We start from the raw sequence: 288,358 nt of genomic DNA on the forward strand, positions 1-288,358 counted from the left end.
CATGGACTGCAGCACGCCAGGCTTCCCTGTCCATCACTAACTCCTGGAACCTGCTCAAACTCATGTCCATTGACTCATGTCTATTGATGGATTAAATAAAGCCAGAGGTGATAAAACAAGCTGCAGTAACCTGACTGTAGGTGGATTAGCTCCTGCTAGCTGTATCCCAGCATATCCTGGTTCTGTCTGTTCCAAGCCCAAGCTCCAGTCTGACAATAAATCCTCCCTCCCCCAATTCTTGGCTAAGCTTTGCCACCGCTGATTTTGGTTGTATGCAAACATGGAGCTGTAACTGATACAGGATGGCTTTATGTGTTCATGCGCCATACTGGCCACCTCCCATATATCAATACATTTATTTCTCCCAACAAGCGTTATCAATTAGGGACTAGGCATGCATACACTCAGGTTTCCAAGGTAGCTCAGTGGTTAAAAAAAAAAAAAAATCCGCTCGCCAGTGCAGGAAATGTGGGTTTGATCCCTGGGTCGGGAAGATCACTTGGAGAAGGAAATGGCAACCCACTCCAGTATTCTTGTCTGGGAACGCCTATGGACAAAGGAGCCTGGCGGGCTACAGTCCATGGGGTTGCAAAAGAGTCGGATACGACTTAAGAGACTAAACAAACAGCATGTACACGCATGGATGAAAACCCTCAGGCTCAGAGCATATCATTCTGCCCAGCATTTCACAGGGAGTTAATAAGCCAGGTCTGGAGTATAAGTGTACCTTGCTCTCCTTATCTGTCAGAGGAGTTTAATTCCAACCACACAGTTACTGTGAGGACTCAATGAGACAAAACAGGTGGAAGACACAGCACACTCAGCCCCATTTGAAAGCCATGTGGTTCACAGAAGTTTCTTTTGTGAGAGGCATCTCCTGAGCCCAGTGGATATTCTCTCAAGAATCAAGAGCTTTCTCATGGTTTGATCCAGCTACCAAAAGCCACAACCCTGGACCTGGAGAAAAAAAAAATCAGTCATACCTGGGGCAAGCAATGTGGTCCGGGGTATGAGCCACATCCTTGACATTTCGGTCTATGGAAATTTCAGCAGGTCCATTGTCTAAGCTGGCCAGGAAAGGTCAGAAGGCCATGAGCTCCGGCCTGGTGGAGACAGCCCCAGGGCGGTAAACGGATGCCTTTCTACCAGATAACAATACTCACTTCCTGCCACTCATCAGCGCAGGGGCCACGGCTCCTCTTTTTCTCCCTCAACACCCTGAGAACTTCCTGCCACAGGGCATTTGCACATGCTTTTCCTCTGCCTCCAATACTCTTATTTCTCATACCTAGGAATCCTGGTTCCTTTCAACTCTCAGATTCAAGCTCAAAATTCACCTTTCCCTGGCCACCAAGTCTGAGATAGCTATATACAGTCCTTATCCCCTCACCCCTACCCCACTCCAGTCTCCCTAATGATACCCTGATTGAATTTCATCACAGTCATCGTTGCAAAATGCAGTTACCTTATTTGCTTACTTCACGTATTCACTCCACATTTATTGAACACTCACTGTGTGTGACCTTTTTCTAGGTACTCAGAATAGCAAATAAGTCAAGAGCATACATTTTAGTGGGCAATACTGGGGGAAAAAACAAAGAAAACAATCAAAAAAAAAAAGGCTCTAATAGTCCTAAGTGCCTGAGGACAAATACAGCAGGGTAAGGGGTAAGGAGGGGCTTCCCAGGTGGCTGAATGGGTAAGGAATCCGCCTGCCAATGCAGGAGACACAGGTTCGATCCCTGGGTCAGGAAGATCCCCTGGAGGAGGGCATGGCAACCCACTCCAGTATTCTTGCCTGGAGAATCCCACAGGCAGAGGAGCCTGCCGGGCTACAGTCCATGGGGTCACACGCCTGAGCTACTGAGCATGGCAAAGTGTCAGGGAGCTACAGGGGAAGTTAGACATGGTGGTCAGGAAAGACCTCTCTGAGAAGGGATATCTGATCAAAGATTTAGTGATGCTTGTTTCTCCTCCAAATAAGACAAAAGCTCCTTCAGAGGGGGGGCCATGAATGTCACATCCCCAGGGCCCAGAAGCTGCCTGGCATCCAACAGGCGCTCGTGAACGTTGAATGGCACCCTTCGACACCCCAGGGGATCTCTTCCTTATGACAACACCCCTGAGATGACTCATGACTTGAGACCTCTACCCCATCTCAGGGCTGACTCTGCTCATAATTAGAAGGTGGGGACAGCCACAATGACAGCAGCCAGAGGATGTGGCAACTTCCTGGGGGCTGCTATGTCAGGGGTGGAGGTGAGAAGGGTCCCTGGGAATGACGGGAGTCAGATAAACAGGGCATGCGTCGTCCTCGCTGGCGTTTCTCCACCTCTCACGACAAGCATTACAGAATGCAGCTTGTTGGACAGAAGTCAGGCTGTTCGTTTTACCAGGAGCCTGAAGTTGAGGGTTAAAGGGGATTATAGCTCCAAGCAGGCAGCTGTCTTTAAGACAACAGACCTGAGTTCCTATCCTTCCCCATCTCTTAACTAGGACCTGTGTGACCTTGAGCCAGTCACGGAATCTCTTCAAACCTTGCTGGTAGAAAAGATAATGACAGTCTCTCCCTCTTCAGAAAGGTTCTGTATATAAAGCACTTTGCACAAAACCAGAGCTGCTGTTGAACCAAGACCCCACACACCAGGCTAAGAAATGATCTGACGTAAATTAGAACCACAGTGAGATGCCACCATGCACCGCCCCCCAGAGTGGCTAGGATGAGCAATACTGACGACAAAGCCAATGACGTGACAAGCTACAGGTGGGCAAACATTTTTTGCAGGTCACATAATCAACAATATACTTCCATATGGAACACACAAAGAATTCTCAGAATTCAACAAGGAGAAAACAGGAACGTTTCACCAAAGAAGACGTGGGTGGCAACCAAGCAGATGAAAAGATGTTCGATGTTGTCAACCGTTAGGAACATACAGTTAAAAACGATGAAGAGAGACCACCACACGTCTATCGGAATGACAAAATGAAGGGGCAACAGCAAGTGCCGCCGAAGACACGGAGCAGCCGGAGCCCCCCTGCTGCTGTGGAATGGGAAACCGGCGCAGCCGCTCTGGGCACAGTTTGGCAGGGCTTGGCTTTTCTGTTTTTTTGCAGAATTGACACACGTTATATACTAGAAAATATAATAGAAGTTACACACCCCCATATGGTGTATAATTAATGTTTTAGTGTAGGTACAACCATCATCACAATCGAATTTTAGAACATAAGACACCCATTAAAAGTCACCCCCACCTTCCGACCGTCTTTCTGTCTTTAGAGAGTTGCCCCTTCTGGACTTTCCATATAACTACGGAATCACACAATCTGTGGCCTATGAAAGTGAAAGTCGCTCAGCTGTGTCCTGTTTGCAACCCCATGGACTTAGCAGTCCATGGAAATCTCCAGGCCAGAATACTGGAGCCGGTAGCCTTTCCCTTCTCCAGCGGATCTTCCCGACCCAGGGATAGAACCCAGGCCTCCCGCATTGCAGGTGGATTCTTTACCAGCTGAGTCGCCAGGGAAGCCCAAGAATACTGGAGCGGGTAGCCTATCCTTTCTCCAGCGGATCTTCCCGACCCAGGGATCGAACCCAGGCCTCCCGCATTGCGGGTGGATTCTTTACCCGTTGAGCCACCAGGGAAGCCCAAGAATACTGGAGTGGGTAGCCTATCCTTTCTCCAGCGGATCTTCCCGACCCAGGAATTGAACCACGGTCTCCCGCGTTGCAGGCGGACTCTTTACCAGCTGAGTCACCAGGGAAGCCCAAGAATACTAGAGTGGGTAGCCTATCCTTTCTCCAGCGGATCTTCCCGTCCCAGGAATTGAACCAGGGTCTCCCGCGTTGCAGGCGGACTCTTTACCAGCTGAGCCGCCGGGGAAGCCCTGTGTGGCCTGTAGTGACTGGTGTATTTCAGTCGGCAGTGTTCTCGAGGTCCACCAGGTCGTGCCGTGTCAGAGCCTCGCTCCTTTTTAAGGCTGGATAGCATTCCCTAGCGATGGACACACTACGTCTCGTTCACCCGTTCATCAGCCGATGGACGGCTGGAGTGCTTCCCCTTTATGGCGCCTGTGAACAGTGCTGTGAATACTTGTGTTGTTCGGTGGCCCGGCTTCAACCGTAGTCTCTTTCAACGACACTTTTCTCATCTGCAAAATGAGGGTACCACCACCTCCCGATCACAGAAGCAGGAACAGGTGGGAAAGCACTTTCAACCGTAAAACGCCACAACACAGCAAGGCCCACTTTTTTCGCGTCCGGTTCCTGAATCTTCCAGAGCTCACTCTTAAAACTCGGGGACCACCACGCTGTAAATCAGCTACATCCCAATAAAAACAAAAAACAACAGCTCGATGACTTAACGCCACCGAACCGTACACTTTAAAAGGTTTAAAATGGTACACTTTGGGTAAGTTTTACCACCACAAAAAAGCAAACTCAAAGTCACAAAGGTTTATGGAACCCTCGCCACGGGCCAGGTCCTGGGCTGGCTGAGGACGAAACCGGAAGTCAGTCCCTCCCGAGCCGCCCCTCCACGACCCTCAAGAGCCCAGCCCAGGAGGAAGCACCCCAGCATGGGCTCCCGTCACCCACTCCCCTTCACTTCTCTCAAGTCTCCTGGTTTATTTTTTCAAACTCAAGCAGATTTTGCCCTCTGCTCTATTAATCTGTTTTCATGTTAAAAAAAAATGTGTTAAATGACTTGCCAATCCAATGACTGATCCACTCTCATTCTCCACCCCAAGTTGCTGAGTCTGTAGAGCCTGGGGGACATCCTCTTTGGCTCCATCTACCCCCAGTCCTGCAGGGGTGTGAGCCCCGGGCAGGGATGTCCAGGTCAGCCCCGCGCAAGGCGGGCAGGTGGGCGTCCTATGCCGAGTACTGCGTCTTGGAAGGAGTGGGTCGGGGAAGAGGGGCCGCTCAGAGCAGGGCCTTCTGAAGGGAAAGCACCTGTGAAGTCAAGGAAGGCGTGGCGAGAGTCAAGGCGGGATATGACCTCTGTGCCCAGAGTCTGAAATCTTTCAAAACCTCTATCCACACAGGTGACCTCAAGGTTGGGAAGAAAACATGCACAGTAGCCCATTTCTGTGAAGGACTTGGAGCTTGGAAGAGACACCCAATCCTCTATCTGTAGCCCGCCCTCCGCTTGGAATGAAGACCACAGCTGTGTCCTGAGCCTCGAGGCTGGCCTCACAGGTGGGGCTCCCATTCCTAATAGCAGGCAAGGAACTGAAGCTCAGAGAACTTAAGGCATCAGCCTCGGTTCACTCAGTAGGTGTGGGGATGGGTATTCGGGTCTGTCTCATCCCAGCTGTGTCCAGGGCATGGTGCCCTTTGCTGCCCGCCCCCCCACCGAATTCCAGCCCATCCCCTGAAAGGCCGTTGCATTCATTCTCCTCCCGCCCACCATCAGGCCCAGAAGAAAGGTGGTGTTTCCCCTGGTGTCTCTCAAGCATGAAGCTGTTTTGGAGCGGGAGTCTCCACGTCTGCATCAGGCTGCCTGGCGAGCGGGTTTTTTTTTTTTTTTCTGGCTTGATTTTCTTTAATTCTGGTGGTGATGAGCTGCCTAATAAAATTATGCTAAGTTATGTGCATAGCGAGCAGCATCTTACACTCTAATTACTGGCCGCATCTTTGAAGAATTCCTGTGCAACTTCCAGGCTAATCAGCTCACCTCTTTTCTTGGGTCTGATTAGTCGTGTGGGCCGAGGGGAGCCCCCACCCTCAGCCCCACTCGAATCAGCAGGGCTCTGGATGTTGTTAGCTACTCCAATTGCCTTTTAAAAAATCTGTTTCACATAAAGGGACAAATGAGAATGAATATTTGCCCATCTTTAAGACACTAACTACATTCTTTTCCACAGCCTGTTTCTCGTTATTATTTCTTTCTTCAGGAGGAATTTGAACACAGCCTGGGTTCCCGCACGCAGTTCATGACTGCAAAGGGCTTCCTCTTCGAAATCCAGCCCAAATGGGCACACTCAAGAAATGCGGCAGCTTCAGAGAACGTGACCCAGTTAAGTCCCTTCTACTGGTTCTTCCTTCAGCCTCACCTTCTCCATCAGGGGTGGCCGGCTTTCCAGGGCTTGCCTGACAACAATCAGCTCTGCTCACAGCACCCCAGGCGGGGCTGAACAGAGACCCTTTGTAGTATTTGCTGGAAAAGCAAGAGGAAACTTCAGCCAAGGACCAGCTTCTTCTCCCCCTTATGTAAGAGTTAGTGTTGCTCATGCCAGTGAAGTCATGCAGAAAGTCGGCATGGGCGAGGGCTGACTCCAGTGGGAATGGTCTCACCGGAACCCCCTTGGAACACAGAGGTGGAGACAGAGACAGGCAGGGATGGGTCAGTGGGCCCCTCGGACACAGTTCAGCTTCTGACACACTCACGAGCCAACTTTAACACGCTTGCTTGGTTCTCATAGCACTCAGTCTGGATGCCATGGACGGGGGTGGGGGGCACATCTGCCTCCCCGCCCTCATCTCAGCACCCTGGCCATGCGCCCTCTTTTCTGCTCCTCCAACACACTCAGCCTTTTCAACCCCAGGGCCTTTGCACACCCTGCTACTTGAACACCACTTCCCCCAGTTCCTTTCCTCCCATCCTTCAGGCTTCTGTGCCAGCAGTCCACCCCGAAGGGCTCTTCTCTGACCCATCACTTCCTCTCTCCTTACTTATACCAGATCATCCCTCTGTCTCCCCTTCGCCCTGCTTTCTTTAGAGGACACTGGAGTCTGTATCTGCATGTCCCATGTCTCCCACACAGAAGACGATAATCATTACGAGGGCAGGGATTATCCATCTTGTTCTCCCCTGTGCCTCCAGCCCAAAGAACAGTACCCAGCACATAGTAGGTGCTCAGTAAATATTTAGCAAAAGAATGAATTAAAATATCAGTATATTCCACACAACTCTGATCCCTCATTTTTGGATTCGGCAATCTTTCTGGAAGGAAGTAAAATAATATATATTCCTGGGTTTATCTAGACCCAATAAAAGGGGGAAAAAAAAAAAAGTTCTTAAATCTCTTGGAAACACCAAACTCCCGACGTAAGCAAAAGAACCTGCAGGTTGAGTTCCAAGATATGAGACCTGGCTGGTCACTGAACGTACGTTGTGGGGCTGGGGACTTTACATATGATCCAATTACCCCAAATTTTAAGGCAAATCCATTTCAAAATCAAAACCTCAATATGGAAAGTGGAGTGTGGCTTTACTCTGGCATGCCTATGAGAAGGCAGGCTTTCTGAAAAGATGCTACGTTGTAGATAACTCATCCACAAAAGGCGGGGGGAAGGGAAGGGGAAAAACCCCAGGATCGGGTGTCTTTCTCTGCTAAAGCTTCAGATGAAAACCGATCCGGGAGTGCGTGACCCTCCAAAAATCTGCCAGCCCCCAAAGTACTTAAGTTACCCCTCCGACCACAGCCACATGGAGAACGAAATTAAATCCCACGGAAAGATTTGACTTTTTTTTTTTTTTTAACATTATGCAATGTTTGGATGAGAAAAGGGAAGGGGGGAATATTAGAAGGAAAAAAAAAAAACAACAAACTCATCTTTTTCCCAGAGTTTAGCAAAGCTATTTCTAGCTTTTAACGATACATCTCACCATCACTTCATGGGCAGTTTTGAGAGGCGAGAAGGCGGGACGCTCTGTTATGTAACCCATTTAAAGTAGGAAATTAGCAAGTCCTGAATGAATTCTGTTACTGTGCTCCGACTTGTGGAAAGTCTGGAGCGACTACAGTTCTATTTTGAGGTGAGCAAATCCATCATTTACAGATCAGCTCACAAATACCGCAGGGTTTCATGTCACCCTGAAAAGTTTCATAACAAAAACAGCTAAAGTACTTGGGGTGATGGAACATTTCGTCTCTAAACCTTATTAGCCCGAAGAGCAGCGAGGAGGGCAAGGCTTCCCAGTTGCCAATTATTCAAAAATGCAAATATACGAGATCAAATAAATATTCATCTCACCCTGCTCCCATCTTGCTGGGTTGTTTTTTTTTTTTTTTTCAAGCTAAGTCCAGCAAAACAGTCCGGTCAACAACATAAAAAGAAATGTCTGTTTTTAAGGGAGCCGTTGGCCATGAAATAAAATTCTGAAGCTATGAAAGCAGCATCTTGAAACAACAGTCGGGTATGGAGGGCCCGGCGGGCTGGTGAAAACAGGAAATAGAAAGGTCTTTTGATCCTCAGGTGCCCTCTAGCGGCGCGGCGGGAGCAGTGCCTGCACGGTCATGGAATTTCACAGCAGGCAAGTGTGGTCTGAAGCCTTTACATCGACCGCACGCGGTTAGGAAAAGTACCGTCCCTCTGCCCTGGAGCGCATGCGTCCCCCATGGGCCCAGGGAGCCGCCGCTGACGGGGGCACAGCTAATGTACAATCCCCTCTCTAATCCGTAAGCTGAGAACGGCCCTTTCAGCTGACAGCCAGCGAGAGGACACCAGCAGCCTGCACTGCTAAGAGCTGCTAATTAAAACATTTGGCCCGTTGGATGCTAACCGGCTTCTTGAGACAAGGAGTTTATACTGCTGGGCTCCTCTGGAAATGAAGGCTCCTACAGAGGGCAGAACTGACGTGTGCAGGATGCGCATGGGTTTCTCAGCCTCAACACTTCGGACGCTGGGTTGGGTGATCCTCTGTGGTGGGTGGGCTTGCCCGGTGACATGGAGGGTGACCTGCAGCGTCCCTGCAGGGTCCTCGCCGGATCCCAGCGGAGCACACCCCCCAAGCTGTGACAACCAAAAATGACTTCAGACATTGCCCATGTCCCCTGCAGGACAAAATCGCCCCTGGTTGACAAACATGTTGAATGAAACACAATGTCCTCTGCATTCTACACAATAGCTTCAAAACCTCTTTTCCCTAAAACTTAAGTGACTGTGATCCTGAATCTTCTGTCACTTAACAAAAGGTGGTTGGTTGGTTGCTCAGCTGTGTCTGGTTCTTTGTGACTCCATAGACTGTATGTAGCCCGCCAGGCTCCTCTGTCTATGGGATTTTCCGGGCAAGAATACTGGAATGAGTTGCCATTTTCTCCTCCGGGGGATCTTCCTGACTCAGGGATTGAACCCATGTATTCTGCATCAGCAGGCGGATTCTTTACCACTGAGCCACCAGGGAAGCCCCCAATAAAACATACTCAAAGCAATCAAAGACTGTGGGTATAAATAAAATATGAATCATGAATGTTTGCCTTTTTTAACAGAGATCATTTTTTAAAGTTCTAACATGTCTGGAATAGGCAACAGTACAGAATAATAAATAATGCATGGATTTGTGGGGTTTTTTTTTTGCTGAAATTGAGATAGTTCTTTACCCAGAGAAAAAGCTCTTTACTTTCTATGTACCACAAGACACACACAAAATAGCATTCTCATAAAAAGCTCTCATTCTGACACCAGAATTTCATGTTTCCGCACAAATTAAAATGATCCCCGAAGGCATAAAGTACACAAGCTTTATTGGGCAACAGTAACGGGCCACGCTGGCACACAATGAAAACAGAACCGTTCAGAATCACGCAGGATCACATGTGTGTCATCACGGGATCAAGAATGTAAATCATCTGGGAGTTTCTGCTAAATTCAAGTTCTGTACCAGAGCTCCTCTCTAATCAAAAAACGCTGTCCTGGTGAATATCTGCCGTGAGGGTTACAGATAATCTACTAATGAGGAAGTCAAGGAGCCCTAGAGGAATTCAGTCAGACCCATGACAACAGAGCAATAAATGAGCCACAATTTTTTTTTTTTTTTTGCAAATACCATGCCCCCTCCCCAGCTGCCCCCCAACAAATACAATATTCACAGACATTGCCCAGCAACACCGACAGACAGTGCCTCCAGCCACACTGTGATGGAGAAGACCAGACTCCGGGCGCAAGGTGCTGGCTGGAGAAGATCCTGCAAATCCCCGAGCGCCGCCACACCGCCCCCGTGCTACTGGGTTGCACACAAAAGCGTAACATACACACGTTTTCCTAAGAGAGAGTGGACATAATTCATGGGACTATTTCCTAAGAAGTATATATAAACGACCAAAAAAAGTGCTTTACGTTAAAAGAAGGTGAGAGAAATAAAGTCTGTTGCCTTTGCAAAGCTCCTTGCATATTTCTTAATGAAAAAGAAAACCATGACTGACAGGATTCTAACACGGTGAAAACCACGAACGTCTTTCAAACACTTGAGGTGACGTCATGCGCTCACACACACACACATTCCAAACACGCAAAAAAGGCCAAAGATAAAAGTGGCTGATGGGCGTTGGCCTTAAAAAGGATGGGGCAGAAGAACATATAGGTCCCATTTGCAATTTCGGCGGAGGTTTAAAATGCTGCCCCATAAGTGCTCAAGGGCGTTCCATCCCCACCCTTGGAAAAACAAAACAAAAGTATGAAAGCAAAAGTCTGGGGAAGGAAAAATAGGCATGATCGTGTCAGTTCCCAGTGAGCACAAAAGCTCAAAATACATTCAAAAGTACTGTCAGCATAGTCTAAATTTTCAGCAGAAACCATACGGGGAAAAGGGTAAGCAGACGCTGGCATTTAACATCACTGCTACAGAAAAGGGTTTCGCTAGGAAAGTCAGTCTGGGATCTGGATACAATGAAGCAGGAGCAATCTCAGCTCTCGGCCTCCCAGCTCCGGGTGGCTGTAAACAGATGGTCCTGCTCCAAAGTGTAGGTGCTGCCTGGCTTGCCCTTCTTCGCTTCGGGGAAACGTCCTTTGCCCCAAGCAGCCCGAGTCAGTGTGGCCAGCCTCACCAAGCACCACTGGGAACGCACACGGGGGCATACAGGCTCTCAAAACGGGCATCAAGGCAGGCTGAGACAGGAAGTCACTCAAGCCAGAGAAGCTCGTAGGGTCATTCCCCTGGAGAAAGAGAGGAGGGAACGGAGGAGGGAAAAGACACACCAAACGGAGTGCTCACCTGCCTACGCAGACCACCATCGCCAAAAAAGACAAGAAAAATCATCATCAATAACAAAAGAAATATCTAGTATTGTTGCAGGGCAGGAGGAGGTGTCATTTTTTTTTGTTAAACTTTGAAGGAAAGTCTTTAAACAGCACTGTGCCTGTGTGCCGGGGAGGGGGTGGGGGGGGCGTCCTCTGGCTTCCAATCAAACTGGCTGTGGGAGACTTGGGGCCACTGAGTTCCAAGGTGAAGGGACCTCTCCAAGCTGTCAACGGCGCTTCCTAAATTCCTTCCCAGGTGGTGAACAGAATTCTTATGCTTCAGGTTTATGACTCAGGAGCTTCCTGTAAAATGGGGGGTTTTGCTTCTGTCCTTGTCTTCTGCCCACAGAGAGGCTAAGCCGGGAAGCGCCCGTGTGCACTGGCTCTATAGGATTACGTCTGATGTGTGCAGGTCAGGATCCAGTACCCTCAGCTGACTCATGGCTCCCACCCTGCGGGTCTCCAGCATTTGAGAAGTGGGTGTATGTTTTCCTAGACACTCGGCACTCCTGCAGGTGGTGGGAACAGGCTGCCTGCCGGCAGGGCAGCTCTCTGAGGTGGCCACGGTCTCCCATCTCCACTCGCACATTGGATCCTCAGCTCTTGGTTGCCTCCACCGGGGTGTGGTCGACAGACTGAGCAAGCGGGTTTGTGCACAGCACAAAACAGCATGTGCGACCTCCGGGCACCGCTTCCTCCACTCCCCTCGACCCTTTCTCCCTCTCAGATGCCAGTAAGGAGTTCAGTCAAGTCAACTCAAGCACCTCGATCAAAGTTGGGAAGTAAAAAAAAAATCCAAAGAGACCATCTTCATTCCCCATCTCTGCTGTTAATCTAAACATTTCCTACTGAGGGTTCCAGGAGACCTTCCTGTGGAAGCCATCACCTGTCTGTGAACAAGGTCAAGGTCAGGGTTTGAGAAAGGGGAGAAGGACCTTCAGACTCCTGAGTCGACAGGGCTGACTTCCAGACAGACAGACAGGTGCGAGAACGCTGAGCATACCTTCCTCCCGTCCCACCTCTGAAACCACATAAAATCACCCAGCAAAGACGTCAGACTGGCTCATCCTTTCTCAAAGTTTTGGAGCAAGATCTTCTTCCTAAATAACCATTCATTTAATGCAACATTTATTTCCTGTGGGGCAGACATGGCTGGGACAGAATGGGAAAAATCTCACAAAACTGCAGAATCTTGGAAACAAAAATAGAAGTGATGTCATAGTCAATTTAGCAACGCCTGCAACTTACTGTCATTCTATAAAGTTTTAAGAGGGCAACGGAAACACATCAGTGTATCAGCGGTCCAAACGCAAGGACCTGGTGTCCCCGCAATCCAAGGGCGGGCTTACCCGTGGAGGGGTGGCCGTAACTTACACTTCTGAAGCACAAGAAGAACCAGGCCAAAGAGCTGGAGGGGACACAGTCAGAAAGAATTTATCACAAATCTAAGATCTCAAGCACGATCAGCTCTTGCAGATCCACCAACCTAACCCTTCTGGCACGCACATGTGGCTTCTGGAGGGAGACTTGAAAACCCAAGAAAGCTTTGCCGGGCCACGGCCAGCGCTCACAAAGTCTCTTCTTCCTCTGAAACCAGAAGCCATGGCTTTATAAGAAACAGTCGCGCAAGGGCCCCACCCTGGTTGGGGAGAGGAATCTCCACTCGCGGCTGCCTTTGAGCAAGCTTCCCTTGAAATCCGGAGGCAGTACAAGCAAGCCCTGACTGCAGAGCTGCAGCCCAGGCCTTCCCCCACCCCAGGCTTCTCACTCAAAGCTGCCACCGATGACCCGCAACATGCTAAGACACGTCCCCCTTTGTCGCTGCATCCTCAGCAATCCCTCCTAACTGGAAACAGACTCCTGTGGACGTCAAGACTCCTGTCCCTGACCTTTCCACTTCGGACTCGGAGGGTCTGAGCCACATGTGCGACGTTGTCTAAAGAATTAGCTGAGTCTCTTGTCACGCTGTCGGCACATCGAGGGGCCGCCCAGTGGCACGTTTCCTGCTGAAAAAGAACAAAGTCCCAGGGTGTCCTCAGATAGCCACGGGCTTTGTAATTGTTACCAGGTCCAAACGAAGCAAGATAACACTTTTGAAATTCTTTACGAGGTGGTAGGTGATGTTAACGTGAACGCCGGGGCTGTAGACGCTGAGCTGGGGGAAGGATAACGTGCCTCTCTCACTCCCTTCTCACAGCTTTTTTGTAATTCCAGGAATCCAGAGCCGTTTCAACAAGCCAGGCTGCCTTCGAGAGGATATTTAGCGTTTCAAAACTTAGATTACTGTCTGCTGAACTTTTTTAACCAAACAGCACCGTCTTTTCCCCTAAACCGACACCAGGAGCTCTATCTTTCTCTGAAACCAGTTATCTTAAGGGCAGAAAAATGTAAAAAGTGCACACATGTTGGGATGGTTTAAAACAACAACAAGAAACCCTCTACAGTTTTCAACTGGACAGAAACTTTTAGCACAGGACAACGAAATTCAAGTCGTAAGGAAGCCTGCATGGCGACGCACGGGCCAACCTCTTGGCTGGGCCACGGGGTTTCAGAGTCACGTTCAGTCCTCCGTGAACCGCCAGGGGCTCAGACAGGCCTGTGGGGGCCCTCGGGCGCCTGCCTCCTGCGTGTGCCAGGCCACGGCTCCGCAGAAGCCCAGAGCCTCGGCGGCGGGCCCGCACAGTCCCCGGGTGGAGGTCAACAGGAAGCGGCTTGGACTCTGCCCGCCAGGCGTGTGCGCAGCCCGGGGTCCCCTCCCGCGCTCGGCCTAGGACGTGAGCTTCGAGTAGCTGGGAGGCGAGAACCGTCGTCGCAGGTACTTGAGGACGTAGAGGGGCAGACAGCTGACCAGGGTGATGACGGACACTTTCCACAGGAAGGACAGCGTGGCGATGAAGTACACGTCTGCGGGCAGACAGAGCACAGCGGTGGGCGGGGGTAGGGGGCGCCCGGCCATCGGCCGGACAGCTGCGCTCCCCTCCTCCCTCTGACCTGCTTCTGCGGCTTCCGGATCTTCCGTGAAATGCTACTTTCAACAACTGGGAAAGGAAAACTACGGCGTGGGGGGTGAGGGGGCGGGGCCTTCCAGGTGCTTTTGGTTTGGAATCTGACAGCTGGAGGTTTTTCTTTCTAAACCTGGCAGAAAGGGACACTCAAACACATGGTTCTGCTTCGGAGCGGCTTTTTGCCTTCATCTCGGCAATAGTCACAGAAGCTGGAGCCAGGTCTGAGGGCGGAACGAGGGGGTGGAGACCCCTGGTCAGGACGAGCATGACCTTGGGGGCAGGGGGGCTGGCGTGAGATCCCCTCCTGGCTGCAGGACAGTCGTCCCTGCGGTTAGGTGGTTTTTGAGAGAGGAGCGACAGCTAGTGAGTACCAGGAGAACTGGGGGCATCTCCTCTGCCTCTTGAGCAGAAGCTGGGGAAATGCAGTGGGCACTGAGTAAGCACCTACTAAGTGCCACCCCGAAGGCCCCCCCATGGGCTGCTTGCCCAGTCCTAGGGCAGGTCCACGTCTAAAGCAATGACTGAAGCTCCTGGGGGCAGGCTTGTCTGGCAAGCCTCTGTGACTCCCCGGAGTCAAGCACTGAAGCGCACATGTAGGTGCTCACAAAACCCGAAGGGAGGCTTTTCAAGCGAGTGTGAAACTGTTCTAAGACTTCACCTTCCATCGGAATGCTGCTTTATCAAAATTTTAAGGAGCAGTTTGCTGATAAACAAGAGGCAGGATGGAAGATGCCTTTGCGATAAGGCAGAGCTTCTCGAGCCAAGAGCAGTGTTAAGTCCTGCTGACTGTCACTTGCTCTGCAGCAAGCTTGACTTGCAGCAGCAGCTCCACAGAGCCCAGCACGGTGACCAGCTCCCTGGAGAAAGCCCGACAGGCCTCACATTAAACAGATCCCCTTCTAAGCCAGCGCGCACGGGGCGTGGCTTAAAGACCACACTCAGCACTGAGATCACGCCCACCGGCCTCAGTTCCAGGAGGCCGACTGTCAACGGTCCCTTGCCCCACGGGATGCCAGTGAGACAAGGAGGGCTGCTGAGTGCAAAGGCCTGCTGGACACAGGGCCCAGGCCACGAGGGGCCGCCTCCCTTCCCAAGTTGAGACCCCTCCACCCGATGGGCAGGCTGTGTGCGTCTGCGTTGGGGGTGGGCGGGGCTCTTACCGATGAACTCATGGAGGAACACCAGGGAGGCGACGTAGCAGGCCAGGCTGAGCAGCTCGGCCACCGTCATCAGCCAGTGCCACGTCTGGATGGTCAGGGCCACCATGAGCAGCTCCGTGAGGATGAGTGACGTGAAGGAGATGGCCACGATGTGCACGAACTCCGATTCGAACAGCAGCAGCGCCCCGTACATGATGGTGCTCCCTGCGGGGGGTCCGTGTGTGAGGGGGTCCGCGTGGGGAGGGGCTCCACGTGGGGCGCAGGTCCGTGTGGGGGGGGTCTGCGTGGGGGTCCCGCGTGGGGCGAGGGTCCACGTGGGGGAGGGGGTCCGTGTGGGGAGGTTCCGCATGGGGAGGGGTTCCGCGTGGGGGAGGGGGTTCACAGGGGGAGGGGGTCTGCCTGGGGGGGTCTGTGTGGGGCGGGGGTCCCGCGTGGGGGAGTCTGTGTGGGGCGCGGGTCCACATGAGGAGGGGGTCCACGTGGGAGGAGGTCCGCGTGGGGAGGTTCCGCATGGGGAGGGGGTCCACATGGGAGGGGGTACGCGTGGGGGGGGGTCCGCGTGGGGGAGGGGGTCCACGTGGGGAGGGGGTCTGCCTGAAGGGTCTGCATGGGGAGGGGGTCCGCATGGGAGGGGCTCATGCCAACCCCGCAGCCCCCCTGCTCGCCCAGCCTGACCCCTCTCCTCTGCATTTAGACATGAAGGGTACCGTCTGGTCAAGGACGGTAATGAGAGGCCTTCACGGAGTTTGAGAGACAGGCAGCAGATCCTAGGTTTCCTATGTTCCTTTGTTTTTCCTTTTAAATTTTTTGGCCATGCTGCGCAGCGTGTGGCATCTTAGTTGCCCAACCAGGGATCACACTCACACCCCTGGAAGCATGAGTTTTAACCGCTGGACAGCCAGGGAAGTCCGTAGTTCTGCTACACTGCTTCTGACTTACATGCAAGTGAGCGTTGATCCCCGGGAGGGAGAGGAAAAGATAGATAGGAAAGACAGGCAAAGAGGCAGAAGAAGGTGCTAACTATCTGGACTGGGTGCAACAAGAGACAGAGGTTTTTGTACTTTATTTGAAATGACAGACGTGGCCAGCCACTAAAGAACAGATACTGTGGGATCCACTGACACCAGGGCTGACGTAGTCATGTTCATAGAGACACAGAGGGGAAGAGTGATTACCAAGGAGCTGCGGGGAGGAGGGAAAGGCGTGTTTGCTGCTGGACAGATCACACAGTTTCTGTTCTCTAAGCTGAGAAGGTTCTGGAGACTGGTTTCACAGCAACGGGAATATACTGAACACTGCTGAACTGGGCACCTCAAAAGAGTTATGACGGTGAATGGTACATTTCGGCTCTTCTACCTCCCCCACCCACCCCAAACATGCACCAAAGAAACAGGCAGCTGAGAGACACTCGAAAAATGCTGCACCCGTGCTGAGAAGAGAAAGCAAAGTGGGGGAGAGTCTAGATAAGCACCTTTTCATCCAGAATTCCAGGAACTGAACAGACAATGTCTCATGTGGATCAAACACACTAGCTATGTGAGGCCACTGCTTAAGAGCAGGGCCAGGAGACTGTGAAGCCCCGAAACTCAGGTGAGTCTATCACAACCGAGCTGGGGGTAGCGGGGGTGCAGGCAAGGGCCACTGCCTGGTACTAGGAGCTTTCACACTGGCTTTGCTTTCTTCAACCAGATACACACACGTCACTTTGCTACACCTATCAAAAAGACCCCTTCAGACTGTTCTAATGACAGGGCAGCCTCTCACCAACAAATGCAATGGTTGCTGAACTTTTTACCTGCACATCACCTCATCAGTAAAAATCACTAAGCATGAATCCCTAACGGACAATATGTATTTGTGAACTATCCATGTGTACCTGTGCAGAAAGACATAGAAAGCAGGCCCACTGTACAAATACATCAGATACATTACAAAACACACCAGTAAAGAGAAATTCTAAACAGAGTGAGAAAAAAGTATATACAAAGAGGGCTTGATATTTCCTTTCCATATTCCGGTAAATCATCTCACAAAGCCTCTAGTCTGAAGGGACCCTCTCTGGAGCCTGCGGAAGTAAATACGTTGTTAAAAAACTAAGGCTGGACCTCAGAAAACCTATCAGGACATCCCAGAAAGCAAGCATTTTTTAATACAGTGACTCCAACACCCCGGCAAGCTTTGATTGGTATTGGTTACGTTTTTCTCTGGGCTCCCCTGGGGGTTCAAGCGTAAAGAATCTGCGTGCAATGCAGGAGACCCAGGTTCTATCTCTGGGTGGGGAAGATCCCCAGGAGAAGGGCATGGCAACTCACTCCAGTGTTCTTGCCTGGAAAATCCCACGGACAGAGGAGCCTGGCAGGCTACAGTCCATGGGGTCACAAAGCGTGGGACACGACTGAGCGACTAGCTCTTTCTCTGATTTTGTCTCAGTTCAGCTGGCAGCACCACCCCACACGTGTGACTCTGGGCCCCACGACCACGTCCTCAGGACTTGCAGAGGGGGCTTCCGGGGGCCCAATGCCACGCTCCTGACTGCTGTCTCAAGATTCTAGCTCTTTCTCTTCATGTTCTACAGACACAGCACAGGAAATTTGACCCTCAGGCCAAGGCCAGAGCACAAGACAGCCGATGGTTTCGCCCATCCTTACCTTGATAGATGCTGATCAAAACCCATATCAAGAATGTCTTGTAAGACAGTGGCCGTCCCTGAACGAGAGAGGAAGAGACAGGGTGGGTCAGCGGGCGGGGCTCAGCCAGGGCGCCAGCTGCCTTCAGACGCCCCTCTGCCAGCCAGACAAGACAATCTGCCTGTTTTCATGGGAACAGTGGCTCACACACATCGAAATGCATTAGAGAAATGACTTTTTTTTTTTAAAGAGAAGTGATTTTAGATGAAATAAAGCTGCTCCTTATTAAAAATTCCTTGAGGACAAAAAAATGCAATTACACACACACACAGGTTTTTCTGGACGGTACCTAAGAGCATTTCCAGGGGCACATGGAGCAGCTGCAGAACAGAACTGTCAGGGGCTTGTAAAAAGGTACGAGGGGCTTGTTTTCTATTGACCTATCTGTGTTACGGTTTAACAGTCTTTGTGTGTGCATACGACAGTTTAAGGAAAACGATAAGCCCCCACGCCTTCCTCTCAAAAGAAAGCCATCAGTCCAAGTGTATTCACATCAGATGTGCAGCGTCCGTGTGAAATACGTTAAAAGCAGCAGAAAGGTGAGGTCTTTGAACCATCTGAGTCACGTCTATACTATACGTTCTGCTGACAGGGTGAGAAAAGGTCTAAGAAACGTATCATAAAAATAAAGACGGGACCACAGCCGTAGAATAGCTTTGTGGGCTAAGTCAGAAAACATTTGCCTGTATAAGGCAGACATGCTGCATTAAATACACGTTAATTTATAATTTAAATAAAGCAGCAGGGAGGGTGGGAAGGAAGCAAGCAGGAAGGGAGGAGGGCGCGGGGCTGGGGAGGAAGCCGGCGGGCGCCGGGGAACCTTGAGCAGGTCTTTGTAGAGCTCGGGGTACAGCATGGCCACTTCCGACTTGACGTCTTTGTCCAGAACCAGAGAAAACACAGGAAACATGGTGTAGATGGTGGAGTACCTGCGAGAAAGAAGGTCCCCTCAGCGGAGAGCCAGCCAGCGGACCCCAGCCAGGTGCCCCCCGCCGCTGGAGACCAGCTCCACCACTCCATTGAACAACCGCGCACGGAGCGCCTGGAGCACGCCGGGCCGGTGCGAAGCCCTGGAGATGCGAGATGCAAAGCAGACAAAATCGCCTGCCTTCAGAGCGCTCCCGTGCTGGGAGTCAACAAACAAACTCCGTAAACCGTGCTGCGCGTTGGAGGTAAGGTGCTGAGGAAGGAAACACGAGGGGGAAGAGGGAACAAGACACGGGGTGAGATGGTGTGACTGCAGAGAAGGTGGGCGGGAGGTGAGACGGTTGAGGAAATGCCCACAAGAGGAAAGGGGGTGGCCGTGTCGGTGTCCAGGGAGGAGCCTCCCAGGCGGACACAGCAGCAAAGGGCAGAGGCCCCGAGGTGGAAGTGTGTCTGTCCTGTGCGAAGAGCAACGAGGCAGCCCACGTGGCCGGAGCCGCACAGGTCGGGGGAAGCGAGCAGATGAAACCCGAGGGAAGGGGGACCAGGTCCCGGGGAGGCACGTGGAGCCTAAAGGCCTGGCTCTGATCTGGCAGGTTCCGCCCCGGTTCCAGGGCCTGACAAAGGGCAGGCCGTTTTCCCCAGTTAGAAGCAGGCAGAACCCCAGTGCCGGCTCTCAGGCTGAACGTCAGAAGACGCACTTTGTAAGACGGCCCTGGGACCAGCCGGCCCCTCTGTGCCTCCCACCTTAGTAACCAGCTGCCCTACCAGCATCTACCTGGGGCGGGTGGAAACCAGACTCCACCTCCCTGGGTAACTCAGAGACCAGCACACCCTCTGAAAAGGTCAAAAGGAACGCCACAAATTCCAGGTCAGGAACAGGGGTGGATGTGACGGCAGCAAGCGTCCAAGGGACAGCGTAGGTCACGGCACAAGCTCTCCCAAGGACATGTGCCCCCGGGAGCCAGGCTCTGGCTGCCTCAGAGACTCACCAGCAGGCGCTCGCTGCAGGCAGCCATGGCAACGAGGGTCCTTCCCAGAGCCCCTCTCTCTGCTTTTCCTAAGACCCCTCAGGGACTTCAGTTTTGCCTGGCTGCCAATTATCTGATACCCTCAGGCTCTCGCGGGCAAGCACTGTTCAGTCATCAGGTACAGAGGGACCATACACAGACTGGACTCCACCTCTGCAGTCTGGTTACGAGCTCTCAGTGCAAAACTGTATCCACTCAAGAAGGCTCTAAACCAGACTGCCAGACCAGCCTTGACTTGGGGATCCAGGCGTCTTTAACACAACGCGTCTTCCTTCTTCTGTGGTGTTTTAGGGGTGGCTCATTAAAAATTAATACTGTGCCTGGACTTTCTTACCCGATGATGAGGAATCCTTGATAGAGGGGGACAGAGGCGAAGTAAAACACGGAGGAAAACACAGCCTGTGCCAAGGAGAAAAAAGGACGTTACCAAAAACTGTAAGCAAAGCCCCTGTGTGTGTATCAAAAATGGCATCAACACTCATAGAGCGCTTATTTTATGCCTGCCTGTTGCAGTGCTTTAAGCTATCAGCTCATTTAATTCCTACAGCAACCCTACAAAGGAGGTGCTATTATCATCGCACCCATTCTACAGATGAGGGAAGTGAGGCACAGGGAGCTTAAGTGACTTGCCCAACACAGCACAGCTCACAAGGGACAGAGCCAGGAGTCACAGCAGAGGGTTTAGCTCCAGCGTCCACTCTTAGCTCCTCTGTAAACATTTAACTTGCACAAAAGCCGGACCTGGGAATACCTTGTATCTGATCTCGGTGAGTCTCCACAACAACCCATGAGATCATGCCCTAATACCGCCTACATCATAGAAGAGGAAAGTGAGCAGATAAATGGCCCTGCAGGATTCAAGCCCTGTGCTGTCCCCAGAACCCACACATCCAATGGCTCAAAACCACCACCTTTCTAGGTGTACAACTGATAAACAAGCTGGCGTGTACATGGAAACAGACACAGAAAAATATCCTCCATCCTAAGGATATGTACCAGTTACCCTGGAGGGTGGGATCACAGAGGCTTCCCTTCTCATATTACACGTTCTACTTTTCTTGGAAATTTTTACAAAGAGCCCATAACCTACTACTTTTGCAATCAGACAAAAGCAATAAAGATATTTACCAACCCCTGCTGTAATGTCTGCCTCCTGATTTGGAAAATATTAGCAATGAAAAATTGGCTGGGGAGATAAAACCAGGCTTGACGCTCTGTTACTTCCTTCTCTGAACATCTACCGACCCCAACAGAAGCAAAGTGACCGCCTAAGCTAATTAGTACAAAACCTACCGGAGGCCAGGGACAGCTGTTGCCTGAAGGATTTTAAAAACTGAACATGGAAGAAAATCACTGTGGACAGTGACTGCAGCCATGAAATTAAAAGACGCTTGCTCCTTGGAAGAAAAGCTATGACCAATCTAGACAGCATATTAAAAAGCACAGACATCACTTTGCCAACAAACGTCTGTCTAATCAAAGCTTTGGTTTTTCCAGTGGTCATGTACAGATGTGAGAATTGGACTATCAAGAAGGCTGAGCACCAAAGAATTGATGCTTTTGAATTGTGGTGCTGAACAAGACTCTTGAGAGACCCTTGGACAGCAAGGAGATCCAACCAGTCCATGCTAAAGGAGACCAGCCCTGAATATTCACTGGAAGGACTGGCGCTGACATTGAAGCCCCAGGACTCTGGCCACCTGATGCAAAGAGATGACTCACTGGAGAAGACCCTGATGCTGGGAAAGACTGAGGGCAGGACCCAGTACTCTGGCCACCTGATGCGAAGAGATGACTCACTGGAGAAGACCCTGATGCCGGGAAAGACTGAGGGCAGGACCCAGTACTCTGGCCACCTGATGCGAAGAGATGACTCACTGGAGAAGACCCTGATGCCGGGAAAGACTGAGGGCAGGAAGAGAAGGGGAGGACAGAGGATGAGATGGCTGGATGTCATCACCGACTCGATGGACATGAGTTTGCGCAAGCTCCAGGAGATAGTGAAGGATAAGGAAGCCTGGCGTGCTACAGTCCATGGGGTTGCAAAGAGTCAGACACAACTGAGTGGCTGAACAACAAATGGAAGAAAACGCTGGGCCAGCCTAGTGGCTAGAAAGAGCGTGGAACCAGAGACCTCTCCCCTCATCACCTGTCATGGGCCTTGGCTTGGTACAGAGCTCAGGACGCAGGTGGCACTGAGGGCCATGGTCACGGGCAGCCTGGCTCTGCCCTGGTTGTGACTTCGGAAATCAAAGATGAAAGACTCCTTTCAGATGATTTCTCACACAGACTGCTGCCCAGGAAGGAGGGCTAGAAGAAGGTCAAGAATCCTGGTGTTCAGTTTTGCACATCAGTCAGGAACCTCTTTCTCTAAATGGGCCAGACTGAACACGCCGCCTTCGCCCTGGAAACAGCACTGTGGAAAATAAACACACTGTATCTTCATCCATCTCGGAGGCCACTGTCAAGGTGCAATTCTAAGGGGACTCTCTCAGCCAGTTACTTTTGGCACAGTGGACAGGGTTAAGGGGTTTTTTACTGGGGATGAAGGGATGGTTGGTTTGTTTTTCCCTCGATAGCACAAAGAACAATTCCTCACGCTAGAATTGTTTTTCTCTGAATCCATGTTTATGGTAACACACGGGCATTACAGAAGTAAATTCATCCAGGCCAGCTTGTGTGTGTTTGCCCGGGAATGAGCTGATTAATCTCCCAGTGATTAAAACCATGACATTATCCAGTCCAACTGATGAGCTTACATAACATAAGAGCACAGATGTGGTCTGATGAACCACAGCAGCTGTTAGCATTTTGATTGTGTTGATGAAAATGACTTTAAAGCTCCTTCAGTCATAAGTGCGATAGATATTGAAAATAGAACCGCCCCCAGCCCAGCCCGCAGATGCACAGATGAGCCAGTAGAGGGGAGTCCTGAAGGCGGGGTGTCCTACACATACGTTTAAACAGCTTCCCACAAATTAAAACAACGCCGTAACCTAAAATAGTCAAATTCAGAGAGTCAGAAAGTGCACTGGCAGATTCCAGGGGCTGGGAGGAGGAACGGGGAGCTGGTGCTTAATGGGCAGAGTTTCAGTTTAGGAAAGTGAGAGATTCAGGAGACGGATGATGATGAGAATCGCACAGCTGTGTGAACGCTGTACTCAGTGCCGCTGAAGCGCGCGGTTACATGCGGTTTAAACGATGTTTTACGTGGCTTTTACCACAATAAAAAAGTAAAAGGATAAAACCCCACCTTAGCTTTACACATTAGCCTGTTCTGCTTTTATTTGTGATTAAGGACGCCTTCAGCACTTGATGCCTTAATAAAACTCTCTGCTTCTCAAGTAGCCTCTCTGCGGGGCCAGGGCCAAGATCCTTGAACAGAGCGATGCCCCCTTGACAGGTGGAAAGACCGAAGCCCAGAGTGGTAACGTGACTTGCTCAAGGTCTCAGAGACACCTGGGGATACGGGTTCCAAGATGTACCATTCCTAAGTTCTCACCACTTAACTGGGGCTCTTTTTCACCTAAATGCCCGAGGAAGAAAATCAGCCAACAGATGTTCAACACCCAGAATGTTTTCTTTCCCCGATTTGGGCCCCCTCCCTACCACGACTTCACTGCCACGGCCCGACGACAGACTATGAAGGAGCTGGGGGGACAGAAAGCAGGAAGATACCTTATACATTCTAGAATCCTTTGTGAAAAGCAAGATTTTACTCCCTGGGTCTGACCCCTGGGTCAGGAAGATCCCCTGGAGGAAGAAATGGCAACCCAGTACAGTGTTCTACCCTGGAGAATTCCACGGACAGAAGAGCCTGATGGGCTACAGTCCATGGGGTCACAAAGAGTCGGAGACGACTGAGCGATGAACACTTTCAACTCCCCGAGAGGATGGACGACTGCCAGGAGCACGCTGGACTCCCAGCCGGGCTGCGCTGGAGACAGAGCTGAGGTGCCCTGGGCTGCCCCACTCTTACCACCAAGCGCCCCCTTAGGTGGAGGCAACACGCACCCCCCAGAATGGAGGGCAGAGGGGAGACCTGGACTCACAGGGCAGGCACCAGGGGCCCCTGCCGGGGTGGACTAAATCCCTGAGGGATACTGTGCCGATTCCTCGCCCTCACTGAGCCTCAGCCTCCCCATCTGAAGGATGGGCACAGACTACAGTGAAGAAAGCACGTGCCCCCGCGCTCTGAACACTCAGCCCCAGGGCACAGGACGCTCTCAAAAAAGCACACTGTTGTCTACGGCTGCTGTCTGTCGGTCCTCGGTTCCGCATGCGGAAGACTCCGAGCTGGAGTGTCCACTTGGCGTTTACCTCTGCGTCCTTCTCTCTGGCAGACTAAGGGGGACAACGCACCCCGATACACGGACCCAAGTCACCTGCACCACCGTCCATCTCGTGCCCCGGCCAGGCCCCACGCTGACGCGCTGCAGAGCAAGCACAGCCTTGGCCCCCACACAGGAGGGCTCCAGGCAGGCGCTCCGAGCTCTTTCGGAGTTGCGGGGGGAGCGGTGCAGAGAGGAGGGCTGGAACTGGCCTGGCGGGGTCAGTTCCAAAGCTGCTTCTCAGGCACTCTCCGCAGCAGCCCCCCACGTGCCCGCGCCCACCTGCATGGCACTGATGCAGAGGCTCCTGTGGATGACGAACTGGCTGAGGGCGGCCGAGCGCTTGTAGCTGTTGCGGCCGTGCACCATGAGCAGGCGGCCGAGGTGCCGGAACTGAGTGATGGAGAAGTCGGCGGCCAGCGAAGCCTGCTTGCCCTCCTGGGACCGGACGTCGGAATCGGGCGCCATCAGGGACACGGGAGGTCAAGGCAAACACATGTTTTTTTTTTAATTGAAAAAGCAAGACCTTGGTAAGGAGATCTTTGAAGAACTTCAATAAAGAAATTCTTTGGTTTCCAGCTATACACAGTTGGTGGTCTGAGTCTAAATCTGATTTTAAAAGAGGAATTTATTTAAATAAAAAACATTCCAAAGCACAGATAGTCATAATTAGGAGGTCAAATGGATCTAGTATTAAGCCTTGGGGGTTAGGCCCAACCCATAATGGGAGTCAGGAGCAAAGAATCATTCCAAGACAGGCAGTGAGCACTCAGCTCCCTTAAGAGTTAACATATGGGGCGGGGGGGCAGCCGATGCTCCCGATGGTACTAAATCGAACATTCCCAAACACAGCTTTGCACATTCACAGAACTGGAAATAATTTAGAGTGCAGCCATATTATGGGATTCTTTAAAGGCACGTGACAGATGCTATCAATGGGACAGACGGACATCACGGCCTCCTGGTGGTGAACAGGAAGGCACAAACTCCTCTTATGCGCCCTTTACACCAAAAACACAGAACCATAAGCAAACCCTCCCGGCCCACAGACGTCATGGGATTGTGCTCCAACTGCCTGAACGCTTCAGAAATCAACGTCCTGAAATACACCGCCTCGCCCACAAAACAGGCGGAGAGACGTGTCCTCCACCAGAGGAGAGTACAGACGCGAAGCACGCAAGTAAACGCAGGCTGTGAGCCTCCACCGCTTCTGGAGATTTCCTTTCTAAACATTTTGGGGACCCTTGGAGAAATGAGACCATGAATATTATATACTATCACTATACATCAATGTTACACTTGTGGCGATGCTATTTTGCGTATGTAGAAAAATGCCCTCTTTCTTAAGAGATCCACCCTGAAGCATTGAGGGGTAACATATCTGCAACTTACTTTCAGCTGATTGAGAGAGGGAGGGAAGGAGAAGGAGCATGTGACAAACGCGAATAACTGGTAAATCAAAGCAAAGAGTAAACAGGTGCTCATTTGACTTTTCTGACGGAGTTACATTTTTCAAAATAGAAAGTTCGAGGAAATATACAAAATGATGGATCTACATGTACTGATGCATAAAGAAATCTAAGCTACAGCAGATTTAGGCAAGTTTCATTTTAAACAGAGTACAATGTTTTAAATGTTAAATTGCACATGAGAATAACACATATGTGCGTGAGGGGTACATATATAGCTTCTTGTTGTTTGGTCGCTAAGTTGTGTCTGACTCTGTGATTCCGTGGACTGTGGCCCACCTGGCTCCTCTGTCCATGGGATTTCCCAGGCAAGAACACTGGAGTGGGTTGCCATTTCCTCCTCCAGAGGCTCTTCCTGACCCAGGGATCGAACCTGCATCTCCTGCTTGGCAGGCAGATTCTTTACCACTGAGCCACCTGGGAATCCCATGTATATATGTGTGTGTACATGTAAATTATATACATCCCCGTTACAAGTAGTATACACATAGACAAAAATTCTAGGAGAAAAATCACTTACTAGTTTGATGCAGCTGTCTAAAAGAAAAACTGTTCTTTACCCACTTCTACATTGTTGTGGTTTTTTTTACTGTGAGCACTTGTCACTTTTATTCTCCAGAAAACAAAGGAAGCAGACTGTAACTTTTAACAGAAGAGAAAATGTTCCCGTACTATACGGCATCGTGTAAAGAATTCCATCTGTTAACCTCAACTGTGCTTTTTACAACCTGCATTAAAGGAATCACACAGATTTCAGACCTAGCGTCTTCTTCAAGGATCATTTAGCTCTGCAACTTCAAGCAGCTGTTAACTGGATGAGAACCAGAAAACCAGGGAAAAAGGTGGAAAGGAAAAAAAAACATTTTTGGAAAATCCAGACGCATGAATGTATGGGACAAAATGCAGAGAGAGCATCTCTGGCCCTCATTCAAGGCCTCCGCACTCTCACTCCACACACAGAGCTAACAAATGTGGGCTCAACCTTCTGGCCTATGGTCATCTCAAGCCACAAAGGACAGGGCAGGGCAAACGATCAGTGGAAGGCACACAACTGACAGGGAAGGAAAAAGAAAAACGACTGTAACACACAACCTTTAAAAATTCGCAGCTGCCACAGCATTTTAGGGAGGAGCAAACCATGCCCGTTCTTCCATAACCCCTGAGAGAGGACCCCCAGTGCGAAACTAAGGCTTTTACTGACAACACTACCAGGGAAGCATTTGCTGCTCCCTAAGAATGTAGCAAGACACTAACAAAGATTAGGTCCGGGCAAGCAAAGACAGCATTTGTCTGTAAGATACCGGGACACGGATCTCTGACTTCCAGGTAGTAACACTAGGTAATTACCAGACCTGGTTCCTTATGCTCTGTAATTCTAATAGAGAATTTCCAGAAGCACCGAAGCTGCATCTCGGAGGGAAAGAGAAACCCCAGCCGCTGGAGCAGAGCGGCTCCCCTCCGACATCCTCACGACCACCACCTAATGCCCTAACGCTGACCCCGGGGCAGAAATCAGCGCACTCGCCCCATCCGTGCTCACCTTTCCCTCCACGCCCACGCCGCAGTCTGACTCCTGGATCATGCTGACGTCATTGCCGCCATCGCCTGCGGGGCGCACAGACCAGACAGGAAGGTCAGCAAGGAGCGAGAGGCGAGAAACACGACCGCGCCTTTCACGGTCACTTTACAGACTCGTCCACTGCTGCCTCCCGTCGCAGGCTAAGTTTCTGTCCTGTTCTGTCCACTCAGTCTCTCCAACAGCCTGCGGCATCAGCTTCTTTTACCGGCAGAGGAGCTGAGTCAGAGGGACCGGGCGACCGGCCGAGGGGCCTGGCTGGCTGACTGAGCAAGGGGGCTATGTCCACGCCGCGTGGGGGTCTACAGCCCCTCGGGGCCTGCCTCCAAGGGGTGGGGGTCCCATCAGCAGCAGCGATGACAGATGCTACCCGGCTTACTGCGACTGAAGCACGTGCCTCGTGAAGGCTACCGCCCTTCTGAATCCGCCTAGGCACCTCTTGAGGGAGCCGCGGGTCCTCTCTCATTCTACCAATGAGCAGACGGGCTCCCGATGGGCAAACTAAGACCCCCGTGGATCCCCAGCTAGGGAAAACCTGCAGACTGGACCCAGACCCCTCTCCGTAGCGTGGTCTTCTTCACCTCCGGGGCTTTGCTGTGCTGGTGTCAATAGTGAACAAGGCACCAACCGAGGAGGAAGGCCCGGAACGCCCTCAGCGTCCTTCTGGACGCTTTCTCAGAGCAAAGTACTCGAAAATAATGACAGAAACAGGGTCAGAGGGGGGAAGGGGTATCAATGCCATGGCCTGGGTCAAGGGGCCTGGGAACCTGAAGCGCGTGGCAGTGGGGGGCCCCCCCCGCAGGCCAGGCGCAGCCGCGGGCCGTCCCCCAAAGGTCACCAGGCGTCCCCTGGAGGGGCACGCGCAGCCGTGGGGCCCACCCCCCGAAGGTCATGCGCAGTCGCGGCCAGTCCCCCGCAGGTCACGTGCAGCCGTGGGCCATCCCCCGAAGGTCACCAGGCGTCCCCTGGAGGGGCACGCGCAGCCGTGGGGCCCACCCCCCGAAGGTCACCAGGCGTCCCCTGGAGGGGCACGCGCAGCCTCGGGCCCGTCCCCCGCAGGTGAGCGGGCGCGGCCGCGGGCCTACCTACTGCGCAGGTCAGCCTCCCGGTGCGCTCCTGGAGCAGACGCACGATGCGCGCCTTCTGCGTGGGCGCGCAGCGGCAGCAGACCACGGCCGGGCACTGGCAGGCCAGCTCCATGAACTCGTACTCGTAGTACTTGAGGCACACCTGGCGGCAGCGGGGGAGAGGAGCTGGTCGGCCACGGCCCCCCCTCCGCCCCCACGGCAGCTCCCGGCGGGCCCCGCCCCCACCTCCAGGGAGTCTCCGGAGATGACCAGCGCGCAGTCGTGCTTCCTGCGGAAGGCGTTCAGCTCCAGGTGCGCCTCGCCGCGGTTGGTCACCTGGAAGGGAAGACAGTGAAGGAGGCCTTGCGCTCTGAGCCGCTGGGAACAAGTGGCGACTTCCTGGGGCCCCCGGCCTGGAACCCCACCCTCCCCTGCCACCGACCCCCGAGCCAGAGCAGACCGTTTGCTGTGACTGTGGGCATCAGGGGGGTTTGCACACCAACCGTCCCCTCGCCTTTCCCCCAGGAAGGCTGGGACCACATAATCAAGGGAAGAGCAAAAGGCCCGTGTCCTTTCATTCTGCGCCGGGCACTGCTCTAAGTACTCTTCCTGCACTTTCACCCCCTCTTTCTCACAAGGGCTCTTCCAGGCTCTACTGTATGCGCAAGGAAACGGACGCAGGCCGGATGTGTTAGCCTGGCTAGAGGAGCACAGCCTGTCCATTTCAGAGCAGGCCTCAGAAGCCAGGCACCTAGCCGGGCGGCTGGCTTTTCCACAAAGAATCAGCTGTGAAGTATGATGCGCTCTGTGGGCCACACAGTCTGCCACAACTACCCACTCCGCCCCTACACTGCCAAAGCAGCACAGACAATCCGGAACAGATGGGCAGATCTTGCATTTAAATAAAACTTTATTTTAAAAAAATAGGTGACCAGCACACAGCCATAGTCCACCAGAATCCTAGAGCATGCCGTGTGTTCTCATTATGTCCAACAGTTACGTTCTGTGAAGTCGCTGTGAACACTCAGTGATGACTGAACCACCGCTGCTGGGGGAGATACAGGGCTAGGCTCCTGTGAGCCTCTGGTCACAATATTTTTGTCCATCGGTCATTACATAACCTTGATTTCTATGTGTCTCTGTTTAAAGACATCTTTGAAAATATATACTGCTGAAATAAGTCAGAGAAAGACAAATGCTGCATGTTGTCACTTATGTGTAGAATCTGAAAAATAAAACTAATGAATTTAAAGAGACAGATACAGAGAACACACTAACTGTGAATAGTGAAGAGAGGGAAGAGGTGGGGCAAGGCAGGGGTAAAGGATTAAAAGACACAAACAACTGTGTATAACATAAATAAGCTACAAGACTCTATTGTGTAACACGGGGAATCCAGCCAATATTTTATAATTATAAATGCAGTGCGTGCTAAGGTGCTTCAGTCATGTCGGACCCTTTGCGACCCCATGGGTTTTAGCCTGCCAGGCTCCTCTGTCCGTGGGATTCTCCAGGCAAGAATACTGGAGTGGGGTGCCATTTTCTTCTGCATATACCATTTAAAAAACTATAAACCAAAATGTTGCACATGTGAAACATATAATATTGTACATCAACTGTACCTCAAAAAAATTTTTTTAGTAATATACATAGGTATAGTTGACTCATTAACACTAGACTCATGGCCAACAGGACTGTAACTCACACCTGAAGGAAGCTGATCTCTGGGAGGTGCGTCACGGCCTTCTTGCACTCAGGGACATGGTCAGTACTCAGCTCTGTGCTGGGGACCATTTTAAACCGTGAGATTGCTAACAAAAAAACCCACAAAAATGCCAAAAAACCAGGTGGCACTGAATAGACTGAAAGGCCCCCTGCGTCCAGCCGAGGGCTGAGACAAGACGGCAGCGCGTCGCCTGACTCCACCTCAGCTGGGAACCCGCTCGGCAGGCGACGCCACTCTGCACATGTCCGTATACGACTCTGAAGGCAGCTCGAGTATTAATTTTGGGGGTACAAATAAATTTTAATGAGTGGGCAGATTTGCAAATACAGAATCCATGAATAATGAGGATCTGCTGTATCTGCCTCTGTGTGATGCTGGTTGGGCTATTCCAGAAACCGCTAGATTTCTTAAAGCTTCAACGTGCTATGGACTAAAGGCAGGGGTGGTGGTGTGGGGAGACCCCCAGAACATCTAGAGAACCCCCAGTTGTTTGGCTTGGTGGCTCGGGTGGCAGACACGTAGGACCACCATATTCAGCCCCGGAGGAGACCCGGTGGCTCTCGCCTCACGACTCAGTAAAGCCAATCAGCCCTCAGCTTCGAGCCCTGGAGGGGCTCCTCTCGCCTGCACTGTTTGGCCGAGGGCTTGCCACCGGGGCAGGGAATTCTCCTTTGCCACCCACCATGCCTCCTTCTAAAGGCCCCTCAAGGGTTTCCTTCAGGAAGGCAGGCCAGTATCTGTGATCTCAAATTTATTTCCTACCCAAGGACTTGGCTTTCAAAGGTTCAGTGAAACCCTAGACTCATATGCACAGTTTCACGCGTATGAGCTTATCTGGATCCCGTCAGCTTCTCCAAGGGACCACGGCCCCCAGCAGGTCAAGAGCACGGGTTAACGCGAGGCGGTCGCCAGGAGCCCCTGCACCACCTCCGGAAGGAATCCTTCAGCCTCACCTGGGCCATTCAGTAAGTCCTCCCAAACCAGTGCCCTGAGCTCCCCCACCCTAGGTGGTAACGTCCTCCCCGTCCCCCTACAGGGGCCCACGTGAGATTATGAGGTTACAGGGCAAACAGAACATCCCGCCCCCGCCACGAGGCCCCGAAGTGAGAGTGCTTTACCAGCCGAAAAATGTGGATGTCCTGGTTCCTGGTCACCAGATGTGCGTTCTTTGCTGTGCATGTGGCCGTCTCCAGCTTGTCCCCCGTCAGCATCCAAACCTGAAATGACCGCAGGGAAGACGTCCCCTCGGTGAGCCTTCAAGCCGGCCTGTCGCCAGTGTCAGCTGGGTTTCCAAACACATCGCGCTGAACTGATCAGCTCCAACTACCTCGAGGCTTACGATGTCCCCGAAGCACTGCAGGGAAAGCCCTGGTTCAATGGCTTCAAGACCCTGTGTGCCTGCTGCTGGAGGAGCAAAAGCTGGTGCAGCACTTTCGGGAAACTGGCACGTGCTTCGGCAGACATCATGGAGCCCAGCCTCTGCCCTCCTAACCCCCGTTCTGGGAATTTTTCTTAAAGCAGTAAATATCTCAATGAAGGGGAAGGCCGTATGGATGGGGGATTGCTTCCATGTCCTACAAGAAACACTGATTTGCCACATTACATGGGGTCTTTCTACACAGTCGGATTCCCCTGTGTGATCTCAGGGGGCTTGAAAATGGAAGTGTTTAGTTGCTCAGTCGTGTTCGACTCCTTTGCCTCATGGAGTATACTCCGCCAGGCTCCTCTGTCCATGATATTCTCCAGGCAAGAATACTGGAGTGGGCTGCCATTCCCTCCTGCAGGGGATCTTCCCAACCCAGGGACCAAGCCTGAGTTTCCTGCACTGCAGGCAGGTTCTTTACTGTCTGAGCCAGGGAGTCTTTACCCTAGCTGTAAACTGCCAACGGTAAACATGCCAAGTTCCTCATCACCCTGTAACAGAACATTCTGCGTCTCACTGCTGTGGGCTCAGAGAGGGTAGGTGAGCCCCCCAAAGTCACAGAGCTAGCCCCTGTCCTGACCAGGCCCAGAACCCAGATCTGCAGAGTCTAAACCAATGTACTTCCTGCTCCGCTTGTTCACTCTTTAACTCTGTTCTCTCTGCTCCCAGGAGGGGCGGTGGGGGTGCAGGCACCTTAGAGTCATGGGGCAGGGACACCTTGGCGTGAGGGGAAGAGCAGGGAAGAAAATAGCCATGAAGGTTCTTCACCATGCCAGGCACTGCCTCAGCTCTGGGCATTTAACCCTGTGCGTGTTCAGGGCACTGTCCCTTCACACACCCTTATGAGACAGGAAATGGAGGTGCTGTGAAGTCAGGCCACCAGTCAAGGGCCACAGAAGTTGTCGGTGGGGAGGCCGGATTTGAACCCCCAGGACGAGGCACCAGGCCCTGCTGGGGGCCCCTTGCCTCTGGATTTGACCCCCAGAGTGTGTCAGTCTTTTCCCTCCGTCTCCCACCTGGTCTTAAAAGCTGTGTTGTTGTTCAAGAGGGAGGGGGTATATGTATAACCACTGGCTGATTCACGCTCATGTGTGGCAAAAACCAACACAAGGTTTTAAAGCAATTATCCTCCAATTACAAATAATAACAATATTGCTTTATGGGATCCCAGGTCGGTGCCAGTCTTCGGGGTTCTCTGTGAGAGCAAACCCTGGGACAGGAGCTGGAAGGCTAGAGTTCCAGAAAACCATGGAAAGTCCTGAGCGCACTGAGGCTGCATCCCTCGCAGGAGCACAGGCGGGGCCCCACGGGGAAGCTCCAGTCCCAGGTCTGTGGTTCCCGGCATGAGAGCCTGCGTTTGGAGCCACCTCACACGGCCTGGGGGGCTGCACCCGGGAAGGGAGTGAAGTGGAAGTTCCCAAGTTCTAATGCCCCCCGGCCTGTGAAAGACCACACGTTAGACCCTCATGACAAGCTAGCCAGACCCCTAACTATACACTCCACGCCCTCCCCTCTCACAATGGAAACCAGCAAAAGTCCAGTGCACGCTCTATGAATAAAACACCTCTTTTGGAGAGAATGGTTTTAAGGAGTAAAAGAATTTCAGGACAAAGCCAGTGGCAGAAACTCGGAATCTCCCAGGTTCCTAGAGGAGAGGTTTTAGGAACTGGCAGCAACACGACATGCCCCAAGGCGTCAGAAATGGGCCTCTCCGACGTCAGACTTTGTGCAGAAATGGGATCTCGCTGGCAATTTCCTTGCAATGAACCAGGCCTGTGGGCCAAAGACGAGGGACGGTTTGGTTTGCGATGAGACACGCCCACACACGTGTGAGGCCCCTGTGGGCTAGAAGGTGGCCGGAGCTGGTTTATGGCCGCAGGCCTCATGTCTCTTGTTCACACCGTCCTGCTCATAACGACGCCTGCTAGACGGGGGCCCCAGGACGTGGTTGGGTAGAGATAAGCCGCTAACCTACGTTATCTTCAGGAGCCTCTAACCCATAGGGCTTCCCTGGTGGCTTAGATGGTAAAGAACCTGCCTGCAGTGCAGGAAACCCAGGTTCAATCCCTGGGTTGGGAAGATCCCCAGGAGAAGGGAATGGCAGCCCACTCCAGCATTCTTGGCTGGAGAATCCCATGGACAGAGGAGCCTGGCGGGCTACAGTCCATGGGGTCCCAAAGAGTCAGACACGGCTGAGCAACTAACACTTTCATCTTGTAACCCAAGAGCTTGCTAATCCCTTTCTTGGGTCCACTGAGATGGAGCGTGCTCCCCAGACGCCCTCTACTGGCCTCTCCAGATTAAACAACTGGCTATGAACTTTCTGGCCCCGAAACAGGAGAGTACGAAAACGTGAACACCGCAGGGTGCTGGGGCGGGTGGTCACTGCCAGGCGGCCGTTCATTCACCTAGACCATAAAACAGATGGCTGGCCGGCCACTCGACAGCATGTAACAGACACCCCAAGCGTGGAGGATACTGTGGGCCTGAGCTAAGGTGAAGCTCCCGGTCCTGCCTTCATGGAACCCAGCGCGCAGAGGGCAGCCACCAGTGAAAGGACACGCAAGACGTCTTCTGAAAGCGGGCTGTCAGTGCAGGAAGGATGGAGCGCTGCAGGTCGCCGTCCAAACCCGGTTCCCTGTGCTCCCTGTCATGGCTTCCAGCCTCTGCCCCATCTCTAATGTTCACCCTCCGCTGAAGAGACCACTCGTCTGAGCCTGGATGTGCTGCCAGGCGGCAGGCTCACCATACCTTGATGCCGGCGTTCCTCAGCGTCTCCAGGGTGGGCCTCACGTCCGCCTGCAGCTGGTCCTCCACCCCCGTCAGGCACAGCAGCTCCATCTCCATCTCCAGGCTCTCGATCACCGTGGCCACTTTCAGGGAGCGGTCATGCACGCTCAGCTTGGCCTGGACATAGCGGGCCTGGGACACATCAGGGACCACGGTCACGCCATGGGGTGGGCAGGCCAGGCCCACGCAGGGCAGGGGCCCCAGCCCTGGGTGAACCTCAAAGTGGTGAAACTGAGATCTTCGGCCTCCTTCCAAGTTCATCAGCCCAGACACCGGAGGTGGAGGGACCAGAGTCCCAGCCTTTGCTCTGCGCTCACCTGCTGTGCAACTCCCAGCAGGTCGCTAAACTTCTCTGAGCCTCAGCTGTCTTCCTCCATGAAGAGACAATAATAGCTCCAACTGATTAGCACAAGGATTAGCACAACTCTAGATCTCGAAAAGCACTGGAGAAGGAAATGGCAACCCACTCCAGTGTTCTTGCCTGGAGAATCCCAGAGACGGGGGAGCCTGGTGGGCTGCCATCTATGGGGTCGCACAGAGTCAGACATGACTGAAGCGACTTAGCAGCAGCAGCAGACCTCAAAAAACAGTCGGTTCTCCCCGATAAACATACACTGTAACCAAGAACCAGATTGTCTAAAGATGACGTCCCACTTCCAAAGACTATTGACCCAACCCTTCCATTTATCCCCCCTTTATACGGTTAGCAAGGATATGGTCATTTCAAAGCATATGCCTTTAAAGTTGAGAAAACGGCAGAATGCGTCAGGGCTAGAACTCCTGTTAAATCTAACTTCACAGAGAGCTCACGCATGTGAAAGGGACAGACTCAAGCACAGCTTCTCCGGGTGAAGCAGGACAAGGGCCCCAGAAGCCTCTCCCTGCAGCCTGCTCTCTCTCTCCCTTCCAGGCATGTATAAATATGGTCATTCAGCTTTGTGCCAGGACAGGGGGTACAACAAGGACCCCCCCTCAAGGAACACACAGTCCATGGGACAGGATGACAATTAACAAGACATATTTACACCGGAAGCCTTGGCTGTGAAAGTCAATGACCTAGTTCACAGCCAACACTTTCTACAGCTTAAAAAACATCAGAGCCCCAAGAAAGTTTACAATTTCAAATTTGAAGGTTTCATTTCAAATTTCCTAGAAGATTTACAATGACTACCCTAAGTGCTGGGGTACAAGAGCAAACCAGACCAATAAAGTTTGCTCTCAAGAAGATTTTATTCCAAAAAGAAGATACTAAAAAGAGCGTTGAAATATACACATAAACAAAGTCGTCATATTACAGCTGTTGATAAATGCAAACGAAGGAAGCTCAACAGGGTAACAGGGAAGGGATGAGGTGGGACTGCCTTAGACGGGGAGCCAGGAAGACTTCTCGGAGGAGGAAGCATTTGAACTGAGACCCAAAGGCAGCAAGGGAGGGGGGCTACGAGGGAGGAGAGTTCTAGGCAGAGAGAAGAACCTGGTGTGCTCGGAAATGACATCGGCCTGGGCCAGAGCAGAAGGAAGGGAGGGAAGATGGTGAGGGGGGTGGGGCTCAAAGCCAACAGAAAAGTCACAGAGCCCACTTACCTCAAAGTCTTGATACTGCTCCTCTGCTAGAGATTTCTTTGCCACCACGAGCACCCGGAGCCCCTCCCGGGCCATGTTTCCACACTGAAAAGCAGACCGCGGTCAGCGGAGAGCCGTGCTGAGAGCTCTGAGTCCCCACCTCTCCCTGGGGATGGCTGGAGGCTGAAGCAGATGGGACCCCCTTCCAGTCTAGGGAGGACCCCTGGCAAATCACAACACTGCTTCCTCCTAAAGCTGTCTCCCTGAGCAAACCTTCTAAAAGGGGTTCAAAATTGAAGTCAACGCAGCCTGACTTAAATGTGGATATTTCTGGCTCGTTGGAAAAACTGAACCTCTGACAAAAGCACTTTCCCAGATGACCACAGTCAATGACGCCACGAGGCAGCTGTTCCCGTGAAACACAGTGTCAGGTGAGGACGTGCCTACATGTTTCATACACACAGTGGGACTCTGCCAGAAACACATCCCGGCCCGTCTCAGTCATCTGAGTTACCTGCCCGGCCCCTGTCGGCATGTGGGACTGTTATCTCGCTAATTAGAAATTTATTCTTACTGAATTTAAAATGTGAATTCTGCACCTGGAGCTGGGAGATGACACAGAAATGGCCTGAGACACGGGCAGTTCCTTCCCTCCAGGCTATGGCCAGTTCCCACATCACAACCTGGACAAGACAGCCTGGGATCGGGGCCCCACAACGCCCACCTCCTGGTACCCACATCCCTGTATGATCACCTGCTCTGAGGATGCAACGGACCCAGGGCCTTCTTCCCGACAGACAGAACATGGCAAGGTGAGGGAAGGTCATTTCAGAGAAGGCGGCTTCTGTTTAACCTGTTCCTGTGCTTGCCGTCTCTGACAAAGCCAGGGCCACATGTATGCTGCCTTACGCACAGACCCACAGCGCGAGGAACACGGCTGCCTCCAGCCAAGAGCCACTGCGGAGCTGAATTCCGCCGCCAACTGCTAAGTGAGCTCAGAAGCGGGTCCTGCCCCAGCTGAGCCCTCAGATGAGACCCCGGCCCTGTGCGACCCCTTGACCCCGGCCCGAGACCTGAGCAGAGGGCCTGGCTGAGCTGTGCCTGAAGCGTGGATTCGCAGAAGTTGTAAGAAACAACACATCTTTCTAAGCTGCTGAGTTTGGGGGTGACCTGTTACACGGCCACAGAAAATGCACGCAGGCACCCACCCCCCATTCCACACAAGGGACGGGCTCCAGAACGTGCTTCCAGGGCCCGTTTCCACGTCCCACGCGGCACATACCTCTTCCTCCAGCCAGTCATTGTACTGCACGATGCCTGCCATGACCACATCCGCTCCCTTCATGTAGAACGTGATCTCCCCAGTTGACTCATCCTAGAGGAGGGGCGGGAAGCATGAATAGACGGGAGGAGCCCGCCTGCCGCGCCAGCGCCCGCTGCCCACGAGCAGTGCTGCACGAACTGTCCTTCTGCCGCGGGTGTCGCTGTGCGTTCTCACTCGGCCAGAGATGAAAAGCGAGACGGAGGGGGAGCTCACTTTGGGGCAAAGGCCACAGAAAACAGAAGAAAACTCAAAGCACTTGGAAGATCGTTAAAGGATGGAAGCAAGATCAAAAGGGCAGAAGAACTTTTTACAGGTATGACTATTCTAGCAGGAGTGGACTCCCATGCTGTAAGACTGTTTTAAATTGATACACAGGGCTGCCAGTGTCGGAAAGAGTTCGGGAAGTAAGATAATTCTCGGGGTCAGGGCTTCTCAGCCTCGGTGATGTTAACATTAGGTAGAGGCTGGAGAATTCTTTGCCACCAGAAGGCTGGACTGTGCATTGAACCATCTCCCGCAGCATCCCTGGGCCTCTCCCCACGAGATGCCAGCAGCAGGCCCCATGATGACAGCCAAAATCTCTCCAGATATGAACAAACATCCCCTGGAGGACACAGCGCCTCAGCTGAGAACCACCGATCTAGGTAGAGGTGGACCCTAGATGAGGTCCAGCGGGACCCTAACTCAGCCGTCAACCCGAGGAGTCAGCTAGAGAAGAAGGTACACAGATTCTCGGTGCACACCGACCAGCTGTTCTGGGGAGAGGGTGACATCGCAGCCCAGGCGTCAGATGCTTAGACCCAGCACCAGCTCCCGGCTGTGTGCACCTGGACGGACTGCTTCTCATCTCTAGACCTCACTGTCCTCCTCTGTGAAGCCAGGATCCTAACAACTCTTACCACGTGGCTGCTGGGGCTTAAGGGAGATAATCTACAGAGAGCAGGGAGCAAAGGGCCAACACCTACAAAACTTCTGGCCCAGTGTTATCATTCCTGTTGGAGTGACAGTAACTCCTCACGACCCTCAGCTGCACTGCTCGTAGAAAACAGGGGTCTGAATGAGGGTGGCTTTGTCCCCAGGGGACTTCCAACTTGTCCCGGCACATATCTGACTGTCTCGACCCAGAGGTGCTACCTGCATATAAAGGCTAGAGAACAAGGATGCTGCTACCCATCCTAGGGGCTCCCCGGGCGGTTCAGTGGTAAAGAACCCGCCTGCCAATGCAGGAGGCCTGGGTTCGATCCCTGGGTGGGGAAGATTCTCTGGAGAAGGAAATGGCAACCCACTCCAGTATTCTTGCCTGGGAAATCCCATGGACAGAGAAGCCTGTAGGCTACAGTTCATGGGGTCACGAAGAGTTGGACGTGACTTAGCAGCTGAACAACAACAATCGGCCTATGATGCCCATGACAGTCCCCGCAAGAGAGAATCATCCGACCCCAAACGTCAATAGTGCGGAAGTTGAGAAACCCTGGCTTTAAGGAACTGAAGGTGAAATTGCTGATTCTTACCCCATGACTCTTTCCTCAATGACCTTCGTCACAGGGAACCTGGAAGCAGTGGAGACGGGCAAGGGCGCCAGCAAACCCACCACCGCCCGAGCCTCAGTTCTGCTGCCCCAGGGAGCCCAGAACGCATGGTCTCTAAGCTCTTCATGGAAGAGGAAGTAAATTCTCAGTGCCAAATCAGTGGTTTCACCTTCTAAAGTAACTTCTGAGCGCCTCTGATCGCTGACCATCTTTTCGAACAGCATGCTTACTCGTAAAAGCACCCACAGGCCACAAAGAGGCACCTGCTTAGCAGCATTACAAATGCAGGTCGCTTCTTTGATGGATTGCATCTGCGCTTGCTTGTGACCCGGGCCAAAGACAGCTATGGGGTCTGAACACGAAAGCGTCAGGCTTCTCTTTTTGTTTCATTTCCCCTTCACCCAAAAGGCGCTGTGGGAAACGATGCCCCCACCCCAGCTTCGTCTGCTCCAGAAGGGGCTCGGAAGAGCTCGGGCATCTCGGCCAATATAAATGCTGCACCAACTCTCTCCTCGCTTAGTCACTTCCTCCCACCGAGTTCATCGCAAGGTTACCCTGTTCCCATATCATGGCAAAGATCACACTGTAAATTTACAGAGATCTGCCTGCTGCATTGCCTCGTTCGGGGGCCTCATCTTTTTCCACTGTGGTCTGATTCTGGCACCTGTCCAAAGGCTTCTTTTATTCAGACAATGACAAGGGTCATTGGGTCTCTACCAATGATCCGACTTCGGCACGCCACGTGGGAAGGGTGTGGGAAGGGCGATGGAACATCTTGTAAAACAACAAAAACAAAACCAGGAGCCCAGAGCCGAACACAGAAGCCCCAAGGAAGCCGGCTTCTCGAGCCTGGCCGACCTTCTCAGGAGAGAGATTCATGCAAAGACCAGACCTTGGCTTTGTGACTGTTCAGATGCTGCTCAGTTCCGCCCATGAGCTCACAGGTGTTTGAGGGTTGACAGGGACTTCCCCGGCGGCCTGGCGGTTAAGAATCCGCCTTGCAATACAAGGGACACGAGTTTGACCCCTGTTCGAGGAACTAAGATCCCACATGCTGAAGAGCAGCTAAGCCCAAGCACCATAACTAGGGCCCGTGTGCTGCAACCAAGACACAACTGAGCCAAATAAATAAAGAAAATTAAAAAAAAAAAAAGTGTCAACAGTCACTAAACCAAGTTGAGAACCGTTTTGTAACTGAGGGCAAACCTCCTCACATCAGGTAACTGGACAAACAACAGGCAGAAAAGATGGACACCTGAGAACAGTTTCTCAGCCCTGGCACGAGGACCATTCGGGCTGGAACCTTCTTTGTTAGGAGGCTGTCCTGGCCTCTACCCACTAGACGCCAGTGGCACCACCCTCTGAGTTGTAACAACCAAAAAATGTCTCCAGACGTCCCCACGTCCCCGGGGGTAAGATGGCTCCAGGATGAGAGGCGTTTGGTGAAAAGAGGACAGTGAGGTTTGTGCAGAGAGGTGAGCTAGCCCCACGGCCCTGCGCTGCACTCAGCAAAACCAGAGAGGGAGACAGGCCAGGAAACAGGAACATCCGCGAAATAACCTGGGTTTCATTAAAGACAACTAACACAGATGGACATGCACGGATTCACTGTTCGTAGTGAGAGACAGGAAACAATCCACGTGTCCAAGAAGGGACGTTTGATTAAATAATGCTGCATTCGTTCCCACAGAACGCCAAGCGCACATCAAAATCATAAAAATCATCTTTTAATGGCAGGAGAATATTTTTAGCATACCTGTCGTTCAATGGAGGGGGTGGGAGTTTACAAAGTTTTAGGTAGAGTTTGATGTCAATTTTATAAAAATGTGTGTGGCTATTTACACTCATTTATGCTTACAGAAAAAACAGAAGGGAAATTCCCTGAAAAGGCAGGCATGAGCAAGTGAGTCTTTGGGTGGTGAAACTACAGATGAATGGATCTACCCCCTGGCTTTAACATGCATTTGTTCTGAATGCCTTAGGCGACTGCTGATTTTTTAAAGTATTACCTGGGAAGGACAGAGAGCCATTTTAAAATATGACAGATGTGCCCATCCAACAGTATCCCAGACATACACCCCACTCTTGCTGTGGGCAGAGCCAGGGGTCACGGCTTGTAATCTATGACGTGAGTCTGCACATGAGAGCCCTTCGCAACGCAAGGGACAGGGCATACTACGCCCGCTTCTAGAAGAGCTGATATCGGGACTATCTGATGATGACTCAACCCCCAAATGACTCCAGCAGAGCCCAAGGCCCTAGAACTTGGAAAAATAATGGCTGGGACAAAATTAAAATAGGAGATAATGAGTAATTCCTCAGGAAACACCGGCCCACAGGATTCATGTGGCTGCTTCCAGGCCATGGATGTTCTTGACATCAGACATGAAGTCAAGACGTGGTTTGAAGGCACGGAGCAGGCAGGATGCAGGCCAGTGGGAAAGCAGGGACTGCAAGGGAGAAAAAGCCCTCATCCCACTTAAAACTGCCAAGGATATACATCCGGTATCCCCGGATATACATCCCCTGGGGACCTACTGGCCTCAGGGACATAAAATCCCTTAAAGGGCGTTGTTTTCAAGGCACATCCCTGCCGTGGGTCACTGGACCATCAGGACCACGTCTAACTTTAACCTGGAGAAGCGGCCTCTTTAATGATTCCCACTTCCCCCTTCAAGTGAGGGGGCTGGACCCAGTGACCCGCTTCTGCCAACAGAATGAGCCAAAAGCGTGTCTAATGCTGCTGCTGTTGCTGCTGTTTGATCACAAAGTCGTGTCTGACTCTTTGGCAACCCCATGGACTATACAGCCCACTGGGCTCCTATGTCCATGGGATTTCCCAGGCAAGAATGCTGGAGTGGGCTGTCATTTCCTTCTCCAAAAGTATATCTGTTCTCGATTAAAAATAATTTTTAAAAAATCAGAGTTTTTTGTAAAATATAAAACTAATTAAAAATAAAAGCCATTTTAAGGCAGGATTTAAAAGGGCATCTACAGCTTCCTTCATGTAAAGCTCAAAGAGACAAAGTCAGTCCATGGTAGAAATGGGACAGCAGCTAGGCCCTTGTGGGGAGGAAGGATGCAAGACCAGAAAGGGGCACACGGAGCTTCTGGGGTGGCGGTGGAGGCACTCTGGCCTTGTTCTGGGCGCCAGGCAAGTTGTGTTAATTTTGCAAACACTTAAGCTGCATGTTTATGAAGTCTGCACCTTTCTCTGTGTATGCTGTACTTCCATAAAAGTTTCAAAAAATTTAAAAAGAAAATCTGAAACATCAAGGCCAAAATGACACGCTGCTGCGTGATCACAAGGTTTTCAGTAACTTTTGTGATTGTATGAATGAAAAATCACTGAAAATATTGTACTACGATAAAAGTGTCAAGACTATTCAATGGGGAAACAATGGTCTCTGCAACAAACGATGCTGGGACAACTCTATATCCACAGGCAAATGAGGCTAAACCCCACCTCACACCACGCAGGAGCGTCACTCAAAACGGACTGATGACCAGAGGAGAGAAAACTACAAAAACTTTTTCAAAGAAAATACGGGGGTAAATTGTCATGACCTTGGGTTTAGTTCATGACTCTCAGGTACGACACCAAAGTCAAGAGCTGCTGCTAAGTCGCATCAGTCGTGTCCGACTCTGTGCGACCCCACAGACTGCAGCCCACCAGGCTCCCCCGTCCCTGGGATTCTCCAGGCAAGAACACTGGAGTGGGCTGCCATTTCCTCCTCCAATGCATGAAAGTGAAAAAATAAAGTGAAGCTACTCAGTCGTGTCCGACTCCTAGTGACCCCATGGACTGCAGCCCACCAGGCCCCTCCATCCATGGGATTTTCCAGGCAAGAGTACTGGAGTGGGGGCCACTGCCTTCTCCACAGTCAAGAGCAACAAAGGAAAAAAATAAACTGGACTTCATCAAAATGAGTAACTTACGTGCATGAAAAGAATTTTATCAAGAAAACAAAAACATAAGCTACAGAATGAGAGAAAATATTTCTATGTCATATCTCTGATAAGGGACCTAGACCTTATAATGAACTCTGACAAGACAACAATAAAAGACAACCCAATTAAAAAGTGGGCAAATGACTTGAACAGACACGTCTCCAAGGAAGAAATACAAGCGACCAATAAGAATATGACAAGATGCTCAGCATCATTAGCCGTTAGAGAAATGCAAATCAAAACCACAATGAAATACCACGTCATAGTACCCAGGATGGCTACAATGAAAAGAAAATGGAAAATAACAGGCATTGAGGAAGAGAAACCAGAACTTCACATGGTAGAATGTAAAGAGTGCATCATTTTGCAGAAAAGCTGTGGCAGTTTCTCATAAAGTTAAAAGAGAATTATCCAGCAGTTGGGAAACAGACCCAACAATCCCACTGCTAGGCATCTAACCTGGAGAACTGAAAATAGGTACTTATATCCTTTTACATGAGTGTTCACAGCAGCCAACTACTCACAGCAGCCGAAAGCTGCAAACAGCCCAAACACCCGCTCATGGGTGAATGGATAATCAACGTGGAATACTATTCAGCCATAAAAAGGAACGAAGCATGGACACAGGCACGACATGGATGAATGTCTGAAACTTTAGGCTAAGTGAGAGGAGCCAGGAATACTGTGTGATCTCACTTACATGAACTGCCCAGAATAGGTAAATCCTAGGGACAGAAAGAAGACTGGAGGCTTCCAAAGACGACAGGCAAGGAGGTTTGAGGAGTGACTGCTTAATGCTATGAGGTTTCCTTTGGGGGTGACCCTACAGAAGCGGTGGCTGTACGACATTATGAATGTACTAAATGGTAATAAGTTAATCATGTCCAGAATTTCACCTCAATAGAAAAAATATATTTTAATTAAATGAATATACAAAGAGAAATATATTATTACCAAGAGTTGCCTGATCTACGCTCATTAGACCTTTCACTCTGAAATGGGGTTGACCAAAAAGCTGAGCAGCTATCAGAGATCTGTGCAACTGAAGAACAAATTCTCTTTCTGCAGAGGGAACTGTGTCCTCTGGTTGGTCTAAACAACAGGCAATGCTAGAGGAAGAAAGGGGTAAGAGAGAACGTCCAGCCAGAGACACACCAGACTTAGGTGCGTTTTTAAAAAACAAAAACAATTTTTAGCCATAAACGAAAGACAACTCACCCTCAGACACAAACCAGACTTAGGCGTGTTTTATCAAGAAAAACAAACAAACAAACAATTTTTAGCCATAAACGAAAGACAACTCACCCTCACGATGATGCCCATGCGTTTGCTTTCGTAGGTAAAGGGGAAGAGCTGCAAGATGGTGAAGTTCAGGATCTGGTCGCCAGGGGTCCTCAGCTGCATGGAAGACTGGTCGCGGCCCACCAGCGTTAAGCCCACGCTTTCCGTCCACTGTACCAGGGCCACCTAAACGAGGCGAGGGCCGAAGGTCAGACACACAGCGGGCGTCCCGGTGCACAGGTCCAGCCAACGAACAGGAAGGCGGACGGGCACACGGAGACAGCTGAGCTGGGGCGGAGCCTGCGTCCCTCGGGGAGGCGCACTGGCACGGTGACACGCCAGCACCCAGTTCAGGCCTGCGGGCGCCCCGGGCTCACAGCTGCCTTCTCTTCCCTGAAGCAGCCACGAGCCAGACCATGGAGACAGCTACACAGGTTCAAGGGTGACCAGTGCAACCAGGGGTCCCATCGGGAAGAATCTGCACCGAGCAAACTGCAAATATGGGGAAAGAAGGAGCACGAGGCGGGCGTGGCGGGGGAGGGGGGTGGCGCGCACGTCCAGGCTCCCCATTAAACCTCACGGATACCCGACTGGGACGGAATCTACGGTAGCTCTCCACTGGGCAGCTCTGCCCCCCAAGGGCACAGTGTTGGCTGTCACAGCCAAGCAGAGGGTGGACATTCGCTCTTGGCATCTTGTCGGGAGGCCAGGAGCTGCTAAACATTCCACATCTCACGGGACAGCCCCCTGCCCCGACAGAGAATCACCCCCAGCCCACCCACGCGGCAGGCCTGATGAGGGTGAGAACGCTGGTCTGTGCCGGTGAGGAGACCGAGGCTCGGAGAAGTTCCCAAGTTGTGAGCGGTGGTGTTCCGGGGCCGAACCTGGATTCACCTGGTGCCCAGCCATGCCCTCCGCTGCCCTCTGTGCTTGCTGGGGGGCTGACCTGGTGCCCAGCCATGCCCTCTGCGCTTGCTGGGGGGCTGACCTGGTGCCCAGCCATGCCCTCTGCGCTTGCTGGGGGGCTGACCTGGTGCACAGCCATGCCCTCCGCCGCCCTCTGCGCTTGCTGGGGGACGGGTCCAGTCACCAGCTAGAGGTTTTCACAGCCTGAGCAAGGCTTGCTTCTCTGCGCATCAAAAGGCACGGAGGACGCAGATTCCAAGGCGAGGGCCAGACCGCTGGGGACGGCAGCCAGCAAGGGCCCGAGCCCCAGCTGGAGGCGGCCGTCCCCCGGGAATGGGCGCCCAGGGTGGGCATGGCTCCAGCTTCTCAAGAAAACCCAGAAACCCGACCTTGTCCAAAAGCGCTCTCAACTTTTCAGTGTAAGCAAGTAAGCTGCATGTTTTAAATGCCCGTGAAGAAAATGAAACATGTCTGCAGAGGAATCTGGCCTGGGGTCTTCAGGGAAAGAAGCAAAGAGGAGTAGAAAAGGGGGGAGCTGGGAAGGGGCGACCACCCCGCCCCGACCCCCCGCTGCCACAGGAAGGGGGACGGCAAGGATGATGAGCTACGGTGTACGGATGACAGCATCGTGTCCACTTGTTAGAAGAGCCCACGGAGGCAGGAACTGCCAACCAGCTCTACATGGGGGATGAAGAAACAGACAGAGACGGGAGGGGAGCTGCTCCCAACTGGCAGCTACGACGGGCTGAGATGAGATCTAACCCTAGGCCCAGCAGACCCAGGCCCAAGACAAGTGCCCATCCCGGGCCATCCAGACGCCCGTCCTCAGAACACCAGGTGCACACACATCAGCGCATCCTCCGTGAGCGCCTGGCACCCCTGACTCCCCGTCACCATCAGGAAGTGGACAGGAGGCACCAGGGGCAGAGTAACAGCCCCCAAACATGCCCACCTCCTAGTCCCCACCGACGTCCACCACCTCCTAATCCCCACCAACCTCCATCTCCTAATCCCCACCGACCTCCATCTCCTAATCCCTACCGACCTCCACCACCTCCTAATCCCCACCAACCTCCATCTCCTAATCCCCACCAACCTCCACCTCCTAATCCCCACCGACCTTCACCACCTCCTAGTCCCCACCAACCTCCACCTCCAAAGACAGGGCTAATCAAGTAATTTTTTTTTTTGATGTGGACCAGTTTTTAAGGCTTTATTGAGTTTGTTATGCTACTGCTTCTGTTTTATGTTTTGGCTTTTGGGCCACAGGCGTGTGAGGTCTTAGCTCCCCAACCAGGGATGGACCCACATCCTCTGCATTGGAAGGCGACGGCTTCATCACTGGACTGCCAGGAAGTCCCAAGTAGTAATTTATTTTTTGCTACTAACTTGCATAAGTCTTCAGAAATGCATTCATGTAACTGTTTGTTCTAATCACTCTGAATTTCAGTATGGCCGTCTTATCTACTAACAATTTTCTTTCAGAGTTTAAAATGAAAAAAATCAGTAAATATTTTTAAAATCTCATCCATATATATGAAAAAAAAACATTGAGTAGTAGCTCAACTGGTAAAGAATCCATCTGCAATGCAGGAGACCCCAGTTCGATTCCTCAGTCGGGAAGATCCACTGGAGATCACTCCAGTATTCTTGGGCTTCCCTGGTGGCTCAGCTGGTAAAGAATCCACCTGCGATGCGGGAGACCTGGATAGTCCACGGGGTCGCAAAGAGTCGGACACGGCTGAGCGACTCTCACTTTCGTGTGCATTAAAATGCTCACTGGGTCATACACACAAAGAGAAATTCCTTCCAGCCTTTCCTTTTCTCCATGTATGCTACTGAAACGTTTTAGTGTATACATGTATTTCTTTTATTTTTAGCATTTTTAGTTTTGATTAAGTAAATAAATATCCCTACACAATGTGAGAGATTATAAATACCTAGGTCTATACAAGACTCAAAAGCTTGACTAAATTTACATCCTCCTTTACATACCAATTTAGTAACAAACAAAAAATAATTCTTCCTCTGATGCTTTCTAACAGGACTGCTAGGGAACAGATTTTTTTTTAATCCCTGCTTTTAAACAACTATTATTTCACTCCTTAAAAACGTATTTAATTGTTCTGAAATGATGTGAAAAGTCTGAGATATTGGGCTTCAAGGAGATACGCTAAGTCCCCGAAAGCCTGTTCTTAATGTCAATCAAGAGGACTTCCCTGGTGATCCAGTGGTGAAGAGTCCACACGCGAATGCAGAGGACACAGGGCCGATGCCTGGTCCAGGAAGGCTCCACGTGCTGCGGAGCAGCTCACCCCGCTTGCCAGGACTACTGAGACCACACGCCCTAGACTTCGAAACAAGCGAGGTCCTTACAGTGAGAAGCCGTGCATCACAGGGACGGGCGGCCCCCACTCGTGGCACCGAGACAGCCCGAGTGCAGCAACGGAGCCCCTGTGCTGGCCCAAAAAAAGAAGAAAGAAAAAGAAAGGATCCGAAACGGGAAGCGGCTTGCAGGGCTGTGGGGGCAGTTCTGGCCTCAGCCAGCCCAGATGCCCCCTGGCACAGACCCCACAGGACTGTGCTGGAGGGAAAGCTGAACCGGAAATCTCAAATGAGCACCAGCAACTCGAGCTCCGGGTAAGCGTGAACTGCCAGGCACGGAAACATCTTCTCGGCCCGCACTCCGCTTCAGCAACGCCCCCACCGCCCTCCAGCCCCACCCCCGGGGCCAAGGTCCTAATCAAAAGCTCACAGGTCTCCTCAGGGGCTGATTCCAACAGGATATGAGCCCTGCGGGGGCCTTTCTTTCTCACCTTCCACTCTCTCACTTCAACTAACATTAAGTCAGCCTTAATTTAAAGCTGATTTCTATCAGAAGACATAAAATCCCCTGGGGCCTACTCCGAAGAGAGCTGTTCAGAATGGGGGGCTATCTAGGCCTTCTCAACTGGGGTGGAGACAGACATTTCAGGGGTCAAAAAGGGACGCTAGCTATCCCTTCGCAGAACAAGAGAATGTGAATAAGGCTACTTCTTCCCCTAGGCGGTCAGAGCTTTAGTTCAAAAGAATCATTCCATATTGCCAAATCCTCAAGTCTCACCTGAAGTATCACTGAGTCTGAGTAGGGGTCTTGAGTCTCACTGAGTAGGGGTCTTAGAGGGCCTTGGGTAAAGCTATCTAGTGGTCAAAACGGCAGCAGAAAAAGACGTCGCATAAGGTGGCTTGGTGTTAAAGAACCAGCCTGCCAACGCAGGAGACACAGGTTCGATCCCTACATAGCGAGTATCCCCTGGAGAAGGAAATGACAGCCCACTCCAGTACTCTTGCCTGGAGAGTCCCATGGACAGAGGAGCCTGGCGGGCTACAATCCACAAGGTCACAAAGAGTTGGACACGACTGAGCGTTCACGCATGCATTAGGTAAATGAATAAACAAATTAAGAGTCAAAGCCAAATGCTAGAAACCAAGAAAGTGCCAGAGCAGGGATCTGGCTCTGTGAGTTGGCTGCATATTCCGGTTTGGGTCAGGGGAAAAAAAAACAGTCTGCCACTCTACCCTGCCCCCACGAAAATAAAAGCCCATCTGAAGAACTCTCGCCAGAGCTGCCCATGAAAGGGCTTTTTCATCATTTGTTGGTCAGCAACGAGCCATCTGTGATAAGTTTTAATAACTTTCCCTTTGTACCTGGGAATGTGTGCTTGGGAATTATGCCAGGCAGGCTAAAGAGCCTTGAATTCTTGTCAAAAGCAGGATACATGCGAAACGTAAGAACACGCACAAATGCACTATCTGATTTATCAATAAAAGGGTTCTTTGGTGGCCTTCAATCAGATAAACAGCCAGGCTTACAAAGAGTAGCCAGTCTGCCTGAAGCCAGCCTTTCAGGATTACAAATGTATCCACAGACCTAGGGTATTCTTTACTGAAGAAACAAGTTTCATAAAACCACCATATGACCCAGCAATCCCACTACAGGGCATATACCCTGAAAAACTGTAATTGAAAAAGACACATATACCTCAATATTCACTGCAGCACTGTTTACAATAGCCAGGACAAGGAAGCAACCCAGATGTCCACCGAAAGACCAACAGATAAAGAAGTTATGGTACATATATACAACGGAATATTATGCAGCCATTAAAAGGAACGTAAAATCTGAGTCAGTACTAATGAGGTGGATGAACTTATAGCCTATTATACAAAGTGAAGTAGTCAGAAAGAAACAAATACCATATATTAAAGCACATGCATGGAATTTAGAAAAACGGTACTTCTGATGAACCTCTTTGCCCGGCAGGATAAAGACGCAGACAGAGAAGAGACCTGAGGACACAGCGGGGGCAGGAGAGGGCGGGCTGAACCGAGAGCGCGGCACTGAAATACACACAGCATCACACGCCAACCAGAGCGCTGCTAGGAAGTTTCCGCATAACCCAAGGCGCTCAACCCGAGGCCCTGAGACAACCCAGAGGGGTGGGATGCGGCGGGGGACAGGAGGGGGGTTCAAGAGGGAGGGGACATGAACACCTGTGGCTGATTCATGGTGATGCGTGGCAGAGACCAGTACAACACTGGAAAGCAACCATCCTCCAAAAAAAAAAAAAAATAGTTTCCAAAATGTGCCACAGGGTGGCTGCAGGCTCGACCGTCGACAGGACAGGGCAGGCAGTGGACTGGGGCAGGGCAGGCCTCCGGGGCGGGGGCGGGGCGCCGGGGGACAGGCAGCAGCCGCCCCACTCGCTCGCTGCTGCCAGGCAGAAAGCGGGCCCAGTCTTCCAGGTTCTGATCTTTCTCAGGAGAAGCTGACTCTTACAGAATGCAGTGATTTTTAAAGTTTGCTGATTAAAAAAATAAACCATCATGGAGCCAGCAATGTTTAAGAATCAGTGGACAGGCGGTTTCCCGGGGGGTCCGGTAGTAAAGACTAAGCTTACACTGCAGGGGATGCAGGTTTAATAGATGGTCGGGGAACTAAGGTCCCACACCCCACGAACTGCGGCTAAAACATTCTTTTCACAAAGAATCGGCGATCAAGGTAGCAGAATAAAGGGCCACTCCCTGATCTAAATTTCCTTGATCTTATACTCAAAATTCAGCCTCCTATCACTTAACTCTGATGCAAATGAGTATCTGAGAAGGAAGGGTGGCATCCCGTCCATTAAAATTTAGCCATTCAGAAACTACTATTTACTTAATCCACGCTGACCAAAACGAACACGAAAAAGGACCGAACTTTCACACGTCTGTCCACGGATGAGCTCAAACCAAACAAGGCGAATACGACAGTTTTCTCGTGTCCCCCACAACCCCACGGTCCTGCCTTTTACACAGGACCCCTCTGTTCTGAGCAACCGAACTCCTATTTCAAGATTCCAGCCCGATGGTTAATAAATGACACTGACGGAGGGTTTTTATCAAGTTCCCGACCACCATTCTCTGACCTCACCCTCGGGCCCGAGTGCCTGGCCACGCGACGGTGGAGCTCCCTCAGCCTCCCAAACCACTCTGCGTCAACACTCCACTCCCCCACGCGTGTCTGAATGCTGGCATTGTCCACGGCCTGGGGCCGAGATGCAGGCACCAGGAGGCGTTCAGGAGGGACAGGGATGCAGTCATGGAGGGAAGCGAAAAAAGCCTCAAGGCTGCGAACAGACTGGGAGGCTGCCAGCCCCTCTTCAAGGCCACGAGCTTCCCTTCCCCTACAGCTTTGCTCCTCACTCTTTGCAACAGGGCTAAGAAAACACGAAATGAGACAGCTGGGACTTTTTGTGGGCGCTGCGATGCACAGAGGGGCTGAACACGCAAGGCCCTCCATCATGATGTTAGTCACGACGCCAAAAGAGGGGCCACCGAAGTGTTACGCCTGGGAGGCAGGAAGAATGACCCCTGCCGCATCTCAGCAGTCACTAAGAGCCTTCCCATCATAGACGGTCACCGGAAAGGGACAACGCAAGGCAACGAGTCAAGGTCAGAAAGAATGATCCCTGCCGCATCTCAGCAGTCACTAAGAGCCTTCCCATCATAGACGGTCACCGGAAAGGGATAACGCAAGGGAACGAGTCAAGGTCAGAAAGAATGATCCCTGCCGCATCTCAGCAGTCACTAAGAGCCTTCCCATCATGGACGGTCACCGGAAAGGGATAACGCAAGGGAACGAGTCAAGGTCGTTGAACATATAAGGTATATATATACACACACATACAAGACAGAGGTAGCAAAAACATCAAAATATTTTTGGCTTTTTTTTCCTTTAATTTTTTACTTTTCTATAAAAAGCTCTTGCTACTGTTTTCTTTTAGATATATATATATAATTTTTTTATTTTCGACTGTGCTGGGTCTTCATTGCTGCACAGGCTTTTCTCTTGTTGCAGAGAGCAGGGCTTACTCTCGAGTAGCAGTACTTCAGTGGTTTCTCTTGTCACAAAGCCAGGCTCTGGAACACAGTCTCAGCAGTTGGGGTGCACGGGCTCCATCGTTCGCCGGTACGGGGGATCTTCTCGGATCAAAGACTGAACCCGTCTCCTGCACTGGCAGGCGGATTCTTTACCACTGAGCCACCAGGGAAGCCCTGTTACTCTAATAATGAGAGCATGCTAAGTTGCTTCAGTCGTGTCTGGCTCTGCGACATGAGAGCTCTGGCTTGTAGCCCACCAGGCTCCTGTGTCCATGGGATTCTCCAGGCGAGAAGACCGGAGTGGGGAACAAAAAGTAAAATCCACCTCTAGAGCGCTGTACCTTCACAGCACACCCCTTTTCCGTCACCCCGTCTGCATCACTCCCAGCCCCTGACATTTTAATGGACACAGGGATGCTCTCCACCTCTAGAGTCTGTAGAAGCCCCCTCCACTGCACCCCACCTCTGACGGTGCCAAACATCCTCGAAAGGATGGGATGCGGTCAGGGCAGAATTCTCCCCAGCAGACTTCAGCCATTTCACTTCCCTGGGGAGCCACTGTACCCGGGCGGGGGCGGGCGCTGCCCCCAGGCTGTAATCAGTAGCTGAATAAGGACACTTCAAGGCTTCCCAGGCGGAATGCGCACAGGAAACAAATTTAGGAAATCCTGCTTTCTGTTACAGGAAATGAATCCTGCGCCAACTGGTAGGAATTACTCCAGCAGCTCCGAAGTAAAACGGATACTGGCTTCTGTATGTATTCCATCAACTGACCTTGCCCGCACCGGTGAGGCTTTATTGATATAGAATTTCAAAGGTAGGATTCTAGACCCCGCTGCTCCTACACGGAATCCCAAAGAGATCTGGAAACAGGACGACTTTCTGAAAGATTTCATTGGCAACAGATTCGGCCAACTTTCTGTCAGATGGTCTATTTACATACACAGATTTCTGTTTCGAGGTATGCATCTTTCCAAGTAGTTTAAAAGGTTGGTGGGGAAAATATTAACAGTGGTTACACCTTTTAGTGGGGCTTCCCTGGTGGCTCAGTGGTAAAGAATCCACCTGCCAATGCAGGAGACTCGGGTTCAGTCCCTGATCTGGGAAGGTTCCCTGGAGAAGGAAATGGCAACCCACTCCAGTATTCTTGCCTGGGGAATCCCATGGACAGAGGAGCCTGGTGGGCTGCAGTCCACGGGGTCACAAACAGTTGGACACACCTTAGCAACTGAACAATAACACGCCTTTAGTTGGTAGGGTTTGGCTTACCTTTTTTCTTCTCTACATTCTCTATCATAAACCTGAAATAACTGAGTAATAAAAAAATAAAAGTCACGGGGAAAAGGAAACCAAGAAAGTAACACTGACCTCTATGAAGACACCGAAGACCAAAAGAAAATATCTTTCTACAAAGAAATACTATTCAGAATCTTAGCAAAACAGGACAAATCTGAATCCAAAGTAATTAGCGAACAGCAGAGATAAAGGGCTCTTCTCTTTAACAAAAAAGGAGCTGAGAAGCACACAGCATTCCATGGAAGATTTACCTTTGTGGTAAACCTTTGCACAGCTCTAAAACAAATATATCAAAGTTCAGCAGGAACCAGGGGTGCAGGCAGGCATTAAAGACCACCACAGATGCGTGTCAGTAGTCAACAGGAGCCCAGAGGCAGAAGTGCTCATCCAACCACCAACATTTGGAACCTGTTCTAATTTAAATTCTACCGAACACCCACAAGCTACTGGTTCCCAGCCCATAACTATCAAGACTCTGGTCCTTTCTCACAAGGCCCACTCAGTGGTAACATCCTCGCATTCCCAAATGGAAAGGCAAGATCAAGCAGGCAAACCCCGGTGAAGAAACAGTGACAAAAGAGACAAGCTTTTTGTTCCAGGGCAGAAGTCCCAAGAGATCAGTAGACTCCATCCGTACCTACAGTCCCTCCCTCCTTTTCTCTTTCTGCACACAAGTCCCATCTCAGAATGTGGCCAAGGGCTACCACATTTTTCACCCCTAAAAAGCCTGGTTCAGATATCAGTGGTCACGGATCAACTGGGCTTCACAGTTTGAGCTCTTCCACAAATACTGAGAAGACGGAAGGAGGACTCTCCCAGGGGACACGTTCCGTTGCCCCATAGGAGGAGGAAGAAAGGACCTCACAGGGAAAGACACACCCAAGCGTCCTTCCTGACCTTTGGAGAAGATTCCCGTTGTGCCTCCCTCGACCACATCAACCACCAGCTCACTGATGTTCTCAGAGGGGTCCAGACTTTCAAAACACATGAATGAGTTTCAGCCTGAATTCTTTCCTTCCAGGAACAGTTTAGCCGAATGGGGCACAGGAGAAAAGCCTGCTTCTGTTACGGGAAAGTGAAAGTGAAGTCGCTCAGTCGTGTCCGACTCTTCGTGACCCCATGGACTGTAGCCTACCAGGCCCCTCCGTCTGAGTAGTATCTGCTACTGCTACTGCTAAGTCGCTTCAGTCTGTTAGGGGAAGCACACTGAAACCCCCCACCCTGACCAGGCACCATAGGTAACCATCTGCACGAGACAGGAGGTCCTAGTGAGGAACACGGAACTAACAAGCCACCACCAACTGGAGGAGTTCGGGAAAGGCCAAACGGAGACACCACGTGTCCCGCCACCTCCCAGAGTCCTTCCCGCGGGCAGCCACTTTGGCTGAGCAATTCATGTGCTAACAGAAAGGACCCTGAGGCAGAGTGGCCAGAAAAAACCTGGAAACCAATCCCATCACCATAAAACCCAAGGCTGGGAGCCACATGGCGGAGCAGTTCTCCTGGTTCCCTTATCCTCCTGCTCTCTATTAGGGTGCCCCTTCCCAGTAAAGTCTCCAGCATGTCTGTCTCTTCGGACAGTTCTTTTCTGAGTATTAGACAAGAGCCCGCTCTCAGACCCTGGAAGAGGTTTCCCTTCCTGCAACATTTCCTTTAACTCCAAGGCTTCTGTCTACAATTTATTCCACCACACGCTTTACCAGGAGGCTGAAGGCTGAGCCAGCAAGAGCAGGTGCTGCCTGGGACCAACCTCTGGCGCTCACCAGCTATGCAACGTTGGCCAAGTTGCTTACCCTCTCTGTGTGTCCGTCTCCTCATCTGTAAATCAGAGGTCATGATAGAAACCACCTCCCAATGCTGTTGGAAGCATTAAATAGTAATAGTCACTGACATGGTTCAGACGGTAAAGAATCCACCTACAATGTGGGAGACCAGGGTTCGATCCCTGAGTCAGGAAGATCCCCTGGAGAAGGGAATGGCAACCCACTCCAGTACTCTTGCCTGGAGAATTCCATGGACGGAGGAGCCTGGCGGGCTACAGCCCATGGGATCAGAGAGTCAGATATGACTGAGTAACTAATACTTTCAGCACTTCTCCAAAGCTGCCGTGAGCATTAAATAATAACAGAGACAGAGTTTCACACAATCCCAGGTGCATGGTGAATGTCAGCTGTCACTCACGTTGCTCAGTAACCCAGTCTCATCCAACCTCTTGTGATTCCACGGACTGCAGCACACCAGCCCTGCCTGTCACTCACCATCTCCCGAAGTTTGCCCAAGTTCATGGCCACTGCACCAGTGATGCCATCCAGCCACCCGTCTCACCCTCTGACGCCCTCTCCTCCTTCTGCCCTCAATCTTTCCCAGCATCAGGGGCTTTTCCAATGAGTCAACTGTCATCACATACATATTAAAAAAAATAAATAATAAAACTTCATGTACCACAGAAGCCCCTCCTTCCTTCTTGAAATTAATAAGACTAATAATAGTTGGGATTCCCTGCAATGCTGGTGGAAGAGTAAAATGGTTAAAAAAAAAAAAAATCCCGGGAAGCGCTCTTGTAATTTACATAAACATATTCATTCAGTTTGACCCGCGGGATTTATTGACCATTCACTAAAAGCCTCACAACACCCTCTTGTCCCATGCCACAGATCCACCGTGAAGATAAGAAACCTGCCCAGGTGTGGAGCTGGGAACCCAGGATGCACGTGCTCCACTGTGTCACTCCAGCGGCCCCTACGGACGTGGCCTGGTGTCTTGTTTAATGTAGACTCCTAGTGCCTGGCCCACGGGAGGCCCTCAGAGATACCTGGCCAAATCATGAACCCAGTTACACCATTTCTGCAAACATCAGGTGCAAGGATGCCCGTTAGAAATGTTTCTAACTACTGCTGCTTGAAATGAAGGCATAATCTAAATTCCAGAAATATGAGCAGTTAAAAGATGTCACGGTCCATTCATGGGCAGTAAATCTGAAGAACTGCGTTCTAATAATACTCAACAAAATTTAGAAATAGGCATGATAAAACATTAAGTGAAAAAAAGGAGGATGCAAAACCTTTGCCAATATTAATATTCTCATTTTTTTAAGAAAAAAATACATTGAAACCTAGTAGAGGGGCTATATTTCAAATTAATGAAAATTGGTATCTAGTGGTGTCTAAAAATGGTTTAGTGAAAGGTTTAGCAGAAAAGTAAAAGAATCCGGGCTCTGAAAACAAACTCTGGTTAAAGCCCTCATCCTGTCACCCAGGGGGCTGGTGTTATGAGTCAGTCACAGAAAACGGCGACTTCAGCCGGAAGGAGAGTTTTCTAGGGGACACCACCTTAGCCAAGAAACCTACGTTAGAACCTCTGAGAGCGGGACACGCCAACGTCGTGTGAGTCCAGACACCAAGGCCGGTGCCAGAAACGCGTAACCTGACATCATCATAGGCAAAGCTCAGACAGACACAAGCCAAAGGACACGCTGTGAAACCGAGGTCACACATAAAGTTAACGCCCCCAGTAATCCCTCTCCTATATGCACACCGAGGGAACTGAACACACGTGTCCACACAAAAACCTGGACACAGAGGTTCACAGAAACACAGATATAAACATTCCACAGGCCCATCAACCAGAGGACAGACAAACGGAACACAGTGTTATCCATTCAAAAGCATACCATTCATTCAAAACAAGGCACGAAGAATTGATCCACACCACTACATGGATTAACCTTGAAAACACATGCGAAGCGAAAGAAATGAGGCAGAACACGAGACACAGCAGGTGTTTCCACTTGAACGCAACATCCAGAACAGCCAGTCTACCCAGACAGAACGCAGGTCAGGGCTCGCCAGGGGCTGCGGGGAGGAGTGGTGGGGGTCTGTGGGAAGACTGGCATGGAGTGCTTCCTTTTGGGGTGGTGAAAATGCACTAAAGTCGAGTGTGGTGGGGACTTCCCAGGTAGTCCAGGGGTTAAGACTCCGCCTTCCAATGCAGGGGACACAGGTTCGATGCCTGGTCAGGGAACTAAGGTCCCACATGCTGTCGGGCTACTAAGCCCACACGCAGCAACGACTGGGTCCAAGCACCACGACAGAGACCCTGTGCAGCCAAAATAAATAAAAATTCACTAATCAATAAATAAAATCAACTGTGGTGAGGTTACAGAACGCCACGAAAATACCATTAACACTGAGCTGTATTTCCATTAAAGGGGCAACTGCATGCTATGTGGATTGTATCAATAAAGCTTTTTGAAGGAATGTGGTTCATTTAAGGGACCTGTGTCCCGTGCGCTGTCTGTCTGAACCACACAGATCTCTTGCTCTTCCCTGATTTATGATGCATCTCAAGGTCAAGACTGCTCCTTCCGGAGGAAGGGCGGGGCCTTTAGGGGCCCAGCATCAACCTGGCTCGCGGGCCTCGCCACGCGGCGCAGCCGGGCGGCGGGCGTGCGCGGGGCTTACCTCGTCCGGGCTGGACGCCTGGTACACGCGGCAGGAGTCCTCGTACTGCTTCTCGGCCTCGGCCTGGTCAGTGACGCCGTTGGACTCGTACACGGGGGTGACGTTGTGGCAGAGTGCGATGGCCTTGACCGCTTCGTGCACGCGGCTGCTCATGGTCCGCCGCACCTTGGTGGTCGGCGCGGAGCCCTTCTGAGCCGGCGGGTCCTGGGGCTGCTGCAGGAGAGGAGAACAGCGAGGCAGAGGAGAACAGCGAGGAGGACCAGGACATGGAGGGGCCTCTGGGGAGGGAGGGGCCGGCGGACTCGCTGCTTCCCGCCGGCCTGCTCTAGCATGTGCCACCCTAGGGGCGCGCACTTCAGGGGTTCAGTCCTTGGGGCTCAGCCAAAAACAAACACAAAATAAACAAGGAAGAAATGACAGTCTTGGGTATGTGGGCGATTCTACCCAGGAATGGTGGGTGGTGTCGGGGGCTCTGCTATACTGCCAGCGATGCTGGTGTTTCAGACCAGGACCTCAGCACTGCCGACATTTGGGGCTTCCCTGGGGGCTCAGTGGTAAAGAATCTGCCTGGCAATGCAGGAGACGCAAGTTCGATCCGTGGGTCAGGAAGATCCCCCAGAAAAGGAAATGGCAACCCACTCCAGTATTCTTGCCTGGGGAATCCAATGGACAGAGGAGCCTGGTGGGCTACAGTCCATGGGGCTGCAAAGGAGAGGGACATGACTGAGCAAGTAAACAGCAACTGCTCACTCTTGAGAAGGATGATTCTCTATTGGGTGGGGGCGCATGCTGTGTGTAGCAGATACTCAGCAGCATCTCCGTCTCCATCTCCTAGACTCCAGAAACAACCCCAGGTGTCACAGGAGAACAAACAAAAAATGTCTTCAGAGGTTGCCACATGCCCCATGGAGACCAAAATGCTGCCCAGTTTAGAGCCACCGTTTTACCTGTACATTCCTCGCAGTTTAAAATGGAAGACAGCCTCAATGGGGCTAAAGGGCGACGAACATCCCAGGGCAGGACAGGGAGAACGTCAGTAAAGACATACTGCAAAATGGTACCAGAAGTGCACTCAAGGTCGATTTTCAAGAGTTAACTGAAGTGTGCTCAAGCTCTGCCTTTGGCACCGACCAAGGACCCTAATTCTTGTCTAAGAAGCGGCTGCCCAGCCTACACAGCCCTCATCCACCTCTTCACTATACCTTTCAGCACATGGCTTGTCCTCCTTATGGGTTAAGTCTTGGGGAAAAGGTTTTGAGCAACACGGTAAAAAGAAAAGCAGAGACATTACTTTGTCAACAAAGGTCCGTCTAGTCAAGGCTATGGTTTTTCCAGTGGTCATGTATGGATGTGAGAGTTGGACTATAAAGAAAGCTGAGCACCGAAGAATTGATGCTTTTGAACTGTGGTGTTGGAGAAGACTCTTGAAAGTCCCTTGGACTGCAAAGAGATCCAACCAGTCCAACCTAAAGGAGATCAGTCCTGAGTGTTCATTGGAAGGACTGATGTTGAAAGCTGAAACTCCAGTACTGTGGCCACCTGATGCGAAGAGCTGACTCACTGGAAAAGACCCTGATGCTGGGAAAGATTGAGTGCAGGAGGAGAAGGGGACGTCAGAGGATGAGATGGTTGGATGGCATCACCGACTCAATGGACATGGGTTTGGGTTGACTCCAGGAGTTGGTGATGGACAGGGAGGCCTGGCGTGCTGTGGTTCGTGGGGTCGCAAAGAGTTGGACACAACTGAGCTTCTGAACTGAACTGAAGGTGAGAAATCTGAGTCTGATACTCGGGTTAGGTGTCAACAGCTGTGTGGCCTCAAGCAAGGCCCATCTGCCCTCTGGGCCTCGGTTTCCTGCCAATGAGAGGAGTGGGCTAGGGGCTGGTTTTCAACCCACATGTGGAGTAGCGGAACCCCGAGAAACGCACTCAGCAGCATCAAACGTGGAGGACAAGCAGTCCCATCCCCACCTGTGTACCGTCGGGTACCATGAAGGCTCTGCTTTGAAGAATGGGTTCTACTGCTTTGCTCTGTGCTGTGCTGAGTTGCTCTACTGCCTTAAAATATAACAAAAAATTAAGGCCACTAGAAAGACTACTTGTCAGTAGTCTATGAGTTAGTGATCAGTAAAACTCAGATGCCTCCCATGACCCACCTGACCAGCCTCTCTCCAAGCTCCTTATCCTGCCTCAGCGTCCTTGCTCTTGCTGTGCCCACTGCCTGGAAGACTGTTTCCCACATCTTTGCAGAACTAGCTCATTCCACCTCATCGTTCAGGCCCCAGATTCAACGTCACCTCCTCAAAGATGCCTGCCCCTGACCCCCTAATTGGCTCTGCCTCATGTGCCCACCCCACTGGGAACCACGGGCTGTTGTCTTCACTGACTAAAACTGGCTTGTTTACCTGGTAACTCTCCTGTTAGATCGTGAGAACAGATAGCTTGTCTACTGAATTCTAGTATCAAGGGCAGGAGATAACTTGCCTCTGATATTTGTTGAACAAACAACTTAATTTTCCTGAGATAATGGCGAGAAGTCCTCATCTGACACTCTCCCTCCCCCCCGCCATTTTTAAGAAGAAATAAATATCAAATTGACCAACATCGGTTCCAGATTTTAAGTCACAATTTAGGACAAAATATCAGAGCCTCCCTACCTCCACAACTGAGTCTCAGAAGCGAGAGCTGTTTATGAGTTACTATATAGTACATCCCATTAAAAACATATTTTATCCAACAGAGGAGAAGCGATCTGATCTTTTAAAATGAATCATGTTTTATACCCATGAACACATGGTTGCCCAAAATAGAGAACAGATGGGTTATGAGAAACAAGAAAAGACTTTCATTTAATTTTTTAATACTATTTTTAGCAGTGGCATCAGACTGCTCAGGTAATTAGACAATTACTAAATTATTCTGGTCACGCAGGCACACACACCGCTCTGGCTTCCTGCTCTGTTAACCTCTGGTGTCAAGAGGACACGGGTTTCACTTCCAGGCCAAAGGGCGCTGCATGGTAACCATAATTAGAGTAATATATCAGAACTACAGTTTAAATGAATCATTATTTGCCAAGTGCTTTTAATTATAAAGAATTTAACTCTAAAATTATAACGAGGACTGAAGATTTACAGAAAGGTCCCCTCTCGTAGTGAGGCTAAATCAAGAATGTTTTTTTTTTTTCTTCAAAGTTCTGTAATTTATGTTCTGGCCGTGGACGTGTGTCTTCATTTTTTTGCCCACATTCCTCAGCACCTGGACCAAATTATTATTTACCATTAGGAGCAATAACAAGACCTTTGACAAAGTAATTGCTCTGGCTGGCAAGTTTCAGCAACAGTGGGTCTGAAGGGAAGGCTGAATTAAGGGTATCTTTCACAAACCTTTGGGTTTTAGAAGCAATCTGATTATGTCTACAGGAGTCAGATACTTCCACTAATATTTTAAATGTGGGATAACACAGAGCCCTGGGGCTTTGCATTCCAGGTGAAACCACTCCAGAGCAAGGCAAAAAGAGAAACACAGCCCAGATTTTTGCAAAGACCCGACTCTCAGATCAAGGAACTACTTGACAATAAACTAGAAGACGGCGACTGAATCAGACCAACGTCGCAAGCAACTGACTTGCTACCTCCACGTTCCTTTGTCTCTCTCTGAAATTGGCATGTATCCCCCTTTACGACTAAGATCGTTTTGGCCTGTCTCAGGTCAGATTTGGAGAGGGAAATGACAACCCACTCCTGTGTTCTTGCCTGGAGAATCCCATGGACAGGGGAGCCTGGCAGGCCATGGTCCATGGGATCGCAGAGAGGCGGACATGACTGAAGCGACTAAGGACACACACTACTAAGATGTTTCAGGGAAGACGGGTCACAACCACCGACTCTGATTTAACTTGCAAATAAAAGGCTCCTCCACGCACCAAATGGTGATCCGCACATACCAGGAAGGCACTGGCCACTACGAGGGGCTCGGCCAGCGTTTGCACTGGGTCCGGCTGTTAAGCATCCCCACGTTGCCCATATGGAAAAGCTTCCCATTGTACAGTGTTTATCTCCAGCCTCCTCCCCATAGGCCCTTTAACCTACACACATTTCTTCTTACTTAAAAAATACCAGGGGAAAATAAAAACAGATGTGGTATCCACAGAGGCAGGTTACGGCCCTTTCTGCCCTACGGGGGAAGCCACGGGTCCTCTTAAGGAGGGCAGGACACGCTAGGCCCTCGTGAGGTCAGAAGTCGGGTGAAGAATCAAGCTCTCCGCACACACAGGCCCCTGCCTCGGGCCCGGGGTGGGTGTCCCGCACCGTGGGGTGTCTCGGTCACTCCACGCCACCCCAGCAAACAAATGAGACCTGGAGACTCCATGAAAAAAAAGAGGCCTCCATTTCTCGTTAATAATCCATGGCAAGGGTATTTCCCGATGAGAACCCCAGCCTATATTTCAGGAAAGAGTAATACAAAAACTAAATGCTCAGTCACCATGAATATCCACCTTCTCTTACCCATCTTCTATTCCAAATGCAGTGAAAACACTACCACTTCTGAACATTCACAAGATCAACAGATACCACAAATGGGTTGCAACTGCTTAAAAGTACACTACTGAAGAGAAGGAATTCCTTTTTCAACAGGTCCACATCACTCTCCAAATAAAGCTCAGAGCTGATAACTCATTAACCTCAAAGGGCCACTCTTCTAGAGACAGGCTCAGAGCTACAACTTCCAAATGAATCAACTGACTTACAGGCTAAGTGACTGAATAAATATAACATTTACTGCGTAATAGCTGGGCTTCCCCAGTGGCTCAGAGTGTAAAGAATGGGCCTGCAATGTGGGAAACTGGGTTCGATCCCTGGATCGGGAAGATCCCCTGGAGAAGGGAATGGCTACCCACTCCAGTATTCTGGCCTGGAGAATTCCATGGACAGAGGAGCCTGGTGGGCTACAGTCCATGGGGTCACAAAGAGTCAGACACAACTAAGCAACTAACACTTACCATGTGACAGTACACACCTTTCTGTATGACAAAGGCAACAAATTTCAATTTATTGAAACGGAACCACATGTAACACAGGGGTTCTCAGCTTGGGAGATTCTGCCCTCCCCTTTGGGCAGTGTCTGGAGATACGTGGGGTTGTCACAAAGAGCAGGGGGAGTGTGCTACACGCAGCTAGACAGTGGAGGGCACGGATGTTGCCGGACAGCCTGCAATGCACAGGCTGGCCCCCACAACCAAGAATGATCCCGCCATGATCCAGTCATCGCGGCAAGGCCGGGAACCAGACAGGCACCCTCTGCTGCCACAAAACCAGGGTCAGGACGGTGAGACCAACCTGTGCAAGTGCTCAACTGGAGCCTGTCGATTTAAGATTTGAATTTTTTACTTTCGTTTTGAGTGTTTTAAATACTGCATTACAATATGATTTGTCTTAATGACTGCGTTTTTTTCCATCTCAATGAATTTTCCTTCCGAGGTGCATTCCTCACTCTACCCCTATCTGGCCCTGTTATAAAACCATTCAAAAGGGTCATAAATACGACATGTGTGGGGAAAAGGGAAGCTGGACAGTGTTATCCTAACAGTGGGTCTTAGGCAGAAATGCTTCACTGAATAACCAGGAAAGATTTTAAGAAATCTAAATATATATGCCCAGGTCCTGGTCACTTAAAGAATACAGTAGGGTCCAGGCATATATACATATTTTTCAATTCTACACATAATTTTGATCCTCAGCTCTAGTTTAAAGGAATTACAAAAATATAATGACTTCTTGTTGGAAAGAAAAAAGAACCAGAGAGAGAGAGAGAAACACAGCAGACATCTCCGCAGACGCACAAAGGCAGTCAACCGGCATGGCGTTTTATGCAGTCAGGTGTTGGTACCGGGAATCTCTGACTGATGTGGATACAGGTGACCTCAATTTTTTTTCTTTGTACCGATCCACATTAATTTATTTTTTCTGTAGTCAAAAAATAAAAAAATGCATCTTAAGAAAGGACTGGAATTCTTTTTTAATGACTAAAAAACAAAGTAAGCTCTGTGTCCTAGAGAAAAACACACGAGTAAAAATTCTTCCCTGAGAAAACATAGCCTTCTCTGTGCTCCCTATGGATGCAGAAAGCAAGAGACGCGCCAGCTGGGCACAGCACCCACTGACGGCCGAGCACACCCCGCGCACGTCTTGTGCAAAAAGTAAAGCACAAACTCACACGCTCACCAACATACTCGTTAAACAGAAAAGGGAAAAACCGCTCAGTAAATTCCAACTCTACCAAATCCTACAACAGTATCAGAGACAAACTATTAAGTGAAAAATCACAGTTCACAGATCAAAATATGTGTAACAAGGTGAACTAAGTTTTTAAAAAAAAAATAAGAATGTACCCATATAAAACAGCCTAGAAGAACACTCAAAACCACTAGTCTTGGTTTTCTCTGACAAAGGACACCACGTGGCTCCCAGTCATGATTTTTCTCAGACACATGTATCAATAAAAGTTAAAGATACTTCCACTTGCCAGGGTGAGTAAAATAAAACAGATGATTCCATATTCCAGGCAATATACAGACTGCTGCTGCTAAGTCACTTCAGTTGTGTCCGACTCTGTGTGACCCCATAGACGGCAGCCCACCAGGCTCCCCCGTCCCCGTCCCTGGGATGCTCCAGGCAAGAACACTGGAGTGGGTTGCCATATTCTGACCATGTTGAGAAAAAAATTTAAGTACCTTTCCCACATGTGTATTCAAGTTATACTGTGCATTGAGAAACAGCAAAAGATTATAAAATGACGTGTTAAAAAGAAGACAGCATATTTCACAGAGTTAGCTAAAAGTTCAAAATGACATATGCTGAGGATTATAGATTTAAAATTATAATTATTTAAAATTACAGATTCAAATTGTTGTATCTGTTTGTCATAAAGGAGCATGAAGTGCTGACACAGGCTGCAACCTGGAAAAACCTTGGAGATGTTACGCCAAGTGAAATAAGCCAGGTGCAAAAGGTATTGATTGATTCCAGGCATCTGAGATGTCCAGAATGGGCAGACCCACAGAGACAAAAAGTAGACGGGTGGTTGCCAGGAGCTGGGGAACGGTGGGAGTCTAAGAGGTAGGGAGGGTCCCTCTTTGGAGTGGTGAACACACGCTGACATTAGATAGCAGTGGTGACTGCAGAACACTGAGGATGTACTAATACACCCTGACCCGTACGTTTAAGAGGACAAATGTTATGGTTTGTGAGCCATCTCTCAATTTTTTAAAGGTGTCAGTAAGTGAAAAATCATCACATCTCCCTAGCCTGTCATGGGTTTCCCTCATAATGTGTTGGCCATTTCTTTGTGGTTTGTTTGGGCCTGTATTAATCATCTGGAGTTTCCCTGCAGGAATCTTGTAAAACCACCTGCCTTTTTTATGAGGTTAATTTAGTTAAATAACATCCCTAAAACCAGTCACCTAGACACTCATAAAACACAGTCTGTATTCCAATGTTTCGAAAATAAACAATTCCAGAATTCTGACTCCTTCTAAAGGACACTTCAAGGACTGTACCTGACGAATGTTCGTCTGATAAATTGAGGGAGGGTCCCAGGTCAATCTTCATGCTCTTAGTAAGGTTTAAATTTTGCTTTAATTTTGAAGATGAAACTGAAGTGTGCGTGAACACTCAAATCTTTCTTTCCTGCACCTCCACGGGTCACCTTGCACCCTCTGCTTTGGAGTTCACAGATCTAGAACAGCGATATTCTGAAAAATAACGGTGGACCTTAGATTCAAGGTGGGCTTCCTAGGTGGCGCGGTGATAAAGAATCCCCCTGCCAGTGCAGAAGATGCAGGACCGATCCCTGGGTCAGGAAGATCCCCTGGAGAAGGAAATGCAATCCACTCCTGGGAAACCCCAGGGACAGAGGAGCCTGGTGGGCTACAGTCCATGGGGGTCACAAAAGAATCAGACGTGGCTGAGCAACTAGATAATTAGAATCAAAGTAGCTGCAGCGCCTCTGTTGCCCTTTGGAATCACCTGGTTCACCTGTTAAAATCTGTAAGTCCAGCCACCACTCCGAGAGCTTCTGACTCGGTCCCTGGCCATCTCACCCAGGAGTTCCAAACGCTGTATTTAGGAGACACTGCTATAAACATCCTATTATTAATCCCTAAAGGGCAGATGGACGGCTGTAATGAGCTTGGGAGAATCCCACTGAGGGGGTGGGTACAGTGTAAGATTGGATTGTGGGGATGATTCCACAACTCTGTAAATTTACTTGAAAAAAGCATTAAACAGTATAGTTAACATCGCTAAATGTTATGGTATGTACGTTATACTTCAATAAAGCTGTTAAACACACACACACAGGAAAGCCTTCATATTTGTCCTCACAAAAGAATCTGTGAGGCAGCTTTTCGCTGTCCGGAGAGAAGGGTGCAGATGGCCTCCCTGGGGGAGGGGTGTCCACACCAGCCCCAGCCTCTCCCCATCACACCCCGTTCTTTTAAACCAAGGCCAGGATGGGCAAGTCAATTTATGAGCCTCTGCTAAGGAAGGGTGCTGAGAGTTCACCGTAAAAAAGGCTGTTTTCTGACTCTCAGCACTTGACAGAGAGGCTTATCTGCGCTCCCCCAAAATGGGCCACAAAGCTGAACCAGACCAACATCGGAGAAAGGGTGGCTTCTGTCAATACCACGAGCTCTTAAAAATACCAGGATGGGCAGGGGTGTGCCTCCTGCCAGGGCTCGTACTGCAATGCACGACGCCATCTAACGTAACCGTCGGCAGGCCGGCACCGCTGACACGGGGCTCCGAGGGGGGCGGGACCCGGCCAGGGGCTGAGAAGCGTGACGATCCACACGGTGACCCCTGCGGGGGAGTCCGGAGGGCACTAGGGGGGCGGTTCAGAGGGAAGACTACTCCAAGACACAGAAGTGAAGTGGCCGACCCTGGCCGGAAAGCTGCAGGCCGTGGTGTACTGGGGTGAGCGGGAGGAGAGGCTGAACCATGGGCGAGGGTGGGGAGGGGATGCAGGCCACGCTGGACACCACAGACCCTGCTGCCAGGACCAGGGCGGGGAGGAGCAAAGCAGGGAAACCCTGCAGGGTCTCTGCAGACAGCCAGGCAAGGGAGACTGCAGCTTCTGCCTGTTGAGCGAGAGGGGATGACAACCAAAGCCAAGCAGGTGGTCTAGGGGGGCGGGCCTGTGACTGCAGGCAGGTGGCCACTTCCCAAACCCCCGGACGGAGCTCACAGGGCAAAGGGGCACTGTGCTTACAAAGACGAGAACGACTTTGAGCACACAGGGGATGCAGGGAGAAGGACGGGATGTGGGTACACTGCTCTCCTTATGCGTGAGCAGGGATGCCAAGGATTCCAGGCTAAAGCTCCAGGTCGGGTCGATGCCGACACGGGAGCCATCAGCTTTGACAGGGCGGCAGAAGCTGGCAGAGAGGGAAGCCCCCTAGAGAGTGACACTCGGAGCCCAGCACAGACCCCACGACACGACGCTGGGAGACGGGTCAGACAGAGGGGGAAAGGAACCGGGGTGGGCTGTGGCTTCTCCCCCCAGCCCAACCGCATCCTTGTGATTTTCCAACAGTCTTAAAGTCCATCTTTGAAAAAGGTCCATGGATCCATTTAGAGTCAAGCCACGATGCCCACACAGGCAGCCAGCGGAATGGCAGGTGCTTCGTGCTGGCTGTAGGTAATGACTCGACGTGGATCGAGCGAGCTGTTCTTCACGTAAAACCCACGCTCGCTTCCAGACTCCGCTCCCCGCCCGCTGCGCTCAGGAGACGCCCCGGACGTCCAGGTGTGCCAGCTGGCAAACGTCCCAGAAAATGAAACGTTGACTCTGACTGTGCCGCTAAGCACGTAGAGAGTCCCTCTCCGATCCTTACACAAAAATACATTTTTAACTGGCCTTCTGACTACAGAATCAGTATCTACTTGGACAAATTCAAGCAAAATATGGCCTCTTTATTCTCTTGTCCTCAAACCACTGTCATAACCCGTAGCTGGTCTAATGCGATCTATGTTAGCTCTGGGTGTGTTTTCAGAATTACCAAGGGAACTGCTTGTTTATCATCTTTCTTTAACACATAGAAGTGCATCTGAATGAGCCAGAATCTCTAGGGGATCAGGCCCAAGCCAATGTCTTTTGTTTTGCTTTTATTCTATTTGTTTTTTAAAACATCACTAGGAATTCTGATGAACAGCCAAGGTGGCAATCCACCGGTCTAACATTTTAGGACTCTTAGGACACTTACAAGTAATATCTTTCTCTAAAAAAAAAAAAAAAAAAAAGACTGGTTTTGAAAAATCTTGTAGCAGGGGAGAAAACCAGAAGCAGATAAGTTGATAGTCATTTCTGATCATTTCTTCCACGAGATTGCTGAGTTGAAAAGAGATGAGGAACTAAAGCTCATCAGTTACACCGTGATTATGTCACAGGCAGTCCAGTAACTACTGATTGCTCTTGCTCATAACTGGGGAAAAGTAAACATGTCTATAAGCTTGAAGGAGAACCATCACACTCTCAGAGCTTTTTCTGCTGCTGCTGCTAAGTCGCTTCAGTCGTGTCTGACTCCTAGCGAACCCAGAGACGGCAGCCCACCAGGCTGCCCCGTCCCTGGGATTCTCCAGGCAAGAACACTGGAGTGGGTGCCACTGCCTTCTCCGTTTCTGATACTAGTTATTGGCAAATAATTTTCTTCCATGTTTCCCCTACCATCCATTAGTCGTAGTTCAGTAGATCAACCCTTGGGATGAGGAAGACGGGAAAAACCTCAACTGCAGGTTTATTCAAAATATGAAGAGCCAGTGATTGCCATGGGCTTGGAAGGAAAGGTGGGTGGGGGGAAGCGAGGAGTGACTGCTCGTGGGTATGGCAGTTCTCTTTCGGGTGATGAAGATAAAAACAGATTGTGGCAAGGGTTACACAACTCTGAGTATTCAAAACAACCCACTGAGTTGTACACATTTAATGGGTGAATCATATGGCATTATGAATCCTTCCCAATAGAGATGCTAGTAAATATTTTTAAAAATCACTTTGGGTATCAAAACAGAAGGCTTTACCTGGGTGTAAATACTAAAAATGTGGCTTTGAACTTCATCCATTGAGTCGAGGCCATAGGCTACAGTGCCAAGATGGAGCCGTTTGAAAACCATCTCATTCTGGGTAAGAGTTCCTGAAACACAAAGCAAGGAGTAACTGTGCCTGCATCCTGAAGCTCTTACTATTATTAACGGTAACAAGAGTTGTTTGTTTTTGTTTTTGTTTTTTTTTTGAGAGTTTACTCTATGTCACACGCTGGTTTCAGCACTGCTTCTGCTGGAGTAGACATCTGTGATATTCTGTCAGCCTGGAATCCAAGAATTTCTTCTAAAAACAGAATCTTAGAGGTCCAGGGGAAATGATCATCCTTGGTTCGTGGGATGGTCTAGAGAGAATGCCAATCAGAGTGCCTGACTCATTCCATTGGCCAAGAGGGCGGGGCATGACATACACGAGGCCAATCAGATTCAATCTTGAAGGAATCAAAACCTTGACCAGACAGATGCACAGACAACAGATGAGTGCTGTCAAGTCAAGAGACCATCCTGATACTGACACAGCTAGAACTTGCCTGGTTCTTCTTCCTGAAATCTAGCTTTGCTCTGCCTTGCCAGATCTTTGCAACAGATCCCCTTTTATCCCATGTTCACTAGATGGCAGAGATGAAGGTTGAACCCAGGTCTCCCCACTTGCTCTCAACCACTACAACCACCTCGTAACTTGACAGGTGCTAGACTGTAAAGAGGCATTTTAAGATGTGGTTTCAGGGTCAGGACTTGAAGCCAGTCTGTCTGAGTTCAAAGTCTACTTCGGCCACGACATGCTTCTGACAAGTCATGCAACCAAGTCACTTAATAACTCCAAGCTCACAATATCAGGGGAGGATTAAGTGACCAGATACAGACACCCAGAACAGTGCTTTTCCACACGATTAGCACTCAGTAAGGCTTTGCTGCTATCATCATCATGTCCACCAAGGAGTCTATCTTCATCCAAAGATGAAGAGGATAAAAGAACTGCAGCACTCATCTCTAATACCTCCAGAAAGATAGTCCAAGCATCTTCTTTGACTTTGAATCCTGCAAGGGCCCCGGACACTCACCCGTCTTGTCTGTGAGTAGGTAGGAAATCCTCCCCAGCTGCTCAGGAATTGTGCTAGAGCGAACCACAGTCCCGGGGATTTTCGAGTCCCGGCGAATGACCCAGCTGTACACGATCTTGCCCATGTCCAGGTTCACACGCAGGCTGGGCAGAAAACCAGAGCACACGGGTTAACAGGACACACACAAAGAGCTGCGTGTATCTCAACGCCGATTCCAACACACACCCCGCGGGTGCCGTAACATCAGCACAAATGACACCCCACCTGTTCCGGGTCACCCCTTACAAGGGACCAGCTCCTTCTCAAAACCACAAAAGCACGACCTTCAGAGAGACAGAGACGCGCAAACGCTGCGGCACCGGCTCGCTCTCAGCGCACCTGATGGGAATGATGTTGGAGAACAACAGAAGGAAGCGGATGATCTGCAGGTACCAGCGCCCGGCGAAGTGCTGGAGGGCGACCATGACCAGGGCCACCACCACCAGGGCTGCGAAGAGGATCTTCGTCAGGCAGTTCACCTCCAGGTCAAACAGGCCAATCTGCGGGCAGCACAGATGGAAACTCGCCGTGAGCTGCTGCGGCCCACAGCCCGCCCGGAGGGCTGGGCCTCCCCCTGGACACCTGCACCCCGGGTGAGACAGCAGGCTCTCTGGATCCCCACAACTTTGGGTGAGAATACTGGGCTCCACGGAGTAACCGACATCCCAGGGACCTCAATGAATCTCATTTTGATTTTTTCTTAATGATTTAAAGATTTAGCATGGAAACATATAAGCGGGTCACTGCTGCCTTCGGTGGTGCTGTGCTCTGCATGGCCTCCACCGTGCTCCCAGCAACCCGTGAAGTGACCCAGCTCTACACCACGCACTGGTTTTGTATTGCATGGAGAGTCAGGGCACACATGACCCGTGGCATCTGATTTTTAGGTGATGCATTCCTGAACATTACTATTTTAATGACTATATTTATCTTAATACATGATTTTAAAAAATGGAACCAGCCCATGAAACTCATCACTTTGCAGAAACATGGCCCTAGATAAGGCTAAAACCTCAAGTAAGTGGCATTTATAGTTGTAATATAGTTGGAATACAAAATAAAGCAGAGCAAAGGCTAACAGAGTTTTAACAAGAGAATGCACTGGTCACAGCAAACACCCTTTTCCAACAACACAAGAGACGACTCTACCCATGGACATCACCAAATGGTCAACACCGAAATCAGATTGCTTATATTGTTTGCAGCCAAAGATGGAGAAGCTCTATACAGTCATCAAAAATAAGACCAGGAGCTGACTGGCTCAGATCATGAACTCCTTATTGCAAAACTCTGACTTCCATTGAAGAAAGTAGGGAAAACCACTAGACCATTCAGGTATGACCTAAATCAAATCTCTTACCATTATATAATGGAAGTGACAAAGAGATTCAAGGGATTAGATCTGATAGAGTGCCTGAAGAACTATGAGAGGAGGTTAGTGACACTGTACAGGAGGCACTGATCAAGAGCATTGCCAAGAAAAAGAAATGCAAAAAGGCAAAATGATTGTCTGAGGAGGCCTTACAAATAGCTGAGAAAAGAAGAGAAGTGAAAGGCAAAGGAGAAAAGGAAAGATACACCCAGAGTTCCAAAGAATAGCAAGAAGAGATAAGAAAGCCTTCCTCAGCTGTCAATGCAAAGAAATAGAGGAAAACAACAGAATGGAAAAGACTAGAGATCTCTTCAAGAAAATTAGAGATACCGAAGGAACATTTCATGCAAAGATGGGCACAATAAATATTGGACAGAAATGGTATGGACCTAATAGAAGCAGAAGATATTAAGAAGAGGTGGCAAGAATACACAGAAGAACTATACAAAAAATATCTTCATGACCCAGATAACCACAATGGTGTGATCACTCATCTAGAGCCACACATCCTGGAATGTGAAGTCAAATGGGTCTTAGGAAGCATCACTACAAACAAAGCTAGTGGAGGTGATGGAATTCCAGTTGAGCTATTTCACATCTTAAAAGATGATGCTGTTAAAGTGCTGCACTCAACATGCCAGCAAATATGGAAAACTCAGCAGTGGCCACAGAACTGGAAAAGGTCAGTTTTCATTCCAATCCCAAAGAAAGGCAATGCCAAAGAATTTTCAAACTGCCACATAATTGCACTCATCTCACACACCAGCAAAGTAATGCTCAAAATTCCCCAATCCAGGCTTCAACAGTACATGAACCATGAACTTCTAGATGTTTAAGCTGGATTTAGAAAGGGCAGAGAAACCAGAGATCAAATTGCCAACATTTATTGGATCATAGAAAAAGAAAGAGAGTTCCAGAAAGACAGCTACTTCTGCTTTACTAACCATGCCAAAGCCTTTGACTGTGTGGATCACAATAAACTGTGGGAAATTGTTCAAGAGACAGGAATACCAGACCACCTCACCTGCCTCCTGAGAAATCTGTGTGCAGGTCAAGAAGCAACAGTTAGAACTGGTCATGCAACAGCAGACTGGTCCCAAATTGGGAAAGGAGTACATCAAGGCTGTATATTGTCACCCTGCTTATTTAACTTCTATGCAGAGTACAGCATGAAAAACGCTGGACCGGATGAAGCACAAGCTGGAATCAAGACTGTTGGGAGAAATATCAATAACCTCAGATACGCAGATGACATCACCCTTACGGCAGAAGCAAAGAGAAGCTAAAGAGCCTCTTGATTAAAGTGAAAGAGGAGAGTGAAAACACTAGCTAAAAACTCAACATTCAAAAAACTAAGATCGTGGCATCTGGTCCCATCACTTCATGGCAAATAGATGGGGAAACAATGGAAACAGTGAGAGCCTTTATTTTGGGGGGCTCCAAAATCACTGTAAATGGTGACTGCAACCATGAAATTAAAAGACACTTACTCCTTAGAAGAAAAGTTATGACCAACCTAGACAGCATATTATAAAAGCAGAGACATTACTTTGCCAACAAAAGTCTGCCTAGTCAAAGCTATGGTTTTTCTAATAGTCATGTATAGATCTGAGAGTTGGATTAGAAAGAAAGCTGAACACCAAAGAATTAATGCTTTTGAACTGTGGTGTTGGAGAAGACTCTTGAGAGTCCCTTGGACTGCAAGGAAATCAAAGCAGTCCATCCTAAAGGAAATCAGTACTGAACAGTCTTTAGAAGAACTGTTTCTGAAGCTGAAGCTCCAATACTTTGATCACCTGATGCGAAGAACTGATTCATTTGAAAAGACACTGATGCTGGGAAAGATTGAAGGCAGGAGGAGAAGGGGACGACAGTGGATGAGATGGTTGGATGGCATCACCACCTCGATGGAAATGAGTTTGAGTAAACTCCAGGAGTTGGTGATGGACAGGGAAGCCTGGCTTGCTGCAGTCCATGGGGTCGCAAAGAGGCGGACACGACTGAGCAACTGAACTGAAATGATAGTTGTAATGATGGTGGTCATGGGGATTGTAACGGTGAGGTGAAATGACTGATATTTTTTCACGGTACTGACAAAGGAAATCATTCTGCAATATTCTGACTCTAAGAAACTGGAGGAGGGGTGGGGCTGGGCGGGCGGGTCCTGTTGTGTTCAAGCAGTAACAGGGCCATTAGGTCAACTTCCAGAGCTGACTCTGCAGGCTGTGCCAGAGCCAGCAGCTCGGTGTGGGTTTGAATCCAGGTCTATGCAGCTTTGCCAGAGCACGGTGCTTCTCCAGGCCATTTCTCCTCTTGAGAAGAGGCTGCAGACGTGTGCTGACAGGCTGGTGTAAGGATTAAAAGTGATGTGGGTAGAGGGTGCCCAACTACACGTGGCAGACAGTAAGGACTCAGCTGTGGTTGTTTAGCTGCTAAATCATGTCTGAATCTTTGTGACCCCATGGACTGCAGCCCTCCAGGCTCCTCTGTCCATGGGATTTCCCAGGCAAGAACACTAGAGTAGGTTGCCATTCCCTTCTCCAGGGGATCTTCCTGACCCAGGGACTGAATCTGAGTCTCCGGCACTGGCAGGCAGATTTCTTTACTACTGCGCCACCTGGGGAGCCCCTCAAGACTCAATACTTCATTTTAAAACTTTTAAAATGTTATGTATTCATACACAGGCAGCCCTTGTTTAACTGCAGAGAGCTTTGCAGATACCATGTTTTTTTTACAAACTGAAGGTGTGTGTGCCAGATAAGAGTTAGTATTTTCTAGCAATAAAATATTTTAAAATTAAAGTGTGTACATTTCTTGAGACAATGCTTTTCCTGCACACTTTAACAGACTACAGAATAGTGTAAACATAACTTATATGCACTGGGAAACCAAAATACTCATGTGACTTGCTTTGTAGTGATACGCACTTGACGTGATGGTCTGGAACCCAACCACAATATCTTCAAACACATATTTGAATATGTGTTTATGTATTGTGTGTGTAAATATATATATGGGCTTCCCAGGTCACGGCAGGGGTAAAGAATCTGCCTGGCAGTGCGGGAGACTAAGAGACACGAGTTCAATCTCTGAATCGGGAAGATCCCCTGGAGGAGGGCATGGCAACCCACTCCAGCATTCTTGCCTAGAGAATCCCATGGACAGAGGGGCCTAGTGGGCCACAGTCCATGGGGTTGCAAAGAGTCAGACGCAACTGAAGTGACTTAGCACAGCATACACACACACACACACACACACACTTATGCACAAACATGTACACAAAAAGACAGTAAGTTTATACGAATGAAGTCACACTTTTAGGGGTTCCTGTTTTTGAGTCTTGCTTCTCACCCCACCAACAACAATCATCGAACCACATCAGTCAGAAAGTTCTGGCAAGAAAACACATCCCACAACCGTGTACAGACCTTACTGCGAGGATTCGAGGTATTCATGACACTCCGGAGTTCTCTCCCCGTGTAAAGAACAACACCCACGACAGTACCTAAGACGAAGGAAACACAACCCAGAGAAATGTAAGTGCAGACAGGCAGGCTTTCAGAGGGTCTGACACGCCCGAGAACACCTCTTCTCAGTCCAGCGTCTGCAGTGCGAGAAAAGTCCCCGAGTTTACACCAGGGCCAACTGATGTCTGTGTCCACACAGACGGCAGGAAAGCTCCCAGCCACGTGTGGCCATTCACACTTCAATTCAGTGAAAAAGACAGTGAAATACAGCCCCCACTTTCATTAGCCTCATTTCAGGCTCAACAGCCACAGAAGGGCAGCAGGCCATCCAGCTCGGTGAAGGTGCAGGGCATCCCCACTACTGCTGAACGTGCCCCGGAAGGGCTTCCCTGCAGGTCCAGTGGAGGAGACCCGCCCGGCAACGCAGGGGCAGCAGCTCGACCCCAGGCCTGGGGAGATCCACACGCCGCGGGGCAGCTAAGCCCGTGCCTCACCTCCTGAGCCGGCGCCCTAGAGCCTGCGTGCCGTAACTGCTGAGCCGGGTATACAGAGCCCACGCATGGGGCAGCTAAGCCCACACCCTAGAGCCTGCGTGCCTAAACTGCTGAGCTGGGTATACAGAGCCCACGCGCAGGGCAGCTAAGCCCGTGCCCCACCTCCTAAGCCCACACCCTAGAGCCTGCGTGCCTTAACTGCTGAGCCAGGTACACAGAGCCCACACACAGCAACAAGGGGAGCCGCGGCAACAGGAAACCCACTCTCTGCAACTAGAGAGAGCCCAACTACAGCAATGAAGGTCCAGTGCAGCCAAAAATAAATATAAATTAATTTTTTTTTTAAAGGCGCAAAAAAAATAAAAAATTTAAAAAAACAAAAACAAACAAACAAATAAAAAGGCGCACCACTGGGCATTGCTGGCCTGTGGGCCTGGCTGCCTCGGAGAACAGAAGAGGTCGGGGGGAGCTGGGGGCCTGTCCTTCATGCCACTGGCCTCACAGGCTTCCAGAGGTGCCTGCAAATTCACAAACTACCCTGGAAACCTATGAACACGCCCCTCTTATCAGAGCACGTTCTTCCCACGGACTGTGATTCCGCTCAGAGTTGGTGTGCAACCAGAACCTTTGGCAGACGTCTGTCTGGATGGCAGCTCTTTCCTGAGAACTCCCCTACCCCTTCCTTCCACCCTTCCATCATCATTTGTTTTTAAAAAAGACATCAATTGTTTTACACAATTTCTAAAAGAAACCCAAAAAGCCAATTAACATGAGAAAAGACGCTTACCCTACTCAAAAACCAAAAAAATGGGAAATTCTTATTCCCATCCTCATAATAGCAATTCAGATGCGTGAGAACATAGCGTGAGCCCAGAGGTGGGGAAATGGGCTGGCACACGCTGCTGGCTGGGGCATCCGCTGGAGCAGCCCATCTGGGGGGAAAACGGGCAACAGCCATCAAAACTGCACCTCTGTCTCCCCTTTTCAGGATGTGCCAGGGAAATGCTCCCCACAGCAGGGCAGGTGGAGAGTCAAGAAGGGCAGCAGCACCCCGGTCAGCACGGGGCTGGCGGCACCCTGATGAAACCAGGAGAGAGACAGGAGGGGCTGGGGAGGGGGCCGGCGTGCGCCGGTGACCAGGGACGCGGGCTCAGAGTGGAGGACATCTAAGCTGAAACCCGAAACACGAGAGGGGCAGCCCCGCCAAGCACTCAGGGAAGATCCCGGGAATACAAACAGCCTGGGCTCCGCGGGATAAAGGAAATCCCTAAGTTTCTCTCCTCTGGCCCCTCAGCTCTTGGCACAGCACCAGCAGAGGGACGCACCCAAACCGCCAAGAGATTCAAACAGAGTCGCTAAAGGAGCAAACCCCAGATGGAGTGCTGGGGCCATGTCTTTCAGACAGAGACCCCAGGGGAGACACCAAGGGCCCCGAGTCGATACAGTCTCCTGCACAATGTGGTTCCCTTCCAGGGAGGCGCTCAGCAGACGGAGAGCTGTAGAGTGCCTGCCTGCTCCCAGGAAGATGGCAAGCCCCAGCGAGTGCAAGCCAACCCCCCGCAGACGGTCGGACAGGGGGAGCTGAGCTCAGGGTGTGCAGGGGTGGCCGTGCACCCACGGCTCTCACCCCAGAGCGGACATGGGTGGGTCCCAATCCCCAGCGTCCAGGGTTCTAGAGAGTCCTAATAACAGGGGCCCCCGAGGGCAGCATCCCCATCTAGTACTGGCCAATCCTGGTGCCTTCAAAGGCTGCTGGAGACGCCCTCTCCCCTACACCCCTCTGTGCCCAGGACCGAAACGGTCTCCAGGAGATGCAGACCCCAGCCTCAGTCACCCCGCAAGAGCACGCCAGCAGTCCACAGAGCCGCGCTGGTCTGCCCAGTGCTCAAAAGCTCTGTCTCTTCAGCTTCTGCCTGTGCTGGGTCTTCACTGCCGCAGGTGGGCTTTCTCAAGCTGCAGTGAGTGGAGTGGGGGTGCGGGGGCTGCTCACGAGTTGCGGTGCATGGGCCTAGTTGTCCCATAGGACATGGAACCTTCTCAGACCAGGAATTGAACCCATGTCCCCTGCACTGGCAGGCGGATTCTTAACCGCTGGACCACCAGGGAAGTCCCTAAAGGTTTTGAAGTAGTTGCCAACTTTTAAATACAGAAGCTTGCATGTTAAAATATATATACAAATAAAGATTTGTGGTTTCTTCTGGAAAACTGGCAGATCTGAGGCCACTGGGTCTTCAGTCCTCACCGCATCTCCGGCAGGTGCTGAGCTCAGCCAACCCGCTTGGCTCCCACTTTCCACTCATCACGGTCCCCACTCAGCCCTGAAGACCCCTGACCTGCGCCCCTCCACTCCCCCAGACCCCGACCCCACTTCTGAGGCTACATCCCCGGCGGCTCCCCTCACACAGCCCTCCCTCGGCCGCCTGCCCGCTGTGGTGTCCACTCCATCCTGCCTGCCAGGGTCTCCAGCCAGCCGGGCTGCTGGGGTCAGGTATTTCCCCCAGCCCCTCAGACCCTCCACCACAGTGCTGCTGCCGGCGACCTCTGACCCCGTCCGAGAAGAGAGAGAGGGTGAGCCCCAGAGAGGGAGGATTCGACAGGTTTACAGCAACCAGACGCTGCTCTGACACGAGTCTGTGATTCCAGGACAAGCCCCGAGGAACAAGGTACAGACCAGTAGGCATTATCAGACCCGCACGGTGTGACCCGCACGCTGGTCACAGTTCAGCCCCAGCAGGGGCACCGACTGACGTGCTGCACACTGGGGGTGGGGGCAGGGGCTCAAGAAACCGTCCCTTTCCATGGAGAGCCTGAGAAGCACTGGGATCTGCGATGCCCAGGTTCCGCTTCTGCCGAGCCCCCACCAGCCTCTCCCGTCTATCATCACCCCAGTGACACCGCAGCCTAGCAGCCCGGTTACCATGGCAACTGCATCCTCCTACAGACTGATGCCAGCCAGTGCAGGTGGACCCTTAGCATTGCCTGGGAAGCTTTTTTATTCTTTAAATTTCCAACTGATAACAGTGGACTGATCAAGACACAGGAACTAGATTCTGAAGGGAACACAGAAGTGAAATCTCAAATACTTAAGATTACTCTCGAGGGTTGCTTCTGGAGTTGAAAACGGAAGGAGAAAATGGCTTGCATTTAACTTTGTGTTTATATTAGAACCAGAGTGTGGTCAGACATCTACGCGGGGAGAAGCGGAGGCCAGCTAAAGAAATGGTAGCCGCCCAGCTCCTCAAACCCACTGCAAAGCAGACGCCCACTGCGGGGCATGGCGAGTAACGGTTCTGGATTGGGGGTCACGGCTCTCTCTCGTCCCACCTCACCAAACACAAAGAATTCACACAAGTGGGGAAAGAATGCGTGTTTTAACTTCACGGTGCCTTTCTGAGGAGCTATGTGAAACCTTTTTTCCATCTTCCAGGTCTCAGTGTGCCTTCCCGTCTCCTCCTCCAAGGAGACGATCTCCCCAAGGCTGTGTGGCCTTAGGCAAGTCGCTCGACCTCTCTGAGACTCAACTCCTTATTCCGTTAAGTGTCCTCATTTAGCGTTGTGAGATCAAAACAAGAGAATGGAGGATACAACACTCTGTACACACAGTGCCCGGCAGATACGCCTTCTTATTCTAATCTCTGAGACTGAGGCTGAGAAGCTGAGCTCGTCTCTGCCCACGTGCAGAGTGTGTGGGTAGCAGCCTGTGCAGAGGCTGTGCCGGTCCCTCTCCTTTCAGAAAGCGTCCTGACTGAGCGCCTTCTGTACTGAAGAGCTGCAGGGCAGCAGTGAGCAGAGGGAAGCGGGCTGGGAGGGGAGGTGGGGCGCGGCACGGACTTCTCCCATAGTAAAGACAGGAAGTTGCCAGAAGTGGAATTACATGTTAATAATTACATATTGGGTTGGCCAAAAAGTTTGTTTGGGTTCTTCATAAGATGTTATGGAAAAACCCAAACTTTTTGGCCAAGCCAATGACATATATAATATAGTGATAACAGGGGAACAGAGTTCTGCTTCTGGGCAAAACGCCTGGGCTCGAGTCCCAGCTTTGCCTTTTACATGCTGTGTGACCTTGGGCAAGTTGCTTAACCTCACCAGCCCTCAGTTCCCTATCTGCAGCATGGGGACGACGCCAGCACCTGCGTGCGGGGTACTGCTGGGGGGTGAGTGAACCACGTGACCCACAGCAGGTGCCAACAGACTGGCAGCCCCACCGCCATCACTCCAGCTGCCCCAGGAGTGCGCAGCCCCTGGAGCCCTTCTGCTCAGCTGCACCCCAGGGTCCCAACCTTTCCTTCCTGCGCCTCAACACGTCATCCCACAAACTGTGTTCTGGAGTCCAGAGGACCAGACAATTTCTACGTCACCTGGGAGTCTCCGACACCAGGGCACCATCAGGACTAGCTGGGAAGTCCTCATGGACACAAGAGCCCGGACATCCAGGCTGACCCACTTTCTGGTACAGATTAGGACGTCAATCTCATGTGGCAATTAGGGGCTATTCCCAGGGCGGACGCTGTGGCCGAGTCCACAGGCCAGGGCAGCCTCCCCTCTAGACGCCTCCAAGCACCGGGGGCAATTAGATGGCCGTTTCATTCCCCGGGGGTGCAGCAGCCAGTGGAAAACGCCATTTGACCGACAGCTCATTTTCCCAACTGACGGATGATTATTCTCATTATACCGGAGGATCTGCTTTCCTCTTCAAATTGCTAACACATTCCTCCATAAGGGCACGTACCTGACGCGGTGACTGTGCCGGCCCACAGCGCGTTCTCTATGCTCAGGCTCTCGCTGATCGGGGGGTCGCTGTCCTCCTGCAAAAGAGCAGATGGACATAAGCTGGCCCACCCAAGTCTGCACGGAGCCTGCTGCTGTCTCCAGCCTGCTCTTTGCAAGAAAGGAAGAGAGGATGACCCCCGCATCTGGAAGCCAACAGCCCAGCCAGGAGAGAAGGACCAAACTCATGGTGTTTCAGTCCCATGGAAATACTTGAAAACAGTAGTTCATGATTTAAGAAACGCAAGCTTCCAGCACTGGAGGAACATTTCACAAGGTGGGAATGATAATGTACAGGGAAATCCATCAGAAACAGCCCTTTGCTGGCCTATCTGAGGGCTTCTAGAACAAGAGCAGGAACAATTCAATACAGGTTCCATAAACCTATCATCTCAGATGCCTAAAATAATTCAAATCCAAATTTAATTTCTATTCCGAAAGGTTGGGATATGGTTTAAAAGTTATAACCATGGTGGACAGGACTTGGAGGATACTCATTGGAAAAGACCCTGATGCTGGGAAAGACTGAAGGCCGGAGAAGGAGGGGACAACAGAGATGAGATGGTTGGATGGTATCACCAACTCAATGGACATGAGTTTGAGTAAATGATGGTGATGAGTTGGTGATGGACAGGGAGGCCTGGTGTGCTGCAACCCATGGGGTAACAAAGAGTCAGAGATGACTTAGCGACTGAACAACAGCAAATGGCTTCACGTGAAAAAGACGTAAAGAATAACATTAATTACAAGAACACTTGGCTCTAAGTAGTCAGGCGACGACAGCTGTTGGGAGGCTGGAAAAACTCCCAGCTGTGTCGCCTTTACTGAGAATCATGTCAGTTTTCAAGGTGGAGTGTTCTGATGGGGACGTCACCCCCACATGACACAAAGCTACGCCCCAACAAAGCCCTGCTGGCAGTGGGCAGCGGGCCCTCACCCCGGTCATGCCCCCAGGCAGGACCCTGTGCCCCTCGAGGCTCACTCACTCGGGTGAAGGTGCCCACGAAGTTGTGAATGTCGATGTTTGGCTCCTCTGCATACACATACGAGCGGATCTGAAGAAGGTCCTGTCCCACAGGGGTGATGTTTTGGAAACAAAGTCAGTGCACGATTAAAAGGGATTTCGGAAGGCATCCACTGTTTTTCAAAAGCAACTGTACTTTCCAAACAGGCCTCACAACCACGGGGCAGGTGGAGAAGAAGGAAACCTTCCCGCAAGTTAGTCCGGGAATCTCTACCTGCAAGATCCCCAAACACCCTGAAGCCCTAAAGGGGAGAGTCTGTGTTTACCCGGCTTTTCCAGAACTAACTGATGGTGCACATCCCTCCCGCTCTGCGACACTCTCGTTTACAAGAGTCATTCAAACCCACCGAAACCCTCGCTCATTCAACAAAGGGCCACAGGGCGCTGACTCTGTGCAAAGCCTCGGAAAGGGCAGAGAGGTGAACAAGTGTGCAAGAACACCTCACACCCATCAGGGTGGCTACTATCAAAACAATAGGAAAGAGGACTAAGTTTCCTGGCGGTCCAGTGGCTAGGAAGCCACCTGCCAATGCAGGGGACACGGGCTCAACCCCTGGGCCGGGACACCCCACACGCCTCACTTGGGGCAACTAAGTGGACCCACCACAACTACCAGGCCTGTCCTCTAGAGCCTGGGCGCCCCAAGAACAGAAGACACCCCGATGAGAAGCCGTGCCCCACGACTAGCCCCCGCTCGCCACAACTGCAGGAAGCCTGCACAGCAACCAAGACGCGGCCCAGACAGAAGCAAATAAATCAATGAGGTTTCAAAAGCAAACGAAACCCCAGGGACTTGTGCACACAAGGCAGGAGCGGGTCTGCTTGCTCCTGGAGGAGAAGGGCGAGGGCCAGGGTCGGAAGGCAGAGCTGGAGCCGGCGGGCACGGGGACAGAGCGAGAGGGAAATCCATCACAAACAGTCCTTTCGCTGGCCAATCTGAGGGCTTCCAGGGCAGGGCAGGACCTCCGCAGAGAGACAAGAGCCGCAGGACCGAGTCCCGGTGGCCGTGGCGCCCTCGGAGAGCATGCACGGAGGAGTGGGCACCTGTGTCGCCTTTTAATTTCATCCCAGGTGCTCCGTCAAGGTTTCTTAAGGGCTGGAGCTGCCCGCCAGAGACCATCAACCCCATCGGCCAGATCAGGGTTCACAAGGCCGCGTGGCCCGCAACCAGCGAGCGCCTGAGGCACCAGGAGGATCTGGGGCCCCTGCAGCCCCGCCTCACAGCGGGCGGCCCCCCGTGTGGCCCCCGAGGTGGGCATCAGAGTCCCACCCAGACACGGCCGTCGGAGGGCTTCTGCAGGGAAAGCTACTCACGGCGGCGGTGGGCAGCCTCTGCGTGCAGGCCACGGGCAGCCGAAGCTTCCAGTCTGTCTCCCCGTCCAGCTGATCCGTCCGCAGGAAGCAGGACCCTGTGGAGGGAAGAGGGGGAGCCCTCTGTACACCTGCGGGTCAGGACCACACGCCCACCCCGACCCCGACCACGGGGGCGCTGACAGCTCCTGCTCTGGTCCGTGTCAGGAGAGCCAACCAACGGCCAAGAGGCAAGAAGTAATACCCAACTTCCCGCTTTCGCCATCAGCTCTGGGTTTAAATCCCCGCTCCTCCACTCACAGTAGGAGCCGGGGCTGGGCTCCTGGCCGTGCTAAGCCTCAGCCTGTCGTGTCTGTAAACTGGGGAGAAACGCAGACCTCACAAGCTGGCTGCAGAGGATTCCATGGGAGTGATGGTACCCCCAGACAGCGGCTGGCACAGGCTCACCAGCACTCGCCTCTACGAGGTGCAGGCATTGCAAGCACCTTCTCAGGAACCGAACCTCCTGGGTTCAAGGCTCCACGGCTCACAGGCTGCGCAACTTGAGGAAGCTGCTCCCTGTGAGCCTCAGTCTCCTCGCGTGCACAGACGAGGGTGTCAGAGCGCCGACTCCCAGCTTGAGGACTAGAGAGCTGCTTCACGCAAACTGCTCCGACCTGGGAAGGACCACGGAGCCCTCGGCCGTGACTCCCCCGCACATGTGACGGGTGCCAGGTTCAGCCTGACGTGTGCACGTCTGAGCAGGCAGCTCCGTGGTTCAGCCTGACGTGTGCACGTCTGAGCAGGCAGCTCCGTGGTTCAGCCTGACGTGTGCACGTCTGAGCAGGCAGCTCCGTGGTTCAGCCTGACGTGTGCACGTCTGAGCAGGCAGCTCCGTGGTTCAGCCTGACGTGTGCACGTCTGAGCAGGCAGCTCCGTGGTTCAGCCTGACGTGTGCACGTCTGAGCAGGCAGCCCCGTGGTTCAGCCTGACGTGTGCACGTCCGAGCAGGCAGCTCCGTGGTTCAGCCTGACATGTGCAGGTCTGAGCAGGCAGCTCCACGTTTCATCAGAGGAGCCACCGAATATCCCGACACTGAAGGTAAGACTTCTGAGAACTTTCAGGAAGACCCCTTCCAGTCCATCTTTGTTTTGTTTTTGGAAAAAAGAGAAGACTTCTGAGACCCTAATCCATTTTCACTGACAAGGAAACAAGGCCCGAGGACAAAGCTGTACTGTTTAAAGGACTGTTTTAACGGGGGCGCATTCCACGCACCCTGGATGATTTAACGTATCATTCATTAGTATACTCTGGCCACCTGAGGCAAAGAGCCAACTCGTTGGAAAATACCCTGAGGCTGGAAAAGATCCAGGGCAGGAGGAGAAGGGGGCGAGAACCAACATGAGATGGCTGGATGCACAGGAGTCTGAGCAAAGCCCAGGAGACAGTGGGCAGGGAAGCCTGGCGTGCCGCCGTCCATGGAGTCACAGCGTCAGACGCAGCTGAGCGACTCAACAACCACAAATTAAATATGAACCTCATCCTCACTTTTATTAAATTCGTCACAGAATGAGGTTGCAGCAAGCTCCAAAGAATACAAACGTGGATTTTTCTGAGGTTCAAAGATCTCTGCTTCTGCCTGCTAGGCAAGAGAAAAATGGCCTTGTTTCCTGAGAACAGCTTAAATAACAAAAATAAAGAGGAGATTTGAGTCAAATGATGAGGCAGGCAGGCAGGCAGAGGGGGCAGCCACCCCGGGGAACACAGCCGGGCCTCCAACCCTGCTGTGGATGCGGACGGCCGAGTGTCCAGCATCATTTCACGTGAGGGATGTGAGGATCCGTGGATTTGGTACCCACGGTTGGCGGGGGGAGGGGGGCAGGTCCTGGAACCAAACCCCCAGGACATGGAAAGACAGTGGTAACTGTGACACGTCGGGTCTTGAAGGAGACTGGAGAGGGTCACTAAGGCAAACAGGCTGTAAACAAAGAATAAACGGACGGGCGGGGCGACCGTGGCCCCACCGCTCCTGAGCCGAGCTTTGGGGGAAGGCCACCCCGCTCTCCCCGGCCCGGCCTCTCTCTGCCCCACCTCGCGACACACCTCCCAGTATCTTCTCAGAAGAGTCTGTTGCTGTTGGCTTTTGTGTGTTAGACACACTTCCTCATCCCACCAACTCCAGAGGTTGAGCTGAACGCAGCCCAGCGCGGGGCGGGGGATGCCCAGCCACCGCATGTGACCCCCCAGAGGCAACTCAGCAGAGGTCCCACTGCTGCTGTCGTGATCAGAAGCTGCTGACCGGCACGCACCAAGCCCCCCCGCCCCACCCTCCCTGCTTTTTAAAGACTGCTCTATGAAAAGAAACATTTTTGGTCTGCCTCCATGGCTCCAAAATGATCATCCGCTTCTGTTACATTTTCAAATGATTATTTTGCCAAATCACCACTGAAAGGTTAATGGCTGTTTCCAAAATTGATCCCAGATGCTTACCGTTTTTTTCTGATGTCCTCAGGAAGATCATGTCGGCAGGGACCCGCTGGTTCTGTGTTATGAACAGAGAGACTGTTACCGTGAGTGCCCCTGTGTGGGGATTCGCACCCCCCTACCCCCTGCCCACTCGGTGGGGAGTGGAGGGGGCAACCAAAACCCACAGCCTCTTTTAAGTGTCTGCCTTTGTCGGAGACAGAGCTGGGGATTTACCCTGTTTTTGAATCTGAAAAATCTTGGGCTGCTGCTGTTAGACTGCTAATCCCCTATTGAAATCTTATCTCGAAAAGAGAGCTTCCCATTTTCTGGCGAACCCAACCATTACCTCCTGCAACTGCAGCCTGCAGACCCGGGGCGGGGGGGCCCAAAGCCTGCTCCCCAAGCTGGCCCTCGTCCAGGCTGTCTGCCGAAACTACAGACAGACGTAGGCTAGCCTCATCTTTCTGCTTCGACCAGTTTTTCGGCTTGATGTTTGGCTTTGGGTGGGATTTACATAAGGAAGTCAAGTAGGAAGAAGCGAAAAAAAGCCACGCTCAAAAAAAAAAGAGGGTCGCCAGCAGCAGCCCACGTGTAATTGTGAACAGGAAAGTGTGCCACAGAGAAAGAGGTCTGCGAGGGCCTTCGCAGCTGCCACTCAGGAGAGCTTTGCTTTACCTCAAATCAACTGTGAGTTCTTAGATTTAATCCTTTTAAAAGAGCAGAGTTCACTTCCTACAGAAAGAAGCTGAGATGCAGTCCTTTCCTAATCAAGTATGATTCCAAGACTCTCCGGGGCCACCCAGCATCCAGCACCTCCCAGCGTACACAGTACCGGGAGATACGAGCCTTGGCTGGAGTAACATAACAACAGTGCTCTTTTTAAAAGTGCGTTTGTGGCCTTCTTACAGTTCTGTTTCACTTAACCCCTACTCCCCATAAAATGACAGAAAAGCACAACGTTCAAGTCAGAAATACACAACCTGAAATTGTTCAACAGGCAAATGACAAATATTTTTATGTGCTGATAGGGGCAGCGGGCCTCTAGGAAAAAACTTTATGATGAGTAAAAAACAAAAAGACTCCCAAACAAAGAATACATCAAACAGGAAAGCAGAGCTTATACTCTTCGTGTTTGCAAGCGGGATTTCGGGCCAAGCAGCACAGAAACCTTGAAACAGTATTTTGTGTGTGTGCGTCATGTTTCTCCCAGGCAAAGGTGCTGGGTAGAGCCCAGAAAGCTTATGGCCACAGATCCAGGAATCGCAGGGCAGGATTCGTGAAGTGAGCGTGACCACGCCCCATGCACGCGCACCCAGGCAGCAGCAGTCACAAGTCGCGAGACACCGCTCTCACCTTCTCGACGATGATCAGGTCTCCCACCTGGATGCTGGAGCTCTTCACCTTTACCGTCCCTGCAAGGAAACATGCCCATGATATATCACGTCTGAATTCATTTCAAGTCCTTGTGTCTCTACAGAGCGTCCGCCAGCCTGCACACCCTGAAGGATGTGCCCCCCAAACCCAGCAGCTACAGCATCTCCTGCCTCTCTGAAAAAAGGTTCATCTGCTGCAGAGACCAATTCAAAACCTGATCCCCACTTCTGAGAGCCCTGGAAGGGCTCACAGGTCTCAAGTCAGATCTTCTGTCCTCATGGCACTTTAGAGGCTCTTCTCAATCAGCACTATAAAAGATTCATTTAGCCACATCCACACACAGAAATGGGGAAGAAAATCCAAAGGCAGATCCACGGTCAAAAGACCAACACTGAATTCTCAGCACCACCAAAAAGAAAGCAGCTAACCCAAAATGACTTTTTAAAATTTGCAACTGCTATGCAGTATGGTTCATACGGGCTTCCCTGGTGGCTCAGACACTAAAGAATCCGCCTGCGATGCAGGAGACCCTGCTTCCATCCCTGGGTCAGGAAGATCCCTTAGAGAAGGAAATGACCCCCTCCAGTATTCTTGGCTGGAGAATCCCATGGACAGAGGAGCCTGGTGGGCTACAGTCCACGGTCCCAAAGAGTCGGACACAGCTGAGGGATGAACACGACATGCTTTGTATGTGGGGGAGGAGAAGGCCGCCCGCTCCAGTGTTCTTGCCTGGGAAATCTCACAGACTGAGGAACCTGGCGGGCTACAGTCCAGTGTCACAGAGAGTCAGACATGACTTAGCGACTCAACAACAGCAAATGGCTTACATGATTATAATCAGACCACACAACTCTGGCTGCATGCTTATCTGGATAAATAATAACATTAAACATGGATTCCATGCTAAGCGCTGTATACACATTGACATCCTAATGGCTTAACTTCCTCCTCTCAATGGCCATCAGAAAAGATATAATCTCTAGCTTTCAGACAAGGGAAGTGGACTCAGAGAGGCCCCATCTGCTCCCAGTCTCACAGGTCAGCACCAAGAGGCGCACCCCACCTGACTTCAGAGGAAGGAAGAAAAAACAAGAAATTCAATTCAACTCAAAAAACATTTACTAAAGTGCCATGGTCTAGGAATTCAAAGAAGACAGTCCCTCATCCTAAAAGAGCCCACAGTCCCGTGCAGGAGTCAACAGAGGCGTCCTGGGGAGTGCAGGACAGTACACGGTTTAGGTTCTGCAGCCAATAAACAACTCAAGTCTCCCAACAGCTGTTCTCCCCAAAGGCCAATAGTCTTTTGTGCATTTATGCTGGACAACATAAAGACCATTCCTGGCTCCCGGGCCAAGGTGGTGGGCTGAATTTGGTCTGCCAGCTGCAGTCTGCAAACCCATGAGCTGTGAGAGAGACAGCAGGACAGATGCTGTGAGTACAAAACAGTGTGTGGAAGGACAGGAGACAGGTGGGTGCAGAAAGGAAGCCGGAAGGAAGGACACCGCCCCCTCTGAAGGAGGACGGAGAATGGTGGCTGGCACCCCGAAGGCACGTGACGACTCACCCCACGTTCAAGCCCCTTCAGTGGAACACCCGCTGGAGGCCAGGGGATCCAAGGGTGGGCTCCGTGGACCTGCACCCGTGGAGCAGAGGCGGCAAGAGACACATAATAAGTGAATGGAGTGGGGCTCGGGGAGGTGTCAGCAAGCACTTTACAGAAAAGATGAGGTCAGACCTGACCAGATGATTCTGGCTACCAGCATCGGGAAAAAGGCATGAGACGACAAAGAAAGCAGCACACGTATGCATGTGGCCGCAAGCTGGAACTCCTTCAGCAAGACCAGAAGCATCGCGTGGAGCACAGAGATGAAGGTCTGTGGGCGGCCAGGTGGCCCAGCACGCTGTGAACAAGCCTGCGGAGGATGCGGGTCTTTACCCTCGTGATGGACGGGATCCCCACACGAGGGAGCACCACCACCAAAATCTTCATGCTCCTGGCACCTCCTGTTAGCCCCATTTAGTAAGTCCAGGGGTCCTGAATCTGCTGTCCCCCACTGTGGGCTCCTTCATCTGACATACACCCAACATTCACCCACCAGGAACTTGTGCACGCAGCTCAGATTATTTTATCTGACACTTTTCACATCATTTAATGCCACAGGTCTTTCCAGTAATTCATCACTGCTGAGATGCTTCAAAGCATTCCGAAGACTTCAACTGAAACAATTCTTTCTGAGTTCCACGGGGTTTGATCTTTAACTAATGTTTGTCCTTAATTAAACTTTGTCATGGTAACAGTGAGGAGACCTGGTGCTAAAAGGGGAGCTCTCAAACACGAATGACGTCTAGACATGATGCAGAGGGCTCTCAAGATGGCTAGCCGGTCCCAGCTGGACCCTCCCTCCCCTGGAAAGGGAGACTCCCACAGAGCCTCGCTTCCATAAACCAGAACTCAAGCCGACAGCCTGAGCGGGGGCACCCTTGGAACCTACTGGCCTAAAGCATCGGTGACGGTGAGGCTGCTGTCTTTGCAGAGAGAACCTGTGCTAATCCTAAGAGTCAGCTCATTAGAAATGCATGAATGAACAGGGGGTGCGAAGCAGAGAATTCTCTTCCTGCCTGAACAATGCTTCTGGCCCCACCAGGGGGGCCAACAGGGAAAAACCGCACGGCAGACACACTGCTGTTTCTGAGCAGCTTATCAAGGATCTTCCTGGAGGGAAGATGGTAAATTCAGCACGTCCCCCTGCCCCCACCCCCCGGTGCCCGTAAGCTTTTCCTTCGCCTGAGTCCACCCCAACTTTCCCAAACATAAATTTACACACTGTCCTTGGTGTTCTCACTGGAATTTATGCTGGTGGCCTGACCCAAACCATCCCTGAGCCTGTGTTCTGATCTTCAAGACCTACTCACACGTTTTCTCCGAACGGCCAACCCTAAGAAGAACACTGTTATAATTCTTATTAAACAATAACTGCATCTGGATGTGCCTGGGTATGTGAGCAAGACAGAGGACAAAATCAGGGGGATTATCCTAAAAAGGTTAATCTGGGGACAGAAGAGATTTATCCTTTTCTTTGGCATATGTACTTTCTAAATGCTTCACGATGATTTTTCTTTTTTTGAGTTAACATGAGGGGCTCTTCCAATAAGAAAAAATATATAATAAATTAAATTAGCTCCAACCTCTAAGTGACCAGGCCCAGACTTTCCCCTTCCATGGCAGGGTTCTGATTTACGGTCAGTTAATTTGAACTCTACCTCTCTGTCCATCTGCTCTGCCTCAACAAAAACCCCTTTAATCCACTGCGCTTGCAGAGCACTTTCCGACCAAGCCCAGCAGGCCGATCCCTCCGACAAACCCTCCTACTGTACCGGGCTCCATGTCGGGAGGAGGGCGGGGGGTAGGGGCACCCCCGCCCCGAGGTCCCTGGGGAGTCTCGGTCACAGCCCCTCATTAGCATGTTAGTATTCGGGGGGAGGAGCCTCAGCGTTCAGGTTCCACAGAGGGGGACCCTCAGTCTCACCCGCTCCACTGAGCCAACACACAGGCCGGACTGTAAGTCTGCACATCTCGGGTCACGCTGCCATTCTGGGGTGATGAAAACTGCGCGGTTCACGAGCATTAAAAGGGCAGCTAGCGGGAGCTGCCGCACAGCACAGGGAGCTGGGCTGGGTGCTCTGTGATGGCCTAGAGCGGTGGGACGGTGGGCAAGGGGAGGAGGGGGTCCGAGAGGGAGGGGACATGTGTACACTCACAGCTGGTTCACGCCGCTGTACCTCAGAAACCAACACAACACTGGGGAGCCAATATCCTCCAAATTAAAAAAACAAGAATGTCTGGCTCACATCTGTGTGCAGAACACACATGTACCTGCTCGTTCTGACGAGAGAAGGCAAAACCAGAAGAACGAAAGGAGGGAAAGCGGCCGGAAGAAAAGAGAAGGGGAAGCAGAGATCCATGCTTCGGTTCCATCACTGGGGGTTTTGCTGCCCACATCCAGCATCTGAATGACACGCCATCTCTAAGAAGGCCTTGAGTGGTAAAGAAACCACCGCTGCGGCAGGACAGAAACAGGACCAGAGTCACTGGTGAAGACCCAGGCACGCAGTGGCTGGGATTAACTCCCCAAAAGAGAAGAATCTCAGAACTGTGGAAAGGGTCCAAAGCACATGATGTCTAACCATGCCTGAGCCACTGTTCTGAGTGTTCCACCAGCGTTCCTGCAAAAAAGGAAGAGCAGAAACCTTCACGCTCTCGCAGAGCTCCCCATCTTCCTGACAAAGGAAAACAAGGCCTGAGAAATGGCACAGTGACAGTGACGATGACCTGGACCTCAAGAGAGACGAGAGCCTGAGGCTTCCCCGGTGGCTCAGTGGCGAAGAGTCCGCCTGCCAATGCAGGGGACATGGGTTCGATCCCTGGTTCAGGAAGATCCCCCAAGGCCTGGAGCAACTAAGCCCATGCACCACGACGACTAAGCCTGTGCTCTAGAGCCGGGAGCCACAACTCCTGAGCCCATGGGCTGCAACTACAGAAGCCCACACGCCCTAGGGCTGGTGCTCTGCAACGAGAAGCCACTGCAATGCGACCTGCGCACCGCAGTGAGGAGGAGCCCCCGCGCACCGCAACTAGAGCACGCCCTAGTGCAGCAACAAAGACCCAGCACAGCCAAAAATAAATAAATTGTTCTGAGAGAGAGAGAGAGAGAGGCACTCTCCCTACAGTCCCTTATTGGACTGCAAGAAAATTCTCTCTTAACACTCCACTGGGAGTCAGCAGACCTACTTCCCAAGGGGTCCGATTTTCTGTTCCTTTTTTTTTTTTTTTTTCCATCTACTCCAGAGACTCCTAAAGCTTCTAGAGACAGAGCCCAGCCCTGTGTATTCATGTGACCTGTGTATTCACATTGATCCCATTACCCTTGGGCGAATGGTCTACTCTTTTCATACCATAATTCTTAATAACTTTTAAACAAGGGACCCTGGATTCTCATTCTGCACCACAAATTACACAGCTGGTCCTGCACAGGAGTGAAAACGTGCACTCACACCTTTACAAACAGAGGAGAAGATCTGGTCTAGGGACGGAAGACACAGAACTCCCCACCTTGCCCCCCAGACCTCCCTTCTCTTTCAGACCCTGTCACACTCAACCTCCAACCTCTTGGCTCTGGGATTTTCACCATCTTTGCAGAAACTCTACAGAAGTTGGGTAAGAGATTTTTCAAAGGTTAAGTGGCAGATTGCCTGCCGGCCACATCCTAAATCATGAAATGCCTTCTATAAAATAAATGCACCCCGTTCAGCTTCGGCCACTTCACCCAGGCCGTCTCTTGAGTCGGAGTTTATAATGGGGAACGAACTTCCAATTACTAGATCTGTTTATTTCTGCAGCGATGGACCCCCAAGCCTTTCATAAGCAAACCTATTGAGCCCAAACCATGCTTTTCATGGATGAGAGCTTCAGAATAAGGGCAGTTTGTCTACACTGCAGAGAGAAACCAGATGTTTTCCATGAGTCGAAACAAGCAAATGACAATTCAGTCAAACTGCAGAACCGCCCGCAAAAAAAAAGTAAATTCCAGGGCTCTAGTGCGTGGGGGTCAATTTTCTGACCCCCGAACACCTCCAGCTATGCTTCTATTTTTCATTGTGAACGCAGGACATTAACTGCCTTTGTAGGTCTCTGCAGCAAGCTCCATGCACTAACCCTGGTTAATGTATAACTCTCTAACTCGCACTCTAATCTGACTGTGACAGTGATGAGTTGTAAATTCTATAGCATGTGTACATTTCCTGGGCTTGACACGAAAACGCCTCTGCAGACCCGGCAGAGTTCACAGGTTTAAAGTTGATATTTTCGTCTTCCAATCGGGTTGTCTTGCGTTGCCCAAAGCCGAAGAAAAGACTGTTATGTGAAAACAGGCAAACGGTGGAAGAGTATTATTATAAATTCCACGGGCCACTTCCTGGGGCTTTTGTTTAAGTTAGCGGGAACTTTAAAAAGAAAGGCTGGAGTTTAAATTTAACAAGTTTATACTCAACAGAGGCTTTTAAAATAAATATATAAATGGTCCTCCCCTGCTTCTGGTGCCCAATAATGATGGACTAGACCAACACCCCCGGCAGGGGGTAAATACCTGTTGGGAAAGGTAACAGAGCAATTTGCATGGGAGATTTTTTTCTGGGGTTGCTTTTTTATTTTGGTTAAACAGTAGATCAGTTCACCAGTGGTTTGTAATAAAGTGAATTTTGAGAAGTTTGAAAGAATAAAAGGAACCTTATGAGTCTGAAATAACAAACTTCGTATCTGTCAGAAAATGTATGGGAAAGTGTTTGGCAAGACCTATTTTAAGTTAAGACTTGTAAAAGCTAATGCTCTGAATCTTGATGAGAGAAGCCTGGGCAATGCTTTGCTTACTGAGCTGTATTTGAGAGCCTCAGTAAAAACCTTTGCAGTAGTCTTGCAGCAGGAATATCCAATGACCATCACTGAGCAGATGCAAGCTATTTACGAATAAAATGGATAAGGTCCTAGTGTTTAGCACAGGAACTAGATTCAGTGAGCTGTAATAAACCACAGTGCAAAAGAATATATATATGTATCACTGAATCACTGTGCTGTACACCAGAAATTAACATAACACTGTAAATCAACTATACTTCAGGAAAATCAGACTTTTAGGGAACTGCATTCAATGTCCTGTGAGAAGCCATAGCAGAAAGAACACAGAAGAAAGCAGCATCTGTATGTGTCTAACCGAGTCGCTCTGCTGTGCTGCAGAGGCTGGCACAATGCTGGAAATCACCTACACGCCAACTTCAAAAATAAAGTTTACAATGATTTTTAATAAAAAAGTTGTAAAAGACCATGACTGTAATTCTCTTCTCAAAAAAAGTATGAAGCCTTTTTTAGTGTCATCCCATGTCTGGACAGAGTTCATACTCTGAAAACGTAAATGGTGCCCGTGTTTAAGAATACAGAGTTTCCGTTTAGCTAATTAACTATTAGCTAAACAACAGCCACTCGTGACCCCATGCTCCCTGCCCTATCCAATCTCCTGACGAACTCCACTGCGATACAAGGTCCTAAAGGAAACACGTGTGTCTTTATACCTCAAATTTTAGTCGTATTCACTGCAGTCCTAAGCAATGCGGTAAAGTGGATTCTGAATTAAATCTTTAAAAATGCATCACTCTCAAATGGAAGTGAGATCCTTGAGGTTGCTCTGTACCTGGCAAAGGGTGCACAGAGCAGCAGGGAGGAACACTCTGGAAAGAACGGAAGGGTGAAGATACCAGTTCCGTTTTTTACACCACCTCTGTCCTAAAAAGCTGAAAAGACAGATTCCCTCCATTTTGCACAGACCTTTGACTTACGACTTACGGTTCACCCTGTGCCCAGATGTCCCCAGCAGGAAAGAAGCACCAGCAATTGTTTAATTGTGCTTCTGTTTGCACTTTCTTTCAAGGCTAATTATCCACTTGCTTCATTTAGCCCTTGATCACAAGTTAGGCTGGGAAAACATTCCTGGCATGAAGACCCCTGGAATTCATCTGGTGAAAATTTGAAACCAGTTACCCACACCCCACCTGTGATAAGCAAGGCAGGTTCCCCACTTAAGAAATAAAGTTTGGGTTTGGGGAAAGTCAAAGATAAAGAAAAATAATTCCTTTACCAATTATTATTTCTTGGCCCAAGCCAGATCTTTCAAGTAACAAAACAAAGTTTTGCTGAGCCTGCTATGACTTTAAGACCCTCTCTTCTTCGGCTTTGGTGTTTCCAGGGCCACTGAATGCTATTAATTTGGAAAGACAGCTCTACCATTAAAGTCATAAAACGCATAAAGGTCAGAGAACCTCTCTTAAGTCTCTGATCAGGTTTAAATGTGGATTTCAAGCAGGAGGAAAGGGGATGATTACTTATTTAAAAGCACCCTTCTTATATGGCTTTCAACAGTTTGCCTCAGAATGAGGAGGCTGGATCGACTTCTTTGGACTCAGAAATGTGTTTTGTCATATTGTATATTCAATATCCTGTAATAAATCCTGTAACGGAAAATAATCTGAAAAGGCTTCCCAGTTGGCTCAGAAGTAAAGAATCTGCCTGCAATGCAGGAGATGCAAGAGATGTGGGTTCAATCCCTGGGTTGGGAAGATCCCCTGGAGAAGGAAATCACTCCAGTATTCTTGCCTGGAAAATCCCACAGACAGAGGAATCTAGTGAGGAACCATGGGGGTCAAAGAGTTGGACACAACTTAGTGACTAAACCACCATCATATATATGTGTGGGGTTGGCCAAAAAGATCTCACAGGAAAATGCAAACAAACGTTTTGGCCAACTCAACATATAACTGAATCACTGGGCTGCACCCCAGAAACAGACACAGTGTAACACCACGCTGTGAATCAACCAAGACTTCCATTTTAAAAACGCGTTTTTAAACTATGTGCTCAAGCTGAACACTGTGACAATTATTAAGAGACTGCGGGAAAGTCTGAGCCTCAGCTCAGGGCCCAGCAGTGACCAGACTCACAGATGAAGGTGTTACATCAGGCTCACGCCACAGCTCTATCCTGTAACTGCCCCACCGTCTCAGACACGACGCTGTCCTTCTCTGAGCCTCGGACGTCCATCTGTAAAACCCACCTCCATGAGGCTGTTTTAAAAAGTACAGAGCAGACCTTACCCAGCGCCTGGCTGGTTTCTAGTCGAACACCTTTGTTTTTTCCTGTCCTGCTTCCCACTTTGGACAGCATTTTCCTAACAGTTCCAGTGGCACCATCTCCCTGCTGCATGCCTTGACGACAGATCCCTGGATCACAAAATGAACTTGCCCGGAGTCTCAGGTCTTCACTGGCCCATATGGTCTTTTCTTCTATTTTCCCGGGAAGGAGCGGCTCAGGAAACAAGGCTGAATTGGGAAGAACAAGATGGAGCCAGAACATGGAATTCTGTCCCCCACGCTTCTAACCATCACTGTCTGTGACCTTTGGGGGACTCTTTTTCCTTTCTTCCAGCTGTGCCTGGTCTTTGTGGAGGCTTGCAAGCTTCTCCACTTGCTGAGCACGTGCTCTACAGTGCGCTGGCTCAGTAACTGGCACACACACTTAGCTGACCTGCAGCGTGTGGGAACTTAGTTCCCTGAGCAGGGACTGAACCCTAGTCCCCCGCATTAGAAGGCAGGTTTCTTAACCTCTGGATCACCAGGGAAGTCCCCCGGAGAATTCTTTACCAGGCCACTTCCCGGGCATGTGATCCACGTTAACAGCACAGGGGGATGCACTCAAAAGCGGCTGTGACTTGGTTTAACGCTATGCTGTGCCATCTTGAAATTCTGAACAATTTTTGAACGGGGGCCCCTTGCCCCTTGTGTTCATCCTGCATTCAGCACTGCAAATCACAAAGCCAGCCCTGCCTTCTTTTGTCCTCTAGGACTCAGGATGCAGGTCACCTCTTCTGCGAAGACACCAGCAGCTCCTGCCTGATGCACTCCCATAACCTCCCATAACTTCCAGCTCATTCCACCAGTATTTAAGGAAGCCCTGCTACAATACCACTCGTGCTGCCTTTCTCGGGCACAGATCTAATCCCAGCCCAGTGCTAAACTCTTCTCATGCAAGAGTTTTACTCACGGCAGCTCTCTAAGGTAGGCACCATTATTATCCCCAATTCACTGACTGCTTAAGGGATCTGCCACCACGGCAGAGGGGCGGCACACAAACTCGGAATCACTAACTTCTTCCCCCACCAGGCACTGTGCTCAGGACCAGAAATGCAGTGGTGGCTTGGAAGGGCCATAATGCTTGTGCCTCTACAGTATAATTACAAGTTACATTTTATAATCATCCTAAATTGCCTGTCTGGATACCTTGCTGCACTGTTAATTCCTTGAAGTCCCAATCTCTCATGTTTATCTCTGCAATACAGAAACCCATCACAAAATCTGAAAGCGCTGGAGTCTCAAATACTCTTGAAGAATGAATAAAAGGTCATTTCTACACGTAGGTTAATTTTACTATTAAAGTGCTTCAAATACTTCTTATTAAACTATGACAATTACATTAAAAATTGATCTACTGGTGTGTTGCTTTAGACACATTATGATTGAAATAAGATGATCTAAACCCTTGGAAGCAGCAATTAAAAAAACACTATCCATTTTTCCTCCCAGTGCTAAGTTCATGATTTCCAGGGTTTTAAGTTCAATTATTTAAACTCAACTTTTTCCCTCCAAGTTTAGAACTCTTTCAATTTGACTAACATAATGCCTCTAAAACTTTGGCAACATCCCAGAATCTGTGCCACTGACATTCTTATGATGATACTAACTCTGCGATATGTTGAATCTAATTTTGAGACAAACACAAATTGAGGGACAGAGTACAAAGTAACTGGCCTGAAACTGGCCTGTCCTTTTCAGAAATGTCAATGTCACAACAAAGAAATCTGGGGCACTCTGCCAAGTTAGAGGAGATTAAGGAAGCAATCAAACGCAACTGGCAAACCTGTACTGCTTTTTGGACTAGGAAAAAAAAAATACTATTAAAAAACATTTAAAGAACAAATGGCAAATTCTGAGCGAAAAGTATAGAGGAAGTTAACAGTAATATATTCATGATAAATTTACTGATTTTGTAATTATACTGTGTTATTTAAGAGAAACATCCTACTGGGAATTAAACACAATCTGCCTGCACTGTAGCAGACCCGGGTTCGATCCCTGGGTCAGGAAGATCCCCGGGAGCAGGCATGGCAACCCACTCCAGTATTCTTGCCTGGAGAATTCACGGACGGAGGAGCCTGGTGGGCTATAGTCCATGAGATCGCAAAGAGTCAGACACAACTTAATGACTATCACAGACACACACATTTAGGGGTTACCTGGAAAAGGAAATGGCCACCCACTCCAATATTCCTGCCTGGAAAACCAGTCTGTGGCTATAGTCCATGGGGTTGAAAAGAGCTGAACATGACTTAGTGACTAAGCAGCAGCATGAAGGGGTTAAAAGGGAATGTCTGCAACTTAATTCTCCAAGGACTTAGAAAGGGTGAGGTGAGAGTATTAAAAAGCAAGAGGTTAAAAACTGAGAAACCTAGGTGAGGGCAAACAGGAGTTTTCCACATAATTTTTGCAACTATTTTGCTAGTTAGAAATTATCACCACCCCCCTACCCAATTATTTGGGCTTCCCCAGTGGTTCAGATGGTAAAGAATCAGCCTGCAATGCAGGAGACACGGGTTCGATCCCTGGATTGGAAAGATCCCCTGGAGAAGGGACTGGCAACCCACTGCAGTATTCTTGCCTGGAGAATTCCATGGACAGAGGAGCCTGGTGGGCTACAGTCCGTGGGGTTGCAAGGAGTCAGACACGACTGAGCGACCAACACTTTCACGTTCTTTCCCCAATTATTTAACTATATTAGTATTAATACAGTGTTGCTATTATAAACCAGGAAATGATGCAGAACGTAGGTAAATATTATGGCTTACAATCTCATGATCAAGGACTTGATGTTTTGGTTTCCAAACTTTCTTGAATTCCAAAAATAGTATTGAAAAGTACATTTTAAGATGCCATGTGATAAAAACAGAAAATAGTCCTGCATGGCTACACATGCATGTATCTGCTGCCCTTTGCTTTTGAACTTACTAAAAGATCTTGATGAAAACCCTGACTCCAGAAAATATTAAGCGATTGAATGGTAAGGTCAAAAAAGGCTTCTTTCTCTTCCTCTCTCTGAAATCCTCTAATTTTAGCTTCTTACCTTGGCCCTTCCCCCAAAGTGTATCAAATAACTACATCCCTACCCCTCCCCCACACACACTCCCACTGTGCTTTCGCTTTCCAAGCTGGTGGTTTTCTTCAGTGCCTTCTTTTCTGTGGAGCCAGGGTTTGGGCTGACACTCAGAACTCTGCTCCGTTCTCCCGTCCCGTTGGATTGGCGTGACAATGGGAACCACGGGCCACAGGAGGAGACCCACAAAGGAAGACAAGCTTTTACCGCAGGAGCATCTGCCAGTTCTCCTTACGATCTTTTCAAGAGCTGGAGGAAGCTAAAGCGGGGGCTGAGAAAGGGGGTCTGCAGGGGAGGGCAGAAAAAAAATCATTCACGGGAAAAGCAATTGCAATATGAAAAGAAGCAAAGAAGGTGTGGAGCCTGGACGGCGATGCATGGGGTCCCCAGACCCTCCTCCTGAGCTGGACAGAGACCCACCGCACCCTGTCTGGCGGAGCTTCTGTGGGCTGCCGAGTGTTTTAAACGTTATAGTCAGAATATGTTATTAATGGAGGATTAATATACACGAACCACAAAAACATGTCTTGCAGGGGGGTCTTCTGGTTACCCCCGTGGAAAGCCCACGCCACCTGCCTTTGCAAAGATTATGTTGGGGTTTCTTTCTTTAGGTAGCAAAACGCCCTAAATATAAGTAGTTTAAGTGGAGAAGGTAATAGCACCCCACTCCAGTACTCTTGCCTGGAAAATCCCATGGATGGAGGAGCCTGGTAGGCTGCAGTCCATGGGGTCGCTAGGAGTCGGACACGGCTGAGCGACTTCACTTTCACTTTTCACTTTCATGCATTGGAGAAGGAAATGGCAACCCACTCCAGCGTTCTTGCCTGGAGAATCCCAGGGACGGGGGAGCCTGGTGGGAGGCCATCTATGGGGTCACACAGAGTCGGACACGACTGAAGCGACTTAGCAGCAGCAGCAGCAATAATAAGACATTTCTATACCAACTCTAAATCCCACCTTTTCCCAGAGACTAGCAACTTTTAAGACCACCGACTATGAAAATCTCCTTAAATGAACTAACGCAAAATACTCTCACACCCTCCTGCTGTTGCTATCTAGTCACTTGTCGAGTCTGAGTCTTTGTGACCCCGTGGACTGCAGCCAGCCAGGCTCCTCTGACCATGGGATTTCCCAGGCACGAGTACTGCAGTGGGCTGCAATTTCCTCCTCCAGAGGATCTTCCCAAACCAGGGATGGAACCTGCGTCTCCTGCCCGGCAGGCAGATTCTTGCCACTGAGCCACATAGGAAGCAAGCCGTCATGCGTCTATACTAAAAAAAAAAAAAAAAAAATTTTTGGAGTCTTAAATAAATTTCTCCAAAATTTTTCCTAGAAGGAAAAGTCTTCTCAGATCCCAGAAACTACGGATGAACTGCTTCTGGCGAAGACTGAGGCACTCCCCATAAAGCAGTTCACACCCCGGCTGGGTGCAGGCTCCCTCAGGCATCTATCTTATCTCCTTCAGAATTCTCAATTTCCTGGAGGCAAAGCACAGCTTTTATCCCCCTCACCGGTTCCTGAAACATTAATCCCTGAACGGGATCAGTCATCCTTGGGTGTTTAAGGTAATATTCTTATTTCCTATGGGAAATCTAGGTAGAATCCGTACTTCGAAATAAAAGTCGACATCAGTTGGGTTGTTTCATGGGTTCTCCATGGTGTGTTTGAATGGGTTTTTTAAATTCCACCATTTCAAAATTTCAAATGAAAGTGTGCCTAGTCAATTCTCTTCGGGTCAGATTATTCACTCTTTATTCTTCCATTTTGAAAATTTATAAAATCCCTCCAAAGAAACCTTCACAGACGCAACATTTAGTATGAAGTCTGGTGCCTTCTTAAAAAACTAACATTGCAAAGTTGTCACACTAGTTTTGTAATGTTGAAAGAATATGTTTTAGAGCTATGCTCCCTTGAAAACCTGTGTAGGACAGAGTTTACAGTCTCCACACCAAGAGAGCTCAAGTGGCATAGAATCTGCCTGCAATGCAGCAGATGTGGGTTCAATCCCTGGGGTCAGGAAGATCCCATGGAGGAGGAAACGGCCACCCACTCCAGTATTCCTGCCTGAAGCATCCCATGGACAGAGGAGCCCGGTGGGCTACAGTCCATGGGGTTGCAGAGAGTCAGACGCGACTGAGCATGCACACACCCAAACGCCAACAGAAGGGCTGCCTCCTCAGCCAGCGGGGGAAAGGGGCGAGTACTCGGAGAATGTCACGAGCGCACAATTAATCCCGGGTGGATAAGGCACAGGTCAGCCGTCAGCACGGGCTCCAGGGGCACAGTGATGGCCCAGGGATGTGGCCAGAGTTCCCCCAGGCCCGGGGCACACCCTGGCCTCCCTCAGTTGCTCGGCCACTGAGCAACTGTCCCGCCCCAACCGCCCGCACCCCACGGCCCTGGGCTGTGAACTCTGCTCCCTGACGGTCAGCGGCCCGTGGCCAAGTTGGGACCCAATGCCCACCCCGCCCGTCACCCCCTGGGGCTGGGCAGCAGGAGGCTGACCTCTCGCCGTGAGGCGGCTGTAGACCTGGGAGTTCACCTCCTTGTCCCGCATGTAGCATCGGATCTCCTCCACCGCCTCTCGGATGATGGTGACGGCCAGCACGAAGCCCTGCATGAGAGAGAGAGGGAGAGAGAGAGAGAGAGGGTGAGAGTGAGAGGGAGAGAGAGAGAGGGTGAGCCGGCCTGAAAGCCACCGGCCTCCCCTGGGGCCGGGACAGAAGAGACCAGAAGACCAGGGCGGCAGGGTTTCAGGTGCACGAGCCCCAGCAGGCCCACTTCTCTGCATCTCCTACCCCCGAGAAACCCTCGCAGATACCAGGACGTCCCATTCGCCCCCACCCAGGGCTCCTAAGAGTGAGAAACATAGAAGCCCCAGAGCCGTCCGGCCGCTGGTAAGGGCTGAGCGGCGGGGACGCCCCTGACGTCTGTGGCTCACTCGCCACACGCCGGGTGCCATCGGAGCACCTCCCCCCCTTGGAGCAGTTCACCCCTGGGATGGCCACACTAGCCGGGAAGAGACTGAGACGCTCAGAGGTAAAGAAAATGGGCCTCCCTGGTGGCTCAGTTGGTAAAGAATCCGCCTGTGGTGCAGGGGACCTGGGTTGGATCCCTGGTTCGGGAAGATCTCCAGGAGAAGGAAATGCAATTCACTCCAGTATTCTTGCCTAGAGAATGTCACGGACAGAGGAGCCTGGCAGACGACAGTCCACGGGGCCTCAAAGAGTCAGACACGACTTAGCAACTAAACCAGGGACGTCAAGGTCCTGAGTGATCATTCAGGGGCTCCTGTTCCAGAGTCCTTGCTCTCAGGGGCCGCAACGTTCTGCACCTGCAGAAACCTGGATGGGTGGAACCAAGCAGGGGGGCCACCGGAGCACAAAATGAGTCACGATGCCTATTTGTATTGACCCGCCAGTAGGGAAATCAACCTTCCAGCCATAACAGTGTTCACATAAACACCAACAAATATTCATACACTGCTGAAGATTTTCCAATATCCTGAACTTTTTTTTATTATAAGGTCTGTGTGTGTGTGTGTGTGTGTGTGTGTGTATGTGAGCTCAATCATGTCTGACTCTTGTGACCCCATGGACGATATCCCACCTGGCTTCTCTGTCCACGGAATCTTCCAGGCAAGAATACTGGAGTGGGTTGCCATTTCCTACTCCAAGGGGATCTTCCTGACTCAGGGATCAAACCCACATGTCTTACATCTCCTGCATTGGCAGGCAGATTTTTTAGCACTGCGCCACCTGGGAAGCCCCCACTCCTTAACTGTTGGTTAGATTCCTCTGTAAGAAGGGGACAGGGTGGGGTGGGGACTTCTTACTTGGCCACAAGGTATGTGGACTCTTAGCTCCCCTAGCAGGAACACACTTGCACCCCCTACGCTGGAGGCAAAGTCTTAACAACTGAACCACCACGGGAATCCTCATGTTAAAGTATTGATTGCATAAGCACCCATTAGTAAAAGGAAAATTTCAAGCCGTCCCACCTTCCCGCGTTGATGTCTCCACTCGTACATAAGCACCCATTAGTAAAAGGAAAATTTCAAGCCATCCCACCTTCCCACGTTAGTATCCCCACTCGTACATAAGCACCCATTAGTAAAAGGAAAATTTCAAGCCATCCCACCTTCCCACGTTAGTATCCCCACTTTAAGCCGTCCCACCTTCCCGCGTTGATATCCCCACTTTAAGCCGTCCCACTTCCTGCGTTGATATCCCCACTTTAAGCCATCCCACCTTCACGCGTTGATATCCCCACTTTAAGCCGTCCCACCTTCCCGCGTTGATATCCCCACTTTAAGCCGTCCCACTTCCCGCGTTGATATCCCCACTTTAAGCCGTCCCACTTCCCGCGTTGATATCCCCACTCGGAAAACCTGGTGCGGACTGGCGTCTGTCACCCATGGTAGGAGTCTATTTTCGTCTTGATTTTTCTTCTCGTATCAATAAAAGCAAGAGCAGCCATTCATTTTTCTTACAAAAGAGCCTTGTCATCTCTCTTTTTAAAGTCATTTTTTTTAATACAGAGGGCACAACTGCCCCTGAGGTTATTAGCAGTCGTGAATTCTTTGAAGATTTCATTTTCATACTGTTTACCCCGGGCGATATATTAACTTCGATTCAAAGGACGTTAAATCTCTTATGTAAATCTAGCCAGCGATGTGCCGCTTCGTGGAACCCCTCCCGAGGCCCATATGTCTTTGCCATCAAAGGATTTCTCCTGTTTCCGATCAGAAGGAAAGTACACGCTGAAGCCACAGCAGAACCGGTACATTTCAGAATGGAAGCAGGACCAGACCACACAGGGAGGTGAGAAGACCTGGTCAGGAGAAGCGCGGCCCACGCCTGCAGGACCCGCCCCCACCACGCTGCACGCTGCTGTTTTGTCCTGGGCCAGAATCCAGGTTTCGGTTGTTTGTTTTTTCAAGTGTTCCAGTTTCCAGTTCTCTCTGCGTGGGTCTGGCTAAATCCCATCGATGTTAATGGGAAGTGTGTGCTTATCACAAAGACAGGAGGGGCTAACCTCCCTGCTGCATATGAACACTGCTTCCTAAGTCACCATGGGCTTCCAGGTGGCACAGTGGTGAAGAACCTGCCTGCCAATGCTGGAGACACAAGAGTCACAGGTTCGATTCCTGGGTGGGGAAGATCCCCTGGAGGAGGGCATGGCAACCCATTCCAGCATTCTTGCCTAGGAAATCCTAAGGACAGAGGACCCTGGCGGGCTGCAGTTCAAGGGGTCGCAAAAAGTTGGAAATGACTGAGTAACTTCGCACACAGGCGCACAGTCAGGTGCTGGGACCCAGAGCTGAAAGAGACTGTCCACTGAGTGAAACTCCTTAAGAGCCAGGGAGCTCGCACACACAGTTACCACGTCTGTGACCGCCCCCCCCAACACATACACACACACAGAACCCTCACCAATCCCAGGGGACCTGCCATCTCTTAAGCTAGAAACTGCTTTACAAAGAGATGCAAATGTGGTCCAGATATAAATTCCAACCTTCCAGCTTTGGAGGTCCCTAAGGGCCAAATCACTTCATGGCAAATAGATGGGGAAACTATGGAAACAGTGACAGACTTTATTTTCTTGGGCTCCAAAATCACTGCAGATGGTGACCGCAGCCATGAAATTAAAAGACGCTATGACCAACCTAGACAGCATATTAAAAAGCAGAGACATTACTTTGCCAACAAAGGTCCATCTAGTTAAAGCTATGGTGTTTCCAGTAGTCATGTATGGATGTGAGAGTTGGACCATAAAGGAAGCTGAGTGCAGAAGAATTGACGCTTTTGAACTGTGGTGTCAGAGAAGGCTCTTGAGAGTCCCTTGGACCGCAAGGAGATCCAACCAGTCCATCCTAAAGGAGATCAGTCTGGGTGTTCATTGGAAGGGCTGATACTGAAGCTGCAACTCCAATACTTTGGCCACCTGATGGGAAGAGCTGATTCATTTGAAAAGACCCTGATTCTGGGAAAGATTGAAAGCGGGAGGAGAAGGGGATGACAGAGGATGAGATGGTTGGATGACATCACCAACTCAATGGACAGGAGTTTGAGCGAGCTCTGGGAGTTGGCAATGGACAGGGAAGCCTGGCGTGCTGCAGTCCACGGGGTCACAAAGAGGCGGATGCAACTGAGCAACTGAACTGGCTGAAGGGCCAAAGATACTGAAAAAGAAACGTGAATGGCAGTGGAGGGCTGTCTAAACTTGTAAGGAAATCAGAGGTGGTGACAGTGAACAGACAGAATCCTGAAGGCGCTGAGACTCTTCTGTAAAGCTGTACATCAAGAGCAGATTTACTGGGGACTCCCTGGAGGTCCAGAAGTTAGGACTCCATGTTTCCACTGCTGAGGGCCTGGGTTAGATCTCTGGTTGGGGAACTAAGATCCCATAAGCCACAAGGTGCAGTTAAAAAAAAAAAAAAAAAGATCTATTAAAGCAAAACTCCTGAAAGAAATCAGAAAGGCAGATACTTCTGCATGGGGAGGTGGGCTGACTGAGAGGGGCAAAGAGAGCTTTCTGGGCTGGTGACAACATCCTGCCCCGACCACAGGTCCTGGCGACACCCAGGGAACAGAAACCTTGGTATCGTGTAGGCTGAGCCTTAATAACAAAGAGATCTAGGTTTATTATCTGATCTTCATACAATTTTACTGATTATCTCATCTGTTTCCTGAGGAACATCTCCCACGAATACATTAGCATCAAGAAAGAAGTTACCAGGACTTCCCTGGGAGTCCAGTGGTTAAGAATCTGCTTCCAGTCCTGGGGATGTGGGGTTGACCCCCGGTCCAGGAACTAAGACCCCACCCGGCACACGGCAATTATGCCTGCGCAGCACAACCAGAGAGGAGCCTGTGCACCGCAAGGAGAGAGCTCGAACACCACAACTAAGACCCAAGGCAGCCAAATAAATAAATACCTTTTTTAAAAAAAGAAAAACTGTCACCAACAGCTAAGACGTGATCCACACGACGACCGACAATGGCACTGGTACCAGAATTTTAAAATTCAAATGAGGACATTTCCTGAGAATTTTCCACGTGTCAGGAGCTATTCGCAGCATTCTGCTGGCTGTACTTCACCACACCTCCCAACAAGCCATGGGAAGAGACACGATCACCCACCCCCTACTTTACAGATGAGGAAACCGAGGTTCGGAAAAGCTAGTTACAATCACACGGCTTCTCAAAGAGGCTGCAGGGCAACTGTCTGGCCCCACAGCCCTCGTTCTGAACCACTGAGCTCCTGGCTGGGCGTGAAACAAGAGGACTCTCAGGGCGGTCAGACACATTTCAAAGTGTACTTCAGCTAAGCACTGGATATTGATTCTCGCATAAACATCTAGGGGACTTAGGAGAAATCAGCTGCAGTCACCGGGAAACAGGTATCGTCCAGTTGTCTTTGACCCCTAAGCCCCCTTCTCTGCAGCCCGTGGAAAGAGAGGAAGAACTTGTGCAAGACGACTGCCTCCTTCTGTATGAACCATCACGGGAAACTCAGGCCATGGGCACTTAGAAGCCTCAGGACTGCCGGAGGCTGCTGGTAACCCTGGCTTCTCTCTACAGCCAGAGGCCCAGGAAAACCAGGACTTGGCTGTTTGCATCAGAAGTCAGGTTCCTGGCTCCTCCTGGAAAGTCTGAGCATCATTTCAGCGAAGAGACATGGGCTAGAACTGGAGCGGGGCTCTCGCTGGAAGGGCAGGAGCCCTGCAAGTCATCCTGGCCCCCACACGGGCCCCCACTGTATTCCCTGAGGGGCTTCTGCAGTCCCTGGGGTCAACATCATCGGTACTGATATGCGGAACACATCCCAGACCAGAACCGGGTACAGCACCTGCCTTCGAGTTGTGTTCAACACTTTGATCCCTGGTCACCAGCCCCAAGAACCAACGTGGTCTTCCCCTGCAGAGGGAGCAACTCTATAAGCGGTTTCAAACACCTTGACTACACATCTGAGCTAATGTAGTTTCCCATAAGTTTCCAGCTTCCAGAAAGGCACTGTGGTGACTTAAGACAGATGTCTCTGTACCTGAAGATAAAAAATACTTAATAAAAGGCCACACCGCCCCCCCAAGGACTTCCCTAGTGGCTCAGAGGTAAAGAATCTGCCTGCAACGCAGGAGACCCAGATTTGATCCATGGGCTGGGAAGATCCCCTGGAGAAGGGAATGGCCACCCACCCCAGTATTCTAGCCTGGAGAATCCCATGGACAGAGGAGCCTGGTGGGCTACAGTCCATGAGCTCACAAAGAGACTAAGTGACGAACACTTTCAACCCTGTTCCAAAGAAAACTACTAGCTTTGGTGAAGAACCTTCCAGACCTCCATGTATTTATTTACAAGTCTCAGGTGAGTCACACTCCATACACAGACACACCCAAGCGCAGAACCGTGGTCAACCCCTCACGCTGACACAGACTACATCATAAACAGAAAACAATTCAAAGAGCACAAGCCACAGGGATGGAGGCCCTGCCTTTCTCGGGACCACTGTGTGCCAGCCCAGTACCCAGCAATCCGCGGTGAGCAGGTGGGAAACGCTTGCTGAAACAAGGAGAGACCGGACAGCGGACAGACAGAGGGAAGGAGGAGCCCAGGCGCCGCGGCCGTGGGCCCTGGCGGTGGGCGGAACAGAGCGCCACCAGAAAACCTCGGGGGCTCCCAGCGTGTGGGGCCGGGGGCGTCCGCTCCCTTGAAAGACCACGTCCTGTTCCAGCCGCCTGAAGGACAGAAGCCGCCTCGGACCCCCCGGAAGGATGCCCCAACTGACTCACCAGGGGAACCCAGTAGGTGTAGAGCGCTCCGAGTCGCATCTCAGGGACGAACTGGGAGCAGGCGAGCAGCAGGAAGTAGAGGTTGAAGAAGTATTTGAACTGGTTAAACAGTACCTGCAGTGGAGAGAGACAGGAGACACTCGGGGCTGGTGGACTCGGAGCGAGGCAGGTGGGTGACCTTTCAAGCACTCCCCCAGGAGAACGCAACTCACGTGGTACCTGGTACACTTCACACTCTGACACCTGTTAACTAGGAAACACACCTGGGTGATGAAAACATCATTTGTCAAAGTAAAGAAGCACATGATACCCGTCGGAATGCTAAACACCACATTCAACACAGCGGGCACCTCTGGGCGTGGAGTCCCTGACAACAGCTGTTAGGTTTTATTTCTTAAACTTCTTCTCCAAGTGCAGAAAAGGCCACTCCAAATGCCACTGAAGAGGGTTTAATGCAAAAGGCTCATGTTGTAAGACTAAATCAAAAGAGAGATACACTGATGTCTCGACGGTGGGATTCCAACGTCAGAAGTAACTACAGCAGAATTCCACCCCACATGGCAGGAGGGTTCTGGCGGTTTCCACTGGCCCCACGTGCCCTGGGAGTGTCATCCATACCCCGACTCATCTGGCCATCAGGCAACAAGCAGAAATGCCCAGTGTGTTCAGGACACCGTCCGGCCCCTCGCTCCTGCCCTGCCATGGAGACATGGATGCTCCACATACCCCAGGCGGTGTAGCTGTGAGATGCGGGACAGTGGCCTGGCGTGCCTCAGAGTTTCCATGAGTGAGGAATTAACTTGCACTTGACTTTAGATACTGAGATTTCAGGGGCCAGGGGAGAGGGTTGAACCAGGTACTGATAAAAGGAGTCAAAAATCACCCTTAAAGAAACATTCTGGGGCTTCCCTCAGGGCTCAGTGGTAACGAATCCGCCTGCCAATGCAGGAGACACGGATTCGATCCCTGGTCCAGGAAGATCCCACAGGCCATGGAGTAACGAGACCTGTGGGTCACAACTACTGAGCCTGGGCCCTGTGGCCGTGAGCCACAGCCACCGCGCCTGTGTGACCCAGGGCCTGAGCCCCACGACAAGAGAAGCCTCTGCGGTGAGACGCCTCCGAACTGCAACTAGAGAGCAACCCCCTGCTCGCTGCAACCAGAGAAAAGCCTGCAGGCAGCAGCGAAGACCCAGCACAGCCAAAAATAAATCAATTATTAAAAAGAAATTCAGGCTGACCTTATGCTACAGTATAAGGTATTTGTTTCCATGTTCTCTCAGTAAATCAGTGATTTTTTTTCTTTCAGCTTTGGAACTGAGTGTTGCTGCTGCTTCTGCAGCCAGCTGGTGAAGTTTTGGAGGTCACAATGGATAAAAATCGATATTTAACTTAAGGGTGTGCTGGGGGGGAAGGTTTTCAGAAGGCTTGTCTGTTGATTTGTATAAATTAATGAACAAAACAGACAATTGCAGGGCAATATAAGCAAAACAAACATTAGCAAATATGTTAATAGAAAATGTCTCTGGTTGGAGGTATTAAAATCTATCTTAAAAAGATTTCTTGGGACTTCCTTGGCAGTCCAGTGGTTAAAAATCTACCTCCCGAGATTCCCTACTGGTTCAGTGGCTAAGACTCCAAGTTCCCAATGCAGGGGGGCCCGGGTTTGATCCCTGGTCCGGGAGCTAGAGCCCACTTGTCACAACTCAGACTCAGCAGAGCCAAATAAATATTTCTAAAAATTAAAAAAAAGAATCCACCTCCCAACTCAGAGGATGCAGGTTCAATCCCTGGGCGGGGAACTAAGACCCCACATGCTGTGGGGCAAGTAAACCCGTGTGCCTCAACTGCTGAGCCTGCTCGCCTCAGCAAAAGACCCCCGGGCTGCAGCTACGACGGCACAGCCAAAGGAAAAAGAAATAAAAAATTTCGCTACACTTTTATCCTCCAACTTTTCTATTCTGAGTATGTGTTCCAAGAGGGTAATACGGGGGAAATATAGGCACTGATTTTTTTTTTTTTGGTAACAAAGCTAGGCCCTCAAAATATCTTTTTCACTCCTCTTAGGCCGAACACACCAAATAAATGTGAAGTTATTCCAACCGATCAGGTGGCGTCTCACAGACTTGCAGACAGAAGGCAACCTCTTTCAGGTGCTCAGGACTAAGGGAGGTGAACGGCCAGTGGCTGGGGTGACGTGGAAAACACACGGGAGCTCACAGGCCCTGCGGCAGGAGCCTCGGTCTTCTAAGACTGGTACCACTGCACACGCGTGCTGTAAGAAGGAAAAAACAATGTTGTCTCGGCCGGTACGTACCCCAGGCAGAAAGGTGAAGAAGTTGTACTTCTGGTTGTTGATGACGTTTCGAGGGTACCGCTGGTCCCTCTTCTCCGGGTGCCCCAGCCAGACGGTGCGGGGCCTGGGCTCGCCTCCACCGCAGCATCTCAGCCACTCGCCGCACCTGTGGAAGAGACATGCCCATACCGTCAAGGCCATGCCCTCCCAGAACTTCTCTCTCTAAAGCATCACCACTGGGTCAGAACCGCAGCCCCACATGGGGCTTCATCCTTCAGTGGGCAGGGAAAACAGAGCTGATGCATCTACAAAGCCAGCTGTGGTCCAAATCAAAGATGCTCTGTCCCCAAGCCCAAATTATTTCGAAAAGCAGGATCTGTTTTTTTTTTTTTTTTTTTAAGATTTAGAAAGTAAATACATAACAGTAAGAACTTTTATCACTTTGACATGTTGCAGATGAGAGAGGAAAGCTCAGGACAGCTGAAAAAAAAACCCTGAGTCTGACAAAATGTGAGAAACAGCTGAGTCTGGTCTTGAAGCAGGTCTGTCTTATTCTCAAAGCTAACAAGGGTGCTAGTCACACCAAGATTACTATCAAAGAAGAGAAGGAAAATAATCTCCTTCCACGCCCATCTCTCCTTTTTAGCAACACATTGGAGGAACAGCCAGGAAGATGACTCGGAGCCCCACATAACCAGGAGACGGGCCAGCGTGCCAGCTGTAGGCAAGCTGACCCCAAGGGCTGCCCCCAGAGGGCAGCTCCTCAGGTGACTGGGCACCTGCCCGGCTCTGATGAAATTAGGCTGCTCTGAGACACACATCCCCAACCCCGACTCTCGCCCAAAAAAGGCACCACATCCTTCAGGAGAGCCTGTAAACAAGGCATCTTGAGAATTACAACCCTTATCAGCCCCTTGTGGTAGAAAGACCACTGGCAGAATGTTCCTCCCGGGGCCCCAGCACACGCACAGGCTGCGAGGGAGGAAGCCCAGCACTGCCAGCCCCGCCAGCCCCTTGAGATGCTGCCAGCCGAAAGCAAAGCATCCCGATGTGGCCATCACGACTTACATAATTATTTGTCAGCGGCAGACCCGCCTTCTGTCCCTCCGCTTTCGGGCCAGGCATGTCCTGCTGAGGTACTGGGTACAGAGCTGAGCACGCACAGGCCGTGGGCTCAGGACTCTAAAGACTGGCAAGCCATCAAGTCGCCTGCTCAGATGCTCAAAATTTCCATGATGAAACACGATGCTCTTTCTTAAAAATAGCATCCTGGTTCCAGTAAACCAGTGCTGGGGGTGGGGCCGGGAGGCTGCTGGTGGCTCCCATGAGGACAGGTTTCACTTCTAAGTAACTCATTCGTGTCGGCCAGAGAAACACGGGGAAACCTGGAGGAGTCCAACCCCATTCCTGCTCTTGGGTGTGAGTCACCCAGGCGGCCCAGCGTGGGGCAAAGTGCGGAAAGAACCGGGGAGGGGATGCACTGAGCACAAGCACACCCTTCCGGTTGCAGAAACCTTCCTCGTGGTCACTGACTCTGCCGTGCACAGCAACTCTCTCCCTATCCTGTAATGATCCTGTAATGATGACTCCCAGAGCGGAATGTTTCTAAGGAAAGCTGAAGACAACCACGGACGATCAGGCTGACTATTTATGTGAGTTCTGTTTGCTTTCTGCTGGCAGAAGGTTCCACACAGCAAACTACAAGGTTAAACTCTCCTCAGCCAAGGGAACATCAGTAAGCGGACCCCCAACTGAAGGCAATCTGCTGAGGAATCACACACGCGCGCGCACGCACACGCGCACACACACACGGGATTTCCACATACCAACCACCTCCACTTTCTAAGTTCTTAAGTTTGCCTCAATTTGAATGTGTTTTTGGGGGGTGGGGGGTAGTGGCTGCATTTCAAGGCATGTGGAATGTTTTACGTCCCAGACCAGGATCAAATCTGCGTCCCCTGTGGGAGTCCTAACCACTAGGGGGCCAGGGAAGTCCTCTCAATCTGCATATCTTAAATCAGTGATTCTCAGAAGGAAGAAGGGGGGTAGTTACTGGTGTCTCCTAGGTGGAGGAGGTCAAGATTCTGCTAAACATTCTAGAAAACCCAGGACAATGCAACCCCCCCCCACCACGAATGATGCAGCCCCAAATGCCAGTTATGCCTTGGTTGAGAATTCCTGCCCCTTATTTTGACCAGTGTATCTTAAAAGGTAACTTAAAGGACCTCCCTGACAGTCCAATGCTTAAGATTCCAAGCTTCCAGTGTAGGGTCTTGGGTTCGATCCCTGGTCAGGGAACTAAGAGTCCACATGCTACATGACACAGCCAAAAAAATAAAAAAAAAAAAAAGATAACTTCATCAGTTCAGTTCAGTCGCTCAGTCGTGTCCAACTCTTTGCGACCCCATGAATCACAGCATGCCAGGCCTCCCTGTCCATCACCAACTCCCAGAGTTTACCCAAACTCACATCCATTGAGTCGGTGATGCCATCCAGCCATCTCATCCTCTGTCATCCCCTTCTCCTCCTGCCCCCAATCCCTCCCAGCATCAGAGTCTTTTCCAATGAGTCAACTCTTCACATGAGGTGGCCAAAGTACTGGAGTTTCAGCTTTAGCATCATTCCTTCCAAAGAAATCCCAGGGCTGATCTCCTTCAGGATGGACTGGTTGGATCTCCTGCAGTCCAAGGGACTCTCAAGAGTTCTCCAACACCACAGTCCAAAAGCATCCATTCTTTGGCACTCAGCTTTCTTCACAGTCCAACTCTGACATCCATACATGACCACTGGAAAAACCATAGCCTTGACTAGACAGACCTTTGTTGGCAAAATGTCTCTCCTTTTGAATATGCTATCTAGGTTGGTCATAACTTTCCTTCCAAGGAGTAAGCATCTTTTAATTTCACGGCTGCAATCACCATCTGCAGTGATTCTGGACCCCCAAAAATAAAGTCTGACACTGTTTCCCCATCTATTTCCCATGAAGTGATGGGACCAGATGCCATGATCTTTGTTTTCTGAATGTTGAGCTTTAAGCCAACTTTTTCACTCTCCTCTTTCACTTTCATCAAAAGGCTTTTTAGTTCTTCACTTGCTGCCATAAGGCTGGTGTCATCTGCATATTGATATTTCTCCTGGCAATCTTGATTCTAGCTTGTGCTTCTTCCAGTCCAGCATTTCTCATGATGTACTCTGCATATAAGTTAAATAAGCAGGGTGACAATATACAGCCTTGACGTACTCCTTTTCCTATTTGGAACCAGTCTGTTGTTCCATGTCCAGTTCTAACTCTTGCTTCCTGACCTGCATATAGGTTTCTCAAGAGGCGGGTAAGGTGGTCTGGTATTCCCATCTCTTTCAGAATTTTCCACAGTAACACTATCATAAATGGAAAACTAGTATCACTTGCCATAAATAGAAGGTAAACAACAAAATCCACATCAGGAGAAGCAAATGTTACTAAATTCCCACTGATACAGGGGCCCTGGGCCCTAAGCCTCCAGCCTGCTGCTTCTTCGTCCTCTCTTCGTTGCACAGACATTAGCAAGTGTCTGCTGTTCCACAGTGGACCCTGGGACTCCCCTGGTGGCCCAGGGGTTAAGAATCCACCTTCCAATGCAGGGGATGTGGGTTCGATCCCTGGTGGAGGAACAAAAATCCTACCCTCCACGGGACAACTCAGTCTCACTCAATGCATCGAAGAGCCTGCAGGCTGCAATGAAGGTGCAGTGCAGCCAAAATTTTGTTTAAGAAAAGAGGTGTGACAGAAAACAACAAAATTCAATAAAAAAATAAATTAAAAAGAAAAAGAAAAAAAAAAAGTGGGTCCTGACAGGGTTAGAAATATTGAAGGAAAACTGAAAAGGGAAGTTAAGGGTCTCACTTTATGTCTGCATGAGACTTACTTCCTGTCCTTGAATTACTTAGATATTACCACTATAGCACCTGGAGCCAGCATCTGCCTGTATTTGGGGAACCACTGTCCTGCAGCGAAGCTGTGGGCTTGGTGGCAAATTTCCAAGTGATGACGTCCTCCCCTGGCACCTCCCATCAGTCAAAACAGAAGAGGCAGTGAGCAGCCAGGCCCCCAGTTGACATCTGGATGTATACCCATGGCTCTTTTTCCAGCAGCTGCCCCACACCCCATCCGTCCAGGGGTGGAAGTCAGCCCCACAGGAAGCCCAAGGGGGGCGTGCCTGGAGCTGTGGGGGCAGCTGTCACCCTGCTGCTGCTTCTCAACACCAAACTGAGCCGTCTGTCACTTTCCCAGACACATTAGCCCCTATCCCACCTTCTAGACAGGCTGGGGACAGGGGTTGCAAGATAGAACCCCTGAGTGTGGGAAATTAATACAGAGGCTGGAAAAGAAGGAACAGGAGTCCCAGTTTCAGAACAGCAGGACCACGTGGGCGAAGTAATAAACACCGGCTTGCCTTTTTTTTTTGGCTGTGCTGTTTGGCACGTCAGGTCTTCATTCACCAACCAGGGATCGAACGCTGCCGTGGAAGCATGGAGCCTTAACCACTGGACTGCCAGAGAAGTCCCTGAACACTGGCTTTTAAACCAGACAGATCTACACGCAAACCCCAGCCCAGCTCCACCCCAGCTATGCACCCCCCTGGACAATTCATCTTCTATGCTTCCCTCTCTTCCTGTCTGTAATAATAATAAAAGTAATTTTAAAAAAAGCTTGCTTTGCTGAATTATCAAAAGGATTAAGGACGTTATACACAAAGGGCATAAGACAATGCCTAACACATAACAGGCATTCCATTAACAGTACGTATTATTTCTCGAGTTATTTTTTCAGATTAAAAAAACACATGAAAAGTTTCTCGCCTGTCACTAGCAACAGTGATTCAACTAGGTTAAGATGGAAGGCTAGAAATAACTGAGCTTACGCTGCTCCCAGCTTAGACCATTTAAACGAAGGGAAACCAAAGGGGACGTTCTTACGGTCTGACTCTAGAACAAACAGAAGCGCTGATGGCCAGTAGCCTGCTGGCCAGATGTGCAGTGCTTTCACACAACCTGGGCAAACGCAAGGGGTAAAGCAAACACCACAGAGGGACGTGCCAAGGGAACAGCATTTCTGGAGAAGGTAACTCGTGTAACAAGGAGCCACCTCCAAAGAAACGATCGCTTCCGCCTCGGTGCTGCCGCCAGCAGCCGGCACTCAGCAAATATTTGCTAAATTGACTTTGTGACGTATCCGCCCTCCCTGAAGCCGGAGTCCAGAAATCTAGACTTTTCAGTGTTGACACTGGGCAGATTCAGGAAAAATGCAAGGAAAAATTAAACGCAATGCAGAGAACAAACTGTGGGTACCTGGGGAGAGGGGCGAGAGAGGGGAAAGGGATTAAGAGGCACCAACTACCATCTAGCTGCAAGGATATACTGCACAACACAGGGGATGTGGCCAATATTTTATAGTAACTACAGATGACTGCAACCCTTACACGGTACATCTGAAACTTGGATAATACTGTACACTAAATACACACAGTGTTTCTAAAAAGCAGCACAGAGGAATAGCCAGCAGCAGTGGTTCTCAATGTGAGTATGGGGTCAGTTTGCCTCTGGGGACACTTGGCGACGTCTCGAGAGAAGTTTGGTTATCACAGCTGCAGGTTCAGGGGAGGGAAGGGCTAAGGGCATTGAGTGGGTAGAAGCCAAGGGTGCCACTGAACATCCCAGGGTGCACAGGCTGGCCCCGTGCAGAGGGTAACCTGGCCCCAAATGCCAAGAATTGATGCTTTTGAACTGTGGTGTTGAGGAAGACTCTTGAGGATCCCTTGGACTTCAAAGAGATCAAACCAGTCCATCCTAAAGGAAATCAACTGTGAATATTCATTGGCGAACTGATGCTGAAGCTGAGGCTCCAATACTGTGGCCACCTGATGTGAAAAGTCGCCTCATTGGAAAAGACCCTGATGCTGGGAAAGACAGAAGGCAAAAGGAGAAGTGGGTGGCAGAGGATGAGATGGTTGGATGGCATCACTGATTCAAGGGACATGAGTCTGAGCAACTCTGGGAGGTAGTGGAAGACAGAGGAGCCTGCCGAGGTGTGCTGCAGTCCATGGGCTCGCAGAGTCGGACAGGACTTAGCGACTGTACAGCAACAAAAATGCGAACGGTCCCGAGTCTGTCCCCTACGTGTCAGTGATGCGGGAAATAGTCCCTAGCTGCACTGTCACACACGGCGGCCACTGTCCCCTACGTGTCAGTGATGCGGGAAATAGTCCCTAGCTGCACTGTCACACACGGCGGCCACTAGCCACACACGGCTGCTGAGCACTGGAAACACAAAATTTAAATTTCAGTTCGTGAATTTAATGACCAAAAACAGCCATGTGAGTCTAGGAGCTGCCATACTGAACGGCTGGTCCCGACCCAAACTGTTAAGCACTTGGGGGCGGGGCGGGGTGGGGGGGACTGGAAGGAATGGAAGGGAAGGCATGAAGGGAAACCTTGCTCTTTGTTCCAGAGACAGGGAATTTTTAACTGGGAGAATGTAAAATCTAGAAGAATGCAAAGAAGGAAGCAGTCCACTGAAGTCTGAAGTATCTCTGGCCACAGGAATGCTACTGTCTGAAGAAGAAGCAAGACCACAGTTACCCCCTTATCCATGGGGGACGCGGTCCAAGATCCCCCAGTGGGTGCCTGAAGCCGAGGGTGGTTCCAAACTCCACAGGCACTGTGCTTTCCCTGAACAGACCCGCCGATCAAGTTTCACTTATAAGTTAGGCACAGTAAGATATTAACAAGAGTAACTGATAATAGAACAATTGAAACAATAAAATTTATGTGAATGTGCGCTCTCTCTCAAAACATCTTACAGTACGAATTAAATGACTTTCTCACCTTAACTAAGTACTTATCACACACCCTGTGCCCGTAATCTTTGCAGTTTGAAGTCATGAAAACTCGCAGGAATTTCTTTTTCCATCTTCACAATTTCATGAACAGAAGATTCAGCCTTACTGTACATCTTAGCAACCTCAGCATAAGGTTTTTTTTTAAGTCAAGAACTTTCCACCTTTTCACTTAAAGGAAGCATTTTACAGCTTCCTTGTGACATATCCATATTGCCAACATCATTATTTGGGGCCATTTTTAAGTAAAATAAGGGTTATTTGAACACAAGCACTGCGATACAGTCGGTCTGGTAACAGAGGGGGCTGAGTGGCCACCAGGCCAGACAGGCGGGAGAAACGATGATGTTCAAGTCCAGGGCAGGACTGAGCAGCAAGACACACGGTCTCATCACGCGACTCAGAAGGGTAGACAACGTGAAACTTACAATACATTTATTTCTGAAACTTTCCACGTAAGATTCTTGGGTCCCTCACGCCTAACTGCAACCATAGAAAGCAAAAGCTCAGAGAAGGTGGGACTACTGTGTATCAGTGAAAAAGGTCACGTCAACGTGGCAACTTCTGCAAATGTAAAGCCCAGATCCTCTCACCTAGAAGGCCACCCTGGACGCATCTTTCACAAATATTGGTACAAGGTGACTGAAGGGAAATGCACTGGGGTGCTCACAGCAGCAACACACAGAGAGAGCAAAACGCTGAAGACAACCAGGTGCCCGTGGCAGACGGACCCCCGGACACTGAACCTGCAGCATGAACAGAATGAGGGAGGGATGCACACGCTGGCTGGACGAGATCCAAGCGATAAAGTGGGAGGAAAAAAACGAAGCGCAAGACAGGCAATTTACTATGCTATGTTTTAATGAAAGTAATGTATGCTGATGTATGCATGAGGAAAAATTCTGGAAAACACACACGCACGGGATTAACTCAGGTTCTCTGGGGGTGGGGGCAGCCACGGACGGCAGACACTCTTCTCTCCCTATTTCTCATGGCTTAAGTCGTCTCCTGTTGGTCTCCGGCTATTCACGGCGCATGACGCCTCTCACGTCCATCCCACCCCACGATGATTCCCTACTGACGAACCCGTGTGCATCCCTCTTACCTGTTCATCCCAGGTCCTCACTGTCAGGCCACCGACTGCAGTCAAGACAGGCGGGCCCCAGAACTCCGAGAGATCTTTCCTTGCTGGTCTACTTTCCTCCAACTTCCAACCCCTCTGCAAGACTCACCCACACCAGACTTTCTCGAGCAAGCCCACCATCCAACTTCTCCTTATCCTTCGAAACCCATTCTGCTATTCCCAAAAAGAGGAAGCAACTCTGTTCTCCCTTAAACTTACCTGCTTCTCTCTAAACCAGGACTGGCAAACTCAAATCCACAGAAGCCCGGCAAAAAAGAGTAAACAAACAAAAATAAACACACGACCCAGTGGGACAGGGCTCCTGAGAAGCCCAGACCCCGAGGGCAGGACGCAGCTCCTTCCAGGATGTTTCTGCACAGGCCGAGCACAAGAGACCCTCCAGCTCTTCAAGACAAGACAAACACACACCCTAAGGGGCCAACCCTCAGGTTTAAATGTTGGCAACTGACTCAATTTTAAAATACTAGGCAGAACTAAAACCACACTGAGGTATTATTTTTTTCTGCTCAGCATGATGACCAAGATCAAAGAGCCTAACAACACCTGTGTCTGGCCAGGACAGCCAAACAGGCGTTTTCACTGCGGGGAGGGGCCTAAATCAGTATCACCTCCTGGAGGGCAACCTGGCAAGAGCTCCCAAAATTACAAATGGACATTCCTTTTGACCCAACCGTTACCCTTCGAGATATTCCGTATGTTCAGAAAAGGGCACAAAGACCATTCACCATAATATTACTAGTACGAGCAAACCATTAGAAATGACCTGAACCCCAGGCCTGGGATACAGCAAGCGCTCCGCAGTAAACTGGTTAAATAAACACAGTACGTCTCTATGACCCTATGGGAGATTAGAGAGCCAGTGGACATTTGCTGTATGATGCAGGGAGCTCACATTCGGTGCTGAACGACAACCAAAGGGCGTGGGCAGTGGGAAGGGAGGGGGAGGTTCAAGAGGAGGGGACACACAGATAACCTACGGCTGACTCGCGCCTATATAGGGCAGAAACCAACACGATACTGTAAAGCAATTATCCTCCGATCAAAAGTAAATAAATTAAAAAAAAGTACATCTATTCAACGGAACCCTATGAAGCCACTTTAAACAAACTGTTTTTAAAGAAACGAAGAAGCTTTTCATGTACTGATATGGAACAAGCCCAGGGTATAATGTTAAGTGAAAAAAGTATGTTGTATTGTGTAAGGGGTACTAACAAGTGAATAAAAAAGGGAAAAATCTATGTGCATTTCTTTAGCTAGATACAAAATACCTGTACTGTTTTCATCAATGGTTAAAGAACAACACTGAAGAAATTGACGAGCGTTCGCCTGGGGAAGGGCACCAGGTAGCTGAACGGCGCAGGTGGGCAGCAGGCTGGGTTTGCAATGCACACACTTCTGCACCTTTCAACACTGAACTACATGACTGTGACGGATTAAACTTCTTACATTTAAAAACAAAACAAACCAAAAAGCCAGCCTGCTGCAAAACAGCACACAGCTCTCAGTCTGGAGCCAAAATCTCAGCCCCAAGCTTGTGGGTCGGAGACCAGATTCTACTCACCTCCCGCCCCAGGCCTGGCATACGGCAGGTGCTCGGTCGCTCTGCTGGGAAGCCCTCCACACGCCCCAGGCCCCCAGCACGCAGGGACCTGACCTCACGCATGGACACTGAGCTAGGCCATCTGCTCACAGGTTCCAGAAGAGGTCTGAGTGCAGCCGCCCCCAGGCAGAGCCAGGCACACAGCAGGGACCACATGATCCCAGAGAACTGAATGGAGTTAAGTGATGACACGGAAGGCAAGTCCCCAGAGGGCAGAACTCCAAGCGAGCACGTGCAGAAAGCTCTCGGTGCGCGCTGGACGCCGGCAGAAGCCATCAACGTGCATGCCTTCCTTGCTCCCCATCTTGCACTGAGTCCTGCAGTTGGAGGGGGCTGAGGGGACTGTGGCTTTAGCAGACAGATCCCAGAACCCGCCTTTGGAGACCTCACGCTACCAAAGACTCCAAGAGTCATGCCTGGATTGTCCAGACCACCAGAACTCAACGATGGAGGCACAGCAGGACGCATGCGGGTCCCAAAGGCCGCTGCCCACCCCCTGCTGGCTCCTTCCTCCGAGGTCAGCCTTGATAGTGGCTATCTCTGCTCCTGCCCTTGCCATGGGCCACACACTGAGGCCTAAGCACACGACAGACATCAGCTCATCCGGTCCTCACACCCCCTGAGCAGTGCCATCACGATGCCCATTTTCAGAGAGCTGAACTCACCCCGCCAGAGTCACAGGGCCAGAGAGAGGCATCCCCGCTCGCATCCAGGCTCTGGGCCCCTCCGGGTCCTGGGCAGCGGAGCCTGGCCTCGGGGAGCCAGCACCTCTACCAGGAAGCCTCCTTCCTCCCAGCCTGGCTCCTCCCCTGCCCCCTGGAGGCCTGGACTGCAGCCCAGAGGCTGCGCTGCCCACCAGGCGTGCCTTTGGTGCTGAGACAGCCCCGCATGGCCACAAGTGAAGCTTCCAAGGGCACCTGTAAAACGCCAGATTGTTACAGCACCTGTCGCTTGGGGGGAGTCGACTTCTGGAACCAGGGGGTGGAGGGGCTGGTCTGAGGGGGACACAGTCACACCTCTCCTGATGCTGCTGCCCCCCGGGAACAGGACTGGGGCTCCTCTCTCTGCAGGGTGGCAGACATGATGTCTGCATGCAGCTCTGTCAGGAGAAACTGTATCAGACGTGATGTCTGCACGCAGCTCTGTCAGGAGAAACTGATCTACAAGGACTTTTATTCACTCAGCAAATACTGAATGTCTCATGACCACCAAATGCACCATCCCGAGGCGGTCGGGCCCCAGTCCATACACAGAATGTGCCACGGGCAGTCAATTGCAGGCCCCCTGCCCTCCAGCTCCATCCATCTCAGACACTCAGAAACAGAGAAAGGAAAAACTTTTCCTCTTCTTTTTCTCTCCTTTTTTAAAACTTTCCCAATCTCGTGGGTATGCACTCGGCAAAAGGAAAAATGTAAATGATTGGAGGAGGCCACCGCCCATCTCCTGACCTGGGAGGGGCCGTTCTGGCTTTTCCAGGGTGTAACACAGCAAAGCCCTTCCAGAAGAGTAGCTCAGTGATTAAGACATGGTGAGAGCCCCTGAGTACTCACGAGCTCCATCTAACCCAGAGACCTGGGGATGTGAGCCCATGAAAGCTGCCCAAGGGGTAGCAAAAATTCATGCATCAAGACTGCCTCTACGTACTAAGTTTTCTTTTCTAACAGCAAACCAAATGGAATAATGTCACCTAAGAGCCATCTGCAGAGAAGGCAATGGCACCCCACTCCAGTGCTCTTGCCTGGAAAATCCCATGGATGGAGGAGCCTGGTGGGCTGCCGTCTCTGGGGTCGCACAGAGTCGGACACAACTGAAGCGACTTAGCAGCAGCAGCAGCAGCAGCAGTAGCCATCTGATAAAAGTGTAGATCAGAAGGAAATATCTTGTTGAGGCAATAAGTCATGTCCAGCTCTTTTGTGATCCCATGGACTGTAGCCCGCCAGGCTTCTCTGTCCTTGAGATTTTCCGGCAAGCACACTGCAGCAGGTTGCCATTTCCTTCTCCAGGGGATCTTCCCAACCCAGGGATAGAACCTGTGTATCCTGCATTGGCAGGCAGATTCTTTACCACTGAGCCACCAGGGAAGCCCAGAAGGAAACATACCTAGTATTAACAGGAAGTTGGGCTTTAAATTGCAGCTACTGCATCTTTAATTCTTCTATAAGAGAAACCACTAGTTTTCTTTAACAGAAATTATTACTTTTATACTGGAAAACAATTAAATGCTAGTGTTTAGAAGTCTCCAATGTGGGAGCCGGTGGGGGGGGGCTCTGGGCAGGTCAGGCAGGTCCCCGCAGGGCCTGGCAGCCACCCTTGGCGGCGGTACAGGGGCTCTTCTCCAGCGAGCCCGGGCTCCCCGGACACCCCCCGGCTGTCTAGGGGCGATCAGCGCCTGTCTGACAAAGGTCCACCCCAGTTAACGCAACAGCCTGGAAACATGAGAGATCGCGGGCCGCATCAGGGAGCGGCCAGGTGGACCGAAACGGGGGCATCTCCAGTCACGCAGCAAACACGAGGTCACGGCAACCCAGGCCTGGGCCTCCGCGGGTGCAGGGTGCCTCTGCTCTGGAGGGCCAGCGTTCAGAATATAAAGTGACAACACGGTAAGAACCAGCTTGTGAGCATCCAGGGGTCCTGGGTTATGTGAATTAAAGATGCCTCCTCAAAGAGACAGCAGGTTGCCACTGAAAGTGCCGTTTACAAAGCACGTCAGGACACCAAACAAAAGCTTTACATTAAAATGCTGGGTGAGAAAAAATGGGAATAAAAGCACATGTGCTGCATGGGTCTAACTCACCAAACGATGTCCACACGAAACAAGACAGGGAGAAGACAGCGTCTGCCGAAAGGTCTGCGCTAACTGCGGCGCCGCTGAACGGAGAAGTTAACACCCGCATCTCAGTCAATAGCTTTCTCTGTTCTCCAATTCTTCTTTAATACACATGCACTGACTTTACAATTAAAATACAACTGAGACTGTTTTACTATTGCCCTTAAGGAGGGGTCTCTGGCTGTAGAGAAAACAGAAGCAGAAATAACATGTTGCTCCCAGGAAACACATAAGGTGAGAAACCAATGGTACTTTGATTCTTAAAAAAAAAATGTAAACTAAGAAATGCAAAAAAATAAAATAAAAAAGGGATTTCCCTGGTGGTCCAGTGGTTAAGACCCCGAGCTTCCAATGCAGGGGGCATGGGCTTGATCCCTGGTTAGCGAACTAAGATCCCATATGCCTCATGGCCACGTTAAAAAGAAAGAAAGACCAAGCTGCTTCCAAGAATATATCTGAGAAGAACCAGGCTCCTCTGTTCACAGGATTCTCCAGGCAAGAATACTGGAGAGGGTTGCCATTCCCTCTCCAGGGGATCTTCCCGATCCACGGATCAAACCTGGGTCTCCTGCACTGCAGGCAGATTCTCTACTCCCAAACAAAACAAAGAGTTAAAAAAAAAAAAAAAGAACTAGGGTTTGAGTCCTGATTCTATCCAAACTGTTTCAGCTTCTGCCCTTGGGTGAGTCATTTATCAATTCTTTTGTTTTGAGGCAAAGATAGCAAGCCCAGTCCTTGGACTGTTGACTGTTTGAGGGTCGACACTCCTAAACCCCTCCTTGTTCACAGATCAATGACTTATTCCTACACCGACTTCATCTGGCAACAGAAGTGAGCAAACTCTAACAAACGGCAGCGTGGTCACCCCTTACGAACAACAGACGCAGCGAGAATTAACTGGCACAAATGGGTGCCCGCTCCATGACCACATTCACCTGTAGGTCAGAAACAGGCCCAGTCTCTGCTGTTAGAAGTCAGGATGCCGATGGGACGGGGGAGGAAGGTGAGGAGGGGAGGCTTCTGAGGTCACAGCCTATTTACTCACCTCCAGTTACAGGGGTGTGTTCACTTCATGAAAACTCATCAAGCTGTGCGTTTAAGATTTACGCACTTCCCTGTGTGTATATATGCATAGTTTTTAATCAGGTGATTTAGGGGGAAAAAAAGCCCTGCCCGTGGGACAAGTGGCCTTATCTGTTTACTTCCTGGTCCTTTGACTTAGCCGGACACAATTGTGTCATCCCTTCTATGAGAGTCTCAAATTGCCTTTAATCTGGAGAACAAAAAAAGAGGGAAGAACAGGATGGTGGGGCAGTTCTCCAGTTTTACATTTTCTTTGGCCCTCCCTGGGGACTGGCTGCTCAAGCTAAAAGGCATTCACAGGGTGAGTCCAGACGTTGTAGAAACACGTGTTCTGCCCTTTGCCTCCATTACCAGGAACGTCTCCCTCACACAGAGTGAATCAGGAAAATACGGATCAACATGCAAACTAACCCAGAAAACAGAAACCGCGCTTCTGAAGAATTCACAATCACTGGGATAATCTGAAGTTCCTAAGAGTTCCCCGTCACATCATTTCTGCTCTCTGCTTCCGCCAGAAGCAACGCACGTATTGGCTTAGCCAAAAAGTTCGCTCATCTGTATCCGCAAGCCCTTACAGAAAAGCCCAATAGTGTGCTAGCTGCTGAGTTGTGTCCGACGCCTTGGGACCTCCTGGACTGTAGCCCGCCAGGCTCCCCTGTCCATGGGATTCCCCAGGCCAAGAATACCGGAGTGGGTAGACATCCCCTTCTCCAGGGGATCTTCCTGACCCAGGGTTCAAACCAGGTTTCCTGCATCACAGGCAGATTCTTTACCAGCTGAGTCACCAGGGAAGCCCAATCAGCACACATTGGGGTGAGCAACTATTATACTCCTCATCAGACTAATCTAGCACAGTCCGAATTAACAAACCAACCATCCAAAGCACAACCTGGAAATGTGACCACCGTAAACTCTGTAAACACAAGGAAACATCTGGAACCGGTGCCTCCTCCCTGGGGAGCACGCGGGGTGTGCTTTAGGTTACGGGAGCGGGTGGTACTCAGCTCTAGCACACATGACCTTGCAATACGCTTAGGGAGACTGGACTGTCTAAAGAAAATCACTGAAGAACTCATCCATCGGTTTAAAATAAAAGTTTACCACTGACACCAAGAGACTCCTCACCTACAAATAACCAGGAGACGCTTCCTGCATTAAGCCTTCTTAGGCGGCCATACGAAAACACCACGGACTGGGCGGTTAAACAACAGAAATTTATGTTCTGATCATTCTGGTGGCTGCAAAGTCCCAGATCAAGGTGTCAGCAGATTTGGTGCCTTCGGAGGCCTCGCTCCTTGGCGTGCCGACGGCCACCTCTGTCCTGGGTCCTCGTGGCCTGTCGTCTCGTCCCTGGTGTCTCTCCTCTCATCCTAAATTCCTCTTCCTAGACCACCACTCAGCTTGGTTACGGGCTCGCCGTGATGACTCACTGTAATTTGATCCCCTCTCTAAAGGCCCTGTGTGCAAACACAGTACTTTCTAAAAGATGCACAGTTAGGACCCTGGTGTGTAAATTCGACCAGGGATACACATCAGCCCAGAATACTTCTCAAATGCTCTATTCCAACAGCTCAAGGCTTCCTTAGTCGAGAAGCTGAACTCAGAGTTGAGAACATGGTCCAAACGTGAATTTCTTGCCCAACGGGTTTTTCTTTTATTTCTGTAAAGAGACGATGACTCACCTTAAGGACAACAAAGGCCACGGCCATTCACAGAACACGTACATTCCACTCATCCAGGGGTTCCTAACCGCGGCGGTCCTGCCCACTCCTACTCCCCCACCCCCGGGGGGCGCGGCAACATCTGGGGGCCCTTCGGGCTGTCCCAGCTGGGGGACCCTAGATTATAGGAGGGCTACTGGCCTCCAGAGGGTGGAGGCCAGGGTTGCTGCCCAAACTCCTACAACGCACAGGACAGGCCCCCACGGTAGAGAATTGTCAAACCGAAGACGTCGACGGGGCGGAGGCTGAGGGCTAGCCAAACCCTGACGTCTAACCTGGCCAAACCCGACTTCATCCGTGGCCCAGCAGATGGCCGGGCAGAGGGAGGCGCCCTGCCAGGCCCGGCTCCACGGGGAGGGCACTGCTCCCTCCGCAGGCAGCTTCTTTCTCAGGCAGGGCAGCCAGCAGGCTCCGCCCCGACACAGGGCAAACGCCACAGAGATTTAAGGGGAAGGAGGTAACAGCCTTCAGCTCACCCCAACTGCCAGTTCACACAAGAAGCCTTTCTTTCCATGGGGCCCCTTCCAACTGTCCTTTCGCACAATCCCCTCAAACCTTAGACAATGATTAAAGCAACGATAAGATCCCCGATCAACAGGGCAAACCAACCACGGTTTTAAAAGCATTTCTTTCCTGGATGACTTGGCGAAAGAAAAAGGATTTTTTAAGTCTACAAATAACAACTGCAGGAGAGGGTGTGGAGAAAAAGGAGCCCTCCCACACTGCTGGGAATGCAAACCGGTGCAGCCGCTCTGGGAAGCAGTATGGAGGTTCCTTAAACACTGAAAACAGAGTTGCCATATGACTCAGCAGTCCCAGTCCTGGCCACGCACCCGGACAAAACGGTAATTTGAAGAGATACACGCACCTCCAAAGTCCCCTGCGGCACTGTTCACAGCAGCCAAGACGTGGAAGCAGCCTAAACGTTTGCCCATCAACAGGAGAGTGGATAGAGAAGATGTGGAACCAAACACAGTGACGTGGCTAAGCCATGAAACAGAAGGAAATGGACTTCCCTGTGGTCCAGTGGTTAAAACTCTGCACTTCCGATGCAGGGGGCACGTGCTGGATCCCTGGCTGGGGAAGATCCCCCATGCCATGGGAAAAAAGAATGAAATAATGCCACCTGCAGCAACATGAACGCACCTAGAGGTACCATTCCAAGTGAAGTAAGTCAGACAAAGACGAACACATGATGTCGCTTCCGTGTGGAATCTAAAGTATGATCTAAAGGAGCATCCATGAGACACAAACGGACCCACAGACAGAACAGTCTGCGGCTGCCAACGGGGTGGGGGGGTGGTGCGGGAGGGCGGCTTGGGGATTTCGGATCGCTGTGGTTTGTTGTTTGGTCGCTCAGTGTGTCCGACTCTTTTGCGACCCCGTGGACTGTAGCCTGCCAGGCTCCTCTGTCCATGGGCATTCTCCAGCCAAGAATACTGGCGTGGGTTGCCATGCCCTCCTCCAGAGGATCTTCCCGACCCAGGGATTGAACCCAGGTCTCCCGCATTGCAGGTGGATTTTTTACCAGCTGAGCCACAAGGGAAGCCCAAGAATACTGGAGTGGGTTGCCATTTCCTTCTCCAGGGGAACTTCCTGACCAAGAAATCAAACACAGGCCTCCTGTCTTGGCAGGTGGATTCTTTACCACTGAGTCACCAGGGAAGCCAGGTTTGAGATTAGCAAATGCAAACAATTATACACAGGATGGATAAACAAGGTCCTACTATATTCTGTACAGAGTCATAATGGAAAAGAATATGAAAAAGAATGCATAATACATGACAGAATCCTTTTACTATAAAGCAGAAACTAACAACATTGTAAATCAACTATACTTCAATAAAATTAGAAAAAAAATTTTTTAGAATTTTAACTCTATTAGCACAACCAGCTTATCCCTCTTCTTTCCCCTTTGTAACAATACCATTATATTTTTAGACCAAGAGCACCATGTCAGCACAGGCCAGCGCTTCCTAAATGTCAGCCATGACGCGGGCACATCTACAAAGCTCCCCAACTACTACTGACTTCATACGTCTAAACCGACTCTGTGTTTTTTTTACTGAAACGTATGAGAAAGGCAACCTCCTATCACTACTTCAAAAAGAAGACAAGTATCGTTTGGCATAAACAGAAGGAACCATAAACATAATTGCAAGCCTTTCAATGTTTGGCCCTGAGCCACCTAAAGCGATCTTTGGTGATGCTTTCCACAGGCCAAGCTCTGAATGTGTAAATCAATCTTTCAAAATCACATAAATTCAGCAAAAGCTCACTTTAAAAAAAATCAGCACCATTCTCTTTGACTTTCCTGGTAGCTCAGCTGGAAAAGAATCTGCCTGCAATTTAGGAGACCCTGATTCCTTCCGTTCCCGGTCTGGAAGATCCCCTAGGGAAAGGACAGGCTACCCATTCCAGTATTCTTGGGCTTCCCTGGTGGCTCAGATAGTAAAGAATCCGCCTGCAATGCAGGAGACCTGGATTCAGTCCCTGGGTTGAGACTATCCCCTGGAAGAGGGCATGGCAACCCACTCCAGTATCCTTGCCTGGAGAATCCCATGGACAGAGAAGCCTGGCGGGCTACAGTCCTTGGGGTCACAAAGAGTCAGACAGGACTGAGTGACTAAGCACATTCTCTCCCTTTCAGTAAAAGTCATCAAAAAGATATGCTACGATGGGTTTTCTTCTTTCCAAATTAAACCAAAGCCCAGTCGCTTTCGGGAGTGAAGCTCGAGCCACTCCATGGCCACTCCCAAAGGTGGCCATCATGTTTGGACAGCCCTCACGAGTGACTTCCATCATTTGCACCTGGGTAGAAATATTGAAAGAACTTTCTACGCTGAAAAGTAACAGCCCAAAAAGTCTGAAGATGGCTTATTCCATACCCTGTGACCCTGGCTCCTCCTTCCCACTGACTGCACGCATGGGGGCCAGAGGTCAAGCTCAAAGGGCCGCCTTGCTGCCCTGGGGCTGGTGTGCAGCAGGCGCCCTGGCCTTCCTCGGTCCTGTGCCCACTTGCTCCCTTTCAGCATCTCCACCTGGGTTGGTGTGTAATTCCACAGCTGATGTCACCGCCTGTGCCCGCCTGGGCAGGGAGCACTGGTCTGGTTTTGGTCAGCACCGGGGCGGGCCCAGGGCAGGGAGGCCGTACCAGGAAGTGGATGGCACCGGTGCAGCGGGGCTGGCAGAGGGCACAAAGGCCGCTTCCGGGTGGGCCGCTGCCAACGCCTGCCCGGGCTGTTCTCTCATCCAAGGCAGCCAAGAGCCCATCACAGGAGCGGACGGGCTGGCGCCCCTCGGCGGAGGGAGAGAGAGGCAGACAGAGGGCACCCAGTCTCCTGGCCTGAGACTCCCCTCTCCTGGCACTCACGTCACAAGCCCCTCGGGCACCTCCAGCCCTGCCTTCAGACCACACGGCTAAGACAGGCAGACTTGATCCCCCCAACCAGGGAAGACCGCCGAGCAAGGAAAACACAGGAGCAGATGGTTAGTGAGCAGCACTCCAAGAACGTCCAACAGGCGTCCTTCGGACGTAGAGCTGAGGACGCCGAGACTCCGCCTGGACCAGCTGGGAAGGTCCCTCCCGCCCCATTCTCAACAGCAGAGGCGGCTCCGTTTCTTTATAAACTGGAGACCTGCTTCAGGCACGCTTTCTCTCAACAAGGATTTACGGCCCTTTCAGTCATCTTGGCCCCTGTGGAGGCGGCTAGGAGGAGGACTTGTAAAACGACAAACATTCTGCAAGGCTGCGGTCCGTGGCCATTTTCGCTGGCTACAAGCGGGGCCTATGGAACCAGAGGGGGCACACAGCCTGAAAACTGAAGCTATACTAGGCTTCCAGGTGGCTCAGTGGTGAAAGGATCCCCCTGACAATGCAGGAGATGCCAGTTCAATCCCTGGGTCAGGAAGATCCCCTGGAGGAGGAACGGGCAGCCCCACTCCAGTATTCTTGCCTGGGAAATCCCATGGACAGAGGAACCTGGTGGGCTACAGTCCATGGGGTCCCAAAGAGTCGGACACAACCAAGCAAGCGAGCAAGCACATGCGTGCTCACACACAGTCACACACACACGCGCTCAAGATAACACTGAGTTCTATCTAGGCAAGAGACGTGCTTATGTGTACCAAACAAAGAACAGCACAGTAACTCCGGGAGGAAAACGTGACACAACCAGAGTAATCTGGGGAAAGGCAGCACGCTTGTGGAAACAGCAGCGTGGTTCGTGCCAAATTGCAAAGCAACTTGTTTTGCTAAGGCCACTGGACACAGAATCCGACTCTTGGTGTGCCCTTCAAGGATTTAAACTTATTGAAAAGTAAATAAAAGTGTAGACTTGTTCTCTTCTTAAAAAAAAGAAGGATGTGTTGGGCACCTACTCCGTGCCAGGCTCCATGCGATGGTGACTAACCTGTCCCCAGCCAGGGCCCCGCAGTGTTCCCAGCTGAAGGGTCACACAAGGACATGTCTAACTGCAACTGAGCAAAATAGAAAAGGAGCAGGTGCTCCGAGAGGCTCCCAGAATGGGACCCGCTCTGCAGAGGGGACATCAGGCAAGTCTTCCCTGAGGACCTGAGGCCTCAGTGGGATTTAACGGAAGACGGAGCTTCGGCCAGATGAAGAGGGGAGAGTAGGACTTTCCAGGCAGAGGACAGCACGTGCAGAAGCCCTGCGTCCAGAGGGAGCCGGGAGGAGACAGTGAGCACAGATCACGTGGCTGGACGCGGTGGAGGAAGGGGCCGAAGTGCGCTGAGATCAGCTCAGGAGGCGGCAAGGGTCCTGGCAGCGCCGTTCGACAGCACCTCGGGTAACGGCGGGATTGCTGGTCTCTGGGCCAACCTGTACAGCAGGCGCTGGCCGTGTGGGGACTGGACGCTGAAACATGGGGCTGAAACTTTAATCTAGTTTTAATTATTCTAAACCGGAATTTAAACAGGAGGCTAGTGACTGCCGTGCTGGACAGCGCAGGGCCAAAGCGCCTAGTAAGATGGGTCCCTGGAGGGCTTTGAGCAGAACATGCCCACAATCAAAGCATCTGGCCATATCTGGGCTTCCCAGGCGGCTCAGTGGTAAAGAGCCTGCCTGCCAGTGCAGGAGACGCTGGTTTGATCTCTGGGTCAAGAAGATCCCTTGGAGGAGGGCGTGGCAACCCACTCCAGTATTCTTGCCTGGTCAATCTCATGGACAGAGGAGCCTGGAGGGCTACAGTTCATAGGGTCTCAAAGGGTCGGGCACAACTGAATCGACGTAGCACACACATTCTGGCTGAGAGGTGGAGACCTCACTGGACAATCAAAAGCTTGGATGAAGGGTATCAACCAATGATGATGAAGACAAGGAGGCTGAGCCAGTGGCAGCAACGCGGAAGGAGAGGAACAGATTCCAGAGCAACTCAGGGAGCAAAAGGGGGAGGTCCTGAGAAAGGATTAGCAAAGCAAGAGGAGGCTGAAGGCAGCATCCGGATCCTGGGAGTCAGGGTTTTGCCTTGAAGAGCTGGCACACCATTCTCCGTGCATGGGAACACTGGAGGAAGACCGGCTCGAGGTGGGAGCCAGGCTGAGAGGACTCAGGAAGACGGCAGAAGGACTTGAAGGTCACTGAAGCCATGGGTTCAAAGTGTTAGTCGCTCAGTCGTGTCCGACTCTTTTTGACCCCACTGACTCCAGCCCGCCAGGCTCCTCTGTCCATGGAAATCTCCAGGCAAGAATACTAGAGTGGGTAGCCATTCCTTTCTCCAGGGGATCTTCCCGACCCAGGGATTGAATCTGGGTCTCCCGCATTGCAGGCTGATTCTTTACCATCTGAGCCACCAGGGAAGGGCTCCCCCATGGCTCAGTAGGTAAAGAATCTGCCTGTAATGCAGGAGACGCAGGAGATTCGGGTACAATCCCTGGGTCGGGAAGATCCCCTAGAGGAGGGAATGGCAACCCACTCCAGTATTGTTGCCTGGAGAATCCCATGGACAGAGGAGCCTGGCGGGCTACAGTCCACGGGGTCGCAGAGAGTCGGACAGACTGAGCGACTAAGCAGAGCACACAGCACTCCTGCACTGCAGGCGGTTTCTTTACCGTCTGAGCCACCAGGAAGCCACAAACCCCAATAAAGTTGTGTGCCCCCCCCAAAAAAAGCTGAAGTAAACTGTAAATAGTCAGCTGTTTCTTAATTCAGTTCACATCCAAAATTTCCTTGTTCCCCAAGTCCAAATACATGGAAAAGTCAAAGCATCCTGTCCAATTTGGCCATGAGAGCCCTTATCATTACTCAGGAAAGGCAAAGTCTCAGTTCTGCCCAACCTGCTCTCTACCTATCACACCAGGGCACCTACTTATCTGGCTGGAATCATTTATGTGGTTAATCATTTCCTGGATTTGATCAGGAAACAGCAATGAAGTCTATATTTCTCAACTTCCCACCATCAAAAGTCCTTCTTCTCAAAGGAGCGTTCCAGAAACTACCAAAGGCAAACCTCACACAAAATCTAATTATCACTATTTGGCCCAGCAAATGTCTAAGATGTATTGAGTGCTTAGTGTTCCAAATTTATGATGGATTAAGTCTCAAACAATCCTAGGAGGTACACATAATTACGGGGTTCCCTGGCGGCTCAGATGGTAAAGAATCCACCTGCAATGCTGGAGACCTGGGTTGGGAAGATCCCCTGGAGGAGGGCATGGCAACCCACTCCAGTGTTCTTGCCTGGAGAATCCCATGGACAGAGGAGCCTGGAGGGCTACAGTCCATGGGGGTGCAAAGAGCCGGCCATGACTGAGCGACTGAGCACATAAGCACACACACAGAATTACTGTTAGTCCCTCTTTACAGGTGAAAGAACTAAAACCCAGAGAGGTTAAGTAATTTCCCCCGAGTCACACAGCTACTGAGTGGCAAAACCTAGGCTTGCACGCAGTTCTCCAATCCTGCGCCCATGCTCCTAACCAGTTTCACCAGGAGGAGGATTTCACTTAGCCAGAACCAAAGCACATGATGTCAGAAAAAAGGTTTCCAGAGATGTGAGGCAAACGCTCATGTCCTAACAAAGCCACTGCAATAGTTTTCTCAACATCAGGATGTGGTAACTTTCTCAAGACAGAAAAGAGCTTTGGGGCTACGGGATTCCTCCAGCAAATCAACTGCATGTCTTGGCATATGCTGAGTGATCCCAGCACTAATTATACTCTGTCTCCTGGGGCCTGTGGCACCTAGGTTTTTGGTTTCTTTAACCACAAAATCCTCCAACCATCCTACAGCTTAGAGCCATTAGATAAAAAGAGTTGATCAGGTTCAAATCCATCCCCCCACACTGACTATCCCTATGATCTCCAACAAATTATTTAGCATCACGGAACGTATAAAATGAAGAAACTAACTCCAAAAATTCACACAGTGGTTATGAGGATTTAAACACAGCCCAGGTGGCGCAGTGGTAAGAAGCCACCTGCCAATGCAGGAGACACAGGAGTCTCAGGTTGATCCCTGGATTGGGAAGATTCCCAGGAGCAAGAAATGGCAACCCACTCCAGTATTCTTGCCTGGAAAATTCCATGGACAGAGAAGCCTGGCAGGGGTTGCAAAGACTCAGACACAACTGAGCAATTAAGTATGCATTTACCTCAAGTGCCCAGCAGAGAGTCTGACCATCACAAATATGTTTGCTTCTTATTTCTTTACCTCACCTCCCACCCTTAAATTACAAGAAGGCTTTCCAAAAGTGTTTCCAGATACCAAGATCCCCAACTTGACACGGCTACTCCTAAAAATGCAAATAGAAGAACATATATGCAAACACCTGGAATTCCAGAGACCTGACTTGAATTTGAATCCATGTCACTGTTGAGGAAATAAATTAGCTCCCAGGTAGCAAATTCCAAAGGAGAAGCAATCCTCCACTCCAATACTAAACAGAAACCTTTTTTCCTAACTGTTGGCACACTCCGTCTGGGCCCCTATGCTAAGGATGCATATTTCTCCCATGGTAATCATCACTTTTAAATAATTATTTGCATTTTCTCTCTTGCACTGAATGGGAGGTTCTCAACTATGCGGACACATTAAAACCATCCAGGGAGCCATGAAAAAATAAGGCAGATAAGACAGATAAAGATAAAGGTCCCACTCCAGATTTTTATTTCAAAGGTCAAAACCGCGGCAGGAATGGTAATTGTTAAAGCTGCCAGGGTGATTCCAATGCACAAGCAGCGACAGGAGGCCCACACCTCTGGTCAGGGCTTGTTTAATTCAGCTTTGCACCCATCTCCCAGCACAGCCTCCACACACAGTAGGCATTTTTATAACTGTTGCATGAATTAATAACTCGAGTCCTCAGAGTCCACTGATCTTATAAACTCATTAAAATATTCACTGAGGGTGTTATTACGCGCAGGCCCTCCTCCAGGCATAGGGCTCAAGCTGTCACCGTTCTTTAGCCTCGAGAGGTCGGGACTAAAACGTAGGACAAAAGTGAAGAAAGCTGTGGAGGGCAGTCCACCTCTGGCTCAGAGATCCTGAGTTCAGTCTGCGTTTTGCAGCATCTTCGCAGTGGGCCCTGACCCCGCTGGGCCTGTCTTCTACCAACGGGGCCTCCTCCCCGGAAGGTTTAAGGAAGACTGGGGACAAAGACCCCACAAAATGGCAGCTGGCATCATCCCTTCCCCCACTTTTCAAAAAATCCCACTGACACCTAGTGAAGTCACCCTAGGGGTTCATCCGGCCCACGCCCCTGCATCAAGCAACCGACGCCGCACAAAGCGGCCGCCACCCGGGAGTGCGCGGGGAGAACCCGACGCCAAAGCGCAGGGCTGCCCGCGGGGCCCGGCCCCGCCCAGCTGCCTTCTCCGGCGACTGCAGCCCCACCTGGGCAGCCTCGGGAAATGCACGCTTCCAGGTCCCACCCCAAGCAGTCACCGGCGGGCCCGGGCGGGCCAGGAATCGGCATTTTAACCAGCTCGCCTCCCCCCGCACCCTCTCCCCAGGTTAACTCTGCCCCGGTGATGCCACAGCCCCTTAAAACCTCAACAGGTCAGCGCCCTCCTCCCAATGGGAAGCTGTCAGGGCGCAAAACACCCGCGCCTCCGCTTTCCGAGTGAGTGCAACCCTCACGAGGCGGCCCAGGGCCCTGCCTCTGCGGAAGGGTACAGCAGGTGGCAGCCGCCGCCCCTGCCGGGCAAGGCTCCTTCCTCAAATTGTGGGGACCGCGGGGAGGGGGTGCAGGCGACCAGCAGGAGCTGCTCTCGCCCTCCAGCGGTCCAGCCGGGGCCGGGCGGGGACCCCGCGGCGGGTCTGCGGCGGGGGCAATGCCAGCCGAGAATTTCCCGGCTCCCGAGGGCGGTTCCAGGCGAAGAGCGAGGTTCGATATTGACCAAATCGGAATTACGAAGACAAGGCGTAATGAGGAAACAATAAAATGGATAGAAGGCGAGGCTGATCCCAGGTCCACAGCGCCGGGCGGGCCCGGCCTCCCGCGGTGCCTAAAGCAAGGCGGGCAGAGGTGCCCGGTAGCCGGGCGCTCGGGCCCGAAAGGGACGCGATCGCGCCGCGGGGCCGGGCCGAGCGGAGCCGGACCGCTCCCCGCCCGCCCCTCCCCGGGCTCGGCCGCCGGCTCATGGCGCCGGCCGACCTGTCAGGCCCGGCCCGGCCCGCCCCGCCCGGCGCCGGGCTGCGGCCGCGCGCGGACAAAGGAGGGCGGCCGGCCCGCGCCCCGCTCACCCGGCGCGGGGCCTGCTGTCCATCCGCTTCTTCTGGCGCACCGGCTGCAGCGGGATGTTGTCCGTCATGTCGCCCGCCTTGACCGCCGCGCCCCCAGCGCAGCCTGGGCCGCCGCCCGGTCCGGCCTCCGCGCCACCGCCCGCCGGCGCCGCGCCGCCCCGGGGGAGGAGGCGGCGGCAGCGGGCGGGCCGGGCCCGCAGCGACGGGGCGAGCTCGCGAGCGCCGGGCCACGCGCGGAGCCGCCCGCGCGGCCCGACCGACGGACACGGGCGCACCATGGGCCCGAGCTCCGCGCGCCGCCCGCCCGCCCGCGCCGCGCCTGCCACGGGGGGCGGCCCGCCGGGCCCGCGCGCGGCCGCCGCAGAGGCCCCGCCCCCGGCCCGCGCCGCGCGCCCCCCACGAGCGCCCACCCGGCCGCGCGCCCCCCGCCCACGCCCCGCGTGCGCGCGCCCGGCCTCCCCCCGCCCCCGCGCACGCCACTTTCACCCGCACATGCCCGCCTGTGTGCACACGCACACGCCACCAAGCTCACACCGCATCCATCCTCTCACGGGCTCACTCTTGCACACTCACACGCGAGCCACACACACACACACACATTCTCACCCGCTCCTCCCTACCAGCATCTGACATTCAGTCACTCTCGCTCACCCGCACAAGCACACACCCTGCCACCCGCACACCCATTGTCCATCCTGGACCTCACCCACGTGAGCCCCTAGGAATCACAATCACAGGGACACACTGCCTCAGTGCTCTCCAGACTCCCTCAGCCACCATCCTTCACCATCGCTGGCCCCTCACTCTCCCACCTGGATCCTGAAATTCCCCATCACAGTGTGCACTCACACACCTGCACACCCTCCATCTCACACTCACCCCTCACCTGCCTCTGGGGCTGACACGTGTGCTCTGTCACACAGACACATTCAACCACACTGAGACACACACAGTGACTCCTCCGCCCAGACCCGCGTCCACACCTACCTCCTCTCCCAGTGTCCAGGATCCACTCACTTTCCAAGGACCCCGATAAAAATTTAAGAACAGAAAGAAAACGAACAGTGGTGTAGGAAGGAGGGAGGGAAGTTAAAAATCCACGTGTAATGAAAGAACCCCAAAGTGTAACACCGTGTTAACTAACCTACTGCAACTAAAGGGAAATTTTAAGTAGCTACACCTAACACATCTGATGTGGGATGTGGGTGCCTTTTAATTCGTTTGCTATGAATAAGGGCAAAGCCACCAAGCATCTGTGTCCGGGGCCCTGAGTGAAGGAAGGCGGATACCAAACCAAGAAGTGTGACTTATCTCATGTCCCGATGAAGTTCCTCAAGAACAGCATGTCGCTAGAGGTTGCTGTATTGCACCTTTGAAGGGGAAACGGCATTCTTTGGCTAACAGACCTGATCTGCTCTGCGTCGTGCAGGACGGTGCCAGGCACACGGCAGCATGCACAGCCAACTCTCAGGAAAGGCTTATGGAGTGGAGGCAATGTAAACACCCTGACCCACCAATTATGGCATCAGAGGGGGCCCCACCCTCTCCCACCTGCTCCCCAGAGGTCCCCTCTCAAACCCCACCCACCTCAAGGCCTCTTCTCCACTCCACCACCACACAAGGGGACAGAAAAGACCAAAGAGATCATGGCCCTTTAATCCAAGGGCCCCCACACAGCTGGGAGCCAATAAACGCTAGCTCGTGTTTTTATCAAGCACCTAAAACGCCATGGAATCCCTTATCTCATCCTCCAAGCAGCCCTGCCAGCTGAGTCTAAATGAGCACACCCATTTCACAGATGAGGAAACAAGACACTCAGAGCGGCCTGCACAAAGCAACGTGGTTAGGAAGGAACAAGACTGGGCTCCCAGGCCTGGTCTTCTCTGCTCCAGAGGAAGGAAAGATGCCCTCCAGTGACCAGTGGAACCAGTGATCCTGACATTTCCAGGCAACTACGAATCCTGATCTCAAACACCTTCCAGCTCCCTCTGGTCCTCGGGGCGCCCACCTCTGGCCGCCTTCACTCACCAGGCTGTGCCCTCACTGTCTAGGGTACAGAGTAATAATAGTGGCCCTTCATCTGAAATCCTGTATCACTTCAGCACCTCACAACTGTAGAACCAGAGGCAACTTACAAACAGTTGGGCCTCAGTTTCCTCATCTGTAAAATGGGGGGCTTCCCTGGTGGCTCAGATGGTAAAGGATCCCTGCATCAGGAAGATCCCCTGGAGAAGGGAATGGCTACCACTCCAGTATTCTCGCCTGGAAAATCCCATGGGCAGAGGGCCTGGCAGGGGTCACAGAATCGGACACAACTGAGCAACACACACACACACACACTGGCCTCATAGGATTGTTGGAAGGATTAGAACCAATTGTGTACACACAGCAATTGGAAAGCTGCATACATACAGGGAGAATTGTGGGCGCTCAGGATTGTTGCAAGAATTCGGGGCAGTAATAGCAAAATGTAAAGCAGTGCAATGCATGTCACATAGTAAGTTTTCACCAAGGTTAGTGATTATAATTTCTCCTCCTCCTCCTCCTCCTATAAATGTTAGGATTTTTTACTTATTAAAGAAACAACAAGGCTTCTCTGGTGGCTCAGTGGTAAGGAATCTGCCTGGCAATGCAAGAGACATGGGTTTGATCCCTGGTCTCAGAAGATCCCACATGCTGAGCAGCAACTAAGCCCACGCTCCACAACTGCTGAGCCTGTGCTCTCGAGCCCAGATACCCAGCTGCTGAGCCCACGTGCCCGAGGCCCGTGCTCTGCAACAAGAGAAGCCATCGCAGTGAGAAGCCCAAGCACCACAACCAGAGTAGCCCCCAGTCTCCACAACTAGAGAAAAGCCCTTGCAGCAACAACGGCTCGGCACAAAGAAAATAAAACGAAAAAAAAATAAAATTCTTTTTTTAAAATAGTAAAAAATAAAATAAAAAATACCATCAGTGTTATCAAACGGGGTCTCCAGACAACGTTCTAGGTAGATTTTTGAACTTTAGTTAATAATTATTTCTGTAGGAGTAGGTACAGAGAGCTCCATATACCCACTCCATATCCACCCTGATCCCAAACCCAGCAATTTTCCTCACTAACATTTTGCATGATTGTGGTACATCTAAATGGATCTGAAATTTCTCCTCGTCTCTACTTTCTGCTTTTTCTCTAGTCAACAGGTATCATTTTTTAAAAGTTTTTCTTTAAATGAATTTTGAAAAGACCAAGAGCCCCTCCTAATCTCCAAAGGTAAAAATATTTCATATGAACAGAGAGGCACTTTTTTATTGCCTTTGTATTTTCCAAATTTCTGTGTGCTTTTATAATCACTGCAGAAAACAAAAATGACTCCCTTCCAGGAAGGCAGTCCCTGAGGAAGGGAGGCACTTAAAGGCTTTTATCTATCCAGATACTTGTGTGACATAGCAGAGGGCCTGTGGGGCTGGAGGGAACAGTGCCAGGGTCCAGGAGAGCAGCAGAGTGGGGCAGTGATGGGGTGGGGCTGGGCGGAGGGCATCAGAAGCCCTCTTCCCAGCTTGGCCCTGCCTTCTCCCGACGGCCCTAGAAACAGCTACCTTAGGGTCCTGCTTTCTGAGGAGCCCCTTTCACGGCCTTGGACAGCCCTGTCCACCCAACAGGCTCTGGAGCAGGCTCCATCCAACAAGTCACTGACCCCTAGATACCTGGAACAGAATGATCTTTGACAGACAAGCCAACCTAGTCCAGCCTCGTCTTGCCACAGAGGCCCACAGAGGTCACCAAACCTCACCAACAGATATTGGGCCCAGACCATAATCTATTTTGAGACTCAGTCCAGCCTACCCTGGAGCCTCATTTCCATAGCTCGCCAAGCTGGCTGAGGCTGTTTGCAGAGTGCAGGGTACTAGCAGGGCTCAAGGCGAAGCAGGGAAAAGGGGACCAAAGACTTAATGAAACTGTTTGGATAGGCCTTCCCTGGCGGTCCAGTGGCTAAGACTGCTCTCCCAGTGCAGGGTCAGGAAATCAGCTCTAACATGCTGCAACCAAGGGTTCACACGCCCCGACTAGATGCTACAACCAAGACTCAGGGCAGCCAAACCTTGTTAATGCTCTGGGTAAACCCAGACTGGGGGGACTTGCTTTGGTGCCTACAGTCTTCTCTGTGGATGAATGCCCCAGGTCGTCCCTTTGAGTTTCTCAACGTGGGTGCTACTTACTTTGGGGCTATTCCCAGATTGTGGGGGGCTGCCCCGCTCACTGGACGATGTGCAGAAGCAGCCTTGGTGTCTACCCCTGACGTGCCAGGAGCAGCTCAGCCCCTTCTCCCAGGCTGTGACCTCCACTGAAGTCTCCAGACATGGCGAAATGTCCCGAGGGTAAAACTGTCCCTACTTGAGACCCACCCAGCTAGAACGTGATGTTAATCTAGTAAGACAGTATCTCTAACACTGACCTCATCTTCCCGGTTCCCCTTTTGTGGGGAAAGAACTCTCTTAAGTGCTTTCCATTACCAACTATATCTAGTTAAGATCTAATTATATTAGTTTGTATGGTACTGTTTTTATCCCCAGACATTGGGGAGTTTAAGGAAAATACCACTCAACATTCATTCATTCAAGCCATATTCACCTAGCACCTACAATATTCCAGCCACTGGGGATAGTTAACAAGACACACAATACCTGCTGCCCAGAGCTGAGGTCTCTGCTGGTACCTAGATCTAAGAAAAGACCGAAATCATCAAGATGACCAGATGACCCGTCTAGCAGGCCTTCGGGGTTACCTGCCTCTTTCATGGTCACTGAGCTATTTTCCAACAGAATACTGCAGTTAACACAAACGATTCTCCCTGGTAGAGATGCAAATGAATTTTGCCCAGTGGAATGCCGCCGATTCTAGCCCTGTGAAGACTGACTCCTTTTTTCATCAGTTTACTTCAATCTTCCTGATTACCTGAAATTGAGGACTTTTTTCAATTCTTTCAATCAGTTGTAACTGTTGATAGAATCTCGGATACATGTTCATTTTACATTTGTAGGAGTCTTGATTTTCCCGTTCCAAAAGGTTATACTTTAACAGGATAGACAGAATAAACAAGCCAACATTTCAGAGAGTGCAAAACGCCATGTAGATAATACAAAAGGGAAGCACAAAAAAAGAGGTGCGTTTATCATTCTTACTTGATAAAAAGTTGGCAACTGTAAGCAATTCTCTTTTATTTCCCCATTTTTAAGAACAATTTCCTGCTTTGTGGAATCCCAAAGATGAGCAATCCTAAATTCCATTATAATTTCCTGTCCTGGGTCCCCTGGGGTCTTTACCACACAAGAAAGTGAAGACAGAATCGGCCTCCAACACAATTAACTCAGGATATTTAGGAAGGTCAGTGAAAATGATTTCTGCCACCAGGATGGCCTGAAGCCATCAGGATAGCCAGCAAGCATTAAAAAGCAAAACAAAACAAAAAGCTGGTTCGGGTGAAGTAAACAGTTAGAGAGGCAAACTTGACACCAGGTGTATCTACAGCACAAACCACGGGATGATACAGAAGGTTGTTTCAGTGCTTTTAAGGACCAACAATTATCCCTTTAGCATAAAATAAACCTCTGTATCCTTTGTCCCAAGCCTTTAGAACACGGGTATTTCAGTTTACCTCTTTCCCTGAATTAATGGGCTTCCCTGGTGGCTCAGATGATAAAGAACCTGCCTCAAACACAGGTTCGATCCCTGGGTCGGGAAGATCCCTTGGAGAAGGAAATGGGAACCCACTCCAGTATTCTTCACTGGAGAATTCCATGGACAGAGCTTAGCGAGCCACAGTCCATGGGGTCACAGTCAGACACAACAAAACAACTGAATTAATAGATGGTTTACCAAGGGTTAGCCTTTTGATGAAAGTGAAAGAGTGAAAAAGTTGGCCTAAAGCTCAACATTTAGAAAACTAAGCTCATGGCATCTGGTCCCATCACTTCATGGGAAATAGATGGGGAAACAGTGGAAACAGTGGCAGACTTTATTTTGGGGGGCTCCAAAATCACTGCAGATGGTGATTGCAGCCATGAAATTAAAAGACACTTACTCCTTGGAAGGAAAGTTATGACCAACCTAGATAGCATCTTCAAAAGCAGAGACATTTTTCCAGTGGTCATGTATGGATGTGAGAGTTGGACTGTGAAGAAAGCTGAGCGCCTAAGAATTGATGCTTTTGAACTGTAGTGTTGGAGAAGACTCTTGAGAGTCCCTTGGACTGCAAGGAGTCCAACCAGTCCATCCTAAAGGAGATCAGTCCTGGGTGTTCATTGGAAGGACTGATGTTGAAGCTGAAACTCCAATACTTTGGCCACCTCATGCAAAGAGCTGACTCATTGGAAAAGACTCTGATGCTGGGAGGGATTGGGGGCAGGAGAAGGGGACGACAGAGGATGAGATGGCTGGATGGCATCACCGACACAATGGACATGAGTTTGTGTATACTCCAGGAGTTGGTGATGGACAAGGAGGCCTGGCGTGCTGCGGTTCATGGGGTCGCAGAATCGGACACGACTGAGTGACTGAACTGAACTGAACTTACAAAGGGTTGGAGGGTGGAAATGATAGAAGAGGGGGACAAGAGGGGAAGAAATACAAATCGTTTGGGAAGTTCCTTCTCCCAGAAAGGTCACTTTCAAACATTTAGACTTTAGGGTTAAGAATCTGCTTTGGAAGGCAGGGTCACTGGTTCAATCCCTGGCTCTAGCTTGGAAGACTCCACGTGCCTCTGGGCAACTAACCCTGAGGCGCTGCAGCTACTCAAGTCCTGGAGCCCCAGAGCCCGGGCTCCCCAAGAGAAGCCACCACCACCAGGAGCCTGCACACGGCAGCTAGAGCAGCCCGACTCGCCACAGCCAGCGAAAGCCTGAGAGCAGCATCGAACATCCAGCACAATCCAAAATTTTTTAAAAATTTCTTTTAGACTTTCAAATGCAGTTTGATGCTTCTTTTAAACACTTTCTGAGGTCTTACCCTTAATACCTCAATTGCAGCATCCACTTCTGAGAGGCAAATTTGCTTCCTGCTCCTCGTTTTGGCCATGTTTAGCTAATGCTCCATTTTCATTATTTAGAAATAGTTGAATCACGGCAAAGTGGTAAGGACCTGGGGTTTTTTTGGTATTTTTTTATTTAGGGGGAAATCTGAATTTTCATGTATACCAGGACCAAAGCAGGATCCCTAGACCAAAAGCAGTTGCTTCTCTCAGCTTATTAGGAGATGTTAATAGCTCTGAAAGCTAATAACTCACTTTCTGTGAAGAGAATTGCACATTTCTTGTAGTCATTAATGATTTTGTTTGGAAACAAGGAAACAGAACTGAGGGAGTTACCAGGACAATGATTACGCCACAAGAAGCACATGCTTTCTCCACCAGAAAAAGTGCCCCTTTAAATGACTATGGTTACCGAATCCGTAAATAAACGGGCCGAGGAGAGAAGAAAGCGAAGTCGTGAATTAGCCACGACGGTGTTTAGATCTTAATCAGAGACTGTTTAGATCTTAATCAGAGACCAGGTTGGGGACTGCCTGGTTGTCCAGTGGTTAGCGCTGCGCTTTCCAATGCAGCGGGCACTCGGTTGACCCCTGGTTGGGGAGCTGGTTGGGGAGCTAAGACCCCACATGCCTTGTGGCCAAAAAACACAAAACATAAAACACAAGCAGTATTGTAACAAACTCAATAAAGGCTTTAAACATGCTCCACATTCAGTTCAGTTCAGTCGCTCAGTCGTGTCCGACTCTTCGCGACCCCATAAATCACAGCCCGCCAGGCCTCCCTGTCCATCACAAACTCCCAGAGTTCACTCAAATTAAAAAAAAAAAAAAAAGCACAAGGTCAGAATCACAAATTTAGCCAAATATACCTCTCTGATGGATTCAAAATAGACTTCCCCCAAACTCAGCGAAGAGCCTACAACCAACGTTCTGCCGTTCTCTAACTTCCAGCCACAAGCATTCAAACGTGCTAGGGTAGCCTGATGAAGGTGGTGGTGGGGAGGGGGATCAAATGCACTCACTGGAACCGGTGAAACTGCAACTCCCACCGAAATACTGTTGCTGTGTCCATATCTGAAGACACACAGAAAACCCACCTTAGAAATTACCCCCACCGGCCTACTTTCTTTGTACATTACTAGAGAATGCTGAAGTATGCCATTGCATGCATGCTTCCTGGGTTACGAACTGCCAAGAACCACTGTCTGGAAGGTGAAGGAGGCGCCCACCGCCTGATGGCTTTGGCCCCACATGCCTGCCTTCCTCAGTCTCAACAGACTGAACCAAGAGAATCCTCGTGATCCAGAGTTGGGACCAATTTTTATGCCCATCTCATCTGGGACATAATAAGTGTTCAATACGTTAGCCTTCTCATTTTGCTTGTTTGGTTCAGAAAGCTGGACGTGGCCTATTTGTGCTGCGAGCTCAAGTCACTTCAGTCATGCCACCTCTTTGCAACCCCATGGACTGTAGCCCGCCAGGCTCCTCTGCCCGTGGGGTTCCCCAGGCAAGAATACTGGAGTGGGTTGCCATGCCCTCCTCCAGGGGATCTTCCTGACCCAGTGTGTCTCCTGCGCTGCAGGCAGATTCTTCACCACTGAGCCACTGCGGAAGCCCCTATCCTACTTAGTTGGGTGGAATTTCTCCCAAGGCAGCTGGAAATGATTGTCAGGAAAGGACTCTCAGGTGTGGAGCAGAAACTAACAGAAAAATTTACATACACGCCTGGTGGTGAAAAAAAAAGAACCATTCAAAATTTATTCTCCAACAGACAGACAGCATCAGCAGGTAAAAACTACAGGGGTTTCTCCGTAGATCATACATTCACAAGGCATTATTAAGCTTAACAAGTGAGAAAGCCTCTGGTCTATCTTCTGTAACAATATCCGCTTCACAGTGTAAACAGGCACTACCATTGTGTTCACTTACAATTCCAGAAGGAAAGGCACAACTTGGCAAAACAAAACAAAAAAACTTGAGGGGGGGATCCTAAAGTCAGGTGCAATTACCAAGAGACAAGACTTGAGAAAAGCCACAATCCACTCTTCCAGAGGGGCAAAGACTTCCCCACCTGGAAATGTGGGTCTTTCTCCTCGCTTGTTAAATCTTCAAGAGGAACGCTTCATCGTCTGCTTAATATCACATATACAAAAGGGGTTAGGGTTAGAAGAAAAAAAAGAATCACAACATCATCTTGAACTTCCAGCTGCTCCCACCAATACATCAACTCTTAGGTTTACGATAGGGTCTAGGAACACTTCAGCGGTCATCCGATAGGAAAATAGAGACTACAGCTACAAAAATAACACACGAATGAGGTAGATAAATTAAAGCTTTCACATCCAGGACTCGCCTGTTCCAACTTGGTAGCCTTCATGCAATACTCAGAAGAAAAAAAAAAATCTTCATAATTACTCGGCATTAAGTCACAATCAAGGAAATGTTGGTACAAATTAGTGTAAGAAGTTTTTAGTATATAATAAGAAAACATGCCCTTCCATGAGTTTGTTTCTTCAAGAATGGACACCGAGCTCTTCAACAGAGCAGGCACACTGGTGAACTAAGTTACCTCACCTGAGATTCCCTGCTCAGGTGTTCACCTCTCCTGGTTTTAGGAAGAAGGTGGCATCTGGAAGGGTAGAGAGGACCTTGGCACTCTTGAGGCTCCGACTGAACTGTATTTAAATAAGCAGCAACACACACACTGACTCTCTCAGGACTGAAATCAGTCCACTGGAGGGCGTCGTACTTAAGGCTCCAAGTTGAAAAACACCTTGGAATTCTACAACCTTGGTTTTCAAAAAAAAAAGTACATTCAAAAAAACAACAGAAAAATGGGTGCAGGGCTGGGAGAATATGAAAACAGGTCCCGAAACAGATGACAGACCATGTCCATTTACCCGCATACAGTCCCCGCAGAATTAAGTATACAGCCGCCCCCCACCCCCCGCCACTCCACCCCCAAGCAGGTGAAACAGGTGTCTTCTCCATGGTGGTTCAATACCTTCCAACTTGAAAGAGGTGACCGTCTTTGGAAACAGTTACTCGAGGTTGTACAAAGATTTTTATGTATATAGTTTGTTGCAAGTAACAAAACTACTTTGCAAGACCCGCTTTCTTCCAAAATTTAAAAAAATACTAGTATTTGTTTTAGTAAGGATTTTTTTTTTCCTCTCTTTTTTCTTTTTTTGCAAAGCAGCATAGCAACATTGTGATTGTAAGCCGTGCCTGAGGTTGTGGCCACAACTGTAAACGTTATTTGCACATCAGGAAGAAAACTGGAGGAGACGGGGGCCTTAAAAAAAGAGAGAGAACAATAAAAGACACAGTTCTCTAGAGAGGTCGCTGCGTGCACTGCGCCTCGGAGGTGCGTCCTCCCGCGGCTTAGCTGACTGCGATCTTGTTTTCTTCCAGGAGGTGCGGGAACTGGTGTTTGGGGACGTTGTCGGCCGTCCCTGGCTTCTCCACCTCGGCCCCGGCGGCAGACTGGGAGCCGTCGATCTTGGAGGCGGCCGTGTTATTCACCACGGAGCTGGCCCCCAGGGACACCGGGAGGGTGGGGACGCCACCACTCTGAATTACGGAGATCTCGTTGGTCTTCATGGCCAGACCACCGTTGAGCATGGTGGCGTACTGGCTCCACACGACGGGGTCCACGCTCACCGAAGGGGCCACGATCTCCTTGGGAAACATCTCGGGGACCCTCTTTGCGTCCGTTCCTAACAGAGCCATGGTGTTCTCGATGGCCAGCTTCCTGCCACGGCGTGCCGAGCTATTGTTGGCCCCATGTGTCATGTAATGGACCTGTGGGAAGAGGGACAGAAGGGTTTCCACCAAAACAGAGGCTTTTGCGTGTAGGCCAATCACAGTCAAGTCTGCGCACAGGCTTGGTCCGTCTAAACTTCTATTTTTAAAATGAGATTTCGGAGACTTCCTTGGAGGTCCAGGGGTTATGGCTCCATGCTCCCACTGCAAGGGGCACAGGTTAAAACCCTGCATCGGGGAACTAGGATCTCACAAGCTGCAGAGAGCAGCCAAGAGAAAAATTAGATTTCATATTAAAAAATCCAGATTATCTATTCTCTGAGGGGGGGTGGGGGCCGGGAACAATCAGACCATCTAGCAACAATGGACCCACATTCCTCCCTAGAGGCAAACAAAGTTGGGGATGCACACTCCGATCTTCCCCATCTATTCACATGCACTTCTGTCAACACCTACTAGGTAGTATAGTGTTGTTTCAGAGTGCTAGGGTTACAAGGTGTTAACACACAAACCTACAGAGGTAACAAATGGTATGGAACTGAAGGCATGCAGACACTGAGCGCAGGTGGAATGGGAAAACAGGTGAGACCAGGAGCTTACATCAGTGTCAATGCCCTGGTTACGACTGATTCTCTGCACGTACGCTAAGTCAATTCAGCTGTGTCCAACTCTTTGCGACCAACCCCATGGACTGTAGCCCTCCAGGCTCCTGTCCATGGGATTCTCCAGGCAAGAATACTGGAGTGGGTTGCCATGCCCTGCAGCGGATCTACCTGACCCAGGGATCAAACCCACATCTCTTGTATGTTTCCTGCACGGGCAGGTGGGTTCCTTACCACTAGTGCCACCTGAGAAGCCCATGTATTCTACAGGTGAGTAAAATTAAAGTCCTACCACTGGGAGAAATTAGCAAGCGTGTGAGCATCTCTGTGCAACTTCCTCCTTTGTGGGAACTGACCCGAATAAAAAATGAGTTATAAAAACTAATTTTTGAACAAAACAGACCCTGCCCTGATGGAACTGACATCCCACATACATAGTGTCAACAGAAGCAATCATTGCTGAGGCAAAAATAAGCCTGGCTGGGAAGGTTACACAAGCCACCAGGAACGAACGTTATTTCATCTACGGTGGCAAACAAGAAAGGGACTCTTCTGAAGAGCAAAGATACTCTACTGCCTCCTGCTTCTTCAACCCAGCCTCCTTTCTGCAATTATTTTCCCAAAGTTGAAGACCAGTCATCAAGTCTAAAAGCACAAGACAAACCCATACAGGATTTATCCATTTTATATTACGAGCATGACAATCACAATCTATGTTTCCCGATCTGCAGGACTTTATGAAGGCAACGAACATCCCAACTTCAGAGATGCTGTGAGAAAGCCTGTTTCTTTTTTCTTTTTTTTTTTCACTGCACTGCAGAGCTGGCAGGATCTTAGTTCCCCAACCTGGGCTTGAACCTGGGACCCAGCAGTGGAGGCACGCAGTCACTTGGCCCTGATGGAAGGATTCGTTAGGGATAAATGTCGCTGCTTAACACTGAGCCCCCCACCCCCAGCGGAAGCCCTAAGGAGGCTCACCTTCAAGTTGCCTTTGGTGGTGAAAGCGCGCCCACAGATGTTGCACACAAAGGGCTTCTCACCGGTGTGAGTCCGCTCGTGGATCTGCAGCGCGCTGGCCGACGAGAAGTTCTTCCCGCACCTCGTGCAGCCGTGCTGCTTGGCCTGTCGTCGGGGCTGGGCCGCCAACAGAGGCGTCATACCTGGGGACATGGTCGTGGGACCCACAAACCCACCGGGAACTTCAACTTTGACATAGGTTGGCTGGGCTCGGATAAATGTGGATGGAACGCTGCTCCGACCTGTGCACAGGGAAAAGAGAAGGAAAAAAAAAAAAACTTTATCATCACGTCATTCATTCATTCTTCAAACCAAGAAAGGAGTTTTGCCCACCACTGCCCCGCCGCCGTTTGAGAGTCTGGAAACACCTTTCAGGAAGTTTACACCTTGGAAGCAGCTTTCTTCTTATTTAGCTACACAGAGAATGACAACTCCAAAACTTCAAAGAATTTTTCCTATTGGGTGAGCCAAAAAATATTTCGGGTTTCCCCAAAACAGGAGGTGGAAAAGCCCGAACAGACTCTTTGGCCAACCCAATATTTTGGATTTTAAAGGGTATCGGCATCAGAAACGCATGCAGGCAATTCCAAGTTCAATCCCCACATCAAGTTACCTTTAAAGTCTGCTCTGACACCATCTTTCTGATTCTACAATGGTGTCCCCTCATTAATGCCATCAACAGGCACCCCACAATTTAAAATAGGTTAGATTCTCTTTTCTCCCTCAAGAATTACCCATCTGTGACTCTTACATTAGGGAGTGGGATCTCTGAATCAAGGAACTATGAATTATCTCACTGGTGTCCACTTCCTGAAATACTCTTCTAGGATAGCATTAACTCCAAAGAATCCCCGTGTGGCCACCACGGGCCTCCAACACAAAAATCAAAACCAAGCAAAGTAAACTGTCCATGCCCAATCTGCAAGAACTGTCCTAAGTAAAAGCATGTCAGGACTATGACAGAGGTGGTCACTAATTGCCCTACAGAGGAGCTAGTTCACTCTCCATTGGTCAAGGTCACCCCGGGTTCCTTCCAGATGACCTCGAGCCCAGAATGGACCTAAGTGAAATCCAAAGCTCTATCACCTTCCATCTCAGTGCGGCTGCTCTCGGAGCCGTCCCCTTTGCCGTCGGCGTCTGGAGACTTGGACTTGACGCTCTCCGCCTGGCTATGGGCCGGCGAGACCGCCTGGAAGGACGTGCTCTCTAGGACGTCTGGGCTTCGGCTGGCGCACTCGGGGTCGCCCATCACCGAGGAGGCGTCGTCATTGGTCAGGCCGTCACTCTCCACGGACCCGTTTTCTCGGCTGCCCTGCCGCTGCAGGACGAGCGCAGCGAGCCCCGCCTTCACCGGGGCGTCCAGCGAAGCCGCCGTGGCCAGCCCCGGGGTAGGGGACGCCGCGAGGACGCCGGCGAGGGGCCCGAGGACCCTCGAGGAGCTGCTGGGGGCGGCCTCCTGGGGGCAGGCTTCGTCTACGTCGATGGCTTCCATGACCCCATCGTGAGCGGGCGCGCCGGGGCTGCCATTCTCCCCAGCCGCCGAGGGCTCGGGGCCCGCGAACTCGCAGGGGCTCTCGGGCAGAGGCGTGTTGGGGATCTGGCCGCCCATGTGCATGCGGATGTGCTGCTGCAGCAGAACCGCGTTGGTGAACTTCTTCTGGCAGATCGGGCAGGAGTGCTGCGTCTTCACCGACGCGCTGGTGCGGTGCACCCCCAGGTGCGTCTTCAGGTTGCCTTTGGTGGAGAAGGCGCGGCCGCAGACCTTGCACGGGAAAGGCCTCTCCCCGGTGTGCGTGCGGTAGTGCATCTTGAGTGAGCTCTGGCAGCTGAGGACGCGGTGGCAGATGAGACACTCGTTGGGGTCGGTGGTGGCCTTGTCTATGTTCTCCACCAGCCGCTGCAGCTTCAGGGTCTCCGACCCCGGCTCCGGCGGCCCACCCCCTGGGAAGCCTCCGACCCTGGGGGAGGGATGGGTCGGCCCCACCCCGGGCAGGATGGAGCCATCCTCGCTTTCCGGAGACGGCCCGGGCTGCAGGTCGCCGGGCAACGGGCCCCCCGCGACGTCCTTGGGGTGAGGCCCTGAGGGGAGATTCTGAGCTAGCCCTACGACACTGGGGGTCCCCGCCGCGAGCGCGGGTTTGCTGTCTAGGGAGAGCCCGGCTTCCTCGAGGGGGACGGGGCCGGCCAGCGCGAAGGGAAGGCCGCCGCCCACCGCCGTCTTGTCGTGGAAGTCGGCAAACAGCTGGGGGTTTGCCTTCACCTGGGGATGCCGGTGGAAGTGCACCTTGAGGTTGCCCTTGGTGGTGAAGCGGTGGCCGCACACGGAGCACACGAAGGGTCTCTCTCCGGTGTGGGAGCGGAGGTGGATCTGCAAGGAGCTATCAGTCCCAAAAACCTTGCTACAGTACTTACACTTGTGCCGGCAGAGAGCCTCGTCCTTGAGTTTGACCTCCACCGGGGAGACACTCGGTGGCTTCCCTTTGCCTTTCTTGGACGGGTCTAAGGCCACCGCGGAGAAGGGGCTCTGGAAGAGCACAGAGCCCTGGGCCTGGGGGAGCAGCGCCCCAGGGAGGCGCGACAGGACGCCGGGGAGCACCCGGGTGGCGTCCGGCTTCAGCGCGAAGGGCGGCAGCCCCGGGGAGGCGGAGCCGCCGGCGGAAGGGACGTTGGCGTGAGGTAGCTTGGCGGGCTTCAGAGCGTCCAGGGGCAGCCCGGCGCTCCCCGCCTTCTGGCTGAGCAGGGCCACGGCCGCCGACACCTGCTGCGACACGTGGCCCCCGAGCGTCTTCAGCGAGTCGGCCGCGTGCCCGGCGTGGAGGGCGTGCGAGGCCCACATGTTCACCTGCACCCGGATCTGCTCCGTGAGCTGGATCTGCTGCAGCTGCTGCTGCTGGAGGCACAGGATCTGCTCGAGGACCCAGGGCAGGCTGCCGGCGCCGGGCACGGGCGCCGGAGGCACGTCGGCGCTGCGCTGGTTCACCGCCACCTTGGTGCCGCGCAGCGCCTGAAGCGTGACATTGGTGTTGGCCACCTTGCCTTTGGGTAAGTAGCTTATGTCCTGCGGCGCGGGCGGCAGGGCGGCCTCCGTCTTCAGATACAGGACGGATTCCGCCCCCGGCTTTTCCCTCAAGTCCCCGGGGGCCCCTCCGCCGCTGCCATTGTCCCGGTGGCCCTCCCTCCGGCCCGGGCTCGGCGGCTGCGGGCTGAGCACAGTCCCTGACAAGTCTTCGGATGACATCGGCCCCTCACTGTCCTTCAAGATGAGCACGGGGGGCGTTTTAGTGCAATTTTTCTTGTGGTCCAAGAACTCCGAGAAGCTGAAGAACTCGGCACAGCATTTCTCGCAAACGTGGGTCTCCTCCCGCCGGGGCCGTTTTATCCCTGCTCCGTCCCCATTCAGCTCGTCGTTGCCGCGGCCACCAAGATAGTTCATTGGAGCACCTGCGAGGAGAGGGAAAGAGGAGATGAGAATTCCACCCTAGGAAGGGCACAGGGCGATCTCTGGAGGGGAGAACCACAACTCACAATTCAGAGGTCTTCATGATCTGTGTCCTAACAAGGAGAAGACCATGGAAGGGAATGAGGGTCTCAGTGAGCCAACCATTGGTGTAGTGGGTGGAATCATAACCCCCCCAAATATCCAATCCTAACCCGTTCCCCTGTGCATGTGGTCTTCTTGTTGGGGGTGGGGGGGAGGCTCTGTATAACTTTAATTAGAGTAGACCCCAAGCCCAATGCCTGGTGTCCTTAAGGAGAAAAGAGGAAAACTTCCCTGGTGGTCCAGTGGTTAAGAATCCACCTGCCAAGGCAGGGGACGCAGGTTCGACCCCTGGTCCAGGAAGATGCTACATGCCTCGAATCAATTAAAGCCCATGTGCCGCAACTACTGAGCCCATGGGCCTAGAGCCCATATTCTGCAACGAGAAACCACCACATAATGAGAGCCCTTGCATAGCAACTAGAGAAAGCCAGGATGCAGCAACAGGGGACCCAGTGCAGCCAAAAATAAATAGAAATTAAAAAAAAAAAAGACATGAGACAGAATAAGGCCACGTAAGGCCAAGGCAGGAGATACAAAGCTCTAAGCCAAGGATGCTGGACCCAACAGAAGGCAGCAAGCAGGCTGCGTGGGCCACACTCACCTTGGAGCCTCCAAGAGAAAATGACCCTGCTGCTCCTCAGCCTCAGGGGTCCAGCCTCCAGGAGAGTGCAAACAGACTTGTCTTGGGCAACCTAGTGTGTGCTCATTCACTAAGTCACGTTCGACTCTTCGAGGCCCCATGGCTGTAGCCTGCCAGGCTCCTCTGTCTATGGAATTTTCCAGGCATGAATACTGGAGTGGGTTGCCATTTCCTTCTCCTGGGGCTCTTCCCGACCCAGGGACTGAAGTTGGGTATCTTGCATCTCCTGCACTGGCCATCTAGTAATCTGTACCAACTTATTATTAAGGCAGTGCTGGGAAACTCAATATAATTTATTAAAATAATCCCCACGGAGCTCTCTGCCCCACCTCAGAGCTGGCTTACAAAAGCAAATGGATTTCATGTCATTCATTAAAATGACATTGGAAGCCTGCTGTTCATCTCCACCCTGGGTCCATCAAAAAGTGAAACTGCAATAAATCACTCCTTCAGACAATGTGGGAACTCCACCTTCCCACCAGAGAGGCTGGAAGTTTAAAGGTGCCAAGAACTATGACGGTGGTACTAAATTCACCTAAAATATGGACACCTAAATAAGACAAAGCCGATACCCGAGGAATGTTTTTTATGTGTGAAGGGGAAAAAAAAACTGAAAAAAAAAAAGGGGGGGGGGGGAGACTGCACGTCCAAGAAAAAGACTTTACTGACCTTCCTGATTATGAAAACCTGTAGAAATGCCTTAGCATGACATTAAAGGATTAACAAGTCATTAAACAAAGAAGCCCAAGAAAAGCAGGAAACGATGGAATGATAGAATTTATTCCTCGCCCTCCATTTGCAGCCTCTACTACTGTTACATTAAATCAAACAACGTTCATAGTCTGGGCAGTTCCATTGCTGAAAATGATTGGTCCCTGGGTTTCTTTTGCCAATTGGGTCCCATTTCCTTCACAGTGATCAGTCTGTATGTCAAAACACCTACTGGGCAGCCATGCTTCAGCCAGATGCCTGGGCCCTGGCGAGTGGAGACTCTGTAAGTGACTTGACTGTTTTCGTTTCTTGGCTGTTCTGTTGTGCGTACACCCTGACGGGAGAAGTCACACAGGCACACCTCAGACTCCGCAATCCCAGGTGTGCTGAGCTAAATCACAGACCTTTGCATATGGATACAAAGACCCACCTAGGAAGAAGGGTATTTTTCACAAAAATGTTTACAGCCACAAAAAAAGAGGGGGAGGACGGGGAATATAAACTTTGGTATACCCACAGTATGAAAACAATGTAGAATTTCCGTATGTCCTGAATTCGGAGACAGAAATTAGGTAGAAGGAGGTTACAGAATAGTATGCAACAAGTGACCATTTTTGTTTAAAACAAAAAAACACACCTATTTGAAATGTACAAATGAATGGGGAAATGGCCAGGATGTCAGGAAGTATTCACTTATTTTTTAAGTAAAATAATCACTTTTTAAAAATAAATGAACCTATTTTGCCTCTTCTTGGGTGATTACATTTCCCAACACCATGGGTTTTGACTGAGGAGTCAGTCAACAATTTGGGGGAGGGATTGATCTTGAAACAGTGTATTTCTCTTAAGAAAGATCTATAGTTTCCAACACAGTTTCAAACACTGACTCTTTTAAATTTCCACAGCATAGCCTTAATAAATTGACTTAATCTTTGCTAATTTCAGACTAGGTAGTAATCAGAAGTTTAGCAAGGTGTGTGTGGGCTGGTGTGAGCCAAGGGAAAGAAAACAGAAATTATGGTAATCTATCACTCACAGGTTTGAAATGGTAGGTTTACCCCTCAGGATCTCTATTAAATGTGTACAATCATGACAGCGACCTAAGGTAGAGGCCTGGCTTCAGTAATGTGATTAGTAAGTGTTTGGGAGTGCTGGCTACGAGCCTGGCACCGTCCTAGGGTCTGGGCAAAGTGCAAGCACTGCAGGTGTTCAGTGAACAGCCATTTCTTCACCTTGTCTATTTCCGTGGCTTGGTTACCTGGGCAACTAGGGCTGCTGAAAATAAGACTTAACAGTCATTTAAAGCCTCACTCATTTTAACATCCCTTCTCACTTCCTACGGAGTGCAAGGCAGGGCTAGGGGTCTGATGATGCAAAGATGAGCAGCCTGGAAGTCCCCTACAGTCCAGACGAGAACCTCTAGGTGCCCCGTGGTCCACGCTACATCCATCCAATCCTATTAAACACCAGCCCCATTTATAGATGAGAAAAACAGACTCCAAGATGTGACTGACTTTTACCCAAGACAACACAATAAAAAATGTAGTCATAGATAACTTTTGAGCACTTATTATGTACAGGTGTAATTTGTATGTTATTAACAATTAACAAAAGAGACTATTACATTTAACAGAGGGGTAAACTGAGGCACGGGGCATTAACTTGCCCAAGGTTGTGAAGCTAAAGCCAGGCATGCACAGATCCTTCCTGTGAACACTCTTCATTCATGCACTTCCTTCCTCTCCTACTGTTTCTTTTACTGAGATGGCAACTATCTTGCCTCTTGCAGAAACCCCTGGGGAGGACAGGAAAGCTTGAAGGGGCAGGTTGGGGTGGGGGCGGGACAGGGAGGGTTAAGACACAATCAGATCAGATCAGATCAGTCACTCAGTCGTGTCCGACTCTTTGCCACCCCATGAATTGCAGCACGCCAGGCCTCCCTATCCATCACCAACTCTCGGAGTTCACTCAGACTCACGTCCATCGAGTCAGTGATGCCATCCAGCCATCTCATCCTCTGTCGTCCCCTTCTCCTCTTGCCCCCAATCCCTCCCAGCATCAGAGTCTTTTCCAATGAGTCAACTCTTTGCATGAGGTGGCCAAAGTACTAGAGTTTCAGCTTTAGCATCATTCCTTCCAAAGAAATCCCACGGCTGATCTCCTTCAGAATGGACTGGTTGGATCTCCTTGCAGTCCAAGGGACTCTCAAGAGTCTTCTCCAACACCACAGTTCAAAAGCATCAATTACACCCCAGCTATGTCCATGGGGAACAGTAGGTAGGTACCACCTTCCTTCCAACTCCACAACTGCTCTAAAGCAACCAAATTCCCAAGAATCAAGTTAAAAGTATTCATCAGTTCCCAGAATCATTAAGATGGTGTATCTACCTGTACATTTGTAATGGGGTGCTTGTGGAGGTGTGTTAAGTGGTACCATCTTTCTGGAAGTGCAACTCTGGCAATTATGTGTCAAGAACTTTCCAAGGGAAACTTAGCAAGTTTCTCTTGGGAGGGAAATATACCAGCCAGGTAAATGCATAAATAGATACAACTTCTTCAGAGTACAATCCACCACCACCATGGTTATACTGCAATTCTTCCACCCAGCAACTCCCTTGGTAAGAATTTACTTTCTGTGATGCCGGGGTTCAGGGCTCATAGCAAGAAACAGCCCAAACAAAAATGGACACACTGGGGTTCACCAGCAAGATTCTGATGAAATAAATCGGGGTACAGAAAAAAGATGACTATTTTGTAGCTCTTTACTACAGGTGCTTGCTCTATAGGACAACCACTCAAGAGTGATTTCAAAAGGAGGAAAAAATGCACAGAACAGGCTGTACAGATAATGTGCTTCCCCCCTGCCATGTTTGGGAAGAGACATAAGTATGTCCGTGGGAAACTTCTGAAGTAAGAGTTGCTGAGGCTGGTCCCTGGCTTCTGGAGCACAGGCCTGGGGTGGAAGAGAAACTTCAAAATGTATACACTTTTGGCTTTTTTTTTTAATTAGCATGTTACACCCCTCGTCTCAGCCAAGCTACTTGTGGAAATCTCTAGCAAAGCCTGTGTACAAATGCCCATTCTGCCTGTTAAGCGCCAAAGCACAACCACGGCCATCCCCCGTATACTGGCCACAGAGCACCCACTGCAGACTCGCACACCTTAACTCATTTATCTTTGCAGCCACAGAGACAAGCATCTTTGCTTCCAACGTGCAAGCGTGGAAATAGGCTCAGGAATAAATGACTCAAGGTGCCACACTGCTCACTAGAAAACACAAGAGCAGGGACTCTAGTCTTAAATACACTGAAAAAGGCACTAAAGTTAGCGGCCTCATTTATTACTGTTTCTGCTAGAACACTTCCTTTTTTTCATTTTACCCCTCTAGGAAAGCTTTTAAAGCATTTTCCCCCCTACTCTCCCCACCCCTCACCCCCGTCCAAAACTTTAATACCACAAACATACTGTGTATCTGTTTATGCACTATGATTCTTTGGAAGACCACAAACCACTGTTAACACCCATATTTTTTTTGGCCAGGATGCACAGCGCACAGGATCTCAGGAACCTGTGCCCGGTGCAGTGGAAGCGCGAAGTCTTAACGACTGGAACACCGGGGAAGTCCCATATATATGTTTTTTGTCTCCCTCTCTCCGTTCAAGAAAAAGTTTTCACCCCCACGCAGACAATATTCTTTCAGTCGTGAACACTGAGCACACACCTCGGCAGTATTTGCAGAGCCCGTGCCTATGTCGTCAACAGAAAGCAGGTATTTTCCTATGATGTTAAAGCGGTTGTGTTACTGGAAATTCTGGTTACCTGAGTGACTGCTAGATCTTCTCTACTGTGTTCATGAAGAAGCACGTATTACTGTATCACAAACGTTTCCAATCATTTTCGCTCAGTGTATCTCAACACGATTTATTTCCTTGGTATTTCTATGTATTTCACTGTACGCATTTCAATATTTCTGTTGGGGGAGGGAACTGTGGCACGAAAAAGGTTAAGCTCCCTGCCCCAGAAGGACCCAGCAGTTCCCAAGAGTGATTTACAACCTGAATACCAGCTTGCAGGCACTGTATACACAGGCTCGCCTCTTCTGGAGCCTCCAAGCAATACTGGCAACATCCCACTCTGAGTCTTCAAACAGCAGGAGCTCTGTTTGCTGGTGCAGTAAAGTACTTCGACATCCAAACCACCATTGGCAAATACTGAAAGCGTATTTGCCCAAGAGTAAGAGGACTCTGTTATGAACAATCGCTGGGTATGCTTAAGTTAACCCTTCCCAAAAGGAAAAAGCAAAGTTCAGAGGGATTACAGCAACTAGATCTTCCATCCTTCCACCCCACCCCCCACTCCCGAATTTTAGGAATGTTATCTCTCAGCATCTAGTTATCCAATAAGTTGGAAGAATGCAGTAAACCCAGCAGGGGGCTTAGATTCAATCACTGCCAAATGGATAGAAAATACTCTTACTATTGTATAGCAAGAAAAGCTCATCTGCCAGAGGCCAATCAAATTCTGAAGCCTATGAAAATGCTTAAGAAACCAACCGTATATCTTGAGACAAGCATTATGCCTGAAGCTTATCTTTTTTTCCCTCCCATTCCTATATTAAAAGAACTACAATGAGTAGATTATCTAAAGTACTTAATATCTCTTACCCCACACCCCCACCAGCAGGATAACTGCTTACCAAAAAACAAAAGGAAACTGAGACATCCTTAAGAACTGAACCAGTTCAAAAAAAGTGCTTAATTTTACATCTGCATTCAGCAATCTGAGAAATGCCTTTAACTCAATTTGTAGGTGGCAAATTAGAGCTGTAATTACGTTTCCATTTAATAAAGGTACAAAAAAAAAATTGTTCCAACTGTCTTGGATCAAAATTCAAGTTTGCTGAAAAGGAAGAAGTAAAAAAATCAAAGTTTTTTGTGCTAACGTGTGCAAGCTCTGCTGTTGCTAGAGATAGATCCCACTTTGCCTCAACTGGAGCTCATCTTTTAAAAGGAAGTTGTTAACTTCACGCAGGCAGTTTTTGCTCTCTCCTTCCCCAGAACCCCTTAGAATAATACCTGACATGGACTCGAAATTTTAGGGGAAAAATGGCAATGATTGGAGATGCAGTTCTTATCTGGGTTTAGAGGCTTCTAAAGATGGTTTAGATGCTTGTTTAAACAATCAAAGGCACACAGGTGAAGGATGATGAAAAAGGGATATCTTAAACTCTTTCCATCATTTTTTCCAAGGCAGTAAAGCCTGGAGCACCAAATGCAAACTGTTTAATTTCCAAATTGCTTCCTGGAATAGAGTAAGTTCTAAAGCCTACAGCAGCCCGGCTCCTCCATCTGATAGAATACTGACAGAAAATTCCATCCCATAACCAACTCCTCTAAAACCACGATAATCACAACTTCTTGGATTTAGAGCACGACTTAAATCAAACAGAACAAGGAAACTCTGGCAAGCCACTGCAACCAGGAGCTGAAGTTTAAACTGAGCAAAAACGGAAATCAAAGGTAATGTACGTGAGGTCTCCAGCCTGGCGTGGGCTACAGATAAAACTGCAGAATTATCCCAATTTGGCAGTTCAGCTGTCCTGACACAATTTTTTTTTAATTGTTATTTTGAATAAAATTAATTACCGATCACATTTCCAGCACACAGTGGGCCTCTATAGTTGAAGCTATCTAAATAGGGTGTTTCATCTCCCGGGTACAGAGAAAGAACCCAGAAGCTCAGAAAGCAAAGCTTACGCAGCTGAAAGTCCTACAACCAGATTGGAATGCACACCTCACTCTTACACCTTACAAAAAACTTCATTTCATTTAAAAAGAGGAAGCATTATCTCTATCCCTCCCTCCCAAGATGGCTCCCTAACAGGAGGAGGGCTGAAGGGGCTTGAAGGATCAGCTAGCAGCGACTTGTGCAACTTCTTTTTAAAGGAACAAAAGAGGTTCGGGCAAGCTGTAGCCCTTCTCTTTTAGAAAGCCAGATGCAAACACAGAAACTTGGCCTGCAACATTCACCAAGGTTACTGTCACCAAGAATTCCCTTTCCCTCAATTAAAACAGAAACTCCCAAGTGTCCCATTCTGACTCCTTACCGCAGATGTAGGTCGTTTCAGTTCAGAAACTGGGGCTAAGCGGTTATTTGAAATGGGGGAATCTTGATCGTTGATGGTTGTAATCCAGTTTAGCACAAAGGCCATTTGAACCTCTTTTGAAAAAAATGCTAATTTTTCTGTACATGGCCTGACTCCCCTGACCACCTGCAGATTTTTGGATCTAACAGATCGCCAAACTTCATTTTCCTCCCTCAAAAAGTGCATTTAAATGGTATCAAATTCGCTGTGCACTATAAGATCAGTCTAAACTGGATGTCTTTAATTATACGCAAAAAAACGGGGGCTCAAACACAAAATATCCATTAAAATGGGAATGTACTACTACCTTCCGTTTCACGGCGGCAACTGGGGGCTCTGCAAACATATTAGAATCGAAGAATTCTTTCCAAGAATGCTAAAGACTTGCCAAAGAAACTTCGGCACCGCCAGGGAGAGCGCAAAGAACTGACTGGTGTCCCGAGGAGCGCCCAGCCCAGAGCTCTTCAACCCCCGGCCCAGCGCGTCCCTCCCATCAGGTGGGAGCCGGTACCTGCGAGGGGACCCGCCTCTCAGCAGAGCGCGAGGTTCCCGGCTGGGCCTCCAGGGGACGCCCGCGCGCAGCTCAGCGGCCACCGCAACCCCAGCGATCAATAGCAACTCCCCCTCCCCAATTGTGGAGGGAGCGCACGGCCAGGCTCGCGATCCTAACCAGCTCGGGTTAACTGGTGGCCGACTCCAGCTAGCGTTCATTTAAGAACGTCCCCTCGCCCCCCGTAACCAGCTCCCCCTAAGGTGCCGAATCCCACCAAAAGCCGCACTAAGAGTGCGCCCACCCAAAACGAAGCGGGTAGGGGGAAGGGGAGGTCAGAGCAGGACCAGGGGAGGGGTCAGAGCCAGGAGCTCGCCCCTCCTTCCCGGGAGGAAGCGGGCGGGCGGAGGGTTAACCCTTTTGTTCCAGGTGGGCCAGGCAACGAAGCCTCTCCGTCCTTCCCCCCCACCCCCCTCCCAAGGCACAAAGAGAGGCCGCCCTCCTCCGACCTCCGGTGCGCGCTGCCCTGACCATTGGACGCCCCCAAAACCGCAGAGACGCCCCTTTGGTCAAGCCGATCTCTTTAACTTGCCCTGGAAAAAATTATTTGGGGGGTGGGGTGGGGATAGGGATTTACATTAATCTTAGAGATTCAGAAAATGTATTCCATTCCCTCCCCGAAATAAAGGGTACGGTAACCAAAAAGTGGCGACGGCTCTTCCCCTCGTTGTAGTGGATTGGAGCGACTGGGGTCGCCGCGCGCACCCCCATCACCCGCTGGGAAATTAGAAAGCAGGCGGCGAGGGGAGCGAAGCCACCAACAAGGCCCGAGAGGAGCTTAAAGACGCCCCCTCCCCCCACGCGTACGCGAAAAACTTATCAGGCGACAATTTGGCGGGCCAGGGCGGAGGGGAGATAGTGAGAAAGCGACTCGCTCCTAAAGCCCCCGAGGTTAAATGATTAGGGAGAGAGGAGTCCGCTCGGCCGCTCCGACTGGGCTGGGGGTCCCGAACTCCTCCCGACCCCGGAGAGGCGCGGCGCGGAAGCGTGGGCCGGGTCAGCCCCCGGGAGCTCGCCCTGGCCGCGACCGCCCAGCCCTGGCGCGACCTCTCCCCTCCGGCCCCCGGGGCGCGCTTTTCGGAAAGCGGGGCGCGCCAGAAAAGCCACGCGCAACGCCAGGCGGGTACACCCCAGCGGGACTGCAGAGCGCGCGCGACCCCCGCGCCCGGGGGCCCGCACCCCTCCCGCCGCCCGCGGTTATTTTTAGGAAGTCGGAAATCAAAGATGGCTGGAGGTCAGGCCCCGAAAGGTTAGGGCGAAGATCGGCAGGCGGCGTAGCCCCGGGAGCAAAGAGGGAAACCAAAAAAAGAAATTTTTGAAACGGAAAAGAAGGCAATCTTGTGCCCTCGTCCTCCACTTCTTCCGGCCCTCAGTCCCCTCCGCAGCGCGGGTGGCCCGCACCCCAGCTCCTGGGGGGTGGGGAGAGGTCGCGCCCCCTCCCCCTCACGGCACGGGAGGGGCGCGTGCAACAGATCGGCCTCCCCCGGGGGGTCTTCCAAAGGTGCGCCCCTTCCCCAGGCGCCTAGAAAAGCCCCCAACGGGTGAGGCAATAGAGTGGGGACCCCCGGGGTCTTTTCTTTTAAAAGCGGCGCCAGGGAGGGAGGAGGGGAGCCTAAGTTACAAGTGTGGGGGGGAGGTTACTAGTGAGGGGAGTGCAGCCAATTAAGAGAGGGGCAGAGGACGAGGAGAAGGGGACCTCTCAGGAACGAGGGGCAGGCAGAGGCTCGGGGTCAATCCTACAGTAAGAGCGAGACCTGGGGGTGAAACTTCCACGAGAGAGAAGCGAGAAAAAGTGTAAAATTAACGAGGGCGGGGGTGGGGGTGGGGAACCAGGCTGCCGGTTAGCCCCTGGAACTAAGCCCCCGGATCCAAGTTCCCGAATCTGCGGAGGGAGTCGCGGCCTCGCCAAAGCCCGCGTCTCCGAGGGGCGGGCGAGCGTCTGAGAAGCTGCCCGCCCGGGGCGCGCGCCCCCCAGCCCCACTCACCCGGCGCCCCCGCCGCCGGCGCCGCTGGGGCCGCATCTGCACACTCGGGGGCCGGCTGCTGCGGCTGCCGCTCGCCCTGATCCTCCTCCGAGTTGATGTGCTGGGGCTTCGCCTGCTTGCGCCTCGACATGGTGCGAGCATCGGGGCGCCTGGAGAGCCGCGGTTATTTGCCCACTCCGCCACAAATTCCTGGAGTTGGGAAATTTACCCCCCTTCGGCCGGAACGCGCATGTCCCAGTAATTATTATTATCAATAATGCATTGCGATTTATCATGAGCCCTGACAGCTGATTGGCCTGGGTCCAAGACCTCAGAGATCATTTAAATAAGCCCTCATTGATCAGGGAGGGGCGAGGCATTCTGGGCTTTGTAGTCCGGCCCTACAAGCGACAAAGGCGTGTTCATCTGGGGAGAGCAACTAATTAGCATTCGGGCTCAGATTGGCTGGGTGCTGGGCGAAATCCGAGGGGGGACCATCCTCGCTTCAGCTATCTGAGTTCTGGGAGAGAAAGAGAAAAATAATTGTGTACTTACTAAAAACTAGGAGTTTCCATAACAGTTTTGGAACAAGCGTATTTGGTAGTGTGCTCCAAAAATTACTTTTGTAAGGTTGATATCCGCGGAAGCTGGGGAGGAAGGTCTTTTCAGTGAAATATTTTGTCTCAATTTTTACCTCTAACAAAAAAATAAACAAACAAAAAACCCTGAGATTTGACCCTTGTCCCCTCCCATCTCCTTTTTCATTGAAATGTTTAAATTGAGTTTTGAGATATCCGAAGAATGGCGGTATATTCAACCTTCCCCCCTCATCTCAACACTTGAAGTGGCCTTCAAATTTCCCAAATTTCAGAGTAGCCCCTCGCCATGATTTATTTCCTTTAAATGCTAAATAATAACCTCCAGGATCCATACTCACAAAGTCTGGGTTTTTTGTCACAGTGCAGATCTTGATTTTTTTTTTTTTTAAACTTTAAAATGACTGGATACTAAATATAGAAAAAGCAGATTAAAAACAAGTATAGTCAGAGATCATATCAAAACATGGAGAGGCTGAATTTTTTCCCCCACAAGCCATAAATGTCTGCTAACATCATTTTATAACTGAGACAATCCTCTCCCATGGATGAGCAATGGGCATTGTCAGAGAAACTGGGTGTTGCCAAACTAGCCATTATTGGAATTTTTTGCTATACCAGCTTTACTGTCGAAAAGATGTGTATAGTTCAAAGTGATTGCCTCATCCTGACATGGAGACGTCTGAAATCTTCTAAAATTGTGTATGTGTGTATAATATTCTATGTATAAAAAACTATAGTAAATCTCGATGTATTTTATTCCATTAACTGCCTTGTATGATGTCAATAAATGTTGAATAAATGATGAAATATTCAGCCTTCTAAGTCTTTGATTCGGTGATTCCCTGGTACCTTTCTGCGTGCGTCTTAATTTAGCACTGACTCCATGGTAAGGAACTATGCAATTATAAACCCTTCTTCCACATTTGTGCATTACATTTTCTTGATTAGTTATTCATCAGGTTCCCAGCTTGTAACAGTTTCTTGTAAGCTTATCGGGAATGCAAGCAAAATAGAAGGCTAAGCTGATAAACATGTTCACCTGCTTGTTTGGACAACCCAAGGCAGAAACTAAACCAGCTTGATCGTCTTTTTGATATTCATGGTCATCAATAAAAATTTACTGAAGGAAGTGAGGTTAACTTCCAGTTTTTGAGTCTTTGTTTGAATACTTGGAATTGTTTTAAGTTCCCTAAACCAGAAAAGATAGAATTACAGTCAACAGCCCAGGTTGGAAAGGTAATAATTTGGTTTCATAATACATGGAAGCTGTTTAGCATTCTCATACTGAGTAAAAAAGCCAATTAACGCCTGCCTCGCTGACTAATCTGCTTATATTCCCAACACCTTTTCTGTGTAAGGTAGGCGATGTAATTTACCAGTGTAAACGCATGTGCACAGAGGCTTACAGCTCGTGAAATATTAGTGGTTTAAGGAAAAGTTCGTCTCACATGTAGGTGTTTATATTCACTTATTTTAGTTGGTGACAGTGAAAACATGATAGTCGGTTCTGCTCAGGACAAGGTAGTAAAAGTGTGCCTCCTGAGTCTCCAAGTGATAATAATAACAGTTGATTGAGCCCCTGGCATGCACCACAGACTTCGCGAGATGGACACTTCCTAGTTTTCTCTTCCAAGAGGGAGAGGCATTGTTGTGTCCATTTTGAAAATGAGGAAACTGAGGTTTAAGGACCCAAAGTAACATAATTAAGAAGCGGGTGAGCTCAATCCCTAAACCCAACTTCAAAATTCTTTTATCACACCCCGATGCCCATTATCCAGCTGTAGCTGAATATAGACAAGATAGCCAAACAAGAAAATATTGTGGTAAATGAAAACATATTACATTAAGCCTGTCCTGAAAAATCCAGGGTCTGCAGAAATAACTTCTACAGATAAAGTCAAAGAGAAGTTTTCTCCAAAGGAAAATCTTCCATGAATATTGAAAGGAAAGATTCAGTACACTTTTCAAATCTACCTCCAACTGATGAGCTGCGGCCAGCAGCTAGTAATCCAGAGGCAAAGTAAGACCTTAGAACAAAGCGGAGGGGGCTGAGTGGTGCGGCAGGCTAGTCGCTAAGCCAAAAATACTCAATTTTTTGAGTATTTAATATTCCTTAAACAACCAAAAGATCTGCACGTGTGATAAGAGTCAGGGAAGAGAAAAAAAAAAAAGATCACTGCACAGGATTAAACTTTGTAATGCCTTTTGTTAGATGACTGGGTTTGTGTATAATCAGGTTCTACTCCCTGTTTGCCCCAGACAGAAATTGTCGGGAAATTGACTTCTTTTATACCTTTCCATGAGCAGTCTATGAACACTGAGGCTTTATTGTGTTTGAGGGTATTTGGGATACATAATCCCATTTTATCATCTTTAAAATCCTTTTTTATTCCCATTTCACCCAACGCCTCCTGGGTACTAACAGTTGTATGCTGAACATATAAATTCAGGAACTTTCCAGTTAAAGGTATAGTTGTCTGTGGAACTCAAACCTTCCAAGTCCATGGAATCCTACCTCTGCGGTGTTCTGCAAGGAACTTTCTCCCCTCCTATTCCTTGCCTCTCTTCACCTGCCTATTTCTACTAAGCCCCCAGTCTCAGCTCGAGTTTTTTTCCTAAAACCGGTATGTTCTCATCCGAATTAGAACAGTCTCGCCTGTTAGTCTAGATCTTTTAGAAGCCAGTTCTTTCCTTTCATAGCATAGTTCAAGATGGATAGTTATAGATTGAATGGTGTATGCATTTATGATTGGTTTTGCACAGTGCGGGCTCCACAAGGGCAGACACCTTCACCCCTGTGTCTCTAGCACAGCCATAGTAACAGAACACAGAAATCACAGTCAGTGACTTTGGAGAAGGATTTTGGGAGGCTGAATATAAAACAGGGTATTAAAAGCCGGTACCATTGATGGTGAAGCTGATGCTGAGGCTGAAACTCCAATACTTTGGCCACCTGATGCGAAGAACTGACTCACTGGAAAAGACCCTGATGCTGTGAGGGATTGGGGGCAGGAGGAGAAGGGGACGACAGAGGATGAGATGGTTGGATGGCATCACCAAGTCGATGGACATGAGTTCGAGCAAGCTCAGGAGTTGGTGATGGACAGGGAGGTCTGGCGTGCTGCGGTCCATGGGGTCGTAAAGAGTCGGACACGACTGAGTGACTGAACTGAACTGACCATTGATGGAAATGTACAATGTGCGACTGTCATGGTTTCTTAAAAAATCAAAATAGAATTACCATAGGATCCAGCATTTCCACTTTTAGGTATGTAACTGAAAGAACTGAAAGCCGGGACGTCAACAGGAGCCTGTTCGCCCATATTCACAGCAGCATTATTCACAGGAGCTAGAAGGCGGACGCAACCCAAGACCATCAACAAGTTAATGGCTAAACAGACTGTGGTGTCTACATACAATGAAATGTTATTCACCCTTAGAAATGAAAGGAACTCTGACTTGCTACAACCTGGATGAACCTTGAAGATATTACGCCAAGGGAAATAAACCAGTCCCAAAAGGACAAATACGATTCCAGTTCTATGAGGTACCTAGAGAAGTCACATTCGTGCAGACGGAAAGCAGAGGGGTGATCACCAGGGGCTGGGTGGAGGGGGAAACGGGGAGTTGTAGTTTAAAGGGTACGGAGTTTCAGTTTTGCAGGATGCAGAGAGTGCTGGAGACTGCACAATGATTCCTACTTAACACTGATGAGTTCACTTAAAGACGGTTAAATTGTGAAATTTTATGGTATGTATATTCTACCACAACTGGAAAAAAAGGCAATTACAAACTGATGGCTGCCCAACCATATGTATTTATTAAAAATCACTGAAGTGTGCACCCATAGTGGGTGAGTCTTATGACGTGTACAGCATGTCTAAATGACGCTGTGGTTAAGAAGGTGATTAGGTATTTATGTTAAGAAGGTGATTAGGTATTTATGTTACGTCGAGTGCTCAGTGATGTCCAACTCTACCATCGCGTGGACTGTAGCCCGCCAGGCTCCTTGGTCCATGGGATTTCCCAGGAAAGAGTACTGGAGTGGGTTGCCACATCCTCTTCCCGGAGATCTCCCTGACCCAGGGATGGAACCCATGTCTCCTGCATTGTAGGCAGATTCTTTACCACTGAGCCATCTGGGCTTCCCGATTAGATAGTTGGTTGTCCCTATAATCGTAAGAGCCATAATTATCTGTGTGCTTTTCTCCTACGTGGATTCCCAGCATCTCAGTCTTGAAAAGACAGGAATGGCAAGGCTGGTGTCTGTAAAGCACAGTGTGCCACTGTGAAATGATCGCCCCTTTGGGTCCCTAATTATTTGTACCAGGAAACAGCTAAGCGGACAAATGCGGCAACAACTGCTGCTTTAATTTGGGGAATCTAAGGTTTGGATTCAGGAAGTAAAAGAGTGGCTTTTTTCCTCAACATGGACCAACCTCTTGGAGGCTATGGACTCATCGATTTGACATCTGCCTGCCTCAAATAGAAGGCTTTGTATATCAGGAAGCAGCCGTTCAAATCTAGAGATTTAGAAGTTGAGCGAAAATTGCTTCAGAATTCATCTTTGTCATTCACTGGGAGTGCTTTATTATGGGGCCAACTGTCCACTCTTCTGAGTGTCCTGGCCCAGAACTCTTTTATTGAGATGATTTATATTTGCAAAATCTGGCTAATTGCAGTAATCACCGCTTAAATGATGATACTCTCCCGATTCCTGTTTTAATGTCTCTCTGCTTGTTAACATTTTATCAATCCCAAATTGGTATTGAACAATTTCTAGCTCCAATTAGTCTTCCCTGTTAATACATCCTCTAATATATTAAATCCCACAACTGCATACTCAAAGGAAAAAGAAAAGTATAGGTACTCCAGCAAGTTCATTAAAGCGGGAATGAACTATCAGAAACAGGAGTTTCTACCAGTTCCTTCAGCTGAAGAGGAGATGGACTAGGAATGAGAAAGTTGAGGCTACTGGGATTTTGTGGTCCCTCAGTCCCCTGACGGGCCCACTGTGGCCCATGCCTACAGGTCTTTAGGGCAATCTGGGGCACTTACATGCTCTAGAGAAGACTGGTCAGGCCTTACACTGTTAAGTCCAAGGCAGTGGTTCTCAATGGGGGTGATTTGACCTCCCCACCGCCTGGGGACATACGGCAATGAAGGAGAGCTCCTGATCCACAGTAGGTAGAAGCCGCAAGATAGCAGGCTAAGGCGGGAGAGCATGCTAATTCCCCACGTGACCCAGGACAGCCGCCCACCTACAACAGAGAGCTATGAGTCAGTAGTGCCAAAGCTGAGAAACCAGGTCTGTAGGTAATATGATTTTCAAGGCCATGTTCAGTTTCAGTTCAGTCGCTCAGTCGTGTCCGACTCTGCGACCCCATGGACTGCAGCACACCAGGCCTCCCTGTCCATCAGCAACTCCCGGAGTTCACCCAAACTTATGTCCAGTGAGTCGGTGATGCCATCCAACCATCTCATCCTCTGTCGTCTCCTTCTCCTCCTGCCCTCAATCTTTCCCAGCATCAGGGTCTTTTCAAATGAGTCAGCTCTTCACATCAGGGGGACAAAGTATTGGAGTTTCAGCTTCAGCATCAGTCCTTCCAATGAACACCCAGGACTGATCTCCTTTAGGATGGACTGGTTGGCCATATTAGTATCTATCTAATCCTTTTTTTTCCCCAATAATAATAAAATAATAATTTTTATTTCTTTAAATTTGTATTAAAAATAAAATAATAATTCCTAATAAAAGTGAAACTGCTAGTCACTCAGTCCTGTCTGACTCTTTGCAACCCCAAGGACTGTAGCCCACCAGGATCCTCTTTCCATGGAATTTTCCAGGCAAGAATACTGGAGTAGGTTGCCCTGCTCTCCTTCAGGGGATCTTCCCAACCCAAGGATCAAACCCGGATTTCCTGCATTGCAGGCTGATTCTTTACCATCTGAGCTACCAGGGAAGCCCTTTCTAATGAAACAAGGTACTAAATCACAATCACAGTAAATCCTCTTATCTTCTATAGAGAACCAATTAGTTACCAGTGGGAAGAGGGAAGCGGGAAGGGATAACAGATAGGTAGAAATTAAGAGGTATAAGCTATTATGTATAAATAAGATATAAGGACATATTGTACAACACAGGGAATATAGCCAATATTTTATAATAACTATACAAGGAGTATAACCTTTAAAATTGTGAATCACTATACTGTACACCTGTAACTTGTGTCATATTGTACATCAACTATTGTTGTTCAGTCACTAAGTTGTGTCTGATGCTTTGTGACCCCATGGACTGCAGCACGCCAGGCTTCTCTGTCCTTCACTATCTCCCTGAGTTTGCTCAAACTCATGTCCATTGAGTCAGTGATGCCATCCAACCATCTCATCCTCTGTCACCCCCTTCTCCTCCTGCCCTCAGTGTTTCCCAGCATCAGGGTCTTTTTCAATGAGTTGGCTCTTCACATCAGGTGGCCAAAGTATTGGAGCTTCAGCTTCAGCATCCAGTCCTTCCAATGAACATCCAGGGTTGATTTCCTTTAGGATTGACTGGTTTGATTTCTTTGCAGTCCAAAGGGCTCTCAAGAGTCTTCTCCAAAAAAAAAAAAAAGAGTCTTCTCCAAAACCACAGATCAAAAGCATCAATTCTTCAGCACTCAGCTTCCTTTATAGTCCAACTCTCATATCCATACATGACTACTGGAAAAACCATAGCCTTGACTAGACGGACTTTTCTCAGCAAGGTGATGTCTCTGCTTTTTAATACACTGACTAGGTTTGTCATAGCTTTCCTTCCAAGGAGCCAGTGTCTTTTAATTTCATGGCTGCAGTCACCGTCTGCAGTGATTGTGAAGCCCAAGAAAAGAAAATTTGTCATTGTTTCCACTTCTTCCCCATCTATTTGCCATGAAGTGATGGGACTGGATGCCATGATCTTCATTTTTTGAATGCTGAGTTTTAAGCCTATACCTCAACTAAAACAGAATCCTTAGCTTCTCCAATACTTTAGCTACCTAATGCGAAGAGCTGACTGATTTGAAAAGACCCTGATGCTGGGAAAGATTGAAGGCAGGAGGAGAAGGGGAAGACAGAGGTTGAGATGGTTGGATAGCATCACCGACTCAATGGACATGAGTTTGAGCAAGCTCTGGGTGTCGGTGATGGACAGGGAGGCCTGGCATGCTGCAGTCCATGGGGTCGCAAAGAGTTGGACATGACTGAGTGACTGAACTAAACTGAGCTGACCACTGATGGAAATGTACAACGTGCAACTGTCATGGAAAACAGTATGGTGATTTCTTAAAAAAATCAAAATAGAATTACCATAGGATCTAGCATGTCCACTTTTGGGTATATAGCTGAAAGAGTCGGATACGACTGAGCGACTGAACAACAACAGCTTCTCCAGGGGAACCTTGTTAATCCCCCCAACTGACTCGAACCCATGCATCCCCGCCTTTCTCTCAGATTGTACAGGCTTAAATTCCCTCGTTCCCACATTGGGATGATTTGAGTAATTTTTCTGCTGCTTCTACAGATGAGAGAAAGATAATATTTGAGTGAATTTTCTTCTGATCTTTCTTTCATGAATATCATAACTTTTACAGAGTTGAGATCTATTTGAAAATACATTAAAAAAACAAAGAAAACATTTTGCAGTTCTATTTTACTTGAATGGGATAGCATCAGCCTTTTCTACTTTGCTAACAACAAATCTTTGTCAATGTGTTCTATCATGTCATTTTTTCACTCTATGGATGAACCTTTAATCCACTTAACCAATCCCTGTTATATATTGAGTTGTCTTTATTATAGAGAATATGAGAGTGAACATCCTGTTGATTTGGCTCTGTGCAAATTTGGGCTTTCTTTTCTTAAGACCACACACCCTGAGTTGTTCTGCAATAAGTGTTGGTGCTTCTCACACTCACAACCCATCAAAAGCTTCCGAAAATACTCTCTCATTCCTTTGTGAGTTCTTGTGCAAGACACGAGCCTGGGTAACACGAGTGGCCAAGCTAAAAGGGTAAAACCATAAACATGCTTATCAGGACATTCAGATATTTCGTAACTGGACAGGAGAAATGTATAGATTTTCAAAAGCAAGTTGAAGGTTCAATTGATTGAACAATTTTTCTGCTAAAAAGCGCTTTCCGCTGCATTCCCTTTGCTAGCTGTTCTGATTCAATCTTTAAACATTTCTGTATTGGCCCCCACAACCTTTCCTAAAAGTTTTCTCTTGCTTTTTCCTCTTTCTTTTTTGTGATTACCTTCCAGACACACACCCTGCTTCCCCGCCTTCCAAAAAATACCTATTCCGAACTTGTCTTAAAAAAAAAATAACACTGGGAAGGCACTTCTGTCAATGTGCCACAAACATTCTTTATTATAACAAACCTTTAAGAGCTAAAAGCCCAGCACTGGAAAGTTTACTGTCATAAATATCTATCTATCATTGTAATATAAATTATAATTGAAAATAAACTTGTCAGAGAACTCTGCCCAAGACACAAAAAGTGAGTGGGTTAGAGCGAGGCAATTAAGAATGTTAATTGGCACAGAGAGAAAAGCAAAGGGCAGTCATTGTTAAGATAACCGGTCTATAAACACCGAAATGGATTTTGTGAAGGGGAAGAAAGGAAGGATCATCTTTTGACCATGAAAGGGAATACAAAATGCCCCGTCTTTGTTTTAATGTGCGGGGAGAGATTTTGACTTCTTTTCTCAGCTCCAACTTCCAAATAAACAAATGACCTGGCTCTGGTCTGGTTACAAAGACTGGAGATGAGGCGCTGAAACGGAGGGAAAAGCGGAGAGAGAGCAGAAAAGAGCAGAAAGAAGCAAAGGGTGAAGAAGAAACATAGGAGGGGAGGAAGGGAGGGGAGACAAATGTCGAGGAAGAAATAGACGCCGAAAAGGAAGGCGCGCCTAGGAAACAGGACAAGAGCTAAGGACGGCTGTTGGTTTGATTTGTTCTTGAGTTTTTTGTTGGGGCTGTGCCATGCAGCTTTCAGGATCTTAGTTCCCCAGCCATGAATCGAATCCAGGACCCAGCCGTGAAGGCATTGACTCCTAAGCCCTGGGCCACCAGGGAGTGTCCTGAAAGTTCATTTCTTAACCTGGGCGACATGGACACGCCGGGATGTGCGCCATTATCCTCTGGCCTCTCTCAGTCTCTCCAAACCGGGTTTCCTTTGCCAGTAAATGGAGAGACTAATCTCTACTCTGCTTCAAAAATTAGAAATGATGGTAATAAAGCCTCCGGCTTATACTGGTGTTCAGGAAGCACATATGGTTATCACGCACACTTTTTCAGGCTATAGTAGGAAGATTAAGGTTTCTGATAATATTAAGTAGACCCACAACATACATGATAGCCTGGGGGCCAGAGTCATTCGATTTACTTGACTATCATTCATTCAATGAAGAATTATTTTGTCCTCTAGGTGCCAGGCCTTGGGCTGAGTGCTGAGAATTTTAGGATGAAAAAACTCATGTGGTCTAAAATGGCCAAAAAGGGGATTCTCTGGCTGTGCAGGGCTCAGGGCTCTGCGTTTCACTGCAGAGGACCCCAGTTCAATCGCTGGCAGAGGACTAAGATCCCACAAGCTGTGCGAGGCACTCAAAAAAAAAAAATGGCACCTTAATGTGGACACTACTGGGCCACGCGAAAAAGTGGCGGTCAAGGGTGCATGGACGCCGCCGAGAATGGCCCTGGGATGGGATGCGGGGGTGCAGCTGTGGAAGGCACAAGTTACCTCGCAGACTTGTCATTCCATGACAGAAGGCACCCTGCTCACTTCATTCGTCTGTGCATAAACAAATACCTTTAATACATGTCAGCTAGAAGCGAATACCACGAAGACAGTGCAACAGCATAAAGGCATAGAGAACGTCAGAAGATGCTTTTTTGGCAGAGGAATGAGGAAAGACCTCACTGATAAGGAGACATGTGAGCAGAGACGTGAAGGAAGTGACAGCCAGGCTGATATCTGTGGGAAGGGCATTCCAGGTAACAGACAGTGCAAAGGCCCCGGGGCAGGAATGTGTTTGCCCTGTTTGGAGAAATTTAAAGAGGCCACTGGGGCGGGACTGGAGTGAATGAGAGGTAGTGGGGAGGCAAGCACACGTATGGCTTTAGAGGTCATGACTCTAGTTTTTTGGGTTTTATTTTACAATTTAAAAAATTGTGGAAAATACACATAAAATGTAGCATCTTAATGATTCAAAATAATGCAGGTCAGTGGTATTAAATGCATTCACATTGTTGTGCAACCATCACCACGATTCATCTCCATCACTCTTTTCATTTAGCAAGACTGAAACTCCGTACCCATTAATCGCAAACTCCCCAATTCTCTCAACTCGGCCTGGCAGCCACCATTCTACTGTCTGTCTGAACACGCTGGGTACTCCATGCAGGAGGGATCATACAGTGTTCACTTTTGTGTGACTGGCTTATTTCATTTAGCATCATATCCTCTGGTACATCCATGGTGTGCCCAGTATTGGAATTTTTCATGTTTAAGGGAATAATACTATTTTGTATGTATATACCACATTTAACTTATGGATTCATCGTCATAAACACTTGGGTTGCTACCACCTTCTAGCTATTGGGAACCGTGTTGCTATGGATATGAATATACAAGTATCTTCTCACGGACCTGGCTTTTAATTCTTTGCGGTATATATACCCAGAAGTAGAATTGCTGCATCATATGGTAATTCAGTTTTTTAGTTTTTAACTTTTCTCTTTCAGTTTTTATTGGAGGATAGTTGATTTACAATGTGGTGTGAGTTTCAGGGCTGCAGCAAAGTGATTTAGTTATACGCGTATCTTGGGGCTTCCCTGGTGGCTCAGATGGTAAAGAATCTGCATCCTGGTGGCTCAGATGGTAAAGACTCTGCATGCAATGCAGGAAGGCCCAGCTTCGATTCCTGGGTCAGGAGGATTCCCTGGAGAGGGGAATAGCAACCCACTCCAGTATTCTTACCTGGAGAATTCTATGGACAACGGAGCCTGGTGGGCTACGGTCCAGGGGGTTACAAAGAGTTGGACACAACCGAGCAATTAACACACACATATATCTATTGTTTTTCAGATTCCTCTCCCCCGCAGGTGATTGCAGAGTATTGAGTAGAGTTCCCTGTGCCATACAGGGGCTCACTGCTGATTGTCTACTTTACATATAGTAGTGTGCATGGGGTCGCACAGAGTCGGACACGACTGAAGTGACTTAGCATAGCATAGCATAGTGTGTATAATTCTATTTTTCATTGTTCAAGAAGCTGCCATACTATTTTCAGCAACAGTTGCACCAGTTACATCGCCACTGACAGTATTCAACAGTCCAGTTTCTCTGCATGCTCACTCAGTTCAGTTCAGTCACTCAGTCATGTCCGACTCTGCGAGCCCATGGACTGCAGCACGCCAGGCCTCCCTGTCCATCACCAGCTCCCAGAGTTTACTCAAACTCATGTCCACTGAGTCGGTGATGCCGTCCAACCATCTCGTCCTCTGTCGTCCCCTTCTCCTCCTGGCTTCAATCTTTCCCAGCATCAGGACCTTTTCAAATGAGTCAGCTCTTCACATCAGGCGGCCAAAGTGTTGGAGTTTCAGCTTCAACATCGGTCCTTCCAATGAATATTCAGGACTGATTTCCTTTAGAATGGAAATCATACTCACTCACACTTGTTATTTTCTGGGTTTTGTTAGTAACTATCTAATGGGTGTGAGGTAGTTTCTCACTGTGGTTTTGATTTGCATTTCCCAAAGGGGAGAGTGAAAAAGTTGGCTTAAAGCTCAACATTCAGAAAACGAAGATCATGGCATCTGGTCCCATCACTTCATGGGAAATGGATGGGGAACAGTGGAAACAGTGTCAGACTTTATTTTTGGGGGTCCCAAATCACTGCAGATGGTGATTGCAGCCATGAAATTAAAAGACACTTACTCCTTGGAAGGAAAGTTATGACCAACCTAGATAGCATATTCAAAAGCAGAGACATTACTTTGCCAACAAAAGTCCGTCTAGTCAAGGCTATGGTTTTTCCAGTGGTCATGTATGGATTTCAGAGTTGGACTGTGAAGAAAGCTGGGTGCTGAAGAATTGATGCTTTTGAACTGTGGTGTTGGAGAAGACTCTTGAGAATCCCTTGGACTGCAAGGAGATCCAACCAGTCCATCCTAAAGATCAGTCCTGGGTGTTCACTGAAAGGACTGATGCTGAGGCTGAAACTCCAATACTTTGGCCACCTCATGCGAAGAGTTGGCTCATTGGAAAAGACTCTGATGCTGGGAGGGATTGGGGGCAGGAGGAGAAGGGGACAACAGAGGATGAGATGGCTGGATGGCATCACCGACTCGACGGACATGAGTTTGCGTAAACTCTGGGAGTTGGTGATGGACAGGGAGGCCTGGCGTGCTGCGATTCATGGGGTTGCAGAGAGTTGGACACGACTGAGCGACTGAACTGAACTGAACGATTAGTGTGTTAAGTATCTTTTCCCAGGTTTCTATGTATTATTTGTCTATCTGAAATAAAAGCTTCTGTTACCTCTTTTTTTCCTTCCTTCCATTTATTTTATTAAAAAAAAAAATCCCCCATCCATTTATATTAAATGTCATATCACAGTGACACCCTACCAAATAGATACCCAAATAAGTATCAGGACATTTCAGAGATGTAAAATATTACTCAAGAGGGGGTAACTACGATGGATGTTTACGAAAATCTTAATTGTCCTGCACCAAAACACATAAGACTTGAAACTTTTAAAGAAGCTTCATCTTAATATGGCTTCTCTGGCGGCTCAGATGGCAAAGAACCTGTCATGCAGGAGACCCGGCTTCAATCCCTGGGTTGGGAAGATCCCCTGGAGGAGGGCATGGCAACCCACTCCAGTATTCTTGCCTGGAGAACCCCATGGGCAGAGGAGTCTGGCGGGCTACAGTCCATGGGGTCGCAGAGGCAGCCAGGACTGAGCAACTAACACTTTCACTTTTCATCTTGATATGACTGCTAAGAGGAGTGAAACAGCCTTGTTTTTAAAGAGAACATTGCTTTTTGTCTAGTGAGATGAAAAGCTGCTGGAAGGTTTGGAGTGGAGGAATGACGTGACTTTCATTAGGTTTTAGAAGGAGAAGTGCGAATGTGATGATGGACCTCAGCTCGAGGGGGCGGGGCGGTGGAGACTCCGGCAACGGGCCCAGGAGGAAGAGATGACCGGCGGCTCCAGGAGAGATGCCTGGACAGGAATACGTGGGACGTGCAGACAGACTGGATGACTGGATACAGGGAGAGAAGAGAGAGGCCAAGGATGGCTCCTAGATGTTTTACCCAAGTGCCACGTCATGTCCAGAAACAGGAAGGCTGGGGGAAGTCAGTATGGTGCTGGGGTCTTCACTCCTCACTTGGGACTTGTTATGCTGGAAAGCCCGTGCAGCAGGGAAGACCCAGCACCAAAAAAACAAAACAAAAACCAATGCATTTATATATTAAAAAAATCAAGTACCCTATGGGGTAATTTCTGTCGCTATCACCCCCATTTTCCAGGGGAGCAGATTATGGCACAGAGAGGTAAATGACTTACCCAAGTCCCCACAGGGCTAGGGCCGACCTTCAGAACTGAGCAACTTCCTGAGGGCCATGCGAGGCGCCAGCAAATAGCAGCCCCAAGGCCAAGTCCAGCCTGCCTTTGGTTTGCAGGACCTGTGCGTTAACCAGGGACTTTACAGGTAAATGGCAGCCCACCTCAGTACTCTTGCCTGGAAAATCCCATGGACATAGGAGCCTGGTAGGCTACAGTCCATGGGGTCGCAAAGAGTCGAACACGACCGAGTGACTTCACTTTTTCTTTCTTTCTTACAGAGAAAACTTCACTATCTCTTTCAGGATAAAAAACATGACTTTGAACTCCAATCTAGCAATGTTATCCTCCAAAAGAATTCCATTCTTTTCATTCATAGACTTAACATTGAAAAAAAATTATAATCAAGTATTGTTATTATATTTTGAAGTTCATTAACTGAAAATTTGGTTTTCTCCCTTACATAAGTATCCACATAATATCCCCAGTTTTGGGACCTCTCTGGCTGTCCAGTGGTTAAAACTCCGAGTTCCCAATGCAGGCAGCCCGGGTTCGATCCCTGCTCAGGGAACTAGAGTCTGCATGCCGCGCCTAAGGCCTGGCACAGCCGATTGAACAAACAGCAAAGCTGCTGCAAATACCCGGGTACAAGCTTAAAACAAAAATCCTCAGTTCTGCTCCTTGGTCCGCAAAACCTAAAATGTTGCTATCTGATCCTTTGCAGAGAACATTTGCCAAACTCTGTATTCTATTCAACCGTCTCTTAGTGGAGGAAACGCTCAACATGTCAGGTTGGAAACGGGATGCTGTAATTATCACTGGCACTTAATTCTTAGGACTTAAAACAACCAGGCTGTGAGTCATCTTGTGGGTGACATCATCCAAAATGTTAGCCCTTAAATGAATGAGTGAATGAATGAATGAGTGGTTGGGCGGAGAGGCTGGAGGTGGGGTGGGGGTGGAGAGTGACAGTGTCCTTCACCAAGACAGAGAGCATATCAAGACGGGGAGGGTCAGAAGCAGTGAGTTTAGTTTCAGAAACTTTGTTGGAGATGAGAGTTGATTAGGTCAGCATAAACCCAGGGAAATGCTAACTCAATCTAAGCAAACCCACCATTGTCCTCCGGTATCTGACCTCTGACAGAAAATTCCATAGCTATGCAGAAAGCCCTGTATACCTCTGGGATATTTTTATAGGGAGTATAAAAGAACTGGGTGTGGTTGGAGAGGGAGGGGAAGATTCTGGAAGGCTAGTCTTTTGAGAAGAGTTTATCAGGAAAGACCAGTATTTATCGGGTTCCAACTAAATTAAAGACAACATGCTGGGGCCCTTATGGAACTAACCTCACAATTCCTAGAGAGGTATTATTCCCATTTTGCAGATGCAGAAACTGAGGATGGGAATAGCTGTGACCCAGGGCACCCACCTCAGAAGCAGCCAATCCAGGCTTTCTATCAGCTCCTCTGACTGCCAGTCACCCATTTGTTTTTTATTTTTTAATTTTTAAACTAACTAATTAATGTACTGTTGAGTCTTCGTTGCTGCGCAGAGGCTTCTCGTTGCGGTGGCTTCTCTTACGGCAGAGCGCGGGCTCAGCACTTGGGGTGCAGGAGCTCAGTTGCCCCATGGCAGATGGAATCTTCCCTGACCAGCAATCGAACCCGTGCCCCCTGCATTGGCAGGTGGACTCACCCCCAGACCACCCGCGAAGTCCCACCCATTTGCTTCTTGCTACAACCTGTGGGGCAGGCAAGGTGCTAGGCCCCAGGATTCGGTAAAGAAGAGCCAGCTCTCAGAGCCCAGTGAGGAAGACTACAGACAGGCGGCAGACACACAGGTAAATACATGCCGTGCAGGGAACAGATGATTACAGAGTGACCGGAGGCAGAGGCCACCTGAGTTCATGGGTTCATGAGTCCAGAGCTGCTGATGCGCGGAGGAAGAATGCTTCACAAACAGCCAGGGCCCTGAGGCTGGAATGAGCTTGGACAAGTTGAAGATCAGAAATGAGGCCGATGGACAGTGCCCAGCAGAAGAGGCACCCGTGCCTCCTCAAAGGAAGCGCCCCCCAGGCGGAGCGAGCTCGCGTCAAGGTTTGGAGCAAGGCTGAAGCTGGCTGGGACCGGTCACCTTTGGGACTGGTCTTTTTATTACTTGCAATCATTCTTCATTGCCATTTCCCCCCTCTTCTTTTCCTTTCTGTGTGTGTGTGTTTTTGCCCTGAGGTCTCACTGGTGATAGAATACTCTAGGTCGAAATTGTTCAGCTGGGGAGGGGGTAGAACCAAATATCTGCCCCTTTAAAAATTGCTACATAGTTGTCAAGGCTTTGAACACCATCACTTGCGGAAATGAAGCCCTTCCTGAAATCAAGGGCTCAGAACCTCCGCTCTGTCCTCTGAAGTCGGATCCCTGGACGGCTGAGCCTCCTGACTGCGGGTCCTAGATCGAATGCCTTTTCCTGGGGAGAAGCTCTCCTGAGGTTCTCCAAGGGCGCCTCTGCCCCTCCCACTCACTGCCCTTCATCTAAGCTCTCCATCAGGCTTTCTTAAACGTCACATTAGTGACGGCTTGGGGCGTGGATAGTGCTTTGTGGGGGGCTGTCCTGGGCATCATGGGATGTTGAACAGCATCATGGGATGTGGAACAGCATCCCCGGCCTCTTCCTGGATCCCAGTAGCAGCCCCTCCCTTCAGTATGGCAGCCAAACACGTCTCCAGACATTGCAGAATGTCCACGGGAGAGGGGGCAGAACGGCCCCCGCTGGAGACCCCTGCTCTAGATGGCCCGTGAGGACCCTGAGACAAGAAAGGCGACAGCAGCTGCCCGTCCTGAGCGCCGGGCACGTCAGTCCTGCTGCCCGGGGGCACCGCTCCCCTCCCCGCCTGCAATCAGAGCCTCCTAAGCCATGGTCATCCCAGGGGACCTGACCCTGAGGCTGACAATGCTGACCTCGCCCCAGTGCTTCAGGGGATTCAAGGAGGTCCTGTACCTGCCACCACATGTGCACTAAGGGCTCTAGAGGGGGACCCCCGACCCCCCGGGGGTCCAGTGGGTAAGACACTGCGCTCCCACGGCCGGGGGCATGGGTTTGATCCCTGGTCAGGGAACTAGATCCTGCCTGCCCCAACTAACACCCAATGCAGCCAAAATAAATAAATATTAAAAAAATAGGAGCACTAGGGGAATTATGTCATCATCACCACAAACAGAAACTATTTTAATACACATTTCTAAACTATCCCTCCAAGCCATCAGTGTTTCGGACTGGACTCTGCTTAGCATGGGGCAGATTGTTCTTTTTGTTGTTTAGTCGGTAAGTCGTGTCTGACTCTTTGTGACCGTGGACGGTAGCCCCCCAGGCTCCTCTGTCTGTGAGATTACTGGAGAGAGTTGACATTTCCTTCTCTGGGGGATCTTCCCGACCCAGGGATCGAACCCACGTCTCCTGCATTGGCAGGCGGATTCTTGACCACTGAGCCACCAGGGAAGCCCGTGCGGGTCAGACTGCACGCTCTGTATTTCATCCTTCTCTTTCTACCACGACAACTTTAGAGCTGCTCAGTAGCTATTCCCTGAACACCTGCCATGTGCCAAGCCTGCAGACTCACCCCTGTCTTGGGGATTGGCATCCAGGCCCGCCCCGCAGTGGCCAACAACCCCGCAGTCAGGGCTGGCGCACCCGCTGTGGCCGGCAACCCCGCAGTGGCCGGCGCCCCGGCCGCCTGCTCTTTATTTACCCCGCTCTATTGTTTTCACAGCAGAAACTCTTCATACCTGACACTGTATTCTTAGCATAACTGGTTTTGTCCACTAGAAAAAAAGCAGGGATTTGGGGCTGTTTCTTTCACTTCTGAATCCCAGCCTTTAGAACAGAGCTTGGCTCACAGCAGGAAATCCCATGGAATTTTTGTTTTTTCTTAAGATTCTTTTGGTGAGGACCATTTTAAAAGTCTTTACTGACTTTGTTACAATATTGCTTCTGGTTCGTGTTTTCCCTGAGGGCCATGGGGTAAGAGGGGTGGTTTCAGCTCCCCAACCAGGGACTGAACCTGGAACCCTGCATTGAAAGGCAAACTCTTAACCACTGGACCCCGAGGCAAGCCCCCATGGAGTTTGGGGGTTTTTGGAGAAATCTCTCTCAGCAGTAAAGAATCTGCCTGTAATGCAGGAGACTTGGGTTCGATCCCTGGGTCAGGAAGCCTCCCTAAAGAAGAAATGGCAACCCACTCCAGTATCCTTGCCTGGGAAATCCCATGGATAGAGGAGCCTGGCGGGCTACAGTCCATGGGATCGCAGAGTCGGACCGGACTTAGGGACTAAATAGCAGCAGTAACAGTTGCATCTTAAAAGGGAAGTCTGGGTTGGAGAAAGTGGGGAGACACTGGTGAACAGGTGGTTTAGGAGGTACAGAGACTGATGATCCTGGGGTGAGAGTATCCAGCAAGAAGTGACAAGGTCCTTGGAGCTCTCCACGGTGCTTTGGGGTTGTGGTCCTAGGAAAGAGGTGGAGTCTCCTCAGGTGGAAGGAAGACATCCTTTAACAACAAGAGGGAACCTGAAGACCTTCCAAAGATGCACAGTGGAACCCCTCCAGGACGGGTCTCCACTTCTTCTCTGGCCTCATCTCTCCTCTCCCTCATCAGCCTCTTACTCACTCTGCTCTGCCACCTGCCCCCTTGCCTCTCTTTCTTTTTTCCTCTCTCTCTTTTTTCTTTTTGGCTCTGAGGCTTGCTGAATCTTGGTTCCCCGACCAGGTATCAAACCCACGTCCCCTGAAGTGGAAGTGCAGAGTCTTAACCACTGGACCACCAGGGAAGTTCCTCCCTTCCCTGTTTTCAAATCCTCCAACCAGGCTTCTCCACTTCGCTTTTCCCTCTACCTGGGACACATACAGAGAGCCACCGGGCTCAGTCCTTCACTGGTTGGTCTCTGCGATCCGTCCTCTTTCCAGAACCCCCGCCGTGGGTATCAGCACCCTCCTGCCATGCAGGTCCCTGTTGTCATCAACATCCTGTCCTTGTCCTGCGCGGGTTTCCCAGCACAATCCACAAGCAGTGTATCACACATTTCGCGTATATTGATTCATCATCTGCTCCCTCTTAATGCCTTAGTCTCACAGCTGAAGCCCCACTTCCTGGTAGAGTGGGGGGCAGATAATGGATGTAGGGATAAGTGGATTTATATATCGAGCTGGGGCAAGTTGGGGCTGACCCTTCTGATTGGAGTCCCCTTCCTGCACAATGAAAGGAATGAGACCGAGACTTGTGGTGTTGGGGTGTAGGGCAGCAGGGAGCTAGTCAGAGATCTGAGGACTTGTGAGACTCGGTAGGGAGAAAGTGGAGAGTGAGATTAACTGGGGTTGTGCGTCTGGGCTTTAGGCTTCCCTGGTGGCTCAGTGGTAAAGCATCCGCCTGCCAATGTGGGAGACACGGGTTTGATCCCTGGGGTTGGGAAGATCCCCTGAGGAAGGAAATGGCAACCCACCCAGTATCCTTGCCTGGAGAATCCCATGAACAGAGGAGCCTGGCAGGCTACAGTCCATGGGGTTGCAAAAAGTCAGACACGATTGAGTGACTAAAATTTCACTTTCAAACAAGAAAGGAAGGTGCAGAGTGTGGGGGGTGGGGAGGGTACCTACTATTCTCCCCGTTTTACAGATGAGAAAACCAAGTTACTGAAAAGTGAAATGACCTTCTGAAGTGCTGGGGCCCTGTCTGCATTGGAACCCAGATCTGCTACATTCCATAGCCAGACTCATCAGCGTGGCTTTAAGGCATGATTTCAAGACAGTTGCCTAAAATGATTCTGGATTTTGAGCTGGAAAATCAAAGGGAAGCATCCCCAGGTGGGGTTTTAGGTGTGTTCTAAGGTGGGACAAAGACAGAAATCTCTTTTTGGATTTCAGGTCTCCAAGATCTCTTTTGTTATGCTTACATTTCAATATCCTCTAGATTATTTGTCTCCTCCCTCTCTCTATTTTTTAAATTCCTTTAGTGTTTTGCTTGAGGTCTATAGGGTGTGGCTGAAAAAAATCTAAACTGGAGGCATGGAAGCTTCTTGCTCAATTCATCAGGTGACTTAATATCACCAGTTATTATGATAATAGCTTCCCTTTACACGTGTAAATGAAGCTCTTCTTGAAGGCAGCAATTTTTAACCTGAAGTCCAAGGTCTGGGGCTGGGACCATGAAGCCTCTGCCATGATATAACAAATTTTGTGCACACCAGCATATTCTGCCAGGGGAAGAAGTCAAAATTCTCATCAAGTTTTCATGACCCTCCCACTTTCAGCCTCCAAGTCTCCACCAGCTTCTTTTCAGACCTTCTCTCTACCACAGGGCCTTTGCATCTCCCTATCTGGAACACTCTGTCTTCCCTGAAATCTTTTTGATGACTCAAACTTGATTTTGTAAAGCAATTACCCTTCAATTGAAAAATAAATTAATTAACAAAGCAAAACTTGAGCCCTAACTCAGGCATCTTGCATTCAGTCCTGTCTCCTGTACTTCCTTGACTAATTCAGGTTCTGGCTGTCTCACACATGGCCATTGGAGAGCTGGATTTTTGTTGTTGTTCAGTGGCTAAGTTGTGTCCAACTCTTTGTGACCCCATGGACTGCAGCTCAGCAGGCTCCTCTGTCCTCCACTAACTCCCAAAGTTTGCTCAGATTCATGTCCATTGAGTCAGTGATGCTGTCTAACCGCCTCATCTTCTGCTGCCTCCTTCTCCTTTTGCCTTCAATCTTTCCCAGCATCAGGATCTTTTCCAGTGAGTCGGCTCTTTGTATCAGGTGTCCAGCGAATTGGAGTTTCAGCTCCAGTATCAATCTTTCCAATGAATATTTAGAGTTGATTTTCTTCAGGATTGATTGGTCTGATCTCCTTGCAGTCCACGGGACTCTCAAGAGTCTTCTCCAGCACCATAATTCAGAAGCATCAATTCTTCGGTGCTCAGTATTCTTTATGGTTCAGCTCTCATATCTGTACATGTCTACTGGAAAAGCCATAGCTTTGACTAGGTGGACCTTTGTTGGCAAAATGATGTCTCTGCTTTTTAACAGACTGCCTACGTTTGTCATAGCTTTCTTTCCAAGGAGCGCTAGATACCTCTCTATTAGCATTTATCACGGCTACAATTTGGCTTATTTGTGAGTTTGACCAAGATCTGTCTCCCCTAAAGGTGCCACCTGAGTGTTCCCAGTACAGTGCCAGGACTTAGCAGATCCCCTAAGCCGTGGCCCTCGGGCATTCTCCTGTATCAGAACCATGGCTCAGCCGGACCCCCATTCTGAAGACAAAGGTTTGAAATACGCCACCTGGACGCATTTATCATGCACCCAAACCCATGCGGTCCACACACGTTACGGCCCCACTTTCCCAAGAAGAGCTTCCGATTATTTAGATGATTCTGCATAAGACGGATGGACCTGGAGAGTGTCGTACTGAGTGAAGTGGGTTAGAGAAGGAGAAGTATCGGATGGAGTCCCTTATATGTGGAATCTAAAGAGACGCACAGGCTTAGACAACGAATTCATGATTGTCGGGGGGAAGGGAAATTGAGGGACTTTGGTAAGGTCATGCACACACGGCTGTATTTAAAATGGATCATCAACAAGGACCTCCTGTATAGCACATGGACTCTTCTCAATGTTACGTGGCAGCCTGGATGGGCGGTGAGTTTGGTGGAGAATAGACACACGTGTATGTATGACTGAGTCCCTTTACTGTTCATCTGAAACTATCACAGCATTGTTAATCGGCTAAACTCCAACACAGAAAAAAAAGTTTAAAGTTTGGAGAAAAAAATAGAAAGATGACACTGCATAAATGTTGATTGTCCTCTGGAATCAGACTGGCTGGATTTGACTCCTGGCTCTATTTGCCAGCTGTGTGGCCCCAGTTAAGTTGATTCAGCTCCCTCTGGGCCTCACTTACCCATCTGTACAATGGGGATAATAATATATACATTATACACCCATCACAGGGCTGAAGGCCATCAAGCATGCATACTGTGTACTCAAGGGAGCTACTCTGTCCACATACCTGGTTTTGTGCTGAGCTCTTACCGACTTTTACTCTGAGCCCCTGAGATTATCAGCCCAAGTTCAGAGGCATGCGTCTTTTTCCAGAAAGCTCAGAGTGGAGGTTATAGGCACAACGCCTGAACACATTGCAAGAATCTCTCTTCACCAACATATCTCCAACTGACTGAATCCCATTTTTCAAAAAGCAGCGGTTATTTGCAAGAGGTGGATGGCAGTACATGAATGAAGGGATAGGTACAATCTCAAAACCCAGTGACAGCTCGGCCATCCTGGGGGCTGAGCAGGTCTGGAGATGAATCTGTTGGCTTCCACGTCAGATGCTGAGAGGGTCATGAGATGTGCCTTTGGTCCTGATGTCAGCTAAGAGTGGATCTGTGGCAGGATTTGTCAAGCACATTTGCTGAAACATCTTGGCTTCATTACATTTATGAGTTTTAAAAGCATGTAAAATATTTTATATGGTCCTTGCAAAAGGGTAGCAACATAAATAACCAGCGGGAAAGGATGATTTTGGAGAGGTGGGGTCTGAAGCGTCGCCAGTGCCAGCTCTGCGGACATCCCGAGAGTGCAGAATATTCCGTTTTTTCTCTTTCCTGCCCTGTGCCTAGGAGCCCGGCCTTCGGGGGCTTCAGTCCCTGGCTCCTGTGACATCTGGGCTTTTGTGGCTTTCGGCCCACAGGGAGGAGGTGCTGGAGATGGGCAGTCAGGAGAGAGTGCGGTTGGGGTGCTGACCCCTTGGCTGGCCACTACTGAAGGCACAGCTCCTGGGGGGCGGCTCCTCCCTGCAGCTCCAGCCAGGTCCTGCTAACTGCTCCCTCCCGTTGCCTTTTCCAGCCTGGAGGAGGCAAGGGCTCCCTGCTGTCAGTAGCCCCAGGGTCCTTCCCCTACCCCTACAGGCTTCTCTGTACCTGCCTGCACCTTTGTAAATTCCTACTTCTTGAAACTCTCCTCCGTGACCCTGCTGGAGTGAGCCTTCTGATTATTTTTTTCTGATTATTATTTTTTCTGATATATTCATTTTATGTATTTATTTGGCAGCTCCGGGTCTTAGTTGCAGTGCGCAGGACCTGTGATCCACAGGCCGGCGGGATCTTTACTGTAGCATGCAGACTCCCTGCTCCAGCAGGTGGGACCTAGTTCCTTGCCCAGGGATAGAACCCACGTCCCCTGGGAGCGAGGAGGCTTGGCCCCTGGGCCACCGGGGGAGTTCTAAGCCTTCTGATTTTTGCTGGGACCCTAACATGGACTGACATTAATAGTGGATTAAGGTTAGAAATCAAACTCTTAGATGAGCTTGAACTTTCATGCTGTGGTCCCAATGAGAAGAAAATCCGTCCTGTAGAGGGAGGTCAAGCTCAGGACTGTAGCCCAAACCCCTAAATATCTGATATCTTTCAGGTGCCTTTTAAATGGCAACCCACTCCAGTATTCTTGCCTAGAGAATCCCATGGACAGAGGAACCTGGTGGGCTGCCCTCCGTGGGGTCGCACAGAGTCGGACACAACTGAAGCGACTTAGCATGAATGCATGCACTGGAGAAGGCAATGGCAACCCTCTCCAGTATTCTTGCCTGGAAAAGATTTCCAGGGACAGAGGGGCCTGGTGGGCTGCCGTCTATGGGGTCGCACAGAGTCGGACACGACTGACGCGACTTAGCAGCAGCAGCAGGTGCCTTTTGCCTACTAGAGGTGCAAGCTATCCGTGATCTCAACTGTCCAGAAAACATCTATGTTAACAGAGAAGACACACAACTCAATAGAAAGATCATAGTACAGGAGGAACATGGCTTAGCGTGGTCCTGGTACTAGCACTCGAGTTTGCTAAGGCCGCTGTCACCAGCGGGGTGGCTTACACAGCAGAAAGGTATCGTATCACAGATACGGGGGCTGGAAGTTCAAGATCCAGGTGCCGGCAGGGTTGGTTCTCCCGAGAGCTGAGAGGGAAGGGTCTGTCCTAAGCATCTCTCCTTGGCTTGTAGAGGTGGGCCTTCACAGTGTCTTCCCTCCATCATTACTGTCTCAGCATCTAAAGTTCCGAGAAAAGTCGTCAGCCATCCCAGATCAGGGCCACTCGGATGCCCTCATTTTGATTGATTACCTCTCTAAAGACCCCGTGTCTACACAGGGCCGCACTCCGGGGTCCTGGGAAGGAGGATGGCAATGTATGCTTTCTGAGGAGACACAGCTCCACCTGTAACCAAGTCCAGCACCGGTGAGGTCAAATCTGGTCTGGGTCACTCCAGGACAAGTTATTTAAACTATTAGATAGTTGAAATAACTATTTCCATCTCATCAGCTGAAAAATGGGGATAATGTCGCAATCACTTTGCAGGATGCCCACAAGCATCTTATGAAATAAAGAGTGGGAGGATGCAAAGGGCCTGGCACATGAACAACATCTTTTATTGCTGGTGTCCAGTCGCTCAGTCGTGTCCGACTCTTTGCGACCCCGTGGACTGCAGCACGCCAGGCTTTCCAGGCCTTCACCATCTCCTGGAGTCTGCCCAAATGCATGTCCATTGAGTCGGCGACGCCATCCAACCATCTCATCCTCTGTCTCCCTCTTCTCCTTTTGCCTTCAGTCTTTCCCAGCACCAGAGTCTCAAGCAAACTCTGGGAGACAGTGAGGAGGGAAGCCTGGCGTGCTGCAGTCCACGGGGTTGCAAAGAGTCGGACACGACTGAGCGACGGAACACCACCACCCAGGGGTGAGGACTCCGCGCTCGCATCGCAGGGGATCCGGGTTCGATTCCTGATCAGGCCACTAGACTCCCACAAGCTGGACGATACAGCCAGAACAAAAATGAATCACGTCATGTGATAGCACTTTTTTGTGGAATCTAGAGGAAATGGCACAAATAAGACAGAGAGAGAGTCACAGTTATAGAAAGCAGACTGCGGCTACCAGGGTGGGGGGAGGATAAGCTGAGAGCCTGGAATGGACATATACACACCACCATATGTGAAATACATAACTGCTACGAACCTACTGTATAGCACAAGGACTCTACCCAATACTCTGTAACGACCTAGATGGGAACAGAATTTGAAAACCAGTGGATGTGTGTACACCTGATCCACTTTACTGCACAGCAGAGACCCAACGTTGTAACTGCTGAGGTGTGTCCGACTCTTCTGTGACCCCATGGACGGGTCCTGCCAGGCTCTTCTGCCCATGGCGTTCTCCAGGCAAGAACACCGGAGTGGGTTGCTGTGCCCTCCTCCAGGGGATCTTCCTGATCCAGGGATAGAAGCTGTGTCTCTTGTGTTGGCAGGCAGATTCTTTACCACTGAGCCACCTGGGAAGCTCCTGTAAACCAACTAGACTCCAATAAAAATTACTTAAATAAAGAAAGGAAAACATGGATCACGTTATGCCTTTTCCTTCTCAAAACTCTTGATTTCCCACTAAAATTGGTGCAAACTGTGTAATTCCGTGCTCCTGCTGGCCTCTGCCTGCCTCTCCCTCCTGACTTCCTACAGCTCTCCGCCTCAGTCGCTACATTCCAGCCGCACGGGCCTTCCCGCTCTTCCTCTAGCATAAGAGGTAGATCCAGCTTCAGGCTCCTCGTGCTTGCTGTTCTCGTTACCTGGAATGCCCTTTCGGGAACACAGGCCTTCCTCCCCACTCCATTCTGGTTTCCACTCAGATATGACCTCTTCATGGAGGTCTTCCTTGGCCATCCTTTTCTCGATGATTTTGGCTCATCTGCTCCCCCGCTGAATTGCCTCGTTTTATGGTGTCGTCCTCAGTAGCCCCTCTCACCCCCAGGAGTTAACCGCACGCGTGTACTTGTCTGCTTACGGTCTGCCTGTATCATCAGCACGTAGCTCCTCTAACAGCTGAGAACTCCCTTGCTCACGGCTGCATCTCCAGAGTCTAGAACGGCGCCTGGCATGTAATAGACATTGAGTGGACCCATGTGGGGGTGGGGAGGGGAAGCCAATATGTACCCCCTTCTTCTCCCTCTTCCTCCCCTGACCCCAACAGAATCACCAGCAGGGGAAAGAACCAGCTGTCAGGATTCTTGCTTTGGGGAGACGGCCGGGGGCTGGGGAGGCAAGCGGAGGCTCCTTGGAACTCGGTATCCCGCAATGGGACGCGTGGGTGGGCTGGGGTAACAGATCCACTCGGGGGGGAGTGGCGGGAGCTCTGCGAGGTGTTTAAGCCTGTCAATAAAAAAAGTGACCGCTGCTTTGTATCTGCAGCTACTCAAGGGAAATAAAGCCGTTTGCTTATAAAGAATTTCCATAAACATTTCTGAGGATGTGTATTAGGGGTAATCTTGGGATGTGCATTAAACTAAACAGGGTAGTATAAACACAGGAACAGGCTGAAAGAGGGAGAATAAATGGCCAGGTTTGCCCTGGCCCAGTGGCCTCCGGCAGAAACCCAGAGACTTCGCTTCTTTATTTAAAGAAGGCGGGGGTGGGGGGGCCCAGGCAGCCACAGGCAGCCCTTGCCACCAGCAGATTCTTGAACAATCTCTGGAATTAGGCATATTTTCTTCTTTCTCCCAATGATCAGTGCTTTGAATTCCTGAAGTCATCTCTGTCAAAACACGTAGAGGTGGCAAAAAAAAAACCCAGAAGGGGAGGCGCCCTCGGGAGCGTGTTCTGTGCCAGGCTAGTTCTGGAAGCCGTGTGTGCACAATCTCGTTTCAGCTTCCCCATACCACTCCCGGGAAGGTCATGGTGTTGTCTCCGTTTCACAGATGAGGAAACAGGCACAGACGTGTGATGACCCACTGAAGGTCACGAAACTAACCGGAGCTGGGGTCCAGAGTCTGAGCTCTTCCAAGGACGGTCTACTGAAGGAAAGAGAACGCATCCCCGTATTGTTGTCTGCATTGTCACTGACCTGCGGGTTTATTCGGAGGAATCAGGGCACACAGTGGAACGGATCATGGGTTCCATTCAGGCTGCTATCGCTGGTCTGTGCAAGAAGATGCTTCTAAAGTTATTTACCTGGGGACTCCCCTGGTGGTTCAGAGGCTAAGACTCTGAGCTCCCAACACCGGGGGCCCAGGTTCGACCCCTGATCAGGGAACTACATCCCACATGCCACAACTAAAGATCTGCACGCCACAATTAAGACCTTGTACAGCCAAATACATAATAAAATAAATATTTAAAAAAAAAAAATGAAGGGCTTCCCTGGTGGCTAAGCCAGTCAAGAATCTGCCTGCAATGCACGAGACCTGGGTTGGATCCCTGGGTCAGGAAGACCCCCAGGAGAAGGAAATGGCAACCCACTCCAGTATTTTTGCCTGGAGAATCCCATGGACAGAGGAGCCTCCTGTTTACACACTGTCTTGCTTCTTGCTTTTTCATTTAACAATATATTTTGGAGTTTATTACTTAGCCTCACCTATAGAACTACATCATTCTTTTTAAAAAATAATTTATTTTGACTTCGTAAGGTCTTAGTTTTGGCATGCAGGCTTCTCTCTAATTGTGGCATGGGTTCAGTTGCCCCACGGCTCGTGGGATCTCAGTTCCCTGACCAGTATCTAACCCATGTCCCCTGCATTGGAAGGCAGATTTTTTAACCACCGGAGCATCAGGGAAGTCCCTGCACCATTCTTTTTGATGACTGCATAGTATTTCACCAAATGAATGGACCATGATTAAGGGGGTCAGAACCCTTATCCTATACCTAAGTATTTAGGCTGTTTTTAGTATTTTGTGATGATAAGCAATCCTCTGGCTTAGTGGCTGGATGCAGTGTGTCTATAATTTTGTACACATGGATGTGTATATATAATTGCATACATGTGCAAGAATAGTCATTAGATCAGTATACAGAGTAGAATACTGGCACCCCTACAAATTATTTCACAATTTTCCCCTTCATCTCCATCTTCAATTCTATTTCTTTCATTGTCATGTATAGCCACCCTTGTGTATTTAAAATGAGTCCTACCAATCCACTTTCTACATCTTCTCTTTATGTTGTATATCTTTAAATATACACATATATGTGTCTATGCGTGTACACAGTATTATTTTGCACAAGCTTAATTTTTATAAATAATATTTTGCAACTTCTTACAAAGATTTCTTTGTAGCTTTCACCACTTTTCTCCAGTTAATGTTAATATCTTACGATTAATGTTCATATCTTACATATTAACTGACCAACCTAGACAGCATATTAAAAAGCAGAGACATTACTTTGCCAACAAAGGTCCGTCTAGTCAAGGCTATAGTTTTCCCAATAGTCATGTATGGATGTGATTGTTGGATTTTAAAGAAAGCTGAGCGCCGAAGAATTGATGCTTTTGCACTGTGGCGTTGGAGAAGACTCTTGAGAGTCCCTTGGACTGCAAGGAGATCCAACCAGTCCATCCTAAAGGAGATCAGTCCTGGGTGTTCATTGGAGGGACTGATGTTGAAGCTGAAAGTCCAATACTTTGGCCACCTGATTCGAAGAACTGACTCATTGGAAAAGACCCTGATGCTGGGAAAGATTGAGGGCAGGAGGAGAAGGGGATGACAGAGGATGAGATGCCTGGATGGCATCACCAACTTGATGGACAATGGGTTTGGGTAAACTCCGGGAGTTGGTGATGGACAGGGAGGCCTGGCGTGCTGCGGTTCATGGGGTCGCAAAGAGTTGGACACAACTGAGTGACTGAACTGAACTGAATATGCAATGATCAAAATCAGGAAATTAACTTTGGCATATTACTGTTAACATTGGTGCAACACTATTAACGAAACTACAGGCTTTTTTGTAGCTGGTGATGGACAGGGAGGCCTGACGTGCTGCCAAGAGTTGGACACGACTGAGTGACTGAACTGGCAGACTTTTTTCAATTTTCAAGTTTTCTCATTGATTTTTTTTTTTCTGTTTCAGGATCCCATATGGCAGCTGTGAGAGTTCCTTGATCTTTCCTTATGTTTCATAACTTTGACATTTTTAGAGAATTTTCATCGGTTATTTTGTTAAATGTCCCTTCATTTGAGAGTATGTGATGTTTTCTTCTGATTAGAAAGAGGTTATGCATTTTGGCAAGGAAACTACAGAAGTGATGTGTCTTACTGAGGCCTGTGTGTTGTCAATATGTCTTAGGGTTAGTGACGTTGACCTTGATCCCTTGGTTGAGGTATTATCTTCATAATTTTCAGATCTACTGATGATGCTAAGTGTGATTCCTTCCTTATGACTGCTGCAGAGAATTCTTCTTTTGTCACATTGTACTTATTTTTCACAATATGCTGAAAATCTCATTCCTTGGGAAATAAAAACTTTGGCCAGGTTGGTTGAGGAAGGGTTAAAGAAACTGTGTTTCAGTCATGACATACTACGCAGCTGTCGGAAAATAGAACCAATTTAAAAAGAGCTAAGACTAGAGATAACGATTGGGGGAAAATTCCCAAGACATATCATGTGTTTAAGAAGTAAGTTTCAGAAAAACTAATATTTTCAATACATTTGCAAAAATATTCTTGAATTATCGGAAGGTATTTGTGTGCGAACGCCAAGAGGTCTAGAAGAGTCACTTATTGACAAAAGCCAATGACTCCCTGACGGCACAGCGGATAAGACTCTGCCTGCCAATGCTGGGGACACAGGTTCCAGTCCTAGTCCAGGAAGATTCCACGTGCCGCAAATACTGAAGCCCCTGCGCCCTAGGGCCGGTGCTCCACAGGAAGAGAGGCCCTGCAAGGAGAAGCCTACACGCCACAGCTAGAGCGCAGCCCCCGCTCTCCGCAACGAGAGAGAGCCCGCAAGCAGCAGCGACGCCCAGAACAGCCAAAAACAAACAAACGCACAGTGGCCAAGCTACGGAAGAAACTTAAGTTTCCTCAACAGATGAATGCATAAGGAAGATGTGGGACACACACGCATATATGAACACACGCAATAGAATATGAGCCAGGAAAGGAATGAGATTTGGCCACGTGCAATAACACAGGTGGGTGGGAGTCGGGAACGGTGCTCCGCTCAGGGAAGTCAGTCAGACACAGAAAGATACCGCACGTTTTCATTTATGTGTGGAACCTCAACAGTTTTTTTAAAGGAATGGCTGTAACAAAACAGAAACAGACTCAGAGACACAGAGAACAAACGAGTGGTTCCCAGCGTGGAAAGTGGTGGGGGCAAGACGGGGCAAAAGCATTCAGAGGTACAAACTGGTAAGTATAAAAAGAAAAAAGATGTAAGGGTGTTACGGACAGCACAAACTATACACAGCTGACGTTTTATAAAAGCTTGAAATGGAGGAGACTCTATAGCAATATTGAATCACTGTGTTGTATACTTGAAAGTGACATAATAAAAAATACGTTTCCAATAAAAGAAAAGAAGCAGGAACTATTAGCAGTGGTGAGTGGGAAACTCCAGCGTGTAAGAGCTCGCGCTGGGAACACACGCAGAGTTTTTACCCCATACTCCGTATATACACCACACACTTATGTACATTGTAATACGGTCCTTTCAAAGAAGGAGGAGGCTCCTAGAACAGATATGAAATGAGCTTCAAGATAATTTGATTAAAATGGAAAAAGCAAGCTGGGGGCCGGGGGTGTGTGCATAGTATGTTAACATATGTAAAAGAAACAGAGGGGAGTAAGAGCCCGTATTTGCATTCGCGTAGAGATTCAGCAGAGCTCTGTGAGAAATAATGGGGGCAGGCTCTGGGTGGAGGAGGAACAAGAGTTGAGGGAGTCTTTCCATCATGTCCATTCTTTTCAGGTTGTAGACCATGTGACTGTATTATCTATTCAACAATTTGAGTTACTTAAAAAAAATCTTCCGGGGGAACTCCCTGATCCAGTGGTCGGAACTCTGCGCTTCCACTGCTGAGACTTTGAGTTCAATCTCTGGTCAGGGAACTAAGATCTCACAAGCCACATGGCACAATGAAAATAAAAAATCTTCTGTGGAGATATAAATTTTAAAGTTTTTTTTTTTATAAAAAAATGTGATGCAAAAAAAATTTTACCATAAACAATAGGAAATGAAGGAAAGCAGTCAGGAATGCAGAGGTAATATGTCTCAACGTTTTATAACAGCATAACCTTGGTTCTGATGTAAAGGTTAATTGTAGAACTAAATTAGCTGGCAAGCAGGTTGGAGCAGCGTGAAAACATTGGTGAAGTCAGCCCTCATACTGCCTTATCTACACAAAAATTATCTTCATCAACGGAGGTCAAGCCACTCTCTGTCTCTCCTCTCCCACTGGCCTACAGGACCCAGGGCACAGTCCTGGCACATTAAAAACAGACAGAGCTCCTGTACATGCTCTGGCAAGGTCTGGAGAGGACAGAGACGTGGGGCGCCAGAAAGGCTGAGTATCAGTTTTATCACGGATGTTTTGATGATCGTCGTATCTGTTTCCTGGGAGGCAAGGATCAGAGAAACTCATCAAGTAGCCCGAGGCTGCTCAAATCTGAGGTCAAAACACGTGGGAGAAGTCAACTGAGAGATCTGGTTGCTTCCACATACCTGGATTCATTCATCCAACAAGTATTTATTGAGCACCCATCATATGCCAGGCCGGGGTGGGGACCAGGATGAGGCAAGGAGGGGGCTGGGGCATCCAAGGTGAGGGCGGCCCTTGTTCCATTCTCATCCTGACCCGTGCCAGGCACTGCACCGGGCGCTGAGGCTCCAGCGGAGAACAAAACACATCAGTGGAGGGAAAGAAAGCTGGACACATGACCGGGTCTTCATAGTTTAAGGCTGGATATTATGGGTTCCCCTGGTGATTCACACGGTAAAGAATCTGCCTGCAGTGCAGGAGACTCGGGTTCCATCCATGGGTCGGGAAGTTTACTTGGAGAAGGGAACGGCTACCCACTCCAGCAGTCTTGCCTGGAGAATCCCATAGACAGAGAAGCCTGGCGGGCTACAGTCCATGGGGTCACAAAGAGTTGGACACGACTGAGCGACTGAGCCTTTTTTCACTTTCAGTACGGTGGTCAGCTGTTTGTGTTGGGAGTTTTGCCCGCCCCTCACCCTGGAGTTGCTGACCTTCTTGTGAAGTCCTGCCTTCATTGGGTTTTCTCTCTGCTTCTCCAGGGGTGGCTCTGACAATGGGACATCCCGCTTCCTGGGTGCTTACGAACGTCTGGCGCTCCAGATGCACAGACCGAGCGAACCTACCCCATGCCTCACTAAGTGGGACCACGATTGTTACCAGGTTTCCAGACTGAGGTCACAGCTGGTGTGTACCCTGGGAGAGGTGGCCGAGGTAAAGAAGACCGGCCGAGACAAGGGCCGACCCTGGTGTGGATCCGAACAGCCCCTGGTGGGTGCTGCTCACAGCTCCACACTGTAACAGAGATGGGTTGAATCTGGGGCTTCCCTGGTGGTCCAGAGTTCCCTCTCTGGTCCGGGAAGATCCCACAAGCCACAGGGCAGCTAGCCCAGTGGGCCACAACTGCTGAAGCCTGCCTGCTGTGACGACTGAGGCCCATGCGCCTAGAGCCCGCGCTCGCCACAGGAGAAGCCACGGCAATGAGAAACCCTCGCACGGAACTCGAGAGGAACCCCTGCTCTCTGCAACCAGAGAAAGCCCGGGCAGCAACCCGGCTCAGCCAAGAAGAAGCAAAAGTACTTTAAAAAACTGCTTCTTTAAAAAAGGGCTGGGTTGGCGGAGTCTGGTTGACTCTTACTTCTGAGGTGTGGGTGGGGGGCCAAGACACTGCCCTGAAATGCAGGCGGGGCTGTTCTTTCTCCGTCAAGTGCTAATCCTGCCAAAACTCTGTCACCTCCGGTAGGCCCCGAGATGCCACCGCTCCCCGCCATCCTCCCTTTTGGTCCAGCCCCTGAGGACCGCTGTAGTTTCGCTTTCTAGCCCCTCCACCCTTCCAAACCGGCCTGCCTGTTCGTTGCCTCCTCACTCAGCATCTTCACCAAATCACTCTCGCTACAGTGTCCACAGCAATCACAACAGCTCACATCACAGGCCCTGAGTCCCCCTCCCTCCTTTCCTTCGAAGAACAAAAGTATCCCGTGACCACGCGTGACCTGCCAAGCCCTGTGCTTAGCACTGAGTCACACCAAGAAAGAAAAGCGAACGCGGTTCCCATCCTCATCGAGCCCAGGGTATACTGGAGGGAGGCAGACTTCAGTCCAGCAATCCCCCTCAAACATGCAGAGAGATACCATTATACGCTGGGAAAACTGGTATGAAGAGGTGCGGGGTGCTGCTGGGGGAGTGGGTTAGTCCAAGGAGGCTTCTCGGAGGAAGGGACGTTTGAGCTGAAACCCGTAGGATGAGGTTACGGGGTGAAGGGGGCAGAAGAGCGTTCCAGGCAGAGGGAACGGCATGGTCTCTGGGAGGCTGGGTGAGGCTGGGACGGAAGGCCGCAGGGCTGCAGGATGCTGAGCAGGGAGCAGGGCCCTGTGATGAGACTGGAGGGGATGGCAGAGCCCTATCGGGAAGGCTCTGAGGTCAGACTACGAGGCTCGACAGGGCACACCTCTGGGGCCTTACACAGGGCGATCACGGGGATCAGCGTGAGTTTAGTCCAACCCAGCCTGGCTGTGGCTGGAGAACCCACAGGAGGGAGTAAGAGTGGATGAGAAGAGCAGTGAGGAAGGTCCTGCCAGTCTGTTGCTGAGACAGGGCTGGGGTCAGTGGAGGTGCAGACAGATGGGCCCCCCTGTAGCGTGGAGACTTGGCGATGGAACCCAGCAGAGGCGAGCAGGGGAGCGAGAGGTCCCTGGCTCCGGCTCACTGTTGGTCTGGCAGCGACCTTCCGGTGACCTTCCCAAATTCACACCGGCCGCCCTCCCGTGCACAGGTAAGAAGTGACAGAGGAGTCTCTCAGTTGAAGAAAGACTGTGTGGTCCTCTTTGGTTCTCTCTATGCTAATTAAAATGCCCCATGGAGCACAGCCTCTGAGAAAACCACAGCTCTAAGAGACACACGTGCCCTAACGTTCACCACAGCACTATTTGCGACAGCCAGGACACGGAAGCAACCTGCACGTCCGCTGAAGGGCGAATGGATACAGTTGTGGCACATGTATTCAACGGAATTTACTCAGCCATCAAAGGAACGTATTTGAGTCAGTTCTTCTGAGGTGGATAAACCCAGATCCTGTTACACAGAGTGAAGTCAGAAAGAGAAAAACATATCATATGCTAATGCATGTCTATGGAATCTAGAGAAATGGTGCTGATGAACCTATTTGCAGGGCAGGAACAGACACAGACGTGGAGAACAGACCTGTGGGCACGGGGGGAGGAGAAGGTGGGAGAATTCAGCCAGCGGCTGGAACACAGACACTGCCACAGGTAAAGCAGACAGCCAACGGGAACTTGCTGTATAACACAGGGGCCCAATTCAGTGCTCTGTGCTGGGGTGGGAGGTGGGAGGGAGGCTCACGAGGGAGGGGACACATGTACACCTATGGCTGATTCATCCCGGTGTAGAGAAACCAAGACAGCACTGTAAAGCAATTATCCTCCAATTAAAAAAAATAAATTAGAAATAAATGAATAAAAATGCCCACATGGAAACTGGCTTCACTCACTGATGCTCAGAAACTAGCAACTCCTCTCCTCTCAAAAGACACACGATTAGGACCAGGAGACAAGAATGAACCTATTCTCACGCCATTTGAGGCTTATCTTCGTCAGCCAATAAAAACTGCTTCTATTACCACCACTGACGCTTGGAATTCAATGAAATCAATTTGGGAAGGTCTCTGAGGCTTCCCAAGTTGAGAAATCAAATGCAGTGATTTTTCTTTCATGAAAGTTGACGGTATCAACGTGTATACACAGTTCAGTACCTTCGCAGGACCTCATCCATATTATCTTTCCAAATGAACTGGTCAGGGGAAAATGTGAGTTGCACAACAGTAAGAAGGTATAATCTCATTTTTGTTAAAACAAATCAAAACCAAAAAGATACCCAAACTCAGCAGTGTCGGTAATGTTTGGGAGCGTGTTAGAAATGGAGACACTTGGCTCTCACCCCAGATGCACGGAGTCAGATCCTCCATTAACGAAATCCACAGGTGAGTTTCGAGCACAGAAAAGTTTAACAAGCACTACTGTAAGCTTCTCTATTTATGTATCCACGCATAAACACCTGTCTCTGTATTTGTCTTTATCCAGCCGTCTCTGTCGGCATCTCCCTGGATATACGCGGAAACATGTACATGAGTAGAAATGTAAGTACATAGATGGATCTGGGATCACTTGCATGAACTCACAGTGGTCAGTTTTGAGAAGAATGCGGTGGTGAAGGTCAGGGGGTTGAGAATTCAAGGGGAACTTTCACATTTTACCATGCAGCCTTCTGGACTATTTGTTTATTGGTTTAAGCTACAGGGAGAACCTGTTAATGTCTTATTTGGGGGACCTAAATGTAAATACTAAGGTAGGGTAAAACAAGCCATGAAAACCTAGCCTTGTAGATAACACGAACATCTCAAGTCTTCCCTCTTGGCCCATGGGCTAATAACAAACTCTTTGACCCACCATTTCCACTTGGAGGAAATTCCCTGCAGAATTACTCACACATGTGTGAAATGGTGTCCCACCAAGACCAGCCAAGGGAGCACTGTTTGCAACAGCAAAAGATCAAAGGCGACCTAACCGCCCATCCATTGGAAACGGTTAAATAGGTTAAGGTGCCTTCACAGTGGAACAGTATGCAGCCATAGAAAAGATTGATGAGTTAGCTGTGTATTGAGGTGGAACAGTGGCCAGGATCAATGGGTCATCCATGGGAGAAAGTGCCAAGCGATCTGTAAGGCATGTTAATGCTGTGTGAGAAAGGAGGGAGAAGGAATATGTATTTACACTGAGACTTGCCGATGCACACAAACACCTCCGAATATTATACTGCACGAGATCACCCAGAAGGGCTGCACTCCGAGCAGGCAAACAGGGGACCGCAGTTGAAACAGAGGTCACTTCTCTGTGCTTTTTGAACCACTTGCATGCCGTACCTCGTCAAAACTTCACTGAAACAAGAACAAAACAAAACAAACAGAAGCCTCTAGGGTTCTCTTTATTCCTCTGAGAATCCGTATTCCTGGGAACTCCATCTGGGGAACTCATTGTGAATCTAATAACCCACGGGCTTGGTTTCCCATGAAAAGGCTGCTTTTCACGGAAGGAGAGGGACAGTCCCCATCCTAACGGCACACACACATCCCCGGATGCCCCTTTATTGCCGTTTCACCCTTTGCTGCTCTCATTTTATGTGACTCAGCCTTTTTTCTTAAAGGTCCCACTAGTTTTCTTTAAAGAGAGTACCCCAAATAAAAACCTCTGTCGTTTTCCTCCTAAACCATCTCGTTTAAAAACAAAACAAAACAATAAAGCTCTTATTCTAGGATTAAAGTGAGGAATAGGAAAGAGCTGGTTTCCTCCTTCTACCCTCCACCCTCACCCCCAAACTATGGAAACAAAACGAAATAAAACCCAAAGTGAACAGAAACAACAACAAGGAAAACATGTCAAAATCAGGACGTTGCACGTCCTTTGTAGCCCGCAGATCCGGCGCCCAGGGGAAAAATTCTGTTGAAAAATACAGTTTTCCAAAAAGTGGCACGTGCTTGTTACAAAAACACCTCAATCATTTTCAGAGCAGAGAAGCCAAACATACCTCCTTGTTTCTCTAGCATTTTCCTTATCTTTCTCATGCTTTCCTGAGAGCTGAATGATGCTTGAGGAAAAGAAGAGAACAAGACAGAAAATAATGCTTGGTTAGGTAAATATAATCAGCTAAGGAAAGCCTCCTAGAAGAGCATAATTCACTGAGTCCCAGTTTATAGAGGGAAACCCCCAAACAAAGGACTTTTGTGAAGGGATCAGCCTGAAGCCCACCATAACTTAGCATACAATGGGACAGCTTAATAAAAGAGCCTTCCAAGTTCCACCATGGTTATCTAGGCGCACCCAAGGTGGGGTGGGGGTGGGGGGCTGCTGAGAGAGAGACAGAGAGACAGAGAGAGAGAGAGGAATAAACATTTGGAATGCTCCCAACTATCTTCCTAGTTAGCAATCATGAATGCATGAAAGGTTTCTTATCAGCCTGAGTTCCACACATTTTTCAAAATAAAAAGCTATGGCAATTTTCTTTCAGATCTGTTAATGGATCCAGAAAGGTCCGGGGCATTTGTAAATTCACGTAAATACTTCTCCAGTGAATGTTAGTGTTTCAGTGAATGTCTCGTTGTTTACTTGGAATGACCAGATATATACATACATATACCAACAACAGGGAATGTAATATAATGGTATTTATTGGGATGTATACCATACATGTAATTTTTGAAGTGTTCCAAAATTAAATGTGCGATTATGGATTTTGTTAAGAGAGGAATATTTTGCTCTTGGGATTGAAAGACCTAAAAACTAAGTTCAGGTCGGTGGCAGGTGACGGTTAGATCTTTGAGACACTTTAGTCATTTATGAATTTTGTATTTTCTTTAGCCGGTGCAAAGCTCCTTGGGCCCCTCAACCTACTGTCCCAGCTGCCCATGAAAAAAAACCCTGAAAATTAAGGCAAAGCAACCCTTGGTTCTCTGTTGGATCTGACCCCTCCTCCTGTCCAGTTCCATTTGCTGTTCATCTTAAGGCATATTTCTGATTTCTCCTTCCGTCCTTGTAGCCTCAGGAGGTGAGGGTGAGGCTCAGAGAGGGTGGGGGTTTGGGGCCAGGTGTGGTGATTAATCTGCAAGGATTTCTTAATCTTCCACTGTATGTAAATACTCTATGCGATAAAAAGAAATATAAAACAAAATCCCTTTAGGAGATTGCAAATGAATACTATGTTAGCAGGCTATATAAGAAAAGATTCTTGACCTAGGCATACAAGAAAAATGCAAATATAAATTACTCCAAGATATGTTTTTCCCCATTCATAAGATTAGCAGATATGTTAATACTGTCTTTACAAAATGTAGGACCACAGGCTCTTATAACACGGCCTTGATGGGGGAAGCTGGGAGTTATCATTGGTTCAGCCTCTTTGGTGGGTATTAGGAAACACTTAAGGAAATAAAAGCTATATATATTCTTTGACCTAGTAATTATTCGCTGGAAATTTATCCTATAGACCCTCTACTGAACACATGACAAATGATGTATGTTCAAGGAAATACATGGCAATATTGTAGGTAAAAGCTAAATAATGGACACAACCAAAATGTCCATTAGAGGAAACTGTCAAAATAAGTTACGGTCATCTATAATATGGCATTGTGTTTCTGCAGCTGGAGGCAGCTGTGTTTGGACTGATATGGAATATTCTATGCACGGTGGAGTGAGATGAAAAAATGAGCTGCCAAAATGGGTTTTGGATGCTACCAATTCACTTGAGTGAAGAAAAAATATCAGGCTGAGCCATGTGAAAGTGCCAACATGAGGCCATTTTTGACCTATAAACACAAATAAGATTCAATGCTAAATGCATTTTAAACTATATTTATATATATTATCTGCTATCTATCGGTTTAAATACATATACATTTATATAGTTTATGTACGTTTTTTAAAATATTTATTTTTTATTTATTTGGTTGTGCTGGGTCCTACTTGTAGCCTGTGGGATCTGGCTCTCTGACCAGGGATTAAACCCCGGCCCCTGCTTGCAGTCAGACACAGGACCACCAGGGAAGGCCCTATGTGAGTTTTTTAAACAGGCTTTTAGCTTTGAGATATGCATTGATTCACATGCAGTTGCAGGACATAATGCAGCGAAGCAAGGTGCTCTTTCAAGGACTCTGGGAACTGGGTACCCAGTCTCCAGAACAGTAACATCTTGTAGCGTTAGTCGCCCAGTCGTGTCCGACTCTCTGCGACCCCATGGACTGTGGCCCGCCAGGCTCCTCTGTCCATGGGATTCTCCAGGCAAGAATACTGGAGAGGGTGGCCATTCCCTTCTCCAGGGGATCTTCCCGACCCAGGGATCGAACCCAGGTCTCCTGCATTGCAGGCAGATTCTTTACCGTCTGAGCTACAGGGAAGATCCAGTAACATCTTACCACACTCTAATGTCACAGCCAGGATGTTGATGCTGATACACTTAAGACACAGAACGTCTCGGTCTGTTCAAACGAGGCTTCCTCATGCTGTCCTTTTACAGCAACACCTGCTTTCCTTCTGTCCTGACCCCTTCCTTAGCCCCGGGCAACCACTGGTCTGTTCCATATTGCTATAGTTTTTTAAAAAATATTTATTATTTACTTGGCTGTGCCGGGTCTTAGTGGTAGCATGGGGCATCTTTAGTGGAGGCACGCGGGATGTAGTTTCCTGACCAGGGATCAAACCCGGGCCCCCTGCGTTGGGTGTATGGAGTCTTAGCCACTGGGTCTATAGCCACTCTATATTGCTATAGTTTTGTCACTTCAAGGATGCTAAGTAACAGGGAGTACGTAACCTTTCGAGATCGGCTTTTTCCACGCATAGAATCTCTGAAGGTTCATCCAGGTAGTTGACTGTATCAAGCGCTTGTTCCTTTTCAGTGCTGAACCTTACTCCTTGGAATGCGGTACTCCAGATTTTATTTTATTTTTTTTATTTATTTTTATTTTTTTGGTACTCCAGATTTTAACCGTTTACCTGCTGAAGAACATCTGTGTCGTTTCCAGTCTGGCCTATAGTGAATAAAGTGGCAACAAACATGTACAGATTTTTGTACGAACATAAATTTTCATCTCTCGGGATAAATGCGAGTGGAGCATTGCTGGGACATACGGTAGTTGTGTGTGTGTGTGTGTGTGTGTGTGTGTGTGCATGCGTGCACACAGGCACGCTCAGTCGTGTCTGATTCTGTGATCCATGGGCTGTATCCTGCCAGGCTCCTTTGTCTGTGGAATTTCCCAGGCAAGATTAGTGCAACGGGTTGCCATTTCCTCCTCCAGGGGATTTTCCAGACCCAGGAATCGAACCCTCATCTCTTGCGTTTCCTACATTGGCAGGCAGATTCTTTACCACGAGCGCCACCTGGGAAGCCCGGTGGTGGTTGCACTTTAATTTTGTCTTCTTTTAATAAATATTTATCTATCTATTTGGATATCTTTTGGCTGCACCTGCTGTGGCATGTGGGCTGTAGTTTCCCGACCACGGACTGAACTTGCGCCCCCTGCATTGAAAGCACAGAGTTGAAGTCTTAACCACTGAACCGACTAGGAAGTCCCTCCATTTTATTAGCAGGCAACAGAGTTTGGGATTTCTTTTTTTATTATTATTAATTTATTTATTTTCATAGGAGGCTAATTAATTTAAAATACTGTAGTGGCTTTCACCATGCATTCACATGAATCAGCCACGGGTGTACACGTGTTCCCCATCCTGAACCCCCCTCCCACCTCCCTCCCCACCCCATCCCTCTGGGTCATCCCAGTGCACCAGCCCTGAGCACCCTGTCTCATTCATTGAACCTGGACTGGCGATCTGTTTCATGTATGGTAATATGCATGTTTCAGTGCTATTCTCTCAAATCATCCCACCCGCCTTCTCCCACAGAGTCCAAAAGTCTGTTCTTTACATCTGTGTCTCTTTTGCTGTCTCACACATAGGGTCATCGTTACCATCTTTCTAAATTCCATATATATGCGTTAGTATACTGTATTGGTGTTTTTCTTTCTGACTTACTTCACTCTGTATAATAGGCTCCAGTTTCATCCACCTCATCAGAACTGATTCACATGTATTATTTTTAATGGCTGAGTAATACTCCATTGTGTATATGTACCACAGCTTCCTTATCCATTTGTCTGCTGATGGACATCTAGGTTGCTTCCATGACCTGGCTATTGTAAACAGCGCTGCGATGAACACTGGGGTACATGTGTCTCTTTCAACTCTGGTTTCCTTGGTGTGTATGCCCAGCAGTGGGATTGCTGAGTCATATGGCAGTTCTATTTCCAGTTTTTTTAAAGAACCTCCACACTGTTCTCCATGGTGGCTGTACTAGTTTGCATTCCCACCAACAGTGTAAGAGGGCTCCCTTTTCTCCACACCGTCTCCAGCATTTATTGCTTGTAGACTTTTGGATAGCAGCCATTCTGACTGGCGTGAAATGGTACCTCATTGTGGTTTTGATTTGCATTTCTCTGATAATGAGTGATGTTGAGCATCTTTTCACGCATTTGTTAGTCATCTGTATGTCTTCTTTGGAGAAATGTCTGTTTAGTTCTTTGGTCCATTTTTTGATTGGGTCATTTATTTTTCTGGAATTGAGCTGCAGGAGCTGCCTGTATATTTTTGAGATTAATTCTTTGTCAGTTGCTTCATTTGGTATTATTTTCTCCCATTCTGAAGGTTGTCTTTTCACCTTGCTTATAGTTTCCTTCATTGTGCAAAAGCTTTTAAGTCTAATTAGGTCCCATTTGTTTATTTTTGCTTTTATTTCCATTACTCTAGGAGGTGGGTCATAGAGGATCCTGCTGTGATTTACATCAGAGAGTGTTTTGCCTATGTTTTCCTCTAGGAGTTTTATAGTTTCTGGTCTTACATTTAGATCTTTAATCCATTTTGAGTTTATTTTCGTGTATGGTGTTAGGAAGTGTTCTAGTTTCATTATTTAACAAGTGGTTGACCAGTTTTCCCAGCACCACTTGTTAAAGAGATTGTCTTTTCTCCATTATATATTCTTGCCTCCTTTGTCAAAGATAAGGTGTCCATAGGTATGTGGATTTATCTCCGGGCTTTCTATTTTGTTCCATTGATCTATATTTCTGTCTTTGTGCCAGTACCATACTGTCTTGATGACTGTAGCTTTGCAGTATAGTCTGAGGTCAGGCAGGTTGATTCCTCCAGTTCCATTCTTCTTTCTCAAGATTGCTTTGGCTATTTGAGGTTTTTTGTATTTCCATACAAATTGTGAAATTATTTGTTCTAGTTCTCTGAAAAATACTGTTGATAGCTTGATAGGGATTTTGAACCCTAGAGCACAGGAGGAGGTATTCTTCAACCTTTTCAGACTTCAGAGATGCTTCTGGAAATCACACCTGAAGAGTATCCAAAAGATTTAGTGTTTGTGCTAAGACAACTGGCTATCAATACCCAAACAAATGGCCCTTTCCTTCACACCATATGTAAAAATTAGCTCAAAATGGAGCAGTGACATAAACATAGAAGCTAAAACCCCAACAATTGTAACATGACCTTGGATTTGGTGATAGAGTCTTACATATGACACAAAAAGCATGAGCAAGCAAAGAAAGTATAGATAAATTGGACCCCATTGAAATGAAGGTCTTGGGCTCCAAAACCACTGCAGATGGTGACTGCAGCCATGAAATTAAAAGACACTTGCTCCTTGGAAGAAAAGCTATGACTAACCTCAGTTCAGTTCAGTTCAGTCACTCAGTCGTGTCTGACTCTTTGCGACCCCATGAATTGCAGCACGCCGGGCCACCCTGTCCAACGCCAACTCCCGGAGTTCACACAAACTCATGTCCATCGAGTCAGTGATGCCATCCAGCCATCTCAGCCTCTGTTGTCCCCTTCTCCTCCTGCCCCCAATCCCTCCCAGCATCAGAGTCTTTTCCAATGAGTCAACTCTTCGCATGAGGTGGCCAAAGTACTGGAGTTTTAGCCTTAGAACCAGTCCTTCCAATGAACACCCAGGACTGATCTCCTTTAGGATGGACTGGTTGGATCTCCTTGCAGTCCAAGGGACTCTCAAGAGTCTTCTCCAACACCACAATTCAAAAGCATCAATTCTTCAGCGCTCAGCTTTCTTCACAGTCCAACTCTCACATCCATACATGACCACTGGAAAAACCATAGCCTTGACTAGACGGACCTTTGTTGGCAAAGTAATGTCTCTGCTTTTCAATATGCTGTCTAGGTTGGTCATAACTTTCCTTCCAAGGAGTAAGCGTCTTTTAATTCCATGGCTGCAATCATCATCTGCAGTGATTTTGGAGACCCCAAAAATAAAGTCTGACAGTGTTTCCACTGTTTCCCCATCTATTTCCCATGAAGTGATGGGATCAGAAGCCATGATCTTAGTTTTCTGAATGTTGAGCTTTAAGCCAACTTTTTCAGTCTCCTCTTTCACTTTCATCAAGAGGCTCTTCAGTTCCTCTTCACTTTCTGCCATAAGGGTGGTGTCATCTGCATATCTGAGGTTATTGATATTTCTCCCAGCAATCCTGATTCCAGCTTGTGTTTCATCCGGCTCAGCATTTCTCATGATGTACTCTGCATATAAGTTAAATAAGCAGGGTGACAGTATACAGCCTTGACATACTCCTTTTCCTATTTGAACCAGTCTATTGTTCCATGTCCACTTCTAACTGTTGCTTCCTGACCTGCATACAGGTTTCTCAAGAGACAGGTCAGGTGGTCTGGTATTCCCATCTCTTTCAGGATTTTCCACAGTTTATTGTGATCTACACAGTCAAAGGATTTGGCATAGTCAATAAAACAGAAGTAGATGTTTTCTGGAACTCTCTTGCCTTTTCAATGATCCAGAGGATGTCGGCAATTTGATCTCTGGTTCCTCTGCTTTTTCTAAAATCAGCTTGAACATACGGAAGTTCACGGTTCATGTATTGCTGAAGTCTGGCTTGGAGAATTTTGAGCATCATTTTACTAGCGTGTGAGATGAGTGCAATTGTGCGGTAGTTTGAGCATTCTTTGGCATTGCCTTTCTTTGGGATTGGAATGAAAACTGACCTTTTCCAGTCCTGTGGCCACTGCTGAGTTTTCCAAATTTGCTGGCATATTGAGTGCAGCACTTTCACAGCATCATCTTTCAGGATTTGAAAGAGCTCAACTGGAATTCCATCACCTCCACTAGCTTTATTTGTAGTGATCCTTCCTAAGGCCCACTTGACTTCACGTTCCAGGATGTCTGGCTCTAGGTGAGTGATCACACCATCGTGATTATCTGGGTTGTGAAGATCTTTTTTGTACAGTTCTTCTGTGTATTCTTGCCACCTCTTCTTAATATCTTCTGCTTCTGTTAGGTCCATACCATTTCTGTCCTTTATCGAGCCCATCTTTGCATGAAATATTCCCTTAGTATCTTTAATTTCCTTCAAGAGGTCTCTAGTCTCTCCCATTCTGTTGTTTTCCTCTATTTCTTTGCATTGATTGCTGAGGAAGGCTTTCTTATCTCTCCTTGCTATTCTTTGGAACTCTGCATTCAGATGGGTATATCTTTCCTTTTCTCCTTTGCTTTTGGCTTCTCTTCTTTTCACAGCTATTTGTAAGGCCTCCCCAGACAGCCATTTTGCTTTTTTGCATTTCTTTTCCATGGGAATGGTCTTGATCCCTGCCTCCTGTACAATGTCACAAACCTCCGTCCATAGTTCATCAGGCACTCTGTCTATCAGATCTAGTCCCTTAAATCTATTTCTCACTTCCACTGTATAATCATAAGGGATTTGATTTAGGTCATACCTTACTGGTCTAGTGGTTTTCCCTACTTTCTTCAATTTAAGTCTAAATTTGGCAATAAGGAGTTCATGATCTGAGCCACAGTCAGCTTCAGGTCTTATTTTTGCTGACTGTACAGAGCTTCTCCATCTTTGGCTGCAAAGAATATAATCAATCTGATTTCAGTGTTGACCATCTGGTGATATCCTATGTGTAGAGTCTTCTCTTGTGTTGTTGGAAGAGGGTGTTTGCTATGACCAGTGTGTTCTCTTGACTAACCTAAACAGCATATTAAAAAGCAGAGACATCACTTTGCCAACAAAGGTCTGTATAGTCAAAGCTATGGTTTTTTCCAGTGGTCATGTATGGATGTGAGAGCTGGAACATAAAGAAGGCTGAGCACCAAAGAGTTGATGCTTTCAAACTGTGGTGCTGGAAAAGACTCTTGAGAGCCCCTTGGACTGCAAGGAGATGAAACCAGTCCATCCTAAAGGAAATCAATCCTGAATATTCAATGGAAGGACTGATGCTGAAGCTGAAGTTCCAATCTTGGCCACCTGATGCAAAGAGCCAATTCATTGGAAAAGACCTGATGCTGGGAAAGATTGAGGGCAGGAGAAGGGGATAACAGAGGATGAGATGGTTGGATGGCATCACCAACTCAATGGACATGGATTTGAGCAAATTCTGGGAGACAGTGGAGGACAGAGGAGCCTGGCGTGCTGTAGTCTGCGCATGGGGTTGCAGAGTCGGACACAACTTATCGACCGAACAGCAACAACAAAGCTAAAAGCATCTGTGCATCAAAGGACATCATCAAGAAAAAGACGGTTCACTGAATGGGAAAAAATAATTGCAAATCATATCTCTGATGTCAAATATATAAAAAAAACTCTTGCAATTCAACAGCGGAAAAAACAAATAGCCCAATCAAAATATGGGCAAAGGCTTTTTCCAAAGAAGTTGGGCAAATGGCCATCTAGCACATGAATAAATGCCAACATCATTAGGGATGATGTTGCCAACATCAGTAGGGATATGGAGATCAAAGCCACAGTGGGTCACCACTTCATACTCAGAAGGACAGCAGTCAGCAAAAAAGAAAACACAGGGACTTCCCTGGCGGTACAGTGGTTAAGACTTTGCCTTTTGATCCCTGGTGGGGGAGCTAAGATCTCACGTGCCTTGCAGCCAAAAAAACAAACATAAAACAGAAGTAATATTAGAACAAATTCAATAAAACTTTAAAAATGGTCCACAGCAAAAATATCTTTTAGAGAAACACGAAAATGGAAAATAATAAGTGTTGACAAGGTTGTGGAAAAACTTGAAACCCACACTCTGAAAATCAGTCCCTCTGAAAATCAGTTTGGTGGCTTCCTGAAAGGCTAAACACAGAATCACTGTGTGATCCAGCAGTTGCGTTTCTAGGTGCAATAGTCAAAAGAATTGCAAACAAGTGCTCAATACATGTGCACTGAAGCACTCCAGACAGAAGCGGTGAGTAACCCCGATGCTCATCGAATAACAAATGGACAAGAAAACGAGGGCTATAGACACGACGGAATATTAGTCAGCCGTAAAAAGGGACAAAGTGCTGATACATGCTACAACGTGGATGAATCTCAAAAGCATTATGGCAAGTGAAAGAAGTCAGATATAAAAGGCCACGTTACAGGATTCCCTTGCATGAAATATCCAGAATAGGTAAATCCAGAAGGATTGGCGGCTGACAGGGTTGGCGGGAGAGGGAGACGCAGAGTACCGCCTCATGGACAGGGGATTTTCTTCTCAAGTGATGAAAACGTTTTGTATTTGACCAAGGTGCTGGTTGCACAATATGGCACCCCACTCCAGTACTCTTGCCTGGAAAATCCCATGGACGGAGGAGCCTAGTGGGCTGCAATCCATGGGGTCGCTAAGAGTCAGACACGACTGAGCGACTTCACTTTCACTTTCATGCATTGGAGAAGGAAATGGCAACCCACTCCAGTGTTCTTGCCTGGAGAATCCCAGGGACAGGGGGGCCTGGTGGGCTGCCGTCTATGGGGTCACACAGAGTCGGACACGACTGAAGCGACTTAGCAGTAAATTTCCCTGGATTGTTCACTTTAAAATAATTTTATGTTTTACAAATTCCACATCAATTTTTAATTGTATTTGTATTTGGCCACGTCGTGCGGCATGTGGGATCTTAGTTCCCCAACCAGGGATCAAACCCACGCCCCCTGTGGTGGAAGCATGGAGTGTTAGCCACTGGCTCACCAGGGAAGTCCCCCAGTTTTTAAAATTATCACTTGATTCCAGGGGTTTGGAGACCAGCTGCTCCTCACCCTGGATTTTTACTGTCGCCAGGGCAGGGACATAAAAGAGAAGAGCAAAAGGGGTGTGCCTCCTTTAGAAAAGATATTGCAATGTATTTGCTGCTAATCTCCCAAGTCTCTTGGCTTCCCGTGTCACAAAGCCCTGGACGTAGCGCCAAAGAAGCCCCTTAACAGCTCCTCTGTTTCGTGGAGGCGGCCCCACTCCACAGGCGGCTGTGGGGTCTGGGGGCGGTGACGAATGCAGGGTGGACTGCTGGTCTTTTCTTTCATAGTCCACAGGCGATCAGGGTACACATTCAGCGGTGAGCAGAGGGAGCATCAGCCCAGAGCCTCAGAGGCACCTGTCCATTTCACCCAGATAGTCAATGGGGTGAAACCATCAAATTGGTCTTTGCCATGGATTTCCATGGTGGTCCAGTGGTTAAGATTCTGTGCTTCCAATGAAGGGGGCACAGCTTCAATCCCTTGGTCGGAGAACTAAAATCCCACAGGCTGCACAGTGTGGCAAAAAAAAAAAAAACAACCCAAACACCAAGTTGGCCTCTGCCAACAAACAAGAGGTTTTCAGGTTCAGGGACTGTCTACTCACTTTGGCGTGAGCAGATACAGCTATGACAGCCACTCTCTTCAGGCCGCCCGCCCTCACAAAGGCTCCCAGGGTGGATCGAACCCTCGCCCTTGATGACAACAGGGTACCGGATAAGAAGCTCTTTAGATGTGACAGAGAACACGTTTTAACAGCCCCAGAGAGGTGGAATTATCACAGAGTGGTGTAAAAGGAGCAAAATTATTTCGGATAAACCATGAAGGAATTTTATTACCCAGTGATGTGATAAATCAACCTCTCTGTAAATGCAATAAAACAATTGTTTAGTCTGCATGATTCATACCACAAACCTTAGGATTCTGGGTTTTGATCTTATTGCCGCAATAAACTGTCTAGACAGCAATTAACAAACTGTTTTTCCTTCAGATGTTTGGAGTGCCAGCAAGGCGGGAATCGGCACTTAGAAATAGAGGGGCTTCTTCCTGACTCCTATTAATTATCGGGTTGGGGTGAGTGGGAAAAGCCCCAAATCGTCAGAACTAGCCTCTAGAAGTGTCCTCTCTCTTGAGGGCCAGGTACCGCTACCTAATGCTGATTTGTAGTTGGCAGGAAATCTAAATATTCAGCTCTGTTTTGGTTTTTTGCTAATTATTTTATTGTCACTTTAGAAAGAGGTTGCTAGAGTTAACCTTAAAGTCAGCAGCACGAAAAGTCTAAGCTAGACACCTCAGATCCTTTGAGAGATAGGAGATAGACTAGATTTTAACAATGACACTCTGTATGTGTTGAGGGTTTCCCAAGGGGCAGGTGACCCCCACACTATTCAAGTCAGCTTTCACAATTAGTCCTATGAGAGGTGCAACTGAGGGCATCAAAACTCTGAAGAAGTAAGCTTTACTCAAGGTGGCAAGAAGCTGGGGTGAAATGAATACTATTTGGCTCTGCAGCCCTTTCTCTTTCCCACTGGGTCACACTGTCTAAACCGATGGAAAAGAAGTACACTCGCTTCTAAAAAATGACTAAGTTTAAAGTCCCAAGAACACAGGGCTTGCATTGGTCGGTTACTCTGTATTACATACACGGCTATCAAATTACGGATGAATGGAGGTCCCTGGTGCTGGTGGGTAGGGATGTAGGCTGGTGCATTAATGGTGAGAGAGGAAAAACTGGAAACTACTCAAATGTCAACCAACAGGGAACTATTACGGCGAGGGATATATCCAAACTATAGCTAGAAGAAAGCCATATTCTGTAGCACTGAAAGACAAAGAGGCAGGCTTATGGAGACTTGGGAAGCTTTACGTATACTAGTAAGTGACTCAGAGCAAGTTGCAAGACAAAACCAGAAAACACAAAGCAATGCTATGTATCCTCTACAGATGCGTCATTATGGACGTGCGTTGAAAAAGTCTTAGAAATCTACATTTCAAATGGATGGCTGAGGTTTCTAATGGGGGAGAGGCGGAAGAGAAGTTTGGGCAGGCAGGTTGTCAAAGGGGACTTCAGTCTTATTTGTAATATTTTAGCTTTTTTGCAAAGAGAATATGTTCGTATATTATTAGTGAGCCTAAAAATTAATTCAAGAAAAGGAGAAAGTCCACTTATAGAAGAACAGCTAGATAAATTGTAATCCAAATGTTAGTCGCTCAGTCATGTCTGACTCTTTGGGATACCATGGACTATAGCCCACCAGACTCCTCTATCCATGGGATTCTCCAGGCAAGAGTACTGGAGTGGGTAGCCATTCCCTTCTCCAGGGGATCTTCCTGACCCAGTGATTGAAGCCGGGTCTCCTACATAGCAGGCAGTTTCTTTACCATCTGAGCCATCAGCGAAGCCTAAAAACAATTGTAATTCAAACAACCCATGAATTACAATGTAGCATGAAAAATAGTGAGGCAGATCCATGGCCCTTCTGTAGAAATCCTTGCAAGACTCACTATCAAGCAAAAAGCCTTTACATGGAATGACTGAATTCACATAAAAAGAAATTCTAGAAGGACAATAGACAAAGCCGTTATGTCTAGGGAGAGTAATGGCCAATGGGGCACTAAAGGTAAATTTTGATTAATTTTTATCACTGTATTTGAAATAATTTTATTCTAAAATAAAGCTGAATTATCTGTACAGCTTTAATTTTGTAATGAATAGTAGAAACAAAAAGTTTAAAAAAAAACAATAAGAGCTGACATGAAGTTGAGGTTCCCAGTGGCCAGACACGGTGATAACGCTCTCCGACCACTCTACAAGGTATAAAGTATGTCACGTCTGCCCTTACAGAAGAGGAAACTGAGACACAAAGGTGAAATCAGGAGTCTAAAAGGCCACTCGAGTCGGAATGGCACCCAGGCTGCCTGATTCAGAGCCCACAGGCTTCATCACCCCCCTCCCGACACTGCGTCTTGTCACAGTGGGGACCACGTCCTGTCCTGGCCAAGGGTGGGTGTAAATCTCAACCAGAAGAGTCTGGGGAAAGGGCTCCACAGTCAGTCATTCAGTCCAAGCTACTCACGGGACCCGCAGGATTTCGAGGTCGAGAGAGCCCATGCAAGTTCTGTGGTCAAAACTGGGACAGCCAGGTACAGAATCAGTTTCTTCCTAGACTCTCAGACCACTGCTCCATCCACAGTTTTTCTAACCTTTTTACAGTCAAAGGCCCCCAGATTTGTAAGTTGGAACCTTCTTACACACCTAGACGATTTTGTTGCTGTCTTTCCAATCTCCACTGTTTGGTTTGCAAAGCAGTGGGGGAAACGTTCCCGTTTGTTGCTAGAAAAGGTAACGCTGAAGACATCAGTTTTGTCCTCGTTTAGTTTCCGTACGTCCTTTAAGAAAAGTCTGTGCGGTGTATTGTGCTGAGCTCAGTTGCTCAGTCGTGTCCGACTCTTTGAGACCCCATGGACTGTAGCCTGCCAGGCTCCTCTGTCCATGAAGATTCTCCAGGCAAGAATACTACATAGGGTTGCCATGCTCTCCTCCAGGGGATCTTCCCAATCCAGGGATCAAACCAAGGTCTCCCACATTTCAGGCAGATTCTTTACTGTCTGAGCCACCAGGGAAGCCCAAGAATACTGGAGTGGGTAGCCTATTCCTTCTCCAGGGGAGCTTCCAAATCCAGCAATTGATCGGAGTCTCCTGCATTGTAGGCGGATTCTTTGCCAGCTGAGCTACCCAGGAAACCCTTAAGAAAAGTCTGCATGCAGACAAATCATTCATTTATCCATCCATATATTCAACATCAGGTATAATGGGTCAGTGTGCTCACTCAGGAGTCAGGCAGAATTATATCATTTTGGGTTTCTGACAGCTCTCCTGAAGCTCACTTTTCATATATTGAAAATGGTGGAGAAGATGAAATCGGCACATAATAAGGGCTTACAAAATGCTCACTACTATTATCTATCATCCATCCCCCTGTTCATTCCCTCAGTCACCATCTATTTATCTATTCATCCTTCTCCCTCCCTCCTCCCTTCCTTCCTCATTCCTTTCTTCTTTCCACATCTCCACTCATTCCAAACTTCCTCCTTTCCCTGTCTTCCTACTTTCCTTCCATATATTTATCTCCCCATCCATCCATCCATCCATCCGTCATCCACTCCTTCACGCCTCCCTTGCCTGGTGCGCTATGCCAGATCGTGGCGATTACAAAAACAAAGAAGACAGAACCCCTGACTGCGTGGAGATCCCAGTTTAGATGAAAAGACACAGTTAGGCCTCTGGCTGTAGGGAGTATTTGATCCTGCAGGGAACAGAGAAAGAAAGCCTGGGGAACTGTTTAACTTCCGGCCCAGCTCTGGGGGTTGTTTAGGAAGATATGTGATACCCACTCGTCTCCCGAGACTCCTGATGGCTCAGAGTGCAGGGGACGAACAGGGCTTGATCAGCACAGTCGGTAAGAGTGTGGTGCTTCAGCTTCTGCGAAAGGCCCCCACCCCACAAACAAACGGCGTAATTTGGGTTCAAGGGTGACAGGCTATCGCATTCTTCAAAAGTAAAAGGCTCTTCTGGGTTTCTTCCATATCTTTCCCCTGCTTCCTTCCGCAAACTCCCTCACCTCCATTCTGCACCAGATACCATACACAGTGAGGAGATACCACCCAGGCCACGCTGGGGACTGTTGCCTTATTTATAGAGAAAACAGAACGCCTTAGATTAACAAGATCTGTAAAGGAGAGCTCTCCTAAAAAGGATTCCAGGTTTCTTTTCTGAGGGCTGAAGAGCAGGGCTGGGGGCTGCAGTGAGTCTCCAGAGAAACTAACTCTTAAATTTCCCTCCTGGTGACAATTTGATGATGGCAAGGAAGCATTTCAAGGGCCTCTCCATGGCTCAGTGGTAAAGAATCTGCCTGCCAATTCAGGAGATGCAGGAGACGCAGGTTCAATCCCTGGCCCCAGAAGATCCCCTGGAGAAGGAAATGGCAACCTACTGGAGTATTCTTGTCTGAAAAATTCCAAGGACAGAGGAGCCTGGTGGGCTACAGATCATAGGATCACAAAGAGTTGGACACGACTGAGTGGGCACAAAGCTATGCTTTCTGTAACTCTTTCCTGCTTTAATCTTTTTTCATTAGCATTGATCCCAATAAAAGTTGCCATGTATTTTACTAGGAAGTAAATTTTTAATCTACTTATCTTTCTAAACAGATTGTAAGCATCAAGAGGGCCAAAGTTCTTCTGTATCAGTCACCATCCCCTGTGTTAGAAGCATTATAGCACTCAATCAGTATTTCCTTAACAGATAAATTTTGATTGTGCAGATGAGAAAACCGAGGTTCACAGAGGTTAAAAAGCTTGCCCAAAGTCGCACGGTGGATTTGAATCCAGGCAGTCAGACTTCAGAATCCAGCACCTGCCTTTTATACTACCCTCTGCGCTGATGCTTGGGTTCATGTACCTGAAAACTCCAGGAATGAAAACTGGGCCGCTTGAAAGTTCCTCAAAAGTTAAACCAAACTGTAAACCAAAAGTAATACATGACCTAGCAATCTGACTCCCAGGTATGTATCCAAACGAATTAAAACCAGGATCTTGAAGAGATCTGCATTCCCATGTTCACTGCAGGATTATTCACAATAATCAAGGTGTAGGGACTTCCCTGATGGCCTGGTGGTTAAGATTCCACGCTTCCACTGCAGTGGGGCATGGGTTAGATTCCTGGTCTGAGAACTAAGATCCCATATGCCGTGGTGTGGCGAAGAAACTAACCAACCAAAGAAACAGGATGTGGAAGCAACCGAAACGTCCATCAAGGGAGGAATGACTACAGAAAAGGTGATAACCACGTACAAGGGAACATTATTCAGCCTTGAAAAGGAAGGAAAGCCTGGCATGAAGTATCCCATGAATGAACCATGAGGACATAATGCCAAGTGACGTAAAGCCAGTCACAGAAGGCCAGATACTGTGTGATCTCACTTACATCCAGAGCAGTCAAACTCATAGAAACAGGGAGCAGAATGGTGGCTGCCAGGGGCAGAGGAGAGGGGCTGGATGGGGAGCTGCTGGTCAATGGACATGAAGTTTCAATTACACGAGGTGAAAGCCCAGAGATCTGCTCTACAACGCTGTGTTGTTCCCATCAGAGGTGGTCAACCTCTGCACTTTGGAATCACTCAGTTCAGCTCAGTTCAGTTCAGTCGCTCAGTCGTGTCCAACTCTTTTCGACCCCATCAACCGCAGCACACCAGGCCTCCCTGTCCATCACCAACTCCCGGGGTTTGCCCAAACCCACGTCCATCGAGTTGGTGATCCCATCCAACCATCTCATCCTCTGTTGTCCCCTTCTCCTCCTGCCTTCAATCTTTCCCAGCAAAGAAATCAGGATCTTTTCAAATGAGTCAGCTCTCTGCATTAGGTGGCCAAAGTATTGGAGTTTCAGCTTCAACATCAGTCCTTCCAATGAATATTCAAGACTGATTTCCTTTAGGATGGACTGGTTGGATCTCCTTGCAGTCCAAGAGGAATAACTCAGGATACTTCTAAAAATCGTTATGCCTGAGCCTCACCCCCAGACATATTACATCAGAATCCCTGGGGTGGAGCCCAGGCATCAGTATTTTTGAAGCTCCCCAGTTGATTTCAGAAGCGCAGCCAAAGTTGACACCCACTGCCTAGTGACTTTAGCCATCCCTATAACCTCAGATATGCAGATGACACCACCCTTATGGCAGAAAGTGAAGAGGAACTAAAAAGCCTCTTGATGAAGGTGAAAGTGGAGAGTGAAAAAGTTGGCTTAAAGCTCAACATTCCGAAAATGAAGATCATGGCATCCGGTCCCATCACTTCATGGGAAATAGATGGGGAAACAGTGGAAACAGTGTCAGACTTTATTTTTCTGGGCTCCAAAATCACTGCAGATGGTGACTGCAGCCATGAAATTAAAAGACGCTTACTCCTTGGAAGGAAAGTTATGACCAACCTAGATAGCATATTCAAAAGCAGAGACATTACTTTGCCAACAAAGGTTCGTCTAGTCAAGGCTATGGTTTTTCCTGTGGTCATGTATGGATGTGAGAGTTGGACTGTGAAGAAGGCTGAGTGCTGAAGAACTGATGCTTTTGAACTGTGGTGTTGGAGAAGACTCTTGAGAGTCCCTTGGACTGCAAGGAGACCCAACCAGTCCATTCTAAAGGAGATCAGCCCTGGGATATCTTTGGAAGGAATGATGCTGAAGCTGAAACTCCAGTACTTTGGCCACCTCATGCGAAGAGTTGACTCATTGGAAAAGACTCTGATGCTGGGAGGGATTGGGGGCAGAAGGAGAAGGGAACGACAGAGGATGAGATGGCTGGATGGCATCACGGACTCGATGGACGTGAGTCTGAGTGAACTCCAGGGGTTGGTGATGGACAGGGAGGCCTGGCGTGCTGCGATTCATGGGGTGGCAAAGAGTCGGACACGACTGAGCGACTGATCTGATCTGATGGCCTTAAAGGGGGCACCCCTGGTGGCTCAGCGGGTAAAGGATCTGCCTGCAAAGCAAGAGACACAGGAGACTCAGGTTCAATCCCAGAGTTGGGAAGATCCCCTGGAGAAGGAAATGGCAACCCACTCCAGTATTCGGCACTGAAAAATCCTATGGACCCAGAAGCCTGGCGAGTTACAGTCCATGGGGTTGCAAAGAGTCAACCCTGAGCAATTAAGCACTGGCGTGCACACGCGCGCACACACACACACGGGTTTAAACAGGCAGATGACTCCATTTGTAACCATTTCCTCGAGTTCCAGATTGGCTTATCTTTCTCCTGAAACATCACCATTGAACACCTGATGGACATTTGGTCTTGCAAGAGTCAAGCGACCTGTTCCCTCCAGACCTGCTCCTCCCCAATAGTCGCCACCGCAGTGACTGACATCACCAGTCACCCCTTGTTTCAGGGCAAAAGCTGAACATCCTTCTTGATTCTTTGTCTTGCAACTCCTATCCAGTCTACTAAGGACTCCTCCTGGCTGTATCTCAAAACATATCCCCATCCTGGGACTTCCCTGGTGGCTAGTGGCTAGGATTCTGGGCTTTCACTGTCATGGCCTGGGTTCAGTCCCTGGTCTGGGAAGAGAGATCCCACAAGTTGCGAGGTAAAATCTATATTTTACTGAGTGTGTTTGTCGCTCAGTCATGTTCGACTCTTACGACCCCGTGGACTATAGCCCGCCACGCTCCTCTGTCCATAGGATTTCCCAGGCAAGAATACTGGAGAGGGTTGCCATTCCCTTCTCCAGGGGATCTCCCCGACCCAGAGACTGAACCCACATCTCCTGCACTGCAGGCGGATTCCTCACCTTCTGAGTCACTAGGGAAGCCAGATGTGTGTGTCTCCCCATTCTAACCCGTCCTCACCACTTCGCAGCTAGCCTTCTAAGAGACCCCTTCTAAGAGCCACTTCTAAGTGGATCCACTTCCTCTTCTGAACCTTTCCAGTCTGGTCTCTACCAGCAGTCAGACTGAAATCTATTAAAAAGGAAACTCGGCATGAAAAAATGCTCACTGGAGAAATGCAAATTAAACCACAATGAGCTATCAGTACAGACCCAGGAGAATGGATAAAATAAAAAGACTGACCACAAGGAACGTGATTGAGTCAGTGTTAATGAGGTGGATGAACCTAGAGTCTATTATACAGAGTGAAGTATGTCAGAAAGAGAGAAACACATGTCGTATATTAATGCACGTGTATGGAATCTAGAAAGATGCGACTGACGCACCTATCGGCAGGGCAGCCGTGGAGATGCAGACAGAGAACAGACTTCCGGACCCGGGCGGGGTCGGGGCGGGGGAAGCAGAGGGGGGGACGGACGGAGAGAGTAGCGTGGGAGCACACACAGCACCATGTGTAAAGCAGCCGGTGGGAATCTGCTGTGTGACTCGGGGAGCCAGACGGGGGCTCTGTGACAACCTGGAGGTGGGATGGGGGAGGGCGGCCCAGGAGGGCGGGACCCAGGTACACCTACGGCTGATTCATGTTGTATGGAAGAGACCAACATGGCACTGTAATGCGGTTATCCTTCACTTAAAAATAAATAAGTTAAAAACAGAGTGATCACACCCGATACCGGATTATATGTGTAGCATCTGAAAACCTCACAGATTGCTGGTGGGATAAATACCGTGGAGAACTGTTTGGAAGTTCTCTAACCAGCAATTTCTTTTCTAAGTAATGAAAACCTATGTCTACACAAACACTATATAAGAATGTTCAAATAGCTTTATTCTCAATAGATCTAAATGGAAACTGCCCAAAAGTCCATCTCCAGGAGAATGGATAAACAAACTCTGGTATATTCCTCTAATTGAATACCACCAGGGAAGTCCAGAATGTGTTTTAAATGCTCCAAATGTGTGGGGTTTCTGTAGTCATCTTTCTGTTATTGATTTCTAACATTTTAGTCAGAGAACACGGTATGAAAGATAAAATTGAAACTGGATGAAGTGTGCTTTATTTTTGTAGTGAAGAACACAAAATGATATCATTTCTTTCTGTAAGTATTGTTATTGTTTAGCCGCTAAGTCATGTCTAACCCTTTTGCGAACCCGTGGACTGTAGCCCACCAGGCTCCTCTGTCCATGGGATTTCCCAGACAAGAATACTGGAGTGGGTTGCCATAGCCTCCTCCAGGGGATTTTCCTGACCCAGGGATTGAACTCTTGTCTCCTGCATCGGCAGGCAGATTGTTTACCCCTAGTGCTACCTGGGAAGCCCTCCACAACTATTTAGGTAAAATTATCAAAACAGCCAGAAAAAAGAGAAACTCCAGCTTCAGGGTGTGGTTTTCCCTTGAGGGAAGGACAGAGGGAAATGAGCTCGTGAAAGGTGAGTGGGAGGATAACTCTACCTGTTATGATTTTAACATTGTATAGAAATTGACTCATTAGAAAAGACCCTGATGCTGGGAAAGATTGAAGGCGGGAGGAGGAAGGGACGACAGAGGATGGATGGCATCACCAATTCAATGGACGTGAACTTGGGCAAACTCTGGGAGGTGGTGAAGGACAGGGAGGCCTGGTGTGCTGCAGTCCATGGGGTTGCAAAGAGTTGGACATGACTGAGTGAACAAAATAGAAATTGTATGAAAAGATACTTAAAACTAATTTGATAGAGATCCACAATATTCCCAGGGGGACCTGGGGCAGCCCTTGTAATCAAATACTGCTGTATTGGCAATGAAATGTCAGTATTCCAAATGAGGTGAAGTGTTAGGGTAATAGACAGCCTCACAGCACGTGTCGGTTTTCAGGGCTTTTTATATTCTGTGAGTGCAGATCAAGAATCACGGGCTTGTAGGTCTTAGTGTTGACTAAATAGGGATGGAGTAACAGGTCTATCTGTTGTGTTATTTATTTGCTTTTCTCTGAACATTTGAAATAGTTCCAAATATACAATTATTAAGACGTTTGTTAGAAAGATTTGACGGACTCTCCTCAAATTGCTTTCCTCCAGCTTTTTGTCTTCGTTGTTCAGCTGCTATGTTGTGCCCATCTCTTTGCGACCCCAATGCAGCATGTTGGGCTCCTCGATCCTCCACCGTCTCCCAGAGTTTGGTTAAATTCACGTCCACTGAGTCAGTGATGTTATCAAATCATCTCGTCCTCTGCTTTCCTTTCTCCTTTTGCCTTCAATCTTTCCCAGCATCAGGGTCTTTTCCAATGAGTTGGCTCTTCACATGAGGTGGCCAAAGTATTGGAGCTTCAGCTTCAGCATCAGTCCTTCCAATGAATATTCAGAATTGATTTCCTTTAGTATTGATTGGTTTGATCTCCTTGTTGTCCAAGGGACTCTCAAAAGTCTTCTCCAGCACCACAGTTTGAAAGCATCAATTCTTCAGCGCTCAGCCTTCCATCCCTGGTCAGGGAACTAGATCCCACATGCTGCAACTAAGACCCAGGGTAGCCAAGTAAATAAATGAAAAGAGGGTAACACTCAGTGCTGTTGAGGGTGTGGACTTCAGCACTATCAAGCACACTTACATGTTGGTTACTGGGAGTGTCACTGTTTTAAGCGTGTATCAGTTTCTTAGGGCTGCCTTGACAAATAATCACAAATTTGGTGGTGTAAAACAGAGATGATTTTCTCACAGTTCTGGAGGCAAGACGTCTGCAATCATTGTGTCACCGGGGCCAGGCTCTGAAGGCTCCAGGAGCTTCTGCTGACTCCTGGCAACCTTGACTGTTGCGAGGCTTGTCGCTGCATCAGGCTGATCTCTGCCTCTGTCTTCACACAGCATCTTCCTCGAGTCTCTGCTCCTGTCGCCTTTCTTCTTATAAGGGCACCAAATCTAGGTTAAGGGCCCAACCTACTTTAGTATGTGTGTGTGCGTGCTCAGTTCCTCAGTCCTGTCCAACTCTTTGTGCCCCCGTGGACTGTAGCCCGCCAGGCTCCTCTGTCCATGGGATTTTCCAGGCAACAATACGGGAGTGGGTTGTCATTTCCTTCTGCAGAGGACCTTCCTGACCCATGTCTCCTGCATTGGCAGGTGGTTCTTTACCACCGAGCCACCTGGGAAGCCCCACTTTTAGTATGCCCTCATCTTAATTAATTACATCTCCCATGACCCATGGAAATACCAAATGAGGTCAACTTCTGAGGTTCTGGGAAGGAAAAGAATTTTAGGGGCACAGTGCTCAGCTCAGTAAGAAGACAATTTAGATGCGGATCCCATTTCCCCCAGCACCCCCTCTCCCGGGTGTATGTCCAGAAGGACCGTTCCCACAAGGGCACAGCAGGGCCGGCGTCAGATGCGCACTGCAGCCCCGTGCTGCTAGTGATGAGCTGGAAACCAGCGAGCTCTCCACTAGGGACAGATGAGCCAAATAAACGGCTTCACTCACATTCAGAAAATGTACGAAGCAGGTGAAGAGAATGAGGGATACTCCAGGTAGTAGCAGTGGCAGTGTTTTCAAGCGAGAAGGGATAGTTAGGGAAAATATGTACAGTTTGATCCAGTTTAGGTATTTTTGAACACACAAAAATAAAGCAATATATTTTTATATGGGTGTCAATGTACAGGAAAATCTGTAAGGCTACACACCACGGTACTGATTCTCTTTAAGAAGAGAGTGAAAAAGGAGGGCTGTGACACCAACTTCCGGGGTTATTTTTTTTGTATAGTTTTGGCATGTTTTAATATTTATTTTTGTAACAGAAATGTTTCATCTGCTTCTTATTAAAATTAAAGTAAAAACTAAGCAACATGTAGATCAGCATGCATTATTGATCCAAGTTTTGAAAAAAATATAGAAATTATTTTTCAAAAACACACATACTTTTAAAAATATATAGAGAAAAAAGCCTGAAATAATTCACCCAGAGTGATTGTGAGAAGAGGGGTGGTGGCAAGATAGGGAAAGGAGAGGTGGTATATGTTTGGTTCACTTTTCATTTTATAGTCTTTTAAAATTGTTTGGGTATTTTCTTCAATCTTTAAGACAAGATGCATTCATTCTGTAATTTAACATTTTAATAGCATTTTAGCAAACATTTTTCTGGGGTTTAATTTATTCTAAGTGTCCAGATTTTCTGTTGACCATCACAGGAATGGAAAGCAAAGCTCCAGTGACCTGCTTCCCCCGAGCTGGTGTGTAACATTGACATGACCAGCAGATATAACCGTGCAAAAGCAGAGGACCGCTGCTCTGATAGAGTTGCTGAAATCCCCTCCATACTTTTGGGATCTGTAAAGGAAAGGATAAGCACAGCCTTTGAGATGATATTTGTTATTGTAAGTTTATCCCCTAAAAACTGCCTTGCCCAATACGGTAAACCACCAGCTACATATGGCTCTTTAAGAGTAAATTAATTAAGGTAAAATAATGTTAAGACTTTAGCTTCTCAGTCACATGAGCACCGTTTCCAAGGCCCGAGAATTACTTTGATTAGTGGCTATGTTGCGTGGTGCTTCCATCAGTGTGGGAGGTTCTACTGGACAGTACTGCTTAAAAGCAGAACGATATGTAAACATTTTTGTTTACCACACTTGACAGGATTTCCACTGTGGAAAGGCATCCTGTGTCTTAATTACTCAGAGACAGCCAAGGGAGGGTAGTTTGGCGGATAACTTCTCCTTAAGCCCCCGCTTCTGAGAGCAGGTCACGTGTGATTCTGGGCTGTTTAATCCCATGGACCTGCCACCCTAGTCCCCCTGCATCCTTCCGCTCATTTAAAACACCCCAGTGGATCCTATGAGGTAGTCCCATGTTCTGGCCAAACTGGTTTACGAAACCACGATTTGAGGAGTCCTGTCTTGCAGGCGGCTGGGCCCTGCCTTTGTGTGGCCGTAATAAGGTTATTTATGGAGGAGGGAGACGACTCTCCGAGAAGATGAAAGGTTTGATGGTAAAGGAAAGCAGAAGCTCGGAGGAGCAGGTTTCTCCTATAGCAATGACTCTCCAGATAAGATAAATCACTCGGGACCATTAAACCTTCAAGAAGAGTGCTCGTAAACCTCTCCTTGAAACTCACAAAGCATATTCCCTCTCGGAGGAGCCCACGTGGTGAGGGGCTCACCGCCTTTCCCAAACGGGCCACTAGTCCCCGTTTCACCTTGCTGAGCCCTGGGTCCAGGACCCTGGACCAGAAAATCACTTTTGAAGTCGTTTCTCAGGGTGGTCAACTCTCCCTAGCTCGCCAGGTACTACAGAACTCCTGGGAGTAGATTTGGGGAAGTCACAGGCAGACCCGGGTGGCTTGGTCATCCTGCTTTCTCTGTCCCTTGAGGACAAGCCTGGGACTCAGTTCAGCAACAGAAGTTTTTTGTTCCATATTGAGCTACCATTTTTTGGGTTCTACTGTGGATCAGGCAACGAGGGCTCTTTACTGGCATTTTCTCCTTTAATCCTCATAAGCAATTGGGGGTAGTAGTAGTAGTATTGTGATTCTCAACTGACTGGTGAAGAAACTGAGGCTCAGAAAGTGGAAGTGACTTGCCCAAGGTCACACTGAAATAGTATCCATGCCTCCACAGCTCATGCTCTGAACGGATCTATTTATCTTTCCTTTTTTTTTTTTTTTTTCTGAATCAGCCTCCTTCCTGAACAAATGGAGAGAGCTTCCTGGTGGCTCAGTAGAAAAGAATCTGCCTGCAATGCAGAAGCAGCCGCAGGAGACAGGGGTTCGATCCCTGGGTGGGAAAGATCCCCTGGAGGAGGAAATGGCAGCCTACTCCAGTGTTCTTGCCTGGAGAGTCCCATGGATGGAGGAGTCTGGCGGGCCACAGTCCGTGGGTTCACAGAGAGGCAGACACGACTGAAGCGACTCAGCGCGCATGGACGCACAAGTGGGGATCTCTGGGCTTTCTAGAAACTTTCCACCAACAAGGGTCTGGAAGCCTGCACACAGTCCTCATGAACCAGGAAGGGGGAGCAGGCCCCAGAGGGTCAGGCTGAACTGCGTCTGCGTGTTCAAAAGTCAAGTCTAATTCTCTGTAACTGTCTGGACCTTTTCATCGGCAAAGGCCAGGTTCCAGGGGTGGTCAGTAAATCACTTGCAGATGGGCCCTGGCCGTGGCTGGGTGAACCCCACCCTGCTTGTTTTACCACCGGGGCGCCCCTGAGACAGCAGGAGCAGAGGATTCCCGCCACATTCTGCGTGGATAGGAGCCCAGAGCACCTGTGACTGAGGGGAAAGCCTGAGGCTTACGAGGTGCCAGGCTGGGCTCGGTTTCATTCCTCTCCCACATCTCCGCTATCTGTGAAATAGATAAGGCTGTTCTTCCAGCTCAGGCTTGAGGAAACTGAAGCGATGTTGTCCCCAGGGACACGGGCGATGTCTGGAGACACTTGCGGTTGTCACAAGCTGGCGGGGAGGGGGGTGGGGGATGCACTACTGGCATCTGGTAGGCAGAGACCAGGGATGTTCTAAATGCTCCACGATGCACAAGACGGCCCCCTTCTCCCCCAGTTAAGAATTACCCACTGCGGGGCTCCCCTGCTGGTCCAGTGGTTAAGAATTCACCTGTCAAGGCACGGGGCATGGGTGCGATCCCTGGTCGGGGAAGAGTCCACATGCCACAGAGCAACCAAGCCCACGGGCCACAACCACTGAAGCCCACACGCCCTAGAGCCCTCGCTCTGCAGCAAGAGGAGCCCCGCGAGGAGGAGCCCGCGCCCCAGGACCAGAGAGGAGCCCCTGCGATGAGGAGCCCATGCCCCAGGACCAGAGAGGAGCCCCGCGAGGAGGAGCCCGCGCCCCAGGACCAGAGAGGAGCCTCGCGAGGAGGAGCCCGCGCCCCAGGACCAGAGAGGAGCCCCTGCGATGAGGAGCCCCAGGACCAGAGAGGAGCCCCCGCTTACCCCGACTAGAGAGAGCCTGCACAGCAGCAAAGGCCCAGAACAGCCAGAAAAATAAAATAAAATGTAAACCAGGAAAAGGTCCCTGGTTCCTGAGGGGCCTTATCGCCCAGAGCTTGAGGGGTTCACCTAGAGTCTCAGGCCTCGCCAGGGGTGAGGTAACCATTAGCTCCGCTTTGTCCTCCCCTTCCTGGACCTCAGAGGACAATCAAAGGTCAGCTTAGGAGGGACAGACTTTGTGTTTGTCTGATGCTGGAACAGTGCTAGGCACGAAAAAGGGCGCCCAGGAAATACCTGTTGCATGATGAATGGATGAATATGAAGTACCGTTCATCGAGGGCTTTCTATCTGCCAGGCTTCACGCCCAGCAAGCTGCCAGCACCATCTGGTTCCTTCACTCCTCAGAACCTGTCTCAGAGGCAGGCACTGCAGCCTCCAGTCTTGGGTTATGGAGCAGGAACCAGGGTGCGGGGAGAGGGTCATACAGCTGGACGGCGGCGGAGTACGACTCCAGCCCCGCTGCCTGGTGTCACTCCAGAGTGTCTGCAAACGAACAGCTTCCAGGACTTCGTGACTAGTCTCACTGTCCTGGGAGTTATGCATACATCACTCTTCGCAGCACTGAGCTTTTTTTTTTTTTTTTTTTTAATTAGTTTTGGCCCTAATAGGTGCCACGGACCATATAATAAGTAGAAGAACTCTGGGGACAGCGGAAGAAAAGGCCCCATTGGCAAAGCCCTGCTGTGATCAGAAAGAAAAAGTTGGAGATGGTACCTCACAGCAGGAGATGAAGCCTTAAAGGCATTACGGCCCCACTGGCCTAGCCGTTCTCGGCAGACTGCAGGCGCTGTGGCCCAGAGGGTAAGACAGTTTCCCACCCAGAGCCCAGCCTTGACTTCCCCGGATTCCTGTCAACACAAGGGTTTTAATGAGTCTACCCGAGATGTGAGCACGCCATTGTATTTGCACTTTATGACATCTTGTTATATTTCAGAGGAGAGGATTCTGAATAAAAATGAGCCAGGCTTTTTAGGGCTCCTTTTTATTATTAGCATTTGGTAAAAAAGCAACCTTAATGAGGTGTTAAGAGTCATCCTGTAGCCTATTGTGCAAGAGGCCTGGGAGCATAAACTCCTGAAAAGCCACAGGGCGATTTATGACCCTGGATACCACCCCTTCCTGACGGAAGCTTCCGAGGGCGCATCTTTAGTTCTGGGGCGCTTCCGACAATTCACACGCCCAAGCTGCTTCAGCCACAAGCTGAATTAAACCTTATTAAACGTCGCCAAGGCTTCTCCTCGCCAGGCTGCTCACTGCGGAGGAAGTCGGCCGGGTCCACCCGCCATGAAGGCAATTTTCCATTGAGTTTGGACAGAAGGATCCGAGGACTTGACTGTTCGTGTTTCTCTCCTCACTGGTGAGGAATGAACAGCGATGCTTGGAAAGAAAAGAAGCAAGGACAACTTTTGCTTCTCAGCAGGGAGAGGAGTGCCTTGGCAGATAAATACGATGGAGCTGTACTCATCAGTCAGCATTCTTCCTGAAATAGGCTTCCTTTAAGGCTTGGGGGTTTTATTCCCTGCCACCCCCCCACCCCAAAAGATATGCTACCTGTCAGTGATGAAAAACACCAACGTCTGGGATGCACAGAGATGCCCAGATACCTCAGGCTTAATCTTGGAGTCTATAATTTGAGCAAAAAAGGAAATGATTTAACCCTTTATATCCTTCTCATTTGGAAATATATATATACACACACACACATATACATATATTTTAAAGAAAAACCTGTATTCCACCATGTATATTGACCCTTCTTAACTTTACGCAGTTAAAACTGAAAATTGGTCAATAAAACTGTATTAAATACTTCAAAAGTACAAAGAGGGACTCCCCTGGCAGTCCAGTGGTTAAGACTCCACACTTCCAGTGTGAGGGCTGCAGGTTCAACCCCTAGTCGAGGAATTAAGATCCCACATGCTGCACAGAGCGGCCAAAGAACAAAAATTTAAAAAGTGCTGAGATACTAGATCTGAAATGTTTGTCATCACATACAAAGAAGATAAGTATGTGACGTGACAGAGATATTAGTTCAGGCTGTGATGGTAATCACATTACAACATATAAATGTATCAAATCAGCACGCTGTACACCTTAAACTTATACAGTGTTATATGTCAGTGATAGCTCAATTAAAAAATCTCATAATTGAATTTTTTCATAGCTATTAAATTGTAATATCAGCATTTTACACAATCTCTATTATTTTCATAGTTCCTTTTGATGGAATGCAATTAATATTTAACTTGGAAACATATATCTACATTTCACTTGAGTGAAATATAAAGTGTGTGACTTATTTTGTCATGCAGGATTTTATGGTATTTTCAGAACCTGACTGAACACCCCATGGACTGTAGTCCACCAGACTCCTCGGTCTATGGAGATCTCCAGGCAAGAATACTGGTGTGTGGGTGGCCATTCCCTTCTCTAGGGGATCTTCCCGATCCAGGGATTGACATTTGCATTGGCACTTTCTGAGCCATGAGGGAAACCCAGTTAATTCATATGCGAAATCTATATATTTGCTCCCTTGGTTCTCTAGGAAAATAATATCCCTAGGGAAGTATTATGGGAGGAAAAACCCTACAACGTTTGGTGCTGGAAGGCTACAGTGAAAATCTTGGTGACACTCAGCAGCAGTGTGGTCTCAGGACCGCGCCATCGTGCAGTGTGGTCTCAGGACCGTTCCATCGCGCTGCCACTGGACTGGAATTGTTTTTCTTTTGGCTGCGTCATTCAGTTTTCAGGATCGTTAACGCTCAGACCAGGGATTGAACCCATGCCCTCGGCCTGAAAGCATGGAATCCTAACCACTGGACGACCAGGAAACTCTCCCTCCCAAATACATTTATTAGTAAAGTGAAACCAATAATAACTATGTTGATAGTTGTTATATTACGAATATCTATTTTCATTGCAGTTTACACTTAGGTAATGGGACTTCGCTGGTGGCTCAGAGGACTTCCCAGGTGGCTCACACAGTAAAGAATTTGCCTGCAATGCAGGAAACTGGGGTTCAACCCTGGGTCAGGAAGGTCCCCTGGAGAAGGGAATGGCACCCCACTCCAGTATTCTTGCCTGGAGAACCCCATGGACAGAGAAGCCTGGTGGGCTACAGTTCACGGAGTTGCAAGGAGTCAGACACGACGGAGGCCTGGTTCAGGGAGGTGTGGCCAAGGCATCACAGGCTTTAGAGAAGAAAAAGGCACTATGAATTACCTGGTTAAAGAACCCAGTTTTAGAATGATGAGCCTGAGAGCCCACCCTCGGTTACAAAGTAGGAACGGGATCTCAGAGGAGAAGAAAGATCCCCAGGTGTCTCCGAGTCTCACCACGGTACTGTGATTAAATACTCTGACGTGGAATCCAGAAGCCTGGGCTCGAATCTAAGCGCCATCACTCACTAGCTGTGTGACCCTGGGGAAGGGACACAGATTCTCCCTGGGTTCTGCACCTACAAAATGGGCTGGATGAGAATCATCACAGAAGGACTAAAACATGTAAAATGCTCAAGACAGTGTCTAATACATGGTGACTGACACACAGATAAAATCACTATTCTAGCCACCACTAATAAAATCACACCATTCCTGGTCGATGAGTTGACATACAAAGAAATCCACGGGGTACCATTATCAACTCCCTCTCTTGGTTAACAGCTAAGGACGGATTAGCTGGTACAAGATATCTTTGTAAACCACTAGTCTGATCGTTTTATTGCCTGATTAACTCTTTGCCATAAAATATTTGCAAATCGTATATCTGATAAGGGACAAATATGTGGAATATATATAGAACTCTTGCAACTTAACAATTTTATTATTTTTAAGACAAATAACCCAATGAAAAATGGGCAAAAAGATGGAATATACATTTCTTCAAAGAAGATATATAAATGGCCAATAAGCTTATAAAAAGATACTCAGCATCATTAGTCATCAGGGAAGTGCAAGCCAAAATTACAATAAGATACTATTTCATACCCTCTAGGGTGACTGAACAACTTCACTTTCATTTTCACTTTCATGCATTGGAGAAGGAAATGGCAACCCATTCCAGTGTTCTTGCCTGGAGAATCCCAGGGACAGGGGAGCCTGGTGGGCTGCCGTCTATAGGGTGGCACAGTCAGACACGACTGAAGCGACTTAGCAGCAGCAGCAGCAGGGTAGCTACAACTTAGAAAACGGACAGTGAAAGTGTTGACAAGGATACAGAGGAAGTGGAATGCTCATACATTGCTGGTGGGAATGTAAATGGTGCTGTCACTTTGGAAAGCTGTTCAGTAGCTCCTCAAACAGAGAAGGCGATGGCACCCCACTCCAGTACTCTTGCCTGGAGAATCCCATGGACAGAGGAGCCTGGTAGGCTGCAGTCCATGGGGTCGCTAGGAGTCGGACACGACTGAGTGACTTCATTTTCACTTTTCACTTTCATGCATTGGAGAAGGAAATGGCAACCCACTCCCATGTTCTTGCCTGGAGAATCCCAGGGATGGGGGAGCCTGGTGGGCTGCTGTCCATGGGGTCTCACAGAGTGGGACACGACTGAAGCGACTTAGCAGCAGCAGCAGCTCCTCAAAATATTAGATATAGAATTTCCATTGATCTAGAAATTGTACTTTTAAGTATGTAGTCAAGAGAATTGAAAACATATGCTTATACAAAAACTGGTACACAAATATTTACAGCAGCATTATTCATAATAGCCAAAAAAGTGGAATAATCCAAATATCTACTTATTGATAAATAAAGTATGGTATATCCATGTGATGGAATATTATTCAGTCATAAAAAGGAAATATAAATGAAATGGAATAGAGTGTTCAGAAATAAACCCATGTACATGGCCAAATGATCTTCAAAAATGGTGCCAAGATAACAATATGAGGAAAGGACTGTCTGCAACAAACGGTGCTGGGGAACTGTGTATCCACACACAGAAGAATGAGGACAAACCCTTATCTTACTCCATATACAGCCGTTAACTCAAAAGAGAATAAAATCTAAACATAAGGCCTGAAACTATAAAACCCCCAGAAGAAATCATCGCGGGAAAAGCTTCATGACATTGGAATGGGCAGCAATTTATTGGATATGACACCAAAACCACAGATAACAAGAGCAAAACATAGATAAAGGGGACTACATTAAACTTAAAAACTTGTGCACAGCAAAGGAGACCATCAAGAGAGTGCAAAGGCACCCAGCAAAATATTTGTAAGCCAAATATCAGAAAAGGGTTAATATCCAGAATATATCAAGTGAAAGTGAAGTCGCTCAGTCGTATCCGACTCTTTGTGACCCCATTGGACACCAGGCTTCTCCGTCCATGGGATTTTCTAGGCAAGAGTACTGGAGTGAGTTGCCTTTTCCTTCTCCAGGGAACTTCCCGACCCAGGGATTGAACCCAGGTCTCCTGCATTGTAGACAGACGCTTTACCGTCTGAGTCACCCTACAACTCAATAACAACACCGACCATTAAAAAATGGGCAAAGGACTTGAATAGACATTTCTCCAAAGGAGATATACAAATGGTCAACAAGTGCATGAAAGGCTGCTGAACAGTTGTCAGGAAAATGCACGTCAAAACCATAAGGAGGGGCTTCCCCGGCAGTCCAGGGGCTAAGACTCTGCACTCCCAGTGCAGGGGCCCAGGTTCCAGCCCTGATCCGGGCACTAGAGCGGACACGCCGCCACTAAAGACCCTGCGTGCCGCAACTGAGACGCAGTGCAACTGCGACAAATACTAAAAAACCCACAAGGAGATGCACTTCACACTCATTAGGATGGATACCACATTAAAAAAAGTAGCAAGTGCAGGCAAGAATGTGGAGCAACTGAAACCCTCACACACTGTAGGTGTGGCTGTAAAATGGTGCCACTAAGGCAAACAGTATAGAGGTTCCTCAAAACATTAAAAATAGAACTAGCACATGACCCAGCTCGCCCACTTCCGGGCATGTCCTGAAGAACTGAAAACAGGACCCAGAACAGACACTGGTACCCCCATGCTCATCGTCATGTTGTTCACAGTAGCCAAGATGTGAAGTCAGCGTGTCCACCAACAGAGGAATGGATGAATAAAATGTGGCCTGCTGCTGCTGCTAAGTCGCCTCAGTCGTGTCCGACTCTGTGCGACCCCATAGACGGCAGCCTACCAGGCTCCCCCATCCCTGGGATTCTCCAGGCAAGAACGCTGGAGTGGGTTGCCATTTCCTTCCCCAATGCATGAAAGTGAAAAGTGAAAGAGAAGTCGCTCAGTCGTATCCAGCTCTCTGCGACCCCATGGACTGCAGCCTACTAGGCTCCTCCGTCTGTGGGATTTTCCAGGCAAGAGTACTGGAGTGGGGTGCCATTGCCTTCTCTGAAAATGTGGCCTACATACATAATACAGTGAAATATTATTCAGCCTTAAAAAAGGAAAATCTTGTCATATGCTACAATATGGATGAGCCTAGAGAACATTATGCCAAGTGAAATAATCATAAAAGACAATTACTACATAATCCCATTTATATAAAATATCTAAAACCACATCTGTAGAAATAAAGCGCAGAAGGATCGTGGTCGGGGATAGGGTCACCAGGAGCTGGGAGGAGGGGAAAGCCCGGAGTTACTCTTCAACTGGTTTAGAGTTTCAGCTAACAAAATGAAAAAGATTTCGAGATCAGCTGTACAAGGATGGGTCTATGGTTAGACCAGAACATACACTGAAAAATTGTTGCGAGGATAAATTAAAATAACGCCAGCAACAAAGAAAGCTGATAAAAACAAAAAGGCATGAAGTACTGATTCACGCTTCAACATGGGTGGGCCTCGGAGATGCTTTGCTAGGTTAGGTGAAAGGGGCCAGACATAGAGGACCGGGGCTCCGTGTGACTCCACCTCCATGACCCACAGAGGCAGAATCAGATTAAGGAGCGGCAGAAGGGGACTACCGCGCATGGGGACTGATTTGGGGGGAGCTGGTCGCACGTGCGTTTCCCTCTACGGCACACACAGCTCCTGAATCTAGCAACTGTCGCCAGAACGTCAGCCCTGCGCTCAGGGACCGTTTTAAACAATGACATCAACACAGAGCACAAGGGGGAGAAATATCGCACTAGGTGGACGGAGAAAAGGCTGCTTACGGAGTGAGAGCTGAGCCCAGCCGCAGAGCGGTGTCCCGCCCGCTCTGCGCGTGTCTGCAAGAGGCTGAGCGAGAACCACGTGCTGACGTGCGGTAGCAGATGCGCTTCTGCTGGGAGGCTGAAGCACGCACCTCTGCAGCGGTGAGGACTGACCGTCTCTGGAGGACGACCGTGGCGGGGATGCAGTCAGAAGAGGCAGCCGCCTCGTTCCGATGGTCGAGCTTTCAGGGCTGGAGACGTGTGAGCTGAAATGTCTCACGTATGTGCAGCTGAGAGACTCCTGGCTGACTCTGCCTCATATTTCACCAGAAATTATGAAGCCCTGGCAGTGTTTTCCCTAGCACCCGGAAACAAGAGATTTCACACAGCCAAGACGAGTTACGATTTATTACCTAGAGTTCTCAGTGGCTGGGAGATTTCAGTCAAGAGATGAGGAATGCGGAGGTCCCTCTCCCTCACATCTTGAGGAAAGCACGCTTGTTATTATTTCCCTTCCTCTAGTTTGTCAGGCCTGGCTCTTTAAAAACTGACACTGGTATGGTTTGGTCCCAGGGTGCCCTGGAAGAGCCACATGAGTTGCTACGGTTCGTAGAACAGCAGGCCCAGACACCCTCTGGTTGCTTGGGTTCTAATCCTAACTCTGTCACGTCTTAGATATGCACTGAAGCAAGTTAGCATGCCTCAGTTTTCCTCATCCATAAAATGGGATAATAGGTGTAACGTTGTGAGGCTTAGAAGAGTTCCCAGCAAGGAGGAAAAGTCATAGAAGTTCAAGAAATGCTGGCTCTTAAGGAAAGCAGCTGACAGTCATATAGGCTTTGTTCCATTCCATTGCACACCGTGTCAAGCAAATCACAATGGAATCTTAATTTTTTTAAACTGCATTTATTTATTATTTGGCTGCACGGCATGTGGGGTCTATAGTTCCCTGACCAGGGATCGAACTCGTGCCTCCTGCATTGGACGCTGTTGTCTTAACCACTGGACTGTTGGGGAAATCCCGGCAATTTTAATTTAAACATCACTTGGAGAGCTATCTCTAGAACACGTGATCTAAAAGACAGCCTCCCCCAACCTGCTTTTTCTATTGCAGAGAGCCCTGGTCGTAAGTTTCAATTACTCTCTGTTAAGTTATATTTCTCTCTCCTCATCACTAGACTGAACTCTCGATCCGGACAGGGACTGCATTCCTCTTGTTCATCTTGTATCCTCAGCACAGTGCCAGACCCGCAGCGGATGCTGAATAAATGCGTACTAACAGGGTAAGGGGATGAACGTCAGGGCCTGAGCCCCTGTTCTGGGCTGGGGCTGGGGCTGGGGCTGGGGCAGAGATGGTCGAGTTAGAATGGCACATCTAATGCAATGGCTACTAGCCACACATAGCGACTTAAATTTAACTTCAAAGTGATGAAACTTAAATAAATTGAAAAACTCAGCTCCTCTGGCTCACTAGCAAATTTTAAGTTCTCAGCACGGACAACTGTCTCACAGTTAGGAGACGGTCCAGATAGAGAATGATTCCACCATCAGAAAGGTCTGCTGGCAGAGCTGATGGAGATCAGTGATTCTCCGCGGAGGCTGACTGTCCCCCGGGGGTGTCTGGCCATATCTGGGGACGTTTCGGGTGGTCACGACTGGGGAGATGCGACCAGCATTTAGTGGGCGTAGAAGCCAGGAACATTGCCAGCAGCCTACGGTGCCGGAAGTGGCCCCTCAGCAAGGGCCAGCTGGCCCAAACGCCGAGAGTGCTGAGGTTGAGGCACACGGCTTACGGGAAGGCACGTAGGTGACAGTTTTCTGTTTGACCACAATGCTAAGTGTCCTAGGATTTGGATGGTTTAATTTGTAATTAAAAGCCTGGTGAGTACTTTAGGGTGTATGCAGCATGAAGTCTAGTTTCCTGGCTTCAATTCCTGGAATTCCTCCCTACATCTTTGAATAGGATATTAAAATCCAGAAATCATCCTCCAGCTGTATTGTCAAATGTATACATTTGCCTGTGACAGTAGCTGTCCGACTCTACGACCCCACGGCAGCCTACCAGGCTCTTCCACCCATGGGATTTTCCAGGCAAGAGTACTGGAGTGGGCTGCCACTTCCATCTCCAGTGAAAGTAGCAAAACCCATCAAAACTGATCCACATCATTCAGACCAGAAGCAGTTTCCAAGGCCAGGTTGTTCTAGATCGAGGGTCTGTAAACTACAGTCCCCGGACCAAATCCGCCCATGAGGTGAGACTGCTTTTTACATTTTGAGATGGTAGAGAAACAACCAAACTAATACTACTTTTGTGACATGTAAAAATTATAGAGATTCCAATTTCGGTGTCCACACGTTTATCGGAGCCCGGCTGACACTATCGTGTAATTAAGTAGCGTCTGTGGCTGTTTTCATTTCACATACATCGGTGGGCAGTCTCGTGCAGAAACTAAAAATCACAAAGCTGCAAACATTCACCCTCTGTCCCTTTACAGAAAAAGTTTGCTCATCCCTTCTCTGGATACTAAACATCTTGGTGGATTTTTTTTTTTTTTTCCTTTTTTTCTTGCTTGCTTCTATTTTCTTTCTTTTTTTTTCCCGCCCAGATCATAATTATCCTGATAATTTGCAGGTGGAGACTCAGACCAAATGACCAAATGGGTTTTCTTTGGGAAGCAGAGTGCGGGAGGGGATTAACAGGAATGCAGGGGCGTTCATGTGAAAGATTCCTCTTAGATGAATTTAGGGAACAAAGACCCCCGTGTATGAGAGCAGGAGAGAGTCTGGGTCTTCTGTCAGTTCCGCAGCACAAATCATACAGTTACTGAATACCTCCGTTCGCAGTAGTACGCTTTTAATGCTTAACTCCATGACCTCACAAAAATAATTGCTGGGAAGCAAATTTACTTAGCTCTCTGCCTTTATTTGCTGACCGAGGGGTTTGGTCTGATGGTTATATTGTTTATGGAAATGCTGGAGGGGGGGAGGCTGTGGGGAGGAGAAACAATACAATTTGGTCAGAGAAGTGGATGGTTTGAAAGGACTGAGAGGATTTTGTCTTTGCTTTATAATTGGAGTCAGGATTTCCCTTCAAGTCACTCACTGCAGACTCAAAATCTCCCTGGGCTTCTCGGCCCACGAGCCCTGTTAAGCTCTTTGTCACCAGGTTAGCATCTGGCTTTTAAAATCCTTGTCATTTTTATGATTATAATGACTGTTACAACTTGTTTGTGAATGGGTTTTTCCAAATGCTGAGAATGTCTTTAGTCAGAAAGGGAAAAAACAAAAAACAGGTTGATTAAAAATGATTAGTATGTTTTGGGAGCAGTTGAGGATCTCTTTTTTTTTTAAATCCACGAGAATTTTCACATTAGGAGGCATTGCCGCTGGCTCTCAATTCAGCTTGGAATTTTACTTTTAGAAATGAAAGGTGGCATCTTGAAAGAAAATCCTAAAAGAAACTTACTTTGTCCCACATCTTCCATTTTAGAAAAGACAGAGGTGATCCCGTGATTACAGTGGGTAACATTCAGTGATCTGGAGGTTGCCTTCGTGGGCAAAAACATTGGGAGATTCTCCAGCCCTTTTGTAAAATTTGCAAAATCAAAACCTGTATTGGCTGCAACTGATCAGAAAAAAAAATAAATAGTGTACCAAAAGCAAAAGTTAGCAACCATGACTTTAGGAGGCTAGAGCTAGTTTGTTAAGCCCCTTGGAAGGCAATATTGAAAGTGGCTTCCTCAGGAAAATACTTAACCACCCAATCAGTCAAACCATCTGATAACTGCTTATCTTCCCTAATGCGATTGGGAGTCCGTTTGATGCCCCTTTGCATTCCAATCACAAAGCTCATCTTAGGTAAGCACCTTGAGGAGGGAAAAAAGGAAAATTCATGAGTCTCTTGCTTCTGCATTCATGGAATTTTCTTTTCACAATAGAAGGAAGCATGTTAAGCTGGGTGGGGGCAGGGTAGGGGTACTGAGGTGAAAATCTGGGAAGGAGAGGGGCATGGTGTTCAATTTCGGTGAAGCACTTTACTCTGGCTAAATGGTTGAGAAACAATCCAAAGAAGATTATGTGTGAAAACTTTGAAATTCATGTTTTCAATGTCCGTTAAGAAAACTGAGTTGGAAGGCAGCTTCCAGCCTTCTAGCTTCCAGCCTAGAGCAAAATAAGAGCGGAAAAAAGTCATGAAGATGAAATGGCTACTGTCTTCTCCGTTTTTAGCTACCCAGGAACACAGGAAAAATTAAACATGCGCATTAATGAAGATTTCCAGCATTTGTGATGAGCATGGCTTGTTTATCTGCCCTCCCTACATTCACAGTCCTTTTCATAATCCTCTACCCTGGAAGTCTTCCAGAAAATGGGAGAGACGCAGAGTGCCTCCCTGAGAGTAAAAAGTTAGTGAGTGAGAACTGCCTGGCGTGCAGTAGGTACTCAAAACAATCTTGGCTGTTATCAGGTTATTGTTAACAGCAACTGTGCCTTTACTCCACCCTCTCCCATGGACAGTAATCGGGCAGTCTCCATCACACTTTTCATCAATATCTGCTTTGATCCAGCACTTAAATTTATAGACATTTATCTCACAAACTCCCAGTCCGTATGTCAAACAATTGATATTTTTGTTTGTCTTGAGTTCCACACTATGTGCTTGTATTTTACTTTCAGTTTTGTGTTACTAAGAATATATAGATTTAGCATTATGTCATTTGGTGGATTGACCCTGTTTTCATTTTGAAATGTACCATTTATCATCACTTTTTTTTGGCGTGGGTGGGAGGTGGGGCTGTAACTATTTGGCTTAGTTCCCTGACCAGGTATTGAACCCACGTCCCCTGCATCGGCAGGTGGATTCCTAACCACTGGACCACCAGGGAAGTCCTATTTTTAGTTTTTTTAAGGAACCTCCATTCTGTTCTCCATGGCAGCTGCACCAGTTTACATTCCCACCGACAGTGTAGGAGGGTTCCCTTTCTTTCATGCTCCTTCCAACATTTATTATTCGTAGACTCTTTGATGAAGGCCATTCTGAGTATCTTTGATTTGCATTTCTCTTAACCAGCAATGTGGAGCATCTTTCCATGTGCCTGATGGCTACCCATGCCTTCTTTGGAGAAATGTTCTGCACTGCTGACTGTGCCTCTAGGCAAAATCCAGCAACCACCAGGCTCACGGACGTGTTTCCTTCTTCTGGGACAACTTGTCATGATCTTTTCCTATCGTCCTGTGTCTGAAAAGGTAGACTGAATATTCAGTGCAGTTTTGTTTTTTAATTATATAATAAATGAGGGTAGATCTAGTGTCTGTTACCCATCGTGACCAGAAGTGGAAATCTGTATATACCCAGTCTATTTGAACATCCTCAAATAGTGAGTGGCTTGAGAAGCATTGTGTTATAATACTGGATTCATAAACACCATTTCATGAATGACGGCTATTTGTTTTCCTTAGATGTCTGGCTTCTATGGTGCAGAGTTTGTTTCTTACAGGCAGTCACTAAATGGATATTGTCCAGCCAGAATGTTTTTGGGTGTCATGGACCATTCTGCCTGGAAAAGAGTTTGGGACTTTCAACCTACCCATTTCAGGTAGGAATGGAATGGATGGAAAAATTGATAACTAGAGTGGGGCCACTTCTTTTTTTCTAAAAACACATTTATTTACTGATTGGGCTGTGTCAGCCCTTAGTCAGCACGTGGGATCTTCTGTCATAGCGTGAGGACCCTCTGGGGTGTGTGCGGGCCCCAGCAGTCTCCGAGCCGGGCTGAGTTGCTCTGACATGTGGACTCTTAGTTCCCCGACCAGGGACTGAACCCACGTCCCCTGCATTTCAAGGTGGATCCTTAACCCCTGGACCACCAGGGAAGTTCTGTGACCATTCCGTTATCTGGCTTTCCACCCTTTAAACATTCAGTGCTTCCTGCCATAGAGAATGGATGACAGGCTACATCAGACGTATATGGTACGGCATGCAAATGCAGACTGCATTTTATTTACAAATTAACAGATTATTTTTAAGGATAGTTTTATGACTATATGTGTTTTTTACTTTCATACTGGCTTCCAAACCAAATTTCCACTTAAGATGCAACTTCACAACTGTACTGCTATAATTTGTGGACAGTAAACTCACCCAAAGCTACGGATACTTCTCCTTTCTGCTACCCTATACGGACATGCGGTGCAGGGCAGTGCAAGCCGCTCAGTCGTGTCTGACTCTTTTTCCATGGAATTCTCCAGGCCAGAATACTGGAGTGGGGAGCCTTTCCCTTCTCCAGGAGATCTTCCCAACCCAGGGATCGAACGCAGGTCTCCCGCATTGCAGGCGGATTCTTTATCAGCTGAGCCACCAGGGAAGCCCTATACAGGCTGAGAATAGATATTCCTATTGATTAACTGTCTGATCAATCAACAGTAATATCTATTCTCAGTCTCAGCTCCTGGAGAACAAAGGTTTTATTTTAAAAACTGAAACTTTGAATCAAGTTGTATAACTTTTTTTAAGTGTTGTAACTTTTGACTGAGCATTTTTACTTCTGAGATTTCATTCTGCAGAGTCAGGGTACAAGTGAGGCTTGTTTTATATATGGAGATATATTTTGCAGCATTGCTGCAACTGTGAAAAACTGGAAACAAACTCAGTGTCCATTAGTAGAAATGAAATACATTGATGTATATTCATGCAAAGAAAAATGATGAGGTTAAAAAAAAGAATGAAGTAGAAAGTCTATAGAAGAACACAGAAAATTATCTAGAGCAGCGCTAACTTTCTGTGATGATAAAAATGTTCTCTGTCTGCCCTGTATAGTAGCCATTCAACACACATAGCACTTGAAATGTGGCAATTGTAACTGAAGAACTGAAGGTTTAATTTTATTTAATTATGTATTTATTTAAGCTTGAATACCCACATAAGGTATGGATGTGAGAGTTGGACCATCAAGAAAGACTGAGCACTAAAGAATTGATGTTTTTGAACTGGGGTGCTGGAGAAGACTCTTGACAGTCCCTTGGACTGCAAAGAGATCAAACCAGTCAATCCTAAAGGAAATCAACCCTGAATATTCATTGGAAGGACTGATGCTGAAGCTGAAGCTCCAATACTTTGGCAATCGGATGCGAAGAGCTGACTCATTGGAGAAGACCCTGATGCTGGGAAAGATTGAGGGCAAAAGGAGAAGAGGGTGGCAGAGGATGAGACGGTTAGATAGCATCACTGACTCAATGGACATGAGTTTGAGCAAACTCCGGCAGATAGTGAAGGACAGGAAAGCCTGGTGTGCTGCAGTCCACGGGGTCACCAAGAGTCGGACGTGATTTAGTGACTGAACAACAACGGCACCCACATGAGCCTCACGGTACTGTACTGAGCAGCACACGTCTAGAATGCATTGTTCTATAATGTATTGTTTAGAGAAAAAAGCTGGTGGAAAAATAGTAAGAAGGGAATAATTCCCTTAAAAGGTAATCAATAACATGTGTTAATTTATCCATTACAAGAAGTCTAATGGAAAATACACCAAACTCGTAATAGTGCCTTTCTCTGAGACATGTTGTAGACTTTGACTTTAATACCATATATTCATACCATATTTGAATTTTCAAGTGATGAAAAGAATTTATTTTGAATTTAAAAAATAAGTACATCCCATAAAGTAAAACCAAATTCTGAAATTTCAAATCCCATTGAGTTGAATGAACAGGTAACATGGTTGGAGGACAAATCCGAGGAATTATCAGAATCTCATGTACCCTGAGGAAGAGGATGGGGCTGGCAACTGTGAAGCCACTCAGGCGGGGCTGGCCTGGGGCTCTTGGTAGGTGGATTTAGAAAGCAGTTTTTATGCCTAATGAGGAAGCAGAGCAGAACTGCACCGCTCTGCCGCTCTGGCGGGTTGAAAGCCTCGGCAGTGCGCCACTTACCCCAGTGCTCCCCACAACGAGTGGCGTCGACTTGCTGCGCAACAGACAGAGACAAAAGCAGAGAATGACCCAGACCCGCCGCTGCCGGGAACTCAGCATCCAACTGAAACCTCGTCTTTGTTGATACCAATAAGCAACCAGGTTTTGTTTGTTTGTTTTGTAAAGAACACTCTAAATAAAGGAAGGAGGCCCATACTTCCTTTTCCCTTATATCTGCCAACCCCTTTCCCTCCCAAAGTCTAATATCTGGTATCTGTGGATCAACACTGAGGATGGGCCACAGAGCCCTGAGGGAGGGACAGAAATCTGTTTTGCCTTCAGGGTGATGCGATTAAGTAGATTGATCCTACCTGGCTTAGAGTTGGAGGGAGACTAACAAGGGTCTAAAGGCACTCAGTGGTGAAGAATCTGCCTGCCAATACAGGAGACAAATTTCAGAATCTGGTTTTATTTTATGGGATTTGTTTACTTTTTAAATTCAAAGTAAATTCTTATCATCATTTGAAAATTCAAATATGGTATGAATATATGATATAAAAGTGAAAGTCTACAACATGCCTCAGAGAAAGGCACTGTTACGAGTTTGGTGTATTTTCCATTAGACTTCTTTTAATGGATAAATTAACTTATGTTATTTATTACCTTTAAGGGGTTTGATCTCTGGGTCAGGAAGATCCCCTGGAAGAGGAAATGGCAACCTACTCCAGTATTCTTGCCTGGGAAATCCCATGGACAGAGGAGCCTGGTGGGCTTATAGTCCATGGGGTTGCAAAAGAGTTGGGTATAGGTTAGCGACTAAACAACAACAACAACAAAGACACTTGATTTGGGAAATTTTCCTTAAGTTTAAAAGTATTCTCCATGATAACTCTGGCACAGGAGTCCCAGGGAGGGCTCTGATTGGCTCAGTGTGATCCCTTATTCATCTCTGAACCAATCAAAGAGGCAGTGTTGGTAGCCAGAGTGGAATAGAGATCTCTGATTGGCTGATCCATGGGCAGGGGCAGGGTGGAATTACATAATAAGGCACCTTGATCTGCAGGATCCTGTGGAGTGCAGACAAACTTTCCTGAAGGAGGTAGGACAATCTTGCTGAGAAGATGAGAGCAATCTACGGTACAACTGCAGGGCCACCATTCTCATAGAATCACACAGACATACATATCCCTCTTCCTTGCGTGAAATGTCCATAATGTTGCCTCTGCTAATTAGTGTTAATGTAGTAAAGCAGACTTACCCAACCCTAAGAGTGGCATCGCAACATCCAAGGGGCTGCATCTGTCTCCATTTCAGCACCTCTGGGTGCTGTGCCTTCCTCTGCTTCAGTCTGAATGTGACTTTTTGGCAGGTGATAGCCTATGGTCAAATGATAAATTTTCCTTCAAATCACCTTCTCCAATTATGTATGTCCACACATCGTACAAAGGTTGGGTGTACACACGTGGAGGCACAGCCGCACACGAGTCCAGACACTCTACAGCTCTTTACTGAGCCCCCTTCGTGTACCAGATCCTCCTACTTTTAGTTCTTTTCTTGATTTTTAAAGTTTATTTATTTTGTGCTGCACTGCACTTCGTGGCGGCACTCAGGATCTCCGTTGCTGGGAGCTGGCTTCTCTCCAGCTGCGATGCGTGGGCTTAGTTGCCCCACACGGCATGTGGGGTCTTGACTCCTCGACCAGGGATGGAAGCTGCGCTCCCTGCAGTGGAAGCACAGAGTGTTAACTGCTGGACCACCAGCGAAGTTCTGAGCGCATCCCTTTTTAAGATGAAGGACGACTTTCCCGAAGCCCCTGGCAGCTTCCACTCTCGAGTCTGCTGGACTGGAATGATCTCAAGCCTGTAACCATGGCCGTCACCCGCCAGGACACACAGGTCACCGGGAACTGTGCCCGGCTCTGTCCCCTCCGTGGGGATGGGGCCACCTGGAAAGAAGTGGGCCTGGCAGTGGTGATACAGGCCTCAGTTTCCTCGTGTGCGTAAGAAAGGGTTCAAACAAGACCAGGTGCTGCCAATTGTTGTTCAGTCACTAAGTCGTGTCTGACTCTTCTCAACCCCGTGGAGCGCTCCAGTCTTCCCTGTCCTAACTAAGTCGTGTCTGACTCTTCTTAACCCCGTGGAGTGATCCAGTCTTCCCTGTCCTATCGCCTGACGCTCACTCACGTTCAGGTCTATTGAGTCGATGATGCCATCCAACCATCTCATCCTCTGTCGTCCCCTTTTCCTCCTGCCTTCGATCTTTCCCAGCATCAGGGTCTTTTCCAGTGAGTTGGCTCTTCGCATCAGGTGGACAAAGTATTGGAGCTTCAGCTTCAGCATCAGTCCTTCCAATGAATATTGAGGGTTGATATCCTTTAGGATGGACTGGTTTGATCTCCTTGCAGTCCAAGGGACTCTTGAGAGTCTTCTCCAGCACCACGATTCGAAAGCATCAATTCTTTGGCACTCAGCCTTCTTGATGGTCCAGCTCTCACATCCATATATGACTACTGGAAAAACCATGGCTGTGACTATGTGGATTTTTTGTTGCCAAAGTGATGTCTCTGCTTTTTAATACACTGTCTCGGTTTGTCATAGCTTTCCTACTGCTTCCAAAATTGAGGCCTTTAAGCACCCTCCTTGTCTTATCTGTGAATCACACAATTATTTACTTAGCATTTTCCTTTAAGTCTTCTTGATTTTGACTCACTTTTTTACATTCAACCTCATCCTGGCAAATGATGTTTGTAAAATGGTCTTACTGGCTTGTTACATTTTCTGTAAAAGCCACTGAAATATACACATAATTTTTGAAATGAAAAGTGTCTGTTGGCATAACACCTGAAATACCTCATGTGTACCACCTTTGGGATGTATACCGTCACTTAGGAAATAAACAGATTCTAGGATTCCTTTCAGAAGACTGTATTCTCCCGTGACTTTTTTTTTGGCTGTGCTGCACAGCATGTGGGAATTTAGTTCCTCAACCACGGATGGAACCCAGGCCCTCAGCAGTGAGACTGCGGATTCCTAACCACTGGGTTGAAGAACATGAGTTTGAGCAAACTCCAGGAGATGGGGAAGGACAGGGAAGCCTGGCGTGCTGCAGTCCACGGAGTCATAAACTCATATATAACTAAGCGACTGAACAGCACAAGCAGTGGATCATCAGAGAATTCCCCTGTGACTTATTATTAATGGCAAAAACAGGAAAAAGGGAAAAACCCAGAAAACAAAAAGCAATGCTGTGGGGAGGTCGATGAGATGAAAACAAGATTTTTTTTTAAAGCCACTAAAGATGCACAGAAACAGGGTAACAGTCAGTGGAAAAACTGATGAAATCATAATAAAATCTGGAGTTTAGTTAATAGTATTTTATCAATGTTAATTTCTCAGTTTTGACAAGGGTACTGTGATATGTGGGCCTCCCCTGATGGCTCAGAGAGTAAAGAATCTGCCTGCAATGCAGGAGACACAGGAGATATGGGTTCAAGTCCTGGGTTGGGAAGATCATCTGGAGGAGGGCAAGGCAACTCACTCCAGTATTCTTGGCCTGGGAAATCCCACAGACAGAGGGGCCTGGTGGGCTGCAGTCCAAAGGGTTGCAAAGAGTGGGACATGACTGAGCGACTAACACAAACCATGATATGTTAGGTGTGAAAATTAGGGGAACCTAGGTAAAGAGATCAGAATAAACTGTGGAAAATTCTGAAAGAGATGGGAATACCAGACCACCTGACCTGCCTCTTGAGAAACCTATATGCAGGTCAGGAAGCAACAGTTAGAACTGGACATGGAACAACAGACTGGTTCAAATAGGAAAAGGAGTATGTCAAGGCTGTATATTGTCACCCTGCTTATTTAACTTCTATGCAGAGTACATCATGAGAAACGCTGGGCTGGAAGAAGCACAAGCTGGAATCAAGATTGCCAGGAGAACTATCAATAACCTCAGGTATGCAGATGATACCACCCTTATGGCAGAAAGTGAAGAGGAACTGAAGAGCCTCTTGATGAAAGTGAAAGAGGAGACTGAAAAAGTTGGCTTAAAGCTCAACATTCAGAAAACTAAGATCATGGCTTCTGGTCCCATCATTTCATGGGAAATAGATGGGGAAACAGTAGAAACAGTGTCAGACTTGATTTTTTTGGGCTCCAAAATCACTGCAGATGGTGACTGCAGCCATGAAATTAAAAGACGCTTACTCCTTGGAAGAAAAGTTATGACCAACCTAGACAGCATATTAAAAAGCAGAGACATTACTTTACCAACAAAGGTCTGTCTAGTCAAGGCTATGGTTTTTCCAGTGGTCATGTATGGATGTGAGAATTGGACTGTGAAGAAAGCTGAGGACCAAAGAATTGATGCTTTTGAACTGTGGTGCTGGAGAAGACTCTTGAGAGTCCCTTGGACTGCAAGGAGATCAAACCAGTCCATTCTAAAGGAGATCAGCCTGGGTGTTCTTTGGAAGGACTGATGTAAAGCTGAAACCGCAATACTTTGGCCACCTCACACCAAGAGTTGACTCATTGGAAAAGACCCTGATGCTGGGAGGGATTGGGGGCAGGAGGAGAAGGGGACGACAGAGGATGAGATGGCTGGATGGCATCACTGACTCGATGGACGTGAGTCTCAGTGAACTCTGGGAGTTGATGATGGACAGGGAGGCCTGGCATGCAGCGATTCATGGGGTCACAAAGAGTCGGACACGACTGAGCGACTGAACTGAACTGAACTGAGGTAATAAGAGCATGTAGGAACTCTTAATATCATCTTCACAATTTTTCTGTAAAATCAAAATGATCCCAAAATGAGAAATTTTATTTGAAAAGGATAGGTCCAGCAGTTGGAACAATCTCATCTCTCTGCTTTTAAGTTTCTATTGCTGTCATTAACAGCAGCCATTAAAGTGATGACATTAATTGCCGTACAAAGCAGGAGTAATTGGTAAGCTTAGGTGGTCCCAAACAGAAGATATGTGCATGTGCTTAGTTGATCAGTCATTTGTGACCCCATGGACTGTAGCCCGCCAGGCGCCTCTGTCAATGGGATTCTCCAGGCAAGAGTACTGGAGTGGGTTGCCATGCCCTTCTCCAGGGGATATTCCTGACCCAGGGATCGAACCCAGGTCTCCCGCGTTCCAGGAGGATTCTTTACTGTCTGAGCCACCAGAGAAGCCCAAGAATACTGAAGTGGATAGCCAATCCCTTCTCCAGGGGATCTTTCTGACCCAGGAATTGAACCAGGGTCTTCTGCATTGCAGGCAGATTTTTTTTTTTAAACCAGCTGAGCTACCAGGGAAGCCCCAAACAGAAGATAGAGATTCTCAAATTCAAAAGAGGTGATTTTGATTCCCACCCCCTCCCCAGTGCCCCCCACCACACACACACACACACACACACACACACACACACACACACACTCAGCTGTGCAGTGAGAAATGTTCCTTCAGGTACCCTTAGCGTCCAGGCCTGCATCTAGAGCCCTCCAACCCAGGATGCTCACGTTAACCCATCCATGCATATGGATGGGAGGCGGCGGGCAGAGTCTACTTGTGTTTCCAGAAACATGAAGGGGAGTACTTCCCAAGGAGAGGATGTCGTCTCTTTGAAATTGGACCCTTTAAAAGTTGGGCTGCTGGACATTAATAAGGAAGAATGGAAAGTGCAGATCAATAAGACTTGCTGAAATAAAACACACATTAGCATAGAGTATTCCCCACAACCAAGATTAATGCCTTTTTAAACCAAACCAGAGCAGAGAGGTATATCTTTTAGGCTAATTGCCACTAGAGATTGCAGAGAGAAAGGAAGACGGGCTTGGGGGTGGAGTGGGGGGATGGGAGGGGGAGGGCGGGTAGTAGACAAAACCCAATTGCAGAGCTCCAAAGAGCTGGAGCGAAATGAAACAACCCCTCAAGTTATACAGAGAATTTAACCCACACTAGGCTTGGGCTTATTATTTTAGGCATGCATTTGAAATTTAAATATGTTCTGGGGACAAAGGCTTTTTGCAGCACGGCTGGGTGTTTGCCCAATTGGAGTCCTGCAAGTTTATTAACAGGAGCACATGATCAAACACAACCTAACAAGTGGAGGGTTCTCTTCACTTGTACAGCCACGCCGAAAAGCCTTCTGTGGAATTCCAACCCTTCACCCCACATACTCCGTGTCTAGGACTGTATTTACTCAGCCACTCTCCCTTCCTTTTAAATTTTATTTGCAATTAGCAGTTACTCATTGCAAAGCCACTTTGGAAGATTTTAATATCCTTGTATAGGGTTTTTAAGAACTGCAATACTGATAGTTTTGCTGGTGTGATATTTTAGTCTTAAAAATATGAAATTAAAAAACATGAAATCAGAAGAATTGGTGCCTTGAAACATTCCCAGGGGCATAGATATTTCGAATCAAATGTGTACTTGTTTAAAAAACTTGCTGGCACTTCCCTGGTGGCCCAGGGGTTGGGACCCATCCCGTATAGGGGGCCCGGGTTTGATCCCTGGTCAGGGAACTAGATCTCACACGCCGTAACTAAGACCCAGTGCAGCCAAATAAATAAGTATTAAAAAAAAATAATGCTGTTGGAAAAACGGTGCTGATAGATTTGCTCAATGCAGGGTTGCCACAAACCTTCAATTTGTAAAAAAAAAAAAAAAAAAAATGCTGTATCTCCCAAACACAATAAAGTGAAGTGTGATAGGACAAGACTCGGTCTGCTTGCGTTTATAGCTCGCTGAGGAAGAGTCTTAATAATTGGAAGTTGTGGTTGATTTAGATTTTTCTCGTGCTGTGATTAGTGAGACTCAGCTGTTTCCCCTAGAGCTGGTTTGGTCTTGGAACAGAGTGGAGTAGGGGCTGATGGGAGGGAGACCCAGGAAAACAGGAGGAGTGTGGTGGAAAGAGAGAAAGGGAGGGCGGGGTGCCTCACCCAGCTCCTGGGGCCTGGAAACCCCTGCCCCGGGCTAGTCTCTCAGCTCTGCCTCTTTCCCTCCAGGACGGATCCAGTCTCCATTTCCTAAGATAACTTTTTGTCATCATGACCTTCCCCATTGATCCTGCCTGGGAAGACTCAGACCAGCCTCTCCGCAGAAGCCTGATCCCTGACTACGGTGCTCTCTTGGGTGGGACGACAGCTAAGGAGAAGGCGCAGAAGGCAAAGTTAATGATATTTCACTTTAGAGAAAATACGGCTGTGAATTAAGACAGATACTATTGTAGGAGAGGTGGGAGAAGGAAATGGCGACCTACTCCAGTGTTCTTGCCTGGGAAATCCCAGGACAGAGGAGCCTGAGGGCCACAGTCCATGGGAGGTAGGGGGGTGTCACAAAGAGTCAGACACGACTCAGCAGCTAAACCACAAAACTGAGAGAACAGAGACGTGGAGAGTTTGTCACTTCCATATAGATCACGGGCTTTATTTTGTGGTTTGGGGGAATATTTGATTTGACTATACAAAACCACTTTTTTGCTGTTGTACTATTTAATGTTTATAGATCATTGCAGACAGAAAAGATCACTTAAAAGCTGTTTACTGTGTGCCTGTTTGCTTTGCACTCAGATTTGAAAATAAAAAATAAACAAGGTATCATTCCAGCTTCCTAAAAAAAGAATAATAATATTGTAGGAGAGGCAAAACTTTTCCTCTACTTTTAGGGTCTCTGACTAAGCCTGAGAATTAAGCTGACACAGGACAGACGAACAGGGAAAAGTGTGCACAGCTGAGCTCTGCACTACACGGGGCCCACTGTGTGGGTCCACTCAGGTGCGCATCTTTTTCACTAAATACATACTGCACGGCCCACGCTTGGCTGAATCCACAGGTGTGGAACCACAGGAAGAGAGGGCTGACTGTAATGTTACCTCTGGGTTTGAATCACCCAGGGGTCGGCACCCCTAATTCCTGCGTTGTTCAAGGGTCAACTGCCAATTTTATTTAGTACTTTAATAATTTTATGACGTGGACATGGGAGCCCTTCAGGAACATGAAGATCCAGAAGGCAGCTGGGGAGGGGGGCTGGGAAGGAGACTCCAGATGGAGGGGCATCCCGTATGCTTACAGCTGATGCTCACTGTACAGCCGAAACGGCTGAGTGAGTCACACACACACAGCAGAAACTATCACAGCGTTGCGAAGCAATTTTACTCCAAATAAAAATACATTTAAAAAGGGATATATCGAACCAAAGAAGCAAGCAAGCAGTTAGGCCTAAGTGCTTATATGCTCAGTCTAATAGATTGTGGAAAAGTGAACTCTATAGGGACGCTACAGGCAGATGAGAGCTTCTCGACAAAGTTTGTGCAAAGCCTTGGGGATCCCCTGGTGGCCCAGGGGTTAGGACTCGGTGCTTTTGCTGCCAGGGACCAGGTTCAATCCCTGGTTGGGGCACTAAGATCCTGCAAGCCTCGTGGCAAAAAATAAAATAAAAAAACACATGCAGAACCTTCTGGTTCTTCTTGGGCTCAAAGCAGCCCCCACCCCCAGGACTCCTGTGACTCGAATGTTCTCCTCCTCCAGGCGTGGGGGAGCATCTTTCCTGGGGGAGTTCATGTCCAGCTTTCAGGAAGATCAGGAGAGATTGAACAGACTTTTTGGCACTTGCTGCTTTTCGAGTGCCTGAGTTCACAGCCATCGGTTTTGGGCTGTTTTGAACCCCCTTGGGCCACCTGATGTGAAGAACTGACTCATTGGAAAAGACCCTGATGCTGGGAAAGATTGAAGGCAGGAGGAAAAGGGGACAGCAGAGGATGAGATAGTTGGATGGCATCACTGACTCAATGGACATGAGTTTTGAGCAAGTTCCGGGAGTTGGAGATGGACAGGGAGGCCTGGCGTGCTGCAGTCCATGGGGTCGCAGAGAGTCAGCCACAACTGAGCAATTGAACTGAACCCCCTCAGTGTCAAGACACCAATGCTGCTGTTTTGCTCAGGCCCAGGAAACACTGTGTTTTCAAAGGCAGAAAAGTGCCTGCCCTTGAACTCCTGCAAGGAGACCTAGGCCTTTGTGAGGCAGAAGGTAAGGTTCCACCTTCCATTCTGCCATCCTCCACACCCCCATCTGCCCATCAGTGTCAGCCAGAAATGGAGGTTTGGGGTGTGGCGGGGAGGCAGGCTGCTTTGTGTCACAATATGTGAGGAGAAGACACCGAGGTTCCCGGAGGAAATCGAGACGAGGACAGAACGGGGTTCCTGAGGAGTTGGCTTCGTGGGTGATGCTCCTGAGGGCCTCACACCCCCAGAACAATCCCATCTGTCTTTCCTGTAGCTTCCTCCTTGTCGGCTCCGGCCTTTCAGGTCCACGTCCCCACGAGGCTGCAATCCTAGCCGTAGAACACTAGATCTTGGCAACATTCAGACAGAGAAAGAAGACTTTTTCTTCTTCTGGAGTTTTTTAGAAACCTCCAGAGGGGGCTGTAATTAGCTCATGAGACCTCCAAGAAGAGCAGCCCGAAGACAACAGCCATCTCATGGACCCCTAACTGGGTGTCAGACGGCCCGATACTGTCAGGTCCTCATGCGCTAAACTCGTGGACCGCCTTTCAGTGTGTTCTGAGAAGCTTTATTCAGAGAAATAAAAAAAGTGGAGACATCACTTTGCCAATAAAGGTATGTTATAGTCAAAGCTGTGGTTTTTCCAGTAGTCGTGTACAGATATGAGCTGGACCATAAAGAAGGCTGAGCACCAAAGAATCAATGCTTTCAAACTGTGGTGTTGGAGAAGACTCTTGAGAGTCCCTTGGACTGCAAGGAGATCCAACCAGTCCATCCTAAAGGAGATCATTCCTGAGTGTTCATTGGAAGGACCCATGTTGAAGCTGAAGCTCCAATACTTTGGCCACCTGATGTGAAGAACTGACTCATTGGAAAAGACCCTGATGCTGGGAAAGATTGAGGGCAGGAGGAGAAGGGGACGACAGAGGGTGAGATGGTTGGATGGCATCACCGACTCAATGGACATGAGTCTGAGTAAACTCCAGGAGAGTGAAGGGCAAGGAAGTCTGGCATGCTGCAGTTCACGGGGTCACAAAGAAACAGGACTTAGTGACTGAACAAAAACAACAATTCAAAGAAACGCTGCCCTGTAAAAGGACAGTTTAGAGTCAAATAGCTTAGGGTCTATCTTCTTAGGAGATTCCTAGGTCTGTTGGCATCCTGAAGGCCCTGACAAGTCCTACAGAAGTAAGCCCTGTTTGCGTTGCTGACTGAGAACTTCCCGTGCTCTTTGACAGACACCCTGTCCATGCTTCACACGTGACCACTAACATTTCATTGCACTAGTCTCCTGAGGAACACACTTCGACTACGTGCTGGGTCTTTTCTAAGGTTCTTTTTATCTTGTGTATGCCATGATAGATGGTTCAGGAATGGGTGTGTCTACGGGTAACGGCAAACTCCATGGTTTCTCCAGATGAAGATTTATGTGCTGCATGCCACCACTCGTTTGGGAGAGGAAAGCTGGGGTCAGTTCTATTGCCAAGAATGCCTTTAGGGAAGGGTTTCCACATTTCTTCTCTGCTATCTTCAGCACATGGCGTTTATCCTCATGGTTACAAGATGGCTGCACCTGCTCCAGGCTGGTAGAAGGAGGCAGAGACAAAATTGTGGTGGTTTCTATTTTTAATTCATAAAGCGATGTCCTTTCTAGGAACCTCAACAACCAAAGCAGATTCACATGGCGATGCCCAGATGGGAATGTGGGGTGGTGTACTGTGCAGCTTGGGCTTCCCTAGTGGCTCAGCTGGTAAAGAATCTGCCTGTAGTGCGCGAGACCCTGGGTTCTATCCCTGGGTTGGGAAGCTGCCCTGGAGGAGGGCATGGCAACCCGTTCCAGTATTCTTGTCTGGAAAATCCCTATGGACTGAGGAGCCTGGCGGGCTACAGTCCATGGGGTGGTAAAGAGTCAGACGCAACTGAGCGACTAAGCACAGCACAGCACTGTGCAGCTGGCAGAGTCTTCATTGCCTGACCAGAGATCAAACCCGCGCCTCCTGCAGTAAGAAGCACAGACACTTCACTGCTGGACCACGGGGGAAGCCCCAAGCCTGCTTTGCTCAGAGAATTCTCCAGCTTGGCTCACAGTCACTTGATCCTGCCTCTTGGTTAAAAGAAACAGAGGACCCCTTGATCCTTTTCTTCTCTGCTTTCCTCAAGCCAGCCAAGCCTCCATCTCCACCTCTGAAGTGTGCTTTGAATCTGACTGTTCTCCTCTGCTCCAAGTCTGGGGATGGGGATGGCTTCCAGGCTGCTCTCCTTGGAGCCTCCTGCCCTGCCTTGTTCTACACCAAACAAGCAGAAGGATCCGTGAACATGGAGATCAGACGACAAGGCTCATCTGCTTGAGTCCAAAGCCTGGATCCCATAGCCCCACTGACCATGGCTCTTCCCACTCTCCCTGTCGCTAGCTCCTCTTTATGGTCCAGAAGGAACCAGGAGTGATCCCACCTCTGGACCTTTGCACTGGCTGTTCCCTCAGCCTGGAACACGCCCCCCAGTCATTTCCATGTCTCTCTCCCTCCCTTGTTCCGCTTTACCTTCAAGTCACCTTCACTGACCTTTGGATATAAAATGGCAGTTCAGTTTAGTCGCTCAGTCATGTCCAAGTCTTTGCAACCCCATGGACGGCAACCTACCAGGCCTCCTTGTCCATCACCAACTCCTGGAGTTTACCCAAACTCATGTCCATTGAGTTGGTGATGCCATCCAACCATCTCATCCTCTGTCGTCCCCTTCTCCTCCCTTCAATCTTTCCCAGCATCAGGGTCTTCTCAAACGGGTCAGTTCTTCTCATCAGGTGGCCAAAGTATTGGAGTTTCAGCTTCAGCATCAGTCCTTCCAATGAATATTCAGGACTGATTTCCTTTAAGATTGACTAGTTGGATCTTCTTGCAGTCCAAGGGACTCTCAAGAGTCTTCTCCAACACCACAGTTTGAAAGCATCAATTCTTCGGCCCTCAGCTTTCTTCATAGTCCAACTCTCACATCCATACATGACCACTGGAAAAACCATAGCCTTGACTAGACGGACCTTTGTTGGCAAAGTAATGTCACTGTTTTTAATATGCTGTCTAGGCTGGTCATAACTTTTCTTCCAAGGAGCAAGCGTCTTTTAATTTCATGGCTGCAATCACCATCTGCAGTGATTTTGGAGCCCAAGAAAAGAAAGTCTGTCACTGTTTCCATTGTTTAGCCATCTATTTGCGATGAAGTGATGGGACCAGATGCCCTGATCTTCGTTTTTTGAATGCTGAGTTTTAAACAAGCTTTTTCACTCTCCTCTTTTCACTTTCATCAAGAGGCTCTTTAGTTCTTCACTTTCCGCCATAAGGGTGGTGTCATATATGCATATCTGAAGTTATTGATATTTCTCCCAGCAATCTTGATTCCAGCTTGTGCTTCATCCAGCCCAGCATTTCTCATGATGTACTCTGCATAGAAGTTAAATAAGCAGGGTGACAATATACAGCCTTGACATACTCCTTTCCCAATCTGGAACCAGTCTGTTGTTCCATGTACAGTTCTAACTGTTGCTTCTTGGCCTGCATACAGATTTCTCAGGAGGCAGGTTAGGTGGTCATTCTTCATCTCTTGAAGAATTTTCCAGTTTAGGGATCCACACAGTCAAAGGCTTTGGCATAGTCAATAAAGCAGAAATTGATGTTTTTCTGAAACTCTCTTGTTTTTTTGATGATCCAGCGGATGTTGGCAATTTGATCTCTGGTTCCTCTGCCTTTTCTAAATCCAGCTTGAACATCTGGAAGTTCTCAGTTCACGTACTGCTGAAGCCTGGCTTGGAGAATTTTGAGCATTACTTTACTAGTATGTGAGATGAGTGCAATTGTGTGGTAGTTTGAGCATTCTTTGGCATTGCCTTTCTTTGGGATTGGAAAGAAAACTGACCTTTTCCAGTCCTGCGGCCACTGCCTAGTTTCGCATATTTGCTGGCATATTGAGTGCAACATTTTCACAGCATCATCTTTTAGGACTTGTAATAGCTCAGCTAGAATTCCGTCACCTCCACTAGCTTTGTTTGTAGTGATGCTTCCTAAGGCCCACTCGACTTCACATTCCAGGATGTCTGGCTCTAGGTAAGTGATCACACCATCGTGATTATCTGGGTCATGAAGATCTTTTTTGTATAGTTCTTCTGTATATTCTTGCCACCTTTTCTTAATGTCTTCTGCTTCTATTAGGTCCATATTATCACTGTCCTTTATTGTGCCCATCTTTGCATGAAATGTTCCCTTAGTATCTCTAATTTTCTTGAGGAGCTCTCTAGTCTTTCCCATTCTATTGTTTTCCTATATTTCTTTGCACTGATCGCTGAAGAAGGCTTTCTTATCTCTCCTTTGGAAGAGAGAACTTCGAAACTCTGCATTCAAATGGGTATATCTTTCCTTTTCTCCTTTGCCTTTTGCTTCTCTTCTTTTCATAGCTATTTGTAAGGCCTCCTCAGACAGCCATTTTGCCTTTTGGCATTTCTTTTTCTTGGGGATGGTCTTGATCCCTGCTTCCTGTACAATGTCACGAACCTCTGTCCATAGTTCATCAGGCACTCTGTCTATCAGATCTAATCCCTTGAATCTATTTGTCACTTCCACTGTATAATCATAAGGGATTTGATTTAGGTCGTACCTTAATGGTCTAGTGGTTTTCCCTACTTTTCTTCAATTTAAGTCTGAATTTGGCAATAAAGAGCTCATGATCTCAAGCCACAGTCAGCTCCCAGTCTTGTTTTTGCTGACTGTATAAAGCTTCTCCATCTTTGGCTGCAAAGAATATAATCAATATGATTTTGGTATTGACCATCTGGTGATGTCCATGTGTAGAGTCTTCTCTTGTGTTGTTGGAAGAGGGTGTTTGTTATGACCAGTGCATTCTCTTGGCAAAACTCTGTTAGTCTTTGCCCTGCTTCATTCCGTATTCCAAGGCCAAATTTACCTGTTACTCCAGGTGTTTCTTGACTTTGTACTTTTGCATTCCAGTCCCCTATAATGAAAAGGACAACTTTTTTGGGCGTTAGTTCTAGAAGGTCTTGCAGGTCTTCACAGAACTGTTCAATATCAGCTTCTTCAGCATTACTGGTCGGGGCATAGACTTGGATTACCGTGATATTGAATGCTTTGCCTTGGAAACGAACAGAGATCATTCTGTCGTTTTTGAGATTGCATCCAAGTATTGTATTTTGGACTCTTGTTGCCTATGATGGCTACTCCATTTCTTCCGAGGGATTCTTGCCCACAGTAGTAGATATAATGGTCATCTGAGTTAAATTCACCCATTCCAGTCCATTTTAGTTCCCTGATTCCTAAAATGTAGACGTTCACTCTTGCTATCTCCTGTTTGACCACTTCTAATTTGCCTTGATTCATGGAACTAACATCCCAGGTTCCTATGCAATATTGCTCTTTACAGCATTGGACTTTACTTCCATCACCAGTCACATCCACAACTGGGTGTTGTTTTTGCTTTGGCTCCATCCCTTCATTCTTTCTGGAGTAATTTCTCCACTGATCTCCAGCAGCATATTGGGCACCTACCAACCTGGGGAGTTCATCTTTCAGTGACCTATCTTTTTGCCTTTTCATACTGTTCATGGGGTTCCCAAGGCAAGAATACTGAAGTGGTTTGCCATTCCCTTCTCCAGTGGACCACGTTTTGTTAGAACTCTCCACCATGACTCATCCATCTTGGGTGGCCCTATACGGCATGGCTCATGGTTTCATTGAGTTAGACAAAGCTGTGGTCCATGTGATCAGATTGGTCAGTTTTCTGTGACTTCTATAAAATGGCAACGCCTACCAATCAGTCCTGGCTTCCCCTGCACTATTTTTATCCACAGCACTTACAGCTATCTAACTGATTATGTGTTTCGCTCAGATTATTTTGTTTATTGTCTGTCTGCCTTCCCTCACCCCCAGTGCGAGCACCATGAGATTAGGGACTTGGCTTAATTCACTGCTCCGTCTCCTGCTGGAATGGTGGCTGGCACATGGTGGGGCTCAGTCATTTTCTACTGAATGATTATGATTGATGTCTATCCACTTTAGCTCTGTCTGTTTCATCTTCCTCGTCCCTTGAAGGAAGGTACTGTGTCTCCTTTTGCTATGCCTATATCTGATGCATAGTTGGTTCAATACAGCTTGGGTGACTGTCACCATGTCACTCAAAGGCCTCAGCTCCCCTCTCTGCACTGTGAGGAGTCAGAGCAGGCTGTCCTTGGGCCCAGCCAGGTAACCAGAGCCTCTTAGGAAAGCAGGCCTGATGTAACCAGAACTTCCCATTTGTCAAAAGAATATGATCTCTTATGTGACAGCCCTTAAGGTGTTAAATGTGAGCAGTTACTCGAACATTTTCAAAATGCAGCTGTTTCCTTCAGAGCAAACCAGCCCAGCGCTGAGTGGCTTCACGCAAGCACCGGGCATGCAGCTCATGTCCTCTGTCTCGGGCAGCGCAACTGACCCCTCCAGATCAAACAATCCTTCCCAGCGACACAGATTAGAATCTACACCGCTGGCAAGCAGAGAGCTTTTGTACGGAAGGAGGAAAACTCTGCCATCCCAGAAAAGTTGGCATGAAATTAAGGTGACAAGGGGAAAAAAGAGGCATGAGCTGCTGGCCACATAATTCAGCTTAATCTCCAGGAAGTGATTGTCAAAGCGTCAGAAGGTGTCTCTGCAGACACGGGGAAGCTGGGCTGAAACCGCCCGCCGGGGTTGGAAACAAATTCATATTACAGGTCACAGGCCCCGGGGCAGCCAGCGCTACATACGACGATGACTGCATTATATGACATGGAATAGAGAATTGATTTAGGTGTGAGGGACATCTAATGATGGATGGAGGGAAGAAGAGCCCCAAATTAGGAGAAACTGCATAGTTTTGTCAAAGAGGGAAGACGGGGGAGGGTTTTAAATTGGGAATTTGGGATTAAAGCTACACATCACTATATATAAAATATTAATAACCAACAAAGACTTAGTGTGAAGCACAGGAAACTGTATTCCATATCTTGTAATAACCTATGATGAAAATAATCTGAAAAACTGTGGTGATATATACCTATATACATATATAGAAATATAAAACTGAATCTGCTTGCTGTACACTTGAAACATTGTAAATCAACTACGCTTCAATAAAAAAGAACCCCCAAACTAGGATCTGCCTGCAGTTACTGAGTATCTGATTAGTGGCCATCAGAGTCACAAGTCCCATCTAGTTTTTTGAGATTCTCTGTATATATATATATATATATACATACTCCAAATATGCATATAATTATTCTATATACATTCTGTATAAATTGTATGTACAATATATATTACATATTATGTGTACATATATTATATATAATATATTCTGTATATATACAGGATATTGTGTACATATAATTACAACCATAATGATATATACAGTTATAGGTAATATATAATAATATATACTCTATATCCATGGGGTTGCAAAGAGTTGGACACAACTGAGCAATTGAGCGCGTGCACACACACAGACACACATATACAGAAAACTTAAAAAGTAGGGTATTTTAACCCAACAGTTTGATATATTGTCAAATCTGCATGCTATGCTAAATGCGTGCTGTTTTAAATTATAACTTTTAATAGCGCAAAAAAAGAAGGCAAGAGGAAAGAAGTCTGAAAAGCAATGTGATATAGCTGTGCGAGTTAGATAATTTATAAAACATTGACTCATCTGGACTATACATTGTGCTCCAGTGATGAGACACTGAAGTTGTACAAAATATTCCCGAAGGAGGTCAAACTGGCGCTTCAGAAAGTTAATGTTATAAGAAAAGCAAAAGGATGGGCTTGGAGGGAGGGACGTTCTGGACTTCACAGGGGACACAGCACACACAACAGCCACGTGGAACGCGTGGTCCTTGATTGCATCCTGGCTGAAATATACCAGCTGGGAAGGGTATTTGGGGGAAAATTAGGATTCCCAAATTAGGACTGTATTTTCTTTTAAATCCCTCTGTAGTTTTATAGCTACAACCTGAGGGAATTTAGGGACAAAAAGTCATGACATCTATCATTTGAAAAACTTGAGGAAGAAAGAAATGATTCATGAAGCAACTATGGCAAAATGTCAACAATGGCTCTGCTTAGATGGTGTGTGTCCATGTCGTGATAAAACTTGATTTTCTGCGTGATTGGAAACATTCACAGAAGTAAAAGTGAGCAGCGAAAGCTCAGGAGTCTATGAGGAATATGAATAATACGTTTGTGCTGAATATATTCAAGGGTATTGTAAACGAGGCTGGTTAAAGAGCACGGGAATGTTCTGAGAGAACAGTGCAGGCGGAGGAGCAGGTCCCTGCTTCAGCTGCTGTGTGACTCTGAGTGTGATCTCTCTCGAAGGCCATGTGGAAAGCCCAGAGTGCAGGTCCTTGTGAATAAGAGGGGCCTGATGGCTTTCTCCATCTCTTCGTGAGGACGCCCGGTAGCTTTGTCTCTGCCTTCCTTTTTATCCCTACAATGATTCTGCCAGAACACAGCTATTAGAATGCCCCAGGGACCCACCCAGTGTCTCATAAGTCCTCTGTTTATTTTTCAAAATACGAGAGGGAAGGTTAGTTTGGAGATAAGGAATGAGGCTGATTAACCAGTTAAACCATTTCTGTTAGTTCAAGAGATCACATTTCACTGTATTATCTATAATGTGAATAGTTAACTTTCCAGGTGGAATCTTCCTTAGAGGAGATAAATTAAGAAGGTAAAAGCATAACAATAGTGGATTTTTTTTGCCCTCCTTGCCTTTTTTTTAAACTTTCCTTATTGATCTCCTAAACTTCAGATTTGAAGTGATACCTTAATATTGCTAAAATTAATATAAAATTAATTTCCTTTGTGATGAAGCAATTTCTGAAGAACCAAAGGCCCTAGATGGAACATTTTACAAGCTTCTATACAATGAAACACCTTAGCATAGAATCAAACATTCTGGTTACTCAGAACTGGGGTTCATGGTTATGTGGAACAGACTCAAATTTCAAACTACAAACTTAGTATCTTGAAACACCAAAAAATTCCCCAAAACTTCTGAGATTGGCCCTATTTTCATGCTTGTCAAAACTCAAAAAATAAAAAAAAATCTGACATTACAGATCTTGACAAAGAAACTTAATGTTGGCAATTTTAATTCTCAAGAAGCTTAAGATGCTGACGCAGATGAATGGAATTAGGCATTACGAGAGAAGGTCGTATGGATGAAAAATCTAAATACCTGGCCTATCTCTGTTTATCTGGTTTCAGGAGGCTGGAGGGTTAACCCTGTCAATCAAGACAGCATTGTCGAAAAGCAATGTTTTTAAACACACACTTTAATGAAAATCTATAGAACGCGTATCTTGTGTAGTCACTAAGATGTGCGTGTCTGACTGTTTTGCAACTTGTGGACTATAGCCTGCCAGCCTCCTCTGTCCACGGGATTTCCCAGGCAAGAATACTGGAGTGGGTTGCCATTTCCTCGTCCAGGGGATTTTCTTCCATCCCTCTAGGGACTGAACCCGTGTCTCATGCATCTCTTGCATTGGCGGGTGGATAATTTATCACTGATCCTTCCCAGGTGGCCAATACAAGAGATGCAGGAGACATGGATTCGATCCCTGGGTCAGGAAGATCCCCTGGAGGAGGTAATGGCAACCCACTTCAGTATTCTTGCCTGGTAAATCTCATGGACAGAGGAGCCTGGAGGGCTACAAGTCCATGGGTTCGCAAAGAGTCAGACGTGAGCGCACATGCACGCACGAGCCACCAGGGAAGCCCTATGGCAAGTAGAAACGCCATTAAAAGGAAGAGGAGAAGGAGAGGGGGTGGGAAGGGGCGAAGGAAGACGAGATGAAGACAGAGAGGATGAAGAAGCAGAAATTTCAGCAGCCCCAGGAGCCCCATGTGGACAGTCCACAGCTGAACTGTGTTGGCCAGCAGGCCTCAGGTAATCCACACACAGACCACAGCAAATGCATGCATCAGGTGAATTAAGGTGGCTTTCAGAAACCCCTTACTTTCTTTAAAACTTAAACCGCACGAGTCACATATTTGTTGTAGAAAATGCAGATAAACAATAGGAAATAGAAAACCAATCACTCATCAGCTTGTAATAACCACTCCAGTACTCTTTCCTGGAAAATCCCATGGACGGAGTGGCCTGCTGGACTGTAGTCCACGGGGTCGCTAAGAGTCAGACACGACTGAGAGACTTCCCTTTCACTTTTCACTTTCATGCATTGGAGAAGAAAATGGCAACCCACTCCAGTGTTCTTGCCTGGAGAATCCCAGGGACGGGGGAGCCTGGTGGGCTGCTGTCTATGGGGTCGCACAGAGTCGGACACGACTGAAGTGACTTCGCAGCAGCAGCAGCAACCTGCTGTAGAATGGTCCCTCCTCGTCGGCAGGGGACATGTTCCAGTATGTGACTCACTGGATACTGTGAGCCAAGTCACTTCAGTCTGTCCGACTCTTTGGGACCCTGTGGACTGTAGCCCACCAGGCTCGTGTGTCCATGGGATCCTCCAGGCAAGGATACTGGAGTGGGTTGCCGTGCCCTCCTCCAGGGGATCCTCCCAACCCAGGGATGGAACTGGCGTCTCCTGTGTCTCCTGCACTGGCAGGCAGGTTCTTCACCACTAACGCCAGCTGGGAAGCCCACATCGGATAGTTCTGAATCTTGTATATAGATGGTGTTTTTCCTATGCTAGCAGGAGGGTGTCGTATACAATACAATGTAAATATGCCGAACAAAGCTGTGACTCACCTCCTGGGTGGGACAGAGCAGAGGGTGCAAGGTTTCACCCCCATATCAGAGTGGCACAGGATTGAAAACTTATGAATTGTTTATTTCTGGAACTTTCCATTTAATGTTTTCGGCTCACAGTTTACCATGGGTGACTTCCCTGGTGGCTCAGATGGTAAAGCGTCTGTCTACAATGTGGGAGACCTAGGTTCGATCCCTGGGTTGGGAAGATTCCCTGGAGAAGGAAACAGCAACCCACTCCAGTACTCTTGCCTAGAAAATCCCACGGACGGAGGAGCTTGGTGCAGGCTACTGTCCATGGGGGTCACAAAGAGTCGGGCATGACTGAGCGACTTCACTCACTGAAACCTTAGAAAGTGAAACCAAGGATTGGGGGGAATACTGTTTTCTAGTTTAGTTTTGCTATAGTTTTTTTTTTTTTTTTTTCTCCCCTGCTGCTGCTGAAATTGTTGCAATAAGTCACAGTGTAAGATATTTAAATAAACTGTCGTTAACAGTGGTTTGGGGGGGCGCTGTTGGAGGGGCAGGGAGGTGAGAGAAGTTTTCCACTTTCTAAGTTGTATATTTCTGTACTATTCTACCTTTTTTTTCCCCACCAAGCCGGAATCTCTTTTTTAAGGTGAGGAAAAATCCAACAAGGATCAGTTTTTAAGTTAAAAAATGTAATGGTTACAGTGAAATCAGCATTAAAAGCACCTATATCGGTTCCAAATCTCTCTCTTTGGAAAGCAGAATCGCCAGCACAGACCTATACACAGTCTTTGAATATTTGGAAAGAGCCATCATTAACTGAGTTTTTCCCCCATGAGATGGAGTGGTTAGTCTGTGTCCACCCAATTTCAAAACAACTTGTCAACGTGGTAGGGACAAAAAAAATCCCAGTACTAACCATCTAGTTGATTGAGGGAAAAATTATCAGTCAGCCCTTTGTCATTTAATCCAAACAAATGGTTGACTAAGTAAATCTACTTTTTAATTAGTTACACTTATATTGCATAGTCACTGTGTCAGGCAAGGGTTTTAGTAGCAAAACAAAAGGCTGTGAAGATTTTTAAGGAGATATTTCTATTAAATCCTCTTTGGAACCCACACAAAGGTGAAAACACATGGCTGTGTATTTATCTTAGTTCACGGTTATTGGAAGGAGAAATTAACTAACTATGGGTGTAGGAATCTCTCTGGGGGGAAAAAATTACTAAAGCGTTTTCAACAACATATTTAGTCACAACCAAACTGGCTCCTTATAACAAGTCACACAAATATATTGCATTTAACAAACAAAACCTATTACAACGCAGGCAGGAGCCATTTCTCAGAAGTGGGAATACGAGAAATCTTTGTTTTCTTTTTGCTTCCTGGTCAGTTCTGATTTTCTTGCATTGATCATGTAGGCTATAACTACTCGTATAAGAAAACAAAAAAACAAAAAACAAAAATTAAGAATAATACACAAAACGAAGGCTGAGAAGGCAGATCCACACCCTTAGAAGCAGGGTGTTAAAAATAAGATGGAAATAAAAAAAAAATAATAATAATAAGATGGAGTACAAATCTGCACAGGTGGTGTAGGAAGGTCAGTGTCCCTCCTTATCTTTACCTCCTTCCCTAACGCTTTTCTTTGCGTAAAAAGAAAAGGTTCAAGATCAGAGGCTGTACGGGAGAAGTATTAATAACCTCAGATATGCAGATGACACCACCCCAATGGCAGAAAGGGAAGAGGAACTAAAAAGCCTCTTGATGAAAGTGAAAGTGGAGTGAAAAAGTTGGCTTAAAGCTCAACATTCAGAAAATGAAGATCATGGCATCTGGTCCCATCACTTCATGGGAAATAGATGGGGAAACAGTGGAAACAATGGCTGATTTTGGGGGGCTCCAAAATCACTGCAGACGGTGACTGCAGCCATGAAATTAAAAGACGCTTACTCCTTGGAAGGAAAGTTATGACCAACCTAGATAGCATATTCAAAAGCAGAGACATTACTTTGCCAACAAAGGTCCGTCTAGTCAAGGCTATGGTTTTTCCAGTGGTCATGTTTGGATGTGAGAGTTGGACTGTGCAGAAAGCTGAGCACCAAAGAATTGATGCTTTTGAACTGTGGTGTTGGAGAAGACTCTTGAGAGTCCCTTGGACTGCAAGGAGATCCAACCAGTCCATTCTGAAGGAGATCAGTCCTGGGTGTTCTTTGGAAGGAATGACGCTAAAGCTGAAACTCCAGTACTTTGGCCACCTGATGCGAAGAGTTGACTCACTGGAAAAGACTCTGATGCTGGGAGGGATTGGGGGCAGGAGGAGAAGGGGAGGACAGAGGATGAGATGGCTGGATGGCATCACCGACTCGATGGACGTGAGTCTGAGTGAACTCCGGGAGTTGGTGATGGACAGGGAGGCCTGGCGTGCTGCGGTTGATGGGGTTGCAAAGAGTCGGACACGACTGAGTGACTGAACTGAACTGATGCCCTTAATGAAACCCCGAATTAGGAGCCAAAGAGCTCATGATCCTAAGAAGAACCACCAGGCTTGCTGTGGGGGCGAGAGGCTCCTAGAGGGACACTAATTCCCCCACTTCCGGTCCTGACATCGAGCCTTTGATCTTCCAGCTCACAGATGACAAGTCGAGGGGAACTTCTCCAGTGAGTTTCTGTCTCTCTGAGGATGAAGGTGTGCAGACGTGCTGAGACGCCTTGCTCACTATCAGAGTTTATGAGCGTTAAACTGTGAACTTTGAAGGTCTCGTTTCATTTCAGATCAGTCTGCTTTTTTTTTGAAGTTAAAGCAATTTGCCTCTGCTCTGTGTTCACTGCAGAAGGGGTGGTGGGGTGGGACCAGGAGTGTTGATGACCAAGTGTTTTTCCAGGGAAACTCTCCTGCTTCAAGCTTGGGGAGTCTCTCGCTCGCAGGGTGAGCCACCGCTGGGACTCACCATCTGGCTTGTCAGTTGCCCCTCAGAATAAATTTATGACAGTAACTGATTTTTTTGTTTTTTTTTTTAGCTTCTGGAACTTGCTAACAAAATGCAAATGAGATAAAACTGTTTGTACTCTACAGATAGTTTCCCCATAAATTTAAGAAAACTATCACAGTCCTTTAGGCCACTCCCTTCACTGCTGATGGTGGCAGGTCAGGGGAAGAACCAGTATAAAATGTTGTTAATTCAAAACTCTTAGAAAATGAGATCTGACCATCATCCCTCCATCCCTCCATCTCCCCATCCTTCTGTCGTCTATCTAAAGAAATGACGACGTGAGCTAAAAACAGCCTGCCCCACACAGGAAGAAGGAATACTGAGCCTAAATAATTTGGCAATAACGCTTTTCAATATGAAAAAGACGTTTGACCTTAGATGTAGCAACTTCATGCCAAGGACATAAGCCTACAAAAATCATGGCAGGTGTGTGTAAAAACTGATGTACAAGGCCCTCACCACTGCATTGGGATATAAAAAACTGGAGACAACCTTTCCGTTAATAGGACCATCGTTAATTATTTCTCAGCCACTTGACTGCTTCTTTTCTTAATTCCCCCATTTGGAGAACAAGAATATTCAGAATACTTCTTGCTGTGTGGTGAGGATGAGATGAGTTGATGCCCTAATAGGATTTAGAACTAAGCTGGGCACACAGTACATGCTCAATAATTTTAGCCTTTGTTATATTCCAAATAATAGAAACTAACATATATTCTTTTTAAAAAGGCTGAAGCTGATCCAAATTACTGATTCACACTTATGGTTAGGGAAAAAATGACCACAAATGACAGAATATGGAGAATATGATACATCACAAATGTATCAACCGAGGCCATGTCTCATATTTAACATAGAGGTTTATTTGTAGGTGGAACATTTCAGGAAGGATCCACAAGAGTTGGTGGTCTATAAAAATATCTGCTTAGCCTCTGCAGATGGAGAAACCTGTCCATCTTCTTTAAAAGACATCTGTGGTCAAAACCAACAATTCTCATTTATAGTTTATGACATGTACAGGATGGAACACGGGCTTCCCAGGTGGCTCAGTGGTAGAGACTCTGCCTGCCAATGTAGGAGACACAAGAGACCTGGGTTCGATCCCTGGGTTGGGAAGATCCCCTGGAGCAGGAAATGGTAACTCACTCCAGTACTCTTGCCTGGGAAATCCCATGGACAGAGGAGCCTGGTGGGCTCCGATCCATGGGGTTGCAAAGAGTCGGACACGACTGAGTAGCACCACCACCACCACTGCAGGATGTAACAGTCCCAACCGTCTCGTGTGGCTGAGTTTGAAACTAGTGGTTTTAATCAATTTACAGTCTGAATCAGTGAGAAGCACTAATGATAGTATGTGTTCTGTAAAAAGCTCTATACAGCTCTACTAGCTAAAAAACATTGTTAGCTTGAAAATGACTGAGATCAATGAAAGTTCACGAAATATAAACTTGCGGGATAAAAAACCTATGCAACCTTCGATCTACATTTTCATTATCTTCTGTGCCAAATACTAGGTATGGGTTAATGATAGAAAATCAAAGAAGATGCCTTTGTATAAGACACTAGCAGGTGGGTTACACTTTGATATTAGTTAGGTACCTATTGCTTAAATGTCTTTATTTCATACAAATAACGCAACTGCAAAAATGAGCGGAGCCTCCGGTTTAAAAAGAACTATCCACGATTTTGTATTTTGTAGTTCAGCATTCACCTATGCTTGTCAGATAGTCTTTATTGGTGTAAAATCTGGGTCATTTTACAAACACACGTATTTCAGGGTCCCTCCAGAGTGTTAGCCTGTTCTCATTAGACTTTCCTTTCCCTGACCAAATTCGGTGACTTTTCCGAAGCATCCTTTGACTGCAGTTCATGTGAAGTTATCATCTTTAATGAAAAAAGATGCCTGCTGATTCCAAGCCATTTGGTGCCCTCCTGTCAGGGGAGAAGGGTCACGCTGAATAAGGCTGAAGGTTTTTATTATCACATCGTAAATGAGCAAATGGCATCTGTCAATACAGAGGCTTGCGGGGCCTGGAAGAGGAAGCCACTCGGGGAGGCTTCCAGAGACAAAACGGGTTTTTATTAACTCCTGATCCAACATCTCTTTTCCTGTTTTATTTTGCCTTATTGACTTGGCAAAATCATAATGCCATAAAAACACCCAAACAGGAAGCTGGCAAACCGTTAGACTGCTCAGCCACCCTGTTACTGAACAGCAAGCAGTCAGGAGTTTGAATCCTAGACGATGTTTAGAGCTTTAAGCATGAGTATGTCACCATCACGTGTATTTTCACACCCGGAGCCCTGCCTGCTTTGGGTCATCTTTAGAAGGTATTTCTTGCCAAGAATAACACAGCCCTTTTGCTGAAGTGTTAATTCTCACCAAGTTTTCATATTTGGGTCATAAACATCCTTGCTGACAATGGTAAAATGGCCAAGGTGTTCATGAGCCGCAAGAAATCTTTATGCCGAATGCGCAAAAGCAGAGATGGAGCTGTTCACACCCGTCCTGGGAAGGGCTGTCCTGGTGTCGGGGCGTGGGGGCAGGGAGGGCTCCAGAATGCTTTCCCTGGAAGCGGTTACGGTGGAGGCCTCACAACGACGTTTCGTAAAAGGTGATAGTGACTCATGTCTGGGCAGGTGTGGGAGTGGTGCGCTCGGCCAGGAGGTCTGGAGGATGTGCCCCCGGGGGCTTTGTGCCAGGGCAGGGCAGGGATCTAGCTCAGGAAACGGCACGGCTCAGGTTCTGAAATGCTGACAGGTGGGACTTGTGTTTTCCGAACAAATTTGGAAGCTGGGCATAAACCGAGTGCCTACTTCCACGGGAGGTCAACAGCCACCGTGCAGATGTTTCACCCGAAAAACATTCACACTGCAGCAGATCTAAATGTGTTCCGATTATGGAAGGATGTCCATGATTGTTTTTTAAAGGCAAATTAAAAAAAAAAAATATATATATATATATATATCTCAGAACATCCTTTTAGTTGTTAAAAAAAAAACAACAACACAGCATACACACCGAGAATAACCTGGAGAAAACATCCCAAACATCACAGCGGGTTTCAATATTCTGCACACCATATTTCTGTATTGACTGCATTTAAAATTTTTATTTATTTAGCTGAGCTGGGTCTTAGTTGCAGCATGTGAGATCTAGTTCCCTGACCAGGGATTGAAATCAGGGCCCCCTGTACTGGGAGCACGGACCCTCAGCCACCAGACCACCAGGGAAGTCCTTTGGAAGAGCAAGTAGAGATAAAATCTAGAAGAACTGATGCTTTTGAACTGCAAGGAGATCCAACCAGTCCATAAAGAAAATCAGTTCTGAATATTCATTGGAGGACTGATGCTGAAGCTGAAACTCCAATACTTTGGCCACCTGAGGCAAAGAGCTGACTCACTTGAAAAGACCCTGATGCTGGGAAAGATTGAAGGCAGGAGGAGAAGGGGATGACAGAGGATGAGATGGCTGGATGGCATCACTGACTCAATGGACATGAGTTTGTGTGAACTCCGGGAGGTGGTGATGGGCAGGGAGGCCTGGTGTGCTGCAGTCCATGGGGTCGCAAAGAGTTGGACACGACTGAGAGACTGAACTGAACTGAGAGGTAAAATGTCATAGATCTACATCTAGAGACAAATTAACAAAAACAAGCGCATGTAAACACTGGTGAGTCTGAGGAAGGTCTGCAGTCTCCTGAATCGACTGTGCCGCTGGCCATTTCCTGGTGTTGATAATGTGCTGTCCTTACAGGGGTGTCATCACTGGGGAAAGCTGAGGGAAGCCAAGGGGCAGGTACCAGGGACCCTTCTGGACTATTCTCACACTTTCTGTGATCTGTAATTACTTCAGATTAAAAAGTTGAAACAGGCCAGCTATTAGTTTGTAAATGAAAAACATATGAGAAGACAAAGTGATTCATAAAACTGCTCACTGCATGTTGTAGAAATTTACAGATACGGACGGCAGAGCAGAGTGAATACACAGAACAGATCCAGCGAAGCGGCTCACATACGCTCAGAGAAATGCAGTTAGAGGCTGCCAAAGCACCAACAGTGGTTACCTTAGATGGAAGCTTTTCATTTGGCGGGTACTTCCTGGTACTTAATTTTTTGTTTCTTTGGCCAAGCAGCACAGCTTGCAGGATCTCGGTTTTCTGACTAAGAATTTAACTGAGTCACTGCAGTGAAAGCCTGGAATCCTAACCACTAGACCACCTGGGAACTCCCGGTCCTTAATTAAAAAAAAAAATTGTGACTATACGTCACTTTTAACAGTGTTTGTCATTTTTTCTTTTTTTTCCTTTCTCTCTGTCATGTACTTTTCTGAGGTTGATTTTTTCCCCAAACTTAAACATACACACACACACACACACACATACATGCATATATATGTGTGTATGTTCAATTCAGTTCCGTCGCTCAGTTGTGTCCGACTCTTTGTGACCCCATGAACTGCAGCACGCCAGGCCTCCCTGTCCATCACCAACTCCTGGAGCCTACCCAAACTCATGTCCATTGAGTTCGTGATGCCATCCAACCTGTCATTCCCTTCTCCTCCTACCCTCAATCTTTCCCAGCATCAGGGTCTTTTCTAATAAGTCAGCTCTTCGCATCAGGTGGCCAAAGTTTTGGAGTTTCAGCTTCAACATCAGTCCTTCCAATGAACACCGAGGACTGATCTCCTTTAGGATGGACTGGTTAGATCTCCTTGCAGTCCAAGGGACCCTCAAGAGTCTTCTCCAACACCACAATTCAAAAGCATCAATTCTTCGGCGCTCAGCTTTCTTTATAGTCCAACTCTCACATCCATACATGACCACTGGAAAAACCATAGTCTCGACTAGATGGACCTTTGTTGGCAAAGTAATATCTCTGCTTTTCAATATGTTATCTAGGTTGGTCATAACTTTCCTTCCAAGGAGTAAGCGTCTTTTAATTTCATGGCTACAATCACCATCTGCAGTGATTTTGGAGCCCAGGAAAAAAAAAAAAAGTCAGCCACTGTTTCCACTGTTTCCCCATCTATTTGCCCTGAAATGATGGGTTAGGGTTAGCTGGAATCAAAATTGCTGAGAGAAATATCAATAACCTCAGATATGCAGATGACACCACCCTTACAGCACAAAGTGAAGAAGAACTAAAGAGCCTCTTGATGAAAATGAAAGAGGAGAGTGAAAAAGTTGGCTTAAAGCTCAACATATGCGTATGCACATGCATTAATTTTTGGCTTAGGCAAGTACTTCACTCACTGCTTACTCTTCTGGGAAAATCTTTTCACCTGTGAAAATGGAAATAAGACTATTATCTCATAGTTTGGATCCAGCTGTCAGTACTATAAGGGGAAAGCTTGATCTGATATGTTACCCTTGACCTTTAAGGAGAAGGGAATTAGGAAATGCTGGGGACCTACTATGTGTCAGACACATTACATCCTTTCTCTTAGTTATTCCTCAATACAAGCAAATGGGGTAGATATTTTTTTGAATAGTCTTTCAGCAAGTGAGGAAACAGGCATTGAGAGGACGGTGGAGCTCACTGTCAGAGTGAGCTCAGATCAGAGTGGAGCTCTGGATTTGAACCCAGAAAGTGTAGCTTGGGTATTTGCACTCTCAACCACTACTTTCTACAACTGCTGGATGGAGACTTAGGACATCACCGTCATCACAACGACTATGTCATAATGACATAATAAATGTACTTCTGCTCTTTTGGACTCTTAACCAGGACCATAAGCAATACATAATAAAGGGCTCGGCAACACAGACGGAGAACGTAATGAATGACTTAGCACCAGACAACTGAATCACTGCTGTAATCAGAATTTCCCATGGCTCAGGAAAGTGCTGCCCCTCACTGGGTGTGTACAGGATGGGGAGCGGGTATATCAGGATGGAAGGACGGACTTGAAGCTGCCAGATTCTTTGCTGTAAACAGAGCTCCAGACAAGACAGGTGGGCAAGAGCAGAAGTCTCAGGGGGTCCTTTGGGAAGAAAGAGGAGTAGCATGTGGGGAAGGTGTCTGCAGGCTTCAAACCGGGATCTCCTGCATTGCAGGCCGATTCTTTCCCAGCTGGGCTACTGGGGAAGCCCTGGACCGACCAGGAGGCACTAAAGAAATGATTGAGGCTGTGATAGACTGAATACCACCACCTCCAAAGATGCCACACCCAGGTCCCTGAGACCTGTGGGTATGTTACCTCATGTGGCAAATGGGACTTTGCACATCTGCTTAAATTAAGAATCTTTAGAAAATCAAAGATGATCCTAGATTATCCAGGTGGACTGATACAACTGCAAGGGTCCTTATAAGAGGGCAGCAGCAAGTCAAATAAGGAGGTAAAAGATGTAACAACAGACGCAAGAGGTTGGGTGATATGAAGAAGCCTCCAGGAGCCAAGGGATGCAGGCGGCCCACAGAAACTAGGTAAGGCAAAGGACATGTGTTTCTACTGGAGCCTCCAGAAGGAGCCAGCCCTGCGACACAGCCTTGACTTCAGTCCAGGGAAAAGAATGTTGACTTCTGGTCTCCAGAACTGTAGGAGAACAGACTTCTGTCGTTTCAAATCGCTGAAGTTTGTAATAATTTGTCAGAGCAGCAATAGGAAACTAATACAAGGAATGTGAGTGCTACTCAATCCTAAAGGAAACTGATTGGAAGGACCGATGCTGAAGCTGAAATTCCAATGCATTGGCCACCTGATGAGAAAAGTTGACTCATTGGAAAAGACCCTGATGCTGGGAAAGATTGAGGGCAGGAGGAGAAGTGGGTGACAGAGGATGAGATGACTGGATGGCATTAGTGATTCAATGGACATGAGTTTGCGCAAACTCTGGAAGACAGTGAAGGACAGGGAAGCCTGGTGTGCTGCAGTCCATTGGGTCACAAAGAGTCAGACAGGACTGAGCGACTGAACAGCAGCAACAGTGAGTGCTACGGGCTTTAAATGGACCCCTCTTCAATTGCTTTCATTTATTTATTTTTCAAGGTCCTATCGTATGTGTGTGCATGTGTGTGTGTGCACTCTGTTGTGTCCGACTCTTTGCAACCCCACATACTATAGCCTGCTAGGGTTCTCTGTCCATGGAATTTTCCAGGCAAGAATACTGGAGTGGGTTGCCATTTTCTTCTCCAGGTAATTGTTTTTAGATAGGAAAAAAAAAAGATAAGAATTCTTTGTAAACTAATATTTGTTGCCTTATTGTGCTTCTTTAAGTGTGTCTTTGTGTGATGACTGAGCTGCATGGAGTCCTTGGTTTTATTTGGATTAATTGTTGGAATCAAGATTGCCGGAGAAATCAAGCTGGAATCAAAATTGCTGGGAGAAATATCAATTACCTCAGATATGCAGATGACACCACCCCAATGGCAGAAAGTGAAGAAGAACTAAAGAGCCTCTTGAAGAAAGTGAGAGGAGACTGAAAAAATTGGCTTAAAACTCAACATTCAGAAAACTAAGATCATGGCATCGGGTCCCATCACTTCATGGAAATAGACGGGGAACAGTGGAAACAGTGTCAGACTTTATTTTTGGGGGCTCCAAAATCACTGTAGATGGTGAGTGCAGCCATGAAATTAAAAGACGCTTGCTCCTTGGAAGAAAAGCTATGACCACCCTAGACAGCATATTAAAAAGCAGAGACATTACTTTGCCAACAAAGGTCCATCTAGTCAAGGCTATGGCTTTTCCAGTGGTCATGTATGGATGTGAGAGTTGGACCATAAAGAAAGCTGAGGGCTGAAGAATTGATGCTTTTGAACTGTGGTGTTGGAGAAGACTCTTGAGAGTCCCTTGGACTGCAAGGAGATCCAACCAGTCCATCCTAAAGAAAATTAGTCCTGAATATTCATTGGAAGGACCGATGCTGAAGCTGAAAACTCCAATACTTTGGCCACCTGATGTGAAGAACTGACTCATTTGAAAAAACCCTGATTCTGGGAAAGATTGAAGCGGGAGGAGAAGGGGACAACAGAGGATGAGATGGTTGGATGGCATCACCAACTCAATGGACATGAGTTTGAGTAAGCTCTGGGAGGTGGTGATGGACAGGGAAGCCTGGTGTGCTTCAGTCCATGGGGTCGCAAAGAGTTGGAGACAACTGAGCAACTGAACTGAGCTGAATGTACTGAATACATCCTTAGTGATAACAACCCACGAGCTGAATCTGCTTCACAGAATGGAAAACCATGGCACAGGCAGATCCAAGCTTCTCTAAAGAACAAGTTGGAAGCTGCATGCACATTGCAAACTTTCACCCTCTCCACTATGTTAATGGACACAGAGTCCAGTATATTAAGTCTATAAGGATACAAGGGCAAAACTCAGGCACTTTTGCAGGTACGTACTGAGTCACTTCAGTTCTGACTCTTTGCGACCCTATGGACTACATTTAGCCCTCCAGGCTCCTGGTCCATGGGATTCCCCAGGCAAGAATACTGGAGTGGGTTGCCACGCCCTCCTCCAGGGGATCTTCCCAACCCAGGGACTGAACTCACATCACTTGACGTAAAGAACCACCATTGGCTGGTGGGTTCTTTATCACTAATGCCATCTGGGAAGCCCATTGTTGCAGGTAGGAGAGGGCAAAAGTAAAATATAAAGGGAGGGTTCTTTCCTTAAAAAAAAAAAAAATACTTCACGTAAAAAGGTACATACTCTTGTAGACACATTTTAAAATACAGATAAAAAGAAAAAGAAATTTACTTGTGAGAATATAAAACAGATAACTTCTGTTGGCGAAAATGACGTCAATGTATTTTCTCTGCCTACATATACTTACAAAGGTTCACCAAAAAAAGATCATACGGCACAAACCACTTTGTGACGGCTTGGTGCACTAAATCGTCACGAACATCTTTCCATGTCAATAAATAAATTTCCTTAAAGCTGGTTTCCAAAGAATGTTAAGAGGTATTGGGAGAAGTTCCAGAGGGAGATGACCTGGCCAGTCTGGGTAAGAGGCATTTGGGGAACATTTCTCAGATACTTGATATGACAGTAACACTGCACAGGCCTCAGAGGGCTGCACAGTAGGAGGTTTTTCCAATCTGGCTTACCATGAGACTGTCCTTTCCCCCTCAACATTTTTTAAAGTTGAGAATAAATGTACATAACATAAATTAACCATTTTGAAGTGAACCATCCAGCGGTATTTCGTGCATTCACAATGTGTGTGACCACCATCCCTTTCAAGTTCCAAAACACTGTCATCCCTCCAAAATAAAACCCTGTTCCATGAAACAGCTGAATCTTCCTTATCCTGGCATCAGGAGCTCCCTGGTTCCTTCTGGTATTTGTTGAATGAATAAATAAAGATAGGGTTTAAGACTATAATAACAACTCTTAAGACTTTGATCTGCAAGGCTACCTATTTACAAGAATACAAAAGCCCATGATATAATAGAGAAATAGAGAATCTGCTAAGATTTGGTTTATTATCACGGTAGCTCAACCAAAACAATATGCTTATGCAAATTATTTAAGCGTAACAAGAACATTTCCAAAGCATTCTGGCATATTACGAACATTTGAAAGAGGGCTCCTAACATCTAAGGATCCTCCGCTCATAAACAGCCAGAAAGGAGGCATCTTGCATTTCTTTTTTAAAAAGGTTACTTTATGCAAGAAGTCGGGAGATGAGAGTCTCCAGGTGACACTCCACAACCAGTGGTGTAAATCTAATATTTGGAATTTGGAATGAGAATGAAAAAAACTTCAACCAGAAAGAGTTAAAAGCGGTTTCCTCTGAGGAATGGGCCTGGGGCAGGGCTGGGCAGTCTGGCCTTTCTTTAGCCCGTCTGTTGTTGATTAATTTTTAACCCCCGGCAAGGAATTCTTCCATTTAAAACAAAACAAAACAAAACAAAAATTTTTAACAAATAGGTATTTCTGGACGCTAAGGACGGTAATAGGTCATCTTGCATCAGAGAAGTACAGGAGATCAAATTTTATTCCAACGTGAAGATAAGAGAACATATTGATAAAATATTTCGAGAATGGCACACAAGAGGTGAGAAAGCTGATTCCTACCAGGGAGGGGGCAGAAAAGCAAGAAAGGCTTTCACTGAGCATCTTTTTATACTTAAAATTTTTGAAAGATGCAAATGTATTACATGTAAAATATAAATGTCTTGGGAAGAAGAAAAGCAAGAGTTTTATTTTCAGTAAATGAATGAAGATGGATAAAACTTACTATAATGTATCTTAAAAGCAGATTATTCAAATATAGCCAAATGTCAACTGCGAGGAAATCTAGGTGAAGGATTGGTCAGTTCAGTTCAGTTGCTCAGTTGTGTCCGACTCTTTGCAACCCCGTGGACAGCAGCACGCCAGGCCTCCCTGTCCATTATCAACTCCCGAAGTTTACTCAAACTCATGTCCATCGAGTTGGTGATCCCATCCAACCATCTCATCCTTCTCGTTCCCTTCTCCTCCTGCCTTCAATCTTTAAATACAGTTCATTTAACTATTAATGGAATAAAAAACTTGTTTTTCAATAAAAGTTTGAGGGAAAGTATTATGAAATTAAAATACAGTGATAATCACTTGAGAGGCTTTAAAAAAAAATCCTGGTGCTTAGGTAACATCCTGGAACAATAAAATTGAAATCTCGGGGGAGGCAGTAGCCTTTAATATATATATTTTTAATTTCCAGATGATTTCAATGTACAGCAAGGTTGAAACCACTGCTCTAGAGAATCTCAAAGAATCCTTTTTTGCTTCAACTTTCTCTAATCTTTTAATTTCCTATGTTGGCAAAATAGCTCCAAAACACCCAGAGTAATTTCTAGCCGATTTTCTAAATAAATTATCTTTAAAGAAATAAGAAACATGAAATTATATACTAGGAGCAGGGAGGTGGTGTCTGTCCTCAGGAAACAAATAGCATATTCTCCGAGAAGCCAGGCAGTGCTGACACATGCTTGGCTCACAGAATACCGAAGGTACCCTGTGTTTTTCTAATTTTATTTGAACTACTGAGTTTGATAAAGTTCCCTTCTCACCCTGTTCCACACTTGGTGACTTCAAGGAGGGGATAGGGTCAGTTCAGCTCCACAGGGGAGGAGAGAAAGTTCTAGATTTTTCAATATACTGGGGAAGCTGGACGGTTAGGACAGTTTTAGCTGCAAAGAACGGAAAACCCAGCTCAGCAGGGCTTGGGCAATCTTGATTAACCGTCTGTCAAGGAGTTTGTCTCCGGCTGTTTCTAGCGGTGGTGACTTAGTTGCATGAGCCAGGCTTTCCCGTTTCTTCTTCTTGGCACACTCCAGCCGCAGCTTGTCTTCCTGGGCTGCCTCCCACCACGGCCCCAAGACGGCTGCAGAGTTCTGAACTCAGGCAGACAGTGGTTCCCAGAGGCAAAAGGAAAAGTCCCTGCCTTTCAGCCCTCTTTAAGGGTGAGGAAAACCCTCCCTGAAGGCCTCTCAGCAGATTTCCCGTCATCTTTTTGTTCAAAGTGGTGTCATGTACCCATTCGTAAACCTTGACTTGGCAAGACACGAGATACCATAGTGGGCTCACAGTCGCAAGAACACCGTGTGTACACGTGCACGCGCGCACGCGCACACACGCACACGCAAGCCCAAGCATCTAAAGCGAAGGTAGAAGACTTCTTTTTTTCCCCATGCCTCACGGCTTCTGGAGTCTTGGATCCCTGACCGCGATTGAACCGGGGCCTGGCAGTGAAAGCACTGATCTCTAAGCACCGGACCGCCAGGGAGTTCCCCAAAAGACTTGAGTTCTAGTGTATTCTGATTTGGAAACAGTTTCCCTTTGCAATTAGTGAGTTAAAATACACACAACATATGCTTCTCAAAAGTCCTCAATAAGAAGTCCAAGTGGGAATGTAGTATTTGATAGACTGCCTTTCAGATCGGTAGAGGGAAAGATGAGTTACAAAATAAATGGTGGCAATCTAGAAAACAACGTGAAGTTGGAACTGGACTTTGGAACATGTGCGTGCGTGCACGCATGCGTGCTCAGTTGCTCGGGCATGTCTGACTTTGCGACCCCATGGACTGCAGCCCGCCAGGCTCCTCTGTCCATGGAATTCTCACGGCAAGAATTCTGGAGTGGGTTGCCATTTCCTTCTCCAGGAGATCTCCTCGACCCAGGGATAGAATCCTTGTCAAGATCCCAAATGTAGCAGAGCAATTAAGCCGACTGCCATAACTAGAGAAGCCCGCGATGCAGTGAGGATACAGCACAGCCAAAATAAATAAATGAATAAAAACATGCCCTTGGCATTATGTGGATGTTGCTTAAAAACAACAACAAAACCAAAGTGGATTAATTTGAACAATTATTCTCCAGAAGAGAGTCAAGACATCTATCTGGCAGCTTTTTTATTTTTTCTGTCTTGTTTGAAATAAAAATTTACAATCTAAGAACAAAACCACAGCTTTTGATGCCTTGTTCTTTTTGATATAAAAGTTACTAAAGCCTAAAAGGATATGCCTGAGCCCATTTGAGAATGCCCCGTTTACAGCTGTGCTGCTTCTCACTGTGCTTTCCAGATTTAGCCACAAGGGTTTTTGTTCCATTGCGTTTGTTTTATTTTGAAGGGACAGAAGTAATAGCCAACACCTCTACAAAGTCAGTTCTTGGTGCTGTCTCTCACTTCTGTCTTCCTCTGACCCAATAAACATAATCAAACCCGACAGAGTGATGGTTAAAAGTCAGTGCAAATTGAGATTGGGCAACTCAGGCTTTCTTACTCACACAGGCCTTATCTTTGCAAAGCTGTGACATTAAATCCTGCTTATCCCTATCAAATATGGACATCCAGCTGTAGACACAAAATCATTTTTTTTCTCCCCCGACCGTGTATATTCCCCTATCCAACTCTGCATTAAGAAAGCAACTGACAAACTAACGTATGGAAAACAACTCTTTGATGCTGCTCATAAAGACCAATTCGTCCTCTGGGCTCACCAAAGCTGTTCAAACAAGACTCCATTGTCCCCTTTCGGAAGAGAATAATGGAAAACTTAAATGAAATCTGGAGGTCACTGGACTGCCTAGGAAACTGGGAGGTAGATGTTGCAGCTGTTAGTGTGTGACACGCCATCCAGAGGAAATGGTGAGGATTTCTGACGTCCAAGGAAGCTGTGCAATAGTGGTTTCCTCATTTCAGGCTTCTGACTCTGCCATGCCAAAGACCCCACCATTTATACTTCATCCAAAACCAAGATTTAAGTAAGTAACCATAATGATCAGCATCATAACAGGGAGCATCATGGCAGCTACCATTTCCAGAATGTGTTTAACCCCACCATGACCCTGTAAGGTGGGCATGACTATTACACCCATTCTATAGATGAACAGACTGAGGCTCAGAGAGGGAAAGTATCTTCTTGAGGACGTATTTTTAAAATCTGGATTATTTGGGAAACTACTTTCCTCTCTCCCCCTCTCTTTCTTTTAAACTATTTATATTTGGCTGTGCCAGGTCTATGGCACACAGGATCTAAATCCCTGACCAGGGGTCAAACCAGGGCTCCCTGTACTGGGAACTCAGAGTCTTAACCACTGGACCCCCAGGGAAATCCTGAAGCTTCTTTCTTGAACAGGGCACTCTTCTGCTTCTCATCTTTCACAGACTCTTTTTTGAAATGTTAAAAAAAAAAAAAAACTACCATATTTTAAATTATATAATAAATATTAACGCAGATTATAAACTGCTACATACTGAATTTTTCACAACAATGAGACTATCTCCTGGTTCAATTTCCAGAAATGGAATAGTTGGATCAAAGATCAAAGATACCTGATTAACTTCGGCAAATATTGCCAAATTGCCTATCCATCAACAGGAGAGGGACTTCGGTCCAGTGGCTAAGACTCTGCACTCCCAGTGCAGGGGGCCTGGGTTCGATGTCTTCTCCAACTCTGCCCCCCGCCTTTTTGTTGTTGTTTCACTGCTAAGTCGTGTTCAACTCTTTGCGACCCCATGGACTGTAGCCCACCAGGCTCCTCTGTCTGTGATTCTCCCAGCAAGAATACTGGAGAGGGTTGCCATTTCCTTCTCTGGGGGATCTTCCAGACCCAGGGATCAAACCCACGTCTGCTGCATTGGCAGGTGGATTCTTTACCACTGAGCCACCAGGGAAGTCTCCCCATCTAGTCCTTCTCAAACATCCGTCAGACCGTGTCACTCTCCTGCTCGCACCCTCCACCAGCTGCTCGTGGCAGACTGCTGGGTGCTGGACGGTGAGGCTCTGAGCCTGATTACCGAGAGGCTCTGGCGGAGGGAGACGGGGCTGGAAGAAGTAAAAGGTGGTGAACCGAACCCGCTCCGTCTGCAGAGGCACAGGCTGCCGACGCGTCGGTGGACTGGAGACTGTCCCCCGGGCGGCCCCGGGGGCCCTGAGCTGAAGATGGCAGGGCCACGCTGTGAAGGAGCCGGGGGCCCTGAGTCGACCCCGTGCGGAACACCTGGATTGAATGGAGGTAGACAGGCTCCCCAGAAAATCCATGAACTTGTACGAACTTGCCTGTTGGGATTCATTCCTCCTGTGTTCTCATGATTGAAAGCCCGACTGGCAGTCCACCTGGGGACACCCTTCCGTCCTCTGTCCTTGCGCAAACATTGACCACACGCCAGAGTGAGTGAATGAGTCTTAGAGGAGAGACATCCCTGGGACTTTTGTAGTCAAGCCTGGGCTTCCCTGAGGCAGAGGGAAGTTGAGATCAGGAGACCTCATCTAGGGCTCACTGCGCTCTGACACGCTCCCGTGTGCAGAGAAGGGGGTAGGGCGTGGCACCGCGTGACCCTCTAGCTTTGCTCTCCGACCACGTCCACTCCCTGAATGTCCTGTACAAGTAATACCACGATCTGTGCAGTGAGCAGGGCAGTCAGGGAGCGCGACTTTCTAGAACCTGCGGGACCTCCCCTGCCTCAGCCCTAAGGGTGGTTCGCCCTCGTTGCCAGGCAACTGGTTGTCATAGAGACAGTACGCCACAGGGTTCCTCGTGGTCAGTTACGGCCTATGGGACACTGGAAATCAGAGGCAGAGCTGAGATGCCCGTGGGATCAGCGAGGGCCTGCTGACCGTCTCCAGAATGTCTTCACCACTGGGTCTATGGGATGCTCTCCTGCTGGTCTCTGCGGCCTTGAGAGGAGTCCCGAGTCCCTGGGGGTTTCCTTGGGAGATCCTGCTGTGTGCGGCCATGGCGCTTTTCATAGTCAAGAGCCGAAGCACTCTAAGAAGAGGGGCAGAGCTGGCCAAGAGGTGTTCTGCCCGTGCTGAGGTCTACAGGAAAGTCAGGGAGAAGACTGGACTCAGGGCACAAGCCTATGAAGCCCTCAAGACGCCCGTGGTGGTGGCCAGGGCTTCCACCTTACAAATCCTGTGCTTGGAGGCCCTCAATAGAAACCCAGGCGGATCATCTCTTGAGGACATGAAAGACCTCCTTGAAAAAGTACAGAAAAGCGAGCCCTCCCCCCAACTTTCGTTTCATGGGCTGATGATGGCTCGTCTCCAAGGACAGATACAGCCACTTGGAGACGTGGCGGAATGCCACCGATTTCAGGTGACCGAGGCAAAAACATCTTGAAAGCCTCTCAGGACAAGGTGCGACATCTCCAGGAACAACTGAGGGAGGGTTTGAATGAAAATAGTCATCTTCAGCAAAGTCTCAAACTGCTCTCCCGAGAAATGGAGGGATGGAGGCACGGGACACAGGCCCTGAAGGGGTTGAAAAGATGCGCTGGAACGCTCAAACGCGCACACGCAGCGGCTGCTGGACGATAAAAGGAGCCAACTCAAGTCCCTCGTGGAAGAAGTCACTCGTGGAAGCCGCGCTGAAGACCAGACATTCGCCTGACCTCTCCAGAGAGGGTCCCGTTGAGAGGAGCAACTTGGACGTGGGAGAAAATAGAGAAGCAGAAAGTGAGCTTCCCCCAGGGGGCCTGTCGGAAGCTTATCTGAAGGGTCTCATTCATGCTGTTACCTTAAAAGTGTCCTTGAAAAAGAAAGAAAAAGAAGAAATATCCAGAAAACTGTATGAGGAAAATCAAACTAATGAAGAGCGAATGGGACAAATAAAACGTCTCCAAACCGAGCAAACCTTGCGGTCTGAAAACGCACAGCTGGAGAGGGAGAGCCAGAAGCTGAGGCTGAAACTTGAAATGCTGCCTGAATTACATCAGGAGCAGGTCAAGCAGCTACTGAGAAAGTCGACTGAGGAGGCAACATGCCGCCTGGAGATGGAGACGAGATGTCCCCACGTGTACCGAAGACTGGACGATGCCAGTCAGAAGCGCAGCCTCTACGAGAAGATGGCAGAGGACAGAGAGAGGGAACTGGAGAGAGCCACTTCTTCCTACCGGAGCGAGCTCCTCTGGCAGGAGACAAGGGCCGGGAAAGGTGGGCGGAGCCTCTGTCCACCGAGAGGGCGCTCCACGAGCTGCGGGAGGAGGACGACCGCATCCGGCAGCTACTGGCCAGCCTCCCGCTCAAGCTCCAGCCTTTCCCCAGCGGAGCGTTTGTTGCTGCTGTATCAGGGTATCCGCTGGGTCAGGAGGCTCCCCAGGAAGCTGGAAGGCCACGCTGGGAGGGCTCGGGGTTCCAGGCTCACCCGCCGGTTTGACGCTGCTTCCACAGCAGCTGGGGCTGTAAGACCCCACCCACAGCCACGCCCAGACATGTGCCTGAGTCCTCTGTCTATAAAAGCAATTTTGATTTATCTCTTTCCGGTCTAACTGCTGTGTTTAGTTGAAGCTATGACTGCTCATACTCAAGTTTTATGGCATTAGAATGCCTAGGTAGTATTTTTTCGACTGGAGAGTCCACGTGCCACAAGAAAGACCCAGCACAGGCAAAATTAAAAATAAATAAGCAAACGAATAAATAAAAATAATTCTCTTTCTATATAGTTAAGTGGGAAAAAAAACACAACGAATATAGACCAATTGAATAGAATGCTACCATTGGTGGGAAAACAAACAATACTTTTATACTTCTTCATATACTTACATAAACTTATGATATATGTTCATATTATATATATACAGACAGACGCATTGCCATGAGTATGCTTAAGATGTATCTAATAAGATGCACATGCCTGGAGGAGGGCATGGCAATCCACTCCAGTATTCTTGCCTGGGAGAATCCCATGGACAGAGAGGAGCCTGGTGGGCTACATAGACCATAGGGTCGCATAGAGTCAGGCACGACTGAAGCGCCTGAGCACACACAGGATGTATATAGAAATGATACTAGTGAGGTGGTCCAGGGCTTAAGCATCCAGCTGGCAACGCAGGGGACACCGCACTGATCCTGGTCCCAGCAGACCCCACATGCCGCAGAGCAGCTAAGCCTGTGAGTGACAACTCCTTCAGCCCACAGAGCCCATGCTTTGTAAGAGAAGCCCGAAGCCCCAGGGCACAACACAGAGCAGTCTCTGCTCACCACAACTGGAGAAAGCCCTCAGGCAACAGTGAAGACCAAAATAAATAGAATTTACACCCCGCAAATGGTACCAGTGATTACCCCTGGGGAGGGAAAGTTAGTTCTGGGAGGCAGAAAAAATTTTTTTTTTTTAACCGTTTTCCAATTTTGGACTTTGAACGATGTGAATTTGTACCCATGAAAACTTACACGACAAGGATGTAAAATAATTTTATATTCTTTTAATGAATATTCTTAAAAAAAAAAAGGTCAGTCAGTTAATTGGTTATAACCAGTAACTTCCTGTCTTTGGGAAAACAGGCAATAGTGATTTTTTTTTAATTGAGAAAAACTTTACATGCCCATTGTAAATAACTAACATGAAAAAAATGTAAACACCTAACCCCTCTCTTCCCTTTCCTCACCTGTTCCATACCTTGGAGATCACTCATTAATGAGTCCGGCCGGCCGTCCACCACGCCAACCATCCCATCTACAAGTAGATCACATAGTATGTGTAGATTCACGATTTGCCTTTCAATCAGCTGGAGAAGGCAATGGCACCCCACTTCAGTACCCTTGCCTGGAAAATCCCATGGACGGAGGAGCCTAGTGGGCTGCCATCTATGGGGTCGCACAGAGTCGGACACAACTGAAGTGACTTAGCATCAGCAGCAGCAGTAGCAGCAGCAGATGCTTTTCCTGTTGGCATATCTTCTCATTCATCTCAGTGTCCTCTTATTTTTTGCATGTATTACAATTTTTTAAAGAAAACACTAATGGATATTGAGACTTCCCAGGTGACTCAGTGGTAAGGAATCCACCTGCCAATTCAGGAGATGCAAGAGACGCAGGTTCCATCTCTGGGTCGGGAAGATCCCGTGGAGAAGGAAATGGCAACCCACTCCGGTATTCTTGCCTATGAAATCCCATGGACAGAGGAGCCTGGCGAGCTACAGAGACCATGTGCTCACAAGAGTCAGACACGACTTAGTGACTAAACCACCACCTTATACCCTGGGCAAAGTTTCTTTATTGCTTATTTACCAAACAAGAGGGTTAGTTATATATTTTTAAAACTCTAGTGATAGCCTCACTGACAAATTTGACTCAGCTAACTTTAAAAAAAGATCCATGTACCAAAATGACTACTGAAGATCAATTGTTGAGTCAACTGTAGAACTTGGCTTAGGAATCCAAGAACAAAAGTGAAATCAGATACCTTAAGAACCGATCTACAGTTCCGTACAGATACTGTAACAGATAGTACAGTTCTCTGAAATCTTAAGTCAAAAGAGAAAATAAGAGATTAACTTATTTCTAATTTACTTTAGACTCAAGCATATAGATGCATGACTTTTCTCAGCAATTAAAATATTTTTTTGGACAATCGAGAAAACGAATGTGCAGAAAGAACAGAGGATGAGCACACAAAAATTTACATGTGAGGGTATTTTTTGCATCATTTTTTCACAATTGGGAAACTCTGGAAGAAACTTAAGTGGCTGCCAAAAATGAATTGGTTGTGGACATTATGGTACAGCCAACTCACAGACCACTGATGCATAAATGAAAAAGAATGAGGTCAGCTTATGGATGCCAGTGGAATGACTGGCAAATGAAACTGCCAAGATCAAGGGAGTATACACAAGTTTTGGCAAAATTAGTTTTAAAAACACCACCACTAAATATGTGTATTGCTATTGTTTAGTCACTAAGTTATGTCTGACTGTGCAACTCCATGAACTGTAGCCCACCCACCAGGCTCTTCTGTCCGGTACTGGAGTGAGTTGCCGGTTCCTTAAATAAGTGTATAGATCTGTGCCTTTATGCCTGCCTATGGGCATCTATGTTCCCACAAGGGACACGGAGAGACACACCGGAGGGAGGAGGGAGTGCCCTAATTTTAGAAGCACAGGCGCAGCGGAAGGTTTACTTTATAAACTATTACAACGCTGGGCTCTTCCACCTAAATGCATGCCTCCTGTGCTCCGAAGCGTGCTTTCACTGCAGCAGAAGCACACGCCGGCCGATGACATTAAAATCAGATGCTTTCACCGTCAACATACTTCACTCTTCTAAAAAATAACCTGGTGATTTAAAATTCATCCTTAATCGTAACAGCCAGCCAGCCCATTTGTGGCTCATTCATTTCCCCCAGAAAACAGTGAATAAACACAGCAGGGTATAAATGCATACGTCTGGAGAAGATGAACTTTTACCAGTTCTGTCTTTTCAGAACTCTAAAGTGCGGACCTTACCAATTTCTTTGACCTTTTTTCTTCCCTCTATTCGGATGCATGGCGGTGACAAGGCATTGAATTTCCAGTTTGTCACTAACGCCATAGGCTTTATTATGCCTTTGAACAGAAGCTGGGCTTAAAAAGAAAAGTTTTTCTTAATAAGTAGCTGTTCATCCTTTGATATGCACATCTGGATCCCTCGTCTTATCTTGGGCATGCTAATGCTGCTTCCTGCAGATAATGATAAAAGAACAACTCAAAATAACAAAAAAGGAATAAAATGTGCCAGATGCCTAAAAAATAAGGCGGACAATGCATATAAAAGCAACTGGTTTTTCAATTCCGGAGAATAAACTCTAACCAACAATTGAAGCAATCATTTTAGCAGTCAATTGATGCAAGAATTTTTTTTTTTTTTTAAGGGATTAGGAAGGGAAAAAAAAAGCAAACATTAGCTGACAGCCACCACCACATTCTGTTAGAAATTAAGGGGGAAATGTAAGTTGCTGTAAATCACTTTGGGGTTAATTTTGCCTCTGCCACGTGACTTTGTTTCTTTTTTCTCTCTTTTCCCCTCATTGAGCTGTGACTCCAACACTGTTAATTAACACAATTAAAAGCCAAACAGAAAGGCTGATTCACCAAATTTTCAGGAACTACAGAACATTTCAAACACAGAGAAGTACCGAGAATAATATAAGGGACATCTGTGTGCCCATCCTCTGGGCTTAATGACTACCTTTTCATTTTTTTTTCTTTCTATTTTATCAGAATAAATTTCCTTCATTCTCAGAAGGAGTCATTCCAAATGTGACTATTTCTTAATTTCAACATTATCTCTGTTTATTGAAGGAAGGTGCTCTTCTTATAAAAATATTATGATTTTCTCAGTTTTGCTGGGTCTCAAAAGAGCTTTCTTCTACTTAAGTGTGTAAATGGGCCTGATGTTTTGAAAGTGAGATTAGTATTCAGGAAGAAAGAGTAGAATTGTTATATGTTGAATATACATATTTGATTTATAGATATTACTTATGGTTACTATCTAGATGAGCTTTGTCCTTTACGGCTTCTTTTCAAAAAAAGCAGTGACTAATCTGTTTTGTCAGTGAGTGCACACAGCATCAGGAGTTCTGAGGCTGATTGTAAATGATAGAGTAATAGTCAGGCAAATCAAAACTTCTGCTTTACAGAAACTGCCCCCTAAAACAGGCGCTGAGGACTGTGGGGAGAAGGAAAAGGCGGTGGTGCCGTCTACCTCTGCAGCATCACGGCACACTGCGGTTTGGACTCTTTCTTCCCTAACCAGATAACATTTGTGAGTTGGTTCGGCATTAGCATGCAGCAGGCATGGGAAAATGATAAACTCCTATTACCACTGTCATGGCAACTGAAAAAATGGCTGCTTTGGGGGAGCAGGGTCCACAGGAGAAGAAAAGCAAAGACCCCGTCTCTTTCTTCTGTCTGACATCTGTTGTTTAACATACAAAATTGTATTATCATGATGCAAGCTAGTTGGCCAGCACGAAAGCCTGCCTAGGAATTGTTAAAGCCATAGCCCCACCACTGCCCACTCCCTTCTCTTTACCATAAGAGTATATAATTTGACCCTGAGCGTTTCCACTGAGGGTGATAAATTCCCTTCCTTTTCACCCCAGGTAGAGTGTGAAGCGCCCTAAGAAGGTGCAGTGTAGGGAGAAGGGTCTTATGGGGTTAGAGGAGGGTACAACTGACGGATTATACAGCAAAAATCATGCTCTTAATTTTGTAGTTGCTTTTCTGAATTATCCATTCCTCTCTTTGCCCCTATGTCCCTTCTCTTAAGCATTCTGGATTTTTCTAAGACAGCAATTTAGGCAGAGCTTGCGACCAGGAGCAGATAGGATACCAGGAGGAATGGCAAACAGAGGCGCTGGGCTAAAGGTTTAAACTGGTTACTGCAAGAAAAGAGCCAGAAGGAAGTGCACGCAGTGCAGAACCCCGATTCGGGAGAGAGTGGACAAGAGGGATATTTTCTTCTCTATACTGCCCTTTTCCAAATGTTTTAAATCAAGTGCATGTATCACTCTTATAACCAGCAGAAACATCCAGTAAGTGTTTCAAATGGGGCTACAGAAATAAATCTCTGGAAGAAGGCCAGTGCTGACATGCATACAAAAATCCCACATTATCCAAAGTTACCATCTGAAGCAAGTGCTTGGCTCATATATGTCTGTATACATAGTTTATTCATTTGAATACATATTTACATCTGCATTTTAACACATAATAATACACATATTTTAATATACAGTACAATTTAACACATACGGATTATGTACATATTTGTAATATGTGTGTGTGTTAGTTGCTCAGTCGTGCCCAACTCTTTGCGACCCCATGGACTGCAGCCCACCAGGCTCCTCTGTCCATGGGATTCTCCAGGCAAGGATACTGGAGTGGGCTGCCATTTCCTTCTCCATTTTGTAATATGTAACATTTGCATATTACATAAACACATGTGTCCATGCTAAGTCGCTTAAGTCCTATCCGACTATTTGCAACCCTGTGCTCTGTGGCTCACCAGGCAGAATGCTGGACTGGGGTGCCATTCTCTTCTCCATTTACATAAATACATATTTAAATGCGTATGTATTTATAAGCAAAATACATATTTAATGACATATAGCCATGTGTTAAAATAATTATAATTATACTTGTTTAGTGAGAAAAGTTAAACGAAACTCCTTTCAAACATTTTGCTCCCCATCCCCTCACAGTTGTGTAAACAGAACAAACCAGGGACCAATTTGGGTTGTTTTCACAATACTGCCTTGAAACGGCTGTTAAGGGCTCCTTTGGGGCTATCCTAAAATAGACAAAACTGAAATTTGGGGCAAGAGTGAGATGAAGCCCAATGACAGGAGAAAGTCAGTGACACGAACAAAAGGAAGATCATTGACGTCATTCACGTCAGTCATCGGCAAAGTTGGCAAAAGGAGGCCGTAGAGCAAAACCTGTGCATGGAAGCCCTGGCCTGCTTTAGCGTGGTTTGGAGCATCCTCAAGGAAATGGCAACCCACTCCAGTACTCTTGCCTGGAGAATCCCATGGACGGAGGAGCCTCGGCGGCTACAGTCCACGGGGTCGCAAAGAGTCGGACACAACTGAGCGACTTCACTCACTCAAGATTTTTAATAAGGATCACAACCGACGGGCAGGCTGGAGGCGGAGATGCAGGAGCAAACGACATCAGAAAGGTCAGAGCAGCTCTGTTTGTTTTTCCAAACTGTCAGAGTAAAGTTACAACGTGCCACCTGGGTAAGCCACTAGCAAAGTCCCCGGATGACGTCCACTGTAACCGCAGGGATTTCTCACAGTGGGGATTGCTAGAAGAAGAATTTGCTTGGGGGAAGGGAGCTGCCAGAAACCAGCCCCAGCGAAGCACCGGGATGGCTCAATGCTTGACATGACAACGGTCTTATTTTTAATCCTCAACCAGACCCTCTGAGGTAGGTATTACTATTCCCAGAATAATAATGGGGTGGGGGGTGGTGCAGTGATTCGCCCCCTGGTGTTTCCCTTCTCAGATACTCCAGTATCAGGTCATTTCTGCTTCTCTTTTTGGTTTTCAGTGCCATCAGCATAATCTCTGTCAGAGGGTGGGAGTTTTACATTTGCAATTCTAGATTTTTCTTTCTGCTGGGTTTCCGGCAGCCCACTGCTGTTTTTCACATCTCTTAACTGCACATCAAATGAATCAAGCCCTGGAACTAGTCCTAAGGTGTTTCCTGGGGAAGGGGAGGGGGGTGGTCCCTGGGGGATCTCTCTCTTTGCAGTTTAAGATTTTGAAAGGCATAACTTTGTGGTCAGGGGCGAGCAAGTTCTCTGAGTCAGCTTTTTCAGTTCAAACCCCCACTTTCTTCCCTCCCGAGTCACTGCTCTGGGTGCTTGGGGGCTCCAACCTGCTTCCTGACAGTCATCCTTCCCAAACCTGACTGTGCGATGAAGCACCTGCTGGGTTTTCCAAAAATGAGGATTTCTCAGGCTGGGCTTCTATCTTACAGGCACAGACTCTGATGGCAAGAGTCCCCTCTCTCGAGCCTCAGCCATCAGAAAGAGCTACGGACAAAGGAAAATGCACACTAATTTAAGACTCATTCTGATTACTGACCAAGCCCCATCTCTGTAGGTGCCACCTGTGCTGAGACCACCTCCCTCCACCATTCTGCAACTCCCAGCCTCCTCCGCGCACAGTGACGTCATTTCCTGGTACGTTTGCTGTCAGCTTCTCCCACCAGGAGGGCAGGCCGACCCTCTTCATGGGCACAGCGCCTGGGGGTGCCCGCACCGCTCAGTGACTCGGGATTACAGAGTGAGCGAAGGACTTGACTATAAAAAATTCCATCAGCAGGCAGGGACCCCAGTCCTTTCCGAACCTGATCTCCTTTAGTACAGATGCGGGAAGGCAGTTCAGAGTGGAGCTCCCCTGTGAGCCTCTCAGCTCAGCTGCCGCAGGGCCGCTGAAGCCATCACGTACTCCTAGGACATCTGGGCTTTTGAGATGCAGAAAGATGGGTCTGGCAGCATCCTTCATAGTAGCAAAAAGCTGGAAACAAAAGGAATAAATGCTGGCACAGTCACACTATGGAATGTCATATAGTTGGCCCTTTGAATCCTTGGATGTGGAGCCCATGCGCAGGGAAGCCCAACCATATACTACGTTATTTCGTATCAGGGACTTGAGCCATCTGTGGATTTCAGCATGGGCGGTAGTAGGCCTGAAACCAGTTCAGCTAAGGTTACCAGGTGGCGGTTACTTATTGTACGACAATAAGTAAAAAGAATGGACAAATCTGTGAGAATTGTGTCCGGTGAATTTGATGGAGTGACAAGAATAAAATGCACTAAAGCGGAAAATCGGAGAAGGCACTGGCACCCCGCTCCAGTACTCTTGCTTGGCAAATCCCATGGACGGAGAGGCCTGGTGGGCTGCAGTCCATGGGGTCGCTAAGAGTCGGACACGACTGAAGCGACTTAGCAGCAGCAGCAATGCATAAAATACTACCTCATTTAGGGAAAACAATAAGTTATCCTTGTTGAGGATTACTTAAACCTGGATAAAAATATGACATGATAGCAACTTCATTGTGAAGACTGCTAGTGTGTAGGGGCTGAGTAGGAGAAGAGGGGAGAAGATTATGGAGAAGGGAGATGTTGGCAGAAATCAAGAAAAAAAAGAGGAAGAAAATTAGATGGTTGTGATAGTCGGACACCACTGAGCGACTGATCTGATCTGATATTAAAATCATGTATTTATGAAAATTATGTAATTATGCTTGCATGTAGATAAGCAGAACTGCTTTTTTTTTTTTTTTTAATGTGAGATGTACCTGAAATGATGGAAGAAACTTTGAATGTATTTTTTAGGAAAGAAAGATGAAGAAGAAATAAGCTAATGTTTAACTTAGGAGCTGACTAGAAAGAGAAACGAGGTCAATGCCAAGAAAGATGGAAATAAAAGGAATCATCTATCTGAGATTTTTTAAAAATGGAAACGTCTTAAAGCTAATACGGAATGTTAGTAGTTGCTTATTAAGCATGAAGAAGACAGGGATGCTCATTGTGTTATTTTTTTCTACTTTTCTGTGTTCTTACACTTTCTTGTTAGGAAAGAAAAAACTACATCAAAAGGCACAGTCAGCAAAGTGTCCCCATGAGGGCCACTCTCTTCCAGAAGCAGGCGGCACGCCTCCTGGGGCCGATGATTTCAGTGTTCCTCTGTTCTGGGGGCTGCTGCCCCCAAGCCAGGACCTGTACATCAGTGGGGGATACAGACAAACCAGGGGACCCTGATTCTGATTTCCCTCCGCCCGCCTTCACTTCTCTGCCTACTGCCCCCTTACGGAAGGCATCTCTCAGGGTTTTGTCTGATTTTGGTATTTCGGGGGTTGAGCATATGGTGGGGACAGCTGGGGTCCACACTTTGGAGCTGCCCAGGACTAGCTGTGGGATTTTCTTCAAGGAGGAAAGGAGAGGAGGCAGGTGCTCGAGGCGGAGCTTGGCATGGAGGAAGGAGCCTTCTTTCTTCCTCTCGCCATGGGGTCCACTCCCGCATCTCAGTAGCTAATTCTGAAGTCTGCCTTTTTCTGCAGGTTTTACTTCTGGATGGTTCTCCAGTCTGCCTACGGTCACACCAAAACTACGCAGCTCCTTCTGAGCCAGGCAGTGGGCACCCAGCATGGTAAATAGCTACTTACACCTGTCTTCCCGTGGGTCCAGTGGGGAGGGTAGATAAGGACTCAAGTGTAGTCCAGGCACTAAAGTGTAGGGCCAGTAGGTCCTCCATCTGACGAGCTGACAAACAGCAATTTCTCTGAAGCTCAGTTTCCTCTTGTATAAAACCAGCATTACAAACTGGCTTCCCTGGTGGCTCAGTGGTAAGGAATCTGCCTGTCCTACAGAAGCCACGGGAGACGCACGTTCGGTCCCTGGGTCAGGATGATCCCCTGGAGGAGGGCATGGCAACCCACTCCAGTGTTCTTGCCTGGAGAGCCCCATGGACAGAGGGGCCTGGGGGGCTGCCGTCCACGGGGCTTTTTGTGTTGGGCTTTTTGTTTCTGGTGTGTCTTCCGTCGTTACAACCAGGAGGCCACAGTCTTTCATGGTTTCATTCACCATCGTTTTCTTAGAGCCTCGACTAGTACCTGGCATATACAGGTATTCTGTACATATTTGTGGAGTCAATTCCTTTTGTTTTATAGTTGGGCTTTAGAATTTAAAAGAAAATTCCCTTGCTTCCTTCCCTAAGAGGAGATATTTTTAAGGGTCTATCTAAAGACCATATCTAGACATTATATTTTTGGGTGGTAGGAAACTCACACCTTCAGTTTTAACTAGATGTCACCAAATGTTTTCCAAAGGGTTGCATCAACTTCCACTCCAAAGAGAAGTTCATAAGGGGTCTCCTTTGACTGCATTCTTTTTTTTTTGGCCATGCCATGTGGCACGTAGGATCTTAGTTCCCTGACCAGGGATTGAATCCGAGCCCCCTGCGTTGGAAGCCTGGCCTTAACCACTGGACCACCAGGGAAGTCCCTTGTCCGCATTCTTTCTAGGATTGGGTATGATCAGACTTTTAAATGCTCTGCCGAAGATTTCTCTTGAAAGGGGAATATGCAGATGAAGATGTTTTCAGACTATATCACACCTTTAAATGTTTTTTTAAGTACTGTTACTAGATTTTGACATTGTTCTCACCCCAGACCTCAGCTCAAATGTCCCCCCTCTCCCCTCCCCGCAGGCTGGTCCCAAATCCCTATAGAGGCTGGTCTCCTCTTCAGTCCCATCTCTCTGTTTATCTCCTGCATGAAGCACTGGAATCAGAAATAATCTTTTGAACAGTTCTTTTTGATTGCTTTCTCCTCAGTGTGTCTACAGGGGCTCTTATCTGTCATCACCAGATTTCCGAGCCTTGTCCAGAGCCTGAGTAAGAATGTAAGAAATACTTATAAAATAAAGGAAAGAATATACGACCTTTTACAAAGCTAAAGCCATTTAGACATTTATTAGACATCAGGTTTATTTTTTAAATCTTAACAGTGTTAGGCAAGTACTGTTATCAGATAATCTTCCTCCTCTATTTCACCCTTACCACTTCTGAACCACAGATTTCATAATTCACTCAATAAGTGATTGATAGGTCACTTCTTTGCCAGTGACTGTGCCATGGAAGTACTCACGGGATGAAGACAGGATTATACATCTGCAGTTTTGCTGGAAGTGGGGGTTGGGTGACCGAGCCAGAGTGAAATGTGGAATCTGGCTTCAAGAATTTCTCAAAAGAAGGAACTTTTTTTCAGTAGAGAAGTAATAGTGGGAATAATAATGAGAGCTAAAATATTCTGGATGTTTACCATGTACGAGGCCCTGAACTAGCTGCTTTACGTGAATTGTATTTTTAATCATCAGAAAAGCCATACAGGGTAGTTACTGTTAAAGTGCAGTCACCTCTAGGTCCATTTAACTTCTCTGAATTCTACTATATGTGTGTAGGGAGAAAAGGGAGAGAGAGAGAGAAAAAAGAAGGATTTAAATTACCTGGTCAGGGACTTCCCTGGTGGTCCAGTGGCTAAGCCTCCGAGCTCTCAATGTAGAGGGCCTGGGTTCAATCCCCGGTCAGGGAACTAGGTCCCACGTGCTAAGCAGGGAATGCACAGCAGGCCTCTAAGAGTTCACCTACCACAACTAAAGACCCCGCATGCCGCAGTGAAGACTGAAGATTCTGTGTGCTGCACCTAAGATCCGGTGCAGCCAAATAAATACTAAAACAACTGAACAAATTACCCAGGCAGTTGTGTGCCCTGTTACAGGGAACAGGTGGAGTGGGCGGTCCCTGGCCCTGAGTTTTGTCTGGTCTTTGCCAGCTCTACTATTATAACAGAAAGGATGGTCAAGGGCAATTTTTGATCATACTTGATTTTTTCCCCCTCTACACATTAGCTTTTAGAATGAATGCCTGTGCCAGTGGAGGCTCAGAAGAGCTGACTGTCTTCTGTAGCGAAGTTACAGGCTTGCATAAGCAGTTTCAACAACTGCTGGGACCAGTTTCTTTGACCCTAACACATCTCCTAAGTTTAATACGTCACCATGTTTCAGTCCTTGACACAGGTCCATGCTATGAGCACTTTGCATGTGTGCTAAGTCACTTTAGGCGTGTCTGACTCTTTGTGACCCCATGGACTGTAGACCACCAGGCTCCTCCGTCCACGGGATTCTCCAGGCAAAAATCCCATGGGTTGCTGTGCCTTCCTCCAGGGGATCTTTCTGACCCAGGGATCAAACCTGCTTCTCATATGTCTCCTTCACTGGCAGGCGGATTCTTTATCACCAGCGCCATCTGGGAAGCCCAAAATAAAAGTGTTAGTCGCTCAGTCGTGTTCGACTCTTTGGCAACCTGATGGACTGTAGTTCTCTAGGTTCCTCTGTCCATGGGATTCTCCAGGCAAGAATACTAAAGTGAGTAGCAATTTCCTTCTCCAGGGCATCTTCCCGACCCAGGGATTGAACCTGGGTCTCCCATATTGCAGGCAGATTCTTTACCAGTGAGCCACCAGGGCACTTTAGTGCATCAATCATGACTGTTACAGAGATCATTTCCTCCAAGAACACAGAACTGAGCAAGCTCTGGGAGAGCTGCTAAAGACTACCATGAAGTCGCTTTCGCTGGAGGTCTTTTTAACAAGAATAGACTCTAAACTGACTTGAATTTGTTAGATGCGCTGGAGACAGGGGGAAAGAAATCTGGAAGGTTATTCTAAACCCAGGATTCTGTGACCATCTCATTGTTTACCAGATTTCCTTGATCACGAAATCATTTACTAAAAAACAAAAACAACAACAAAAAAGAAATGCACATTGAAGCAAACAAAATAAAACACGGTGCCTGGCACACAGGAAGTGCTCAATAAACATTTGCTGAATAAATGACGGAAGGAAAAAAATCACAAATTGAAAAACAAAATGTAGGACCCGATCCTTGCCAATAACCTTTCTGAAACCATATATGTTTCTATCTTATGTTGGTACGAAACACACACACCCCTAC

The 288,358-nt window shown here is 48.4% G+C and overlaps 2 protein-coding genes and 1 long non-coding RNA gene across 5 annotated transcripts in view; 1 reads left to right on the top strand and 2 right to left on the bottom strand.

The window, feature by feature from the left end:
• Positions 1-9,454: 9,454 nt before the first annotated feature.
• On the bottom strand, positions 9,455-133,303 carry ATP9A (ATPase phospholipid transporting 9A (putative)). 2 transcript variants are annotated; one of them, XM_025001333.2, is made up of 28 exons: positions 133,163-133,303; positions 108,231-108,375; positions 105,915-106,028; positions 99,626-99,734; positions 85,297-85,355; positions 83,968-84,019; positions 81,502-81,596; positions 80,150-80,230; positions 79,126-79,201; positions 73,861-73,937; positions 69,400-69,560; positions 69,022-69,164; positions 67,940-68,052; positions 56,865-57,077; positions 43,825-43,986; positions 36,998-37,090; positions 35,737-35,820; positions 34,114-34,284; positions 31,058-31,156; positions 28,460-28,549; positions 28,232-28,376; positions 27,111-27,175; positions 24,384-24,539; positions 20,105-20,169; positions 18,636-18,744; positions 17,777-17,834; positions 15,129-15,332; positions 9,455-13,867 (listed from the first exon to the last, which is right to left on the bottom strand). In XM_025001333.2, exons 1-28 carry the CDS (start codon positions 133,228-133,230, stop codon positions 13,731-13,733), a joined length of 3,144 nt encoding a protein of 1,047 aa, XP_024857101.1. In that variant the 5' UTR covers positions 133,231-133,303; the 3' UTR covers positions 9,455-13,730. The 2 variants fall into 2 exon arrangements, with proteins under 2 accessions (XP_024857101.1, XP_005215127.1); XM_005215070.5 differs by lacking the exon at positions 133,163-133,303 and adding an exon at positions 109,278-109,365.
• Positions 133,304-141,897: 8,594 nt separating this feature from the next.
• Positions 141,898-159,421, bottom strand: SALL4 (spalt like transcription factor 4). Of its 2 annotated transcripts, none has more exons than XM_015474174.3 (4): positions 159,122-159,421; positions 147,962-148,990; positions 145,511-145,791; positions 141,898-143,969 (listed from the first exon to the last, which is right to left on the bottom strand). In XM_015474174.3, the coding sequence occupies exons 1-4, from the start codon at positions 159,249-159,251 to the stop codon at positions 143,550-143,552; spliced, it is 1,860 nt and encodes a 619-aa protein (XP_015329660.1). In that variant the 5' UTR covers positions 159,252-159,421; the 3' UTR covers positions 141,898-143,549. The 2 variants fall into 2 exon arrangements, with proteins under 2 accessions (XP_015329660.1, NP_001179765.3); NM_001192836.3 differs by having other exon boundaries at positions 143,348-143,969; positions 146,636-148,990; positions 159,122-159,251.
• A 123,593-nt stretch (positions 159,422-283,014) lies between these two features.
• The window catches only part of LOC132346987 (uncharacterized), an 8,191-nt gene continuing 2,847 nt past the window's right edge, over positions 283,015-288,358 (top strand). Inside the window, exons 1-2 of the long non-coding RNA XR_009497054.1 lie at positions 283,015-283,126; positions 284,907-284,995. This is a non-coding gene — a long non-coding RNA (uncharacterized lncRNA). The remainder of the gene's footprint in view (positions 283,127-284,906; positions 284,996-288,358) is intronic.

The sequence above is a fragment of the Bos taurus genome, chromosome 13 (genome assembly GCF_002263795.3).
Source record: "Bos taurus isolate L1 Dominette 01449 registration number 42190680 breed Hereford chromosome 13, ARS-UCD2.0, whole genome shotgun sequence".
Taxonomy (NCBI): domain Eukaryota; kingdom Metazoa; phylum Chordata; class Mammalia; order Artiodactyla; family Bovidae; genus Bos; species Bos taurus.

Bases quoted from the DNA above. Each gene is read 5' to 3' on its own strand.
- ATP9A (XM_025001333.2), bottom strand. From the start codon at position 133,230: ATGACGGACAACATCCCGCTGCAGCCGGTGCGCCAGAAGAAGCGGATG. The intron at 35,821-36,997 runs GTATGTGCCGCG...TCTGCTTTTCAG, and splicing joins ATGACTGGCTGGAGGAAGAG to TGTGGAAACATGGCCCGGGA. The intron at 27,176-28,231 runs GTAGGCCCGCGG...TGCGCCCCGCAG, and splicing joins GAGGCTGACCTGCGCAGTAG to GCGATGGCGGCAATGACGTC.
- SALL4 (NM_001192836.3), bottom strand. From the start codon at position 159,251: ATGTCGAGGCGCAAGCAGGCGAAGCCCCAGCACATCAACTCGGAGGAG. The intron at 148,991-159,121 runs GTGAGTGGGGCT...CTCTCCTCGCAG, and splicing joins GCCGGCGGCGGGGGCGCCGG to GTGCTCCAATGAACTATCTT. The intron at 145,792-146,635 runs GTGATAGAGCTT...CCCTGTGCACAG, and splicing joins CAGCCGCACTGAGATGGAAG to GTCGGAGCAGCGTTCCATCC.